Source organism: Ammospiza nelsoni, chromosome 20 (assembly GCF_027579445.1).
Source record: "Ammospiza nelsoni isolate bAmmNel1 chromosome 20, bAmmNel1.pri, whole genome shotgun sequence".
NCBI lineage: Eukaryota > Metazoa > Chordata > Aves > Passeriformes > Passerellidae > Ammospiza > Ammospiza nelsoni.
The window spans coordinates 10,183,076-10,387,083 of NC_080652.1; the positions used below are offsets into that span (position 1 = coordinate 10,183,076).

At 47.8% G+C, this 204,008-nt stretch overlaps 2 protein-coding genes across 9 annotated transcripts; one reads left to right on the top strand and one right to left on the bottom strand.

The window, feature by feature from the left end:
- Window positions 1-6,172: 6,172 nt before the first annotated feature.
- Window positions 6,173-160,886, top strand: DAB2IP (DAB2 interacting protein). Of its 7 annotated transcripts, none has more exons than XM_059486171.1 (16): window positions 6,173-6,330; window positions 50,913-51,016; window positions 67,283-67,401; window positions 122,792-122,945; window positions 128,112-128,210; window positions 130,342-130,896; window positions 138,570-138,714; window positions 140,782-140,926; window positions 143,897-144,133; window positions 145,603-145,804; window positions 145,965-146,143; window positions 147,285-148,158; window positions 150,309-150,461; window positions 153,319-153,521; window positions 154,102-154,189; window positions 155,592-160,886. In XM_059486171.1, exons 1-16 carry the CDS (start codon window positions 6,213-6,215, stop codon window positions 155,757-155,759), a joined length of 3,543 nt encoding a protein of 1,180 aa, XP_059342154.1. In that variant the 5' UTR covers window positions 6,173-6,212; the 3' UTR covers window positions 155,760-160,886. The 7 variants fall into 7 exon arrangements, with proteins under 7 accessions (XP_059342154.1, XP_059342155.1, XP_059342152.1 ...); XM_059486172.1 differs by having other exon boundaries at window positions 6,264-6,451; XM_059486169.1 differs by lacking the exon at window positions 6,173-6,330 and adding an exon at window positions 35,859-36,227.
- Window positions 160,887-166,083: 5,197 nt separating this feature from the next.
- Window positions 166,084-199,842, bottom strand: TTLL11 (tubulin tyrosine ligase like 11). Of its 2 annotated transcripts, XM_059486573.1 has the most exons (10): window positions 199,461-199,819; window positions 194,154-194,250; window positions 192,888-193,001; window positions 192,666-192,799; window positions 186,939-187,514; window positions 186,296-186,391; window positions 185,659-185,777; window positions 173,147-173,374; window positions 171,071-171,186; window positions 166,084-169,191 (listed from the first exon to the last, which is right to left on the bottom strand). In XM_059486573.1, the coding sequence occupies exons 1-10, from the start codon at window positions 199,809-199,811 to the stop codon at window positions 168,890-168,892; spliced, it is 2,133 nt and encodes a 710-aa protein (XP_059342556.1). In that variant the 5' UTR covers window positions 199,812-199,819; the 3' UTR covers window positions 166,084-168,889. The 2 variants fall into 2 exon arrangements, with proteins under 2 accessions (XP_059342556.1, XP_059342557.1); XM_059486574.1 differs by lacking the exon at window positions 192,888-193,001 and having other exon boundaries at window positions 199,461-199,842.
- Window positions 199,843-204,008: the final 4,166 nt, after the last annotated feature.

Genomic DNA, 204,008 nt, shown 5'->3' on the forward strand with positions numbered 1-204,008 from the left:
GTAACTTAGCCCCAAAAAGCCATGAAATGAAGGAGCTGCTTGATCTGGAAAGACAAAAATTGGCTGAATCTCTAAACTGAAAGGGAAAGAAGGAGGGAAAGACAAGAAACAATAAATGAAGGCAAAGAAGGAGCAGGCTCAGAGCAGACAGACTGACAGCCCTTGAGGGCTCACACCACATTTTAATGCAGCAGCTTTGTTCACATGCCTAAACACTATCTGGAATTTCTTCTTCTTTCTAAGCTCCATGTATTTCTGGAGAGAACTTGCAAATGGAAAGGAGTCCAGCATTTCTATACTGTAACTATGGATGTGTGGGAATAATCTACTGCTCTGTGGACATCAAGATTTCAGAGAATCTGGGTGTCAATTTTTTCCCTCATTTACATTGAGTATGGCACTGGCCATACCAGGAGTAGAGAAGAAAAGATTATATTCAATATGCAAAAAGATGTATAAATGCTACACCAGGGCTTCTTTTCCAGCAGACATTATTGAGGATTTAGTAGTTTATTTGCATTTTATTTCTTTTAGCCTGAATCTTCACAGAAACATCAGGTAGAATTTCTGCCCTTGTTTCAAGAGTCTGCATGTGATTCCCCCATGTTGCTGTGCAGTAGGATCCCTTCAGAACTCCAGTCACCATGAATTCAGCTTGGTGCAAGAAGGAAGGGTGAGTAAATGTCAATGTAGTCTACACTTGTAAGCTACTGACCCAATGTTTGGGTATCCTCAGGATCCTGGTTAAGTATCCAAATGTTTCTATGCGTGTTTCTCTGAATTGCACATCCTGGGGGTATTTCATGGGAGTTTTTATTAATAATACATTGATGTTACACTGTTGCTGCTGGATCTCATTTCCATAACACAGCAGTGAAGAGGAATGCTCTGTCCCAAGCTGTCCATCCACACACTGATCCCAGGGCATCCGGAACGTGAGCAAAGCTGTGCAGAGTTTTACAAAAGAGCTGAGAAAACAGCAAATGCTTCTTGTTCCTGTTTCTAGGAGACAACTGCAGGAACATAGTGAGGAATCTGTAGAGTCAGCTCAGATGGAATCTCAGCAGACAGCTTGGTAAATTGGGCACAGAACTCTGGGTGTTGCAGACCTTTTGTTATTTCTGCCCAGGAGTCAGTTTAGTTTGATTTTCCTCCATTGAACTGCCAGTAGGGTTTTACTAAAGAGGCCCAGAGACACTTTCCTCAGTCTGAAGTTTACAGTAGCAGGAGGTGATGATATGTTCAAGTGACCCTGAAACAATATCCTGATGTTATTATCAATTTTTGGGGTCTTTAAAATATTGACTACATTTGATTGTTGGCATTTTTCACAGTAGAATTTTAATGTGTGCTCCTTTCATAGCAATAGTTGTATTTTCTATAATTACTATGGAGCCTGTTACTCTGAAGCATTTTGTTATTTTCTTTTCTTTAGAATTTTGTTTGTTAATGATTACAAGATTTAGTAGCTTGTGGCAGAGATTTAAATAGAGATAAAAGGCTCAGTCTGTTCAGCAAATGGCTTCTGAAGGCAAAGGGGGTTCAGGAAGTGCTGAGCTTTGGGCATGTACCAGACACAGAACTGCTCTTCCACCAGAGACCATGCTGATACACCAAACTCCTAATGCTTCACAGCACAGAGAGCACTGAGGGAAGGTGTGACAGGAGCCAGTCCTTGCACTGATTTCCTGGGGAATGTCTTTCACATTGCCTCTGTCTCCAGCACTGATCTTGGAGCTTTTCACACTCCATTTAATCATTACACCTTTTTTTGCACATGTTTTTTCTCTGTGGTGGAGCTTTGCTGAGTTCTGGATGAAAAGTTACCACCTCAGATGGGTGATTAGAGCATCACCTTCTTCTGAAAATTAAGATAAAAGCCTGCTGACTTAATAGCAGGAGCATTTGCACAGATAGAATCTTCATAGCTGGGGCTGCTCTGCAGCTGGGGCCTCCTGAACATCCCAGTAATATTTAACTTCTCTAAATAAAATTCTTCCCCCCCAGTATGGAGTAACCAAGGCTGCATCATTTCCATTTGTGCCTGTGACATATTCAAGCACATTTCTAAGAGCTGTAGTTCAGCTCAAGCAGCAAAGCAGCACAAAAGGGCTTTGGCATGAACTTCTGGAGTCGGATGATCCCTGCACTTGCTGTCCAGGGCAAGATAAGCTGAATCTCAATGGGAACAGCCCCAGCCATGAGCAGTGACTTTGAAAATGTGCCAGGTAAAGCCAAAGAAACCGAAGCCGGTTACTGGGTATGAATTGTTATTCAGCCCTCACAAAAGAGGAGGCTTTGACAACACCCCCGGTAACCTTGGCAAAGGGTTTTGTTAAGCAGGTCTGTGCCTCGCTGGCTTTTCAACCCGCAGGCATTGATTGCTCCCTCCTACAAGGGAATTTGTGTTCCGGGAGGGGCCGGGTGGTGGCAGCAGCCGGGGCACCACGCTGCGCCTTTGCCCCGCTCCCAACGCCGCCTCCAGCCGCCGCTCTGCTCCCGGGAAAGCGGCTGGCGCTGCCCTCGCTCCTTCCTGCAGCCTCAGGGGCCCTCGTGGCTCCTTGGAGAGTCACAGAGCTCTGGAGTCACTGAGGGTGGAAAAGACCGCCAAGATCAGCAAGTCCAACTTGGGTTTCTCCCACAGTGGGACACTACCGAGGATGATGAGTTATCTTCTGGATGAATGGAATATTATTTTGAAGAATGGAGTGTTGTTTTCACAATGTCTTTTGGCTGCACTTGTTTATACAATATTTCCACTTACTTTTTCCTATAGATCTTTAGGCACCTGGTAGAATAGAAAACAGCCTTTTATAGACTCTGCTGGCTGTGTTCTATTGCTGCTATACATGAAGTGGGGAAACCCGGTCCAAACAGACCTACAAAGGAAACCCTTTCCCCTCAAATAAATTCAAGACCAGTTATATCACCAGATTACACTGCAAACTTAGGCTATTGCTTAATGTGGAAATAAACAATTACTTCATGATAAAGATTCAGAGCTGATCTGTGTGGCTGATAAAAGAGAGATGAGGTGATTTGCCCCAAGCTTTACAGCAAACCAGAAGCAAGGGTCATCTTTCTTGTATACTATTTCATGTTATGGTGTAAAATAAATGCCAATGTGAGTGATGATTCCATCTGTTAGCAAAAGACATAGGAGTTAGGAAGTAGCAGCTCCCAATTCCTCCAGTGTAGGCTGACATATTGAGCACGACTGGAGCCTGGGACATAAAAGATGCTGAAGCAAACATCATGCAGCCATTAGGCAATTAGATAGAAGTTCTTTTTCTGTCTCCAAACCAGCTATTGAGGAGAATGCAGAGATGCTCTGATTAGACAGTAACAGAAGACATTTAATTTCCCTTTCCATCCAACAATTTCTAAATTCCTTCCTTGAAGAGTCAGCTTTCCATAACTCTCCATTTTGTGTTCCACTTAACCTCGTGGGTATTGCAGAGAACGTGCTCGCTGGACTTCTCTTTCCACGCTCATTAGTTCAGTGAGCTTGGCTCATTTCCTAGGATTTGGTCTAGCACAGCCTCTGACCATCCAGGCATTTGTCTGAAAATCATTTCCCTCTTCACTTCTGCAGTTTTCCTTTCAGTGCCTGAGCAATTAAAATCCCGAGTGATCAAAGCCCTGGTCTTCCAACTGTCCCTTGTTTTTCACAATCATGGCATGAGCTCCTTTGCCTCTCTGCATGAGCTGAGCTCAAACGAAGAAGGTACGACAATTGCTCAATTGTTAGGAATTGTGAAGAGTCTTAGCCAAAATATTGAGATCATTCTGACTTACACATTAAGAATTAATTTTTACTAGGTCTGTAACTAGAGATTAGTGAATCATTTGGATGTCATTAAAATCAAATTGGTTGTCACAAAAAATCATTGAGGTCTAAACAACCATTGCTTTTCACCTTCCTATCTTGATTTCTTGATTTTAGCTATTCTGTAGTATCCCTGGATTATTTCTGACTCTTCACAAGGAAAGTCTTCACAGGTGTTTATTCTTTTCTGGCTCAAAATTGTCTCTATTATGTATATGCAGCATCTGTTTCATGGCAGAATACAAATTGTTTCTCTGTATATAATTTGTCTTGACTCAGATGTTCCTTGCAGAACTATGGGTTCCTTTACGTCGACAGTCCTGATTCTCCAGGCATTTTTAGTCCCTTGTGATTGAGGAGTCAGTGAGTCACAGCCTGTTTGTGTATCCCCACATCCTGGGGTACAGAACAGGCACATGATACCTGCTCAGGCCTCCTTCACCCCCAAAGGTCTCCAAATCCCTTCCATACCCATTTTTGACATCCTGGAGGGATTCGATGTGTCAGTCAGAAGTCCAGACACCTTTTTCCATCAGGCATTGCTCGTGGCCCGTGGACATGGCCCAGAGCAGGTGGAGCCCTGCTGACAGGCTGTGCCGTGTGCCTGCAGTCCCGAGTAGGTGTTTTTGTGGGGAAGGTGGAAAGAGGGAGGTTTTTTTGTTTTGTCAGCGAGTGGGAGAAGTATTGAAGTTGTAAAGAACATCGGGAGCGTAGGGTGGAGGGGGGAGAATAGAGGGTTTGCAGCACTGTAATTTCCCCCAGGGCAGAGATCTCGGAACAGTATTTAACAGGCTATAGACTGTGCAATACTTAAAACAAATAGATGGAAATGAGTCTTTCTTCTATTAATATGGCCTAGCCCTCAGGAACAGTGCTAAAATGGGTTTGCAAGGCACAATTACCGCAGAGCCCTGTCAGGCTGCTGTTAATTCCTCCAGGCAGAGCTCGGTGTTTTGCTGCCTTCAGCCAGCCATTCATTTGTCCGCCCACAGCGCGGAGCCCCCGGCGGCAGCGGGAGCGCCAGAGCCGCTTCCCTGGCGCTGGGAAGGGGGAGCTGCTGGGGCAGAGCCTTACCCAGGGCCCGAAATAGCAGCCCCTGCCTGCCTCAGGGCTCTGGCACCAGCCACGGCAACCCCAAAATGCACTCGGGCTGCTCTGGGTGCTTAGGGGGATTCTTGCCTTGGATTCTGTGAAAAACATTCTTTTGAAACAAGGTATGTGTTAATGCCTTCGCTGGAGTGTGGAGGGAAGAGTTTGAATCGTGGGATCGAGGTAAAGTTGATCCTAAAAGCTAGATTTGAGGAATTATTTCAGGACTGTTGTAACAGCAATATGAATTTACCTTTCGGAGGCACAGCTTGGTTTAGAGTTGCACTTTGATATATTTTTCTGTTATTTTGTGGACTTCAGAGAAAATGAAATTTTTATTTCTCAGCCAGGTGGTGGAGTCTTCTTCCTCAGCCCTTGTACTGTATCATTTATCCAAGAAGTTCAAACATGCAAAGCTGGGAGGTTTCAGCTGCTTTCCTGTGAGCTAAGATACATTTCAGTGTCCCTATCACAGAGGGTTGAGGCACGGGGAGCAGTGGTGAGTTAGGACAGGTCTCGAGGAGGCAGTGGCAGACCCAAGGAGCAGAGTGAAGGTGACCTGCCTTGCAGTGCTGCGATCTGGCTGTCACCTGATACGGGCTCTGTGAAGAGGCTCTGGTGTCATTTACCATCCGAGTCCAGCCAAGCTGGGGCTCGTCCTTCAGCTCCTTTGCAGGAGCTTTTCCAACGCCAGCCCAGCAGCAGCCCTGGCTTGGCAGAGCAGGGAAATGCAGGACGAGGTCCCCAGCCAAAGGCTGCTGCTGCAGCAAGTTCCCAGTGCCCGGCACAGAGTCCCGGAGCTGCCTCCCCGTCAGGCACGGGCTGGGCTATTCATTGTGCAAACAGCCTCCTTCCTCTCCATGCCAGCCCGAGGGACACGGCAATGGCAGAGTTTATTATAAACTGAGTGGAGGAACAGACTATTGCTGGAGGAGATCCAGGGTTATAAAAGATTGGAGCGGGGAGGGGGAGGAGGAGGGAACAGGACATAATTTGTGTTTGTGCGTGAGGGGGTGCAGACTGTTGGTTTCAGCGAGGCATTCCCCAAACCCTCAGGACCTCTGCCTGGTTTTGGTGGGATTTTGTGCAGTGCATCCCGTGCTGTGTCAAAGCCCACTTACTTTTTATTGTATCAATCATCCTCTTTATGCAGCACCACGACTCGGAGAACGCTTGCAGGTCCTGTTCTGAATGAGCTGCGCTTGCTGCCAGCTCAGCCTAGTTACTGCTGTAACTTAGTCTGGGGGATGGGAGAAAAAGGTTGCTGCTACTTTAAATATAATGCATTAAGAGGATGCTGGAAAAAGGCCTGCATGCTGTAATACCCAGCCATCGAGTTGGAAAAGGAGCCAGATGTAATACAAAAGAAGAAACACAGCCTCTTATGGATGCTGCACTAATTCATAAATCAGGTGAATCAGCTTAGGCAACTGCTGTGTTTTTATGCCTCTGCTGCATGGAGAACTGCATGTTGGATGCTTTTATTTGAAGTAATGGAACCAGATAATCCTTTGGACCAGGACAACTCCAATGGTAAGAAGTAGGAAACATAGAAGACAGAGGGGAAAAAAAGGATAATGAGAGTGTCTGAGTTGCCCATCCTGCTAAAGGCACAGGGGTAGGCATGTGTTTGTACTGTCTTCTGCATGGATAAGTGGAAATGAATGTGGGAATGTGCTTCACAAGAGCTTAGAAATCCCTCTGTTTACAGGGGCTGGAGACAAACATGTAGTAGACTGATACATTGAGATATTTATTCTGCTGGAAGGAGCAGGAGGCAGGCAGCATTAAGCTGTCTCCTGAGCAGTCTGTGCAGAGGGAACAGGGACCTGTGCATTCCACCTTGTTCAGCTTGGGGGGCTTTTTGCCACTGAGAGAGCATGGAACTTTGTGCCGTATGTGCTGTCAGATGTAGCATTTGGGAACAGATTCTTTATCTGCAGAAAGCTTTCCTACAGGCAGATGCATGAGTAATTTACTTAGGAGGATATATTTAGCCAAGGACCACATAAATTCGCCCTGGAATTAAAGTACATGGTTAAAAAAGCAGCTATTCCATGGATTTATTGCATTCCACATGCTGATGTTCTGCTATCCAGTGTATTGGAAAGCACACAAAAAAACATAAATTGAGGGGAAAAGTTGTTTGCAAGTCTCATTTCTCTGTTAGTGAAGAGAATTGGCTGCATTGAGGACAACAAAGTATTCATGTTTATGAAAACAATTTCAGATGGTGATTTTTGGAATAAATTGATTCTCAACTGTTTAATATGCATTCAGTATATTCTGAATACAGCTTGAAATCCACTAAATATTCCACTTCCCACATAAATATTGTTCAGGAAGTAGTTATGGATTTCCCACAGCATATTCTCTGCTGGTAAACAGAGCTTCAAGTCCAACACAACTGCAGTTTTAATATCACAGAGACCTAAAACTGTGTGGAAAGAATGTGGTTAAGGGAATGAAGTAACATTTAAACTATGTGAACAGTTGACTGGGCACATATAAGTAGGCAGCACTGCTTTACTTGGGGCTCTGTGCCCTGCTGAAATAGAACTTAAAATAATCAAGGACAGATTTCAGTGGTGTTTCAAATGATGATATTTGCATGAAAATATTAAGAAAGGGGTCTCACACTTCTTATTTCTCTTTTCTATTCTATTTCATATGTAGTTATATTAATTCCTCTCTGGAAGAACAGCATCTACCTCTCATGTCTCATACCTCCTCTTAGACACTGAGACACAGAATTAAATCTCATTTTCTTTCCAGCAGGAAGTTTTAGGATTTCAGAGAAGTGCATGCAGAGTTGAGCTGATATTAACAAACATGTAAGCAGGTGTTCTTGCCCATCCCAGTGTTAGAATCTGGCATTTAGGAGTCACAGAGAGTGTCTGGGTTCTGAGGGAAATACAAGTTTAACTTTATTTTCTCTAATATGTTAAATTCCTCATTAAATTTAGAATGCATAATTTAAGATACATAGGTTCTCATTCTTTTCTTAGAGACATGTGAAGTATATTCTGTCACATTGTGTAGAAACTTCGTTTTCCTACAAAATATTTGAATAAGTCAGCAAACACTGGGAAGGTTCATAGGCTGGGAAATGAGAGATAAGCAAGCACTGCTGGTACCAAGGATCTGGGGAAAAATTTCATTGCTTCCCCTTCCTATGTAAATGCCCATCTTCTTTTAGTTGTGTTTAAATTTCTTTGATTTTAACTATCTCATTGTAAACAAATGGGTTGAACCATTTATTGATCACAAGGTCAATTCCTTCCCTGTGCTGCTGCTGGAGCTGCAGGACTGAGGGACTCAGCTGCTGCTCTGACATCCCAGGCATTGTTTTGCATGAATTCAGTAAACAGAAAGTTCTGAGAAATCAGCCAGCAGAGTGCTGTTCAGGAAGATTTGCCCCTTGAGAACGCTCCGTTGTTCTGGAAGCTGCTCCTCGGTCCCTTGGATATCCAGCAGCTCTGGACATGCTGGGAGCTGCTGTGTTTATCCAAGTGGGCTGCTCATGTGACAAGTCTTAATGCCTTGGGGAGTGACCATGACTTAAAACTCCTGTGCTTGCTGGAAAAGTGCCTTTTTACCTTCAAGAATGCCAAATCAAATCCCCTTTTCTGCCAGCCAAATGAAATCCATTCTTTAATTTTTGCTCTACCTGTGGGTTAACCCTCTACCTTAAAATTCAGCCCTGGTTCCTTCTGTGTTGCTTATTCCCAGCACAATCAAGAGATGACTAATGACAGAAAAAGCTGTTCTGAAGAATTTGTGGCAATAATGTATTGAGAGTTGCTTTTTGTGCCTCCTGCAGCCCTTCCATTTGCTTACTGACCTGCATGAATTCAGCTCACAGGACGGTGGTGGAATATTCAACACTGGGAAGCTGTCTCTCATTTCTTAGCACAGGAGGTTTTTTTCCTAAACAAATTACGTTGCCAACTTTTCATGGAGATGCCTCATAGATTTATTATTGCTTGTAGCTGAGCAGGGAATCACCACTCATTTATGTGGGGGCCTGACATGAGATTTAAGAGCTGTGTTGGTTGCCTTGACGTAACAGCCCCTGGAATAAACCCTGTGGGTTTTGCATCACCTGTGGGTGCAGTGCTTACTGGATTTTTCTCTGTGATTCTCCAGGGAGCTGCAGCGCTTGACTGCCTTGAACACAGCCTGACAGGCTGCTCTTCATCTGGAGATTTGTACAGGGAGTTCTGTAACTTTTCTCCTCCACATGGGATAAAGGCTCACAGAAACTTACAGGTTCTCATACAGCTTATAAAAATCATTAAAGCAACCCCCACATTATTTTCTCCTTCTCCCCCACCCATTATTTTCTTTCCATTCTCTGGAATGCAGGCATGTAGAGAAACATTATTGTCATTTTGTGGTGGCTCACAGCTCTGAGTTTTTGAAGTGTTCTTTTTATTGTAGTGACATGGATTTACTTCTTTTCACCAAAAAAAAATTCTTGGAAGAAACTTGCTGAAGAATGTGCTGATTCTGAAACCATAACCCTAAATTACCCATTTTGGAGGGATGACATATCAGAGCTATGGATTTCTCTTTTGTACTATAGCCACTTGCTGCTCCACAAATAAGACAGCTCAGCAGCTTTCTGCAAGCTGCTCAAGATTTATAAGATGTTTTATTTGTGTGCAAACTCTTGAGTACAAAATATCTATGAATTATGTATTCTTTGTGTCTTCTAATTGCTCAGATCTCAGTTTGTACAGCTCTTGTCAGCACTGGAACCACCTCTGAGTTTATTCTTTTCTGTGTCCTGACAATATTTCTTTGTGATTCAGTTGTTAATCCGTAAAGAGCACAAGATTTTTATTAGACTTTTTGAACAACCTTGTAGACCAGATCCCAGCTACTGGTTTTGGTGGAATCATATTCCCTACACAATAGGTGTGAATCACAGACGCAGATTTTGTGCCACAAAGAAATGAAATTAAACCATAGTGCTTTAATAACACAATAATTACAGCATATTTTTTCCAGTCTCTGACGTGCACATTGAGCCAGGTGAATTACTTGGATGGCAGCCAAGCTTGAACTTTGCTGTTGGTAATTGAGATTCTTCAGGCACTGTTCGAGGGCAGTAATGACATCCTGGCCTCAATGACACCTTGGCCTGCATTAGAAATCACACCTGGTAGAGAGAAAAGCTGAAGCAAGGATTGAAAACATGGGATTTTTTGCAGGTTATGTGTGGTAGCAGAGTTGAGTGGGAAAGCTCCAGAGGAATGGGAGCTCAAGGATTGAGCAGATTACTGCACAATGATTTGTAGATGCATTCTGTAATTTCCAGCTTGGAAATTGAGTTGGGGACAACCATTGCATGCAGTGGCTTCCTCTCAGTCCCTGCTGAATTCAGGAGAAGGGGGCAGAGCAGTCAATAAATGAGCATCCCACTGGATTATGGGCATTTAACAAGGGAGAACCACCCAGATGGAATCCTGAAGGAACATCCAACGAATGGAATGTAACCATCCATACTTGGAGGTGATGGAAATAGTCACAGTCATCTCTTGGTTCTTTGGAACTAAAGAAAATGGTCTTTTCCTAGTCAGGCCTCTCTATATTTCTCCTAAAAGAGAGGAACTTCAGATCATTGTGAGGGATCCTCCCAGATCCATCTGTTCCACACAGCACTGCCAGTCTCCCTCAGAACTTTCTACATCAGCCAGAGCTGGAAGGAGAATTCACCATAACTGGATGGGATGGAAGAGTGCACAGGAAGGGATTTCCTGGGAGCAGAGATGAGGAGGAGCTCCAAGCATACATTTGATGTATCCAGGTGTTTATAGGTGAGAAGTTTTTCCATTAATGAGACTCTGCTAGCAGCTGAAAGGAACTGGAGGAGCCCAGAGGGAAGTGTCCCTTGTTAATGAGATCTGAGCCCCACAGTTTGACCCAGTGGGGTTTCTGAACCCTCCAGCCAAGGGTTGTTGGGATGCCATTGGTGAAACTCAGCTGTTGGCCAAGAGCCTCCTCTGCTGGTGCTGCCCAGAGAGATGGATGGGTGCTGGTGCCTCCCATCCCTGGCTAACAAATCCACCCTAGGGATGGATGAACAGAATGAAGAGCTGCTTACCCTGAGCCAGTGTTCTTTGTGACATCCAAATGGGACATTTGCCCAGGAGGTTCCTCAGGCATACACGGGGTTATCCCAGCACTTGGAGCATTGTGGGGATCCTGTTTGGATTTAGATGTGCTTCCTCTCTGAGCATCTCCAAGGAACCAGCACATGGAAAAGCTGTAATTGCAGAGCATTCCTCCTGCTGGTAGAGGCTCGGAGGCCCAGCATATGCCTCGCTCAGTGAGTCAGTTGTCAACATGATTTTGGCTGCTATGGAGCTTAGTGCAGGGATCAGAAAACACCTGCCAAAATGAGGCTTCAGAAAATGTTTGTTTTCTAGCAGATCTAGATATGCCTCTAGTTTTGTTTTACACCTTTGAACACTTCTCTAGCTGCAGCTGGAGGTTGGTGGGCAGCTGTGGCAGATGTTACAACACCAGCCCTTGTTCTTTGTGCTGGAGCTGCTTGTGTGGGTTTGTTTGCTTAGCGTTGGGTGGGCAGGGCCTGGCTGATGGAGCAAAGCAATGCCTCTGGATGTGGGTCCTGCTCTGAGTCCTAGGGAGAAACCCTGATACTTTGATGCAAATAGCATTCTCTTATTTGGTCCAGAATGAATAAAAAGGAAAAAAAAGACAAAATAATAATAGTAAAAGTTAGTCCAGAGTTCACAAAATTTTATTGTCTCTCTGACTGGCCCTGTGTTTGCAGAAGTGCTGTTAGAGCCTTTCTCCTGGCAGGGAGAATATCCCTGAAGAGTTTTTCACAGTCCATGTGTCAGACAGGAATGCAAAGGATCAATTTACAGCCAGAGACAAAGATCTGAAAATGTCCGGGGGGACCTGGGGGAATGTTTCTCACCCCAGACAGTTTGAGTGATGGAAGTGATCCCGTTTGCCCGGGGTCCAGCCCTGAGCAGCAGCAGTAAAAGCAGCAGAGGCTGTGCTGCAGCAGAGCTGGGGCAGGAGCACCAAGCACAGCACAACCTCCCCACAATCACTTCTGTACAGAGCTGGAGAGAATTCCAGCGTGTTGAGGAGAGCTCAGGAGTGCACCACGGTGTTCCAGGGAGAGCCTGGGTGCTGCGCCTGTTTCCATGAGGAACTGGCTTTGTTCAGCTGGTCATCCTTTATTATTGGGTTGCAGCTGTCAGAAAAAGCAGGCAATGAGCTGAGGAGTTGTATTTAGAAGTGCCCTCTGGATGGGATGGTTTGGAAGTTGCACAGAGCAGTTGGAAGTAGTTTCCAGTTCAGTTTGGCCAGTTTTTTGATAATGGTTTTACTTTCCCTGAAAGCTGGTAGTAATTTTTTTTTTCATATATTCTTAGAGATATTTGTTTTATTGTCATTTAAAGTTTCCTGGTAAACTTCAGGCAAAACCAGAGGATGTATTAATCTATTTCATGTCATTTGCAACAGGGTCTGTAAAGTCAGGCCTTAATCTTAGAAATGTATGTATTCAGCAGAAGATGGCATGAGGGGTTTGTCTGAGTTGCCTGCAAGAGCACAGGCACAGTTCATCCTTTGTTTTGACTCTTACAAATGATTGTTGTTTTTAAGACTGGAAAAAAAAAAGGTTTAACTGTTGTGACTTGAAACCCAAGATGAAGCTGATCACACAAACTCAAGGCACAGAAAAAGTGATCAGCGTTTAGGATTTAGGGAGAAAAGCAGGTGCATTCAAGTTGAACCCAGTGCAGAGCACACTGAGGGCTCTGACCCGCCTGCCTGTGCCTCTGCCGAGGAGAGAGGCAGGTTTTATTTTCCCTGCTTATTCATTTTCTGAGTCATTCATCTTGTGCTATAGCTATTGAAAACTGTAACAGAGTCTGGGAAGCACTTGGCTTTTGAATGCTGCCTCCTGATTGGGCTGGGGAATGCTGCTGTTCGGGAATAATGTGTGAATACCATCTGCTCCGAGGAGCCGGAGCCTCCGTGGATTCTGCTGGAGAGGCACCTTCAGCCAGGACTGCAGGCACAGGGAGCACGCCTGCCTTCCCTCTTTCTTACCCAAACTTTTACTTGGCGCTGGATTTCCTTTCTGTTTCCCTCTGGAACTTTTTTTGTGCTTTGCCTGAAGGCTGAGTTGCTTCTCCTGTGGGTTTTGGAGGTGTTTTTCCTTTATTTTTTTCCCTGTGAGGGATTTCTTCTGGGGTTCAGCATGCACACCAAGCCGGGAAGTAAATCAGGGAGTTTTGCAGCTGTTTATTGCAGCACGAGAGTTAACGTGGAATGTCTGAGTTGCTTTGAGAAACTACTTCCAAAAATTTGACCTGCTTGTAAGAAGGTAAGCAGGGAAAGACTTTGGAATTTCGGGACTGATTTTCTACTTGCAGGGGGGGTTGGTTTTTTTAGGAATGAATGTGAATCATTTGCAGTGTACAGTTGCCTCCTAGCAATGTCTGGGATCAAAGACTGGGTTTGTCTCTGAATTTCTTTAATGAGCAGAGTTGGAACAATGATTGTCTCTTTCTCTTTTGTGTAGCAATTGTTTTACAATAAGTCTTAACCCAAACTTTCTGCAGTGCGAGTGTAATTATAATTCAGAACAGCAGCTCATTTTTGGGTTTGTATCTTTATGCTGAGAACTCTCAGGTCTCATTTTCCTGCTTATGGAATCTCTTTTTCTGTTATCTCAGACCAAGCACAGTTAGTTTGCAGCAGTCTGTATTTCCTCTAGCAGAGGACCAGATGTAGTTTGTGAGCCTGTTAAATCCTGCCCACTAATGACCTGCTGAGAGAGCTGGGGCCATTCCTTCACCTCAGGACAGCAGAGCTGGGGCCACCACTCTCTCCCTGTTAGCACATCCTGAACTCTTGCATGTGACCTCTAAAATATGGGTATGAATTCTTTTTCTGCAGTTTGTGTTCCAAACTGAAACCTTTGGGTTCCAGTCAGACTCTTCTATATCTACACAAAACAAAGTTAGCAAAGGGAGGGCAAGAAATATTAATGGTTTGTAAAATCCTGTCCCTCCTTCCAGTGAGCCACATTATTCATTTTACTGTGGTCTGTTCAAGGGGGAAATCTGCAAAAAATAGTTCAAAGACTTTGCTGAAGACTCACTGTAATTTATTTTTGACAAATACCTGATTTTTAGCTTTTTTTGTGTTGGTGGGTTAATGGTAACTGTGCAGCAAGTGTGTGACTTGTTTACTGATATGTACTACAAGGCAAATGTTCAGTACCTGTAATTAAGGGAGCAGTAGATTTATGTAACTGATGCTTGATCTGACCTGAACTTTTTCTATCCAGTCGAGTTCAGGTAAACAGGAGAGGGTTGTGCTCCTGCTGTGCTTCCTTGCACCCAGGCACCAGCATGGAGCAAATGTTCCAGAGTACAGCAAGGAGCTGTTGCACTGACAGGGAGGCATCTTTTCACTTAGTCATTATCCTGGCCCACTGCCAGATCATCAAAAGCAGCTCCTTTAATGAAGAAAAAACTTGCTTTGCTGTAATTAAGAAAAGTGTGGCAAGTCACGGAAGGAATTAGGAGCTGGGCTTTGATGATCCCTGTGGGTCCCTTCCAGCCCAGGATATTCCATGGTTCTGTGAAGGAATGCCTGGATCACACCAAGCTCAGCACCAGCACAGTCCATCAGCTGGAGGGCGCTGGGCTTGCTGGGGACATGGGACATGAGGGCTGAGGTCTCACAGTGCCACGTGTGCCTCTCCTCTTATGGATGCTCAAAAACCTTTGAAAGGTCTGGTGTGCACCAGTCCCAGTGGGGTTTCCAGTAATATCTCATTTTGGGGACAGAAAAGCTATTTCTTATTCATTGATAACAACAACAACAACAACAGTAAATGCTCACTTAGTTCCATTTTGCTGGAATTGCATTGTCAGTCATAGATTTTCCAGCCTGTCACTGGGCTGTTGGGTGATGATTATAATGAGGAATGGAATCCTGACCTCTGAACTCCACAGGATCTCTTCCATTCCACACCTGGCTCCAGAAGGTTCCTCAGCCACTGGCAGGGGGGACCAATAGAATGTGGGATGTGGAATCAGAGCTCTGCAGTTCCGTGGGATGTCCATATGCATGCTCAGATCAAACACCAGCTGGTTGGAAAGATGTGTTTATTTTTTGCTTTTCATGCTTCATGCAACAGCAGTTCCTTGGTTCACTGGCCTGACTGTGATAAATATTTTTGCAAGGGTAGAGTTTCCTGGCTGTAACCCTTCTGCAGAGGGTTCCTGCTGGATCCCTCCCAAACCCCTCCACAACTTAGCACTGGTCAATATTTCCTTTTAATGGCATCCTGTGTAGCTGCAAAGCACTTTTTGTCTGCCTGCCTGTGGCTGATGTGCTGCTCTCATCATCAGCTCTGCAATGCTCCAGTGTTCTTCCCTCTCTAATCCAGATAACTTCATGCCAGCTTAAATGTGCTGCTTTTATCCTCTTCTTCTGAAGGGGGGCTGAGTTAGAACTGCCTTGTCCAGGGTCACACACAGGGAGATTTTCTCATGGCATTGCAGTTGCACAGCATCTCCTGTGTTCCCCATTAGTCCTTTGCCATTCTTCTTGCTCCACAGTCTTCCTCCTTGCCCATCTCCCTTTCTTTGCTCTTCTTCCCAATTATAAATTTCTGGAGGACATTTGTCATTTTGCTGTGGAGAGCACAATCCACCTGGCATGTATTGGGAGTCTGGAAGATCTCAGCACAGGTTATTCAGCAGGCCAGGATTTTTGTTTCCTTGAAGATGAAGAATTCTCATTTTCACTACAAGAAATTTCTTTATTTTGCTAAAGGAGCAACTCTGGCAATGCAACATCATTGTGTATTTACAGACTAATTTCAGAAATCCACACAGATTCCTTTCCTCTTCTCCACCACCACAACTCTCTTGTCTGACTTGGTTGCCAGAGTTTCTCTGGGAGTTCAGTCTCACTTAATTCACAAAGAATGTGGCTCCTTCTGCCATACTCAGTGCCTGGAGTCTAAATCAGGACATTTCTGGTGAACTTCAGCTTAAGATAAGTCTGACCTACCTAGAATTGAGGCTTCCAGACCCAGAGTGATGAGACTCTGCCATTACCATGAAGTTCTCTGCCTGTATCTGTGCTAGCCTTGCCTTTTATATAATCTAATAGTCCTTTGCCAAGGAGTAAAATGTAATAGGAACTATTTTTGTGATTTTGGGAGTATTTTTGCTGGCTCTGAGCTCCTTGGAATAGATGCCGCCTCCTGTTATGATGTCACCGCTCCTGGTGCTTGCCAGTAGACTATCAACATTTTCAAAATCAAGATAAGAAAATCAAGATAAAAAACTGGTATTTTGTCTCCATGTAGGTCAGATGAAGCACAGAAACCAGTTTTTTAACAGAAGAGGAGCATTGATGGGGAGAGAAGGATTTCAGAAAAACTGGAACAATCCAGTGGCAAGCACAGGAGACCAGAGAGTTCCTGGTTTCTGGTTCAGACTATGTGAAACCATTTTGCAGAGCAGCTGTGGAAGTGAAAATCAGCAAAAGGAGGGTTGGTTTAGAATTGCCTCATGGAAATTTTGGAAGTCTTTCTTTCTCTCAAGGAATTTCAGCCCACATCTTCTCTTTTGTCACAGGAAACTGCCAACAGCCTGCCCTGGGCTGGCCTGTCCTTACATCCCTGACCCAGAATGTCATTCTGGGAATGGTACAGAGTGACTGGAGCAGGGACTCCAACAAATCTTGGGAATTTAGTCTTGGAAAAAGTGTAGCCAGAGCTTCATGGCAATTTTGTGAGGGGCTTTTGAATGCTCAACCCTGATTTCCTACTCCCTTGTTCTGAGATTGTAATTTTTAATTCAGGAGCAGAGAACTGAAGGCAAAGAATAATGTCAGTTGGGATGAGGCTTGTACTAAACTTCCAGCTGCAGCCCCATCTAACAGTGCTGAAATTAAATGGCTTAAGGACAGTGTGGAAGAACTGAACCTCTGGAGTAAAGTCAACGTTTGAGAATTGGAGTCTTTTTTTAGTATTTTTGGTTAAAAAAATACTAAAGACCTTTTGAGATTGCTGTTGTTTTATGTGCCTTTGGAAAGTGCGGCCTGACTTCTTCATCTCAGGCATTTGAACCATCTAAGAGCAACTTGGTGGATTTTTTTAAAGTCCTGTTTTGTGAATGTTAGTGCTTTGTCAGTAAATCAGTTCAGTTCTGGTTCTTACTATCATTTTCCTTGCAAAGGGATCCCTCATCAAGAAATGTTCTTGAATATTTTAAGCTAATTATATATGTACATATTTTGGTGTTGGGTAGAGATTAAATATAAATTAAAAACCAACACAGAGAAACATACTCCCCAATGGATTGTAAGAAACTTTCTCCCACTGTAAAGAACTTGTGTCCCAGCAGATGTAACATGGATATTTTGAGAGCACTGGAATGTTTAAGGGTTAAGAGATGGCTCTCACAGATGCTTTGGATGTGTTCTCTAGAGGCCAAGCCAAGGAACAGTGTGTCCTGTCCTTTTGTCTGTCCTGATTTCTAATGAATCAATCCCTGATTTTCCTCCAGTGAATGGGCAGACATACACCTTAAGAGAAAAGACACTCATGTCTCTGTTCATGATCTTCCATGTTTCAGGGAACATTGAAAACTTCCAACCCTTTCCTTGTTGTTTCTTCTTTTACCACTTGAAAATGTTCTTGGGAGATTTTATCTTGCTCTGTGGATTGCTGGGTGCATTAACACAGCTTCTGCTTGCCAGAGCTCTCACTAAGCAGAACTGCTTTCAATAAATCATTGGAACTTTGGAAAGTCTGGAGTTCCAGTCATGGCAGCTCAGAAGAGGGAGGGGGAAACAGGAATACAAGAGTTTTTGCAGCTGGGAAAGAGCAAAGGTAATTCTCCACAGAGGAGTCTGAACACAGAGGTCTCTGATGGAAGGCTGGGGGTATCATTCTCTTACAGGCTGGATTAATATTTCATCCAAAGAGGTGGAACAAAGTCTTGTTTTGGTTGAGAGTGGAGGAAGTGAGTGATTCAGCTTATTTTGTCAGGCATCTCCCTGCCTGTGAGAAGGTGCAGCACAGCATTTTTGTAGCCATGGAGAAGGAGTGCTGTGTCTGGAGTGCCAGTTGGAGATGCTGGAGCAGTTGCTTGGCCTTTGTCTCAGGTCTGTGCAGCTGATCCCTGCCTTGCTTTCCTGAGCAGTAAAATCTCCACCCCAGATTTAAATCTCCCTTTGTCAGTGATTGAGGCTCATACCCAGCACCTCTATTTCATTCATATCCAAACTGCTCAAGATTACCTGTGTCTGTCAAGGTTTGAAGTAGTGATCTTCTTATTTCTAATAAATCCTTTAGCATGAAACTGGCTTTAATCCCCCTTTGCTATTCCTGTTCCCGTCCAGGGTAAGCTTGGAAGTTTTTTTTTTTTTGTTTTTTTTTTTTTTTGTTGTTGTTGTTTTTTTTTAATTGCTACTTGCTCTTATAAGCCATACGATGCTTTTGATAACAGTCATCAAATTTTACAGCTATCACTATAATCTCAGTGCTGTTAACCATCTGCATCTCTCCTCATGTTCTATAGAAACTGAGGAGAAAACAAATACGTGGTTAATTTTAGCACATCACTCCTTTTAATGGATTCTGTGTCCCAAGTAGCAGCACTGTTTAATGTGTCTGCAAACAACCTCATGGAAAGGAGGAAGAATCCACACACAAGGACATTCCTTAATGGTTTCCAGCCCTTAGGGCTGCATTGCAGGGGTCAGGAGTGGGCTGCAAAGGGTTTGAGTCCTACAAAAGGACCTGTTTGTTTGAGTTATAACTTCTATAAGTTGTAACCTCTGTTTGGGGATTTTAATTCCATGGAATCTGAACTTGAGACATCATCAGACAAAGTCAGGTGAAGAGTCCACCTGTGTCTGTGCCTGGTGATGAGCTGTGAGCAGTAATGAGCAGAGCAGGGAAAGGGGAGAAATCTCACTTGAATATAGAGAAATGTGGGCAAAAAGTGTGGAGAAGCTGTGCTCTGTGAACAGGCAGGCAGGATGGACAGAGGCCTGGGATCCAGGGCTGGGATCCAGGGCTGGGATCCTCCCCTTTGATCCTGGAAGAGGCAGAGGCAGCTGGAGAGGAGCAGTGGCCCAGCTATCGGGGCAGCCCATGCCCACAGCCCAGTGGCTTTAGGGAGCCATTTATCCTCCTCACTTCCCAGCATCCAGCCCTCAGGAAGGGCTGCCAGATGTCACACCTCATACAGGATTTCCTGTGCTTCACCTCAGATCCTGGGATTTGTTTAAACCATGTGCAGTATTACCTTCCTTGTGCCTGAGCTGAAAGATGGGAATCACTTGACAGGCAGTGACCTCCCAGGCTGTGCTTCCCCAGCTCCCTTGGCTGTTCAGGAGCCAGAGGAGGTCCCGTGGTGCTGGACAGGTGGAGATGCAGCTCTGGCATCTCTCCATGGCCAGGGAACACTCCTGCTCCTGGCAGGGCCTCCCTGGGGAGTGTCAGCCCCTCTGCTCTGACACCCAGGCCTGACAGAAGCACCACACCCTTCACCAAGGTCATTCTGCTGCTGCTGACCTTCCGGGAGTGCCAGCTGCTCTGCAGGTGCTGTCTCACCTGAACAACGCACAGGAATGTGCCCTTCATTGAAATATACATTAGAGTAGGCTAAAGTTAAATATTTTTTTTTAATTACCCCCCCCAAAGGATGTGAAGAGAAAGCTGTATCTCACTTGTTGTTTAACTTTTTATGTTATGAAAACCACAAAGGAAAGGGTTTATTATTAAAGTAATGATAAAATACAACAGAGGGACTGAGTCAGAGATAGGACTGCCTTGAGAGAAAAATTACCATTTCATTTAGGCTTCACTGGAGTGCTCAGGATTGGTGTTTAAGATGTCACCAAAACCTTCCAGTATTATATTTAACCATTGTGGAGACATAGAAGGGGCCCCACAATAAAAATGATCTATTTGAAATTTTCTGATCATAGTGCTTTAACCTTTATGTTGCTGACACACAAGATTCAAATCGAAATTCACACTGAAAGTCTGTAATTTTATATATTCCAATTTTTTATAGGAATCCATTTAAAATTACACAAGAAACCTCTCTTCATCTTCTGAGTGTTCCACTGATTAGCATAATTTATAGCCAGTTTTGTGAATAAGGTGATTGTACCCAGGTGATTGCAAAAAGGTCTGTGGATCTCAGCTTTATAAATATTATTCTGAATCTGACTTTGTTAAAGTAATTGATGTAGCATGAATCAGTGCTGTGCAGAGCTCTTCAAGTGCAGAGACCACACACTGTGTAATCTCTGGAGCCAGTCCTCATCATGCCTTTGCTTTTCTTAGCAACAAAATTAACTCCATCATTATAAAATTTAGCCAATACTTTACCTCTGCAGTCAGAATCTTCTCACATGAGATTCAGCCCACGCTCTAAATCCTGCCTTCCTTATGTGTCACTCTTTGCCTCAGAGAACTGGAAAAGTGACTTTGCAGTGGCTCAGCAGAGATGTTCTTACACCTGGAGGTGTTGCAGGGGAGCCCTGGGAGGCCCATGAAGCCCCTTCCACACTGTCTGTGGCAATCAGAAACCTCCAAGGCTTCTCCTTTGGAGGGTGCAGCCCCAGCTGGGAGCTCTGGGAAGGGAGGAAGAGCTTTGTCTCTGCAGGCAAAGCTGGAACTCAGGGTCAGCCAGGTGAGAGGAGGTGCCCAGGGCTGAGCAGGGACATTGGCACAGACAGTGACACCCCAGCCTTGTGCTGGGCTGCACAATGAGCCCTGCAGAGCCTCGGTTACAGGATGAGCCCTGCAGAGCCAGGTTTACAGAATGAGCCCTGCAGAGCCAGTTCTGGGTTACAGAATGAGCCCTGTCTCAGAGCCTGGGTTACAGGATGAGCCCTGCAGAGCCTGGGTTACAGAATGAGCCCTGCAGAGCCAGTTCTGGGTTACAGAATGAGCCCTGCAGAGCCTGGGTTACAGAATGAGCCCTGTCTCAGAGCCTGGGTTAAGGAATGAGCTCCACAGATCCTGAGCTGGGCTCCTCGTGCAGCTGTTTGGCTGCTCGGGCTCCTTGTGCCATTGGATTCTTTCTCCCACGTTCTCTTCCTCCATGAACACAGAGCTGCCAGAAGGGCTGGACGGCTGCCCAAGAGCTTTTAAATGCTCTGGTTAGGAATTGGTGGGAACCTTGTGTTTGTGTTTCTCTAAAGAAGTTTTATGGCTTTTTCCTGGTGCTGCTCGTGACAAGGTCGCTTTGAGGGAGGAGGATGCAGGTCACCCACTGCCAGAGCCCCCTGTCAGCGTGTGAGGGGTGACACAAAGGGGACAGGAGCTAAAATCTCTTGGAAACTTCGGGTGATATTTCATCTTGAAGCAAATTCCTGGAGAACTGCTGAGATGAGACAGGCACAGCTCTAAAGCTGCATGTTTTATAATGGTGAGATTCTGGGAGAAGCTGGAATGCTTCTTACAGGAGAGTAGGGAAATAAAGATTCCCAGCTGTTAATAATAACAAGCCAGGGATTCTTCTTGTTCAAGCTGGAACAGAATTGCCTGGAAGTCCCTGGAGAATTCCAGTCCAGCACTAGACATTTGAAAGATTTGGATCCCGGTCTAAAATATTTCCACTGCTTGAGCGGATTTCCAAACTGAGCTTTTTTTATCATAATCCAGACAGAAAATGAAATTTGTGGTACAGTCAGCCATCAGCTGAAGTATTTTGAGAGGAGTATGGTGACTGGAGAGTCTGCTGTGTGTGCAGGTCCTGAGCATCCACTTGGGAATGGAAGAGACCTGAACACAACCTCGTGTGTTGCAGCTGGCTTTGAAGAAATCATAGGAATCATGGGTTTGAGGTTCATTTATAGGAGAAAAAAGAAAGGAAAAAAGAATGCAAAAGCCAGCATGGTTCAGTGTCTGGGCACATTTTCAAGGCCTCTTTTATTTTGAGTAATTAATTCTGTGTTTTATTAGTAATGAAAGCAAGGGCTATTTTGTGCAAGGCTGGAGCAGTTCAGGGTGACTCGGCAGGAAGTTAAACTGATGTAGCATTACTTCTGCAATTTATCACCTGCCTGTACTGCTTACTCAGGGAATAATACAAATTTGTCATTGTTCAGAGCAATTATATTCTAAATTCACTTAATAATTACCTCTCAAACCAGAAAACTTTAAAGAAGTGATTCTTTTATAAGTAACTGAGAAAATCTCTAGCATGACATCTCTTCTTTGAGGCAGTGTAAATGCAAGCTGGCTTTTTGGTGATCTGTTTCAAATTAAGTGATTTCATTGCATAAATGTATGTACTGGGGCTTGAGTGTGGTGTATCCAAATGCTTGCAGCCTTCTTACACATTTGTAATGATTCCAATAATTCCAAATTAGGGAGGGTTTTTTTATTTGGTGGATGAAAAATCTGTTCTATTTTGTCTTTGGTTAAGGGAACTCGAAATACTGGGTAGTATAAATGTGCAGCTTCAAAACTGGTCACAATTGTTGGTAGGACTGGTAGGCATGGCAGCTGAGCACAGACCAACCAACTTTTCTTTCCTGAACCTTTTTTCTGCTTCTCCAGGTGTGGAAGGGCCGGGGAGCTGCGGGGTCCCTGCAGCAGCCCCAGTGCAGACCCAGCTCTAATTGATTATCCCAGCCCAGCTTTGGGGGTCCTGCAGTCCCTGGCCAGGCCCTGCTGAGTTACTGCACAGCTTTAGGCAGCAGACTTTTACTGACTGCAGCAAATAAATTTGCTGTGCTTTATGGAGCAAGGAGAAGCTTGTTTTCTGAATTTTAATTGTCACAATAAATCGTGTTAAGATTGTGTTCTATTAGACTGCAGGAAATGAATGCGAGCGGTTTGGATCTGGACGTTGGTGGGAAGGTGTGCTGCTCACAGGGCAGCTGGGAAAAGAGTTTTCAAATCTGACTGAGCAATAATGAGGGTGATAAGGATTGTAGAGATCTGGAGTGCAGCTTCCCAGGAATCCCCACTCAGTCTTGGGTTTACCTACAGGGATTCTCTTGTCCCACTGGGGACTGAGTGATGATGATTTTCTGCTTCACAGAGGAGAGGAAATATTTGCAATGGTGCTCAGAGAGCTCAGGCACAGGGGATGTGAGAGGGGAACTTGTGTCAGACTTGAATTCTGGACAGTGCTGAAGGATGAACCTCTGCTCTGGAGACAGGCTGACAGGGCCTGGACAAAAGGTTCCAGGGAGATCTTAGAGCCCCTTCCAGTGCCATAAGGGGCTTCAAGAGAGCTGAAGAAAAATGTTTTGATGCTGTGACTTGGGAATTTGGTGTTAATGAGTGCAGCAATGAAGATCAGCAGATTTTATTCCCAGCCTTGTCCCTGCTCTCAGGGGAGGAATATTGGTTCATTTCGCTGAGGGATGGCTGTGCCCCTTGGGATCAGGAAGGAGCTGCTCTCGTCCTGGCACCGGGACAGAGTCCAGATCTTTATTTGCAGGATTAGAATGTTTTCTGAAATATAGGCCAGGTTGAAAGCTCTCCATTGCTGTATCTCCCAATGTTCTGCTGGAGAGCTGGAGTGATTGATGAGCATTTCTCCTTGCAATTACAGATGAGCAACAGCAACCCACAAATCATGGCACGCTGGGTAGGAGTTCCTGAGCCGCTCTCTGTAGTCTGGCCAGCAAATCATTAAATCAAGCGAGGATGAGCAAGGGGCTGCTGGATGTTCTCGCCTCAGCACAGCAGCTGAGAGAGCTGAGTAAGCTGCCTGAATCAATCCCCACTCTGGGAGTTGAAACACTGCAGACATGAAGCCTGTCCGTGGCCACATAAAAGCTGCATTATGGCTGCGATTTAGGGGACTACGCCTAAAGCAGCTCTTTGAATCCCTAATCCTGGCATCTCTGAGGGAGGAAAGCAGGGAGGCTGTGCTCGCATGTGTAAAACTTTCCTCCTGACCCTGACTCAAAGTGGGGGACCTGGCCTGCAGTGAAGCCAATCCATGGGGAGTTGATGTACAGTGTAAGTTGTAATGAGATTTTTACAGTACAGATCCTAGTACATATATTTAATATCTGACAATTCAAATAGCTTGGCTGGCAAACACACTGAACATTGCCAGATTTCTATAAGATCCTGTGAATTCCTGACCTAGATATTCCTTGGAGGAGGGAATTCACGAGCAGGAGAGAGACATGAACCCAGTATAGTAGACTGGCCTCCTCACTCCTGATCCATTTCCCTTATTTCTTCTGAGTATCTTTAAAAACTGCAAAACTGGGTTAATAAAATGATTTAAGAAGATCAGCTTACTCTTAAAGTTGTTCCAAGTTCAGTCTTTATACAATTTACCTTATGCTTGGGGTACAGAATAATGAAAATCTAAACAAACAGAGCACTAAGCCTCAATCCTACATGTAAATCTGTGCACATGTGCTGCAAACAAGATAGCACCCATGGACAGATTTGTTTGTGTTGCCTTATGAGCCAAATGCTGTGGTTTTGCTTCTTTTATTTATTCAGTCCTGAAAGAATTTACTGTGAAATCCCACCAGGCAGAGACAAAGACTGGAAACCTGGTAATCTACAACTGTACAGGAGGGTCAGTTTATGGCCTGAATGTGCTGGAGAATTTAGATGTGGAGAGACTCTTTCATAGTGAACTGACATGAAAACCTGTATTATTTCAGGGCTTTGCAGCATGTAAATTGTGTTTATGATGAAGCTAAAGCTTGGAAAAACCAAACAGATCTAATCCAGATTTGCTATTCTGATGAATTTTTTCCTTCTCAAATGAATTCAGGATGTCAGATTATTCAGTCCCAACATGACAAGGGCAAGACAAATTAATTAGCTTAAGCTCCGTGGGTTGTTAGGGTTTTGTCTCTGGGTGCTTTGTGTGAGGGTGTACAGGGCACTGCTGTGGGTGATTGCCCATGGCAGGGGGAAGAGGGGTCCTTCAGCTTCACCCCAACACCTCCCTCCCAGCCACACTGTCAGTGAAAAGTTTGAATTCTCCTACAGTCTGGAACTGAAGACCACATTTCTAGTGCACTTCTGATATTAAACTACTCTCCTGACACTGCTCAAGAGTCACAAGTAATGCTTTAAAAAGAAATTGAAATGTTTAGTTGTAGAGAAAAAATGGCCAGGTCTGGTCTCAAATGAGCATGCAATTTTTAAAAATGCTGGGCTCCACAGTACCTGGAACTCTTCTTACATGTCATAACCTTGTTAAGGTAATTACAGTAGATGGCTTTTCTGCAAGGGAATCCCCTGACATTCTTCCTTGGGAGATTAAATCTCTGCTGCTGTTCTAGGCAGATTCTGCCTGAGTGAAAGTGTCTCCTACCTCCTTTAAAAATATCAACAACCAAAGAGAAGACAACACTTAATTCCTTTTTACAAAAGGAAAAGAGAGTCATGTCTTGGGAAGAAGGGAAATCAAATAAAAAAATTAATGCTAGAGAAGAAAGGCAAGAAATGCAGTTGCCGTGGAAACCGGAGCATAAGTAGAAACTTTGCAGCAAAGAGCAGAAACTAAAAATGAAAAAGCAGAGTGGTGAGGCTTGGCAGATAGCCAGGAGCTGCCTCCACCTCCTCTCCTGTGCTCCTGGTGGGATGTTCTTCGTCATCCTCCCACGGCCTGGAGGTGCTCTGGGCATTTGGAGAGCAGAGCTGGGCCTGTGGGTCAGAGCCCCTCCCAGGGGACAGCGAGTGACAGCACTGCTTGGGCTGAGGCAGCTGTACCAAAACCCTCTGTGAGCTTCAGCTTGGGGCCTCTTCCATGGGAGAGGGGAAATTCACTGGGAATGGTCCTCACATCACAGTGGGCTTGAGAGAGAGGGGAGCTGCTTCATCTGATGGTCACAAATCACCAGGCAGGTCCTTGATTCTTGTGTCCAAACCAAGGTCAGGGGGTGCACTGCAGCAATAACTCCTGTTCTTCAGTGCTTCTCTGATCCCTTTACATAGGGAAGAGATCCCCTAAAGTCTGCTCCAGGTGCTGCTGTGCCTCACACTGGCTGGACACCATTCCTCAGCCCTGTGATCCACAGCTCCCACCTGGGAGTCACATTCCACGTCAGAGCTCTGCCCTGGGCACAGGCTGTGTTCCATGGTGGTTGTTGGCTGCATCCCCCGTGTTTCTGGAAGCAGGGCCCCATTCCAGATGTGCAGTTTTGTCCAGGGCTCTGGGATCATTTGATGCTGGCACGTTTAGCTCAGTTGTACGCAGTAAGTAATGCAGTCATTGGATTAGTAATTATTAAATCCACATATGCTTTTTAGTATGACATGGAAAAAAGCAGGTTGGGAAAGCTGGGCAGGTTCCCAGGCAGGGCTGTAAAACCTTTGTGATAGCCAGGAAGTGATTTGGGTGAAATCTTGGGAGCATACCCAGGCCTGAGTGCTGTTACAGATGGAAGCAATGAAACCTGGGCTCTTCAGATTTCCTTCAGTCATATTCTTGGAATTCAGCACGGGTATAAGAGTTTAGCTGATTTGCCCTCAGACTGGTCAGCATCTTATATACTTGACTCCTTTTTTATGAACAAAATAGAAAATGCAGTGCAAGTCAAAAAAACCCACTTGACCTCTTTGTATGTGAAATCTGGGTGAACTTACCTGGGATACAGCACCACGAGTTAGGAACTGTTCCTCAGTGTGTCACCAGAAGTAAAACCTACACACGTTTAACTCTGCTGCATTGCCACTGACTTCACTCCTCAGCTGACTTGTCATCGTCTCACCTGGACTATTCCTTATTTGATTATTATTTCAAAACAAGGATTTGTGGTTGTTTGGGGTTTTTTAGGCTGGAAGTAATGAAGCTTCGAGTAACAAACTTCACTAAAAGGGATGTTAATTTTTTAATGTTTTTTAGCATTTGGGCAGGGGAAAAAGCAAGGAACATATTTTCTAATCCCCCGTAGAAAGGGGTTTCTGAAAGGAAGCCGGCTCTTGGGAGGGAGCGGTGATCCCGTCCCGGGGATGTGGCAGCGATCCCAGGCGGAGCCGGCGCCCTCCGGCCTGCGGGCGGCAGCAGAGCCGTGCGGAGCGGAGCGGGAGCATCCCCGCCTGCCCCGGGACAGGGACAGCGCTGGGGGACAGCCCTGCCCGGGACAGCAGGGACAGCGCTGGGGGACAGCCCTGCCCCGGGATAGCTGGGACAGCGCTGGGGGACAGCCCTGCCCGGGACAGCAGGGACAGCGCTGGGGGACAGCCCTGCCCGGGACAGCAGGGACAGCGCTGGGGGACAGCCCTGCCCCGGGACAGCAGGGACAGCGCTGGGGGACAGCCCTGCCCGGGACAGCAGGGACAGCGCTGGAGGACAGCCCTGCCCGGGACAGCAGGGACAGCGCTGGGGGACACAGCCCTGCCCGGGATAGCAGGGACAGCGCTGGGGGGACACAGCCCTGCCCCGGGATAGCAGGGACAGCGCTGGGGGACAGCCCTGCCCGGGACAGCAGGGACAGCGCTGGGGGACAGCCCTGCCGTGGAACAGCCCAGGCCGGTGCTGGAATGAGGGAACCCCAGAGCCAGCGCTGGCCACAGCAAAGTTCGCACCTTGGGCACTTCCCCGGTGCTGCCTTGAGAGGGAATTCCCTGCGAGCAGCTGGATTTGCAGCAGGGCCGTGTCCAGAGCAGAGCAGTTTTCCTTAGGCTTTAACGTGCTGACACAGCACTGGCGTTCCTGGCGTTTTCAGCTGGAAAAGCTCCCTCCCTTCTCCCGGGTTCCTCCATGTTCCGTGTGTTTAACAAATGTTTTTCTGAGACCGCTGACATTGTATCGGTTTTCTATGGTTTAAATTGAAACTATCTCGTTTCTGTTGCAATAGTAACGCAGTGATGGACACTGAGTTGCTGTTTGTGACCTAGGAATGCTCAGAAAAGTCAAACCAAATTGCAGGGAGGTGTACAGTGCGTGTGTGCAAAGCACAGCCTGGCCACAGCTGGGAGAAGCTCCACAATACCCTGTATTATGTGCGTTTATACCCAGCTCAGTGTGTTATGGAAGGAAGTTTATGAGTGAAATGACCCAAACAAAAAGAACACTCCAGTTGCTACCAAGATGACATTCCAGGCTGCTCCTGACAGAAACAAGATGCCTTCCATGTAGGATTGCCACTTACTGTGTGGAGATAACCATGGGCTATTTCCTGGAATTGCTAAGAATGAGCATTTTGGGAAATTCCAATTCCTGGTGTCTGTTTTCAGCATTGTTGCTAAGTGTTTTACCTCCTCACTTGGAAACAGACATCACCCAAGGCTGCTTTCACTGCTCTGCCCAGGGTTAGGGTTGTGCTTAGAGTGTGTCCCTGCTTGCCAGGCTTGTTTGGGGGAGATCTGGAGGAAGTTTGCAGCCCTGCCTTGATGAGTTCTGTTAGAAGCAAAAGTGCCTTTGTATAAAGAGCTGAACAGGACCCTCCAAACCCTCCTTAGTGACAGGAATGTGCAGTCTCTTGTGTTTGCCCTGACACAGTAATTGTGGGGTTCCTGGTCCCTGTGGGACTGAAGAAGACAGAATCTGACCTTTTCCAAGGCTGATTTCCTGCAAAAACAAACACCACACCTGTGAACATTCCCTGCCCTGCTCAGGATCACAGGAAGTTACATTTTAGCCCTGACCTGCATGAATCCCCTGTGCTGGTGAGCTCAGTCTGGGCTCCAGGCCTGCCAGGGCGCTTTGTTTTGCATCCAGGCTGCCCAAACTGTGGTCATGGAGGGATAATCTGTTCCAAAGGTTGTCAGACATCAGGGTTTCAGAAATAGCAAGAAGAATTTGTCAGCTAATGTTCAGACCTGAGAGATCCTGCTGTCAGAATATTGATCTCAAATTCCTCCAGCTTCTCTTCTGTTGGGAGTTGGACCTGAATTTCAGAGTGCAAAATGTGCTTTTCCCAGATTGTTCCCTGATCTCCCCCCTACACCTTCCATTAGCAGTTCTGTGTACATGAGTCTCCCTTGTCATCCTGTCAACCCTCATGGTCTTTAAATAGTCTGTAGGCTCTGGGTGGTGATCACCACATTGTCCCTCTCCCTCTGCAAGCTGCTCCTGGAAAAGAGGACAGGAATTACTCTCTCATCCACTGCTTGTTCACAGTCCAATTTTAAAATCATCTCCTGCTTGTCTCATTTGCCAAGTCCATCAGACCATTATCCTGCCCAGCTCCCTGCCCTATTGAGCCCTCAGTGAGCAGCTTAGATTCCCCAATTCCCCTTGGAATCCCAGGGGGATCCTGCCTGGGCCCTGCTGGCAGCAAACCCAGACACAGCAGCATCACTGCTGAATTGGGCTGCACATAGGGAGATCCGTGTTCCTACTAAATTGTTTGGTTGCTATTTTTTCTCCTCGAGGGGAATTCCATTCATCCCCTTTCAGAAGAGCCTGTAAAACTCAGCCAGTCCCGAACTCCCAACAAATGTCCTTTAATAGTTTTGGATTTCAGCACAGAGGCCTCTGACTGTGTGTTCCTTTAATACGTTCACAACTCCCCTGGGAAAACTAAGCCAGGAAAAACCAACACTTTTTAAAGCCAGGCCTCCTGCTTTAAGGTTGTGTTTCTTTTCCTGCCATATATTCCCTTGCTCATCTCCACAGCTCCCACTTGCTTGTGCTTTGCATTGCCCATTCTCAACTCGGGTGTTCTCAGGTGTCCGAGAGGGGAGTGCTGCATCCTCTGCTTTCCATTTTGCTGGCTGAAGGAGCATAAAGGACTCTTAACATTCTCTGCAGTCGCCTCGCAGCTTGGCATACTGATCATTTCAATAATAAAGTGTTTCCTTTCATTCTCCAACAGTCAGGCCCCTGCCAGAGCCATAATTGTTCACAGATGACTCATTTTGGCTGCATGATCAAAACCAGGGAAAAGTGCTGTTTGCACAGGCTTTGAAACGTACAAGATGGGAAGAGATGTTCACGCTTGATATTTGTACCATATGTGCTTTCTAAATTTTATTATAGAACCTTTACATTTCAAAAGAGATTCTAGTCTTGTCCTGGGGATGATTTAGAAAGGAAAAGATAAGTAGAGTTTTGAGTTAGGCCAAGATTAGCAAAGACTGACTGTGTAGTTTGAGCTGTGAGGCTGCATCCTGGTGGGAGCTGTGCAGTGCAGAGGGGCTGTTGCTGCCCTGAGATAAATAGCTCTAGAAATAGCTCTAGATCTATGTATGGATATCTGTGCATTGCTTAGGGGCTGCACACTCACTGGTGTTCCGTATCAAAGTCCCACTGAACTCCTCATTCTTTCCAGCATTTGTTTGGAAATCCTGCATTCGGAGTTCCAGCAGGTGTTTGCATTTTCTTCCCCAATGAAAACCCCAGGGATGTCTGCACAGTGCTTGTGGTGCCCCATCCCAGTGCTGGGAGGGCTCTGCTCTGCCAGGTGCTGTTCCCTTCTCACAGAGTTCACCTCACATGTCCCCATTGGGAGGGCCAGCAAAGGGGTCAGCACCAATGTCTGGTTTAGGGGGGAGGAGAAGGACATGGGAGGATGATTCCTGCACTGCCATTCATCTCCAAGCATGAGCTGTGTCAATAAGAAGCTGCTCTTTGTGTCTCCTCCCAAAATCGCTTTGAGGCCACCCAGCTGTCTTAGATACAATACCAAACAAACTTTGCCTTCTTTGCATCAATGTGGTATTTTGACCAATGAATTGTACAAACCCTCCAAGCCAGCTCGTCCAAGGTGCTGCCATGTGGATGTGATGTTAGACTTGGTAATCCAGGAAAAATGAGTATATTGGAAGAATGAGGGATCTAAATTCAGTAGGAAGAGGAGTTTTAGTAGCTTTTTCTCTCTAAAAATGTAACAGGGGTATTAGTGGAATGGGAACATACAGACTCCATACACTTGTGAGTGGAAGATCTGTACAAAAAAGTAGGAAGAGAAGCAGAAAAAACCAATTTGAGCTGATGCTGCAATAGAGGAGCACTACTGGTCACTGTGTGCCTTGCTAGATATTTTCTGCTGTTTTTATTTGGAATGTCCTTTATCAGATCATCAGCCAGTTCCCTGCTCAGGGCTGGTGAGGACCCAGCAGGGTGAGAATTCCCAGCGTTGGATCCTGGCTCACGAGAGCTCAGGCACTGGAGGTGTTGGTGCCCTGAACTTCCACATTTCAAAACATCCCAGCCCTTGCTTTGCTCTTGGAGTGTTTTTCATATTTCTGTTGTTTGAAGGAGGCTCTCCACATTTTGCAATCAGCTGCTCTTGGACAATAACATCTCTCAGGGCAGCCCTGTGTTGTTGTGCCAAAAGGAAAAACGTAAATTTAAATAAACCACCCTCACAATGGTATTTAAAAACTGATTGCAGGATTTCCAGTCACTTTTGTAAAGCCCTCTTTAAAAACAATAGTTACGTTTTCATTTTTCAACTTGTTAACAGGGAACTCTTTTAAAACAGAGGGTGTTTTCTGTGCTACTCCGTCATGTCAGCCTGATAGGGAAGATGGCTAAAGATCATTCTTGCCAAAATATTCCTTGGATGAGTCATCTGATGCCAAAAAGCAAGTGAAACGAGCAACTATATTTGCAGTGGAGTTTGCAAATTATGTGGCAAGGAAAGGAAGAAAATAATCTGTCACATGAAAAATGAAGTTTAGATTGTGTGTATATAAATCAGTGATTTGTTATATGAGCGTGAGATCATTATCAGGCATTTAAACATGAATTGGAAGTGCCTAATCTATTAATTAATCAGGAAATAAGTTTTACATAGCATGTGTAATCAAGTTAATCTTTCATTTCACTTGCCAGCAGAGATGCTGCTGTCAGTGGATGTTGTCATGAGATTAAACACCCCAAGAGCTGATTCTTGCTGAGGGGGAGCCTCAGGTGTCCAGATGGCATCAGGAAGGGAAGGGAGGGGAGGGGAAGAGGCTGCTGCCCTGAGCCCTCAGCACTCCTGACACGGGGAGAAGTTCTCTGTGTGCTCTGGAGTTCCTGCAAAACCTCTTCTCCCCACCCTAGCTGAGAGCAGACTCAGCTTCCAGGCAGGCAAGGAGAGTGGTGCCCTGCAGGAGCTGCTGAAGGGTTTGTGGTTCCTTCCCTGACCGGTAGCACACCACACTGCAAAGCCACTGTAACAGAACTGAGGATAAACAGCTGAGCCTTCTGCTGATAAAACCCATAAATCTGGTGCAGAAAGGCACTGATGCCAGACTTTTATCAACTCCTTCCCTACAGCAACACAATAACAAGTTTACTGCTGAAAAAGTAAAAATCTTTTTAGGAGTTAATTTCTTTTGTTATATGAATATTTTGATTAAGGTCAATGCGGATTTTGTAGTTTATTACAGTATTTGTTATTACATCTAATAATTGGATTCCTAACCTAGAGGTGATGTGGGTTTTATTTAACTGTGCAGATGTGAAGGTAAAGATCATCATGTGGGCTCTCCTCCCACTGAAGGTTGGACCAGGTGAGATTTTGAGGTCGCTTTTGAGCCCCTCAAGAATCACAGCAGAGAACTGCCACAGTTTTGTCTTGGAGAAGGAAATGGGGGATCCTGGGAAAGCCAGAGCTGAAGCTACTCTGTTAATCACTCAATGAATCACTGCTAACATTTTATTTTAGTAATGAGGGATATTTGGGAAGAATAGTCCTGCTTAAACAAATATTTCCTGCCAGCAGCTCAGCGTGGAAGACACGGTGCTGGGAAGTGTTGTGCAGCTCCCAGTTACGTCTGAGGCCTTTGTTTGATTTAGGGATTTGTACAAAGTTTTTGTTTTCAGTTTGGAATTTTTGCTGTACAGTGGAGACTTCACACTCCTGGGTTTTTCCTGCTGTTGAAAGGAGCAGGCTGCTCTGAGGCACTGCATGTTTGATTCTGGTAGAAGTTTCTTCTTCCATTGCATTGGACTCCATGTGTTTTAATTGCTTCGTTAGGTCTGTTGAAATTTAGCACAAGTCTTTAGATGGATTTTGGCTTTGTAAATTTTATTAGCATCATTAGCAGTCAGGTCATAAACCAGTGTACCTGAGCGGAGTGTTGTGTGTCAGCAGAGCAAGTGAAGTGATTTTGTTGTGGTCTCCCCCAGCTGCTGTGAGAAGCTGATGTTCTTTAGCTCCATTGTTCTGCTGGGAAGTGGGCAGGAAATGTGAAATGTGCCGTGCTCTGAGTCAGCCTCGGTGTTTCTGCCCCGTCCCGAGTTCACGGTGGGTGCAGGAAACGTCTCCAGGCTCTCAGACACGCCGGCTCTGAGAGACCCTTCCCCTGTGCCCCCCTGTAACACACACACAGCTTTGGCCTCCTGCTTTGGCCTCCTCAGAGCCAGCCTGCTGTGAATTCCCACCACCGAGGAGCTGCAGAAATTTAAACGTTATCTAAAACTCTGCTTGTTGGGAATTGGAGGTGTCATTCCCTTACTTCCTTTTCAGATAGGGATATCTGAGAAATTCTTTTATTCACATTTTAAAAATACATTATGGCTCTCCCTTAAAGAAAGTCAGGACATTATTTATTAGAAGCAAATAACCGACTTCCCCACTTGATATTGGGCACATTCCTTGGATTTTTTATTTTACCTGAATGAAAAAGAGGAAGTTTGTGTGTTTTAAGTACATTCGACTGAGCAAGTACTTGCAGAAGCAAATATGCAGAAGTGTCTGTGCTCTGGTGGACAAAAGATACTGTAGGAAAAAAAGATAATTATGTTTAATACTTCTTCATCCTGTAGCATCTGAAGTTAAATCCTTCAGAAACATTGTTAAGTGAGAGAGACAGAGCCAAGCTGGGGAAACTGGAACACAACTCCCAACCATTTATTTATACTTTTATATAGGGCTGCTTTCTCTTGTCATACAGTTCATAGTGCCTCATTAGCCTCTCCTGCTTCGTGGTCACCTGTATGAGTGTTTCTGAAGGTACCTGGCTGATTAAAAATAAAAATCTCTGAGTGTTCCCACCTCACATTCCCTCAGAGCTTGGGGAGATCCCCAGCAGCCGCCTCTGCCGCATCCCCAGAGCTCTGAGCATGAGTCACCTGGCTCCACTTAAACAAAATCAAACCTTCCCCTTTCAGATCTTCTAAATTTGGGTGAGCTTTTAAAATGGTTTTCTTTAAACTTTCATTTCCATCAGTGCCTTTTTTTTTTTTTTCTATTGGGAATGACAAAAGCAAATTGGATAGGCCGTTTTAAAGATATTTCTAGTGATAAAAGCATAATTGTGAAAGATTCTCTTCAGAGCTTTCATCCCAGTTATTATGACACAGAATTGCAGAGAGACACCTGAATATTTGGGTTCTCATCTACAGCGTATCTTTAACCAAACCTCAGTATTTTCAGCCTTTCCCATCACTGTGTTCTGGATGTGCTCAGCTCCTTTTGGGAGTTGAATCAGCGGCACAGGACGAGTCTCTGCTCATCTGGAAAACAGTTGGAGTTGTCCCTGTATTTTTATTTTTTTATGTACCCAATATGCAGAAGATGATTCTGGCTAGGAAGAGGAGGCAGATGGGCAGCACGTGGAGGCTTTGCCTTGGTGCGGGATGTGCAGGGTGTGCACAGAGCGATGTCCCCCTGCCGGGGCCAGGAGCCCCCGCTGTCCAGCTGGGATCTGCCTCCTTGACCTGAACTTGTCGCTGCCCTCCCGAGTGCTCATTCCTGCACTGCCTGAAAGCTGGCGCCGAATTCCTCACGTGTGGCCTCAAAACCAGGCATGGACTTCAGGCAAGAGCGAGCCTTGGGTTTCCTCCTGGACGGGCCTTTCTCGGCTGCCACACAGCGCTGATGTTTTCCATGGCTGTGGAAATGTGCGAAACCCTAAAATCGGGGAGGATGGCTGGTGCTGGGAAAGGGACTCCTGTCCTGGTGCAGTTGCTGAATTGGAGCAGTTTCTGCCTGTTGTTACTGGAGGTACAAGACAGGATAATCCAGGGAAGTTTTCCAGCTCCTGCTGAAGCTCCTGCTCCGGGGGAACGGGGCTCATCCACAGCCAAGCCCGTGGCTGGTCATGAGACACCACAAAGATAAATTTGCACAGAAGTCTGGGAAAAATGACAACTGAGGACACAACACAGAGTTATTGTGGAGATGTTGTTTTGCAGCTCATCCCACTCGGATGAGGTTTCTCTGTTACCTGCCAGCCTGGGAGAAGCAGCAGCCACACATTCAGTTCTTGGCCACCATTCTGGGGCTCTGAAATGTTTTCTGTCACTTCCTTCAGAGTCATTTTTGTGCCATCAAGCGAAGGAGCTTAGGTGCAGGACTCTGGACAATTCACTTTTGACCTTTTGAAGCAGTAAAGGTGGAGTGAAATGTTTTATCTGTTTAATATATATATATGTAGTTTTATTTTCTTCCATGGCTTAAAGTGTTAATTTTGCCCATTGAAATGTAATTTTATGGAGCAATATGAGCCGGAGGCAGAATCTTCTATGCCATCAGGACCCAAATGGTAAATAGGCCCTTTCTCTAATTTGTGGGATGTGCTATAACTCAGTTTGAATGTTGAAAGGAAATGGGCCTCCAGGGGAGTCTGGAGCTCTGTTCATTCAACTTCTAATTAAAGTTTTCCCCTCTCAAATTTCACTTTATTTTCCGGGGGTTTTGCTCCATGATGATTATTACCATGTGTCCCATGGCCAGGAAATCATTATCCCCTTCCCCAGCGCAGCCTCTCCGATCCCTCCCCACAGATGAGCGGGCTCGGGGCAGGCAGAGCGGCCGGAGCCGCGCCGGGAGCCGGGAATCCTTCCAGGACACTCTGACCAGATGTCTGGCGGACAGGATCCAGTCCAGGATTTCCTCCAGCCTATGCTTCACGTTTCAGGAGCCCAGGCCAGCTCTGGCTTCCTATTCCTACTCCAGCAGCCTTATCTTTTTGGGGGCAGGAGTTGTTAGCACAGTTTATCTTGCTCGCTTGGAGTCCTCCCTCGGCTGAGACATGCACTCCGGTGCCGCCTGCTTTTTTCCCCCCCCCTCTCTCCCTTTTATGTTTTCTTCTTGTTGTTTTTCTTTTTAAATGTGTCAAGTGAAGAGTTCCTCTTCCCCCCTCTCCCTTTCCCCTCCAAAGAACCACCCTCCAGTTCATTAAAACGCTGGGACTGTTTTGCTCCTGTACCAGAGGGGAGAGCGAACCCGTGCCTGCATGTGTGTGTGTATAAAATAGATCCAAAAATGTCCATGAACAGCAGGAAAAGTTCTGGGAGACCGTCCTACTACTACCGACTGCTCCGGAGGTCCCGACTGCAGAGACAGCGCAGCCGATCCCGCAGCCGGAACAGGCTTAGCAGGGGTAATTGCGAGCTCTTTCCTTGCCGTGCTCTGCCCGCTGCCGTAGGTAGGTGAGGATGAGGATGAGGATGAGGGTGAGGGTGAGGATGAGGATGAGGATGAGGATGAGGGTGAGGGTGAGGGTGAGGATGAGGATGAGGATGAGGATGAGGATGAGGATGAGGATGAGGATGAGGATGAGGATGAGGATGAGGATGAGGATGAGGATGAGGAGGGGCGCTGGCCCCGCGGCCCGGGAGCGGCCCGGGCTCTGCACAAGGTCGGTGTGCGCGGGACTGGGGCCAGCGTGGCTGCTCTAACCCCGTGTGCTGCTCTAACCCCGGCTTCCCAGCTAACCAGGCTCAGTCTGCGCTCTGCCATTGAGGGAGCTGCCTCTCCCAGTGTCTGGAGGCCTCACTGATGCTTGCAGAGCTTTGGAAAGCCGTGCTGAGGAGATGGGCTCTCTCTGCAGAGATGTATGTCTGGATTCTTGTTCTTCATGAGCCGAGGGTCACCAGGGGCTGGAGATGACAAAGCTGAGAACAGTTTAGGGGTAGGATTTTCCAAAGAGCCTAAAGATTGTGCTCCTGAGGCATTGCAGAAACCTGTGGGACTTGAAGCCCCAAATCACTTTGCACTTTAAAAAATCCTGCTCTAAAAGGGCTTATTTGTCCTCAGCAGCAGGAGGGAGGTCCACAGGGGGATGTTTCTGTAGGGCACAGGCAGCCCATTCCTTCTACTGGAGGCAGCAACTGACCCAGTTGCATTTTTAAAACCAGCTATTCTGCCTTTCTCTTTCTTCTGCTGTGAAATAACTGTTTATTGGTTATTTTCCCTGTTGTTAAAGCAGCCAAAAAGTGGGAGTATGTGAGTGTTTTCCTATTGAATTTTTTCAGAGGAGGGGAGAGGGTTGTGTTTGCCCTGCAGTCTGGCAGTCCTGGTGTATTTATCATGCTGTGAGCCTAATCAAAGCCATTAACTGAAAACATTTCCCCTTTTCTGTTATTGTGTGAATAAAAAGCACAACTGCAACTTTGCATCAGGTGTCTGTGCAAATCCAGGCTTGGACTTATCCCAATGCAGTTAATTCTGATTTATGGAGCAGATTTTAAACTTTACTCTAGTACTGTAAGATTTAGCTCAGTGCAATGTCCTCTTTCCTCTTTTCCTGGCACTCAGGACAATTTTAAGGATTTTGAATCATTGCTGAGAAAACAATAGGAAGCTAAATGAGTCCTTGAGCTTCAGCTTTTCCTTCAGACAGTGGTTTTCTTTGCATGATTTTTTTGTTGTTTTGCCTGTCAGGGAGGAGTGTTTGTAAACTCCCAAACACGTCCCAGTTCCCTTTCCCTCTTTGTTTGTGTGCTGTGCAAAACCAAAATATTTTACTGTCATTTCAGTTACTGTGACAAACTAAATGTGTTCAGTTTCGTTTAGGTAACCCAAAGTGAACTTAATGGCATCATTTGTCAGGAACACAAGGAATACTCAGGCCGATTTGATGGAATTGGGAATCAGCCTGAAAGTTTGTAAGAAATTGGATTTGAACCGGCTGAAATCTTGTTGCTGTTGATCTCTCCTGGAGAATTTTGTGTTGTCTGTGGGATCCCTGCCTCTCAGCAGTGGCTGAGCTCCTCTTATCTGTACATCTGAAAGGGATTTGCAAAGCTGGATGAGAATTTTCTCTTTGTTTTTGGTCTGTTTCTGTTGTGCAGTGGTGGTGTCACACAGCAGGTCAGGGGGGGCTTGTCCAGTCTGGGCAGAGATGGAAGTGCTGCAATAATGCAGCAGGAATACTTCCCTTAACAGTTTTGTTCCCACTGGAAGAATGATGAACTGTGGAGGTCTGGGGGCTCCAGGAGCAGCAGGAAAACTCAGGCTGGGGTTGCACAGCTCTGGGAGGGCTGAGACCCAGTTTGGGAAATGGATTTTGCTTCCTGAGGTACAGAGAGAGCCACTCCCTCAGGAAAGAGCTGCTCTGGTGCTTCCAGCTGGGCAAAGTGAGCAGAGTTTGCATTTTGTGTGCAAGGATCTGAGGGAGGGAGGAAGAGCTTTGTGTTGGGACTCCAGCTGGAGCCAGCCTGCTTCAGTGTGCAGAAAAATGTCCAGGACTCAGAGCTGTTGGCAGTGACAGCAGCTTGTTCAGTGGTTCATGTGATGGCACCCTCTGTTCTGGAGCTCTCTGGTCAGCCCTGGTGCCTCTAACACATCCATCACATGTCAGTGTGTCCGTCACTCTGTCCCTTTGGGGCCCAGGCTGCAATATCTGACCAGTGGCACTGCTGGGGAGGGCAAAGCCAGGCAGGAGGGAAAGGCTGCTCTGAGGAGGCTGATGAGATCCTGCCTCCAGCACGTTTAAACTGTGCCTGTTGGGAGTGGGTAAAGCAGACAGGCTTCACTGCACTGCAAATCTCTGCTGGAAGGAGAACAGTGCCTGAAACCCCCAGCTCTGCTCTCACAGAGAGTCAGGACGTGCTGCAGGTAAACATCAGTTAGATAAAAATCTACCTGCAGAACCCCTGGAGCATCTGTTCAGCTCAGAGGTGTGTGGGACTGCAGGAGGAATCATGGCAGTAATTATAATTACTCCCAGGTGACCCATGTGATGCAGTGGAAGGTACTTGGGAGGCAGAGAGGGGAGAAGGAGAATTTGCGGTGACAGCAGCACCTGCTTGTGGCTGCACTTGGGTCTGTGGCTTTCTTCAGGATCCCTCCGTGCTGCTCCTTATTCATGGACACCATGAAGGGATGGGGGTCAGTGGGAAGGGTTCTGAAATTCCCTTTGCTGACAGAAATCGCTCACGGTTCTGCATTCCCAGTCCCATCTCTGAGCCAATTGCAGCTTTGGCTTCAGGGCTTTCTTGTGTAAAACTCAGCAGGAAATCAGCTGGCATCAAAGCCCTGAGAATTTGAGAACATTGGAGTTCCTGATCTTGAAGGTTTAGTGTTCCTGATCCTTCTGCCTCTGACAGCCTCAGACACAAATGTCTTGCTCTGTGTTCTGTTTATCACAGATGCTTTTCAAGGTCTTTTATGAAAAGGATTTTTATTAAACAGACTTTCTTCTTCCTTTCCTTTGATGGCAGCTGTGAAGAGAAAACTGACTGATCTTCAGCAAAACCCAGAATTTCAGTGCACTGAACACTGAGCTGCAAGGCCAAGGTCAGGCTGGGTTTTTTGCTCAGCACAGGCTATTCAGATACACATCTGTTGAAAACAGCTGGAATTTAGTCTTTGTCTCTCTTTGATGAAATCAAAACCTTTTAAGTGATAAATGAGAGATCAGCTTATACCCAAATAATCAATACCTTGGAGGTTCAGGCACTCCCTTGGGACAAAGGAAGCAGAGATTGGAAAATTGTCCCAGCATGTCCCAGAGTGACATAACAACTAAGGAGGTTTTATTATATTTAAAGCCAACTGATATTGCGCTCACCTCCCACTAATCTTTCCTAGCTGAAAATCTGTTCTGCAGCACATTAACTAAAAGGGATGTTGGACAAGGAATGCCAGCTGGAATTTCTCCCTCTCCACCTCTGCAGGACTTTGTTTTTCTTTTAAGGGCTGGGAGCAGGCAAGTGAGGAGCCCAGTAATAAATATTAGCAATAGGCTTGGGTTTGTTTTTTTTTTTTCCAAGGGTGGTGTCTTTTAAATGCCAGGAAAAGGAGACCTTCCTGCTTTGCACTTTTTAATGATCATTACTTTGTTTTTCGAGTCTCTTTTGTGGCATTTTCTGTTTCACCACAGAAGTCTTGCAGCCTTTGTGGCTTTCATTGAAATTTTAACAGCATGGCTGACAGATGCCCATAGAAAAGATATGCAAAATGTTTAAAGCTGTGCTGTTTATAGGAAATATTCACTGACAGCTGTGCTATTTTTAGCACCACCAGTGCTCCAGCTGAGACTTTGCTGTATTTGTTCAATGCTTCATTGTCTAGTAAAAATCGAGACTAAATTTAATGACTTGGGAAGTGGTGTGTGGAGGAATTCTGGAATTGTTTTGATATTAAGCAACGCTTAAATCTCAGAATCCCTTTAATAAGCAAAAATTTAGAGTGAATTTATTGCAGGCAAATTTATTGGACTGACCTTTCAGCAGGAAGGAGGTGGCAGCAGTGCCTTGACTCCCTTTGCTCCTACAGCAAACCCTGACCTGCCCCACCTCCTCCAGCAATGCAGGAACATCCACACTCAGTGAGTGTTCTCTGAGAAATTCCTACGAGATCAAAAATGAATCCAGTTGTAAAAGTTCCCCTGGGAAACCCCAGTGGGACTCTCTCAGGAGCACTGTCACTTTTTGCCCATCTCTTCTTTTATCTCTGTTTGCAGCCCTCTCCTCCTGGCAGTCCCATCCTTTCCCCTGACAGAGTTCCTGAGAGGGGCTGACTGCTCTGCAAGGAGTGAAGGAGCAGATTTGCTCTCGAGTAATGCACAATGAGTTTTTATCTACAAGCTGTGGGTACTAAATGAGAAAGAGGTTAAAAACCCTGGTCTGAGTCCAAACTAGAATTGCTTCCAAAAACATGCTTCGAGGGGTTTCAGCAGACTTTTCATGATCACTCATGTATTAGAGCAAGTTTGTCTCCTTACAGCTGTGGCAGTCCAAACAATTTAGACACAGAGCTGCCTTTTAAAGCTTTTAAACCTGTATTTCCCTTGAAGGTCTTCTAGTGTGCCACTAATCCCCTAAGTTATTGCACTGAAGGCACTCTCTAATCCTTTAATTCACTCTGCTCTCAATAGAGATGGGAACGAGCTGGGTCAGGGAACATTCTCATTTGGGCTTTATCAGTTTTGCTTTTTTCAGCTCAGACACTTCTGAGCGTGGTTTGCTTTCCTTTGCAACACTCCAGAGAGTATTTTAGAGTCAGACACAAATTGTTTGTGTGTTTGTGTACATGCTTGTGAAAGAAGGTGGACAGAACTCCTGACTCCTGTCACTGGTTTGTGCAGCCCCGGGGTCAGGCTTTTACTCTGAGTTCCCTCAGGCCCCTTTGGGAATCAGAGAATGGAAAAATGGATGGTTTTTTGAGAACTGTGAACCATTCCCCATTTAGATCTGGTGAGGGTCAAGGAGCAATGTCAGCCACAGGTAATTTCTGGAAGCTTTTTTCCCCCAGACCTACACAGGAGAGAGATTCTGACTAATGTTTCTTGGTGCTGAAGGTAAAGCTTTGAGGTGATGAGCAATGCCAGACAAGTGTTGTGGTTTTACTAATAAGCATAAACTCTAGAAGACTTGTTAGAGCAACACATGGCCTGAATTTTGCAGGTTTGTGCTGCCCATTGGTTTTTTCCTTGCATGAGGGGCATGTTCTTATTGTAGGTCTGGTTTGGAGAGCCAGGCTGGGACCACGAGCAGCTCCCAGAGGCTCATTAGGAATCCCAGGCTCTCACACTGCTCCAGAAGTTCATCTTAAGTTGAGCATTGAAGCATTCAGTTGGATGAAAAACATGCCCTGCAATTGTATGGACTTGGAGAACACTGACAGCAATAAAGACAACCAAAGTTTTGCTTCGTTAACATTTGCACTGAAAGAGGAACCCTCAGATGCTGAGCACTTAATGTTTCCTTTTGAAGAAACCAATTTATGTGAAGTGCAAGTTGCTTTTGTACCTTACATGCTCATATTTTTGGTTTCTTACAGCATTTCTGCATCACTGAATTTCTTTTAGAGTCAGAGATCAAGCTTGGGCTTGTTCTGAAGTACCCAAATGTGCTAATAGGGGGACTGATGTAAAATTTGGCGTCTGGAGTTAAATTACAGGATGCTTCTTGAGCTTCTTGGTTTCTATAGGAACAAGTAATAGTCATCCTTCATGATTAAGCAGTGTCCATGGTAACCAAACGAGCAAGTTTTAAATGAAAGATCTTTTCCCTTTACATTTTTAGCAGTCAAAGGTTACCAATTATTACCTTTATACCCTTAGACAAGAACATATTTTGATGGGGCTGGTGTGTTTGAAGTGAGAACATTTGGTGTTCATTTACATAACTCTGTTTCTAGGATCAGCTAAAAGTCTGGTGAACACCAAAAGGAAATTTCAGAGAGTGGGGTGGGGTGCATGAACCCTCCCAGGAGGGTGAATGTTGGTCACTAAATTGCTGAATTGCTCTGCAGGGTTGCAGTGTTGCTGTTCAAGTGCCCATTTGCTCCTCTGGGTGACTGCAGGGCAGTTCTGGAGGGAGAAATCCCAATACAGAGCTGGCATATTTTTTAGGATGGAAAATGCAAATGTCAGTGTTGGTGTAGGTAAGAACATTCTCCTGCTCCCTCCTGTTTCAAAAATAGGTTGGGAAGTGAAAACACGACTGGTTTTTAATGTTCCTTGTCTCTCCTTGGCACTGGTGTTGTTTGCTTGAAAACTGCAGAGTGAGTGTGCAGCTGCCACCTGCGAGTGTTTGCAGAGCAGGTTTGTGGGAGAGGAGCAGAAATACCCACCCACCCCCAGAGGAAATAAAAGGATCAGTCACAATAAATTAGGATTTACATTCCACAATTTCTAATAGTGAAACAATTGCTGAGAGAGTCTGAGCAGCCAGAGGAGAGATGGATGGGGAACAGCAGTGAGCAGAGATGGGATCTCAGCAGTGCCTTGGCACAGGGGGCATTGCCCAGGTGTGCAGAGCTGCTGTGCCTGACACAGCTGTGCACACACTCACATCCACACACAGCAGAGGCACATCTGTGCAAAGGATACCACTCATTTTATAGGCATTGTCTTCTATTAATGCCTGTGAAGTGCAGGAGACTTGTTTCTGTTAGCCAGGGGAACTCTGAGGCCTCCTGCATTAATGTTTGGAAAACCAGAAAATCCCTCTCAGCTCTCCCTAACCCTGCCCCCAATCCCTGACATGAACTGGAGGAACAACAGGGGTTCCAGACTTTGCTGTCACTGCTGCTTTGAGTTGCTTCCTCATGACAGATATTGTATTTTGGTGGGCACAAAAAAATCACTGCCATCCATTATTTAAAATCCAGTATTCTTCTGTGTTTCCAGTGAAACTGTCTCCTAAATATCCAGTGTTAGATCCCAGCCTTCTGCTTTTGTGAGCAGAGTTAAAGTTCCTTGGCTGTTGAGACAATCTGAGGTGGGTGAGCAGGCTCTGGGCATTGAGACTCTCTGAGGCTGCTGTGACAGCCACATGCACCATGTGAAATTCAAACCTTAATGTTTGGTCTATTATGCAGATGGATGTGAACAGAGATACGTGTGTGACCCCATTTATCTCTCTAATGAAGTGCCATCAATAGAACATCTGTTTCTTTGCTGCAGAAGATGAAACCTCTGATGAATCATGCTTATAAATTAAGTATTTATTTATTTAATTTGCATTTTACCAGTACAGACCTGTTCCAGCAGCCACTGTGCAGGGCTGGAAGAATGGCCTGGGAATGAGCTGTGGGAAGTTTCCATTTCTCCTGAGGGTATCTCATGTGAAGGGAGCTGTTCAGGCCTGCTCAGCTCAGCTGTCCAGGGCACTCCTGGGGAGAGCCCCTGCCAGGCAGGGGACAGAGCCACCCTGTCCTGGGTGCTGTGTCCAGGTGACACCTCCAGAGACAGGGACAGGAACTGCAGAGCATGGAACTTTCTCCTTGCCCTCAGATTGCCTCTGTGGATAAAGTGCTGCAGGAAAGCTCGTGGTGACAGAGCAGAATCTTTGCAGGAAGGTTCAGCATGATGGATGAGCCTAATTTAAATCTTCCCAGAGCTGACTCCTTGTTCTCCACACTCCGTGTTGCTTGTCTTTATCATCACAAGGGAGGAAGCTGATGTTCCACTTCACTTTATCATCCTTTCCACTTTAACCAGGGTATTGGCAGTCACCACAGTCTGGCCCCCAACCAGGATAGAATTTCAGCTTTTTCTGATGTATTTTTTAAGTCTGAGCTTGATTTCAATTTCGCCCTGGAGAAAAAGCTCCTAATGATATGCCGTTAGCAGAGGAGGAATTTGTTCTGTGGATATCATAGCAGAGCAATATAAATATCATACATATTTTATTTTAGAGACTAATAATGAAAGAATAAAAATACCAGCTATATATACACATATCTAGTTAAAAAATACCAGACAGTAAAACAGAGTTTGTGCTGTGGGCTGCTCAATCAGCATGATTTGCTGTTTATCTTCAGAAAGGGAGGGTCATTTTCTGGATGCCTTCAGTTCTGTCCCTGGCACAGGTCTGGATGCACACAGATCTGATCTGGTCTCCAGGCTTTTAGCACTCAGAAGCTGCTGAATTTTCAGACCTCTCACAATGAGAATTACCTCAGCTTTCCTTTCCCATTAGTGCTATTCTTTTCTTTCCCTTTTTCCCTTGGAGAGGGACTTTCCTTTGACAAGTAGGTTTAATCTGTCTCCTCAGGATGTGTTCACCTGGATTTCTGGAGGGCAGGACTTGCCCTGGTCTCTGTCAGAGTGCCTGGCTGTGCTGGGATGGCTCCAGAGCAGGGAAAGTGCAGGGAAAGTACAGGGAAGGCACAGGGAAGGAGCAGGGAAAGCACAGGGAAAGCGCAGGGAAGGAGCAGGGAAGGAGCAGGGAAAGAGCAGGGACAGCTCAGGGAAGGAGCAGGGAAAGCGCAGGGAAAGCGCACGGAAGGCGCACGGAAAGCACAGGGAAAGCACACGGAAAGCGCAGGGAAAGCGCACGGAAAGCGCACGGAAAGCGCACGGAAAGCGCAGGGAAAGCGCACGGAAAGCGCACGGAAAGCGCACGGAAGGCGCACGGAAGGCGCACGGAAAGCGCACGGAAGGCGCACGGAAAGCGCACGGAAGGCGCACGGAAATCGCACGGAAAGCGCAGGGAAAGCGCACGGAAGGCGCACGGAAGGCGCACGGAAAGCGCACGGAAGGCGCACGGAAGGCGCTCGGAGCTCCGCTGCCCATCAGTGCCCCGCAGCCGCGGCACAGCCGGAGGATTCCCCGCGCTGCAGCTGGGCCAGCCAAGGGCCTCCAGCTCCACCTAGTGAGGCACCGGGGCCGCGGCTGGCACACACAGCCCGACCCCGCTGCTGGGCCGGGCACGGCGGCTCCCCCCGGGCTGGGGGCACGGAAATCCCAGCTCAGCTTTCCCGGAGAGAGGGGCACCGGCAGCCGGCAGCCAGAGCCCCAGAAAGGCAAGAGAGGAGCCTTTGCTGCTTGCGCACATCAGAAAGCACCGAGGCAGATGCAGGGAGAGGAGTTCTCTTACTGGGTAATAGAGAAAATAGAGGAATAGATACATATCAAGTACTCAGAAAAATAGCAGAGCTTTTTCAGTCCTAGATTCAAGAGCCATTAATAGCACTGGCTCAGAGCACGATGAGGAATATTAAATCCATGATATCCAGGAATCTGCCACAGAGATGAGGGGAGAGCCATTAAAGTGCACAGTGTGCCGTGGCAGAGGTCAGTGTCACTCCAAATCATTATTTAAGAAAGAAAAAGCTCTTCTTTCAGGAGTTCTTAGTCCCACTTTGAGAGAAGATGGTAACAGGTTTTAGCTGAGGGGACCAGTTTTCACTGATGTGAAACCATCAGTGTGTTCTGATGTTTTCTGGGATTTGTTTTCTCTATTCCAGCCACTTCTAACAAGGCTCTTCAGTTCACACAACTGTCCCAGCCACCGTTCTTGGAGCTGCAGAGAATTGTGTGGCTCTAAGTGGTGCTTCAGGTGTGCTTTGCTGCTTTTAGGCAGGGGCACAGTCATCAGAAACACACAGAACGTGGTGCTTTTGTACCACTGGAGTCACCTGAGAGGGAAACAAAGGCACTGGTAAGAAGCTGGCTCAGTTTGGTGTCATTGCTGTAGGTATAGACTCAGTTGTTTAATTCGAAGTGTTTGGTGCCAGAGTGTAGCCCAGAAGGCAAGTAATCATCCCAATTTATTTTTTTGTTCTGTATGTAAACAGTTAGATAAGGGAGAGGGGTTTTTACCAGCTGTAGTTCTGTAAACAGCGTCCTTAATTGTCTGGAAAGGTCATGAGAGCATGAGAAAATGTGAAACTATTTCTGCTTGGAGCATGAAATGACTGGGGAGTAAATCAGTGATTCTGATGTGGAAGAGTTGTGGGTACAGCCAGGGGGATTGCTGGGCTTTATGGAAGCTTATGAATGTTTAAGCCAGAGATTCTAAGATGCAAAAAGAAATAATTTTATTCTAAGATAAGAAGCAGGGGTGGCATGGCTTCCCCTAGGCTGGAGAATGCCCTCTCTGTGTTCATTAGCTTTGCTTTCAGAGGAGTCTGCTTGTTCAGAGGGCACCAGCACCTGCCCTTAACTTCTGCCTCATGACCATTTTCATTTAAGAGTCTATTTTATTGCCTAATAGAGGTTTGGTTTTTAATTAATTTTGTGTGGTTCTGACATTGCTGTAAGGGATCAGCTGGAATTCACAGGGTCAGCAGGGCTCTGGGTGATCCATTTAATAAATGCTGGAGGTACCTGAACCCCAAAGGATGCCCTTTGGTGCCTGGTGCAATCCTGGGCCAGCTGATGGGAGCTGGAAGGGCTTTCATAACCTCTCACAGCCTCTTTGTCACTGGAAATCAGACATTGTGGCATCTCTGCTTCCCACTCAAAGTTCTTCACGCCTTGTGAAGAGGAAAGTTGGCTCAGCTCAGTGTTTATTATTTTCTGTCGCTGTCTATTCCGCTTTTTAAAGTGCCTCTATTCCCTTCTAAATCCCCATTTGGATTCAGACTAAAGATCCATCTTTTCTCCTGGGCTCCTGTGGCCACCCAGAGCTGTCTGAAATGTAGATTTTTCTGCAGCCTCTCCTGAGTATGTGGAATCACACAGACACTACAGATACCTGTTCTCCAGGGATTGTTCTTAATTCGTCAATGCTACCGTGAGCCACGTTAAATCACTGTCACCGCTCCTCCTCCTCTCCTCTCTCGGGTTTGTAATAAGGACTTATTAGATAATGCAGAAATTAGAGGAATAACACCTAAATTCATTAAGCAATAAAATTAATTCACGGCCTGTAATTGTAGGAGCAGGAGACCGGTAATTCCTGTTCGCTACGGTTTCACAGGAGCTCCGCCCTGGCAGCGCTGGGGCAGCGGCGGGGCCGGGCGGTGCCCGCTGGGGCCGGGCCGGGCGGTGCCCGCTGGGGCCGGGCCGGGCGGTGCCCGCTGGGGCGGGGCCGGGCGGTGCCCGCTGGGGCGGGGCCGGGCGGAGCTCAGCCCCGTGCCCGGCCCGGGAGCGGCCTGACCTGCAGGGCTGCCCGTGGCACCTCCCCACCGCCTCTGGGCTCTGGGGAACTTGGAGTTCCTGCATCACCTGCAGAGGAGCTGGTGAAGTTTTGTTGTGCTCAAAGTCTCCCTTCCATAGCCCATCCCGCGGCGGGAGCAGAGCAGGAACCTGCGCTCCTGCGTGTCCCGGTGCTGCTGCCTGCTCTGGCATTCCAGGCATTCCTCCCTCTCTCGCTGCCTCTGATGAAGTCATCACCTCTCCTTCTCTCCTTCCCGGCTCCTTCCGAGTGCCATGGCATGAGCGCTGCTCACCAGCACGGCTTCATTCTGGTGAGTTCGGGGAGAACATTTCTCCTTGCTGACTTCTCTCCCAGCGCTCAGGTCGGACCTCCCTTTGCTGTCTGGAGCTGGAGCAGGTTCTTATCAGGAGATCAACTTGCTGGGAAGTTCCTGCTTGTTGTTATTTCATCCAGCAGCCTCGCTTTGCTTTTGTTCCCGCTGTCTCTTCCACTGGCTGATCCCTGGAATTGTGCGAGGGGGGGAGTATGAGGAGAGATGAACAAACAGGAGTTAAAGTATTTTATTCTCCATAATGACAGTGTAATCCTGATGATCTCTTGGACTAGTTGGGATTCTCAGGAACAGGTAATGCAAATGGAAGAACACCTCACTAGCTAAGTGAAAAGTAAACAGTAGTAACAGCTGTTTGTGTGTTTGTTACACATAACAACCCGCTTGGAGCAGTGTCTGGGAAGTGGAGTCATAGGAGTCAGTGATGTTGGGTGGGTTAAACAAGAGTTTGGGTGCCAGGAGCTGCTCACAGCCTGTTCTGCTGCTGCCCTGGAGCCCTGGGGAGATTGCTGTGCTGCTCCATAACCATTCCACAGCGTGAAAATCAGGCATGGAAGAGTGGAGTGAGGATTAATTATTCTGTCAGTTCCAGTGCCTTGAATAAGTTAACAAACCAAATGTGTTTATTACTGTACAGAAAGAGTTTCAGGAATTCTCATAAGCCCGAGGTCCTAAATTATTGTGCAGTGTTTGCAGTGCTGTGTGTCCTCGTGGCAGTGGGATGTGTTCAACTTAAAAACCTCCTGGTGCCCTCCACAGCCAACACGTGTTGGTCCAGCTGTGTGGGGATAACCTGAGAGAGCTTTCAGGGACTTGATAATTTCAAGGAAATTTCTCTTTGAAGATCTTACTCTGCACAGGGGGAGACCAAAAACATTGCAGTCTTCTGTAAATATTTGGAAAAGCAGGAGGCCCTGTTGTTTACTTCTCTCTCTCCTGTGTTGTATAACGTGGATGAGCCCTGGGCCCTCTGTGCTATTGAGAGGTGACACAGAATTGCCCCCATGTCTGTCCAGACAGAGTTGGAAGTTCAGGAGAGCTTGGGAAGAAAAGGCCAAAATCAGACACTGAATCCGATTCCTTGAAGCTTGCTTATTTTATGCACAAGTGGGCAAATGTGACAGAAATGACAGAAAATGAGGCTGGAAGGGATTTAAGGAGGTGTGTGGTATCTGTGTGCCCCAGGAGAGGGGAGGAAAGGCAGCCCATTGTCCCTGAACCTCCCTGGCAGGGAGAGCTCTCCCTCTCTCTGTAACTGTCCATGGCAGGATGGGACTGCTTCCAGTGCCTAACCCAAATATCTTCTGCTGCAAATGAAGACATTTCTTTCTCAGCCTCTGGTGACTGTGGAGAGTTTTTATTACTGGCTTACAGTGCCCTTTTCCATGGCTCTGGGCTTGCCATGGCAGCGTGGCTGATGCCCGGCCTGGGCAGAGTGACCCAGCCTGAGATGGTGCCTCCAGCCTTGAAGAAGTAAAAAGGGCACTTAAACCTTTATAAATTCATACTGCTCACCAAGTGAATGCTGTACATTCCTGGAGTTACTAATTTACCTGTAAGCTATTTTTATTAACCTTTAAAACAAACAGCTCCCCCCATCCCCTCCAACACCCACACCCACCCCTCCTTCTGGTTATTTCTGGTTTCTTACAGAGGGTTTTGTAACATCTCTCCTGCAGTGAAACCCACAGTGCTTACACAGAGCTAAAATGAAGATTTGACTGCAAACATTTCATGAACCATAGGTTTAATAATTATAGGAGGGTTTAGGTGCTAAGCCAGCTCTGTGTTTGGTCTCGGGTCACAGTGATGTGTTTGCTGGTTCTGCTTGGGATGTATTTCAATGATGAAATAAGAAGCTAAGTTGGGGGACTGTTACCCCCATACAGTTTTTTGGGGCTGGGGAGCACATGGGGAAAGTAATTTCTTGTAGCTGCCTTTCACATAATGCCATGGTTCCTGTTTTCTAGCCAGGTGTGTCAGAAATGCTTTAAACAAGGTTCATTTTTCCGGTCATTAAGAAAATGCAAAGCAGCTTCTTCAGTTGTCATCTCAAGCTCACTGTCAAAATGCTGGAATCAAGTAGTTTCTTTATGACAGTCCAAAAACAAAAGAAGGTTCAAAGGAATGGGGTGGGAGCCTGAATCTTCTGAGAGGAGATGACACCAAAGGATTTTACTGTTTGAGATTCAAAGTGCAGCTTTCTGCAGACAAAGTGCCCCAGCTATTTGAAGGCTGGCTGGAAGCTGGGAAGGCAGAGCTGCTGCTCTGGGCTGGCTGAGTTTCACACAGGTTACGTGGCAACCAAGGAAGATGTCACCGAGCCAGCACCTCACCCCATCCATGGCTGGAATCTCAATCTGCTCTTATGGAGTGGGTTAAGACACATGTCAGGAATGGTGGGGTGGAATTGCTGGTGATAGTTGTTTCTTACAGTCAGGCTTTGGCAAGGGCAGAACCTTGCTGAGGAGACAATGGCCATGGAAATGCTTGCCTAAGGAGGACTCTGGAATGGTTTTGGGAAGGGAAGCTTGTTTCAAGGTCTGAGCATCACTGAATGGCAGCTTGGGAATAAATCTGTTTCTCTGAGTTCCATGGTGTTTTCAGAGAGGGTTTGTGAACTGAGGAAGCACCACCTTACGATGCTGCAGCTGACCTGTCCTAGCATCTTTCTAAATCTCTTCAGTGTTGAGCATAGGTGTTAATTTTACCTTTTCAGCCCCCTCCCTTGCCAGCAGGGAAGGAGGTAAGTATTCCTATCCTCTTTTTATACTTTATCAAAAGCAGGATTTTGTTATTTTTTTCCTGGTTCCAAAGCAAATTGTTGGAGGAATTAGAGAGGTAACTTCAGCATCCTGTGCCTCTAACCCCATTAGCAGTTTCCCTGAGGAGGATCAAATCCACGAGTGCACGGGTCTGTACTTTGCATATAATTCTCACTCATCTCAATGCAGTTTCTGTTTACTCATCTGCAGACTGGAAATAATGATAATGCCAACCTGTCAGGCATTATCTGAAGCTTACAGTTGTATAAAAATGCTAATTGTTGAAGGTGAAAGTCCTGCTGGTGGAATGTTGCTCCGGGCAGGGGAAATGCCTGGGGTGGGGTGGTCGCGCTGCCTCACTGGGAGGGAGACGGCACACAGTGCAGGGGCTGCTGGCACTGCTGGGCTGTCCCTGTGCTGGGTTGGTGACTGTCCCTGTGCTCTGTCCCCAGAGTCGCCCCCGGAGCGCTGCGGGCAGAGGCGCAGCATGCCCAGCGGCATCGCGGAGAAGAACCCCAGCATGGAGCCCGCGGCCACCACGCCCTTCCGCGTCACGGTCAGTGCCTGCCCCTGCACCTGGGGTCCTGAGGAGTGGCTGGGGGGAAAGGAACCTGCTCACCCTGGGAGAAGTGCTGTGTGTGACACTGCTGTGTGTGACGCTGCTGTGTGTGGCTGGCTGCTCACCCGTTTGCAGGGGATGGCTGCTGTCAGGCACTGGTAGCAGCCAGCAGCTGGCAGATGTGTCCTGGTAGAGCAGCAGGGTTTGAGTGGATCTGGAGCTTCACCTGGGAAACTTTCCTGGAGAGGTTTCCTTGGTGAGTCCTGGTGCAGTGTATTCCTAGGTGCATTTACCTGTCTGCAGCTGTACAGTGTGTGCTCACACTCCTACAGAGAGAAAATCTCCTCTGGAGGAACCTGTCATTACTCACAGGACACCTGCCAAGCTGGGATTGCCCAGAGCCTGGGATCTTGTCCCAGCAGGAGCCTGGAGCAGCCATCCATTTTTTCCATGGCTTCAATCCCTGTGCTCAGAGGTGTCACTGGTTGTTCTGTACCATGACTGCCAGAGGTCTTGGTGCTTCATGGGAAGGGCAGTGCTGTGTCATTGACAGTCAGGAGCAGGGACCCCAGGAATGGGATCTGTCAGTGCTGAGCCCTGCCTGGCGCTGCCCTGTGTCAGCACTTTGAGGAGTGAGCACAGAGTCCCCTCCCCACTCCCTGCTCGCATCAGTGTCTGGGCTGGCTCTCAGCACACACAGATATTTTTATTTTTATTCCAAGACACAAATGATCTTGCAGCAGGTTTGCTCCATGAAGGTTTTCTCTGCAGGCCACACCTTCTTTACAGACTCAGCTGCTGCTTACCAAACTCAGGGAGGCAGAACCAGAATTTCAAAGCAAAGACAATGGTGCAATCTGAAAAAGAATAATCTGAGCACACCCAGTTCACCTGGGAACATTTGCATTGGTGAATGAGTCATGATTAGCAGTTTGGACAAGTAGTTTATTTTAGTTCTAGAAATTGTTCTTCCAGCCATCAGAACCTATTGATCTCAGTGAATGAGTATCCTTGAACTCTAAACAACTACTGCTGGTTGGTGAAAACAGCAAAACATGATGGGAAAATCTGGATTCTTCACAAGACAGAGGACTTGGGAATATTTCTCATAGTGTCCCTGTAGTCAAAGAAAAGAAAAAACACTTTATTCCTTTCCAATGGCATATATCCTGCTTTTTGGGTTTTTAGAGAAGCTATTCCAGCTTTGAGCAGCTGGTGGTGGAACAGCTGATGTGGGATGCAGTTCTTTGCTTTAAGCAGCTCTGTTACTCAGTGTGGATTAAATAAGGGCAGCCATCACAGGGGTAATACATGACATTTGTCTTCTCTGAGTTCAAATCCAGCCTCATCTCATTTCTCCCCTGCGCCCCCTCTGAGTGTCACTGCATTAATATGAATGGCTTCATTAGGTACAGTTGGTGCTGCTGCCCAGCCTTCAGCAGATGTCTGACTTTAGAAATATATTCTCCCTCACCTTCCTTCATTAACCAGAGGAACATTAGCAGTCAGTCCACTCCAGCCACTGGGAATAGTAATTAGTGCCTTAGTTTAGTGGTAATGGGATTATTACTTTTGAGCCTGCTGTTGTAGGTTTGGAAATTGTAAGCTTTTCATATTTTACAGCTGATTGTTCTTCCCTGACATCTCCATCCTTCTGCTGTTGAGTCTCCAAGGGCCTGTGAAGCTCAGGAGCCATTGGTTTCAGCTATTTTGGCAGTGTTGCATTCCCAGATGCTTTCTTTCATTTCAAAACTAGAGCAAACTAGGGTGGAAATTTGGGAACTTCCCTTCCCATGCAGAAGTCTGCCAGGCAGGTTACAGATAATTTGGCATTGTGGTTTTTGAAAACAAGAGCTCCTGTAGTTTTTGAATTATAGAATATAAACCTTGAAAATCAAGTCCTGTCCTTACCCCTTCTCCTGAAAGAAATTTTTAATGAAGCTTCTTAAACTTGGAAAAATCTCCTCTAGTCCTGGTTATCTCATGCCGTACAGGAATTATTTTCCATGTAAATCCCTCCCTTCACTTCCATGCTCTCAGAGCTCTGTATGGGCTGATGCAGAATGAGAAATTGGAGGCTCCAGCCCCAGTGAGGCTGGACCTGAGCTGAGCTCCTTGTCCTGATCCTGCTCTCAGAGCCATGTTCAGATTTCAGTCCCCACTTGCAGTGGGCACATGGCAGCAGCTGCTGATGCTGCAGGGCTGGGGACACCAAAGTGTCCCTTCCCCATGGCCCTGGTTAAAGCCCTGCTTGTAGGAGAAGGCAGAGAAGCATTTTGCCCCTCTGCATTGAATCCCAATAGCTCCAGGTGTGGGATGGGTTAAAGCTGAAGTTTGTGGGGTATTTTGTCAAACTCAGGGGCCAGAAGCTGCGCTGGTCAGCTGAGTGCCAGTGAAAGCCCTCCCTGTGCCCCCTTGCAGGGAAGTGCTGCAGGGGAGGATTTGCTGAGGCTCGCTGGGAGGACTCACTCCCATCCCATCAAGCACTGCCATCTATTGACTCCTTCTGTTAGGGCCCAATTTCCTTCACTTGCTGGGAGAATATCCCAGGCCAGCAAAGCCCAAATTGCCAAAAAACTTGAGGAGGCATCTGTATTCTGTCTTTTACTAGACAGAATTTAGGATTTCTTTCTGCAGTCCTTTAATCCTCAATTCTAGCATTAATAATTTGCTTTCCAGGAGCACCAAAACCACTTCAGTGCTTCTTCTGGTTGAAGCCACATTGGCCTCAAAAATCCCCCAAAACCACAGCAAAACAGTTTTTCTTCTCCCTGTAACATGGACTTGTTTTCCTGCAGTTTTCCTGCCTGGTTGGGCTCAGTACACAGCTGAATTTGCAGTGATCCATCATAAGCTACTCTTACAGCATTCCTCCATCTATCCTGGTTTTAATCCTTGATAAATGAAGTATTAAATACTAATGGCAGTAAATGGAAACTCCTGGAGAGATGAAAGAGAAGAGCCCTTCTGCCATTCCTCTTCACTGAACATAATCCTAAATAATGGGAGCCCAGTTCAAGCTGCTGTGGACAAGATATTGAAGGATTTTTTTCCCCAAGTTTTTGCCTGTGCATAATACACTGTATTTTCTTCCCTTTTTTTTAAGCAGTCATGTGATATATATTATAATGATTTGAGAGATTCTTTGGAGAATTTATGTTCCTGTATTATGTGGAGAGTGGAATGGCACTTCCCTCAGCGTGATCACCCCTCTTTAATTGAAATGTAATTGTTTACTAAACCATTGCAGCTCAAAGGGAAAATTACTGTCATTTTGGTCTGTGGCTGCATACATTAAAGTGTCCCTTTTGCAGGGATTGAATTTTAGGAGAATAGGAACATTATCACAGATGATATATAAACATAAAGCCATTATCATTAAACTGTCAGCTGCAACTGACTTTGGGTAACCAGTGCTAGTGGCAGCAAGAAATATGGAAATTACTTGGAGAATGTGTTTGTCAGCTCAGTCACCACTTCTGCAACAGGACATGCTTGGAAGCTTTGGGGTTGTGAGCATTTCAGGGATTGGAAGCAAAATGAGGTCATTTTGCAGTTGTTTGCAGTCCCTGGTAGGATTGGCAGGAATCGGGAGGGCTCCTCTGGCCCTCGGAGGGTTTGTCAGGTACCCAGCACCAGACCCTGCACCCTGAGCATCCTCTGGGGAGGGATTCCCAGGTCGGTCCTTACCACCCTCATCTTCCAGCTGGGAAAACTGAGGGAGGGAAAACTTAGCTAACTTCAATTTGATCATTCTCCAAAGCCCAAAAATACATCCTGAGCTGAATTTCTTCATTTCTAATTCCCAATCCTGGTGTTAACCACTAGCTAAGCTATTCCTAATTACCTCTCTGAAATCCTCCTCAGTTTCAAGAGAATTAAATATTCTCCAAATTGATGCTGTAATGTGAAAATGAGTAAATGGGTTCCTGGACTCCCAAGTCCTTGTTCCTAGGGCAGAAATGCCTTGATTTTCTTACTATCTCTGCCAGCACCTCACGTTGTCAAATTTCTAATTGCTTGTTATTTAAATTAAAGCCTTCTGCCTTATTTTTCTAAGTCATCTTATTAACGTAAATCTGTGAGTATTTTTATCTTTAATTTTTGCTGTCCTTTATGAGACATGAGATAAATTCTAGTTAAGGTATGAAGGATAAATTTCATTTTGAAAAAGGGAATCTTTTTCCCTACTCAGTGCTCCCTAGCACAGGGGTTGGAAAGTGAACTGACTGTAAAGATATTTTTAATTCTTTGAGTCTGACCTTGTATCTTGAATTATTTTTTTTTAAAGTAAACCTGGAATTTCCACTTGGGGAGTACTGGAAGGCAGCATGGTCAGAGATAGGAGGGACTGTCAGATTTCAGCACAGAGCTGCAGCCCAAACCACTGAGGATTTATGATGTGCATCAAGCAGGAGACAAGAATGACAGGATAAAAGACATGGTGCTATGACCTGCTTCACTGAAAGGGGCTCAGCAAGGCAGGGTATGGATTTTTTCCCTTTTTGAACTGAGTATGTTCCAGGGAGGTCTCTGTCAGAGCCTGCAGCTGTCTGAAGGACAGTTTTAGAGAAAAGAAGAGCACAGGGCTCATCAACAGCTTAATTCCCACACTGAGGCCATTTCTCTACAGAATTGTGAGTGATCCTGCAGTAGTTTTTGTGGGGTTCTGCTTTTGATTGCTGTCACATTGGGGGGCTGGGACAGCAGAGGGTACCCAGGGCAGGGCTGGCTGTGCTGTGGGCACTGAGCAGGGGATGGGACATGACCTGGAGCCTTGTGAGGATCCTCACAGGGCCCAGGCAGGGCCCTGGGTTACCCTGCAGCTTCCACTGAGAGGGAAATGCCACAAATCACCCAATTCCTGTGCCCCAACACCACTGAAATGTGTTCTGGGCTAGGGCAGGAGCTCACATTGTTGCTTCCTGTGTGGAGCTTGGGTAGTGGATAAACAAGGAAAATTTGTGTTTCTGGGGAAGATAAAGTCAAATACTGGGTGGGAAAGGGGAAAACAAATGTTTCAGGAAGCTGCCTGGCTCTGCAGAGCATCCGGATTGGCACAATTCCATTGGTTTTGTTCAGCTCCTCCAGATGTTTACACTTTCTCAGCCTCTGAGGATGCTGCACTGATCCCTGTGGGCTGTGTGAAACCCATGACTCCAGCAGGGCTCAGGATCCCAGGGGAACAGCAGCAAATCCTTGGAGTGGGACAGATTCCTTGTGCCAGGGATGAGAAGGGAAGGAGTGAGAAAGCAGCTCCAAACTCCCCAGAAAGCCTGAGCAAGTTTTTGTGGGATAAACCTGTGTTGTTCTCCTGATTTCATGGCTCTCCTCAGATCCCTCCATTCCTCCACTCCTGGGGAAGCAGTGGTGTAGCCAGATGAGAAACACCAACAGCTCCTCTGTGTTTTCATGGAGAGAGCCCATGGGAGGAATATTTAACATTTAGGCAGTAAGTAGGACTAATAGGAAATGCTAATTCACATTTCATTCTTTTGATCAGTGTATATTGAATGATAATTACAGTGATAGTACTTGGCACTTCTGTAGCACCTTTCATCTGGAGCTGTTAAAGTGTTCTGCCAGTGTGAATGAATTCAGGCTTGCAGGCACTGGGGGGTTGCAATTTACCATAATGCCTCAAAATAAATGGGAAACTGAGGCCTGGGAGGATGACACCACTTTCCACATCATTCAAAATCTGTGTGAAGCAGCTGGGGCTGTGTAGTTCTGCTGCTGGTCATCTCATAAGAGACAAAACCAACTCAAGGCATCACTATAAATGGGGAAAGTGGTTTAAACCAGCCAGGTGACTGCCCTTTACTCTCTAAAACATGTTTGTTTGGCATTTTAACAATTCAGTGTACACTTGGGTGCTCTGGTGTATTTTTGTTTGAATTCCCCTCACAAAGACAGAGAAACCATCTCAGATTCTCCCTGCATTTTTCAGCAACATACTTGGATCCATCTCCATTCTTTAGAGACATCTCCTAAGGATGATTTGAACAGAAATGTTCTTTTCAAAGCAACTACAGGAAAACATTTGATATTGTTTCAGTCTCTTCCCAGGAAGCCCAAGTGCAAACAGCCTGGACTAATTGATAGGCTGTAGGGAGGCAAATGGACCTGACTGGTTTCATTTCTGTGGAGTGAATGAGAGGCAGAAGGTAAACAAACAAAAGCTCCAATTTGTTTAAACCTCTGGGCACTGAAAGCTCTCACATTGCTGGTAGCACAGAGAAAAGAGGGCCATTAGAATATCCAACATGACAGTGTCCCTTTAATTTGTTTCTGGGTCACAGATAAAGAATTGTCCTGCAGATATGAAAGGTAGGATAATAAACACATTCCATTCTCCCTTTCAGTAGCACTGCCATTGTGCTTTCAGAAAACAAGCTAGAGTGGAAGGCATTATCTGAATCTCCTGGAGACTGGAAGATGAGTGCCCATTGCATCAGGACCTTCATCTCTGAACTTCCATTGGGGATTTGTATTGCTTTAGCTCAGGGATATTCAGTATTTGCTTAAATGCTGAATTCATTGCACTGGAATTCATAGAAATGTGTGTCATTGCCACAGTCACCCTGAACAGTTTTCAATACATTTCTCCCAAGTTTTGTTTCTGAGACAGATTTTTTCTCTAGTTTAGACTAGACACTTCTCCTTAATTGCCAGAATTCATTTTGAGCTATAATTCCTTGTTCTTTCACTGCAGTTGGTTCACATGGCACCTGTGGACTTGGGTAATAATGAGGGTGCTGTGACAGGAAGCCATGGGAGAGATGCCCCAAACCAGCAGTGATCTTGTCTGTGTTGTCACCCGTGGAAGTGGCTGAGCTCTGACAGACATGGAGGAGCTCATGGCCTTTGACTGGATTGTTTGGAAGTTGTTTGGAGGTTTCTTTTCCCCTACATTGCAGCCTCGTGTGAGGCAGTTTGTCCAGGTGGTGCCACTGTTGTTCCAAGCCCCGCGCAGCTGGGTCTGCTCCCTGCTCCCCTGGTGGCTGCCCGGGCCCAGGACTGCGGCTGGAGATCCTGGATCCGTGGCTCTGGGTGGAGCACACTTGGGAAGATGACAATGATTTCTAGATACTTTTTTTCAAACTTTAGTTGCCATGGAAACGAGATTCCCTTTCTCCTCCATGCTGTCACTTTTCCTCAGCGCTGCACTCTGATAAGCAATAGGCTGTGTTTGTCCTCCCCACTCTCTTCTTCCCAGTGAAATTCATGGCTCAGGCATCAAGGATAATTTCAGAGAGAGTGGGAAAGCTCTGCTGCTTTTCCTCAGGTGTTCAGGTGTTCCCAGACCTGGCACTCTGCCAGAAACTTTCTTGTCTTTATCTTCCTCCATAATTACAGTGGATCATATCTTCCCTGCAACATTTTTCAAAGCACCAAGGAAATTAGCTCCAGAACTAATCATGTCTTTATTTCCTGAATGGCTCCGTGCAGTTCCCTACATGGCTCTGCAGAATGGGATTCACCCTGAGCAGTGGAACCTGTCCCTGTCCTTGTCCCTCCCTTCATTCCTGCCTCTTGCCAGGTCACCTCCATGGCATTCCCATGATGGCACAGCCTGGCTGAGTACAGAAATTTGCTTTGCATTTCCCAAGGATCCCATGGAAAAGGTGAGGAGTGATGGGTACAGGTTGCTCCTGGACAGAGGCCATTTAGACACAAGAACAAAAAAGTTTTTGCTGTTGTTAGGGGGTGGAGGAGGAGACCTTCATTTCCTTCCAAACAAGGGAGTGTCCCTGCTGGTGTGGCGCTGGCTGGGACTGAGGGACAGGGGCTGGCCCTGCCCTCGGGCCCTCCAGGAGTGAAGCCTTCCTTGATAATTAGCAACCAGGTCAGAAATAGTTGAGGAAGAAGTGAATGACACTTAAATCTGCCCTGATAGAATTGAAATTTCCTGCAGGGTGACAAAATTCTGCTTTAAAGATAGTAAATCCATTGCTAATAATTAGGCAAGAAATAGTGACTGCTAAGACCCAAAAATAGGATCTGTCACTTGCAATGTCTGTCTTATTATTTTGAGGGATAAACCAGCAGTGAACTTAATTTTTGCCTCCAGTTCCTGAAGGATATTCTTTTTGGTTTTATGTCTTTCAATGTGAGTGTTTCAAGAGAATTGTCAGTTGTGCTGCCTCGCATCACCTTCCTCAGCACCTCAGCCCAAAATCAGACACAAAATACGAGCTGAGGAGGGAAAGAAAAGGAGTAAAGGTGGAGAAAAAGAGCAGGGAGTAGTCTTGCCTTGGTTTTCATTTCTCTCTGAGCTTTCTTAATCAAAAAGCTCTCTGATCTGTGTGTTCTGAAGGATGGAGAAAGCATGAAAGCCAGGCTGGTACTCCTGGAAATATCATATGTGTGTTATATTTATCCTCCCATTGGAATTTTTCTCCCTTTTTCCAAAGCTGTAAGTAGGAGCTGAATCAAACTGAAATAATCGTTTTCATAAATTCTGAGATGAGAGTAAATGAACTTCATCTTCAGTATTTGCACAATGTCTGGGAAGTGTGTTGTCTAGGGAGGTAGATAGGGGAAATGCAGGGCTGATGTATCATCTGAATTCCAGTTGGTATTCCCCACACCTTCACAAAAGTGAGCATTTTTGTTTGATTGCAGCTGTAATTATTGCTGAATACAAATGTTCCAATTTAAGCTGCAGAAATGTGGGGAAAGTCTTTCAAGCCAAGAGCATCTGCCTGGAACATGAGTTTCATATTTGAATGAGTAACTTTTACTGCAAAATTACACAATGAATCCCTACATTCAAAAGATAATAATATTTTTTTTACTCTAAACACATCATCTACCAACTGCTTTTTAAAATTTATTGGCTTGGCAGCTGGTTTTGTAGAAAATGTGTTACTAAAAGCACACAAGGTTTGTCAGTGCAAATGAGGCAGTTGGTGTTGGTGTTCCTGCAGACTCAGAGCTGGCCATCAATGTTGTGGGGAATGGGGTTCTCCCTTCCAGGATCTGCTCAGCCCCAGAGGTTTCAGGTGAAGGTGAGCAGGGAGGACACAGCAGGACATCCATGGGCAGCTCCAAGGCCATACATCACAGTAGGGAAAGCAGGGCTAAAACACACTCATGAACCAGTTTGCTCTGCATCACACCCAAAGGTGGACTCTAAAAGGGAGCAGTAATGTAAAGAGATTTATGGAGATGGTTTTCCCCTCTCCCCTGTGTGTTTATTGCTCATCCTGGTGAGCTCTTTTTCCTGAAATAGAAGGGCACAATGGTTGCTGCCAGCTATTCCCAGACAGGTTTTGTGCCTGGTGTGATTGTCCTGAGCCCAGTGACCCACTGGAGCTGCCCCACAGAAGCGGCTCCAAAGTGCAGCTCTTGAAAGCTCCTGGGCTCCTTGGTTTGGCAAAACCCCAAGGGACCTGGCTCAGGATGTTTCAGAGTTTTGGATACACAGCCTGTCCTCTGGGGACTCCCTTGTGCCTGTCAAACAAGGAAACTGCTCCCTCCCCCTGAAATCCTCCTGCAGGTGCCAGCCTGGCTTGGTGTCCCTGGGCCAGGCTGTCCCCAGTCCTGCTGTCTTTGGGTGCATCACTGGGTTTGCTCTTCAAGGTTACTTGCGTTCTCCCTGTGTCTCTGTTTCTGCATCTTTCATCCCTGATTGCTCAATTACCCTTCTCCTACCTTCCCAAGGAATGTTTATCTGTCTTGTTGGGATGTGAAATGTTGACAGTGTGATAATTACAGAGCTGGGAACAAATAATCCAGAGTAGTGTGGGTTTGTTTTAGTAGGAGAACAAAAGAATCCAAATTGAAGAACCAAGTGATCCCTGAATAACAACTGTTGAAGTGTGGTTGTCATCTGGGCTCTTCCTGACTCTTGAATTCCTCCATCCTTTATTCATGTCCCACCTGTTCCCTGTCCATGTTCCATGGAAGTCATCAGTGCTAATGGGAGAATCCAGAGCCAGACTTCCCAAGGTTCCTGTTACTTTATCAAAGGCTGGGAAGGGAATCTTCCCAGAACAGAGAAGGAAGTGAAATTCTGCAAAGAAGCAGTTAGCTGAAAATATCAGAATGTCCAGAACTGAGAATTCTTTCTCAGGGCAGTGGGAGAAGACCCCTTGACCAAGGCAGTTTCCACAAGATAGGTAAAATGTTTATGAAAATGGAGCTCAAGCAGCAACCCTTTATTGGCCAGAGGTGGGAAAGGGATGAGATGTTTTGTGTTAATGTGTTCTGCTACTGCTGCTTCTCTGTGATTTGCTGATACTCACATGTGTGAGATTTGCCACATTCACAATTAACCCCCGGTGCCTCTCATTTGATGTAATTCCAGCTTTCCTGACCTGGCTAGACCCACGCTGTCCCCTGGGTGACCTGGGGGCCATCAGTGCATCTTCATCTGATTTTCCAGCTGGGCTGAGCGGGGTGTTTGCAATGACACTGCAGATCTGATTCATCTCTGGCCGTGGCCGGGCAGTGTTGCTAAGCAGCATTTCCAACCTGAGCTGCTTCTCCCTCTCTGGGGCTGCTGGATGGGCTGGCTCCTCACAGCCCCTTGTGGTCCTGCCTGCTGGATCTCCATGTTCATCCTCTGAGTCTGACCACAGAGAGTGGAGCAGCAGGACTGGAGTTGTTATTGCCAGTTGCCTCTGGCCATGCAGTGAGTTTGCAGCTGTTTTGTCATTCCTTTGGGGTTTAGCCTAATTCCAAGACACTTCTGTCTCAGAGGGGCTTTCCTTTCCCTTTAGGATTAGGGTGACATCAGTCAGAGCAAGTGGCGGTTCCTGCTTCTAGTGAGACATCAGGGGAGGTTTAGATGAGGTATTAGGAGAAATTTCTTCCTGGAAAGGATTGTCCAGAGCTGAAACAGCTGCCCAGGGGTTTGCCATGTAAACAGGATGCGGAGGTGTTGGTTGCTAAACTTGCAAAAGTTTCATTTCCTAAGGTTTCTGCAGGTTTCTCATAAGTTTGGGGGTGTCTTCAGCCCCAAGGTTGGCACTCTCTTGCCTCCCATGTGCCAAGTTCAAACCAGCCCCCTGCAGCCCTCAGGCATCCTGGAAATGCCATTTCTGGGGAAGGGAATCCCACAGGAACCATGGTCACCTGCACTCCATCACCCCTGGCAGGAGCAGAGCTGCAGGATGGCAAAGCAGCTTACAGCACCAAAGTTCAAATCCAAAAGAGCTGGCAGAAATAAATGATATATGAAGTGTTTGAGGGGCTAGAGACACTTCCAGCCCTGTGCCTCTAACACTGAACAAATGAAAAATATTTGATCCATAAAGGTCAGTGCTGTGCAGAAATTCCCTTCCTGCCCTGCTTCAGTCCAGGGACCAGTCAGGAGATTATTTCTATTCTTGGGCACAAATGGTGCCTAAACTCAGCCTCAGGGTTGTTTTGGGCTCTGCATTCCTGGGGTAGCTCAATGCAGTCGTGTTCTACAGAGAGAAGGGTAAAAATGAGCACTTAGATGTCTTTACCTCATAACAAATGGCATCAAATGTTCCCCAAAAAACGTTTCTCTTTTATTTTGAAAGCTGGGACTAACATTGGTAATTGTAGAAATGGGTAAACTCACTTGTTTGGAACATTTATGGCTATAAAAGGATGCTTAGTGTTGGCACAGCTCACTTGTTTCACAAATACAAATATTAATTATCCATTCAGTGGAGCCTCAATAAGAGGGTATTTCCATGTGCTGTGCAGGAACAGAAAAAAACCCCAAACTAATTCCAGAATTAAATTAAGTTTAATATAAAAAATAAAAATTGTAAATCCCAGAATGAGAATGGGTCTGGTAGAAAAGATTTACTCCCAGTTTTATACCTTATCCCTGACATAGCAGAACACATGGAGACCTGGGGTGAAAGGCTACCTTGCACACTTGTACTTTCAGCAAACACTTATTTATAGCAGTTTCCTTATGATGAGTAGTGAAAAAATTCCTGATGTCCTCTCATGTCCCCCAGAGTTGAGATTTGCTTGAACTAAAACAAAAGATGTGGAAGAACTAGAAAAATAACCCCATCTGTTCAGCAGTTCCTGTGATCTGCCTTTGTGGGGGCTGTTCTGTGTGGGTTTGGGGTGAGAGCAGAAGCCAGGTCTGGGTCTGTGCTCCTGCCTGACCATCCCAGTGCCCTCCCAGTGCCCTCCCAGTGCCCTCCCAGTGCCCTCCCAGTGCCCTCCCAGAGCCCCAGGCCAGACCCTCACTCTGCCCCAGCCTCCCCCTGTTTTCCTGGCTTAGAGAACATGGGGAGCTGCCAGGACTCTTCCAAAGAAAGCTGCTCGTGAGGCATCCAGCCTGATTTATTGATATATCATTTTTAAAATTTCATCTCTATTGTGTTTCCATGGTGCTGAATTTTTACCTTTATAACTTTATCCTGTGGGTTCTCTGTGAGCGAACATTATTGGTGTGGGAGTCAGCTCCAGACACAAGCCTTGCATCATTACTTTATGTTTAATAAAACAGGAGCTCCAGATTTTGCTGTCATTAACACTCTGCTCAGTTTTGTCCCCCTCCCTTTTTCTCTCTCCTTTCTAGTTTTTTTTTTTGTGTTGCCCCAGGGCGTGTGGAATTCTACAGTTCCTGCATCTCAAAGGCATATGGTGCTGATGGGTTTGCACATATGCTTTAAAAGTATTATAATACCAAAAATATTCAAACATTATAATAGAATATAGGATTATTTCCAGGTTCTAGAGTAATTGAAAATGCCAAATTTGATAAGGAAGAAAAATTTAAATGAGAGTCCCGCCTTCCTCAGTCTGCAGTTAGATGATGGCATTGGATTTTGGGTTTGTCAAATATGTAAGAAAAGTCCAAATCAGAGCAGATTTAATTGTGCTGTTTTGAATTGTGCCATCCTGTTTTAGCTGAAGTTGCTGTGATTGTGATTAAGCCATTCCTCAAAAGGATTTGTTTTGTTTTCTTCTGCCTTCGTTCTTTGTGTCTTATTATGACTTCAGTCAGCTCTTGTGATTAGAGCGATTGTACTCCGGGCTCGGAGATGTCAGAGGCAAAGCAGCAGAAACAAGGCAAGAAAAGCAACGCCCTTGCCCTTGACAAGTGAAATCAGTGCTCCCTGGGAGCTCTGTGTGCTCCAGAGAAGCTGAGCTGCCCCAGGATCCACGGCAGTGTCCCAGGGACACCCCCAGGACGGGCTGGGAGCGCCCTGGGGCAGTGGGAGCTGTCCCTGCCATGGCAGGGGTGGCACTGGATGCTCTTGAAGGTCCTCCCAAGCCAAACCACTCTGTGATTCTGTGGTTCATGCCTTTTTCTTGCCAGGCCTGATGAGTTCTGTGCCACGTTGCTCTGTGGGCTTTCAGGGATTGCATGGGGCCATACTTTTGCCCACAATGATTGTCTCTAAAGAGCCTAAAAGATCTCCTCTGGCTCAGACCTTAGGCTGTGCAGGGATGAATTTATATAGCTGGTACCTCTGCTTCCATTGTAATAGATATTTCAAGATTTATTCTAGCTGAAGGGATTCTTGGGCTCTGCAGATTTCTATTTTTTGTCATTTCATAGAGACTATTAACTTCTGAATGAAACCTTTCTCAGTTACTAGTTTAATCTTTGCTATGATATTTTTTCTGGTGGTGAATTCTGCCCACACACAGGAAGACACAATTCTGCCCTAGACAGCTCTCAATATAAACTTAAAAGTGTATAAAGAACATGCATGCAAAGGGCAGCACTTTAATTGCTGGAACTGCCAAGAATGCAGCTCAGCTAGAGGAGCAGGCAATGCTCAGAGGGTGGGATTAGCCTTGTTTGTCTGGAGATCAGAATCAAATGTTGTTTAAAATCTTAAATGAAGAAGAAATGGATCATGTCCTTATGATCTCACTAGGAAAGCTCGGCGGTCACACCCCAGGTCAGAATCTCTCTCTTGTATTTTCACAGACAAACTTCTGTCTTTTTTTCTTACCCCACCTAAAAATTACAGAAGGTATTCATTCACACATTAGGCTTTCTGATCTCTGGTGTGCACTATGGAGGTGCAAAGTATCACTATAGCAGCATAATTTATCAGCATTAAAATCTCTGACATCTCATTCTCCCAAGGAAGCTGGCACTGAAAATGGAAAATGGCTCCGTGTGATCTCCTTCTGGTGGCAACAAATGTAAAAACAATGGCAAACAGAAGTAATGTCTCGCTATAACCCTAAATTCTAATTTCCAAATCCTGCATGAATCATGGAACAGTTGTGGAGATGTGGAATACACAATTGAGGGGAAAATGTCAGCATTGGTTGTGGAAGTCATTTGGGTTTTTCCTTATCAATGCCCTGTCCAGATCTGAGAGCTATCCCTGGATTGAAGAAGGGGCTTGATAAAATGAGGACATATTTGTGGGTGGGCTGGCAGTGGTGAAGGAACCCCAATCTCTCATTCCTGGGCCAGAACCTTCTCACCAGCAGAGTTTAGGGCAGTATCAGGTGTTTGGCCAGTTGTGTACTTTGAATTTTCCCTTCACAGCAAATATTGGCCAGTGTCCATAGCAGGCAGCCAGGGCCTGGTCCAGTCAGAGGAACAAGAGCATGGGGAGTTGATAGGGTGAGTGTGGGGCTGATACCACGGTGATACAAACAGTGTGGGGCTGATACTGCACTGATACCATGAGTGTGGGGCTGATACCACGCTGATACCGTGAGTAGGAGGCTGGCTAAGGTCTGAGTACTGAGGGAAATATCTTAACAATGCTCTAGATAATGCAAATCGTCAAATTTGCTTTTCACAGCCATGTTTCTCTGTACTATAAAATTCTCTACAGGTATTTCTCAGGGACAGAACCCTTTTGAAAAGGCCTTTGTTATCTCCCACGTTGGCTTTGTGCAGTATGACAGAGTGTACAATGTGATGGCCCGTGTGTTATAACTCCTGCTATTTCAGTCATGCAAATAGCTCCGGGAGAAATATTCAGTCCACACAGATGCATGTTACATAGCTCGTTTGTAAGTAAAGTGGCACTTGATAAATGTGAAACACCTTTGGTTATCTAGATGTTTGAAATTCTTGGTGCACTTACGAACAGGGAAGTCACTTCCATAATAAGAGCCACACAGAGTGCCCAGGGAGATTTTGCAGCTTGAGAAAGACATAATGTGAGCCGTGAATACCCGAGGTGCGGAAGGAGTGTTTAAATGGCATGAACAAATGACAGGCTCCATAGAAGTTAGACTGTGATTATCGCCCTGCAAGACGTATTAAAGGTATTCATTTGTAAAAGTGAGCTGCTAAGGATCCATTCCTGTGTGCTGAGTGGAGAAACTCCCGAGGCTCCTGCCTGGAGCAGGGGGTGCGCTGTGGGCACGGCTGGGATGCTGCTCTGGTACTCACACGTGTCAGGAGCTGGGCTTGTCTCCCCCTTTCCCGGGGCTGGGGAAGGGAAGTGGTGTGTGCAGAACCTCAGTTCTGCGGGGATTTGCTGAGCTGTTCGTGTGAAGCTGATCTGTTTCTTTAGTGTGATGGTCCAGAGAAGGAACACGCCTTCAGGCTTCACCCCAAAATCCTGGTTTCTCTTTAAAATGCCCCCCACTTTCCCTGGCCAAAGTGCTTGACCCTCTCGCACCATTCTCATACACTGTAGATGCCGGCCAGCACAGTAGTACAACGCTTTTATTGCCTTATTTAGCGGAGAGATTAAATGTAACGTTCAGATTATGTAGAACATTAACTCCTAACAATAAGCAAATAACACATTAGAAGCTTTGCTATTAAAACGTTTGCTGCTGGCTCTGCCGTGGAGCTCTCCAAGAGCCGTGACTTGTGTTCCGCGAGGGAGGAGAAGAAGGAACGAGCCGGGGTCTCTCCTGGAAGGTGGTGCCGGTGCCCCGAGCGCACGGGCGCGGTTCGGACGGGCTCTATGGAGCTCCATCGGTGTCAGCGCCGCAGCTGAGCCCGGCTGTGCCGGCCACGGCCGCGGGCCCGGGGGGCTCGGGGCAGGCGCCGGGGCTCGCCCTGCCCGCGTGCCCGCCGTGGGTGGCGCCTGGGCCGGGGCCGCGGGCAGCCCCCGCTCCCGCCAGAGCCGCCGCGCGCCGGGCTCGGCTTTCAGACGGGTTTATGGGAGCTGATGGTTGCCGGGGCAACGGAGGCTTCGGGGAGTCTGGCGCGCCGCAGCCCGGCCGGCCCCGCCGGCGGCAGATGTTGGCTGACGCCGGGCGCTGCCAGCGCCGCTCATGCGGGAGCTGCCCAGCACGCCGTGCCCGCCGCTCGGGCGGCTCCGCTCCCGCTCCCCTCGCCTTGTAATTTAGTATTCTTGTCTCACCCCACAGGGGTTCCTCAGCCGTCGGCTCAAAGGCTCCATCAAAAGGACAAAGAGCCAACCGAAGCTCGATAGGAACAGCAGCTTCCGGCACATTTTACCTGGCTTCAGGAGCGTGGACCATGAAAGGTAAGGGCACGTTTCGCGGAGGGTGTGGGAGAGAGGAGAATATTGATTTTTCCAGCTCTTGTTAAGATCTTGCTTATCTTATTCAGAGCGAGGGCTGCGTCTCTGATAGAAGTAGACTTGGTTAATTGCAAGAGGGGTAGTTTTAATTTGTTGTTGAGGGTACGGTGAAAGCTCTCCCTTTTTAGGGTAAATTCCAGGTGCAGAGAAGCCTGACTGCTCTGCTTTCTTTTCCCCAATATAAATCCTGAATTGAGGCACCAGCGTATAAATAGCACCGAGATGCAGCAGCCAGAGCCGACTGATGCAGGTGAGGGAGGGAGGGGAGGGATGCTCCCGCACTGGACTGCGCCCATCACAACTGGGTTACACACGGTAGGAACAATACCGTGGAACAATAACAACCATAATCTCCCCAAATCCCCGTCTCCCCTCACACACATCCGTCTCCATCCCGCCTTGGCTGCCGTCATTACACCGAGATGGAGCCTCGGCTGTGGCCGGAGCTGCTGCTCCTGCCCGAGCCATGACAGGAGCTCAGCCCAGGAGGAATGTGTTGCAGGGAATGTGCAGATGGATCTGATAAAGCATTTCACGTGGGATGGGCAGTATTGGAGCAAATTGCGAGTAAAATAGAAGAGAAATGAGATCTTTGAGATTCTTCAGCTGGTTAGAAAGTAGAACAGCTCTTTAGTGGATTTGTGTGCATTTATGTCTGTGTAGATAATGTTAGTGTGAGCATGAGACACGCACCGTTCAAGGTAAATTCGTGTTTAAATTCACATGCAGATCAAGGTCATGGTTGGGGAAGACAGATTCCTTTACCAACCACAAAACAGTGGTTTGCTTCCAAAAGGAAAATCTTTCAACCTTACACAAATCACTCTGGGGACTGACAGAAATACTGAAGCGCTAGGAAAAGTCTGTCTGAAAATTCCTTCAGGCTGGACATACCCAGTTCAGAGCAGAGCAGTTTAATACACCAGGATGGTACTTGAGAACCCACTGAGTAAATGCTTCACTTTGAAAAGCAATGACAACTTACTTTGTTTTAGCTGTACTTAATCATTGCAGGGGCCATGAGCTTTTGAAGCTCGCAAACAACAATTGTCAATCTGGATTTTTCCTAAACTGACCTATTGCAGCCTCCTAAGCTTTTCCCTTCTGGATTCTGCAGGTGAAATGATTGTGCTGGTTAGTGCTGAGTAAGATTTCAGGGATTACTGGCTGGGCAGACAGAGTTGTGTGATTCCTGTGCTGCAGTTTTCCCAAACGCTCGAAGTAGGGCACTGTGTTCCAGAGGGAAGTGAGCGGAGCCGGGTGCCGGGAACGTGCCCACGGTGCTGCTGAGTGCTCCAGGAACAGGCAGATTAGGCAAGGCTTCCCTTCGACCTGGGTGAGATTTGTTTCGTTTGTGACTTGGCAGGGTAGGACACGGGAATTAACTGTTCTGGCCAGCCCTGCAGCCAGAGTCATTTCCCAAATTAAGCCTTGTAATTTCCTTGCCCTCCCAGCACAGCAGCCCGGGGGCTGGCTGGGCTTCCCGAGACCCAGATGTACTGCAAGTTGTCCTTAAAGAGGCTCGGGAATCCTGGAGTGCATTTGCAGTGTAGAGCTTAAAGGGTGGATTAGAGCAGAGATGGCACTTGGCAGCCTTGAATAACCAAGGATTTGCTTATATGAGTATGAGAAACTGAAAATGAATTATGCCTCTCATGCCCGAGACTAGACCTTCTGTTAGGAAGGCATCTCTCAAAAATGCACTTCCTCTGTGATTCACAGACATCCCTGAGCTGCAGGACACTGGGACTCAGAGCTCCTGACAGCAGGCTCTGAGTCCCTCGCTGCCATGGCAGTGTCAGATCTGTCAGGTGAGCAGGAGTCCTCTGCAGGAGAGCTTGGCCTTGGGGACTGTTGCTCTCAGAGAGGTGAAAGCAAAGCAGCAGCTGGGCCTCTCAGTCATGCAGTGAGGCTTTGGTTACAGAAGATAATTTTATCTTTCTGAACATTCCCATCCCATTGTATGTGCACAATGTATATGAAAGAGCTCGGGTCTCTCAGATTATTCTCATGCATTTGCTGCTGTGCTTTTCTTGCTTGTAATCCAAGAACTGTTTCAGAGAAGCTTTTGGTATTGGAATATTCACCTCTTAAATATTTGATTCTTGACTCCATCTTGTATGGAAGCTGATTGTTCAGGAACCACTCCTCTGCTCTGGAAGTCACCATTATAACAGTGCTCTGTTCTGGAGCGTGGGCCAATTTTTGTGGGAATGCCACAGCAAAATGAATAGTGCAGTAAATTCAGTCAAAACACTCCAGGTTGAAATATTAAGCTACAGTAGATCCTAAATGTTTCTGTTACTTGGCTTCTTTGTATCTAAATTGGGACTGTTCCTGCCTCTTAGTTCCTTTTTTTCCCCTTCTTGCATGTCCTGTTTCTCTTGCAGATGAATATTTGAAATACATGAACTGTGCACATGCATGTTCAGGCAGATAATGACACGGATGTGGTTTGTGTGTGGGGCAGAGAATGTAAACAAATATGTTTCATTAAATTACTGTGGGGTTCACAGGGATGCATTTGGCCAAATTTTGCCAGTCTTGTGCATACTGTTTTTTTTCCTGTTACAGTAACAGTACTACCATTACTGATAGTCAAAGAAGCAAAATCACAGCAAGTGTAACTCACCTTCTGTATGAGGGGTGCATTAATATTGTACAATCAGAATATGTAAATATGGGATCTAAAGGAGGATTGTGGAATGAGTGTTCTTTCAATTTGCTGGCTGGTTATATTGCTTGTTAGAGCTTAAAAGGGTTCCAAGAAGTGGCTTTTTGCTAACAATGTCTCCTGCCTCCTGATTTATTGCAGCAGCTCACTAAGTTTTTATCGTGGAGCTCTGAATGCTTGGCTTTGTAGTGGCCTCTGGAATCAGCCACAAATCAAGCATTTGGCAGATGGATTTTTCTTAATTGGACCCACATTTCTCCTACAAATTTTGTGATGGAGAAAATTTCTGGGTTGGCCATGGAGCACAGGGCATAGAGCCAGAGAAGGGAGAGAAGGTTGTTGTGCTGCAGTTGTTAATTATTGGTGGGGGTGTATTGCTGGTGATTTTCTGGTAGTGGCAAAGGTGATTTTATATCAGCAGTGAGAGAACAGGGCCACAGTAACACTGTGTGGACAAGTGCATTCAGATTGCCTTGATTTGGTGAAAAATGGATACTCTGGGTAACTCTGTGTTCTGATGGAATCCCTGAACTGATCATTGCTGGAGACCCTTTCTTCAGTGCACCTAGAATCCATTTAATGCTACTCTGGAGTACCAACATTTGTGATTATTTTGCAAGGTTTTTGTTTTTTATAATTCCAGGAGATAACATTCTATTTAAGCTTTTATTGGCACTACAAAAGCCTGAGCATATGGTTGATTGTTAAATGAGCCTCAGCCTTGGAAGGGGTACAGCCCTGCATTAATAACAGCAGCAACTTGCACTACTGAGACTTCCTCTTTAAACTCCTTTTTGTCTTTAGCCCATCCAAAATTTTGACTTCTAATCCCCAGAGGGAAGAGGAATTATACAAGTCATACTGCAACACATTTAGTTTCTACTCTCATGCCCATGCTGTCTGTTGTAGAAGCTTTCCATGTGCACAGAGCTTATTTTGGTGCACCAGGAGCTGATGCTGCTCCTGCAGCAAACTTAGTTTGGGAGTTCTTGGAGATCTAATTTGTTTATTCCCAACAAACCTGATATGCCAAACATTTTTAAACAGGATGAAATTGGTTAAGTTTGCTGAGAATCTGGTGATTGCTGCATGGTGAAGGATGAAGTTGCTCTATTTCCTCTGGAACTGGAAAGAGGAATGACTCACCCTGCAGAAGCAGGGCACTGGCAGACCCCAGAACCACAGAGGGCTTTCAGATCTGTGTGAACAGTGCTGGAGAGCTGCTGCCTCAATGGTGTTATCCAGGGAAACTGGCGGAGCAGGGAAACCCACACCAGAGGGAACCCCCAGCAGGGTGGCACTGACACCTCACTGCAGACAGTGTAATGGCTCTGGGTGTAATGAAGGTGTTGAGGGAACACTGTGCAGTTTGTGTGGGGGAACCATCCAGCCCCAAACCAGATGTTTTATTCTGAAATGCAGAATAAAACATCTTGCACAGCCAGGCACATCCAGCAGTGCCTCGTGTGACACTCCGTGTCATTCATGCCAAGGGTGGTGCCTGTCCCCACTCCCCCCACATCAGGGAACAGATTTCAGCAGAAAAATCAAGATTCAAGGGGAGTCTCAGAATTCAGACTGGCCTCATGCAGTACCTGCTTTTATACCAAGGCTGCTTTGTCCTGGAATAAGCAAATCAGCCTTTTAATGGGGTTCCTTTGCAAAATATTTCTTGAACCAGAAAGTTAATTACTGATCTCTAATTAGTGGCTGTGTTAAGAGGCTGGAGTAAAATCAGAGAGAGCTGCTTTGAAGGGAAGATGCAGGAAGAAATTACCATTTCTCTCCATAAACTGTGATGTTCCTCATCTTCTTCTCATGGTATCAGGAGGTTTAGACATTTTAAAAAGGAGAATGTTGTTAATGGAAAGAGGGCATTTTGAAAGGAAGGCATTGAAAGAATCATAATAACTCTAAGGGAGACAGAGATGGATTGAAAGCAATGTGGGGCCTTTCAGCTTCTCCCAAGGCAGCAGCAAGGTCCCTGTTCCTCCTGTAAATTTGACTTTTGCAGATACCTGTGAACTTGTATCAGAGGCTGCCTGAGGTAGATGCATTCCCATTCTCAAGGGATACAGAAACACTTTCCCTTATCCTACACATCCAAACCAGCTTCCTGATTGAACAGGGGGTCATGCCTAAAGCTTTCACTAAAGACTGCATTAGCTCCTGGTAATTCTTCAAGTCATAACAAACGTCAGGGGAAGGGCTAAGAGGCTGGAATGATTTTCATAGAATCATGGCAGAATTTTCACAGGTTTTTCCCCAGTTCTGCTTCCTGCCAGCCCCGTGCCCCACGGGGCGCAGCCGGCGCCTTGACTCGACTCGGAGCCACGGAGCAGAATTAGAAAATCCTTCCTGCTCGGGCATATGCAGCACTGCTGGGATAATTGGCTTCATGCATCTTACAATTAGCTTGCAAAAATATGTTTTGCATCCCTGACCTTTTCTCTATACGCAAGACCATTGTTTCCCTGTCCTGCTTAATTACAAAATAGAGCCTTGTGTGAGGAGGGAGATGACATCGTTGGATCGTCGGCTCTAATTTGACGAGACATCGTAATGGGGAGTTTTCATACTGAGGGCACAGAATTAGTGTAGCGTGAAGCCACATTTCTGCAAACCTACTAAATAAGGAGAAGTTAATTTTCTGCTCTATCTTTTTGACATTTGTAATCAAAGCATTGTATTCCAGCTGCAGATGGTTAGCACGTGAGGGATGTTTGGGAAACGCCGACAATCGCGAGCCATTGTCTGCGCGGCCGAGGATCAGGTTGATTAATGGATACAAGGATGCTCGCTTTCATTTTGCTGCTCTCCCAGCCTGAATGCACTTTATTGACTCGTGTGGCCACTGCCTGGAGCTGGGATGTGCTGCTGCAGCAGTGCACACCTCAGGGGTACAAGCAGGGAGCTGTGCTCGTGTCCCTGGAGCACAGACTGAGCCAGGGTGACAGTTGCACTGAGCTGTGGCCCGTGGTGGCGTGATACTCTTCAGGTGGAAGGCAGATACTGCTACTCCATTGCATCAACATTTTGTTTCCAAACAGACCATTTATTCTGACTTTGCCCTGGTGAGGTTTTCATGTGCATGAATTTCAGTGCAATTACATTAGCATTACTCTTCATGTCAATAACCTCAAAGGAAAAAAAGAGAAAGAAAATGCCATCACTGCAGCTTTTCTACCAGAGGATGCTTTCTATTCCTTCTAGACTCTTCTCTGCTTTTCTAATTATCATCTGTTTACAGTAGATACTGAGATACTTCTATCCCAGGCTTAAAACATCCCCCTGCCGTGGGCAGGGACACCTCCCACAGCCCTGAGCAACCTGGTCAGGGATGAGCTTTAGGGTCTCTTCCAACCCAAACCAGTCTGGGGTTCTATGATTCTGGCATGCAGTGAAAACTGTTCCTGATGAAACTATCACTCTTACACTGAGAGGAGCAGTCCTGCTCTCCCCAGCCCCTTGCCCCCTCCCCATATGTTCCCCTTCCCATCACACAATTTCAGGAAGGGCAGCAAGTGGGTTTAATGGGAAATGATTATTTAAGGAGTGATTTTTTGTTTGGTTGGGGCACTGAATCTGCAGAGAAGTGGGAAGATGGCAGAGCAGGGACTTTCCCTGTTTCTGGCATGTGCAGCTGTGATTAATGGGACGTAACTGTACTCTCAGTTTCTGCCCCTCGTGCTGTGTGGGCCTGGGGAAGGGATGTCCAGTTGGCATCTGCCCCCAGTTTCCATCTTCCTTGGAATTTCCCATCTCCTAGGAGAGATCCATTGCATGTTGGCTCTCACTTTGCTGTTCTCTACTCTGTCATTTCTAGTGGCAATTAGTTTTAACAATAAATGGTTTTCTCTTTTGGAAGGAAGGAATGTTTTTAAAAAACTTCTCAAACCAACTTCCGCTCTGTTCTTTATTGAAACCTTGCAAGATCTCAAGTGGAAAATCTGTGTGGGGGATAAAGAGTTGCAAGTGAGCATGGAAGTGAGGTGGGGAAGGGTCCAAGCCTTTGTTCAGGGCTGGGAGACGCCGATGTCTGACGTGTGTTCCTTGTTATCCCAGCTCCTATTGCAGTGCTCAGGCCCTGAAATCACTGATTGTAGCTGGAGGCAGCAGCTGGGGCTCACTGCTGGCTCTGACTTGTACAGAGCCCTGCCTGTAATGATGCTCAGGACTTGTGAATACCAAATAACTCTGTCAGGTTCATCCATCAGCTCAGAGACAAGGAAAAACCAGACTGAGGAAAAAATATGCTTCCTCCTTACCATGTTCTTTAATAAAACCTTAGGCTATAGTGCCTCTGAAATGGTTATTAGTGAGATTTGAAGGAGTTCACCTATGGGTATCTCATGATAGTGATATCATGATGCTTATCTGGTTGGCAGTGTTTACAATCCAAATCTCCAGTACAACTACAGAATGTCTCACTTGGGCTCTCTTCCACACAGTTCAAATCCTGTGTGATGAAAAATAAAAGAAAAAAAACTGATTTTAATTGAATTAAACCAATGCATTTTAGCTGGAATTAAAATGTAATTTGTTTTAAAATACTGAACTGATTTGAACCAAAGCCAGAAATATGAATTTAGCTTTAATCCACGTGTGTTATATAAGTAATTATATGAGAATGGGCTGTGCATGCCTTGTGTGTGATTGATAATGTGCAGGGGGGTGGCATTCCCTCATTCCAAAGGATGGAAATGCAGTAGGAATTAGAGAGCCAGAGCTGTTCCATCAGGCTGTGCCCTTTGCTCACATTTACAGATGTCTCTGGGATTGAGCTGCCCCAGAGCAGGGGGATTTCCCACGTGCCCATCCCAGCCCCCAGTGCTCCTCTCTGCAGGAATCCCTGTGCAGAGCAGGCCTGCAGCAGATCCCAAATGATTTCCATAACTCAGCTCTATGTACCTTGAATTATTAATATTTTGCTGTCCTGGCTGTGTGGGGAGATTTGTTCCATTAGGGATGTGTTTGTTGCTATATAGTAGCACTTTAGATGATGGGAACCCAGGGAGACCGAGAGAGAAGGATTTGTATGTTAAATTCTTTTGGTGAGAGCAGAGTTTTTACCAGTGCCTGGCTCTGAGGATTGGAATGAAAGGCCCAGGGCTGTTGTTGCTCATCTTTAGTCTGGTGTTTATCCTCTGCCTGGGCACCCAGCAGGGCCAGGTGCCACCAGGATGTGAACGGTTTCTCTCATGACGTGGCAATGTTTGTGATTGCCCTGGATTGTGGCATCTCCTGCCTTTCCCAGTGCTCCCAGGGAGGGTGGCAGTGGGAGCTGTTTGTGCAGTGCCCTGTGGGTGAGCCAGGGCCTGTCCAAGGAGGTGCATCAGTGAGTGACACAGGGCCACGTGCAGGGGTGCCTTGCAGGGCACCCCAAGGCTCCCAGTGCTGTCCCTGGACAGGATATTCATCCACAGAGGCTCTGCAGGAACCTCTCCAGCTCCTCTGAATTAATTATTCACTGATCATCACTCAGACCTTATGGATAGGGAGCAGGGCTGGCAGGGGGTGGATGGAAGATGGAGCAATTTGGATTGCAATTAGTGTTTCATTCCTTCCCTTGCTCCCTGTTTGCTAAATTGGAGATTGTGTGTTAGCACCAAGCAAGGATTTACATCCCAGCAGTGGAAGTTCCCCGTGCACCAGAAACCAGCAAATCCACTGCAGTCCTTAAGCTTCCCCAAGGGATGAAATACTCAGCTTGAGAAGTTGAAATATCAGGGGAACATGTTGTGCTTAGGAAATGGTGTGAGGGAACAGCAGTCCCTGGTCTGCTGGAGCAGGGGCTTCACCAGCCACATCCCCCCCTCGCAACAGCAGCATTTAGATGTTGTCTCTCTCCATCCTCAGGGAGTGGCACTAAGGAAGGGAAGATTTAGGCTGGATTTCAGGAAAGGTTCTTCCCCCACAGGGTGGTGGGGCACTGAACAGGCTCCCCAGGGAATGGGCACAGCCCCAGGGCTGCCAGAGCTCCAGGAGTGTTTGGACACTGCCCTCACACACAGGGTGGGATTGTTGGGGTGTCTGTGCAGGGCCAGGGTTGGACTGGATGATCCTTGTGGGTCCCTTCCAGCTCAGGACGTTCTGTGAGCCCTTATCTCTCCCCTTGCCACTCCTGGAGTGTGCTCCTTGCCAGGAATCCTCTCTGGGAGAAGGGAAACCCATCAGGGTGAGCAGCCCCAAGGTCACCCCAGCCCAGCAGGGCTGTCCCACTCACAGCCAGTGGCAGTGGAAGTTTTGTCATTACAAGAGTTACCAAGAGTTGGGAGCTCTGCTCCACCAGGAGACTGTGTCTAATTTAGAAACCTCGAGGGTTTTTTTGATTATACCAGTAACCACAGTCTGGGTCACACTTTGCAATAATTATCCTGATGTCTGAGAGCTTGTTAGAACATCCCTGGAGGAAGGGGCCTGGTTGCATCAGAGGAGAATTTAGAGGTATATGCTGGCAAACCTTCAGCACTAGAGATTTATTTAAGTTAGTTCTTTTAATTGCTTTCCAGCATCCCAGTTCTGTTATAAGCTCTCTGAGCCATCTAGGGAAGTGAGTGTAGCTCACATTAATCTCCTCAATCCTTCTTCCTTTAACTAGTTGCTCCCAGCTTCATTTACACGGGCATTTGAGCCCTACAGAGCAGGTAATAATTTTGATTCTGTTTAAACATGTTCTAACAGAAGATATAAGATAGGAAAAATCATCAGCTGACTGCAGCATTGGATTCTTTTTTAACTCTCATCTCTTAAGCATGGCTTATGATCTTTGTATAACACTGCTACCTCCCAAGTCTGTTGGCAGCCCTGTGATATGTATTCACAGAGCAATTCTAGTCCTTGAGTGAAGCCTGCAAGAAAAGGGCAGAGAATTATTTGTCTTTTTTTTTCATTATCACGGCCTCCTTGTACCTGCTCTGACACACACTTGAGAGAAGTTTGCCTTGATGCCTTTATAGCTGCAGCTCTCTCTGCACGGGGTGTCTCACCCTCGTTAGATAAAGTCACTCATGTTGAGGCTCTCCCTCGCTTTGTTAATCACAGTCCCAACCTCACACAGCAGCAGGGCCTGCACACACCCTCAGGTACACACTGACAGCAGGGAGGGAGGAGCACAGACATTCCAGCATGTCCAAGGGGTGGCCCAGGAGCCAGGGCCAGCTCCCTGTTATTCCCTGCCTTGGGAGCTTTGTTCTCTCTTCTGAACAGCAAAAAAAGTTCCATTGTCTTAAAAAATAACAATAATCCTGTTTGAGTGGTGTGAAGTTTTTGGTCTCAATTACATCTCCTATCTATGAGTGCCACAGACAGACACTGTCTGATACAAAATTTATAGCACTGAGAGTTTTTAATCTAATAAAGTCCTTTATCTTTCATCTTTCTTACCTATTCCTTGGCCATTTTAGAAAAGACAGTAAATAGAAGCAGGCAATTCATTCCTGATTCTACTATGTGTCATTTGTGTCTCCTTGTCTTTTCCAGCTAAACTTGAATTGTTTTCCACGGTTTTTATCACTTTGACCCATTCCCTACTCAGTGTGTTTGCTCATGCACAGTATTATGTTGTTGGAAAAAAACATCTTTTTGGAAAAAACATCTTTTCCACACCTTGAAAGCACTGGCAGGTCTGTTCTGCGCATCTGTGAGCAACAGGGACAGAGGCTCAGGGCTCCCTTGGGGACAGAGGCTCCAGGGCTCCATTCCCTCAGCCCAGGCACATCATGAGCTGCTGCCTTTCCTCCAGCATCCCTTCCCATCCCTGAGACTCCTCATCCCTGCTGGTGTCAGAGGAACACATCCTTTTGTCCAAATGAAGGGATCTGGAGTCAGCATTACACAGAGCAATGAGATATAAAATAACAGAGCCAGTAATGATGGGAATCCCCCCACGGGATGGGAGTGCAGCCTCTGGAACAGCAGCTGCAGCAAAGACATCCAGGTTATCTGTGGCTACTTTGTGCTGAGAGGGCTTAGGTGTAATGAGAGCTGCTGCATCCTGGGAACCTCAGCAATGAATGGTGACATTTTCCAATAACAGCTTCTGGAAATGGGAAAAAAAAAAACCAGCCTGTGTGTGAATGTGGCCCTGAAGGACAGCTCAGGGAACTCCTCTTTCTGCCTCACAGCTGGACTCAGGTCACCAAGCTGCTTTCAGGCAACCAGAAGTGACTCTTAATTGCTTCAGTCCTCTCTGAAAGCTCATCAATAATTTCCTGGGCTGGCTGTCCTGGCATTGGTGTTCTGAAACTCACGTTAGATTTGATTATTTTTTCAAATTAACATGCAAAGCATGACTTGACCTAAATAATTCCACCAGTCCAATTGTAAGTCTGAAGGTTTTGGAAATATCAAGTTCCCTTAAACATTTAAGAGAGGGATTTTTACAAGTGATGGAACAAGAGGGAATGGCTGACAGAGCACAGGGTTAGATGGGATATGGGGAGGTGTAAGAGTGGGGATATCCCAGCACAGGGTGCCTTGGATCCCTGGCAGTGCCCAGGGCCCGGCTGGAGGGCTTGGAGCAGCCTGGGACAGTGGGAGGTGTCCCTGCCATGGCAGGGGTGGCACTGCATGAGCTTTCAGGTCCCTCCCAGCCCAACCCAGCCTGGAATTCTGTGATAATTCCACAGCCCCTGATGCCTCCCAGCCCATTACCCTCCTTGGGCATTGTCAGCGCTGCAGTGAGCCCCGGGCTGGAGCAGTGTCAGAGCTCCCAGAGCTCCTGTGCTCCATCACCTGCATCTTGGCACTTGGATTTCCTGGTGAAACTACCACCCTGTCCCTGATAAGCTGTGAAGGCATCACTCAGCCCTCAGTGCTTCTGTGGACACTTTATTCCTCTGACACGTTTTTCTGTCTGTAAATGTCAGTGCATAAAGAGCACGGGATTCAGTTTGATTTGTGCTCCTGGTGTTTGGGACTTAAAGAACAACACTTGGGTGTCAGTGTCATACGTTGGAGGAAGTGACTCCTCCTAACTGTGTTCAGCTCTAAAATTGAGATAACACAAAGGGATCTTCAAAACCCATTGGATACCTCTGGAGATAAAATAGTTTGAAAGTGATAAAATAGTTTGAAACAGTGATTACAGCTGTTCCTGGCATCTGACCATTATTTACAGCTATTTGTGAATCTTCAAAATCAGACTCATTTTGCCTGAAAAAGTCAACTGGGAAATCTTCATTTTTTGTTGAAAAATTACTTGGGTGACTAATGACCCAGAAAAAGTCATGAAAATGCAGCAGTTTGTGCTGATGACTGAGGATGGGCTGTTTTGTCCAGGGATTTTATCTACCATTTCCATCAGGAAGTGCACTGGGAAATGTTTTCTCTCAGAGCAGTGTCTCTCCGTGTTGTGCTGTTTGTTGTGCTGCTCCTGAGGTCACAGATCTCCCACTTTGCTGTGCCAGGGCATCCAGTTCAGAGAAACCTCATCAGAACCAGTGTAAAGGTTCCACATGTCCCTGCCATGGCTGGCTTCATTCTGCATTAACTGAAGTCCAGTGCTGGTAATTTTGGCCAGCAGTGCCCCCTTTTCCCAGAGCTCATCTTTGCACTGCCCTTTTCCGTGCTACCAGAGGTCACATTATTCCATGTCAGTAGATTTGTGGGAAAAGTCTGGCTTTTCATTTATGGCCATGAGCTACTGCTGCCGAGCTGGAACAAGCTGGGAATGTCCTCAGTGCTAAACTGTGAGATTGCATAATTATGGCTTACACAACAGCACACACAGGCAAACAAACCAGGGACTGCTATGTGGGATGGAGCCTGTGTTGGACGGCTTTCAGCGCTCGTGTTCCCTGCAGAAGGAGTTCCTGCTCCTTAATTTAGTAACCATGGATCTGATTTTCACTTTTCTGGGGAAGGTGGGTGGGTTTGCTCAGAGTTTGGGGAATTTTTGCTTTCCCACTCTCCCTAGTGGCTGGGAAAGGTGGAGCCCACACAGAGCTCTCCATCATGCCTGACTCCATAAGGGAGTGGTTTTCCACCACAACAATTGGCAATTACTGTTCTTATTTTAAATAACATGAACACAAAGCAGGCTGCTCCCACCCTGCACTCTGCAGATGGGCAGGGTTCTGAATCCTGCTGGAATAATCACTGATACTAATTTTAGAATTCGGGGAAGACAGCAGGGCTGGGCCAGGCTGGGCTGAGCTGAGCTGGGCCAGGCTGAGTTGGGCTGATCTGGGCCAGGCTGAGCCTTCCAGCATGAACTCCAAAGCAGCAAATCTCACTAATTTCTCCACTGTGATTTCTGCTCTTTGCTTTGTCTCTGTTTCCCTCCCCTTTGCTGCCCGTGCACTTCCAGCACAGGAATGTGTAGCAGCCTCGTAGTAAGTGCTTGAATGGCTGGAAAATCCTTTCATGGCAAAGATGTGATTGTTACTTATTTATTTTATTTTTGGTTAATACGACTGGAATACAAATGGGGCTCTGGTGCCTAAGGGCCTTGCATTCTTCCAGTAATTCCTTATGACATGTGTCAGGTTCTGTTTTATTCAGGTGGGTGGTGTGATATTAAACAAGAAAGCAAGCTTGCATTTCTCTGCAGCTGTATTTATATGCACACTCCTGGCACAGAGCTGCTTATTAGGAGAATGTCATCTCCACACTGCCTGTACCTGAAACAGTCTGCAAATACCGTGTGGGCTCTAAGAGAAATCATCCTAAATCAATCAGATCTCCCAACAGCACAGTGTCCTTCCTGCCTTATCCTTTGTCCAGGCAAAGATGAGGCTGCCAGAGAAGTTCCTTCAGCAATGCTGCAGCCCAAACAGTCATGTCTGAATGGAATATCGATTTTCTAATTGCTGTGCTGCTGTTAAATGAGTTGTTCTGGGGGAGCAGGGGCAAAGCAAACTCAGATGCGTGGCTGGCTGCCTTTGCTTTGGCTCTGCTGAACACACCCAGGGTGTTAATGTGGGAAATTCAGCCAAGGGAAGAAGGTGGAACCCTTTCTTTGTGTGGCACACACATGGAGAGGGCAAATGACACTCAGCAGTGGGACAGGCTCATTCTCTCACAGAGCACAAACAGCCCTTTGGCTTCAGACAGCCGGGCTGCAGCCAGGGAGAGAACAAAATGCAAAGCAGAGGATCTTACGCAACAGTCCCCGGGAGGGGGCTGCTGCTCTCCATCAGCCCAGCTCTGCCTGAGCTGCTCCCGACACACACACAGGCTCCAGAGCAGCATCTGAGCCTCCCTGGTCCTGTCTGCTGCTCATGGACGTGGCCAGATGTGCTGGTACAGCTGTGGAGGGATGAGCTGCTGGGAGAGGTCAGCCCTGTGGCCATGGGATCTCCACAGAACACAGGAGGGGCCACCTGGAGAAAAGAGCATCCCTGGGAAAGGGACAGACCTGGCAGAGAAACAAACTGGACCTCTCTGTTTTGTTTTTTTTTAAACCTCTGGTCAGGCATTTTGGAAAGTGAAATGCAGTCCCTGTAGTGAAATCTTTATTACAAAGAATCTTCCTGAGACAATAGCAACACTTATCAGTCACATCTAACCAATAAATAATATTTCTTAATATAGTTTCAGAAAATGCAGCATATGTTTATGTGTTCAAACACATCCTCTTAGGAGAAAAATAGCTTCTTTATTTTTCTGAAGATTAAAATGCCAAATCAACTAATTACTTTTCTTTGAAAACCTCTACCACATAAAATACACACACTCTCAGTGAACTAAATTGATTTATATTCCACCATTAATTCTTTAAAGCCCATAATTTGCAGAACAACAAAGCTGGTTGGAAAATGTGCCCTGTTAAGGGACAAACAGCTTTCTGAGCTAGATGGAAATGTGTTGGCATGGAACAGAAACGTGGGTGCAGCTGAGGCTGGGGCAGCCAGGGGCTCCAGGCAGCCCTGGGAGAGCCTCTGAGCTGCTGTGCAAAACCCCTGCAAAATTCCCTGGGGTGGGATCAGCCTGGGGAGAGCGAGGGCCATGTCCACCAGCTGGGACTGACACTGTTCTCCATGTAAACATCTTTTCCCAGGCTTTTGGATGCTCTCCTGGTGTTCCTGCTCTTCAAGGCTATGTCCATAATTTAACTGGGTGCCATGACCTTTCCCTTTGGCTGGGGTTTCTATTGGCTTAAGAATATCTGAAATTTCTCCCATGTCTCCATTGGTCTTGTTTGCATTACCCATGGAAGGTTTTATTTTTTATTATTGGGACAGTCTAGGAAACTGGAAATAAAATTATGTTTGGGTTCTTCCAGTAAATGCATCAGTGACTGGAATCAAGATCTTGGTAATGAAATTGGAATTTGTCTGTTGCTGTTTTGGGGTAGTAATAAGATGACAACAGAATGATCCAGGTACAAACTGCTGTGGTTTGGCTGATGAATGAGATGTTACATGAGGGGGTGTCTGCCAGGAGGGCTTGGAGTGAGTGCAGGGATTGGAGTGGAACTGGAGGCTGAGAGCGTCCCATGTTTGAATTCTGCTCCTCCTTCCCCTGGATTTCAGGTGGCATCACAGGCTGCCTGCAAGGCTGGGGGCTCTGCATGTTTTTTATGGAAACCTTCTGTTTGCTCCCTGAGATGGGAATCTGTCAGACACTGAATAAATGCAGGCAGAGCTGGCAGGGAGGTGTTACAGCACAGGAAACTGAAACACAGTCTTAAACAAATTAAAAAGATGGTAATTAACCAAATGAATTTCATCCTGGAGATAATCAGACGAATATATTTAGAAGGAAAATAATCCCAATTCTCAGAAAACAGTAATTAAAATATACTCATTTTTGGGAATGGTTAACAAGCTCAATTGGAGGCAGCAAAGTAGGCTCGGGCCCTGGTGGCTGCTGCTCTGACGAGGCCCCGGTGTGTGATCTGAGCACAGCCCTGGCAGCACAGGCACAGCCCAGGGAGCAGCTCTGCCTGGGTGAGGATGAGTTCCTGAGCTGCTGCAGGAGCGTGGAGCACAGGCAGGGCTCTTATCTGGGTCGCTGACAGATAACAGAGCTGCATTTCATAACCTGCGCTTCCGAGGCGTCAGCACGGGGAGGTGGAAGAATTTAAGGTGGATAATTGAGAGGTAAACAGGAGACAAGGTGGGGAGATGCAGCACCCAGGCCCTGGGACTGCACCTGCCTGCCCCCAGTGTCACTTGGAGCAGGCTGCCTGGAGAGGCACGGAGAGCTGCCCTGCCCTACCCTGCCCTGCCCTTCCTGGAGGATGTGCTGGAGGAGCCAAGCAGCCAACAGGTCCCTTCTGCTTCCCAGGGGGGTCTGAGAGCTGGGGAGGATGCCTGGGGGTGTCCTGGCATGGGGACAGGGTTTGTTCTCTGGGGATCTTGGTGCTTTCCTTTGGGGGTCTCTGTGTCAGCTCAGCTGCTGCCTGTCAACACCAGAGATGGGCGTTGTGCCCACACAATATTGACTTCTTCCAGGACATTGAAAGCTGCAGAGTTTGGGGGATTTTTGGCCTTTCTCATAATTAGATCTATTGAAGAGGAAGTGGTTGGGTAGAGCACAGAACTAGAAAAATAATGTGTTTGTTTCCCAGAGTAAATTGTTTTCAGGATTTAGTCCATGAAACAGTGTCAAAACCTCATTGGGAAGTTTGTCTCTTTCGGGTTCTGGATGGGCAGATGAACCTTCTCTGCTCTCCCAAATATGGATAAATATGTTTTTCTAGGAAACACCCAGCTGATCTGATCATAGTGATTGTGATTTGACATCTGTGTGCACACACAATAATTACATTGATCTAATTTATTACTGAAACTGCCAGTAGGTGAATCGATGGTTGATGAGGAGCAGAGTGTTTGGGTATTCATTTCATTTTCTTATCAAAATGCCTGCAGAGAGGACAGATCCTGCTGGGATCTCTGGGAAACAGACCTCTCCAGGATTCTGCAGTTTTTACCTGTCCAGCAATGGACTGAGGGTGGAGAATGCCCTTGAAAGGAGCTCCATCCCCACAGGAACCTGGACATTCCAAAGGGTGGCTGTGGGAAGGCAGTTCCTGTCCCCAATGTCTCAGATGGACTCAGCCCCATGAAATAATCTGTTAAACAAGCTGCTCCTAGGGCTGTTAATGAACCTGAGATCCTTAAATTGCATATTAGGGGGTTCCTGTTGGATTAAGCCTTCTGCACATCACAATGCTCTTAACTAAAATTTATCTGCATGCAAGAAAAGGGCTAAAAGCTGAATTAGAAAGAAAATGTCAATAGTAACCACATAAATTAGCATGCAGATTTATAATCTCTAGTAATGGCTATTCTTTCAAAGAGTTTATCTATTTTTTTGCCCTCATCCAAACTTTAAATATTTAAATTTATATTTTTGGTCTTGCACCATCTAAATTTACAGCTCTGCCTAACAGCTCATCTGTTGAGTGCTTCACTGTAGCCTTGTCTTGTCTAAAACAGAAGACCAGAGTTCTTGTCTAAAACAGAATTAGTGATGCAGAGGAACTGACTGTGCGGGCTGAAGTTAATACTGGTGGTGGGAAATTATTGTGAGAGCTTGGAAAAGGGGGCTGGGAGTGACCCCATGGATACCAGAAAGCAACAAAACCTGTGCTCCCCCTCTCTAGCTGTCCCTCTGAGCCATCCATCGGTCAGAAACTGTGGGTGCCAAACTGCTCAAAAGTAACACTTAATGAATAGGAATTCTGTGCTCTTGAAATAAATAAATAGCCCCATTTTCCATCTGTTTCTGCAGCACACTGCCCCTCACAAGCTCTTGTTAGAGAAGGACTCTTTCAGGCTGCTGTGTTTTCCTTCCCCAGCTAATTATGCTCGGTTGAAGTGGGTGCTCCTGATTCACCAGTGACTGTCATTTAGGAACTCAGAGTTGGGAGAGATGCTGAGTTTCATGGAACCCTTTGTGACCTTAGAATGTAGCAGACATTTTTCTTTTTTTTTTTTTTTTAAGTTTGACTTCTTCAAAAGAAGACCTTGAGCCCTGCTCAGATTGAGCCAACTCTGTCTTGCAGTCATTAAAGATTCAGTAGCACCTTTTAAGTCCATGTTAGGAAATTCAGATTTTTCAATTTAGTCAAGCTGTGTCTCCTTTTCAAGTACTACACTGCTCAGTTTTGAAGGTCTTCCAGGATTTCCAGTGGCTTCTTGCAGAGCAAGAGCCAGAATGTGTTGTTTTAATCTCAATCCTCAGGACTGCCTGTGTTCCATGGCTGAGCTGCCTGCAAAGGTAAAAATGTCACCCAGGCTAAGGAGGGGTCCCCCAGGTGAGCAAGGAATTTCTGCTGTGCTGCTGGAGGCCTTTCTGAGCAGGGCTTGGTTATTTATCTCTTATTTGTTTATTTCTGTGTTTGGGATTGGACCAGAAGCAGAAGTCTCTTCTCTCTGAGGGCTCACAGCTTTTAAATATTGAAGGTTGAACCTCCTTGTTGTGCTGAGCTAAACTGCTGAGCTAAACTGAGTGTACTTTGAAATCTGCTTCAAGGTCTGAACTTTGTTAAGTGGCCCTTTCTCTATTTAGTCTTAGCAGGAGGAAAACTCTAAGCCTCTGAGTGGATTCATAGTCACACTTTAATTAATCATATCTTTACAGCATGCTGCCAGCAATTGTGGGGAGGACTGAGATGCCTCTAATCCAAATTCACAACAACAACAAAATAAATACACTGGAAATATCCCTGGCCAATAAACTGCCTCATCCTCTAAGAAATAACACTTCCCACAGCCCAAACACAGGAAAACTGATGGGAAGCAGATTTCTTCCACCCTCATCCCAGTGAAACAAGGCCTGTTAGTGAAGCAGGAGTGCCAGCAAGCCCCTCTGTGTGACACTGCAAAGCTGCTGTTCCCCAAAGTTCAGCCCCTCAGACTTTCCTTTCAGTCCTGCAGCTGCTATTGGTTTCTTAATGTGCTCCAAAACATTGGAGATAGAATTTTTCTCCCTCTTTCCAAGTGGTTTCATTTAGCATTTATTAATGACATTTAGTATTTCTTAATGACATCCGGAGGACTGGTGGATTGTGTTGTGGTGGCTGCAGCAAACTGCAGGGCTGGGTGCAGGGCAGGGGATGGTCCAGAGCCCTGATCCCTCCCAGCTCCTGCCTGGAGCAGCCCCTGCCCCTCCTGGGGGTGACAGTGACCTGGGTGACGCCAGGCAGCTCTGGCACAGCTGCACGAGGGGCAGCTTGGGGCATTCATTCCCCAGGGGCCTTTCAAACTTGGATTTTGGGGCTGGATCTGAGAGATTAATCACACAAAGGTCTTTATGGGCTGCCACAAGCTGTGAGTCACCAAACTGAACATCCAGGTTGTTTGCAGCCTTCAAAGATGTTGGTTCAGAGAGATTCCCTCTCAATGCTGTCCCTGGTTCCAGCCACAGCTCGGGGCACTTGCCCTGTGCAGCTTTTCCAGAACCTCCTCTGATTCACTCCATGCTAATAACTTCCCCCACTTTCATAGGATTGTTATATAACTTTGACTACTTTGAGTTTTCGCTACTTAAAAGCCAGGAATTTATTTATTTTCTTACTTTTATTTTTCCCCTTTCTGTGTAGCAAAAATGTAGAAAAAAAAGTCTGGAAATGGTGTCATTGAGTAGGTAGAGACAGAAAAAGCTTCCTGTATTTACAGTTAAAATAGCAAAACCAATATTTTAAGACTCTTTTCACCCAGTTTTGGAGATGAACATGCAAATCTCTGTCATAGTGAAATATGCACAGAGATGTTTTTAAACTTTTGGTTACTATTATTATTGTTTCTTTCATCTTTGCTGGGGTGTGGTAACAGCAGTGTCACACTCAAGCCTGCCGTGTGTTTTCTCACACAGACAGTGATTTTCTTCTGTGAATGGAACATAAGTTCTGCTTAACCCAGAGAGAGCAACACGCTGAAAGACAAAACTGGTGCCATTCCTGGTGGGAACGTTTGTGCCATGCAGGGAATTGGGGGCAGTGGGGGCTGGACCTGGCACTGGAGACACATCTGAGCCTTTGGTGCCTGGGTGCAGGTCCCTGGGGCAGGGAGAGGGGCAGCTGCTCCAAAGGCTTCCTGGTATCTTTGCAGTGCTCCAGGCAGGAGGATGCTTCCCTCTTGCCCCCCAGAAAATGGTGTGTGATCTGATCCAGCTGCCCCTATTTGCCTTCTCCTGTGAAGTTCCAGTTTAATGAGTTCAGAAACATCAGTAAATTTTAAATTAATTTCAAGCGTAGTTTGGAAACAGAGCTGTGACTATCAGGTATATGGATACATGAAAGATCCATGTGACCTTTAGAGTATTGCCTTGCCTTTAAATTAACTTTGACTTGCATAAAAGTAAAGATTTTCTGTGTGTTTTATTTTTGGGTTGAGGATGGTTTTAATTTTGGGGGGTTTAAATCCTTTAAGCTATTTGCCATTGTCAGTTATGTTTTTTAATCAGTCTCCTTGTCTGAGGACTTCTTCCCATCTGATTTCCAGTGCTGGCAGTGTCAGCTCCCATTAGAAATACAGAGCCTGGCACGTCTCACATTCCCTTGAACAGCTTTAGCTTAAATTTTTGGGGAATGCTGCATCCTGGTGCTGGGAGGGAATGCTGAGAGCAGACCAGATGCTTTTTAAAATGCTCCCTTCTCTGGGTTTGTCCAGAGCAGATAAACTCACTGTGTGCAGAGGGAGAGCGTGGCCATGGAAGCAGAGAATCTGTCCCTGATGGAAACAGAGAATCTGTCCCTGGGATTCTGAGCCCTGCCTGGGCCTGTGTGGCTCCACACACCACAATTCCCATTCTCCTGCCTTTCCAGGGATTTGCCTGTTTGTTTCCTCAGAGCTGCTGGAGCACATTCCCACCACAGGTCAGGGTGTCCTTTATTGAGTTGTGTAAAAGAGTTGGACAGGTAATAACAAAAATTTGGCCAGGGTGCATCACTGGTGTTACTCAGGCAGTGCTGCTGAGCTGCACCATTTCCCCCTTCATTTTCTCCTGTAGTTTTCTCCCAGTCAGTTGTCTCCACTCCCATCCAGATGTAATTTTCTTTATACTTTTACCTGAGGCCAGCAAATGGAAACCTCCCGTTCTTCCTGGGGTAAGTGAAACTTCTCAGTCCTTCACCATGGAAACCAAATTAGTTCCCAGTGTTTAACTTGCCTCAAAGTCCGGATGCTCTGTTTGCCTGTGATTTTTTGGGAAGGCCGCAGCCTCATGTCTCTCTCCATTGTGGCCAAGGCAGAATGAGGCTGGCAGCATGGAGGGAGACCAAGCAGCAGAAACATTGTTGTGACCAGGGCTGTGTCACAATCAGCAGTGTGTAGATATAGATGATATAGATATATTTATCATCAGGCTATTGATCCTGCTCTCTGCACAGAGCCTCCTCACAGCACACTGACACAATCATACCTGCCTACAGGAAATCACAGCAGGGAGCAGCTCCCTGACAGAGCTTTTGGTCATTAACCTTGGAGTCTCTAATGTCATTTTAGCCCAGGCAGTGGGTGACACCACAGATAACCAGCCCAGTCCATGCTGGGTCTGTCCCCTGCCAGGACAGGGGTGCAGCTCACCCCAGCATCCTCTGCAGGGAGGAGAGGGGCTGGTTCCCAGCACGGTGTGCTGCACCTGGCTGCCTCCTGCCTGATTAACAAACGGTGCTGATTGTCCAGGCAGAGCCCTGGATACGCCTGCGCAGGGGAACCGCAGCCATCTGTGTCCCCCTGCTCCAAGGAGCTGTCACTGGAGTCTGCTCTGAATAATTCAGGCTCCGAGCTGCAATTTGTGAGATGAAGGGAAATAGAAAGTGCCTGTGGCTGTGTGTAGGGGCAGTAACTCTTCCTCCCGGGGTTCCATGTCCTGGCAGAGCCCTCAGGAGTGAGCAGGGCCAGAGCCCCCAGCCCAGCTCTGCAGCGCTGGCCCTGTGAGCGCCTGCACACAAATGCTCCTGCTGGCTGCTCACTCCTGCTCCTGCCTTTGCCCACGTTCAGGGCTTTCCCCCATTGCTTCCCTCCCATGGACCGTTTCATTCCAGTGGTGAACTCCTGCTGGAAACAGCTGCAGGAATGTGAAAATGTGGCAGAACGGAGCTCAACTCATTTTAGCTCCTCTCTGGGAAATTCTTTAACTTCTGTGCTTTCACAAGCTTGCATTCAGTGCTGTGTAACCAAACCAGCCTGACACCATTGAGGCAGAGGGAAGGAAGATCTGGTGATTTCTCTTCACAGTCAGGGCTGAAGGACTGCAGAGCCCAATCTACCCCACCACGTCTTTTCCTTTATTTGAATCCATGGATACCTGTCACAATATTTCTCTGAGCAGTATTTCACTTCATTAGGTTGCATTGTTAACTGTGAAGGTCCTGTCAGTTTTTATCTATTGTTGCCTGCCAAGTGTTTGAAACAATCAGAGGTAAATTATACAGCTCTTTCCTTAAGCAGCCACATGGCAGTTTACTGAGGGGCACAGTGGCACTGGGTTAACACAGAAAGGTACAAGGTGAGGAACAGGTTGAGGTTTGCATCAGCCAAGGGATGGTGCCTCACTGCTTTACACCTGCCCTCCCCAGGGACACCTCCTGCTTGGGGTTTGGCTGCTTCTGGCTGCCCCTTCCCTCCCTCCACCCAGCCCTGCCCAAAACACCCATCCTGCACAATCCTGGAACCACAGAATGCTTTGGGCTGGAAGGAACCCTAAAGCTCAGCCAGCCCCTGCCTGGGCAGGGAACCTTCCATGGTCCCAGGTTGCTCCAAGCCCCATCCAACCTGGCCTGGAACACCTGTGGAGGGTTTTTTGGTGTTGTTACCTTGCTGTGCTTTGTAGACCCAAGAACTGTGCAATGTTAGGCTGTTCCTAGGGCAAAGTGATGAGGCAGAAAGAGTCTTCAAGGCTGCTGAGCCATTCCCATCAGGATCAGCAATTTTCTGTGGGGAGACAGAGATTGGTTCCTCATCTCAAGGAGGGCTGTGAGGAAGCTGTTAGACTTGATTCACTCAAGTGCTTCTCTTCAGGAAGACATGAAGCTGTGCCTAAGTGTTTTGCTAAATAGAGGAGACCTTATTGCAGGAAACTTTAAAGGCACATTTTACAGCTTAAATCTACCTCTGAATGAGCCTTGCTGACAGAAATAAAGGGAATAACAGACTGATGCATGCAGAGTTGTCTCATGATTTTTAAAACATAAGGTCATCATTTACAAACTTGGCTCCTTCAAGTTAGGGATTCAAATGCTTATGTAGGTACATAAATAAGTGGCCTAGTTTTCTGGAATGCTGAATCCATTAAAATCAATGGAAATTTTGCATCTCTGAATAAAATGTCACTTATTTTGCTAGCTAATTTTAGGTACCCAAATACAGAAACTTTGATCTAAAAGAAAAAGATTTTTTAAAAAGCTGCTGAATTTTTGCCATGCTTCTGAAACACCAAGCTCCTATGTTGGTGTTCCAATTCCTCCTTGAGGCCTGGCCTTTGGGGGAATGCAAAGGAAATCTGGATTGAGTCCTGCATGAAGAATTCACCTGGAATCACCTCGCTGTAGAAGGAGGAAGGTCCTCACCTGTGGAGTGTGCAGTGCACCCCATCCACTCTGTTCAGAGCCTGGCACAGGGAGAGGATCCAGCAACACAACAAGTCCAAGCCTGCTGTAGCAATCTCCCATGGGATCAGGAATTCCTGTAAAGGCATTTTGGTGTCATCACGTTGGCCAGGCCAGATACAATCTCAGTGCATTATTCCTGCACAGAAGTTGCCAGGTTGTGACTTGTTTTCCTGTTGGATCTGGCCAGTGCTGCTAAGGTCAGTGTGGTTGCAGTAAAATGAAGTGAGAGATCTGTCACATGCTTTGAGCTTGAGTTTTATAGCACTGAATATAAAAAAGGAGAGGGGAGAGTGTCCTTTTGTCCTGTGAGGGCACTGATTTTCATTGCCTGCTGCTGCTGTGCATGGAGCTGCAGAACATTCAGGCTGAAATTCTGCATGGAGGACTTTGCTCCTAATGAATTCCTTCTCCTGAAAGTGAGAGCTTCTCTCTTTAGCATTTGTGCCTCGCACTTGATCCACAGCTTTTGTGCTGCTGCCCTGATGGTGTCACAGATATCCCTTCTTGTGGCTTTCCAGCTTCCCAGCTCCACCAGCATCACGTTCAGGTTGCTTTTCCCCTTCCTTTTCCAGCCTCAGCACATTTTCCATAGTATGTATCCTATCCTGAGCTCCTCAGCAGTCTTCTCCTGTATCTTCTTCCTTCCCTGACTCTGGATTTCATGTCATCTTTGTGCCTTTTTGTCTGACAATGTCTGTATTTAGAAACCAGAGCCTGTCCCTCCCACTCACAGCACTCTCCATTTGCCAGGCCCCTGATCCTGGTGCAGATCCTCCCTGAAGCTGTGGCTGCCCCAGCCTTGGAAGTGTCCAAGGCTGGGCTGGACAGGGCTTGGAGCAAGCTGGGATAGTGGGAGGTGTCCCTTCCACCCCAAACCATTCTGTGATTCTGTGAAAAACCATTCCCCCCTCTGGACCTGATCTCCACATCCACTGGAGCTGGGAATGGGCAGTTCTGTTCCTGTCCACATCACCCGATTCCCACTTCGATCCAGTCGTGTCTTCTGCTGCTCACAAAGCCCCCTCTGTGAAGAGTGAAGCCATTAACTCTGTGTCACAGTGTACCTCCTGCTCCTCTGATGTCAGCAGGAAAACTTTTCAGCTAATTCATAATTTACTATGTCCTTCCAGATTAAGAAAGAACCTGGAATGGCTTACATACACAAAATATTCAAAGGCCAGAGGGACCATGCAAAAAGAAAAAAATATTCATTTCAGTACATTTATTTTCCAAGAGAACAAAAAAACTTCTTTTTTTTTTTAAACTGGGTCAACACTACATCTGCAGCACTCAGCCGTTTTCCATACGACACGATCACCCACTCTGTTTATCTTTAGGCAATATGCTCTTGCAAACTGCCAATTAATTGCAGATTTGGTGCCTGCTCTCTCCCAGCATCCTGGGTAAACACGGCAAGGCAATCACGGGGAGCTGCTCTTGGCTGCCAGGGGAAGGAAATTTGTCATTGTCTCAGCCTTGTTATCTGCAACCAAGGCAGACTTTTAGCAGCGTTCTGCTTGTAAACACCCTCTTTAGACACCTTCTGATTTCCAGAGATGGCTTGACAGCCACTCTGCCATGCTACCTGCAGCTTCTTAAATCATTGCTTCCCAAAATGTTCAATGCAGATTGTCCTTGGTAAAAGGGCCACTGATACCAATAAAATGTGCTGAGAGAGTCCTTAAAATGGAGAGATAAAGCTGAATCCAAATAAATGTAAGAGACAGAAGAGGGGAGAAGGGCATGTCAGGACTCTGCTCTGCTCTGAGGGTTCTTTGTGGGGATTTTATCAGAGTTGCTGTTTGGGAGGTCTGGGGGACAGGTCTGGTTGTGATGTGGCCTTTTCAGAAAGGTCCAGTCTGTTGGGGTTGGCTCAGGTCCTTCTCCTCCACTCTGAGTCGGAAGTATCTCCTCCTTTGTGCAAGAGTTGTGCTAATCTATATCCAGAGAAAATGGTAACCCTGGGAAAGCCTCTCCATGACATGCAGCATTTTCTGACAGGTTGTATTTCTCCTTTCTGGATAGTGGGAGGTGTCTCTGAGCAAGGCAGGAGGGATGGAGATGGGTGATCTTTACGGTCCCTTCCAACCCAAACCATTCTAACTCTTAATTTCTGTCCCTATTGAAATCACAAGAGAAGGCTCTGGAGAGATGATCCTTCCTTGGGTTGGGATGGTGACCAGCAGATCTTCACTCTTTCTTTATTTCTATCACACTCTAAAACTGAGTGACATCAAAAGAGGCTGACTCTACAGTGGCTGCAAAAGAACTGGGACAAAATCTTCTCCTGGGGCAATCCTCAAGAGGATTTAAACTGCCATCTTGACATTGAGTTGTTGGAAATTAACTGTTGCTTCCAGGCAAGGAATGATGAATGGTCTGAAATGAAGAGATAAGCCTGCATGTGGATACATTCTCCCAGGCTCTCATGGACCTTCAATGTTACAAGCAGCTGGAATAATTCCTAAAACAGGGAATATTTGATAGTGGGTCAATTCCTATTTTGATGTGCTCATGTACACGGAGAAAAAATGAGAATAATTACTTCAAACCAGTGTAATTAGAAGAAAAGCAAGCTCCTTGTGTTTTAGAACAATACAGACACACACATTTGCGAGTCCTAGGGGGTTGTGGGAAATGAAACAAAATATTCCAGGTTTTTTTTCTTTTATTTCTGTCATATACCAGAACTTTCTCATTGACAGGGTGAAGTAAAATCTGTTGGATTGAGCCTGTTTACCAGGTCACTGTGGATTACTGCAATATTGGACTTCAGTGGAGATGAGATCCATATGTTGCTGTCAGGGACTAGAGTTTATTATCACACTGGGGATGGCTAATAATAAAAGTTTAGATTTCAGGCAGATTTGAGGAGAATGTGCTTTAGTTTCCCTCTGTCTGGTTTGTGGACAAACTCCCATGTGCCTGGACTTCTTTACAATTTAAAATGTAACTTGTAAATACCAATAGAAGGAGGCTGCGAGCTAAGCTGACAGCAGTTATGGTTTGAGCTTTAAAGATTAGCTGCCTTCAGGAGGTAATAAAGATCAGAGCTGCCCCATCCTGGTGCAGCTGCCTATGGAAAGATGCTGACACTGCACTGACAGGCTTTGGGAGCAGCACCGTGTCCGGGAGGGTTTGGGAATGTGCTCTGCTCTGACACAAGCAGCATCCTTCCTCCATCCCTCCTCCATCCCTGCTCCATCCCTCCTCCATCCCTGCTCCATCCCTCCTCCATCCCTGCTCCATCCCTCCTCCATCCCTGCTCCATCCCTCCTCCATCCCTCCTCCATCCCTCCTCCATCCCTGCTCCATCCCTGCTCCATCCCTCCTCCATCCCTCCTCCATCCCTGCTCCATCCCTGCTCCATCCCTGCTCCATCCCTCCTCCATCCCTCCTCCATCCCTGCTCCATCCCTGCTCCATCCCTGCTCCATCCCTCCTCCATCCCTGCTCCATCCCTGCTCCCATCCCTGCTCCCATCCCTGCTTGAATCCATCCTCCAATCCCTCCTCCCAGCCCTGCCCAGTCTTTGGCAGTGGCATCAGGCCAAGTGCCCCCAGCAGGGATGGTGGATACGGAATGTTTTGGAAGTGATGGGAGATAGTTACTGCATAAATAAAGAGGAAATCTGAAAATTAATCAGAGGTGCAGACAGAGCAACCCACACTCAAACTCTCCCTTCCTACCTCTATGTTTGTTGTTCTGCGCTAATTATGTATGAGACAGAAAAGTGCTGGATGAAGTTTAATTAGGAAGGAGCTGCTTTGTCATGTAAACTCCATTCTGCGAACCTGGCCGGCCGCCAGCACCGGTGTGAGCTCCGGGGCAGCAGGGACGGGGCTGGAGCAGATGCCTCTCCTCCAAAACACTGAGCCTCGAGGAAGGGTTTGAATTACAAAGCAAGGGAAGGGGCTGAGCTTCCCAGCCCCCTCCTCCCCTCACAAAGGGCAGCAGTCAGTTTACTTCCAGAGCCCCGCTATCAGCTGCAGAGGAAGTCCCGCAGTCCCGGAGCCTGCGAGCGGCTCCAGCTGGACCCAAAGCGGGCAGCGCCGGCCGGGTGAGGGAGCCAGGCATGGACTCGCTCTGCTCCCGGAGCAGCTGACTTTGCTGGGGACCTCAGCATTGTTTTTCTCTCCTGATCTTACTCCTCTGTCCTGATCTTATTTCCCTGTCCCGTGGAGGCTTGGGTAAGTGCCTGGTAGTTTTCCACTTACCTTTCTCTTCTGTGGTTCACCAGGATCTGCCGAAGTGCAATGGCACTGCAATGACAAAGTGTTCCCTGCACCTCTGGGAGCTTGCTCTGGAAGGCGATGATCCAGATTCGAAAAGCTGGACCTTTACAATCCTTTGAATTGATACACTGCATTTTCAAAAGGGACAGGGAGCAGATCTGGAGCAAACAGATTTTCCAGCCCGTTATTTCAGCTGGTGGGGACTGCCGGGGCTGTGGCAGCTTGCAGTGAGCTGGATTTCCAAAGGCTGGAGTGCTGGAGCACAGCTCTGCCGAGCTCTGGCCGGCAGTTCGGGGGTGCAGATGTTTGTGCTGTTTCCTGTGGGGGTCAGGGCAGCTGTGCCTGGAGCCACCCTCTGGATTCCATCACCAACACAGCTCCCGGTGCTCCCTCCAGCACCACGGGACACAGGAGCGTGCAGGAATCAAGTGGTGACAGGGTTTGCTGGGAAGGGGCTTGCTCTGGGCCCTGATGCTCCTGCAGAAGGAATTCGGTGGATTGGGAGCACGGACGCCAGGCAAGAATTCCCTCACATCCATGGGGAGCGGAGAGGAGGGGCCAGGCAGAATTCACAGATTTTCCAAAGCTGTTGTAAAAGATTTGTGTGATTGTAAAGAAAGAAGTGGCTGTGCCTGGAGGTCTGCAGCCAGTGTGGGTGGCTGGATTCCTGGTAGGAGCAGACAGAGAACTTGAAAGGGAGATGGACTAAAACTTAAATAATGTGTGAAACCGAATGTCCTTTCCTGCTGTCCCTGCTGTCAACCTGAGAAGGCTAACCCTGAAACGATTTTTAAAGCTGTCTTTGTTAGTCATCCTTTATGCAATTTGTTTCTTTATCATGTTTCGTTTTGAGTACAAGGAGACAGGCTGGTTCCACTCCCCTCTCCACTCCTCCTCTATTGTTAGGCTCCCCCAGCTTCCCGTACGATTGTCCAGCTCTGCTCTTTGCAGAGCCCAGCGGAAAAGGATATGCTTGAAAAGGAAAAAAGTATTTCAAATTAAAATCTGCCAAGTGCTTGTGTCCTCAATAGGCTTCAGATTTCTTCCCTCCCATCTCCTTTTCCCCAAAAGTTGAAGGGTGGCCAGTATCACCTGCAGTAACAGCAGCAGAATCCCTCTTAGCCCTCATAGCCATGCACTGGCCAATAAATGCAGCAAATAATAATCCCAGCAAAGCTTAAAAACAAAGCATATTTATAATAATATGAGCAGCCTGGTCTGGTGAAAGGTTCCCTGCCCGTGACAAGGGTTTAGAACAACATGAACTTTAAGGTCCCTTCCAACCCAAAATATTCTGGAATTCTGTGATACCTACACTAGGAACACCTAAATACAGTGAAAGCAGGGAATGCTTGCTTTGAGCCTCATTCAGATTTGTGAGCTGGTCACAGCTGGTGAGTTGTCCCAGCAGTGACACTGAGCATCTACCCTAGGCAGGACCAGGGATCATGGCTCAGAGCGTGGGTGGAAGAAAGGGAGTGTGAAGGGAGGGAGGAAAGGTCATGGCCCCATCTCTATTGGTCCTCATTAAGCTGTAGCTTGATGAGCAAGTGGTAATTAATGGTTGTGTTAATGCTCAGAGGTAAGCTGATAGGACTCTCCTTGCTTCCTCTTGATTCCCAGCCATGACTTCAGGACTTGAGCAGTGCTGATGAAGCAGGGTTGGGTGTGGATGATCTTTGGAGAGGCCCAGCCAGGCACGTGTGACCTTGCAGGCTGTTTGCACCTCCTGGCACCATCCTCCTTCCCACTGCACAGCAATTAGTGGGAAGTGTCCCTGGGCAGGACTGGAGCTGCTGTGGGGCTTGAGGAGATAAAGGAGCCTCTGGTGAGGCTGAGCCGCCTCCTGTGGCCTTGTTAGTGCCAATATTGGCACAGGGAGATGGGACTGGAGCGGCAGAGCTGGAGACAAAGGGGAGCCCCCGTTCCTCAGGAGGTCTCTGTTCCCTCCAGTGACCCCTGAGCATGGAGCTCCAGCTCCCTGAGCCACAGCCCCGTGCCTGCTGCTGTCCCAGCCACTCCCAGGCTGTCCAGGAGTGCCCTGGGGGAGCTGGGAAGATCGTGAGTGGGATGAGAAAGCTCTCAGTAATTCCCTGAGTTTCCTTCTGCTCAAAGTGGCAGAAATAACACCTTTCTTATGTAAAGGGCTCCCTCAGCTCCACTGGGTATTGTACAGAAACACCCCCCTGCTTTGCTTCTCTTTGACTTGCACCGTTTCAGAGAGCTGCAATTTGATGACAGATTTAATAAGATACAATTGTCACTTGTGTTGAGAGGAGACATTCACAGAACTTGCAGTTGTATCACCTGGGATACCAACATGTAAAGGCACTGCTCTGTTCAGTCACAGTTTTAGGTGCTGGAGACCCAGATTTTAAGACTTGTTAAGACCCAGACTTCAATACTTCTAAAGACTTGGCCAGTAGACATTGATGGAAACTTTTTCCAATAGTCTCCCTTCCCCCAGCACTGGTTTCTTCTTCCACCTCTTCACCATAGAGGAAATTTCTGTCTTTTTTAAACAGGCACCATTTTTCTTCATGTCATTCCCTCCACTGTGGTAACAGCAGCAGCCAGGACTGGGGAGAGAATGGCCCCAGTTCCACTGGGCCTGACTGGGACCTTGCTGGTGGCACTGGAGATGCTCTGTGTGGTGCTGGGGCTGTGGCACTGAGGGTGACAGCCCCTGACCTGCTGCCATAGGAGGGTCTCACACTCCATTTCCCAGAAAGAGCAGGATGCAAATTGAGCTGCTGCCATGGATTTACAGCAAAGACAATAAAAACAAGAATTAGACGGATAAAATGATTAAAAGGCTTTACAAAAGCCTCTAAGCAGTTTGTCATATCCTGCAAGGTGATTGCCCAGGACACCTGCAGCACAAGGCAGCCCTTTCCAGCATGGCCCCTCAGCCAGGACATCAATAAAAATGAGGATTTATGAGCTCTGTCATGGGCAGCAAGCAAAGCATCGGGCAACAAATTAATCGCTGATTGCAGAGCAGTGCTGACTGGGAGCTTTCTGCTCTCTCTTGGCATCATTGCAAGGTTGTTTGTTAAAAAATTAGTTTGATAAAGAGACCCTTGACTCCCAGTGTGTTCCTCTGCTACCTGCTCACCAAACATAAGGCACTGTGAGCCCAAAAGGTGCTTTTCCAGCTTTTAGTCATCAGAATGTGACAGCACTCACAGTTCTGTGTGCATGTCTGTTCCTTCCTATCCAGTAATTTTGGGATTACAGAATTCCAGTTTGGGCTGGGAGGAGCTGGGTGCTGCTGGAAGCACTTGGGTGCCAGAGCTGTGTGTTCCTGCTGAGCTGCTTCCCTTTCCTACCACAGAGGTTTTGCTCATTGTTCTCTAATTTCAGCAGGCAGGAAAAAGCCCACTTTGGATTTCTGTTGGCTGCCCTGTCCCCACAGCTGGTGCCACCATTGTCCCTGGGTTCCTACCCAGACCAACTCCCTTTGTTCTCTGCCGGGCAGTTCCACGAGGTAATTGTTCCACAGTCATTTTATTTCTCCCTGCCTGAGCCCAGGCCATCGTTTCCCAGTGACTCATGTCACCTGTTGATGGCCTTTTCCTGTCCCTCACACAGAGGCAGAGCAGGGTGGGAAGGAGCTGGTGCTCCTCAGGTTAAGGAACGCTCTCACTTCCAGCAGCCACATGCAGTGAGGGACGCACGGCAGGGCTGGGAGAGGAGCTCTGTGGGACAGCATCATGTGCTGGGGATGCTGTGCCAGACTTGTACCAGCTGATCCCATCCTGCCTGGTTTGCCCACGGCTGGATTAGCCCGGGAGCCTCGGGCTGGTTTAGCCTGGGAGCAGATGCTGAGCAGAGCCGTCACTTGCAGGCATTGCCTCGCAGAGCTCCACAGGACGAGCTGCCAGCAGCTCTGCTTGAGCTGCAGGCTCACTTTGGTTCATCAGTCTTGGCTCTTACTTTTTTCTTCCCTTTCTGTTTCCTTTTTTAAGCGTGCTCTTACTTCAGAGCTGGGCTCTGTTGCCCATCTTGGGTGCTGGAGGGTGACATCTCCTCTGCTCCTGCTCGTGCTCACAGCACTTGTCAGGCTCTGCACAGGGAACAGGGCATTCTCCAGCTCACATGGAGAAATTTCATCACCTAGGTTTCAAGAAAAATAAACTGTGGCTGGACTTAAAACCTTGTGGTAAGGACTAATAGAGAGAGGCTTTTATGAGCATTGAGAATATTTGTAGCTAAGCAACCAACATCAGCAAGAAGAATAAATCCAAAGTTTCAGGGCTCTGCCTGCCTGCCTGCCTTCAAGGGCCAGGAGCTGTGTTCTCTCTCTGTTAACAAGATTGCCTTCCTGCTGGAGGCAGGATCCCATGTTAGATGGAGCTTGTTCTGGGATACTCAGCTGGGAACAGGAGTGAAAGGACAGAGAAGGATCTTGCCAAAGGCCACAAAGCCAGCCAGGCCTCCCAGCAGCTTACAGGAAAAGGCTCTTGGAACAGTAACATCTAACATATATAGATAATATTTTCTAATTACTCTTGTATAAGTCCTCCTAGCATCAAAGAGTGACTCTTTATCAGGAAGTGTGGTCATAGGATAAGGAGTAATTGGCTCAAAGTGAAAGCAGAAACACAGCAGCACAGAAATTTCTCCCTGGGAGGGTGGGCAGGCCCTGGCACAGGTGCCCAGAGCAGCTGTGACTGCTCCTGGATCCCTGGAAGTGTCCAAGGCCAGGTTGGAGCAACCTGGGATAGTGGAAGGTGTCCCTGCCATGGCAGGGGTGAAATGGATTGAGCTTTAATGGCCCTTCCAACACAAACCATTGTGGACTGTCTGATTCTAGGCTCTCCAGCAGGCAGCAGCTCCAGACCATATTCCTTCCATGAGTGACTGGATGACTGCAGCAGTTTTTGTTTGAAATGGTGAATCTCTGTGGCTTTGTTCACTTTCTATATTTGCACAGTTCCTGTTGCTCGGGGCACCCATCCCATTGCTACAATTGCAGCACAGATCCAAGGCCTATTAGATAATTGAGCTTTATTTTCTACAAAGATATTATGCAGTGTTCTTCACTGGGTTGCACCAGAAAACCTAGAAGCAAGACATTTTACTTTAAAATATATTTTATTTATAAAAAGAAAATTTCCCAGAAATGCCAGTGGGAATGGCAACAAATCAAATCCCAGGAATAATTTCTCAATGGAACTTTTAAAAAGAAAAAAAAAACATCTTATAACCTCAGGGTATTTTCCATCTCTGCTTCTTCCTCCTGCTTTGTCAGGAGCTGGTTGGCGAAGATGTTCCAGTCCCTACCCTGTCCTGGCAGCCTCATGGATCACCAGGAGCCCTGTGAGTGCCCTCTGTGCCCTGGGAAGATCTCCTAAAAGTGCTTTGGAACCAAACTCTTGGATCCTGAGCCCCCTGTGCACAGCTGCACCACACCATCAATCCAGGCCTTGAACAGAATTGTTCCCTGATCAAGGACTCCAGAGACCTCTTTGCTCACACAGACACTAAAGTTGGTGTTAATTAGAAACCTGTGTATTAAGGCCACATCTGCCAGTATTTCTATGGAACTGCATTCCTGAGCCAGGTTTACTGTTTTGATGAGAGGAATGAGGTGTAACACAGGATAACTCCCCTGGTGTTGGGGTTCCAAGCCCTGTCCCAGTACCACTCACAGGCCATGCTGGAATGCTCTCCTTGGCACGACCGTCCACATGGTTTACCCCTTCATGTGGCATTTCCTCCACTTTTCTGCCTAGAAATCTTCCTGCAGCACTGATCGTTTCAGTGGGGTTTCAGATGGGCATGACTTTGGCTGTGTTGGCAGTTCAGAGCTGGCTGTCACCACTGACAGGCACGAGAGCTCTCGCAGGCGTTCCCTGCTCTCCCCCAGCTGCGGCCTGGCTGTGCCTCAGTCACTCAGCTGTCAAAAGCACTCAGGGGTCTGAAAGCTGGGGCTGTTCCTGTCCATTAGTGCCCACAGCAGCCCAGCTGGCTGGGATCCATTTAGTGCCAGTGCCACAGCTGGGCTCCGAGAGCGCCTCCAGCCAGCAGGTACACACTGAATGGCTCTGGGATATCAGGGGGCCAGCACGGCACTGAGGGGTTACTAATGACAGCATTCAGGCAGGAAGGGCTTCATTTTTCCTATTAGGGAAACTATCACTTCTGCAAGTGTTGCAGACACATTTTGGAAGCGGCACCAACTATTTTAAAAGTTAAAAACCACATTGGCAGGTGTGAGGGAGATGTTCTGGAAAGGGAAGATTCAGCCTGGCTTAAGAGAAACCCGATGTATTCAGAGAGATCCAAGCTTTTCCCTTTGATCATCTTCCTCTTCCCACCCACCTTGGATCAGCTCCCACCCCTCCACATGCAGGATCTGAACCATTCCAGCCAGTTCCTGAGCCATTCCCAGCTCCCAGGCCATGCAGACCAAGGCACAGCTCCCTGGGGCACTGCTGGAGTTTGTGAAATGCTTCACAAACGCAGATCAGGACAGAACAAATGTTCTGCAGTGGAGGTGCAGGAGAACAGACCCAGGAGGGGTAGGGGAACAGGGGCACCAGCGTGGTGGCAAGGCCAGCTCCTGCCCCCGTCCCTGCTGCCTCTGCATTGCTCTCTGGGGAAGGGAATGCACCCAGAGGATGAGGAAACAGATTGAGGACAGTGACCACAACTTAAAATTCATCTTTGGAGTAATTGTTTCAACTTTCTTACTCCATTTCTGGAGCTTCCCCCCCTTCTCTGGTTGTATTTTATTCAGTTGGCTTCTCTGTTTTTTGTCCTGGGGGGTTCCAGACAGGTTTCTCTCTCTGAACATGACAATTTGCTCTTCAGTGCTTCTTTTAGGTTGTTTATCGCTTTTTAGATCCTCCAAGTGCCTCCTTCTTCCAGTTACTTTTCCCCCCCACAAACCACAGCCTCTTGTCTTCAGTTTAATTTTTACATTTAATTAAATAGCTCTGAAATAAAATGTTCTTTAACAAATCCCTGATCAGGGTATCTCACAACAAAAGGTACTTGGATTTTATTATTGTTATTATTACTAATACAAAGTAATGACATGCCTGAATCCTTATCAAGTGTAATTCAGGGGGATTAGTCATTTCAGTTGAAAGGAAAAGTTTGCTTTGTCATTTACTGAACTCATCTGCTCAGTGTCCTGCTCCTGTTTATTTACATTTATTATTATTTACTGGTTTTTTTAGGTCTTGAGATCAAATTGTTGATCACAATGCTCTGAGGTTTGGGTTTCTGCTTCACTGGGCAAACAGCAATCAGCTAAATACAGGAAAACAAGCTAAATATAGAGAAAACTGAATGAGAATATCACATTTTTGATGTCTGTGATGTCAAGCTTGACAGACCCACTAAGCACCTCGCTAAGAAAAGCAAAGCAAACCTCAAAAACCCCAGAACTTGCCGAGATTTTCTCATTGAGAAAAAATGTTGTGTCTTCAACACGAACGACAAAAAAGAGCAACTGTGAATCAGGCAGACATCCCACATTTCTGGCTGGATTGAGCTCACGAGCAGTTCCTGCAGTGCCCTTCCCCAGCTCCTCGAGCCCGGGGTGCTGATGAGCCCCAGGCCTGGCTGGAGGCTGAGCAGCAGCTGGGGCAGATGTTGGACACCTGGGCTGCAGGAATCCTTCCCAAAGCTGGGGCAGGATCAGCTCCCACAGCAGTGCTTTGGACGCGGAACCACTGTCAGAACTAGGTCAGCTGGATATCACAGATCTGTGTGTGCTGAGCTCCAGCTCCAGGGCAGTTGTGCCTGGGCAGCAGCAGCTGCACCATGGAAGGATGGGGCTCCCCTGCTGCTGTCAGTGTGAGCTAATGGGGATGGCAACAGCAAGAGTCCTTCTGGAAACCAGAAACCAGTGCAGAGGTTAAAAGCAGCCATTGTTTGGTATGAAGGGGCTTTACCGACAAAATTGCACATCTCTGGCAAAGGACATCTCCAGCAGATGTAGGGAGCTGGGCGTGTGTTTAATGCAGGGCTAACAGAGCTGAGCAGCCACAAACCTGTGTGTGAGGAGCACTGGGAAAGGGCAGAGACAGACAGGGCTGAAACAAGGCAAAAGAAAAGGTGAAGCATTCCAGAGGGGCCTGGGCCCTGGCTCTTGGCTCTGTCCCCACTGGACATGAAGCAGCAGCAGAGGGTGCAAGTCCCAGCGCCTCAGCACCCCCATGTCCTGCCTGTATCCTGCTCCCTCAGCCCTGCCTGAGCACTGATCCCTCCCAGGAAAGCCCTGTCCTGCCCATCCTGGGCTCAGCAGCCAGGGCACAGGAATGTCCCTGCTGTCCTGCTGGACCCAGTGCCACAGACAGGGCTCTGAGCTCTGAGCCTGCTGTCCAGCTCTTCCCATCGGGCAGGGCTGCTGCCAGGGAGGGACACAGCCTGCAGGGGGACAGGAGCAGGGCAGGTGTGTCTGGGGAGGCTCTGAGGCAGCAGAGGAGCCACTTCAGCTGGAAGGAGGAGGATGGAGGGTTGGGGTTTGTTTGTTTGCATGTGGCCAGCCAAATGTGGCCAGCCAAGCATTCCTTTCTTCTCAGCAAATGTTCCTTTCTTCTCACCATCCTTCAGCTCCTCTTTGATCTGAATTGCACTTTTTCCTGGAAGACTTCCAGCATTCTCAGTGCAGCTATGAAGCTCCCTTTCTTCCTCCCTATTCAGGCCACATCCCTCAAATTTAGGAAAGACGCTGCAGTGGTGACGTGGGGCTGTGGTGTGTAAAGTCATTTCTGGAGGAACATGTTTGACTTCTTCAGATGTTCCTGATCTCTCCTCCCAGAACAAACACAGAACAGGCAACAGCAGCACAGGCTCCCACAGTCACCTCAGAGTTTGACTTTATGCAATGTGCAAAATCAGCCCCATAAAAGGTTCAAGCTGTGGTTTGGTGCAGATGTCCAATAAATTGAGAACTTTTGGCGACCCTCATTTCTAGACTGACGTGTCAGACAGATGCACATGCCAGGAGCACACTGGGAAGCAAAGTCTGTGTTGGGAAGGATGCCAGGAGCCAAGATTCATTTGCAGAGCTCTGGAGCAGCAGCTTGGCCATCTCTGGATGATGGAGAGAACCCCCGGGCAGCTGGCTGGTTAATGATGTTGCTTTTTAAAAAGACAACAAAAAAGGCGTTGCACCCTGCTCCTGCTAAGGAGCCTTGGAGACAGGAGAGAAAAGGCTTCTTTCTCTAGAGGTGAACAGTCACCTCTTCCTGCAGCAGAAGAATCCTGACACTAGATAAGTAGCTGTGAGAAGATTGATAAAAAAACTAATTTATAATTTGCCAGAATATAATCCTATTTGATCAGTGTTATTCAGTTCCTCTTTCTTTTAAAATTCAGTGCACTTAACTGTTCTACGAGGGTTTATGAATGTTTAAAAATTGCTTTGTGGTCCCTAAAGTAATTTGACAAGTCTGACAGCTATTGATTAAAAACCTGAAATTATTCAGACTGTAGGATGACTTGAGGGATTAGATAGAAAGTTTTTTCAAATGTGAAAGGAAATAAGATGTTGGAAAGTAAATATGTTCTTGAATATTTTTGAAAAATCCATTACAACTGTGAAATTAAATTGAAATGAGATACTTCGTGTGGAGATGAAGGAACTAAATGCTGGCTTTACTATTTAGGCATGGGGTAGAACTCCCCATCCCAGGCTCAACAAATGCATCCCTGGAAGTTGCTGGTCTCTGGCACAGATCCCACCTCAGGGCACTGAGGGAGCCCTTGGGGAGCTCCTGCACCTGCCCAGCCCTGGCCAGGGCCCAGGCAGCTCCTTCCATCCTCTGCTGCTGGTGGGGTGATGGAACAGGGCTCTGTGTCCAGAGTGAACAGGATGATCCATAACACGTCCAGGTCTGCAGAACTCCCCCAGCCTGCTGCCAGCTGCTTGGGAATAAGGTAAAAGCCAGTTCTGAGTGTCTTGTGGGAGAGTCCTCCTTCCCTGAATGGGCTGCTGGGCACAGACCCCTGTGCCCCTGCCCCACTGACAGGAACTGGGCTGTTCATTCCAATGTCTGGCTGCTCTGTGGGCGGCTCTGCAGACTGGTTCTACCAAGGGGGTGCTCCACAAACTCCTGATTCTGCTGTTGGTGGTGCTATCACTGCTGCTGTTTAATCAGGTAATGGATGGCTGTTGGTGTTGGTTAAATTCTGGAGTGATTCCATGCATGGAGAAAATCAAGTGTTTGTTATGGAGATAAGCAAGTGGTTTTTCTGATGATACAGTTCCCTGGACTGGCAGCAGAGTTCTGGATGTGGAGGTACTCAGCAAGCAGATAATGGAGGGCTTGCTTGGCCTCTTACCTCAGGGCACCACCAGCCCTTTTTCATCTCCAGCTATTCCCAGTTTCACTGGGATCAAAAGCCTTGGTGAGGGGAGTCTGCAAGGCACGAGTGGAGCTGAACCAGGTGTCACCAGGCTGGGCACAGCATTTTAAACCCCTGTGCTATATATGGCCCTTGGTTATATTTCAGTGACAATATTAAACTTTAAAAAGATGAGTGGAAGGAAAGGAGACCTTCAAATTTAGTTACTGCCAGGAAATAATACTCAGCAGCCCATAGCTGTCATTCTGCAGCAGACAGGGATTATCCATAAACCCTGTACCTCCAAAGTGAAGGAGAGTAATAAAGCCGACCCCAGGCGCACTTTGAACTTGGCTACCTCTGATTAATTAAGTTTTTCCTTCCTTGAGCCTGATTTAGTACTTATGCTCAGAATGAAGGATTTAAGTTAAGAAACTGTTGAGAAATTGAAGGACAGCTCTCATCCCCTCTTTCCCATCTCATCCCCTTCCCTATCACATGCACACACATGTGGGTAGCAAAGGGCTTGATGTGGCTGCTGAAAATCAGGCTCTGAGGGCATTCCTGTCCCAGAATTCTTGTCATTCCTCCTGCACTTGCACCACTTTTGCTGGATTTTTATTCCTGCCAAGCTTGAAATGTCAGCGGGGCATGGCAAACATCAGCTAATTCTGGCTGCAGGTCTCAGGGCAGTGGAAGGTGTAACAGCGATCCTGCATTTATATGGAAAGTAGGAAGGTGTCTGTGCAGCTCTGGAGTATCCTCCTTTCATTCAGTTAATGACAGAGCTTCCTGGGACACTTAAAATCTGTCTGTGGCAGGGCTGAGGCTCAGCACAGGCACACACTCCACGTTCAGAGAGCTCCTCTGCTGCCCACAGAAGCCTGGCACAGTATGGTTCATGATGAGAAGTGTAAATATGAGGCAGAACGACCCAATTTAGTGTTTGCTGCTTTGGTACTTGGTGACCACATAGAATTCTTTTGGTTCAGAAGGAGTTTGTAGAACATAGCTGGGAATACATTTGCTCCTGCCAGCTGAATGGATCTTGCCATGTCCTGGGAAGTCAGTCAGCCCCTGCCTTCCTGAAACTGCTGTGGCTGGTGCTGTATCCCTTAATTACACTTCCTTAAGTCACTTCTTTTGGAGGAAAAACAATTGTTTAGAGTAGTGAGAGAGTCTGTTTTGATTGAAAGATGTACAATAATCTGCCCTGAATCTGCTCTGCTGCATTGTACCAAACTCACTTATTTTCTCTATATTTGTTCATAGTCAAAGCATAAATAATTCAGCATTTTGTCTCTCCCTGTGAATGTGAGAAGCATGCTTGCTGATTCCAGATCAGATGGAGCAGTGATGTTTATTACTCTGATGTTGGGGAATGATTGTTGCATATTTAATATCACCACAAATAAAGCTCCTGTAGCTGTGTTCCACTCGTGGGATCGGCGTGAGGCTCTCTCCGAGCCCTCTGATCTGCAGCCCCCAGAGCTGAGCTGGGATGGAAGCAGAGGCTTTGCCTGCCCACTGTGACACAGGGCATGAGTGACAAGTGCCTTTCCAGCGTGCCCAGCCTGGCTGGCATCCACCAGCCCTCAGCTCTGCCAGCCCCACCTGCTCCAAAGTCATTTATCTCACCCAGAAATGCTCAGAGACTTGCACCGTGTGACAAAGCAAATAGCAGAAGTAAAACAAACCTCATTAAAATAAAGTGCTGGATGATAAGGGGAATGGTTAACATACCTTTAACAGCAGTATTTCTTTTCTTCATTTTATCTCACTAATGATTTTAAAAACTGCCTGAAAGTATTTTATAGTAATTACTAAAGGAGCTGGAGTTTTTAGCAGTCTTGTAATGGGGAGCTGAACATCTCTGGTTTTAGTGGCTTTTTTTCAAAGCGTGGGGAGGACACCGGGCAGTGAGTGAAGATCTGGGCCACGTCTGTTGCTCCTATTTATAATTAAAATTCCATTCAAAATGTGGCACAGGTACTGCAGCATCCTGCAGTCCTGGGCTGGGTGTTCTGCCATCCATAACAGCCTTGCAGGACTTTGTTCCAGCACCTTGCTGAACTCCAGCTGGTCACCCAGCACCGTTTTCCAGTTCTCCTCTAAAATTCGCTCCATGGAGAGAAATTCTTGTACATTTTACCAAAGGCACTTGCCAGAGTAAAGGGAGCGAGGCACAGCTTGGCAGTGGTGGAAAGCAAGGGAGAGAGCGAGCTTTGTCCACGAGCCATGAGCAAGCCAAGGCTGTCCTGCTGGGTCACATTCCTTTTCTCTCAGCCTTGGCATGGAGCACTTCTTTTTAATGGAGTCCAGTGTTCCCAGTGCTTCCAAACTTGTTTTAGTGTTTGCAGCAAGCTGGGATCATCTCTGAGAAACAGTTTGTGTGGATGTGACTGAGGGAAGAAACATCACTGAGCTCTGAGAGCCAAGGGATGGACTTGGCTTGTCCTTGGAATGCTGAGGGCTCTGGGAAGAGCCCTGCCAGTGTCACAAGATGGATTGGGAGGGGACTGTCCCCACTGTCCCCATGTGCCATGCTTGGGTCTGCACCACAGAGCCATCCCAGCGCCTGGAGTGCTCCAGGAGCAGCCTCCTCTCCTCCCACGGTGCAGACAGTGCAGCAGCACCAAGTCTGCAATGGAAAATTGCCCCTTGCCACCTGCTGATGTGGTCACTGCCCCAGCATGGCATCCTCAGGGTGACAGAGCCGTGCAGAGGGGACAATTCCCCCATCCAGCCCCAGGAGTGGCTCTGCTGGAGCCTGCAGTGCTGGCCACTGTCACAGATGTGGATCAGAGCTGCTCCAACCCTGACTTTACTGGCACACAGCCATTCTGCTTGTTCAGTATTCTAAAAGCACAGTTAATAACTATTTTTGTCTCTATTCTCATTTCTCACGTACATATAAAGGCTCAGTTGATGTTTAGCTTGACAAGCCAGGCTGCAGTTTGGATGCCAAAAATCTCCAAACTGTCATGGAGGGAGACAAGGATAAAGGAAAAAACAACTTAGATAAAAGGGCTGTGGACTCAGAAATGCTGCATGTGGCACACTTCCCAATCCTCAGAGAGACTTATTAATTCACATTGTGGAAGTGTTTATGGTGCACAACTCAAGTGGCTTCCTGGCTCCACTTGGGATCTCACTGCATTTAGGAAGAAGTTGCTTTCACACTTCTACAGGCAAAGGAATTAAAAAGTTGTTTTGTTTCTTGAAGTGTATAAAGTAATAAAGTGTTTAAGGGATGGAATAAGGGAAGCCACATGTCAAAGGCAGGCCAAGGCTGTACTCAGGAATTGCACATCAGCCTAATGCAGGGAGGTTTTTATTGCCTTCTCCCAAACCACAGTGTTCAGACTTGGGTATAATATTCAGTCCTTTGCTGCATCCTTGCAGCTCCCAGAACTGAAACTGATTTTTGCCCAGGAACTGGACTAACACATTCCTTCAGCTCTAATCACTTTAAAAAAAAAAAAAAACAAAGCTAAGAAAAAAAAATATCCATAAACAAAAAACCTTAAGTTGTTATCCCATCATTTGTAACATGGATGTGAGTGTTGTAGGCACTTAGCAGACAAGGGACTTGGCAGCTTTTCCCAAATTCTCTATTCTGTGTGGCAGCTGCTGGTGCATCTGGGTTTTGCAAGAGCTGTAGGTTGGAGAGCACAGAGCATTTAACCCATCCCTCATCCCAGGGAAGATTCCTGCTCTATCCTCACATCAGCCAGCCAGATCCTCATCACTTGTGCTTCTCTCAAGTGTCCAAAGAAGTGAAGAAATCAAGGAACATTTTTCTCACTTGGCAGTTGTTTCAATCTCTCAGCAGCGTGCCCTGTGCCAGCCTGTCCCTGTCCCTGTGCCACCTGTGAGCCCAGCAGTCTGAGCTGTGGCCCTCGTGCCCGGTGAGTGAGACAGGAGAGAGCTTGTGCAGTGACTCAGTGCCAGCTGGGGCTGCTCAGACCAGGATGGGCTTTGCTTTTGCTCTGTGTTTGGAGCACAGTTGCTCTTTTGGAAGCTCACCTGGTGCTTTCAGTTTTGGTGCACTGGAATGGAAGATAAAGGCAGCCAGGCAGGGGCAGGAGGAGCAGCCCTGTCACTGGAGGGAGGTGAGCCACGCTCATCCCCAGCTCTGGATGGGACATTCCTGGGCTGTGCCCCCCAGGCCAGCACCCCCTGCTCCCCTGCCTTCCTGGCTGGCCACAGCCCCTGGGAGCTCTGTGCAGCTCCAGCATGGGCTCCAGGCACGGTGTAAATCCAGGGCAGCTCATCAGCCCAGCAGCAGATTGCAGTTTTGTTTGTGGGAGCATACGCTGGCCCCGTGCATTCCCAGGGATTTGACCTAAGCTTAGCATCTGTCAGGATAAGAACAAGTGCTTCAGTGCAGTGGCACAGCAGCAGTTCGGTGGATGGGCAGCAGGGCAGAGGGGGTTGTTGGATGATGGTTTTATATTCCATCAGAGGAAGAGAAAATATTTGTGGAAATCAGTGTTTTGAGAAATTAAATACAAGAACAAAATCTAAACCAGATCCAAACATTTTGCTTTTTCTCAGAAGAAAGTAAAATAAGAATTTTTGGGCTCTGCCCTGCAGATTTAACCCTGCAGAGTTGGGACCTGCAAAGCACTGCCAGTGGTGGTGAGTGGAGAAGGCAGAGCCTGGACTGGGAGCAAGGAGTGAACCCCAGCAGAAAGGAAGGTGTCTGTGCAACTCTGTTTATTTTAACTCAATCTACTTTACATCAACTCAGGCTCTTAGTGTGTCTGAGTAGTTTTAACTCTTCCTGTCATCAGTGCAGGCTAATGGCCTAAAATGTAGGTTTAGACATTAAGAACAGAGAAAAATTGTAGGTGAGACAGGCACAGGTTACCTGAGGGAGTTAACTGAGACTGGCTGGGCTGTGGGGAGCTCTGTGTGACCCTGAACACCCGTCACAAAGGAAAATCCTTCCAGGTTCTGTCTACAAAAATTCCTCACAACTGTGAGTGTAAAATAAAGTCATTTTTGCAATGATGATGAGCTGGGTTTAATTTGGTTAACAACTGAGGCAAGTTAATCCTGTTCAGGCAAGGATCAAACCAGTTTCAGTGCATCTGTGTCAGTGCTTTGCATGTGTCTAACTAGATTGATTTAAAACAGCTTGGCTAGAAAAGAAAGTTGCTTCTACTGTACAGCTCCTGAACTGGGGCTCACACCTGCCCCTGCTCCTGCCTCCATTCCCTTCCACAGTGAAGCTTTAGGTCAAGCTCCCCTCTGGCTCCCTTGTTTAGAAGATGAGGGTGGAGACATTCATGGGGAGAACTCATTCAGGAATCTCCACATCCCCTCCAGAAGACATGAAAAACATAAAAAATGTTTCAGGTCAGGATGATTTACTGGCTCTGACTGCCTGGCATTTACAGGAATGGTTCTGCAGCTCCTTCCCCTTTTGCTGGCAGCCAGGCCCTGGGATTTGTGCTGAGCTGTGGGTGGGTGCTCAGGGCAGGAGCATCAGGAGCCCCTGGAAGCTCAGCAGGGCTGAGGTGGAGCCAAGGGGGGGCTCAGCTCCCAGGGTGAATTGTCAGCAGCAAAGCTGACACTCTGCTCATTGTCTTCTGTTAATTAATGCATTACTCAGCCGGGCTGAGAGACTCTGCTCTTCTGAGGGCTGGTGTAGATCTGCAGAGCTTGTTGTCACCGTGGCTGCTTGGTCCTGCAGGTAGCAGAGGGCACAGAGGGCACAGCCATTGGCATTGCCAGACTCCCATGGCCTGCCTTCCCTGGGAGAGCAGTCCTGGCTGGGTGCTGGAAGCCAAGCCACGACTCATCTCCAGTGGGAAGGGCAGTGTCTCCAGCTTGGGGAAGCCACAGCCACCCTGGGTAACCCAGCTGGCTCTTAGCAGGCCCCAGCAGTCTCACAGACTCCCTGTGTCTGCAGTGGGGAAACTGAGGCACACAAAGGCACAGCAACCACACCAACCTTATGTGAGAAAACACAAAGCCTGCTTTTTTCAGTCTGTACCTACTCCAGGTATCACTGTGATATTCTGTCAGCTCTTGCTATACAGAGATTTATTTGAAATCGTTTCTATTCCATTGAAGCAATTTTCAGAGATTAATTTTTGAGGGTATTAGCATTGATTCCTGAGCACATGTGCTTCCTCCTCCTGCCAGTGGTCCATATCCACGAAAAGCTGCATTGTCTGAGCTGGAGGAAAGCTCACTTGCCCTAATTTATTGAAAAAATTAATTTTAGATTTAAAATGGGGTTTTCATTTATGAACCCCGCTCAATCTGTTCTTCACTCCTGAGTCTTCACCCTGACCTTTCCCTTATCTGAAATCCTCTGGGCTGTACACTGTGTTCATTAGTGCAGCTTGCAGGAGGGAGCAGCAGGTGTGGGCTGTGGATAAGGACTGCACGCACGCCTGGCTCTGTGCTTATCCACGTACCCCTGGCAGCTCCTGGCTGTAATTTAATTTAGGCCAGTGCCAGGATTTGGACTTTTTTAAGAGTTTTTCACAGTTTGTAAGTTTTAATAACAATTTTTACATCAGCTCTGGAAGTAGCAGCCCTTGGCATTGCATGGAGAATGCAGTAATGATACTTGCACTTTAAAAAATGAGCTGGAGAAGTGATGCAGCGCACCCCAGTTCTGCCAAGTTTAATCCCTGCTCGAGGAGTCTGGAATGGTCCAGGAGAGTCAGGATGGTCCAGGGAGGCCCCTGGGGCTGACCTGGGTTTGGTGCAGAGCTGTGCCTCACTCTGCTCTGGGGGAAACAAAGGGGCCATTCCCAGAAAAGGCCATGGAAGAAGAACCTCTCATGCCATCTGAAAAAAAGGCTCCTGTGAGAGTGATGTGCTTTATATCCATCCCTAGAAGACACTAAAACCTATCTGGCTAAAAGGCAGAGAGCAATTGGAAAAAATTAGCTTTATATCCTGGTGCCAGCTATGGATAAAAAACCACAAACAAACTTTAAAATGCTTTGAGCTTTTCTTCTTTTTTTCTTTAAGGGAAGTTAATCAGCAGCAAAAGAATATTTCCCCAACTTTATTCTGATTATAAATTTTGCATTCTTTCGATATTGCTTTTTAAGAACAACATTTTGTTGAACATCATTCAGCCTCCAAAGTCAGCTCTTCCCTATTAAACTGAAGCCATTATACAGGCCAGTGTGGTTAGACAGAAGGACAAATCACAGGAAAATGTAGTTTAGATGCTAAAACACCTATTTGTGTTTGTCAGGCTCAAAGTCATTTGCCACTGGTACCCCTCTGTAGTTTTGATTTGAAATTCAAAACTTGACTCCTGCAAATGCCTTGGCTCAAATTGTGGTTGAATGTTAAGTGGTGTCTCTGAAGCGAGACTAATCACACAGAATGATATTGGACGTTTGCAGGAATGGGACCTCACAAAAAGGTTTAGAAAAATCTGCTGCTAATAACAACGTTCTGTTTTAAATAAAACCTGCAGAAAAGATGAGTGGCATCTCAGTAAAGACAGGTTTCCTGTGGATTGGGATTACATTCCTAGAGGAAAGTCTAATGCTTATCCAGGAGAGCAGAAAAGTGATGCTAATTATAAGCAGAAAGAGAAATTGGCCAGTCAGATGCACTGTCTGGGTGCTGAGAAAGGGAATGGAGGCAGAGGGAAATATTCTTTCTGTATAAACACTATGGAAACAGTGCCCCATTTTTCAGGGGTGCTTGAGTCAACTCTGCCCCATCACTGCAGCTCAGTTTGGGGTCAGTGCAGCAGGTGGAGAGGCAGCAATCAGTAACAGCTGTGCAAAGCCATGTATCATACTGTTAATTGTGCTGGAATATGGGATTGTTCCAACTTTAGAAAACAAGTGCATTTATGACATCAAAGGCTATTTAGGTGTAAATTTGGAGTAGATGTGGATAATCACAATCCCTTCCACTGCTGACTCCTTGAGGTTATTAGGAAATTGTTTCCCAGTGATAGACAGTGTGGCTATGAAGCACAAAGCACTGGCTTCACAGTCAATAAAAAGTGAGAGATAGCTGGGATTAATAGCTCTGAAAGGCAAGCATGGCTGGAGTGTGGAAAGGCTGCTGGAGGCAAAGCTGGGACCAGAGGAGAAAACACGACCCAAGAGAAGGGGACTAACAATAATACAAATAATAACTGGTAATGGAAAACTTCCTCTAATAACCCATGGAAAAATACTTTTACTTGCCCTGACTGGGCACGGTGGCTTTCATTTCACAAATGGCATTTGTTGAGCAGTGAGCAGGGTGGGTGGTGCTGGGATCCTGTCAGGAACAGGAGTGTAAATGTGGAGAAGGGGTGGGGTGGAGGACACACAGAGAGCCTGGGGACAGTGCCAGCACTGTGGGGCAGTCACAGCTCTGGCTGTGCCATGCACCTCTGTGTCACCTGCTGCACAGCTGTCTGCAGGGAAACAACACCTCGTGCACACGAGGAGTGAGCTACGAGCTCGCTGGAAGGAAGCTGCAGAAACCCTGGCTTGGACAAAATGAGCTGAGATGTCGATGTACAAGTTCTTCTTGGTGGCAGTAAATGCTCCCTGCAGCAGTATTTGAACACTGAGTCAGTGGAATGTGGCTCCCTCACTGCCTGCCACTCCCTGGGGACGGGGACAGAGCGGTCCCCAAGGCCCGGGTCTGCAGAGTTTCAGTTTCTTTCTGTATCTCCTGAGCCACACAAGTGTTCAGAGACCACAGAGAGGGAGAGGGCAAGGAATGGCCTATACAGATGTGTCCCAACAGGTTTGTGTGTTTAAGACACCAGCCCAACCCCAGAGTAATCAGTGGGACAGGGGCACAGTGACACCGCCCACATCACTTTGGGCAAACACAGTTGGCATTTGCTGAGGTGAGTGTGGAGAATCAATGTGCAGCACACAGGCTACAAGGTCAAACGTTACCTCATCCCCTGATGCCTGGCTCACTTCCCAGTGCTGCACAGACCAACCATCTGGAATTTCAGGTTTGGGACAAGGGGAATTCAACTGGGCAGTTCCCAGCAGACAGAGCTCTCTGCTCGTCTTTGCTGTCAATGTGGAAGCTGTAGCAGAGCTGTACTGGGTCCTTATGTCAGCTGGAGCTGCCACAGTTCCCAGCAGAGCCAGTGCAGGCTTGGTGGGTTCAATACCTCCTTCCAGACTGTCCCAGTGCTGGGCTGCAGAGGGAACCTGAATTCTCCCTCTGCCTCGGTCTGCTCCGCTCTCCACCCAGCGCAGGTGCGAAGGCTCATTCCAAAGTTCAGGTTCTGCGTTCTCGTGCCTTGCTAGAAGATAAAAGGGTTGGTAAAAGTGTAACTTGACCTTAGCATTTCACAGCAGCCACAGAGATAAGCTGCTGAAGGAAATACGGACAGCAAAACACGGACGGCTCTGGGGAAGGGGACCCCACAAGGCAGGAGCTCCGTGTGAGACCCCCGAGCAGGACTGGGGGCAGCCTGGCTGGCAGGGGGGCATGGCCCTGCATTGCTGACTGGCATCTCAGCCTGCTGGGCACTGTAGTTCTCCTCTGCCACACAGAGGACCCCTGTGCTGCTGCTGCAGGTTTGAGAAGGAGAAGATTGACTGAAGCTGCCTGTTATTATTTTTGGCTACTCCAGCAATGTATCAAAAACCTGAGGCTGGGTTGATGCTGGTGCCCTACTTTATAGAAGCCCTGAAAAGCAGATCAAGGACAGCGAGCTTGTCTCTCTGCATGGCATCTGCCAGCAAACGGTGAGAAAACTTCAAACTGCTGGTGGGGGGAATGGGGGAGGCAAAAATGAGGCAAAATGTGCTAAATCCAGAGCGCTGTTTGCAGACTGCAAGGGAAAGGGGGTCTGCATGTCCTCCACTAAGGAGGGAAGGTGGGACAGGCAGAGACTGGGGTGTTGTGCTGCCAGCGTGGCTGATGAGCTGGTGCCACTGTCCCTGGCACACACTGGGGACCAGTTTGCTCTGGAAGAAGAAGGGACCCCACTGGCCTTAGGTGACCGCGCTCCTTGTTAGCCAAGCCCAGTAATAATCCTGCTTCGTGTTTTCTGGATCCTTTGGCAGTGAGAGGGTCATGGCCACCTCTCTGGCTGAGGAGGAGAGGCACGTAGGGGAGGCTGTTCAGAGAGTTAGTGTTGGAACTGGGCAGAGAACCTGCGAATTTTGACTGGTTTGTCAGTGCCGTGCACGGTGGCGCTGGCTGGAGGAATGGTCTGTCTGGGAATCCGGCTTGTGAGTCCCGGGAGGAGGCGAGACTTGTGCCTGCTGCCTCGGGCAGGACCTGCTCCTGTGACCTCCTACGCTGAGACCTGTTTCCTTCTCCTGTGCTCTGGAGCAACCTCGAGTATTCCTGTCACCTGGGAATGTTTATCGCTGTTGGCGTTTGCCCCTCCAAAGCTGACGAGCGGTTGCAGCCCATGTGTCGGCTTTCTCCGCTGATCCGGAGCTGCCTCGCATGAGCTGCAGGATTTGTGCTTCGCTGCAGACATGGACAGTAGCCTTTGAAAAGTGGAAGAGGAAGCAGCCATTAAAGAGGCAGGGGACAGTGCCATGTGGTGGTTTTTCATTTACTAGATAGTCCTACTTTGTACTTGATGAGTAATGGAGGCATTTGAATACGCCAGGATGACAGCAGCAGTCTGGCTCTGGGAACGTGTCGGCGTGGGCTGGCTGAGGATGGTGGCAGTCGGGACAGTGGGACCATGCCGCGCAGCCTTTCCGTCTCCTCTTCGCTGCCTCACATCTCCCTTGCCGCTCACCTGCTGCCCCGGGTCCCGCGTTCCGTGAGGCCGCCCGGGCCTGAGCCCCGCGGCCCCGGCCCCCGCCGGGGAGCCCGGCCCGGAGCGCCCCGGTGAACTCGGCGCCGATGCGGGCGCGCTCCGTGCGGGGTGCGGACCATGGCTCACGCAGGGGCCGCCGGCTGCTGCTGCAGGCGCTACTCCCTGCTGTGGATCGCGCTGCTGCAAAGGTCAGTGACTCGGCTCTCCCAAACGGGAAAGGAATGCGCTGCGCGGCCGAGGGCAGGGACAGGCGGGCGGGCGGCGCCGTCCCTCCCCTCCCGGTACCGGCCCGGGGAACGCGGCGGGGCCAGCGGCAGCCGCCGCTCGACTCGGGCTCCCGGGGAGCTGCGCCGTACCCCGGTTTATCGGAACAGAATGAGGGCGACGGGCGGGAGAGGCGGCATGAGGCGAGGGGTGAGCGGCTCGGGGACCGCGGGGCACGGGCGTTGCTGGGCGGTGGCGGGAGCCGAGGGGGTGCCCGGTGCTCCGGGCCGCGGCGGGGAGCGAAACGCACCCGCTGCCCCCCACGGCGAGCCCGCGCTCCGGGGGCGGCGGGCCCGGGGCGCTCTGCCCAGCTACAGCGCAGCCAATGGGCCGCGGCGGGGCGGAGCGGCGGCGGGGCCGGCCCGGGGCGGGGGCCGGGGGCGGCGGGGCCGGGGGTCCCCGCCCGCGGTGGCGGCGGCGGGAGCGCGGCATGGCCCAGCCCGAGCGGGGCGGCGGCGCGGCGGCGGCGCGGCGGGGCTCGGGCCCTGCGGGTGAGTGCGGGGCTGGCGGCCGTGCCCGGGCTGCGCGGGCAGCGCCAACTCCGCGCCCGGCCCCGCGCCCCGACCGGCGGCTCCCGCACCGCGCCCCGAGCGCAGCGGCCGCGGCGGGGCCGGGCGGGCCGGGGCCGGGGCCGGGGCGGGCCGGGGGCGGCGGGCGCGCAGCGGGGCCGGGGCGCGGAGGCCGCCGCGTTGGAGCTACCAGCGCTGACAGCCGCTCCCGGCCCGGCCCGACCCGGGGATGTGCGGCCGCGCTCCGTCCCTCGTTCCGGCCGTTCGCGGTTTGTTTCCATCCTGGGCGGCGTTTCATCATCCGCGCCCGGGCTCGGCAGCCGCGCTCTGGAGATGGGCCTTGCGGCTCCATTTCCGTCTGCTTGGTCCAGGAGGACACATCCTGCCTCGCCTTTGCCGCCTTGTCCAGATTCCGCCTCCAGACTGATGTTACGCAAAATTTAGCTGATAAAAATCAAACCCCTCGTCCCCGCCCTGCTCCCGCCGTGGAAGGTGGTGATTGTGGGGTGCAGCTGGGAGCACCCCGGCGTTGTGCCGTGGGTGCTGCAGGGAGCAGGGGGCTCCGGCTCGGTCCCTGGTCCCGGTTTTGCTTCTGCTGCCATGGACGTGCCCCAGGTGTTTGTTGGGGCCCTGCGGTCCCTGCTGGCTCCGGAGGCTGTGGGAATGACTTGTGCCGGGGTTGTGCTGTGACTCGGGCTCCGGATTGGAGTGGTGGATCTGTCACTGATGTTTGCGTATGATGTCCCCAGATCTGGCACTGCTTAGGCAGATGTGATAAAAGTGTTTTTTAATATAAGTGTTGATTTCTGTTGCAAGTGTCATGTTGATGTAATTCTGCTTATGGGAAAGAGGCTCCTTGGAAATATTTTTGATTATTGAAATTCAGGTCACCTTTTGCATCCTGCTCCTGATGCCCTTTTTCCCCTGAAGCCCTCTTGTTTTGCACGTCACAAATGCCATCAGTGTCCTGTGCTGGGCTTGCAGGCTGCCCCGACAAACTTTGCAGTGGCACGTTGTTAAACAAATATCCATGCTCAGGTGAATGTCACAGGTTAAAATCATCCTTCAGGTTTGCTCTGGCAAGAACAACGTTTGGAATCTGGTATGAGCTGACAGAGTCCTTCTGAATGTAATTAATCCTGCTGCCAGTTGAAACTGAGAACAGTCTGAAAACAAGGGCAGGCATTAATAAGTTTAATTACATGTCCTTTGTGTTGCTCAGGGAAGGTGTTGCATTAGTGAGGGCAACCTGTAACGCCAGGTTCCCATCCTGAGTATGCTGAGCAGAGTTTCCCAGGCAGGGATCAGCAGCTGGGGTTCTGGGAACGGCAGGAGAAAGTTCAGGGCAGCAGAACATGGAGAAGGGTGTGCTGCTGCATGCTGAGACTCCATCCCCACGTCCTCTTCTGCAGGAAAAAATAACATTCTTCATCTTCTGGAAGCCTGCGAGTTCTCTTGTGTGCTGTTTGTGCTGGTTATTCCCATAACATCGCTTTCATATTTGTTTGTTACATTGAAGCAGGATGAGGCACGGGGGAGGAAGGGATGGGAACTCGCTCGCAGCAGCGCTGGGAGGTCAGTGGGAAGCTGGCCCGGCGGGGGGGTCACAAAGCGCTGCTGGGCCCCGGGAGGGCAGAGCTGCTGTGCAGGAGACGGGGCAGCAAACCAGAGCAGTGTGGGCCCTGCAGGGCACAGTGCCACAGGGAGCCGGCAGAGAGAGGCTCGGGAGGGGCAGTGGCACAGGGCAGGGCATGGCCGGTGATTTACCCCCATCTGTGACTGCTAAAATCCTTCTCCCATCTGATGTTGCAAATCCATCTACTGGAGTTGTGCACTTTGTTCTCAGTCATAACAAACCCCTAATCCCCGGGCTGGAGACAGATTTAGATGCTGTCTGTGCTGGGTGTGGATCGGCCGGGCTGTTCTGCTGTGCTTGGGCAGGGGGACCCCTGCAGTGGGTGAGTGCAGGGGAGGGGACCAGGGCTGCCCTAGAGAACCTGCACCCAGCTGGGCACACAAAAGAACTGGCAGCTCAAAAAGCTGCGCTCAGGGAATCTTTGCTGGCCAGGAGAAGTGCCACAGAGTCAAATGTAATTTGGGAGATCAAATCCTTCTGACACTGGGGAAGCATGCAGTGCCAGCTCTGCAGCTGGTGCAAGTGGGGCTTCTTCAGCTGAGGGCCTGGATTTCCTTCACAATTCCCCAATCTGCTCATGTTCTCAGAGCACAACAGTAGGAGATTTCATTTCCCCCCCACTTTGTTTCAGTGTTAAGTTTTGTGTCTGCTCCGTCCCTGTGCAGCCGCCCACCAGGTTCTCTGTTTGTTTCTGTCTCTCAGAAATAATCAGGAACATTTTCATCATAAAACCACAGGAGCAGCGGCCAGGTGGTTTCAGGCAGGTGAGGCTCTGAAATGAGGACTGACAGAGTTGCCTCTTTACAGCACAGTTTGCTGCCTCCATTGCTCAAAACCCAGCCCTGGAGTTGGGTGAGGAAAGGATGGATTGCCTCTCCATCCTTGTTTTTGCAAGACTTCCCTGCAGTCCCCATGGTCCTGGTTGGATTTGGTGACACTCAGGTGGCTGTGGAGGGCACAGGCAGAGGGGATACATCCCTTCACACGGTAATGTTTTATGACTTTTATTATTTAGCACAACAGTCCTCTCTGATTGCTCTCGGGCAGCAGAGCTCTTTCTTTAATAACCAGAGACTGGTGCTGCTCTGCAGGACTCGCCAGGTCAGTGCCGGTAGCAGTAATGTTATTTCTCTTTAGAACTAATGTGGTCTTTTATGAGATTTTTTCCTCCCCCCTTCATTTCAACTGAACTTTAGGCAAGTAAAAAGGGATTTTAAAAAGGCCCTTGGCAAAAAGAACTGAATGTGCTGTTTGGAAAGAGGGTTCCTGTTGTGAGATGGCTCTGGGCAGTTGGCCCTTCCCAGCTATTAAAACAAAGGTGTAGGATTGGAATTGGATCAGCTGACGTAAACCAGGACAGGACCTGGAGTACACAGTGAGTTACTGGAGCAGGAGATGGGACAGCCCCACAGGCAGCATCTGCACAGGCATGGCAGGGGGATGGATGTGAGCAAGGTCCCTCTGGCACCCTGCAGGTGTGTGCTCACTGTCAGCGGATGGTGCCCAGGTGTGTTTGCCTGTTTGGGGGGCTGATGGCCAGCACAGGTCTGCAGGGACTCAGGTGTCCCTGGTGCTGTGGGTGCTGCTCTCAGGTGCAGCAGCTTGTGGCCTTTCTGTTACTGCTGCTACAAGGGGAACTCTGTGGGAGCAGCGATGGGGACTGGCAAATGTTTTCCTGTAAATGGGCTCGTGCCACAATGCCATGTCCCCGAGGGACACGAGTGCTCTCTGCCCTGGAACAGGGATTAAAGTGAAAGGACTGTGTGCCCTTTGAAGGCAGGGCTGGGACAGAGATGGGACAGAGCCTGGGAGGGGGCTCTGCTCATCCTGCCCTGCTCTGGCAGAGACATCCTCATCCCTGCTGCTGACATTTCCAGCAGCTCTAATTAATGACATCTCCCCACTTAGCCCTTGGTACACAGACAGATGCTGGGTTTTAGGGCTGGTTTGAGACCTGCAGCACTCCCCTGCACAGAGCAGCATCTGCTGAGAAACGTGTCTGCTGCTGACCTGGGCTGGATCCCAGCGGCCAGGAGGGACCGACATCGTGGGAGCAGGTCCTGCTGAGCCAAGGGCCTGACAAATAACTCCCTGAAAATGTCCCCTTCATTTTAGGATTCCCAGAGGCATTTGGCAGAGTGTGGAGGGATATAAACACACATTTGCTGAATCTGGTGGGAGCATAGTGTGTCCTGAGAAACTCCCCCTTGGTAATCCTTCAGATAGCACATCTGCACTCCCACCCGGGGCCATCCAGCTGCAGTCATTTTAAATGAAAAGTAGACTTGTTTTGTTTTCATTTTTTATAAAAATTCTTAGGCCAGCATGAGGCGATGCAACTCAGTATGTACTGAGTTGTGGTTTATTTTATCAGTATTTATATTTGTGTACACAAGAATGCAAGTCTCAACTTGGTTATTTACCTTTTCTAATTTCATCTGTAAAATATGGAAATAAGATTTACCAGAAATGGCTTGATTCTGGGCTTATCTGGGCTGGGTGAGAAGTCTGTACTGTCAATTCTTGAGCTCCTAGATATTAGTTCTGCACTCAGCATCCAGAGGTAACTTGATCTGTCTGCCTGTATTAGAGTTCATTTACAGTATCATTCAGAGGAAAAGGATAGGGACCCTTTTCTCTGAAGATAGTGTAAAATTGCCACAAAGTACTGGGAAATGACTGTGCTGGGTTCCTAAAGATCAATTTACTCACCACAGAAATGTGGGGTGAGTGGGCAGCTGAGAGAATGGCTTAATGGCATGGGGAGCCTTGGGGCTGATGCAGCCCAGGACTGTGCCAGCCCCAGCTGGGCTTTCAGCACTGGGGGCTGCAGGTTGTCCCCTCAGAGAGCCTGTGCTGGTGGCTGCTGTGCAGATGTTTTACTGGTGTTCCCACAGCTGCTCCTGGCTGTGGTAGGTGCAGGGAGCACCCTGGGTGTCCCCAGGCTGGGTGTCCCTGGGGAGGAGGTGGCTCTGGCACTCAGAGCTGTTCATGGAGCAGCTCAGGCAGGGAACAGCCACAGGCAGTTCTGTTATCACCTGGGGCTTGTGCATGGCCTGAATCTTAATGGCACATCTAGAGAAACACCTGTTTATCTGCTGCTGCTGCTGCCTTCATCTGAGAATGTCCTTGGGCTGTTTCTGCATCCAGCCTGGGGTGTGATTCACTGCAAGCAATGAATTTTGCATGCACTGTTGACATTTCTCTCTGTTTTGGTCAGCTTCATTCTGGAGAACAACAGAACCCAACACACACACCAGAGCAGGCTGGGAGCATACTGGGAGCATTGTTGTTTGACTCTTGAAGGACCATGCTCAGAATATCACAAACTCTCCTTATTGCTGTCCTTCCGTGCCTTTGGAGGAGGCGTCACAGCCCCTTTGTGGCAGGGACATTTGGTCTCTTTGGGAGCCCCCAAGTGCTTGCCAGAGGTTTTAAAGGTCAGAGTTACCAGGATCAGAGGTCTGGCATAGGAACATCTGATGTGGTGCAGGCTATAGAGAAGGCTCCCTTTGCACTCAAGTTATTTTTCCCCTTGCCACTTCATGGGTTTGCTGTGTTTTCCCTGGGAGTACTTAACTATCTTTCTTTTTTTTTTTTTTTCTTCCCCTTGAGCGCTCTGGTTTTGCTTTAAGAGTTACGGCACCATTGATTGTATTGGCTGTCTCAAAAATGGTGCTCTGCTCACTGTCTGTGGGCTCCCTGCTGCTAAATGCTGCCAGTGGGACTCCAGAGCATTTAGATCAATCAATAGGGCTATCACAGCCTTATTTTCCACACTGTCCCCATCCCAGGGGTGTGTGTGACAATCAGAGAGAGCTCGCGAGCCCAAGGGCTGTTGGTGACAGAGTGCACATCCAGATGTGGCTGTTGTGGTGAGGTTCTGGCACCACCAGAGCTCAGCACCTGAGCTGGAGACCTGATGGTGCTGCTGAGAGAGCAGCAGGTGCTGCAGCCAGCTGGCCTCCAATGCACCCACACTGCTCCACCCCACCTGGGAAGGCTCGTTTAGGAGCACCCCACACCTGGGAAACCTCATTTAGGAGCACCCCACACCTGGGAAGGGTCGTTTAGGAGCACCCCACACCTGGGAAGGCTCGTTTAGGAACATCCCACACCTGGGAAGTCTCCCTCAGCAGGTGTGGTGGCTGTTTAGAGTTTGATTCAGTTGTTCAGAGACCCCACAGTGTGCAAACCTCTAAAGAATTGACTCCTGACTGCATTTGAGTTGGGAAAAATTGTTTTACTGCTCATACTGCCTGTTACAGAACCTTTAGAGTAGAAATTACAAATGGGACAGTGTAGCAGGCCTTGTTCTTCAGGGCCCTTGGTTATTTCATGGCAGAAATTCCAGTTCCCAGGAATATTGTGCAGTTGTTGTAGCAGATGTTGCTGGCAGGTTTCTCTGGGAAGGGAGCATCCTCTGACCCTGCTGTGTTCCTGCAGATCCCATCTAATGCCGAGGCTGAAGGAGTCGCGCTCCCACGAGTCCCTGCTCAGTCCCAGTAGTGCTGTTGAGGCTCTGGATCTCAGCATGGAGGAGGAGGTGGTCATCAAGCCAGTCCACAGCAGCATCCTGGGACAAGACTACTGCTTTGAGGTAAGGAGCTGTGCTGGGGCTGTTCTGGGGAGCCAGGTGTGGGCTGGCATCTGGGGCCTGGCTCTTCCCAAACATCGCTGCTCACAATTGCTGCACAGAGACCATTTCATAGGCAGAAAATTGCTCCCGTCTTTCCAAGGAGGATCATATCCACACAATCAGAGCAATGAGCTCCTTGTAAAGCAGAGCTGCTGGCACAGGTGCTGCACTGCTTAGGGCTGTGTATCAGCAGAGCATGAATTTGTTTATGCCCCTACAGTTTATGTTCATAGAGATATTGGGAAGTGCTAATCCCCACTCAGTGTTCCCAGAGACATTGCGTGTGGTCACAGAGCCAGCCTGCTGCTGTCAGTGGGAGTGTGGAGGACTTTGTCTAGAAAACTGAAGCTTGCCTTGTTTGGGTAAATAGAAAAATCTGTGAGCATTTCAGATTCCTTTGACATCTGTTATGGCATGTGGTAAGGTCTGTGCTAGCAGGAGGGAGAGGACACGTACAGCCCAGGCTGTAGCTGGGTAATTCAGTACAGGATATCTTGGGAATCATTTGTCCTGAAATGTGGATAGCAAAGTGTTATTGCTTATGGCAGTGGCTGGGTACAGAACTGGGAAATGGTTTTCTTACAGTAATAAGGCAGTGGATATTTGTGTTTCTGTGAAGAGCAGGTAACACCTGTTTGTGCTTGGATACAGATAAATGGAGTAGCTGTGTTTGGATTGTGCTGTGGGGGTGATGGGGCTGCAGGCTGTCCTTGGATGGGCAGTGCTGGATGAGAACACATGCCAGTGTTCAGAGGAATCAGACTGGAAAGATAAAGACATTTTTCTTTACTGAAATCAGCACATTTTGAAATGGGTGAGTTAAAATGTCTATTTCTTAAAATATAACATGAAAACAGTCTTACAGAAAATAGCCTCAAACAAAGTCTGTAGTTGGCTGAAGTATAAATTTTGCATTGCTGTTCATTCTTTGTGGAATTGATCAAGTGCAATGGGTCAGGAGGGGAACAGTTTTGTAAATTATGTGTCCTCTATTACATTCCACTCAAGAAAGATAAAATGAAGCTGGATGGAAAATAGATGTGACATCCATAATATAAGAATTGTTTACCAATTCTGTTCAGCCCACAAGAGGAGAGGAAGGGATATGAACAGAACTTGCAGAAAGTTGAGTGAGAGTGAGATACAAGCCAAGCACTTGGAAGGAGGAAGAAAATTTTGGGGTTAAGTGAGTTGGATAAAGAGAAGTCACACTGTAAAGAAAGAACGTGTTAATTGCTGTTCTGCAAAGCCTGCAGAGGAGAGGAAGAATGCCAGGAAACAACAGGGACATTGATTTGTCACTGGTGGCTGCTCACCAACAAGCTCCAGCAGGAGGGACCGAGGTGAGAGCTAAATGGCACTTTGTGTCAATGCCCTGGTCTCGTGGCTCCTGAGGGCCTCTGGAAGCTGGGAGTGAGGTCAGCACTGGAATGGGTTTGCAATCTGTGACTGCAGCCCACAGCACTGGGGTACCACTGGGGGACACCAAGGAGCTCAGGGGGTGTCCTGGAAAAGCAGCCCTGGCCAAGAAATGCCAGGTGGGAAGGCCCTGCCAGGATCACAGGGATGAGGGGGGCTCTGAGGTGTTCTCTGTGCAGTGGATGGGGAAGGTGCTGCCGTTGGTGGTGTCTCATCCCTGCCCTGTGAGGCTGTTGTGGAGCTGCTCCCTCAGGAGCTGTGCTGGGAGCAGGCAGGGCTGTTCTCCAGCTGGGCAGTGGAGCTCCTGCTGGGCACTGCCAGCCTTGCTCCATCCTTCATCCTTCACCTTCTGGTGGCTGGGCAGGGACAGTGCCCGGAGCTGTTCCCATCCCCAGCTGACCTGGGGCCACCAGTGCTCACCTGACACAGGGAATGGGCCAGGGGGGGCTGACAGGGGCCAGGGGGGGCTGACAGGGGCCAGGAGGGGCTGACAGGGGCCGGGGGGGCTGACAGGGGCCAGGAGGGGCTGACAGGGGCCAGGAGGGGCTGACATGGCTGCAGATGGAGCAGAGCAGCTTGGAGAGGAACTGGCAGCACACCCAGACGGAGACAAAAGCAAGAGGTGCCAGAGCCATCTGCAGTGGAAAACAACCAAGTGGCTCCTTGGGAGGCAGCTGGTGGATGAAGGTGCAGGGAATTGTTCCTCCCTCTGTCCCCACCACGCTGCATTCAGACGTGCTCGGCCCTGCTCCCCTCAGCTCTGCCAGGGAGCACAGTCAGCACCAGGGCAGGGCTTTTCCACAGGCTGCATTTGGCTTTTTCTGCGTACTTAGTTTTGTGAAACTTGCTTTTTTCTCACTTGCTGAGTACTTGGCAGTCGGTATTTACTTGTTTCCTTCATTGATTTTTTTTTTTTTAAATTACTCAGCATCATCTTTTTTCTCCTTGCAAGACTCCTCAGTCAGCAAATCATCCCGTGCCACTGCACGTGCTGCGTGTGCTAAATATACAGTGGGCATCTCAGGCAGGAGCAGGGGCTCAGAGCCTGTTCCTGGCCCTGGATTTTGGGGCTCCTGGGCCAGGCAGGGCCATGAGGGCTGAGGGGCTCTCTTAGGTCTTGGCAGACCAAAGCCTTGTCCCCTTGCTCGGTCATTCCTGAGCTGTCCCAGGACACAGCTGAGGGAAAGACAAACTGTGCTTGCTCCAATGCAGCTGAGCCTGTTGCCTCATCCTGGCCTTGCCTCAGGAAGGGAGAATTTAGTGGAGCTAAATTTAGCAGCAGTAGATTTGATCCAGCTGTGCAAACGTTGGCCATTGCTCGCGTGGCCTTGGGATGCCTGGAGCAGCTGCAGGGCCAGGGGTGCAGCTGAGCCCTGAGAGAGCCTTGGAAAATCCCCTGGACAGGAGTGAGGCACCCTCAGTGCTCAGTCAGCATCCCCTGGCACTCCATGCATGGCCCCTCAAGTGAAGCCACCCTGTACCTCAACACTGTCTTAAAAAGACAAGATTTTTATCTGGACAGATTGTCCATCCAAGGACTGGGGATAATGAATAGGAGAAGTAACATTTCAGGAATTAATGAGTTTTATTAATTGAGTTTGTCCTGTACATTAACAGCATTCCAGCATATCCAAAATCTTGATGAGACCAGAATATTCTCTTTATAAAGTTAATTAATATCTCATAAAGATCATTAATGCCATATGATATTTAAGTCAGAACTCAAAGCTGGGATCTGATTACAAATCTGAGGGAAATTACATTTTTGGTCACACATGGTAGATGTGATCTTCAGCTCCCATCAGACCAAGACACACTTCATATCTGACACATGATTTTCCCCTTCTCTCACTTCAGTATGACAGTTACAGCTTTTTTAGGTTTTGAAATATTAACTTATAAGTGGTTTAAAATAGAATAAGGAATTTGGCCATGATAATGCATGTGTTTACCTAAGTGTGGCAATAAAATGCAGTGACAGTCCTGTGTGCCAGCAGAGCTCTGTTGGGAAGGCTCAGGGATGGAGGTTAAAGGAGCATCAGCAGCAGTGCAGAGGAGATGAGGCAGCAGGTTTGTCATGGGAGATTCTGAAGGAGCTGGAAATGCTCTGGAGGGTAAAAGGAGGCTGCAAAGATGACACTGCTGGGCCTGCTGGTATGGAGTCTGTTCTTGGAACTCCAGGAGAGCTTGTGCTCAGCTGAATGTATTTTACAGGCAGAATATTAAAGTGTGCAAGGAACTGGGAGGATGTCTGTCTGAAGGAGAAAGCCTCTGGAATATCAAGAGTTGGAAGATTCTTTGCGTTTTTGTGTAAAGACAGAACAGCCTCTCCTCATTCTGCCCTGGTCTGTGTTCAAAGGAAGGGATGTTCTCAACTTATCACTGAGGTTTGCTAATGACAAATCTTAGCAAGTGCCAGCTCTGCTGTAAGAACAGGTTGGGCTTCTGGGAGATACATGAAATTAAAGGAGATTGTGTCTCCCAGAAGCTGATAACCCAGTGCACAGTGTGTAAACACAAACACTGGGAGATGATAAAGCACTCACAAATAACTCTGCAGGTTGAGGCTGGCGGAAATGAAGCTCAGAGGGGAGTTATTTAAAGCAGCAGCCAGGTCCATTCAGCCTCCCAGCAGAGCTGTACATGGTGAATATTGCTGGGCAAAGGAAATGCAGAGGGCAGAGAGCTGGAGCCACGTTCCTGGTGGTCAGGACCAGCCTGAGTGGAGGAGGTGGCAGCTTGGGGAATATCTGTGTGTGAGGAGCAGCTGCAGGGAGCTGTTGGCTTTGGTGCCAGGGAAGTTTGACATGGGGGCACAGGAAGGAAATGTGGTGCCTTGTCATTCTGGCCTGCCAGACAGTGATGCTTCCATGGGCTCAGCAGGATTGAGTTTCCTTGGGACAGCAGGAGTGTGATGAGGAATAAGGGGCACTTGCACCACTGGAAGTGTCACTGCTGTGAGTGTGTTTCTTGAACCCTGGCTATGAACTCCCAATGGCCAGAGAAAGTCACAAAAATACTGCAGAAAATCCCTTGACCTGGAAGCATGAGAGGTGAGAGGAGGGCTCAGCAGCACTTCCAGCCATGTCAGGTTGGGAAGCCCCCCCTGGTTCTCCCCAGCTGGGGTGGGTGCTGTGAGCTCTGAGTGCCCCAGCTGGGCCATGAGCTGGCACAGGCTGTGCCATGGCCAGGAGGGGCTCTACAGACCTGTCCCCATGATCTTCCCAGCAAGGGTTCCAGGAGCCACAGGACACCAAGGGGGAAGGTGGGAAAGCTGGCTTTTTGAGCCAGTGTTCTGCTGGGAACAAGGAATGGGTTGTTACTGTCACAGGCTTTGGGCTGAGCCTGGAGGAATGCCAAGTAACCACTCAGAGTTCCAATTTATCTTTAGTTCATCTGAGGATTTGCACTCCCTCAGTTGTGGAACTTGGTGGTTTAAAGCATCACATGCATGGGGCCCATTATCTAGTGTTTTCTGGTGTGGAAGAGGAGAAGTAATTGGAGTTTGCTTCTATGATTATTTCTGTTACATACAGAGTTGTCCTGTTTTTCCACCAGCCTTAGGGGCTGTTGCTTCATGCTTGGGTAAAGCTGTTCACTTAAAAAAAAAAAATAAAATCCAGTAGGATCTTCCCTAAGCCCCCCTCTCTCCCCAGCCACATGCTGCAGTGTGCTGGTCAAGACATAATCCCGCTCCTTTCCCTGTAGGTGACGACTTCATCAGGAAGCAAATGCTTCTCGTGCCGTTCGGCGGCGGAGCGAGATAAATGGATGGAGAACCTGCGGCGTGCCGTGCACCCCAACAAGGTAGGGCTGGCAGGAGCTGCCTCTGCTCTGGTTCAGCTCCCAGTTATTGCATTCTATAGCCCAGTGCATGGGAGCAGCAGGGGATTATTGTCATTGGAGTGAGTAACTGGAGCTCGGGGTCAGCCTTTTTCCATATTGCTTTCTTCCACAGTTATATTTACAGAAAAGCGCCAATTATTCCTTCCCCTCTCTTCTCAGCACATGCTGCCTCAGCTCTTGCTAAGAATTGATCAGATCAGATGAATCTTCAGTGCTGCTGTTACTGATGGTCCTTGCCACTTCCATAGGGCTGTCACCTCCCAGCAGCCTTGGGACAGATGTCAGGGAGCTGCCAGCAAAGTCACCAGGCTGAACAGTGAGGAGTTCACGTGGCAGCTCCTGACACAGCTCCTGCCTCAGTGCTGGGGAGCTCAGGTGTCCATTTGCAGAGGTGGCAGTGGAGTGCAGCTTTCCCTTCTGCAGCCAGTCAAGGTGCAAAGTCTTCTCCTGGGATTTACAGGAACAAATCCTTCTCTTCACTCGAGCACAGGGACACCCAGTATGCATTTTTATGGCCCACTAGGACTAAGTACATCCTAAAATAAAATGTATAGCTGCTTCTTCCCTGCTGTGCTGGAGTTGGCTGCAAAGATTGGTCAGGATTAATGCAGGATTCCACAGCTGATGAGCTCAACCAAGTCTTCTTCTGCTGGTCAGAGAAACACAAATGATGGGATCCTGTGAACTCCTGGCTGTGCACACTGATTCAGTCCAGGCCTGCTGGGTTCTGAGGAGCCCTCAGTCTCAGGGTTTGTTGTTCCCAGCACAGTGCCAAATGTCAGAATAAAAGATTTCCTGTAATATCAGAGTGTGAGCAGGGGAGGGGAGAGGTGGCCTTCTGCCTCTGGCAGCATGTTGCTCTAGGGAAGTTCAGTTGCTCCAGGACTTTCCCAGGGCTTTTCCTGGTGATCCTGACCTGAGGGGGCTCTGTAAGGTTTGTGTGGTCACACTTAGCATGAGAGCACTCCTGGGAATGCAAGCTGGGGCTGGGCTGTCACTATGGCTTCAAGGTGCAGTGTGGAGTGGAAATCCATTTGGAAGTGTTTCCATCATCTCAAAACCTGCAGTAACTGATGGCTGAACTTTCCATCTTTGTTTGAGTTTACAGACAATGCACTCTCAGTGTCCAGCTTGATATTTCTGTCAGGAATTCAGTGTTCTTGTGCAGTTCCTGTGTGTACTTCCTGAACCTACAGTACCCCATTGTGGACTTGCAGCAGAAATGTTCCTGCCCAGACTCCTGGGCTGAGCAGAGTAAGCCGTGGCTGCTGTTTCAGTGAGCAGTTTCCAAACTAAACAGGGTTTGCAGAATCCCAGCAGTGCTGCAGCTGCCAGTGCTTTATCTTTGGAGTCACTCCTGCAGCAAATACCCCTGGATGTTCTTCCAGGATGAGCTCAGCATCACGAGGGAGCTCTGAAAGATCCACAGTATTCTTGGCTCTGTTACTGTTTAAAAGATATCCAAGGCAGATTTCTGTCTCTGAATTGTCTTGATTCTCCCATGGGATGTCGTCTCCCATGATTCCTCTCAATGTTCAACTTGGGTGCTCTGGACTTCTGCCCTAAAATATGGTGAGCTTTTACAAACAGCTTTTCCCCTGCCTTTGGTGGTGGCATTCCCAGGTGGATGAGGTGATCCCTGGGTGTGCATTCAGGTCCCTTGTGTTGCTCTGTTACAGGAAATATCATGAACTCAGTCTCTACTGAGAAAAGAGGAGGCTGTGAGATACCTGTAACAGCTTCTGCTTTGCACAATCCATTGAGGACCAGTGAGGTTCTTTCAGATTCTTCAGAGGCCCTCTTGGCAGGGAATGGGAAATGGTACATTTATGATTTGGAGGGGTTTTATCTTCCTTGTTCCTTATATTAATTGGCACCAACAGACATGGAGAGCACGATGATATTTTGGAAAATTAACATAAGTAGTGTTATTATGCAAATTCTTGAGAACCAGTATTTCCTTAAAATAAAGTGTAATTAAGCCTCCGCTCATTTAGCACATCCGAAATAATTAATTCATATCTCCAGTTTTGTTGTTCTTGGCTTTGTGGATTTTTTTATTGACCTTTTTTTCTTTGCATCTTTTTTTCAGGACAACAGCAGAAGGGTAGAGAATATGTTAAAGTTATGGATTATTGAAGCCAAGGACCTGCCAGCTAAGAAAAAGTACCTGTGTGAATTATGCCTGGATGACGTTCTTTATGCACGAACTACCTGTAAATTGAAAACTGATAATGTCTTTTGGGGGGAGCACTTTGAATTTAATAACCTCCCATCGCTCAAAAACATTACTGTGCACTTATACAAAGAGACTGACAAGAAGAAGAAGAAGGACAAGACCAACTTCATTGGGCAGGTGAACATCCCTGTGAGCTCGGTGACAGGCCGGCAGTTTGTGGAGAAATGGTACCCAGTGGTGAGCCCCAACCCCGGCAAGGGCAAGGCCCCAGGGCCCATGATCCGCATCAAATCCCGCTACCAGAGCATGAGCATCCTCCCCATGGAGATGTACAAGGAGTTTGCTGAATACATCACCAACAACTACATGGTGCTGTGCTCGGTGCTGGAGCCCTCGCTGAGCGTCAAGAACAAGGAGGAGATGGCGTCAGCGCTGGTGCACATCCTGCAGAGCACGGGCAAGGCCAAGGTAGGACCCCCTGCCACCTGTGGTGTCCCCCCTGCCACCTGTGGTGTCCCCCCTGGCACTGTCAGAGCAGACTCTGGGGTTGGGTTGGGAAAGCTCCTCAGTTGGGCTTCAGGCCATTGTTAATGTGCTCTGTTTTCCTTTTGATTGCAAACCAGTTGGTAGCACACACAGCACGAGTTGCTTAATTAGCAGAGAGGTTGGTGGGACCACGAGACACCAACTGAGCCACTTTGCTTCACTCTTCTCCTTCTGGAGTTTCAGGGGCCAGGCTCTCTCTGTATAAACAGGCACAGTTGTGAAAGTAAGCAAGAAGGCAATTTTCCAGGCTGGAATGTAAGCAGTGCTGGCCTGAGCTGTGCAGCCTGTGTGTGCTGGGTGTTCTGGGTTCCATGCTCTGCTCCCTTTTGCTGAGCACCCTGCACAGTGCAGCTGAACAGGAGGGAGCAGCCTCTCCAGAATTCCAGACCAAAGTGCCTGCAGGCATGTTTGTCTCTGGATCAGCTCTTGGTCTTCGGGGTCTGTCCTGCTGCTTTTGGAAGGGGGTCCAGGGGTGCTCCCATGGCAGTGCCCATTGGAGGTTGATGCCACCACCTTGCACATGGTGGAAGTTCAGCCTTTGTGGATCACTTTGAGCTCCTTCCTGGTTAGGAATGCTCTGCCAGGTCTGGGGAAGAGGCAGGCCAGGAGGAGGCAGAGAGTGGGAGTTACTGCTGGCTGTGACCTGTGAGGGAGCAGGCAGGGTGGGCAGAGCTGGGATGCCCAGCACACGGGGCAGGGAGTGACCCCACTGCAGGGCATCCTCCGTCCCTGTGGCCTGGCACAGCCACAGGGGGCAGTGCCCATGTTGGGGCTGCAGGAGTTAAAGCATCACTGTGACCACCTCTCTGCACTCTGCAGGGGAGAGCTGGGGAAGGGCAGATGTCCAGATCTTTCTCAGTGCTGAGGAGATGTGAGCTCCTCACCTGAGGGGCAGTCACAAGGCTCTGCTTCCTTGGCAGCTGCCGCTGCTGCCGGGCCCGTGGCCGGGCCGTGGATTAGGCTGAGTTACCATCTGTCAGACAGAGAAGTGCCTTGGCTTCCTGATCTGGTTCAAGGCAGGCAAAGCTCACTGAGAGGATTGGGAGCTGGGGGCCTGCTGCTGCAGCAGCAGAGAAAATAGCCCTGCTAAAGGCTCCTGATCCCAGGAGTGCAGGGAGGGACCTGTGGGGAGCAAGGCTGTGGCTGCACAAGAGCTGAGCTTGGTGTCTCTGTTCAGGGCTCCAGAGCTGTCAGCCCGTGGTTCCTGGGCTCAGCCCTGCCTCGTGCTGGCACCAGGAGCTCTGCTGCCCCTCACTGTGGCTCCTGCAGCTCTAATGCCAGAGCTTTGTGGGAATAACATTGCCATGCAAGACCCTGTCCACAGTTTACACGGTTCTGGGCAAAAGGCTTCAAGTGTCATCCCAGTCTTAATCACCATGGATCATGTGTGGGCATGGCTGAGAGTGGCTGTCACTGCTCCAACCTTTTTCCTCTGCCTCTCAGTGCTGGAGAGGCTCCAGAGGGAGCAAGTGTGTTTCCCGACATGTGTCTGCATCAGTGCTTGAGATCCCAGAGGCTTTACACAGGGGACACGGCAAACAGTAAACAGACTTGATGACTTTTCCCCTAAAATGGAGCTTCTGCTTTTGCTGCCTGTCATCTGCCATCAGCATTAGCGCCGGGTTTGGGGAGCTGTCAGAGCAACAGGAGTTATTGGAGCATGGGAACCAGGTGCTGCAGCCTGGGCTGGACAAGCAGGGAGAGGGAAAAGCAGCAGAAAGGTAGAAAAATAATGAATGAGAGAAGAAAGCATGCCCTTCAGGCCTGCCTGGGGGACGTGAGTGCACCCCTCAGGAGAGCTCCCGTGGCTACCCCAGCACCCTGACCCCTGAGTGAGGGACAGCAGGCAGGGACCCCCCTTCTCCAGCCTCTGTCCCCTGGTGACTCTGGGAAATTGCCCGGGCTGGAGGTGGTTCCTCATCCTTGTGCATCACCAGGAGCCTTCCCAGTGAGCCCTCAAACCCCCCTGCCCTGCGGCCGTGCCATCGGCAGCCGCTGATTGATGTCTCTGATAAAGGGGTTCTGTGGCTCCTGGCTGCCGTACTGGGCTGAAGCAGCAATTACGGACTGTGACACAAGTGTCCAGTAGATTATCTTGGGAGACTCGTTAGCAGCTAATTGCTGTTGGGCTGTTCGGGCCGTGTTTTCCTGCAGCGATTTGCTGTAAATAGGGGGTAATCCCTTAATGAGGCCGGGATGGGGCCGTGTGTCTGCCCGAGCTGGGGCTGAGAGGTGTGTGATGGTGCCACGTGCCAGCCACAGCAGGTCCCTCCCAGCCACCCCTGTCCCTGCCCACGGCCACCGAGGGACCCCTGCCCGAGGGACACCTGCCCACCAGGTGTGGTTACCTGGAGCTGCTAAACCCAGAGTCCCTCCTGCCAGGGGCGCAGGAGCACCTGGGGCTGCAGGTGGAAGGGGCACAAGGGCTGTAGCTGATTTTTTTCCCTAAATCTCTGCTTCTTGCTGGGCTGTAGCTGTATCACAATAGCTTAAAAAGGGGAGCATGAGAGTCCCCTCTGGAGTCAAAGTCCGTGCTTCCCTTGATCTCTGTGTGGGAAAGGGAAGAACTTCATCCCTGCAGTGCCGGGTTGGTGTGCACGGGGCAGCCTGGAAAGCCCTGAGCAGCTGCCAGGCCAGTGGGTGGAGGAGAGGGGAAGAGGTTTTGATAAGGTTCTGATAAGGTTCTGAGTGCAGCCACTCGGGGGGGGAGGGAGGGAGCTGTCCCAGCCCGCTGGAAAATCTGACAGGCATCCATCAGCTCTTGGCACACACAGATGTCCCCTTTCTCTTATGGCAAGAAAGGCTGAAAGAGGATATTTGGTGGTTGAAGCAGAGATGGGGACTCTCAGCTCAGTCCTTCACTTGTTACCTGTTTTCAAAACCTTCCTGGTGAGAGCACTGATGCAGTGTTTGTTCCCAGTAAGGATGAGGAGATGCCCAGCAGTTTTGACATGTTCTGCAGCTCTCAGACAAAACACACAAAGTCTTAAAGCAGTTCTGCTGCCAGGGTTGGAGTTACCAGGAGTGCTCAGTTCTGCCTTACAGGGCTTGGTGTGGCCCCTGTGATGTGGTTGTGGGTAGGTGGCTTCATCCTTCCCAAAGGACTTCTGATGCTTCCGGAATATTTCCATGCTTAGATTTGTTTCAGGGCTGTCTTAGAGCTCCCAGAGCTCAGTTCATGACCATAAATATACAAAAAACTTCTCTTGTCCAGAGCTCTGGTAGATCAAACCCAGCATTAGACAAAGCTCTAACTAACCAGCTGCTCACTGGAAATAAATATTTATGGTGCTGGGAATGGAGTGAGGAATAAACATGTGTCCCTGTTTGTTTGTGCTGTGAGGATGTGCCTCAGCTGAGCAGATGGAGCTGCCCCCCACCTCGTGTGCATCTGCTGGAACCCCACGTTCTGGGCTGGGTCAGGGCTCTGGGACCTGAACTCCACACAGGGACATGAGAGGTCACTCAGCGTTGTGTTCCTGTTGTATCCCTCAGGTTTGCTTATTTCCCTGAGCAAGGTGATGGACACAGAGTGCTGTGAGTTAACCCTCATGTTGCCGTTCACCTTTTCCCAAGGAGAATTAGAAAAGGTCAGAAGTGCCATGGGATGAGTTGCAGGGTTCAAAGGGGGAACATTGCTCTGTTTCCTGGCAGAGAGGTGTCTGGAGCAGATCCTCAGAGGAGCTGTGTGATGGAAGAGTGGAGAACTTGGGGCTGGGCTCCTTGGTTTCACAGCATCTGCCCAGGACCAGGACCCAGCTGCTGCCCCTCTGTGCTCTCCTTTCCCTCCTGATCCTCCTGCACCGCAGTTCCCTCCCCCTGGGTGTGTCCCAGTGCTGCTGCACCTGAAACCTGCAGCCCTACCGGCTGCTGCTGCTTTTCACCTTTGCATAAGGGCCCAGCTGGACTCTGAGCTAGTCTTTGAAATAAGCAATAATCTTATTACCTTTATCAATTCAATCCTCTTAAGGTTAAGTCAATCCTATTAATCAGGCTTGTGATTTGGAGAACCTTATTATTTCAGAGTCAATCTGCCCATCAGTCAGTGACAACAGCAGGAGTGATCAGCTCCATCCCAGGGGGGTGTGACCACCCCGGGCAGTGCAGGGCCCTGGGGCTCCTCAGCCCCCTGGCACCCCTTGTGCTCCCGCTCTGGACACATCCCAGAGAGCCTGGGCTGGCAAAGTGCAGAATCCTTCCTGCACTTGGACAGGACACGTCCTACAAGACTGGTGTTGCTTGTTGGCTCCCTTGGCAGTGCTCCTGCTCCCACCACAGCCCTGCCAGGGAGGAGCTGCCTTGGAATAGCACAGGGTGGTTTATGTGGAGACCAGTGCAGCCTTGTGCTGTCATGCTCTGAATTTATTTATTTATGAATTGCTCTTCTCTTATCAACATATGTGCAGCGACTGGGGTCGCACAGGTTCAGATCCGTCCAGTCTGAAGCAAAAAGCCTTAAAATAAACATGGGAACGAGCCTGAAGAACACTGCCACAGCCCTTAATTTTGACTGTAGACCTCTTCCTTCCCCTCTCGACTCTGATGTAATGAAATAAAGCATCTTATTTTCTTCCATTGCCAGGGGCCCTAACTGAAAACAACCCCCTGCTGATCTGTGCTGCTCAGAAACAGGGAGTTTTATTGGCTTTAGTTATTGCATTTTATTCAGGACCTTGTATGTGGGTGAGTGAGGCCCCCGGAGGGATTCCACAAGTATTTGCATTCCATTTGTGTCTTCTGAGTGCTGGCTGCTGGAGTACTTAGGGCAGAGATAGCAGAAGTGTGATCCAGAGCCCGTGTGGCTTTTCCGTGGAGAGGAGGAGTGAAGGTCTGGCCAGTGGCAGGGCCAGGGATGGCAGCATGTGATGGGAAGTGACCCGATGGCAGGGCCAGGGATGGCAGCATGTGATGGGAAGTGACCCCTGCCAGGGCTCATGGAGCTGCCCAGAGCAGTCCCTGCAGAGGAGCTCACCCCAGGACGCTGCCTGGGGGAATTCTGACCCCACACTAGCCAGGGCAGCTCCTGCAGCCTGGCTGGATGGCTCTGCAGCCCAGACCTGCAGGGACAGGGAGGATCCTGACCCCTGGGATGCTGCTGGGTGTCCTGGCTCGCCCCCCCTTCCCTGCTCAGTTGCAAGGCCACATTCTGCAGTGTTACTGCTCAGCTTTGGGTGCTGTGCCATCATGGAATTCTCTGGGACTTCAGCAGTTTTCCTTTCCACTTCGGAGACAAGGAGTCCTTTCCCAGCTGCTGAGCTGCAGATGCTCCATAGGGAATAAAAACAGCAGCAGAGATTTCCAGGGGATTTTTTTCTGGCTTTGTGTTGAGTCCTGCCATGGAATCTTACCTCGTTTTATATTCTAGTGAATTCTGTAGATTAGCCCAAGTCACCCAAATTCACATTAACTGTGGCTCCCACTTGGCCCTGGGTTTGCAGGACTCAGCAGGCAGTGCTCAGCTGACAAGAGGGGAAAAGCAAACACTTGGCTAAGAGACGCTGTAAAACTCAGTGTTCCTGAGATAATTAGTATGTTGGGAAAGTGACAGGAAAGAGAATCAAGCAAAGCCAAGGTCAGCGGCTGCTAATTAAGAATCAGCACCTTGTGTCAGCCTGAGCGGTGGCTTGGAATTGAAACGTACCCTGGGAGAGCCCCGGGAAGATAAAGGTGATAGAGTTACCCAGATAGCAGCTAACGGGATTTGAGCAGGGTTTAAAGTTTCATTCCAGCTTGGCTGATAAAAAGGGCAAAATGAGAGAAAATAGCAGAGGGAGGCACGTGCTTTGCTTCCAGGAGGGATTTTTGCTTCTGCAGCTGCCGGAGCACTGCAGACGTAGCAGGATTTGAGGAAGGGCATCTTCTGGCTAAAGAAATAATGGAAGTGTTTGGGTTTTTTTTAGCCCAAAGCTCCTCCTCTGGCTTTTTTGGAGGGTCTTGGGGAAGGTCAGGGCAGTGTGTTGGTCCCAGAGTGTTGTGGAAGGTGGGAGCAGTGGATCCTTGGGTACTGCAGGGATGTCTCATCCCCTCTTTGTGCTCTGACACAGGGCTGTACCTGCCTGCCCCAGGGTTTGCTTTGCCTGGGACAGGAGCACAGTGATGGAGGGTCTGTGGATTAAATTATTTGGGCCTCCTGGATTCAGGGAAAGCTGTTTGTTGAACCTTGATTAAACTTTCAATGCTGAGATATCCATGTGAAAAATGAAACAGAGCAAGTTGCATCTGGTGCAAAGCTCCCATCCAGACACTGGCAGGGAGTAGGACCTGATGTCCCCTCTCCCCAGTGTGGGTTGGAGCAGGCTGGACCATGGCAGCTCTGCTGTGCTTGGGGACATCAGGGACAGGACCTGGGACACTGTGGCAGCCTGGGGTGCTCCTGCTGCCCCTGCCAGGAACGGGCTGTGACCCTCAGGGGAAATGATGAATTTCTGAGGGAAGGTTATTACTGAGCAGGTGATGCTGTTTTAATGGAAGGTGCCCCTGGTTGTGGAGGTGAATGAATGTGTGTGTGATCATTTCTCTGTCTCCTGCATGGGAGGCAGTCAGAGGGTTAATGTGGGTGATTTGCACAGTGCCAGTGGCCTCTGTCCATTGTCACTCAGGTGAGGGGTGACACCTCAGCACGTGTGCAGTGAGGAGGAGCCAGGCAGAGCTGCTCTGTCCATGAGCAGTGCAGAGAGCATGGATCAGCATTAGCAGGTGCCTGGCATCCCTCCTGGATCAGGCCTGGCTGCAGCACACTCACATCAGTGCGTGCCCAGGAGCTCCTGAGCCCCTGCTCAGTGAATGCTGTGGCTGAAGCAGATCTGGAGCTCACTCTGAAATGCTGCTTTTCCTCTGGAATGTGCAGTTGAGGCCAGACTGATGCAGGGGCAGCTGCCAGGGGCTGCTCCTGCTCATCTCTTCCACTGCTCTGCAGCACAGGGGATTATCACATCCCATGGATTTGGTTGTGTGCACACCAGACCAAGAATGTGCCCAAAACGGGCAGTGTCAATGCTGTTTATCTCCATGAATAGGGAGGAAATGGGAAATTTGAGTATCTCAGTGCATATCTAAGGCTTGTGTCTCAGCCATTAACTGGGCACAACTCACGACATTGGAGCAAGGCCCTGGTTTGCAGGCAGTGCAGTTGGACACCAAACACAGCCATGTTTAACAGGGGAGAAGAGGTTTTGCCCACAGAATGTGGGGCTGACACAAGAACAGCCAAAGAGCAGCACTGATGGAGAGGCAGCTGCGGGTCTGGGAGGAGTCACTGTAGGGGTGCAAGAGTTGAGGCTCTCCAGAGGTTCATTTCTCCTTGTCTCTGAGGAAGTTTGGGCAGGTGGTGAGGCAGTGTTCACACTGGATCACCTGCAGCACCTCCAGTCCCTCGGGTGGCTCACAAAGGTGGGCAATGTTCACACAGGATCACCTGCAGCACCTCCAGTCGCTCGGGTGGCTCACAAAGGTGGGCAATGTTCACACAGGATCACCTGCAGCACCTCCAGTCGCTCGGGTGGCTCACAAAGGTGGGACCTGTCAGGGCTGGGGAGCTGCAGCTCTGTGGAACCAATGTCAGTGCGTGGTGACCCACCATGGGCTTTGCTTTCCAGGATTTCTTGACTGACCTGATGATGTCTGAAGTTGATCGCTGTGGTGAGAATGAGCATCTCATTTTCAGGGAGAACACACTGGCCACCAAAGCAATTGAAGAATACCTGAAGCTGGTGGGGCAGAAATACTTACAAGATGCCTTAGGTATGTACAGAGCGTTGGCAGGTCTGGCCCAGAGAGGTTCTTCAGGTGCATGGTGGGGATGTCAGCTGAGCCCTGATGGCCATCAGAGCCCTCAGCATTTCCCTGCTGAAGGTTTCCCCGGCAGCAGGTCCGAGCCTGGGCCGTGGCTGCAGTGGGCAGCGCCCTGTGCCAGGTGAAGGTGACTGCAGAGCTGGCACCTTCATGTGCTTTCAGAGCAGATCAGCAGTGGATGTTGGATGGGACTCTGCTGCTGCCAGGCTCCTGTCTCAGCCCTGGCTCTCAGGGGCTGGTAGAATCTCCCCCCAGCAGAGACGTGCCCGGCTCCTGCAGCGCTCCCGAGTCAGATGAGATCTCCCAGCCGCAGTGATGCCTCCCGGAGCAGCCAGCACTGGGAACCCTCCTGGTGGTTTCTTTTTCCAAGTGCTGGCTGTTTATGGCTCCAAAAATACTTCTCTTGATGCAAATGAAAATAATTAGAAGCTTCTGCTTCTGGGCAGGTCAGGAAGGAATTGCTGCGTGCGGGGAACACAGCACGAGGATGGGGAGAGGCTGCCTTGGAAGCTCTGTGAGCTTCCACTGGATCCACATCCCAGGGCAGCATGAACAGAGTTTCTATTGAGGTGTTAATTTTTCAGCATGTTGGGTTCCTGCTAGTGGATTTGTATAATTTTAGCAAGGAGCAGAGAAGCATAAATACTTTATTAAGAGAATAATAATAATAATGAAAATCTTGAGAAAAGGGAAATAGTTGAGCAAATTCAGGCAGAGAGCCCACAAGAATAGCAAAAGAAATATTACTTATTTCTGCCTTGTAATGCTTTCTGGTTGAAGGCAAGTCTGTAAGGAGATTACTCATAAAAATTCTCAAAAGCCAGGAGATTAATGATATCAGAATTTTGAAATATTCCCTTTTGGGGGCTCAGTGCTGCCAGGCCAGTTCCATCTCATGCAGGAGGAGCCTGGGGTTCCTGCTCACTGTGGAGTGCAGGTTCTGAGTGACCTTGTCCCAGGGAGATGAGTCACCTGCATGTCACAAGGTGCCCCAGGGCAGCATGGCACTGTCCTTGGAACCATGGAGCGGGTGATGGGGCCAGGGAGGGACAACAGGCATCACCTGCAGGCAAGCAGAGCAGCTCCAGAGCTCCCTGGCAGAGCTGAAAATACTCTGGAGAGGCTCTCCAGTATGTAATTAAAATTTGTTTTGGCAATAGGGAAGGAATGCAGATTGGAGAGGGGAAAAAACAGAATGGGAAAATCCAAGACAGTTGGGAATTAGGAGCAAACCAACTGGAATGAGAAGAAAACCAAAGCAAACCATTCTCCCAAAATGTCACCCAAGCTAAATGCTGCCTCCTCATCCCTGTCACCCTGTCCCCAATGTCCCCAGTCACTGCTGGGAGGAAGGACTGAGCCCCCAACCCTGAGTGCAGGGGCTGTGCCCAGGTACCCTGTGGTGAAAGGTGGCACAAGAGCAGAAGCTGATGGAGCAGCTCAGTGTGAGCCTCTGCAAGGGTGAGGAGGAGCAGCCAGGCAGCAAAGAGGAGCACAGGAAGACTCAAAGAAATATTTTAATTTCATTTTATGTGATGTTCAGCTCAAAATAAGCCAAGTAATTTGTTTCTTTCCTTTAATTACCTCTTTCTCCTGTGAATCACAGTGGTTTGTCAGCACCAGGGCACAGGCTGCAGTAGCAGGCTGTGCTACCAATAATTACAGGGCCTGCCAGCATCCTTCCTCCTGGATTAGCCCCAGGGAGTCTCTGGGGGGCCAGGCAGGTGCTGGGCAGTGCAGCCTGATGCAATACCCCAGAGGCACAGGGACAGCTCTGCCAGCTGGGAACAGGGATGGGATGTGCTGGGTGAGCTCTGCCGGGCTTTCCTGGGCCCTCTGGGAGACATGGAGAGCCAGGGAGCTGCCCCAGGGGCACCACCTGCTCTTGTGTCCCTCTCATCTTCCCCCAGTGTGATGGGCTGCCAGGGGCTGCTCGGGCACTGGGGCTTAGGAATGGAGCTGCTTGAAGGCTGCACTTGTCATGTCTCCAAACCCATCACCAACTCTGTTTTACAGGGGAGTTCATCAAGGCACTGTATGAATCAGATGAAAACTGTGAGGTGGATCCCAGCAAATGTTCATCTTCGGACCTCCCCGAACATCAGGGCAACCTGAAGATGTGCTGTGAGCTGGCCTTCTGCAAGATCATCAACTCCTACTGGTGGGTATCTCGGGGGGCACTCCCTCCTCTGGAGCACTGTGTCTGCAGGAGCTGGGACCTGTCTGTGGCTCTGGCAGAGCTGTGCAGGGGGAGCTGCCAGAGTCTGGACTATCTGCTCTGAGCATGTGGCACCCTCCCAGATTCTCTGGCACCCTTCTTTTCAGAGGTGCCAGGGTCACTGGGGCACAGGGACAGGGCAGGGGAGTCAAGGAACACCAAGTGAGATTGATTCAGAGGTGCTTGATGCCAAATGTGTCTGAAATTCTGGAATAAAAGGCAGAGAGGCATGTCCTGGATCTTCCACCCATGGACCAAGTCAGTCTGGAGGGGACTGACAGATCTACACCTCCAGGAGCATCTGGCAAAGCTCGGAAATCCTGCAGCAGGCAGGGGCTGTGGCACCTGTGAGAAGCTGCCCCAGCACAGGCAGCTTCTGTTGGGCAGATGTTCTGTGGTTGCAGTGCTGGAGCTGGGAGGAGGATGCTGTTCTCCCTGCTTGGCTCAGCACCCCACATTCCTCTGGGTTAACCCCTGGCTCTGCCAGCCCTGGGCGGTTGCTGGGTGATGGGAGCCCTTTGCCTCCTTGGCCCAAGGCCTGGTATGCAGCTGGAGGCATTTCCCACTTGTTTGTTCTCAGGGTGAAGGTTCTTGCAACTGGTTGGGACAGGCCCGAATCTCCCACATGGGCTGGTGAGAGGCACTGGATCCTGCTGAGGAGGTGCCTGTTTGGCACTGCTGTGCTGGGAGCCAAGAGTCCCTGGGTCTGTGACAGCTGCTGCCTGCAGAGGTGACCTCAAAGGGGAAAAAGATGGACTTGGGACTCTCTTTACTTGGAGAAAGAGAAATATTTTCTTTCTGTTTTTTGCTAGCATAACCAGTCTTTGGTCCTTATCATGAGAGAAGGAGCATTTTTGTCTCACTGCTGGATTTCCAGCCTTTCTGCTTAAAATCTGGGCTTAGTTTTTATTAATGTATTTAGTAGCAACACTGTTGTTGCAAAGCATCAACAAGGGATAATACTGGAGGAAGGAGGTCTTTGATAACAAGGATTTCTTGTTTTCTCTCCTCTCCTAACCATTGTGTTGAGGTCAGAAAACTTATTATAAATAATCTCCCAAGATACTGAGTGTGCTCTCCTGGAAGCCAGGAAGGGAACTGATCCTGCTCAGGGGGAGGGCAAGGAGCAGGAGGCTTGCTCAGGTTGCCATTATCTACCACAGGTACACAAAGGGCAGGTTCTTTACAGGTATCCCATTCCTTATCCTTGGCCAATTAATAACTCTGGCTCAGGAATGGCGTTTACCTGCTCTCCCAGGAGGGATTCACCACTTCTAGTCAGCAGTGGATCATAATGGCTTGAATTAATGTCTTCCTAAAAATATCCAAAGCAGCACTCAAAGGTCACTCTAAAAATAGGCTTGAAAAGTGACCCAGGGAAAGTCAGGAGTGCACAGGAAGTTTGCTCCTCTCATGCTGCCTTCCAAGGAGGGCTGGAGCAGCTGAGCTGCTGCTCTGAGTGGTTCCCCCCCGAGTCCTTTGAGCTCAGCGGTTCCTGGGGATTAATTGGGCTGATGAGTGTTGGGATTGGCCAAGGTATCCCAAGAGCCAACGATCCTGCTTTAAATAGAGCACTGGAGAGTGTGTGCTCATCTGTGCAGAGAGTCAGGGAGAGGAAAGAGGTTCACAATAACCGAAAATTGTTATAATTATGACATAATTTGGACATCTGGAAAGTTTCAGTGTAAGCAGAATTTCAGCATGTGGAAGCTCATTACTGGGAAGTTGGGTAATGAATTATGGGCCCCTTTGTCACATAAAGCCAACGATCCAGGTTCCATCCGCTGACACAATCAAACTTCCAGGGCTCCAGCCTGTGACGGGAACGTGCGGGTGCTGCATTTCAGGGGTTGCTCTCCAGTCACTGCACAACCTGTCGTGATCATTCAAGCCTCAAATTGCTTAAAGGATTCTCCTGTTTCTGGGCAAATACCATGAAGTGAAAGGGTTTTGTCCAATTGTGTGGATCAAGCCAAAGACAGAAAAGAATTTATCCAGCCAAAGACATTGGCTAATGTTATTTGTAGAGCTGGGGATAAAAAAGCTCATGGGGGTGAAAGTGTGAAGGCAGCACAGAGCAGAAGCTGAACAGGATGGCAGCATTTTCCAGGCACTTGCATGGAGTGTCATCGCTATGTCAGAAGGTCAGATGGCCTGGAATGGAGCCCAACCCCCCTAAATTGCTGTGGTACCCCCACTGTCAGGGAACAGCTCTGGGTGTGATACAAGGACGGTGATTCCTGGCCAGGGCACTGGGATCTGTGTGCCAGGGACACTGGGACCAGTGGCCAGCCCAGTGCCAGCCTGCTTGTGGGTGGGAGTCTCCAGCTGAATAAATAACACATGCTGGGAACAGGATGAGGTGGGAGCAGGGAGCTGGGGAGGGCCGAGCAGGAACAGGCAGCAGCTCTCCAGAGATAAGGGCTGCTGCAGTGAGCGTTTGGTGGCCCCCAGGGAATTCTGGCATCCGGGAAAGGCAGGCTGAGGTCTGTGCAGCTACAAGGCTGGAGTAACTCCGGTGGGGCTCTGTGTTTGTACTAGGCACAGTGGGATTTGATCCAGGTGCTTGAACAGGAGTATTACAGTTTGCACAGCCCCCCCTGCAAGCTCCAGCTGTGCGCGAGATTCCAGTGCTGCTGGTGATTCTTCAGGAGATGCTCTCCTTGCTGGCTAAGCTTCCTCCAGCTCAGAGTACCCCATGGCACAGCCACTGAGTGCTGAAGAGCTTCTGTGCACAGTTTGTTTCATATCCCAGTCTCCCCAGTTTTCTGGGATCTTGGCATCCAGCATAAGGTCCAATAGAAGCTGCTTCTCTCACAACTTTACAGAGCAGCTTTGCTTTTTCCCCTAGGTGGTTTGAGACTCCTGACACTCCTGCCCTGACAGACACTGCCTGTCCTTGTGTCATTTCAGCGTCTTCCCAAGAGAGCTCAAAGAAGTTTTTGCCTCGTGGAGACAGGAGTGCAGCAACCGAGGCCGGCCCGACATCAGCGAGCGGCTGATCAGCGCCTCGCTGTTCCTGCGCTTCCTGTGCCCGGCCATCATGTCCCCGTCCCTGTTCAGCCTGCTCCAGGAGTACCCCGACGACCGCACCGCGCGCACCCTGACCCTCATCGCCAAGGTCACCCAGAACCTCGCCAACTTTGCCAAGTAAGCCAGGCTGTGGGCAGGGCAGGGCTGGGGAGGGACAGACTCCGGCTGCGTGGGCAGAGCCACGGCGCCAGCACAGAGTCCCACACTTGGCCACTCCTCTCCTCGCTGGAAAGGGCCTGTTTGCTTCCTGTTGGCTTTTTCCCCACATCTCTCTGGGACTTGTTCCCTCGCTGTCAGGTCAGGGAGATCATTCAAGTTTCCAAAACAGGACATGTTTTATGAGCAGGAAAACAGGCTGTTTTGACCACATGGACAAGCCGCGGGGTAGCAGTGGGGACTTTGTCCTGTGATGTCCTGCAGATGCAGGACCAGAACCTGATCAGCAGCAGTGATGTGCTCGGCTCAGGAACTGTTCCATCCCTCCTCTGAGCTCTGGGACCTTCCCTGCTATTAAAATGCAGCTGATTGAACTGGGAAGGGCTGAAAACAGAGACACCATCAATTTCTAACTAAGCCCATTGGTTTGATGGAAACAAAGCGAGAGATTTCTGAAAATCTTTCCACTGGCTGTAGCTCTGAGCTACTTATCCTGAGCTCTGATAACAAAATGATGAGCTTTCTGAAACATGAATGGACAGTTTCTATCTAAAGCTCCTTAGATCTGGAAACTGGCTTAGTGCTCACACTCACAGTCAGCAACGCACAGACGCGCCTGCAGACACGGGCAGGAGATGTACAAGTGTGTTACACTAGATGACAGAAATTCTCTGTACTCCTGACCAATCCCTAACTAAAGGGTTTTCGTGTTTCCAGCACTTTGCAGGAAAGGCTCTTTAACTAAGCTGACATTAGTCAAGCTGAAGTGATCAAGCCAAGCTGTCCTGTGCATGGCACTGGGCCAGGCCTGTCCCATGGAACTGCTGGCACAGCACCAGCTGCTGCCAGGACAGTCCAAGCATGAGGCCCTCCCTGTTGTGCTCTAAATCAGACAAAATGCTGAGGGTGAAGAGCTTGGAGGGCAGAAGGAGGTGGCAGGAAGCCTGAGGGGACAATGGGGCTGGCCCAGCTGCAGGGGTGGCTCTCCAGGGTGATCCCAGAGCAGTTGTGCTGGCATTGCTGGAGAGTGCCGGATTCCTGCCCCCATCTGTCACTGGGCTCCAGTCGGCTGAGGGTGATTGCTGTGACAGCATCTTGATTTCCAGTGACAGGTCCTGTTCCTGGAGGCTGTGCCCTGACCCAGCAGTCAGACACTGGGTTACCAAGAACTCCTTTGTTTCTCCTGCTTTCACCTTTGTTCCTGATGTGCAGATCCCACACTGATGAGGGCTTAGCTGGATCAGGCGCGGGTTAATTTTGGTTCCATGGTCAGTGAGGTGTCCCAGGTGCCTGCTCACAGCCCAGGGATTCCAAAGGCTTGGAAGGGTTGAGATGCCAGAGGAAGGTTCTTAGCTGTGTTGTACCTCCCCTTTCCATGGACTGCAGTTTTTTTCCTGATTTAGCTGAAATCTGTGTTGCTCTCTCAATAGGTTTGGCAGCAAAGAGGAATACATGTCCTTTATGAATCAGTTCCTGGAACATGAATGGACTAACATGCAGAGATTTCTCCTGGAGATTTCCAATCCTGAAACCATCTCAAACACAGCTGGCTTTGAGGGCTACATTGACCTGGGCCGGGAACTGTCCACGTTGCACTCACTACTCTGGGAAGTCATTTCCCAGCTGGAGCAGGTATCCAGGGATGGCAGGGGCAGCTTTGGGGATGGGAAATGATGGAGAAAATGTTGTTCATGTGATTCTCTGAAGAGACCCTCCAGCAACTGGCAAAGCCCATAGCTCTCTAGCAAAAAGCACAAGATGGTGGTGGTAATTGTTCTCTCTTTCTGCCCAGGGCACTGCCACCAAACTGGGGCCTCTGCCCCGGATCCTGCGGGACGTCAACGCCGCTCTCAGTAACCCGGCCTGCGTGCAGGTGTCGGTCACGGCCGAGCACGCTGCCTCCACGCCCAGTGCTGGCAACAGCATCTCTGCAGGGCTACAGAAAATGGTCATAGAGAATGACTTATCTGGGTAAGAGACCAGCGGGGCCTGGCCACACACAGGGACACACAGGACAGGCAGGCAGGGACAGGCAGGACAGGGTGCAGCTGATCCACTGACCAGGCTCTCCCATTGCAGGAGTGGTGCTGGATGTAGTTCACTGCTGAGCAGTGATTCACAGACACAGTCACCCACATACTTTTTGGCCTGATTAAGTAAGGAGTTTCATTCATGGGGAGGATGAGGCTTTTGCAGACCTCTAATATTTCTGTTTGTGGAAAATAAAATGGAGCCCACACAAACGGAAAGCCTGTGCTAGTAAAATAGTTTGTAAGTGGAAACTGCATAATATTTAACAGTTTAATTAGGAATGAAAGGCAGCAATGGCACTGGACTTGCTCTAATCAGAGCTTTCATCTCTAGTGCCTCCCAGCATGAGGTGCAATTATTTAAATCCAATGCTATGGAGGATCTCTGACAATATGCTTCCCCTCCAATACTTGCTTACAATGCACCATCTTTGATCAGCAGAATATTCACATGAAGCTACTGCAAAGCTCTTTCTTCCTATCCCCAAGAAATCAATATTGCATGAATGTGCATTGCAGCAGGAGTGGGGGGATAACCTTCAGCTGCCAGGCTTTAGCTCTGCTGTGTGAGCACTCACTGACCTGGAAGGCCTGGTGTGGACCTGGCCCCCACAGTGTTCTGTGCTGTCCAAATCCTTGCCAGTGTGCCCGCATGAGCTTGCTGCCCAGGTACAGAGCAGGCACATGGGACTGGCATGGAGACAGCCTCCTTTGGGAGCAGGAAGGGTGCCACACACGGACCCAGAGCAGAGCAGCCCCCAGGAGTGTGTCCCTGAGCCTCGTGACAGTGCAGTGCCCTGCATGCACACACTGCCCTCATTCACCTGCCCTCACCTGCCCATTCCCAGGCCAGCCCGGGGCTCCACAGCACCCTCCCCACTCCTCACGCTGTCCCTGGCTGAGCCAGCCCTGCGCCTGCTCCTGCCAGGGCTGGGTCCTGTCCCTGTCCCCATCCCTGTTCCACACAGCTGCGCCACCCTGATTTCTGAGTGATTTCGTTTTCCTGCTCTGGTGCAGCATTCACAACTCTTCTTTTTTGTTTTGTTTTCCTCTCCTCTTCTTACGCACTGACTTCCCCGCAGTCTGATAGATTTCACACGGTTACCATCTCCAACCCCTGAAAACAAGGACTTGTTTTTTGTCACAAGGTCTGCTGGGGCCCAGCCCTCGCCTGCCCGAAGCTCCAGTTACTCAGAGGCCAATGAGCCCGACGTGCAGATGTCTAATGGCAGCAAGAGTCTGTCCATGGTGGACTTGCAAGACAATCGGCTCTTGGACAGCGGGGCCAACGCGCCCGGCACGGCCGACTCGCTCAATGACAGTCAGTCGTCCCTGGGGCAGTTGCAGGGCGTTTGGAGCACACGGACTCAGCAGAACAGCGTGACGGGCATGGCCACCGTGCGCCGGGTGGGCCAGACCCCCACCACGCCGAGCGGCGAGAGCGCGCCCGGCCGGCCGCAGCTGCTGGCGCCGCTGTCCTTCCAGAACCCCGTGTACCAGATGGCCGCCGGGCTGCCGCTGTCCCCCCGCGGCCTGGGCGACTCCGGCTCCGAGTGCCACAGCTCGCTCAGCTCCCACAGCAACAGCGAGGAGCTGACGGCCAACAAGCACGGCTTCGCCGGCCCCGCCGCGGGCGAGGACTTCTCGCGCCGGCCGGGGGAGCTGGCCCGGCGGCAGCTGTCGCTGACCGAGAAGGGCGGCCAGCCCACGATGCCGCGGCAGAACAGCGCGGGGCCGCAGCGCCGCATCGACCAGCCGCCCCCGCCGCCCCCGCCCGTCAGCCGCGGCCGCACGCCGCCCTCCCTGCTGAACACGGTGCAGTACCAGCGACCTTCCAGCGGCAGCATGATGTCCTCTTCGCCCGACTGGCCTGGCAGCGGGGCGCGGCTCCGGCAGCAGTCCTCCTCCTCCAAGGGTGACAGCCCCGAGATGAAGCAGCGCACGATGCACAAACAGGTGAGTTCGGGCCCTGGCACTGAAGGGGCCAGGTGGGGTTAGCCCATGGAGATTGCTGCCATGGGAGGGGATGTGGCTCTGAACTGCCACATCAGTGCCAACTCCATAGTGGCATCACATGTGGGGATGTACCTCGGCTCTGGCACCTCTGGCCCGAGACAGAGGCCCCCCAGGGACAGGAACACAGAGCAGCGTCCACTCCCGGTGTCCCTCTGCCACATGGCACACTGGAGCGTGATGGTGGTAGGTGGCAGAGGCTCGAGGGCAATGGCAGCCACGCCGCTGTCCTGCGCTACCATCTTGTCACTGCTTTGCCTGTCCATGCCCAGGCTTTCATCCCATGCCATAGCCAACCCCGTGCCATCCCCCAGGCTTGGAACAGACCCTGATCTCCTGTCCCTGAGAGCCTCCCTGCTGCTGCTCCCATCCCAGGGGTCCAGGGCACTCCTGCACATTCCTGTTTGCTCTGTGAGACCCTCTCGTAGGAGCGGGGAGGAAGGAGCCCAGAGCGACATTCCCGCTGGGATCCCAGTTCCAGACCACGTGCTGGGCTGCACAGAATTCCATCCCACTGTCCGTGGAGGTAAAATGGAAGGCAGTAGGTCACAGGCCTAAGGCCCTCTGGATGTCCTGCCATGGACAAATGGTTTTTATAGTGCTCATTTATTCACTCTACATTTCAAAACCAGCCCTACAGAACATTATCACAGTAAGAGCTCTGTGCCTAAAGAAGAGTTGTAAAAGAAAAGCAAACATGGAGACTGGACAAGCAGCAAGAGCCCACTGCACCCAGACCCTGAGTTAGCTCAGGCCGTTCTCCAGCCCTCAGTGTTGCTGTGTGTGCCTCTCCCACACAGCAGCTGTGGAGCCTGGTCAGTGCTGCCCACGGAAGGTTGTTCATGCTCCCATCAGGGGCCACTCCGTGATTCCGGTATCGATCCGTAAGCGCCAGCATTAGCAGCAGCAGCCTCTGTGTAACACAATCAATGCTCGTTAGGGACAGAGGGCACAGAGCTGTGCAAGCAGCAGAGGCCTGGATGTAGCAGGGTTTCTTCCAGGAAAACAAGGATTCTCCAGGTGGCCATCGGAAAGCTCTGGCCAGGTTCTCTTCACAGAAGATTCCTCCACCCACGCCTGTGGTCCTCACAAAGTTTCTCTTCAGACCTGAAGTCTCAGAATGCCTCTCCCACCCTCACTCTGCACATTTTATTTGCATGTTGGCAGCATGAGGATGTAGCCACCAATGCTCATGAGCCAAGTCTGATGCTTCTGATTCATAATTCTGGAGGTAGAAGACCAGACTGGAAGATGGCATGGGAAAGCCCCTGACCCCAATGAGGAAATGAAACCATTCCCCACTCCCGACACAGAACCTCCTGTTCTGCTGCCTGACAGTGACTGGGTTTCTAGATCCTGAAGGAGAAAGTTTCTGACATTTCTGATTTGTTAACTTGAATTCTCAAGTCATTAACTTGAATGACCAAGGCATGCAGATCCCATGTGTTCATCACACTGTTTACTGCAGCTTATAACAAGGCAAGATGGAAGGGAAATAGCTGAAGAGTGACTTTCTTGTGTTGTGGTTGGAAAATATTTAGGCAGTGGCACTGGCAGTCCCTGCCCAGGCCAGGACTGAAAGCAGCAGACGTGGCTGTAGCTCACTGACCATGGAACATCACTAGTAAGTGATACTGAGCATTCAGACCTCTTCAGCATCCTCAGTGCAGCCTCGGCTGAAAATAAACTTTTCTTCTCAAAGAAGGTACCTGTACAGTCATAAAGGAGAGTTTCAGATCTTGTTTTATGGAATCCATGGAAGCAAAGATGGCTCATAACAAGATGAAGACTTGAGAGAACTTTGCTCATGGAGTGAAAAAACCACATCCAGCCACTCTGCTCACCTGCAGGATCTGCTCAGACACCGGGGCCATGACTTGGAACAGGTTCCACTGCTTGACCCAAAATAATGTCCAGCTGCAGAACAGGAGTTGTTCCTGTTCCAGCTCCAGCTGCTCTGGTAGCTCAGCCCGTTGCTGTCTGAGCAGCATGGGAGAGGGTCTGCTTGGAAGGAAACTCTCTCTCTCCAGCTTCATGACCATTTGTGTTACAGGTTTTTCTTTTGTCATGGTTGTATCATTGTTTCATTGTAGGCCCCTTCTCCTGTGAACCCCAATGCCCTGGACCGCACTGCTGCTTGGCTTTTGAATATGAACATGCAGTTTTTAGAAGATGAAAGCATTGACCCAGATTCCAAGCACAGGGATAAGCTCAGGAATAAGGACGAGCTCAGCCAAGCAGAAAAGGTAAAACCTGATTGGATTGAAACAAGTTTCTGAATAGAGAGAGGATTTCCTTGAATGTTATCCCCTGAGCACCCTGGGGAGAAGGTGGGCTGTGTGCAGGTCCCTGTGCAGCAGAGGGGCCAGGTTGCTCCCTGTCCTACTCAGCCTCCCAGGGAACTTGTGGGGAACGTTTGGGAGGCTTTCACACCCTCAGTGACTGGAATCACCTTCTGATGAAAGCAAGTAAGAAACACAGGAGCCAGGAATCAAGTGTTGATGCTGCCCTGAAACAAATTCTGCAGCCAGCCAGTGCCTCTTACTCTCCCCATTCCAAGTCACCCAGCTGCTGGGAAGATTAAAAAAGGGATTTAGCACAGTTGTAACAGAGATGGAGTAAGGCACAGGCAGCCTCCTGCCTCACAACAAGGCCATGGAGCAGGAAGCAGCTTCCATGTCAAAAAGCTGTTCATAGACCTAAAATTAAGCCCAAATTTTGGTCTCATAGACAGCACTGGTGCCTGAGGTGACTTTGTGGCACTTCCACAAGGTTATGGCAGTGTCACACACATCAAACATGGCCAGTCCAGGGGTCTGCCAGGAAGCCATGAGCAGAGTATTCAGTCTTGGCCCCTGGGCACACAGAGACTCTGTGCCTCTGAAGCAGAGGGGTGCTGCTCCCTTCCCCTCCTTCCTGGGCAAGTCTGGGGTAGGAGAAGCTGGGAAGAGACAAAGTAGGCCTGGCAAGGATGAAAAAGAGGGATAAAAATGAGGATCCAACAGACAGAATCTGGGAAAATCCCATCTTTTCTAATTGCTGCTTCTGCAAGGTTATTTCTCAGCAGCCTGGCTCTGCCAGGATTGTGGCAGTTGAGCATCAAGAGCATTTGGGATGTTTCCTCAATGTGCTTCTCTTCTATCACACCAGCACTGCAGACATCATCCCTCCCTCAGCCCCTATTCTGTTTCTCAGCACAGACGTGTCTCTGGCTTTGTTCCAGTAGCCTTCCTGTGCTCATTCTGCTGTGCTGTGTCATTTGGGGGCTGTCACCTCTTAAACCCAAGGAAAATGCTGAGGGCAGGAGGTGTAGGAGCCAGGAGGTCCAAGGTAGCAGCTCCCAGCTGCCCCAGGAAGATCAGGGCAGTTTTGTGGGTTCAGCCCATCCTGACTGGCACAGTGGTGGGGTTACAAACTCTGATGGCACTGCAACATCCCCAGTGCCTGCCCCAAGCCCAGCAGGAGCCCCCTCAGGCTGTCTCATTGCCATGCAGCATCTCTCCTTACTCTGCTGTCCCATCAGTCACTGACATTCAAGATCACCATTAGCATAACCTCTCTCCCCATCACTGTAAGACCTGAATGGTAACTGAGAATGAGACAGGAGCGACTCCTTCGGGCTCTGAGGCCTCTCCTGCTCTCCTCTGAGCTCACTTACGCTGCTCCTATTTTAAGGCTAGGGTAGGTATTTAATCTTTCCTGTTCAAGCAACTCCCTGCTGTCTGACTTTAGTGCTACTGTGCAGCTTTGTTCCCTCATTGCTTCAGGTTCCATGTGCAAGCCCTGCCGTTGCTGTGCTGCAGTAAGAGCTTTGCTAAAGGAAAACCGCCTCGCTCCAGTACTTTTGCAGTTCAGGAAACCATCAGCTTCCTAAGTTTTCAATCCTCTGGAGCTGCAGTTATTTTTGCAGTGCAGTGCTGCAAAAATATTTGCAGTTATTTTTGAGTGGGGTGCTGGTCAGTCCCCAGCATCAGCCTGGCTGCCCTCCCCTCTCCCTAGGGCTGGTCTGGAGTCCCACAGTCCAGGAGGACTCTCAGAGCTGGGACATGACCCAGCCCATCATTGCAGGGCCTATCCAGCTATGATGGCCAAAGGGGAAAGGCCAAGTCAAGACACAACAGAGTGCACTTCTCTCAGTTCATTAATTGTAGCTTTAACAGCCTTCTGACTCACATTGAAGCCTTTTTCCTGTATCTGACTTTAAAAGCAACGTGCTACATTATCAGCTGCATGTTAATTATTCTAAAGTTATTGCAGTTGAGATGCTTTTTTAAAAGACTATGTCCAAATATAATTTTTTGAAATTAAAACAGTTTTCTTGTGCACACACTCACTGGATTTTCCTTTAGCAAAGCAAGTTTACTGAATGCTGTGCTGCCGCAATAGCTGAACCCAGTTTTACCGAGTTCAAAAGCTCTTAGTTTTTTTAATTGCTTTATGTAATTCTGCTGCTGATTTATAGCTTCACCCAAATGAACAGTACAACTGTGGGGTCTTGGCTTCATGCAGCAGCTCTTCTTGGACTGAACCCTGGTTTGATGTCTGAGTAAAATGCTGGGCCCCAAAAGGGAGCAGTGCTCTGTGCCCTGCTCAGCCAGCACGGTGCCCTCGGTTCGATGAAGGGTGCAGAGACAGCAGTGTCCTGCATTTGTCCCTGCCCCTCGGGCCTGGCACCCAGCCTGCCCAAAGCCCCCCCCGTTTATTGCTGCAGACCGAAGAGCTCCTGTGTGAACCCCAAGCCCCGCGCTGCAGCCTCCCTGCCTGTGCGAGCCCCGCGCTGTCGGTGTGAGAAGCTGCCCGCTGCCTTTGCCAGGCCCGCTCTAACCTGCATTTCCCCTGTGAAATGCCAGACTCTGCTAACTGCCCACTCTGTGCACCTGCCAGCGAGCTGCCCGCCCCGCGGACCCGGCATCGCCCCTGGCGCCGCGGACGAGACGGAAGAGGAGGTGTCGGCGAGCGGGGTGTCTGATACGGGTTTGCAGCTCTAGTCTGATACAAGGACAGGGGCTGAGCGGGCTTGGGGGAAAGCCTGGCCAGGGCAGACCCTACGAGGTAACGTGCCACGTGTGTTCTCTCCTCCTGTGTCTGTCCCTGCGCGCTCAGTACCAGCAGGACCTGGTGGTGCTGCAGGACAAGCTCCGCATCTCCAACAAGAAGCTGGAGGAATATGAGACTCGCTTCAAATGCCAGGAGGAGACGACGCAGAAGCTGGTGCTGGAGTACCAGGCCAGGCTGGAGGAGAGCGAGGAGCGGCTCCGGAGGCAGCAGGAGGATAAGGAGATCCAGATGAAGGGCATCATCAGCAGGTACAGGGAGATGGGAGTGCTGGGGATGGCAGTAAGGCAGGGAAGCCTGGCTGGCATTAGAGCTCACCCCTTCTCAAGAGAATCAGGATTCTTTGGAGGTGCAGGCAGGTTTCACATATGGGTTTTCCCCTCAGTGTTACCTGGGACAAGGAGAACCCTGATGTTTTCCTGATGCACAAAGGCAGAATTTCAGGAGGGGAGAGTTTGGAGGCTCTGGCAGGCTTGTTCTGTTCATATAGCTATGGCTCTCATCACCATCTCTTATCTGGAACTCTAAATCCCTTTCTCCCACCCAGTGGGAAGTGGTTTACACTGGTCCAGGGCTGTTTCAGTGCAGCATGTTTCACCTTTACCTGAGCCAAGCCCACTTAGTCCTTTCAGTCAGCCCTCACCACTGGGTCAGCCTTTGCTGTGCTGTCACTTCAGCTTTGGGGCTCCCTGCTAGAAAAAGCTCCTGGGAAGAGTGAGAGCCAAGAAAAAAAGCTTGGTTTGTGGATAAGAGAAGGCAGAGTGTGAGTGTAATACCTGGGTTTAGCAGAGCCCAGCCAATGTAATTTTTCCTTGTGTGCTCGGCTCCCAGACTGATGTCGGTTGAGGAGGAGTTAAAGAAGGACCACGCTGAAATGCAGGCTGCTGTGGATTCCAAGCAGAAGATCATTGATGCACAGGTGAGTGCCCCATGCCAAAGGCTGCAGCAGGACACAGTGGCTGTCACAGCTGTGTGCAGCCTTGGAGCGTGGCACAGACGGCGTGGGGTGGCAGTCTGGGGAGGGATCATGCCCACAACTTAGTCAGTGAAAGGATCCCATCCCCTGGAGCATTGCTTGGTGCTTCGTGTCCCAGTAATGCCTGGGTCATCAGAACCTGGACACAAGGAACACACAGCCTGCCCACAGCCAAGCCTTTGGATTGTGATTTGCAGGATTGGGAAGCTCAGGTACTGCAATCAGTAACAGTGGAAGAGGAGCATCACATGATGGATGCAAAACACTGTGCTTGGAAAAGAAAATATAAAAATACAGCCCATAATCTTTTAGGCTGTCTAGAGACCACCATGTCCTCACCAACCAGGCCTCCCTACAGCTTGTGGCTTAGAAGTGATAGTATATTCTGGCCTTACACTTAACGACCCTATTGATCACTACTTGGGACTAATTCACTGTAGAGCTAATTAAAAAGAAGACAGTAGTAATTTTGTAAAAAAAAACCCAGCTTTTCTGGGGAGGAATTTGTTCAAAGCTGCTAAATCATCCATCCTGTTCTGTTCCACACTCCAGAAGAGCCCAGCAGACCCTGGGTGTCCCTAAGGTGCCAGTGGTGGTACCTGCAGCCTCCCAGCAGCTCTGGGACCTCCTCCTGTCCCCTGCACCTTGTGGGGTACATGTGAGGTTCTGACCGTGCCCCTGCACGCTCTCTGCTCTTCTCTTTCGGTCACCTCAGGCTGTACATGTGTTGGACATGTTCCTTGCTGGACTTTCAGAGTTACACACAAGCAACTGCTGTGTCCCTGAGCTGGTTCTGTTCTGCTCGTGGCAGTCATAGGATGGCATTTGTTCAGTGTCACAAAGAACAGGAGTGGTGGAATCAGGCTGCAACTTTGGAAGCTCTTGCTCCCATCCTTACAATGCTGTAATCAGTGAGAGCTGCCATCAAAGACAGCCTGGGAGGCTACAAGTCATTTAAACTATTAATTTATACTAATTAAATACTGACAGGAATACTATCTTGGGAGAGTTTGGGTTTAGAAATGGAATCCTACCATATTTTGTAACAGCTGAGTTAGAACAAACAGTACAGTGTATAACAGAATAATTAGAGCAACTGTCTTACCTCCATTTTCATCAAGATCCTGAAATAAATGTAGCTCACACTGCACAGGCAGGGGATATCTGTAGCCCTGCAGATTTCAAAAAGTGCTGTGTAGTACTTAAACCCCCCCTCTGCCCCCAGGAATGCCAGAGAGAAAGGTCCTGGTCCAAAAGGCCTCGGGGTCACTGTCTTGGGCCGACATCCCAGAGGGACAGGGCTCGTTCCTTTCCACTGACCGTGCCCTCTGCCATTTGCTTGCAGGAGAAACGCATTGCTTCCCTGGATGCTGCCAACGCACGGCTAATGAGTGCCCTTACTCAGCTGAAAGAGAGGTACAGCATGCAGACACGTAATGGGATCTCCCCCACAAACCCAACTAAATTGCAGATTACAGAGAATGGAGAATTCAGAAACAGCAGTAATTGTTAACGCGCGGAGGGCGCTGCCGCAGGAGAGGCCTGGCCGGAGGGACCGTGCGCAGCAGGCGTGAGCCGCGGCTTCAGAGAACGGCTGCTCCCCGAGCACCAGCTCCTTACTGCGGACGGCGCCGACTGACCCTGCTGGGAGATGTCCTGCCAGCACTTTGAGGGACGGGAATGTCGAGTGTGAGATGAGTGGCATAAGGAAATAACATATATCTGAGAATCGCTGTCACTGGTGGATTTGAGTCAGTGTTTAATGTTCAAAAAAAAGTAACCTTTTCCTTCTAAACTGCCCAAAGGATATGCCTCACCCCTCCCAGCAAGGAGTAACGTCCTTGTCATGCAGTAAGCGAAATAAAGGGAGCTGGGCAGAGCCTGCAGCAGGCAGGGGCCCAGTAGGTCCAGTTCAAGTGTGCTGCTGGATGTAGCGTCCGAGGGACGGCAGCAAGGCCTGGCCCACTCCTCCTGTGACTCCCCCGGAGCACAGCCCTCCCAAAGTGAACCCCAGCCGAGCCCAGCATCCTTCCTGGGGGCTCTTGTGAGGCTGCTGACTTTCACAGCATCCACAGGGCATTTATGCAGCTAATTAGTGTTTGATTAACTCCGCCCATCCAGGGAGCACAGTGCAGATGGAAGGTCAGGGCGGTGTGGTGGCCAAAGGGGTGCTGTGTGGGGAGCCCCCGTGGCAGGGGGGCAGGACTGGTGCTGCTGGGGGTCCCTGGGCAGCCCAGGGGCACAGAGCAAGGCCAAGGATGTGGCACAGGAGTGGAGGGAGGAGCTGGCACCTGGTGAATGGCAACTCGATTCCTTTGGACAGCTTCTGTTCTCTCACAAATAAAGGGGAAGAGTTTTGTAAGCAATAGCCCCAGGCATTGTCCCACGCACACTTCCTGCCACAGAATAAAGTGAATGTTGCCTGAGCTTGGTCCCCGAGCTGTGATTGAGGGACAGGGGCTGGATTTGCTGGTGCCTGTTGTGGTAGAGGGGGAGAAAGGGGGCTACGTGGAGTGGCAGCTTCCTGCTTGATCAAGGGTTCATTGTGGGGATGGAATGCTCTGTGCTGAGAGTTTTACTATTTCTGGGGAGAAAAACAGACAAAGAAACAAGAAAAAGCCCTGAAGAACCATGAAGATCGGTAATTGTATTTCTTTTCTTTCACAGTATGCATTAGAAAAAAAAAGATCCCATTTTCTGGAATACTGTCCTCTTTAAATTGGGAATGAGCACTGCATGGAAATTAACCGGCTTGAAGAATGTAAAACATGGTCATAAGGGAGTAACCACCAAGAACAGCAGCCACCACCGAAAGGCCCCTTGTCAGGAGCACTGTGCAGGCATAAGCCAGGATTAGACTTTCCCAGCTTCGGCACAGACACGTTGAGCTCAGCTGGGGCGCCCCTTCAGGGGGGCTGTGCCGCTGACCTGCCGCCACGGTGTGCTCGTGGGTTTGTGCTTCCTGCAGTTAGCCCTTCACAAGTCCCACTCTCAGAGCAGGTCCCTCGTACCGAGAGCCACAGGTTTCTCTGAGACATGGACAGTGTACAGTGTACAGGACATCTGCCTATGCTCCCTCTAAAGGTTAACACACTGCTCAACGCCTGTCCTAGCTCCTCCTGCCATGTGTAAATGTACAGCCCAAGGGACTAGGATGTTCCCTGAGCTCTGCTCTGCTTAGGTACCGTCTCCAGCCTCACACTTCCCAGGCTGCCTGAGCAGGACACTGCCAGTAAGCTCTGCATTGCCGTGCTGCCCCGCAGCCGTAAGGCTCCTTAACAGCATTCTTCCTCATGCAATCGTTTGCAAAATTTAAGATGCTCTTTTTTCTACACGTTTTTCTGGTCCCTGGAAGCCCTGGGCAAGCCCAGGAGGAGCGAACGTGTTGCACTGAGGTCTCCACACCCCGCCAACACCTGCCGAGGGGTGCAGCACACAGCAGACCCCAAACGGAGCTCCTCAGAGCAATGTCATAACTCAGTACTTATGGCAAGTACAGTCACCTTTGAATTTTGGAGACTAGCACAGATGGCTTTGAAGAACCTCACAAATCTGGTTACAACTGGAGAAAGACCCAGACAGGTTAGGAATATACAGGGTACTGTGAACCGTTGGGTACGTAGATTTACACCTGCCACTGTCTCAGAGTCAAATATGTAAGAACCCTGCAAAAAAGACTATTTTAAATGCTTTTGCCCTAAGATGCCTGTTTAGAGCTGATTGTTTTGAATTCTAAGTATTTGTGTTGCGAGAGACTGGAGTTTTTCAAGACAGAAGTGACATAGAGGAATGGAAACGCTAACAGGGCATGGGGCGGACGCCCCACCAGCGACGTTTCCATTCATACATGGAAGTAATTTTGGGATGCAGTCAGTGCTCTCCGTAAGAGCTGGAAAAAGAAACACCCACAAGCCAATTGTTTAGTGCTGAAGCTAAGCACAGTACATCTTAATCTTCTCAACCACAAGCCAAGGCACTGCTCCCTCCCAGTTTGTGATCTGTCACAAACTCCTGGTTGCCCTCAAACTTGCAAATTACTGAGCACATTGCTCTGCTGAAATAGCAGGAATGTTTAAATCCTTCCACAGCCAGTTATTAAAATCTTAAAAGTTCCAGTGCCAACATCTTCTGGAGTTGATGCTTAGTTTCCAGAGCCAGTACAAAAAGAAATTTAAATCAGGATGAAGTCTCGTTACAGTAGAGATTCCCCCCTGTTTTTCCCTATTTCCTTTTTCTGCAACTGTCAACAACTGGACCTAACCATGACTCTCCCCTAAAAAGGTCTGGGGGCAGGTGTTCAGGCCCAGGCTCAGTTCTGTCCTTCAGTTTGTGTTTCTGTTATTTATAAGCTGTACATTTCTCTGTGTGTGTGTGTGTGTGTGTGAGTGCAGGAGCCCGTGTGTTCCCTGCCATGGCCTCGGAGCTGGTACCTGGCATAGCAATACCTGGATCCCGAGAGGTGCTGCAGCACCAGAGCAAACCACACTGTCCCCAAGGTTTTGTGAGCGGCTCCATTTCCTTCCTGGTTCTTGCGCTTTCTACAGTGAGAGGCTGTTCTAGTACAAACACGTCAAAGTGTAAACAAAGTAAAAACACTCCAATTTTTATCTTAATACAAGTCTTAATATTTTTTTGTAAATGTTCTCAGTGTTTACTGTACCGTATCTATCTCACTAACAGTTGTATATAATAACTTATTCCTGGTGCTGCTTATTCGGTCGGGATTTGGCTGTATCTCACTGCTGTGTTGGAGAGGTGGGCTCGTGCTGCCAAATCCTGATCCAGACCCATGTTCTGATTCCAGCCTCCTCCCTCGGGGATCTGAGGGAAGGGAGCAAAGCCATGGATCCAGATTTGTGGTGGGCCCACCTCAAAGATTCTGTTTTTAGAGTTTTGATTTGGAGTTTTGTTAAACTGTAGTGAACGCTCCTGAAAAAATGAGCGGGTTTGTGTGAAGGGGGCTGAAGGAGACTGAGCGGTATCCCAAGGTCTCTGTGGACTGTAAGTATCATCATCTGGAACAGGGATTGTGGCTTCAGTGCCAAAAGATGGGAGGGACCCCAGTCCTTCCCCATGCCAACTCATAATACTACAGTGTAGTCACCAGCCCCTTCTGCACCAGTTTAAGCAAATCCTGCCGCCATCCAAAGAGTCCAGTGTCACTTTGCATTGTCATTTGAGTCTGGGTAGTTTTGTTTTCACTTCTGCAGCTGTAAAGCACTGATTGCACTGTGAGAACACGTGGAACCCTCTGGTCTGGGAGCCAGTCCCTGAGGTTGCTGCAAGGTTGCAGGACACAGGTTCTGCTACTATGAATACTCCTAAAGGGCAGAGGGACTTGCTGGACCTTAGTGAGGTGTCACAGGCTCTCCTAGGAAAGCAATCAGCAAGGAATCAATCATTCCCAAAGTTTAAATAGCTCATAAGCTTTTTCCTGTTCCTAATGTCCACACCCAGAGGTAACAGAAAATGTGCTGAGGTCTGTTCTGTGATGGACAAGGAGAGGATTTCCAGTCACAGATGGCAGATGCATTGGTGTGTTCAGCCAGGACAGCCACAGGCTGTGGCCCAGGGGTCTGATCTGAAAGGGGCTCATTTACCCAGCACTCCCAGGGCAGGGGGAGCAGCCCTGGGCTGAGGCCTTTCTGGCAGCAGCCTGTGACCAGTGGGTCCAGTAGCTCCCCCACAGTCCCTGCCCTGTCCCACACACAGCTCTGCCTGGACAGTACAAAACAAAGTCCAAAGGGAACACATTCTGTGGCACTGTTCCTAGGTGGACACTCCGTCATTCCCTCCTGCAGTGACTGCTGGGGTCACTTCCTCCCAAAGGTTTGTGTTCAAAGCAGTCCAGGCTGGCCAGGACTGGGAGCTGGTGTGGGGCAGAGCCATGGCCTCAGGGCCACCAGGAGCTCCCTTCAGTGGCCACAGGAAGGGACAGTCCCTGCCATCCCCAGCCTGTCCCTGAGCCTCAGGGCTGTTTCAGAGGAGACTGCTCAGCCAGAAGGCTCAGACAGTGGCACCTGCCCTGCTCTGACCTCACACAAACTGCTGCCTTCTCCTTCTGCCTTTTCCTTCTCCCTTGGGGAAAATCACCCATGGGGGAGTGGGAGGACAAGAGCAGCATGAAAACATGCAGCTCATGGGCTGTCCAAACCAAATCCAATCCTGAGGGCGTTGCACAACATGCAGAAACAACCATGCTTCTGAAAAGGGTGTCACATTCAAGCATTGACTTTCACAGATCACCTGAGCTGTGACATTGCTGTAAATGCTATGTGGCTCTGCATCAGCTTCCAGTACCCCAGAGTGCAGCCTCCATGTTCACATATTCCTTTATCATACATCACTGTGTCTTAAGATATACCTCTCTCTGTATATCTGCTTAGGCTGATACTTGTTCCTGATAAGCAGTCGCTATGTTTTATATCCTCTTATAAAGAAAAACAAATCTTTTTTTGTAAGTATGTTTAAAAAACAAAAATGCAAAGTGGAAGTGTTTGCTGAATCTCTTTCAGCTCCTTTTAAACTATGTAATAATGTACAGAGAAAGTTGTTGGTGTTCAAAGAAATGATGTGGCTGTGCAATTTATGTACATTTGCAATTAGAAATATTAAAGATTTATTTAGATATTTTACATAAGTGCTCCAGCACCTCTACTCAGTCATTTCCAGCTTTTAGAGCATCCTGGCACATGCCACATGCACACACAAACCTGTCTTATCTGCCTCCCCAAAGAGATCACTGAAATTTGCTCCCAGTAGAATTTTAGCCCTGACTCCACCACTTTCCCCTCACTTGCTTGGGGGGTGTGACAGCCAGGCCTGCTCCTGTCCCCACCAGTCCTTACAAACCACCCTTCTGCCTCCAGGAAAAGAAAACTTGGAGGAAAGTCATTAAAACCCTGGGCAGCATCAGCACCTCTGCCTCATTAACATAATCATAATTAGCTCCTCTGGGAGAGGTGGAAGTCAGGCTGGCTGCATGGAAATGAGTGGGGATGTGGAGAGCACCTATGGCTGTTCCTGTGCTCACAGGGCTGGAGCCGGGCTGGGCACTGGGCTCCTCCTGTTCCTGTCAGGAACCGGCCCCTGCCCAGGGAGGGAAGCCAAAACCCACCCAGGCCAAAATCCTCTCTCAGGGCTCTGCCATGCCCCTCAACACTGTTGGTTTTGAAGGCTGAGAGAAAGAAAAATGCAGCCCTGGAAACACACAGAACCTCCGAGAACGCTGCAAGGAGGGATTAGTCAAAACCACCTTGACTTGAATAAAACCTCCTTAGCGGCTGTTGGGCTTCATTAGAGCAGAGCTGAATTCCCAGCCAAAACCACCCAGAACGTCTCTGTGCCCCTGAGAGCTCTCAGCATCTGCGGCTCCGCAGCCCGGCTGCAGCCGCTCCCCTGGGCCCCGGCAGACGGGCAGGGCTGGGAGAGTGAGACTGGAACTGCAGATCAGCAGCCAGAGCAGCCACGGGAACACGGGGCCGGGGAGGCTGCGGAGTGCAGATGTGTTTGCTTGAGGTTTTTTATCTGGAGAGTCATTGTAGCACAAGACTTATCAGCAGTAATGATGTTCCAGTAATTGCACCCTTAAAGTACAGGGTTTGTTCTGAGTTCAGTGAGAGTCACCAGCCCATGAGCTGCTCCTGGTGCCAGGCAGCCCCTCCAGCACAGCCCAGGCAGCACCCCAGGCAAGGCTGAGGTGCTCCCACTCCATTGTCCCAGCTAAGCCCTGCAGCAACTGGCAGCAGGGAGATGTCAGAACTGGGCATCTTCAAAACACAGGAATCCTGCCCACCACAACTGAGGACAGTGACAGCCAGAACAGTGGCCACTGACAGCTGAGGAAGGGCCAGCATTAAGCCAATACTTGCCAAGCTGGGGCTGCAAGAGCACAGAAGAGCCTGTTTGCTTTGTCAGTGGGAGGAAGACAGGGAGGTGCAGAGATGAGGCTCATACCTAGTGAGGGAAGGACAGGAACAGCTTGTGTTGGCTCCTCCAGTAACAGTCTCTGCTCTGCTCCTGACATGCATCTTTCCCTCACAGCTTCCCAAGCCCTTCACAAGCAGTCAGCTCCCACTCCACTGCAGTGGGTGAATGTCAGCATCCTTATTTTCACAACAGGGATGTGCAGTAGGAGCACAACTTTCCCAAGGCCTCCCAAAAGCTACAAAAGTCAAACAGCTGATTTTCCTTCCGCCCCCACCACCTTCTGTGTGCAGCCATCCCACACACAGCAGCCCAGGCTCCTGAGCAAACATCCTCTGGAGAAGTAATTCAAAGCCAGGCAGTAAACAAACCTCCAAAGCCTTGGCCCCAGAGACGCGAGCGCAGCCGCTCCCTGCCGGAGAGTCAATAACGACAGGAGAGCAGAAAGGAAGGAGCTGGAAGAACAAGAGTCATTAGTGGAAACTTGTTGTTTGTGCTAATTAGATCATTATCTGGAAACTGCTATTGATGTTGCTATTTTAGCTCCTGCTGCTGTTCACAACTTTATTTTATCCATGTCTATTGACTGCCCACACTCATCCACATCCTGCCGAAAGGGCCGGCAGTGCCGCCCACAGCCAGCCAGGATGGAGATGGTTTGTGTCCCGTGCCAGGCAGCACCTCCTTCCTCACCCTCACCGCAGCACCTGCAGGGTCCTGAGACACTCAGGAAAAATGTTTCCCAGCTTGTCACATTGTGCCCTGTGCTATTATTGATCTTAGTCAGACAGTGGATCGTGTTACCTGGTTATTAAGTGAGAGGAAGAGAGAGGAGGACTTGCACACCTGTAGGATTTCTGCCATTTCCAACCTGACAGCCAGCACAGCCCCTCAGCACATAAATGATTTTGATGCAGGCCCCGTACATGATCAGCTTTCCCCATTGGTGGCATGAGCCATAACTGAATAACCTCAACCATTTGATTTTTGTGCTACATCATCAATGAGTGAAGCCTGAATAACAGAGCTCCCAAGTTGACTGACCTTGATTTATTACAGTCACTAACTGTTCTTCCTCCTGAAAGCCACAGCCCATCCTCACCCCCTGAGTGAGGAGAGCTGTGTGCTGGGGGACTTGGGCTGATGGGAGGACAAACATGAGGCTCAGCAAACCACACATCAAGGAGCTGGTTTCCCCCCAAAACTCTCAATCTCCCTTTCTCCTCCTTGTTCACCAATGGATCTGAACCTGACCTGCAGAAGGGCTTTTGTATTTCCACTGATGAGGCAAAGGAAGAGGGAAAATTGCATCACATCACCACAACAGGCTTTCAATTTTGTCTTTTACTGCAATTTCATACGACTTTCACACTACACCTGCAGTAAACTCAGCAATGACAAAAGTGAACTTAATTCTGCCATCAGAACTCCAAAAAAACATTTGTCTCCCACACAGGCAGTTGAGGCAGAGGGCAGGGGACATGGTGTGAGGACACTGCCCCATTCCCGGGCCGTTCCTGAGCACACGGATGTGCCACATGCCCCTTGGCACTCAGGCTGGTGACAACAGGCAGGCAGAGCACCGTGCCCTCCCGCATCCCTTGCTGCCAGGAGCACTCACTCCCGCTCCCTGACACTGGCTGCATCTGGGGCAGGCTGAGGAACGGGAGTACCGGGAGGCGTCAGCAGCTGGCGGAGGTGTGAGGGAGGCCAGGCTGCCTCCAGCCATGCCGCGGAGCCACCGGCGCTCCTCGCTGAGCTCTGCTTAACACACTGCCACACCCCCCCGCTGCACCGCGAATGGAAACGCGCTCCGATAAATCACCTCTAAGTTAAAAGCCGCCATTAGCTATTAGCAAACACCGCAGGCCTGTGGGCCAGGGTAATTCAATGTGATATGCTTGGGCATGCAAGGTAATAGGTTCCAGCTGAATACCATGTGATACAATCTCTTCAATGGGAGGTTAAATGAGGCTGAGACAGAGACCAGATGGATTTATCTGGGTAGCGCTGATGATTTTTTGTGTGTGTGCTTAAGGTGAAGTGAAGGTAAGTAAGGCAGAAGTAATCAGAGAGAAAAGCACGAGCTGGGCTGCGTGCGGTTGGGAAGGGATAGCGGGAGCTCGGGACCTCACTCATCCTGCTGGAACAAACCAAGCGAGCTGGCGGATGCTCTCCAGGCAGTACAGATGGAAACAGCCAGAGAGAAATAAATACTTTATCAATTTCCCCTTATGGAGGAACAACCAGAGGGCAAAACGAGACAAGTGGAGCGTAGCTGGGCAGATGTAGACACCTCACTGCTATTTCAGCAGGAATTTGGAGCCCAAACACCATCTCTCATCCACCCAGGACATCTGCAGTGCGCAAAGGGACAGAGCCAGTGTGCTCTCTCAGGCTGAGGGGTGGCTGCAGTGCCCATCAGTGTGGCCAAAGGAGGGGCAGCTCCATGAGCAGAGTCAATACCTAAGAAAATCAAGTGCTCAGCTTTTGCTCGTAGCAGGTTGTTCTTGCTCAGGTGGCCACAAGGAGCTGTGGGACCCCTGCGAGGCACAGCCAGGTGTCTGCAGAGGCAGCAGGACCTCTGAGACAGCAGAGGAAATCCCTCCCTGTGAGGGCGGGCAGGCCCTGGCACTGGTGCCCAGAGCAGCTGGGGCTGCCCCTGGATCCCTGGCAGTGCCCAAGGCCAGGCTGGACAGAGCTTGGAGAAACCTGGGGTAGGGGAAAGTGTCCTTGCCCATGGCACAGAGTGTGATGAGATTCCCCCACACCGAGCTATGCCATGTAGTGATCCCTGTTCCAGAAGGTTCCAATCAACCTCAGCAACGACAGAGACGGGAAGAGGAACAAAGCAAAGCACGTACCAGCTCCTTCACACTCACCACCACCGGCCACTGATAGGCCTCAGTCTAGCACAATGAGGGGAAACCCTGGACATTGCTACGGAAATGCCCCCCCTTCACCCCGGGTGTGCACCGACAATCGCCAGGGCTCCGCGCCCCGGCCGCCCCTTCCCTCACGGCCCCGTCCCGCCCTCACAGCCCCACCGCCAGGAAGGTTCTGGAAGCGCCGGGCTGTGCCTGCGCCCGGGATCCTCCCGGGGACATTTTCCTGCCCAGGGCTCTCCCGGAAGCCCATGGGGCTCCATCGGGAGGATCTGACCGAGAAGTCACTCCACGGTTCTGCTCCGTGAAACCGAAGGGCATCCCAGGCACCGGACCCCATCCCGTCCCTGCAGAAGGGCTGAGCAGAGCGGGGCTGGCCGGCCTTCATTTTCCGACAACCCCAGCACAGCCTTCGGGAATTCCCACACAAAAGTAGCGCAGGAGCCACGCCCCGGTCACCCCAAAATCCCCGCCTGATCGAGCACCCAGCCCAAGGAAGAGTGCACCTACCCCGCCAGGCTCGGGCCGGAGTGGGACGAGATCCCCTCCTCATCGCCGGGGTTCCGAACGCCGTCACCGTCCCGAGGTGGCGGCCGTGCCCTCCTGAGGGCCCTGAGGGCACAGCCCGTACCCGGCAGACCCTGCCCGCGCTGAGGGCACCCGCCGGGTACAGCTGCGCTGGGCTCTCGCAGCTGGTCATTAACTCTGGGGTCTCCCAGCTGCTCATTAACTCTGTAATTAGCGAGCACCTGCCCCGCCCTTCCTTGTAAGGAAGCGGCCACAGGTGCTCGGCAGGCGGCGGGGTCGGTGTGGGTCTGTGCCCAGCTCCAGAACGCTCGGCAGGGACGGGGTGCGGGACAGGGGACAAGGAGTGCCCAGAGCAGATTGTAGGTGCCTTACCTGCAGCAGCCCGATGCAGAGAAAAAACAAATGCAACAAGGAATCACTGAGCGGGTCTGGGCACATTCAGGCTGCAAAAAAGCCTGCAGGGAAGAGGGTTGAAATTCTGGACTCATTTGCCTCAAATTTTTGTTAGATGTTGTTTTATTCTGATTTCTACTCAAGGATATCAGACCCAGTGTGTCTGATAACAAGAAAGATTTCACTGGTATACAATATTCATATCATATATGTCATAAATAGAATCATGAGTGCAGTGCTGTGGTATTCTCTGAAGAGAATATATACGAAAGTGCTGTTAAAAATCCAATGCCTTTCCTGTATTGTTTCTGTAGCTAGAGAGGTACCTCAGGATTAACAGATTATCAGTGCATTAGCATTCATATCCTGGATAAAGTGTCTCTGGTCATTTGCATGGGCACACACTGGTAACTTAAAGGCTCTATGCAATTGGATGTTAAATAATATTCAGAGGAAATTGAATTAGACAGGAGGGAAGAGAAATGTGACTGCCATTAAATCTCTAAAGTACATTCCTGGTTTATTCCCTCCCCCCCCAAGAATAATATAGCATTCAATTTTCCAATTATATAAATACATGAACAGTGGATTACTAGAGGCAGATAATTGAATATTTTGACTATTCTACAAGGGACCTTTCATATTTGAAGTGGGAGATGAATAGAGCATGCAGCATCAGCCTGTGGATGCACGAGCTATAAAAACCTCTATTAGATCCAGAGAGTATAAAGGTCTCCCATAGAGAGAGAGATCTTTTCAGTGTTCAATATACAATAGTTAATTCATTCCACTGATATCAGGGTGAGCTCTACAATTGCAAAACTGGGATATTTCAGGCCACACATCGTAGTACTTCAAAGGTGCAGGGAAAGGCATTCACAGTCATAGCATTTCAAATCCGACTCCTCTGTAACTCTGTCTTTACAGGACATCAATCATGAGATGAGAGGAACTGTAAGCTATTTTCCAGTAACACACTGCCAATCGCAAGACAAATGTCAGATGTCACAAAAGGAGAAGTAACCATTTTTCAACCTGTGAATGTCTTCAAATATATTACAATGAAAGTGTGAAAAAAATGACCCTTTCAGCTTCATTTGTTCTGACAGGTGCCAGACTTTGGAGTTCTGCATTTTATCTTCATACTGCAATAATCTTTATGACATTTGAACAAGGCTGAGGGCAGTGGCATTAGTTAGTCTACAATTGTCCTCTTATGAACAATACATAAAATTTCAAAGTCTGGCTGTTGAACTAAAAAAGATCATCGACTACTATTTTATTTGTGTTACAGAAAAAGGTAAGGAGAAGGGATGCCCACATCTGAGATTAACACATGCTGGGGACTAGTTTTGTGTGGGCTCAGCCTGACTCCTGCATTGCATTGCCATGCTGCTACTGCCAGTTGGGAAAAACACATGCTGCTTAAATCTGAAATCAGGAAAAAGCTCTACAAACATTCCCTGAAGTGAAAACTCACTTGATGCACCATGTGTGCCTTTAGTCCCTGACTTGAAACAGGTAGACTCCCCCTCAGTGACATATTTTGGGGGCACCAGCCACTGGAACATTTTGACATGGACCTCAGGGAATGTTCTCCAACCCAAAGCTCAGTGCCCATCTTACAGTTTTGCCATTTCTGACAACATGGAGGACACTAAAACATAAGCCAAGTCATTAACATTAAAAGAGCAGAACAAAGGAGGAAAATCAAGCTCAGATGTAGCCATTCATTATTGCAATAAATGGGAGACCCCAAAGAATTTCACTCAACACCCCTGAAGTTCCAAGTTATTCCTGTCCTTCCAGCCAGTCTCAAGTTCTGCTTAGCCCCCACAAGAAGTGTGAGATCATGGAAGTCATGGTTCATTTCATGGAAGTCATGGTTCATTTCCTGGATAATCAAATCCCTCTGTCCAACTCCAGCAGTACAGCCCAGCAGTTCTGACACAACATCCTTAGATCTAATTCGTACAGAGTCACGCGGTTATTTAAGGAAAAAATTAAGAATATGAGCAAAGACACAAAGAAGATCTGCTCTAGATGTTACTGCAGGTGTCAAGAGGGTAACAAGCATGCAAAAGACAAAAAATGAGCAAACCTAGAATACAGTTAGTTTAGGCTAAAGTCAGTGACAGGGTTGGTTCCACTGGAATTTAGGTGACCTCTTAGGCCTTTACACTGTACAGCTTTCTGCAGAAGCAGTGCTGAATCCCTGAAGACAAAACCACCACTTGATTCACCAAATTTGACTTAAGAAAGTAAATCTCTTTCTGTGAATAAGTGTGAGCTTATTGGTTCTGTGGAAGCAAAAGGATAAACAGTTTTAGTTCTTTAAAAAACTAACAGTACTTGTCATGGCAAAGACATGTACAAAGAAGTAGAAGCCAAAATATTATTTCAGTGCTTTAAGACTGACTTTAAAAAATAAGTACATAGATATTGACCAAATCTGTATTTATTCCAACATCTACAGTCCAAGCCACGGAAAGAAGAGAGTCAAGGCCTGAAGTCTGACCACAAGTGCAGTTTCAGATTTCAGTTCTCCAGTCTGGTATTTGTGACTGCAGTTCCTTCCTTGGTTGCTGTGACATGTCCTGTGCACACAAAGCAATGTAATTCCTCAGTCAGTGCAGACAATCCCATGATGCTGGTTATCATCCCGTGTGGGTTGGTCCTTTTCCACACACAGGATGAATGCACAGTTTGTCACGGGATGTACACAGTAAATCCCACAGAGAGGTGAAGAAATAGTCATTGCCAGAGTCATTATTTGAAAACGGGAGGTTGCAGTAGACTTTTTGGAAAAGCATAAATAAAAAATACAGCTGAAAATAAATAATTGTCACTCTGAAATGGAGGGATTCCATCGCCAGTCTCTCCTCCAGCAGGACCCGTGCCCGGCCGGGGATTAACTGCCGGTCCTGTCCCGGCACATGAGCGCCCGTAGCTGGTGCGATGATTTCTGCAGCCGCAGCACCTGGGGGCCGTGGGGCCGGGCGGGGCCGGGGCCCGGCGCGGTGCCCGCTGCCCGCAGCGCCCCGCGGGGCTGGGCCAGCCCGCAGCCCCACACCAGGCGCTTCCCGTGCAGCGCGGCCAGGCGGCACTCGCACAGCTCCAGCAGCGACAGCACCTGCTTGTGCAGCGGCAGCGCCTTGTACTTCTTCTGGGCCAGGCAAAAGAAAGCTTCCACAAAGGCTTGCAGACACATTCCTGCAAGGAAAAGGTGCTCACGGGAGGCTGGAGTGCGGCATTTCTAGCAGCCTGCATCCCTCAGGGATAATACTATCTCTTGTTTTTGTGGCAGCAGGGCCAAATGAGTGTGCGATGGGTGTGAACGCAAACAATCCTTCTCGTTCACATCTTTTCCTTTAAATGGCAGCAATCTGGAATGCTCAGAAAGCAAAGAAATTGTCCTTCAAAGACCAAAAGCCAAGGTTTTATTTGTGTCACACTCACTGGGTGTTTCAGGGCAGGCTAAGCCCCAGGCTGGGTTACAGATGGGCGACATTCCCTATCGCTGAGGCAGATTCTGGCTTTGCAGACCTCAGCCTGCAATCCAGAGGCAAAGTGGTACAGCAAGAACCATTTTAGGATATCACACCATTAAACTGATGTAGTATTAGCCTTGATTTCTGCTGCCAAAGTTAAGTTGAAACCAAATGAGACACACAGTAACATACTGAGCATCAAGGAAAACAATCCAGCTGGAGAGAAAAACAAGTTTTTGTCGGCAACTGAATGGAGTCTTTTAGAGACAGATCTGACCCAAAAGGTCACACCAGGGTGTTATTTCAGTCTGTAGCACTAGGAAGGCAACCCCATTACCAAGTATCACCTTAGCAAGATATGATTTTGTTTGAAGCACTACTTCCCTCCTACACAGCCTGTACCAGGTACAAACCCTTTTGAAGGTGAAGAGGCCATTTTTTCACTCATACCCAGCAACTCCACAATAGTTGTTTCAGCTGAATGAAAAACAAACAGCTGAAGAGTGCAGTGCCAAAAAATGTCTCTGCTATAATAGAACTGCTCTACCCCTTCCCACACAAAAGTCTCCTGCAGAAGCCCTGTGCTGCAGGGGAGACTCTTCAGCTGCTGTTCGATCACATCTCACTAATAGCACATTACCAGAGCCAAGGGGAAGAGGAGCCAAGTATTAACACTAATTATTGTATTTAAAACCTTGATGTAATACCTACTCAAACTCTTAATTAAGAAGCCAGACCCCAAATGGTTGTGCAGAATGCCACAAGCTCTCCCAGTTTGAACACACACTTAAAGAAGATTATTTTAGGACGAGATATTGAAAGGTTTGGGGTTTTAACTGTGTTGGCTTATTGATGCTGTAGGAAAGGCACCTTTTCAAAATATGACAATTACATTCTGAAGTATAATTTCTCTCAACCAAGGCTGCAGCTGGGGTCGTTTACGATCTTGGCTGTAGAACAGCTTGCAAAGGAATTGTTGAGTTATCTGAAAGCAGCAGCTGCCAGCTCAGTAAATTATTTTATCAGTCACGGTGAGCTGCAGGCAGGGAAAGCACCTCTGGTAACACACACACTTTCTCCCCAGAAGTGACACTCATGTGAAGCATATTATGGAAAAAGTTAGAAGCTGTTCTAGAACAACAGAATCATGCTTGTCTTGGTTACAGCTAGGAGTGGGCTGAACATGAAGCCAACAGAAACAGGTGGACAGTTTGAACACCTAAAAAGCATCTGGTTCATTGACACCATACACAAATCTCTTCGTTTTTGAAAGCCTGAAAATTCAGTTGCAAATCTGTTATTTTTCCTGGTGAAATTCTACCAGCCAACCACGCAAGTGATTTATATCCACCCTGAAATGCTCAATACAAATGCTCAGATTTTATATAGCTGTGAAATTGAGGTGACCCTCATGTTCCTAAAGTAATACTGCCCTGAAGGGTAACTGCCACAGCACTAACCAGGAGAATTGGTTGTATATGTGCATGCCTCAGGTGTACATGGCTTCTTCCCATTTCTATCAATGTTTGAGGTGTACCTGAGCAACTAAAATTGAAAAAAATAACCCCAAAAGTCAGATTTCATAGTTTTTGAATACAAACCTGGGCTACCTGATTCCTTGTGGTCAATGCCCATGCTGTTCCACCTCCTTGTGATATCAATATACAGGATATCTACAGCTGCCATTGAAAAATTGCTGTTACTCAGTTTGCAGTTTCTGTTAAAAAGAAACAAATAAAGATGAGATTTTCATTACATCCAAACTCCCAAGTTAGGAAAAATTCTGCAAGGGCAACTTGCAGGAGGAAAGTTTACCCATGTCATGTGTACAGAGCCACTGTAACGTGCTCAGTCTAATAAAACACACACAGCAGAGAGCAAACAAACCAGCATTCATTAAATGCTCCTATCTGAATGGAACAGGCCCAAACCCAGAATATTTCAATTAAAAATATGACCTGACTGTTACACAGAGCTTTCTCCCAGGGTATTGCCAGTACTCAGAGGCTGTAAGAGATGGAATTAATTGGTACCACAAATCTGCACAGACTATCTGCACGAGGCAGGGTTTGCACAGAGAAATACCCTTTTATTTGTTTGCCTGATCCTGTTTGGAAAGGGCTGGAGGAAGCTTTCAGGCACAGCCTTGCTCCACCATGCCTGAACACCGACAGGATTTTCCCTTCATGGAGTGGAACCTGTGTGGAGAGCAGCCCTGGGTGCAGCTCTGGGTGCAGAGCTGGCACTTTGTGTGTCCAAGTGTGCAGTGTGGTGTTGATCAGCCCTGGAACAGCCCCATTTCCAGCATTTCCAGATGTCTGGCAGCCACCACTGCCTGTGCCAAAGAGCTGGCCAAAATTTCTTGCCAGAAAAGAAACAAAATAAAAATTTTAAAAACCCACCCCAAACTCGGCCAATTGAAGCAAATCTCACTCTTTAGAAACCTCAACAGAGCTCCCTTAAAATAGAGTAAGGCCTTCCTAGATAGCCCAAAACCTCTCAGGCAGCATCCAAGCAAGGACTAGAAACAGCCAGCATTTCCCTTTTAGCTACTTTTATAGAATGAATAAAACATAAAAGGAAAACAGATTTTGATGAGCCAGAATTTGGGTGGACAGTCTTTGCAAGCACCTGCCCACACACGAAATCCCACTCATGTACCATTTTTTTCTTGAAAAGTGATACAACACACAGAAACCTGACCTCCCTTCTGAAATGAACAGCAATGACAGCTCTTCAAAAAAGGGCCTTATAGCTGGCATAGATGCTCTGGGAGAAAATAAACAAAAATATCTGCCAGTATTAAAAAGTTTAATTTAACATGCATTAAGAAACTGAAAATGCTGTTTCATTGAGCTATGGCAATTTATCTGAATATTCTTGAAAGAAAATGTTGGCATTTATTCTGTGTTCCTCTGAAAAGTGCCAAAATAAGGTTGGATAAAACTACAAAAAATACAGAACTGGATGCAATCCTGTACTGGTCTGTGGATAGAGCAGATGCCTTCAGACATTTTCTATATATCATCATTTGTATAAACCAAGTTGTTTTATATTCATTCCTGAATGCTAAATGCATCTGCATAGAAACAGGATCTGTGCTTTAAGAGTACATCTGCTGCTGCTGCTCATTTCTTTTGTCATAGTCAATGAAAGACAGAAAATGAGGTATTTGTACCATGACTAGAACAGATATAGCCATAAAAAAACAATGAAAAAACCCTCCTAAATAAAAAGTATGTGAAAAAATAAATTGAGTTCCTTGACATTGCAAGGTGCAATTTCACAATGCAAATCCTCCCTGCACGGTGCATCAGGAACTGGCATTTGGGAATCCTTCCTGCAGCCTGGGGCGGCCAGCAGTGCCCCCACAGCCGACAGAATCACATCAAGTGACCCAATTTCAGTTGTCACTTCCTCACAATGATATTTCCACCATTTACTGGGAACGTGACATGCTGATGAAGATGGCAAATTGTATCTGCCAAAGTATCGCTGATCTGCTGTCAAATAAAGACCCAACTTCCTCCCAGACACACACTCATAGGTCAGCTATTCCAGGAGCTCGGATTGATGAAATGGATTTGAGAACAGAGCAGGCACTGGCTCCACGTTGGAAGGCATCACAAAACCTGCAAGCTGAGGGTGCCACTGCCAGGGCCACCTTCCCCACTGACCTTATGAAGGTGCGGAACCCCGTCGGGCCCAGCTTGGTGGTCCCTTTGACGCCGAGGAAGCGGATGAACAGCGCGGCCACCCTGTCCACGAGGCGCAGGTAGCTGAAGTGCCTGGCGTACTTGGGGAACACCTGCTTGAGGCACAGCGAGGGCAGCGCGGCCTCGGGGCTGGGGGCGGCGTCCGGCGGCTCCTCGCTGGCTCCCGGGGCCTGCTCCGGGCTCTGGCACCTGCAGCAGAGAACACACAGGGGTCAGCGTGGGAGGGAGCTCAGAGCCCATCCTGCCTCTGCCATGGGGACACCTCAGCCTGGGAGGGAGCTCAGAGCCCATCCTGCTACAGGGACACCTCAGCCTGGGAGGCAGCTGACCTCAGCCCATCCTGCCACAGAGACACCTCAGAGCTCAGCCCACCCTGCCCCTGCCATGGGGGCACCTCAACCCTGGAGGGACCTCAGAGCTCAGCCCATCCTGCCACGGGGACACCTCAGCCTGTGCCAGCCTCAAGGACTCACTGAGGGCTGCACTGGGGCTCTGGGGAAGGGACCAGGGAGTCCCCATCTCCATAGAACCCTGCCCAGCTTCCCTCCATTTGCTCCTCTGCCGTGGGATTTCCAACAGGCCAGGGGAGGAGAACAGAGCTGAGCCCCATTCTCTAAAGCTGCTCGTTAGAATTAATTGTTTTGACTGACACAGCTGAGTCAGGCAAATGAATGAAAGGTCAAATATAAGGTAATGCTTCTGTTGCCACACAGAAAAAAGCAAAGCTTCATTTACATACTAATGTCTGACCTCAATACATTCGTTTCTCTAATTCTGCAGCTTATGAAAGATCACTCTTTAGAAAAGATCAACTGTAGTGCAGCTTTAAAAAAAATTAAATTTTAATAAAGCTTATGGAAATGATATCTAAGACTACTTATCTTTTATACATGATTACTAATTTATTAATGTTTCCTCCATCTATGTTTTATTCCTGTCTTTCTGACCAGCCTTAATCTTTATGCAAATACAAGTTGCTAAGGGACAAACAAATTTGCAACTACTAATTAAAGGCTTCAAAATTTGCAGCATTTTATACACTTGTATATAAAATTTAGCTGTCAAAATTCAGAGTAAAATGAGGTAAGAATGACAATATTAATATTTCTAAGAATGCTTACTTGATGTATTTTACATTTAGGGCATTGCTAGAAGTATAAATTAAGCAATTTCAGTATCAGCTTACAACTGCTTACCTAATAAAAGAAAATACTATGTTCTGGATTCTGAAGCTATAATTATTCCCTCAGTTGAGCTTCTATTCTCCAAGCAAGGACTATGTTAACATAGTTAAAAGCAGAGGATATTTTGCATGACAAATGTATCTATCCACCCATTTATCACCACAGAATATGGACCTCCCAAAGAACAGGTAAGTGTACCTGGAGCATGTAGGAAGGAAATCTATTTGTGTGCTCATTCACAGAAATAAATCATTTAGGAAACTAAGGCCAAGCCAGAGCACTGTCTCTGCATTATCAACCATTCATGAATTTGCTTTTATGAACTAATCCCATTATTTTATTAACAGAGACTTCCAGCACTCCCAGGATGTCATAGCAAGCAGTTTCATGGTTTGCCTGCATGTTGTGTGAGTAATCAGCTTTTGTTTTGTTCTGGCCACTCTGACTGCCATTTGTAGAAAATGAATATTCATCCCCTCTTCACCCTCTGGCAAAGTGAAAAAACATCTATAGCACAAGAATTTTCACCTTTCAAAATAATAATAATAATATAGTTGCACAAAGATAGAAGTATTAAAAGAATGTTAAACCCACAGAGTAAGAGATTTTTGACATTATGGTGAAATAATTATGGCTCTTACATAGAGTTTATTCAACACTTTGGAGAATGCTTTGAGGCAGGCAGAGCAGCCCCAGTAAAGAGTCCATATTTCAAAGAGCAGAATCAATCAAACATGAGGGCTGATAATCACCACAGTGTTGGCAGACAACGAACTTCTGATCATACCAAATACATTTTGAAAACACAGAAGCTGTCCTGTCTCTGGGAAGCAGAAAATGCTGAAAGCAGAATTTCCATCTCTCTCTGAGAGAAAAAAAAAAACAATTTCTCATTTACAGAAATAAATTGGGTAAATCACCTCAGATTTTGAAGCTCACCTGCAGCTCCCAGGCCTGACAGAGGTGTCCCTGCAGAAGGGTGAAGGGCACCGAGCACACTGCTGGTTTTGGAGAGCTGGCAAACACATTTTAGGTGAATCCACGGGTAAAATGTACTCCACAGCTTTTCCATTGGAGTAAGGAACCCAAAATAATGGATGGGACTGTTGGAAAAGAGAAGGCCAAGCCCCTGCAGCCTGCCAGCAGCCATCCCAGCAGCTCTGGGCTCTCTGCTCTGTCCCTCGAGTGCTGTTTGTCTGCCACAGCCATCAGCCCCCTTTCTGAGAAGGATGGTTCACTGCCTCTTCAGACTGATGGATTTATTATAAAAATAAACACTTCTCATTAAAGATTAAATAGCTTTTGGCAGAAAACAGAAGACTGGAAAGTTTGCTGCCTTCACACAGTGTTAATGAGTGTTTCCAAGATGTAGAAACTTGGCAGGGATCCTGCTCTGCTCCACACCAGGGACACAAAGCCAGGGATGAGAACATTACTGACATTTCCATTTCATATGCAGAGAAGTCTAGAGCTGTGGTTTGATCTCTATAGCCCTCCCTAATTCATAGTTTAAATAATTAAAGGAGAAATGCATCTGAGCAGTCTCAGGTGCTGAAAAAACCCAGCTATTTCCTAATTATTAATTGAGATTCTTTACTTCCAACTTTCTCCTCTTAAGAATAATGGTGGTATCATTCTGTATTCACTACAGATTTATTATTCTTAATGTAACACAAGCAGTGAATGCTTATGTTATTACCTGTCAGCTATGAGTGCAGCAGAAAATATGGCATTACTGTAATGAAATAATGGATAAGCAATGCAAATCCTGCACCCAAAGACTTTGTTCCACTGCAGCAAAAATTATTACAGAACAAAGATCATTAAATATAGTCCCCAATACTTTATTTTCTGTGGAGGTAGCTGTTATTATTCCTAGTAGATTTATTTGTGTTCACTATTTGCTTTCAAGGTACTTATGTGCCTCATTATTTCTGCAGAGTTTCTTTTGTTTCTTTAGAAAAGTGTGCCTGAGAAATAATAATGCAGGATAGAGCAAAGGCAAAGCAGCTGTAAAGCCTGGGAGTACACTGAAATTAGACCACCAAGTGTCTTACATTAGAACAAAAAAAAAAAAAAAAAAAAAATAAAACCCCAGGATATTTCTTCCCATGTGGAAATTATTCTTAGAAAGCAGTTGTGCTTATGCTGGGACAGAAAAGGAGCTTTACCCTGCCAGCCAAGGGAGCAGAAAGCAGCACTGCAATTGCATTTTATCAGCCTTAATCCTCCTATTAAAGCAGGTGAATTCTCATACACAAAATAACACTCCTGATGATTACATTGCTATTAAGCCATGTGACTTCATGCTTTCATTTTGTGGCCACTGGGTGCTAGGCAGTTTTATTGCTTTCTCAGTGTTTCAGAGACTAGAGACCAATTATTACTTAAAAATAAGCCAATCATCTCTCTTGCTGAAAGATGACTTGCAGCAGAAGCTAAATTATAGAGAACATCACTGCCCCCAATACATTAATTTCTGTCACTCTGTCACTGTAAAATTTACAGCAGATATAATCTCTTTGAAGGGGGATCAAGTCATAGAAACTACAAGCCTAGTTTTAAATAGAATTTTAATTTTAATGAAAGCTTCAGGGAATGATGTTTATGCTGCTTATCTTTCATACCTGGTGATTAAGTTAATTTATACTTAATGGAAGAGGATATTTCTAATCCCCAGACAGGCTCAACATCTGTCTGTGACTATGTTTTTGGAAGCCTTAAGCTGCTTGTGATTGATGTAATAAAACCAGGATGCTGCAGAACTGACACCTGAAGGATATCTGTAAGAGGGAAAATGTTATTTTTCTGCTCAATGCCTCTGCTTAAGTCAAACCAAAATCCAAGCACTTAATATTGCTGTCCCTTAAAAACCTGCTTTGCACTCCGTCACCATTATTTGAGTATGAACAGGGCAATAAGCAAACAGTTCTCAAATATGTTTATGATCCAGTATTCACTCATCATGTGCAGTGCCTGAGACACGGAACTTTCTTATGGCCTGAAGCTAATGAGAATAATAAACCTCCTGCAAAAAAAACCTGTGAAATAGTCTCCATTTTTCCTTCACTTCTCTTTCCATGTCTATTTAAAACCAAATGTTAGCAAAAATAAATGCTTGCATTTATCACATAATTATAACAGGGAAAAATGTCTTGAAATGTAAACACCTTGCCAGAAAAAGATAACATTTTCAACTTTTTCCCAAGAAATCCCAGTACTTTCAAAGGAAAAAAGACAGGTATTTCAGCTGTCATTTATATCCATGTTATTTTAAATTCTAATTCTTACAAGGCACCTGCATGTAAGGACTTTGCAGTGGTGTTCAGGGCTATAATCTGTGTGTGCACATCCATTTATTCCATTCACTGTTACCTCTCTGAGTCTGTGCTGGGGCCCAGGACTCCCTCTCCCCATTCCAAGGAGGGATTTGTCTCTTCCTGGTGAGGTGATGCACCTCAGCCTGCCCTTGCCTGATCAATTGGTTCTAACATCTTCCAGGCTGCATGAAATCTGATTTTTGAAATCAATTTGTTCATGGCTTGTGCCATTGCTGAGAGAACACAGAGTACATGCCACGACTCAGGAGTCACATGAGGACCTGGAGACCAGCACAAAGCATTCAAGGCTCCCCCAGATATTTTATACAAAACTCTCACAGCTGGTTGCAGTTTTAGTTACACATAACACAGAGCTTGTAAAGATATCCAGGAGACAGGTAAGAAATGAGACATTTTTATACCATACACACATAGCCCTGCTGTACATGCAGACATAAATACACACTGTGTAACTACAATTTCTGTTTGTGGTATATACCTGTACACTTATGCCATGAAAACTATCTGGTGGGAAGCAATTCAGTATAAGAGAGATTACAGAAAATTAGAAGTTATTGGAGTTTACATTACAGAGCAACTGGGAAAATTGATTTAAAGGCAAAGTTGTTTCTGTGCAGCACAAACACTCCAGAAGGTAAAAGGGAAAAAATGTCAAATTAAATACACATATTTCTTTCATTTTAGACAAGGCATTTAAGCTAATATTCTGAAAATTAAATTTAATTCAAGAAGCATTTAACTGAAGATTAGTAATGGAAATTGTGCATATACAAAAGCCAGGAAAAAACTCTACAGTCAAGAGTGCAGCTGAATCACTGCTCCTGCAGTAAGATACCACCCAAAATCTAGATTATGTTAGCAAGCTACAGGCTACCTAGAGGTGAATGATTTTGCTGATAGCAGAAACTCAGCTCAAATTATTAACATATTGAAGTGTCAGGAAAAATCGCTTTGCACTCAAACCTACCTATTAATGCCCTTCCCTTTGTGAACACAAAAATTCAGTGAATCCCCCTGGACAGGGAAGGCACACACAGATGTTGCCTTTAGCTTTAAGAGAGGGGGAAAAAAAGTGGTTTTAACTTCAAACTACAACAGCTTTCTTGTTCCACTCCCTATAATTTCCTCTTTAGTATTGAAAACTAAAGAGGAAATTATAGGGAGTGGAACAAGATGATCTCTAAGGTCCCTTCCAGCAGAAGGCTGACTCCACCAAACACTGCAGTGAACACTTCAGTAGTTGATGAATAAAGTCAGAATTGCTTTTGTTTTATATCCTCCCCAATGTAACTGGAGCACATCTCTGACCATATTTAACCTGAATTTTCACTGGTTCCAGCTGAAGCTGCCCCTCAGCAATGCCTGGATACAGCAAACATCTGCATGTAACACAGCGCCCAGGGATGCTCTGAAGTCCTGCTGAATTCATGGTTTAAAAAACAAAGCAAAGCAACCCAAAGCAGCTTCATTTGTTAGAATTCAGCCAAAGCAGGAGCAGGCAGCAGAGGAGCTCCAAGAGCTGAGTCCCAGCCAGAGCTGCTGGGACAGTGCTGAGGGACACCAAGTGCATCTCAACCTGCCTCAAACCAGGCTCCCCTACCACCAAGACTCACTGACAACCTGTAATTAGATTACTGAACCCAAAGATGTATTTAGACCTGCTGCCTCCATGTTCATTTTGATGCCATGTGGAGGGAGATGAAGCAGCCACTCCTTTACTCTGATCTCCTTTCTTTTTGGGCAAACCTCGGATATTAAAGCAATCCTGTGGCTGCACTACAAAAACTTGAGGAAAGTGACATAATTTTCCTTTTCTCTGTACTTTATTACAAAGGCTTTCTTTTTATATAAGAGAGGAAAAAGGAAAAAAAAAAAGCAAACCTTCTTAATGATCAAGTCAAAATGTAATATGGTGTGAATATCTAAGAGAGGTAATTGCTAGAGCATGTTTTGATACATTCAAATGTTGGGGAAGTTCAGGTTTTATGGAAACACAGGTCACATTCCTTAGCTTATCTCCATTCCTTCCTCTTCTGTTCTCAAGAGAGAAAAAAGAAAGGAGATGTCAATAAAAAACTAATTAGATTAGCTGCATCTCAAAACACTGTGATTCAAGTCTAATTGGCCAAAGTAGTCTCCAGTCCCAATTTGATAGCTCAGCCCCAGAGCTGGGCTCACCCCAGAGCCAGGGGCACTGCACACACCAATTACTGCTAAAGCACACCACAGGCTTGGGCCAATTAATTCCACAGTGCTGAAAATGAAACCTTTTCAAGTCCTGCAGCCCATATCAGTTCTTGTCCATTAAAATTTCCAAATGAGCTGGGCCTGTCATCCTCTCACTTGCTGAGTACACTGGAAGCACTTCCAGCTGTCCCTCAATACAGGGTCATTGCAAGAGATTCAGGGTGAGACTGAATTCACTCTTTAGGTGCAAGTTAAAGTACAGCCTGTCCAGTCAAGATGTGAGTGCTTGGAATACAGTGTGTGAGCAGACACAGCCCTGCTTGCAACACTGGACTGGGAATAACAGCACTTTTTGCAGCGGTGAAGGCTAAAATAGGAATAATCACAAATTAATCTGTATCTATGCAAGGGAGGTGGTTTTAGCTATTTTAAAAGAAATATTATTACCCATTATTACCCATTTTTAGTCAATTAAAACATTTCAGATTATATTTCAGATTATAGCCACTTAGAAATTAAAAGATCTATCATCACATTTAATTATCTTTTCTGTGCTGGGACTTCTGCCACAGCACATTCAAATTATTTGCCAATGTTCTGCACTGTGTATTTTTTGTTGATGTAGTACAACATAAGTGGTTCCTAAAACCAATGCAGAACTGTTCTGTCAGTCAAGCACTAGCAGATTCTTCCCTTTATGGAGGGACATCTCACACTGTAGTTCATAGAATTTCCAATAGGGCCTGTCCTAATCAATAGGAGAAAGGTTAAATGCTCTTAAGGATGTAGCAGATAAATAATTGGAAAAGCAAGAACAGAGAGCAAGGATCAAGATACCACAACATCTGATCACAAAACTGAAGAGAGTCATTGAGGCAAGTTCCTTGAGCAGGATGAGAAATAGCAGTAGAAATAAATACTCTCAACTACAGAAAAACCAAGTTAACATTTCAGTAATCTGAACTGAAGGAACATTGACAAACATCACATTTAAAAGTCTCTCTCACATGTCTAAGTCATCAAAAGCTGCCTGGGCTAATGTAACAGACACGAATTGATAGTGGAGCTGGCAGATTGCCTGATGAAGGACTGAACCAGAAAGCCCTGTAGGAAAGAGAAAGGGGCTAATTCAATGTGCTTCCAAAGGGCTTTGGCAGAATGAGCCTCAGTATGAACGCTGGGTCATCTTGACTGATGGAGAAAAGAATTGTGTCAGCCTCCAAAATGAACCAGAGGAGGAAGATCAATCTCAAGAAAGCCACACATATGAGTTTATACAGTCTCAGGCAGAAAGAAGGCTGGAGTGAAGAGGTGGTGCTTGAGAGGCATCTGAATAGCTGCAAACCTGAGCAGACTTGCAGGATGCAGGAATCAACCCAAAGCTCTGGCAGTCAGCCCATAAAGTCAATTAGCAAATGGAAGGCAAACAGTGATATTTCCATAGCTGGGTTTATTACATGCTTATTTTGATAGGCACTAAACTCACTCCATATAATGCAGAAGGCACTGACAGCCCTGAGTAATGAATCCCTGAGGAGCAGAATACAGCAGCAGAGAGGAAGATGCAGTACAGGCAGCCTGAAGAACAGCCATTATTTCCTGATCAGTGAGAGCTGCAGCAGCAGCAGCCCCCACCCAGCCTCTCCACATGTCTGTGCTCTGAGCTTCTGACCCTCTGCAGCCACCCCTGTCACCCAGTCACAACCCTACAATGCGGATGGTGAGATAAACACAGTAATAAATGGCAAGAATGACTTTATCACCAACACTATCTGGGCTAATCACACTCTCGAGACATCTCTGCAGTGTATTTTCATTTTTCCATTAAACATGACTCTAACATCAGGGGAGGTTATGAAACTGAAGAAAAATATCTGGAAAATGAATGGAATACATCTGAACAGGTGACTTCCTGACTTTCCTTAAGAAAGTACAAAATTGCTCCTAAACAACAAGAAATTAAAAATAGCATTAGGATTTGGAAAACATCTTTGGAACATCCAAAAGAATGACCAGAAATTAATTCATGTTTTCATTAAACACAGATCCCATTCTCCTCCTAGAAACTATTCACTTTTTCCTCTATCATGGAAAGGAATCATTTCAAGAGCTAAAGTTGTGTAATCAACACAGTGGAAAAAATTAACCACCCTGTTTTGAGCAAGAAAAGAGGAAGATCTTTTGTGTAGCCATTTCTACAAAACCTTGTTTTGACTGAATTTCTTCCTAACACCAAAAGAATACAATAAAAAAGTCAGTCTGACAGACATTAATATTTACAGGGTGCTCACAGAACAGAGTGACATTAGCCAATGTTTGCATGCTGATCTTGCAAAAATGTGAGAGCAACCACATTGGGGTTCTTCCTACTCAGGAAATTAGTTAATCATATTTGACATTTTCTAGAGCCACAGGACCCAGAGAAGAGAATTGTACCTGACATCTTTTAAAAAGAAGGGGAAAAAAAAATCAGAACATCACAAATAAATTTCAAGGCTGGTTTCAAATGGAAAAAAAGCACTGCAGTGGCATGTACAGAGAAAGCACCCAAGAAAAGATAAACTAGCAATGAAACAGCAAGGGCGTGCTAGGTAATAAACCAAAGCATTCCATTTGGAGGGCACAAGGAATTGATTGTTTTTGTAACAGCCATAGATTAAATTACATTTCATTTCCAAAGTGTTTCAATTCTTTCTTCTGTCAATGGCTATTTCAGAGCTGAATAAAAGCCATTATATTACTTAGGGGCTGCACCTTCATCATCTCTAGCAGGGAAAAAGCAGATTTTATTCCATGAGAAATAAACTCATATTTCTAATGACACACATGCCACAGTGCTATGATTTCTTTATCAAAAGAATAAAATGGTTCTTTTCTGTCTTGAAATATGTAAGAAACCAGGCATGGAAATGCAAGAGATCACACTAGGACACAGAGTAAACAACAGCAACCGAAATACAAAGGAGCCCTTATTGCTGGATTAATTAGCATGAATAAACCAGGGCACAAATATTTTTGACAGGACAGGAAAGCAGGTCATTAGCACTTTTGGGATGATATAAATGTTCCTCCTACAACATGCTGAGCACTCCTGCTCCAAATGATCCTGCCAGCTTGCCTTTATACCTCCCAACATCTGACATCCAGTGGAGAATACACAGCATTTACATGAGACTGACACTCCTTTTTGCTCCTCCAATCTACTGCTATTTGAGGAAGAATATATTGCTAATAATTAAACAAACAGTGAAACTAAAACCTTTTTACTGCTATCAAGATTCCAAATTAGGCACAGAAAAATAGAAGTTTGCAAAGCCTTTAGAAATGGATTTTCTGTTGGAGGCACAACATACACAATGATTTGCATCAGTGATTATCTTAATTAAACTGCTGTTTACATAAGTAACGTTGATTTACTTTACATGTTGTTCGGTGTCATTAGACCATTCACTTAATTGTGCAAATTTCCTTTAGCTGAAGCCTTCTCCCACCTTCAGCAGGCTGTGAGCAGCACCTCTGGTGTAAGGAGTGAATCCAGAGCAAGTTTAATAATTACTACACAAGCCTCAGACAAATTTCAGTCACACAAATCACTGGGTTAGCTCCAGCATGTCAATGGCCTGGATGTTTGCCATCATCTGCTCATGCCTTAAAATCCATGAGGACAGCACTGCCACACAGACAGAGCAAACATCAGTGCCTGCCACGAGATTTTATTAAATATTTTCATTTCTTAATGATGAGAGAAACTTGAGTTCCACATAAGTGACTTAAAACTAGGAAAAGGTAATTTCTGCTGTGGAAGAAAAGCCACCATGTATATTTAATTACTGTGATTTGAACATGTACCAATGCAGATTTTCAATCAGTAATTGCTCGCAGTGCCAAGATGGTTACTACCAATCCCTGCATGTAAAGATTGGAGTTGTGTTGGAAAAATTAAGAAATATGTGTGGAATGATAAACTGATCCTATCCAGCTTAACTTTTTTTTCCAATATTATACATCACATGATAGGAAGGAGGAAACTAATATCAAAACACCATGAAGATGGGGAAAAATTAAACTAAAAAAAATTCTGAGCTATTAATCCTTCCTGATAATGAAGTACTTCAGGATGACTTCTAAAACTCACTTTCATTTAGATGCCTCATTTATTTTAATCTGGGAGATAATTAGAAGGAAATCAAATTCTCCACAGCAGAATATTTACCTGTGATGCAGCTCAGACTTCTCAGTATTTCCCCTGTGTGTTCAAAGTCTATGTTATATATATTGCTAAAACCTTACTGAGATTAATGCCCTTTACTTAATTAGCATCCAAGTTTGAGTCTGTGAGGCTTGCTGCTGGTTAGCTGTCAGAACAGCAATTCTTTCTGATTTTTTTTTCTGTCAATACTTGGCCAAGTTTTGGTCAGGAAGTTGCAGACACTGTCTCAGTTCAGTAAAAAGCACGGGGGGGCAGCAGGGGGGATGCCAGGGAAGGAGGGGCAGCTGTGCCAGAGCTCCTGCACATCCTCCCCAGCAGGTCCAGGGCACTGCCCTGGGCAGTGACCCATGGTGCACACACCAATGTCCATCTCCAAAGTGCTCTGGTAACCAGATTACCCTGCAAGAAAAGCTGCACCACTGATGAATTCCTGCTGGGAAGAGCCAGTGGTTTATCTCATCACCAACTAATCCTGTCAGGAATTATTTAGCACTCTAAATGTATCAGAGAAGAATCCTCAGCTGAGTGAGCCTTCCCCACACACTGGCGTCCTCTAGCAATTTATTTGTAATTATCACTTGCCTTTTTTCCATATCTAATATGAAGTTAATGAATGCCTGACATAACTTCAGCAGAAAAAACCACCACGACTAGTTACATAATTACAGGTTAAAAAATGATCTTTTTCAGCTCCACGCACTGAAGTAATCTTTAAGGGTAGAGGTTAAGTACAGGCAACACAGAGTATAAATTGCTTTGCAAAACGTTCTGTACACTGACCACAGCAACTTCTCTGTGTGGCACTGCCTTTGAAGGAAGAGTTTGATCTCATAATAATATTGCAGTAATACAGAACCTGTTAGTATTATCAGTCATGTCTTGTTCATCGGCCTCTGTCTACAAAAGGACAGCAAATTTGCACTTGAAATCATTACAGAATGTGAATAATATTTCAAGTCACCACTAAGTGCCAAGAGAAGAGGAAAATGGATACTTTAGCATGGAGGCAGACCTATGAGCAAGAATTTCTAGGGAAAAATAAGAGAAAAAAAAAATCACCCTTTCATGTCTTCAAGAACTGCTTAAAATGAAGTGTTTCATCAAAAAAAAGATATGATTTCTCTCAGCCTGATCCCACCACAGGCATTCCTGTGCAAGCTGCTGCAGGCAGCTCTTCTCATTTCTAGATCATAGATTTAACTCTGTTTATTATCACAGATTAAGGAAGCAATTTTTAAATACAATATTCATACTTTTCAGCTCCAATGGGGCAATTCATTCAGAGTAATTTGTGACTTTCAAGCAAATTAATACACAAATTTATGTCTCATTACTATATTGAAGAGAAAAAAAAAGAGGCCTCAAGTGGAAGCGTAAATAAATAAATCTGAGTTTCTAAACTGTTTGTACCAGTTGAGAGTAAGATGTCCCAGGGAAACTGGTATATCCTCATTTACTATCAGCTTGTGGACCTTCTCAGGGAAAAACAATCTCATTTTTCTATTTATTGCAAGGCACTGATGCAAAAGCAGGGAAAATCAGTAGACTTACTGAGTATCCTTCCTCTTCTTTTTCTGAGGGTCCACCAGCCGCAGAGTGTCCCTGATGACAGCAACTTTCACTTTTTCATCAACAGGGCTTGGGACATTTTCAAATACTCCAGGAGAAAGCTTTACATCACAGAGGGACACAGTTATTCACTACAGAACTAAGGGTGATTTATTCCACATTTGCTGAAACTCCATGTGCTTCATCTATATTTTAAATACACCATGATGGATTACAAAATACTTCCGCAAGGATGCACAAATACCTGCACATTTTCAGTATGATGCTACAACAAATTCCTCTAGTAAACTGAAATATTATAAAAAAGATTGTTGCTGATGTTATCATTTATATTACGTATGCAAACATGAACAAGATTATTAACAATCCCCTAAACACAATTAACGACTGCAGGAGATGATGAATAAATGCATTTATGACAGAGATGATGGAGAGCTTTCACAATTCCAATAAGTCATATTTCCTATGTATAAGATTAGCAATGATTTCAAAGCAGAAAATTACAGAGAACCTTGGAGGTTTCATATTAGCAGACAGCTTTCATCTTTCAAACAAGGAAAAAAGCCTAGAAAACCCAACCGAAGCAATTTCCTTCCAGTATCCCATTGAGAACTCTTACCTCTTGCTCATGTTCTATTCTCATGCTGGGGTTTGCATTTACTTCCAGTAACACAGGCTTCAAGTCTTTCATCAGGAGAATGTCAAACCCTAAAATCTGTGCATAACAAGCAATATGTCACTTCAATTCTACCCAGGGCGTTCTGCAGAATGCAGTGCTGTCCATATGGCAACACTGAGGAGGAATAAACGTTTGAGGGGCAGAAAAGAAGTAACTGAGAAACTCTCCAGTGCTGAATAACTCCAGAAGCCACTTGGCTCCCATGGCAATGGCTCCTTTCACAGCACCCCCTCCCTGAATGCTGCATCTGCCAACATGGAACCTTGACACCCGTGATGAGGGGGTCTGGAAATTGCCAGGATCAAAACTGTGTTAGGAACCTGCAAAGCTTCACTTCTAACATGTAGAAGATGGAGTGACAACTGTCACTAACAAACTACAGCCATTGAAAATCCTCTGTATCTGCTTAGGGCTGGCAGTAACACAGGCCAGGAGATTGAGGTTGGACTTGGGTGAGGAGCTCTGAGCTCCCACCAGTGAGCAGCACCATAACTACAGAAACCCTTCAGAAAAGGCATTAACCACCCAGAAAATTAATCTTTGCACAGAAGTAACTGCATTCCTGGCAGAAATTCCAACTTACCTGGAAGCAAGTTGGCCCAGGCTTTCCTGCTGGTATGTCAGACTGATAGTAAACTTTCAGTTCTGGTGTCAGTGCAATAATTGTTTTAATCACCAATGAAATTATATCTGACCAGAGCTTTTTGACATCAGCTCCTCTGGAAGACAGTCTGCAAAGAATGCTTGAAAAAGTCCTCTTGCTGCCAGTGTTTGCACTGGCAGAATGGATGAAATTCCCACTATGGATATTTAGTGAGTAGTTGGTTAAGTGCATAAAAACCTGGTGCAAATTTTTGAGAGTGGGTTCTTGATAGGGCTCTGTACAAAACCTAGAAAGTCCATCTTTGGCTATATAAATCTCTAAGGGTTCTAAGGACTTCAGCAGGACGTAGAGGCGAATATCAAACTTCAGTTTGTCCACGAGCAGTGGTTTGCAGATGTACTCCTGCACCACAGCTGGCCTGCTCTGGATGCTCCCTGTCAGCCTGATGTCACTTGGGTCCTTGATGAGGTAGATTCCATCCCCCTGGCAGCCTCCATCAGGCTTTACAATGAAAGTGGGCTTCCAGGATGGATTGCTGTCTTTCATCGTACGAACCTAGGAGGAAAAGCACTGCAGTCAGAGGCACTAAGTGGGCAAGGCAAGAAGGGCTGGTCCTGTGAAAGCCAGGCAACAAAAATAAATCAAAATAGCATGGATACATCACCAGAGTAGTAAACAGCATGCAGAAAAGGCAGAAGATGAACAGTGCTGACGAGCACAAGGAGAAACAAAAAAGCACAAATAGGGAATTACTAGTACAGATAAAAGGTCATTTTATTTAACAAGTCACTGTATAAATCATTTCAGGAACTTCTTTTTAATGTTCTGTTCCAATTTACAGAAGGAAATGGGGTATATCTCATGAGATCCATCTTAGTAGTCACTAATGTATATGAAACTACAAAGTTAAACTTTCATGCTGCATTTTGAACAACTACTGACAAAGACAATCATTAACTTCAGGAAAGGTGCCTTAGTATTCAGGTATGAATGTAAATACTACCTGAAGGAAAACTGAAGTAAAAATTTGTCACTAACAATACCTTTTTCCACCATCAGATACTCATAGTTAATAAAACTGGGGGATGCTGAACCATGCACAGGTACAACCATGTCATTGACACATCTGCTGAACATCAGAGCTTTCATGTTACATGTGTATTTCCCACTACCTAAATAAATTCTAGTTTATTTATTACTTGTACAGCAAAAGTCAGAACTGCACACATGGGGATGCCTCAATCAGAAATGAAATTGAGAAAGAAAGGGAAGCCCTAACAAAAGAAAGCAGCTGAAGAAATGCAGGATGCAGGCTAGCAGGTTTATCAGCTACTCATGGGATTCAGGACAATAAATCACTCAAAAACCTCTTCCTCCCAAACCAGAGGGATGTCCCAGCACTGACCACTCCTTCCTTGCACTCCCACGTTTTAGGGCCCCACCTGCAGCTGCTCTCCCTCTCCCTGCAGCCAGGCACATGCTGAGCCCAGTCAGAGATCTGGTCCTACCCTGTGGCTCACCAACAACTGGAGATTTTAGAAGCCTGAGGACAAAGGCTAACAAAGAAAGAACAAATCAGTTGTCACCATCCACCCTGGAGAATGAAAGAGGAAAAAATCAGCCCACAGGAAAGGCTGAGCATGGTCAGATCACTGTGAGAGCAGCAACCTCTGCTGTACCATCAGTGCTGACCCCCAGGAGGGGCCCAGCTCTGTCAGCAGTGACATTCCCAAGGCCTCAAGGACTCCTGGCTCCACCCCACCCAGTTATTTATTTCACTCAGAGTCACACTGCTAAAAGCCTTCCTACCAGCTGCAGCAGGAATTCAAGATCCATTATCCAGACTAGGATTTTTCTCAGGGACAGGTGTCACACTGACTCAGTGAAAGATCCTTCTGCAAAATAGGTCACTCTGAGGGATAAATGCCTCAGTGGAGGTCAGGCTTACATAAATGGCATGTGGATAAATAGGTCCAAGCAGATCAGCAGGCCTAGATGAGCAAAGAAGGAAAGCAGGATTTATGTCCTAGTCTTTTTAGCACTATAGAATAATCTCCCCCTGATGTGACATTACCCTGCAGAGCAGAGGAGTTCTCTGGTTCACTGTTGTGAAAGTCAGCACCACGGAGAGACACCTGGTTAATGTGAACCCTCTGTGAGCAAACACAGCCCCTGGGACTCCTGCTGAACACACAAAGTGCCAACTGTGCCCTCCTAGGGCAGAAAATAGTGAAGAACCTCTGTGGCACCAGGAGGAAGAATCTGCCGCCAGTCCCACATCTGCTGCTCACCCCTCAGGCTGCGTCTGCTCTGCTCCAGCAGCACCTTCCAAAGGAGATGATGCTTTCCAAAGGAGATGATGCTTTCCAAAGGAGATGATGCTTTCCAAAGGAGATGATGCTTCCCAGGGACTATTGCTGAAGATGAAAAAGAACCTGCCTTTCAAAATATTGCATTCTAACAATCACTGGTCTCTGAGAGCTCTCTTAAAATAAGAAGTAAATAATTTTCTCCATCATATTCTATTCCATTTTTTAAATGGACTAAAAGGCCTGGATATTATTCAAGCTTTCTAGTCCATCAAAACCTACACATGGCAGATAAAGATAGGCTGGTAGGGAAAGGGGGAGTAGTAATCCAGAGTCAGTCTCAGTCTGTTTTTCAGCAGATTTACTGTCTTGAAGAAAACAGATGGTTTCTTGATCTTCAAGGAAATTCCCAACAGTCGTCTTCAAATTCTCTGCAATCCCCTCAACTATATTCTTTCAAATTCTCATTGTGAGGGGGCTTGTCCAGACTTAGAAAATTCAGTCATGTAGGAAAATGAGTTTATATGAAATGAGATATTTCTGTGTCCTTTGCTTGACAGAAGGAAATTATCTTTAAAAAACATGTTAACCATTTACAGTTAACAGCAAGAGAAGGGTTGGTGAAAATCTGCAGGTTTGGCTTTCACAAGGAAACACAGGCTGAATGAATATAGTATTCTGGAAAAATGCATATAATGGGCTATAAGATCTGACAGCACAAAGACTGGAATATTCATGCCTATGCCTAAGAGGTATCCAAAAGCTGAAAACCTGATTAAACCACCAAAAATATGCTGTGCTGGAAATTAGACCATCCAAATTAGATTCTTATTAAAAATTAATCACACTGGCCTATTCATCATCCTCACAGACAACACAAAGAAGGAAGTATGAGAACAATCACAGTCCTGGTTTGAATCCCAAGCTAATTACTCTTCAGAAATTGGGATTTCATGTTAATAGTAAGTCCTTTGCACACCCATTCCAACAGATTCTTCCCTGCTGGGGAAGGAGCAATGACTGCAGCACCTGAGAGATTTGTTTATCTGTAATTCATCTTTTGTTACAGTGACACGTTAGTACAAAACATTTTAGAAAATAAGAAATTGGTGAATATTGAGAATAGATAAATAGATATTTATTTAGTAAAATGAAATTTTAAGCCCTTGATGAAAAGACCTATCACCATCTCATTTCAATACAAATGACACAAAGGGAACTCCTTTTTGTTGGTATTTCCAGTATGAAACCCATCCACCACAACTCCAGTGCAGTTTTCTCAATTACTGGCTTTCAAAGCACAGAAGATTAATATTAGAATACCTGTAGTGTTTTCTACCTGAATCTAGGTATAGGGAAGAGCTGACAGCATTTGATTTCATTATTAATAGATTTGTATGAAGAAGCTCACTATCATGACTACAGAAGTGAGGCACAATAAGGATATTTGAAAATAAATTGTTTTGAAATGCTGTAGTGCATCAGGAGAGGCAACAAGATTTAAATTCTCATGGAGTTTCTTCTTTCAATAATCATTTCTGTTACAGGCAAAATCTCAGAGGTGTTCATTTCTCATCCAGCCCTTTGCAACAAAATCCTGCACTACAAACAGCACCAAACCATCTTCTCATGTCTGACCTACACCTGCACTGACCCAATCTGACTTTTGACAATTAACATATTCCAGAGTGTTCCAGCTCCTCAGGGACATGTCTGACATGCAGGCACCACCAAAGCTCTCCCCACTTGTCTGCTGTGAACAAGCTGAAATGCAGGCTCAGGGAGCTGACGGTTTTGGCAGCATTAGGGTTGCAAAGCAAACAAAACCACATATGAACAAATAAACAACAGAAAAGACTGCAGAACTCCTGCAGAGAACTCACCAAACTGCAAGTGAAAAGTCCTCTGAACCTTTTATGGTTCACAAGGGGTTTGGAATGTTTTGGGTTGTATTTTTTCTTGTTCTGGAGGGGTTACACTCCAAACTTGTGTTAAGTAGAACATAAACTCTTACAACATAAAATATAATGTTTGATAACAAGAACTATGCTTTTCTCCAACACAGATGGAAGAACATATGCAAAGGAAACTCCTAGGAGTGTGTTAGTGGACATCTGTTCCGCTTGGAACACAGGCGGCAGCGTGTGCAGAGAGGGAGCAGAGCAGCATTAACTCGCAGTGCCACCTGGTGCCAGCTGAGCACAGTGTCACCGGCAGCTGAGTGCCACCTGCAGCCCAGTGCCACCTGCAGCCCAGTGTCACCGGCAGCTCGGTGCCACCAGGAGCACAGTGCCACCTGGAGCACAGTGTCACCTGCACCTGCACCTCAGTGTCACTCTGAGCCCAGTGACACCTGGAGCACAGTGTCACCTGCAGCACAGTGTCACCTGCAGCACAGTGTCACCTGCAGCCCAGCTCAGGCCACACTGCCTGAGGTCCCAAAAGGCTCATCCCAGCACCCCTACACCCTCCTCATCCTCTGCCTCATCCCAGCACCCCTACACCCTCCTCATCCTCTGCCTCATCCCAGCCCCACTGCACCCTCCCCACTCTGCCTCCCACACATCTCCCTGCCCTTGCTAAACTGCTTGGGTTGTTTACACTCCTTTTACAGCCTGGTCTTACAGCAGTGCCACGGCAGTGACCCAGCCCACCTGAAGAGTAGCTATTAAAATATGTTAATGAATTCGACCAGATTATGGATATGGTAATTAGCTAAAGAGTTGCACCCAATACAAGAGTCTTTTAAAGCCCAGACCTCTCTTCTTTCATATTTCCAAGGACAGCACACTCTAGGATGCAAGAATACCCTGGGCAAGTCAGACAGGGTTAAACAAACACATAGAATATTTAAAAATATTTGTAAAAACGGAACCAAACAGCAACACACAGCATGAATCATTTTCAAAAAAAAAAAAAAAAAAAAGCTGAAAAATAATGGCATTTTATTACATTCTGAATATTTAAACAAAAGAGCAGTTTGACAAGAGATGGTGTGAGTGTATTTAACAATAAACAAAGTAAAACGCTCTTCAGAAGGGTTTGGGTACAACAGGCCAAGTGAATTAAAATTATTTCAGTGACAATGAACCTGGTGAAGCACCACACAACCCACACTGTACTGGAACCTCCTTAGGCCAGCAGAAAATACAGGGAAAGGGCTGATGCTTCAAGGTTCAATTTTCAGATACCTCTCCTGGCACAGCAGAGCAAGAGATTTGAAGTTTATTCCAGAACACAACAAACAAAGCAAACATCCAGACATCCAGACCATGACTGGAAAAGATGCCATCCACGTGCCCAGGTGTGATTTTAAATACTCTGGTGGGTATAGAAGACCAAAGAATGACATGGATACAATATCCACCAGTGACACTATTCTGAGTCAGCTGTGTACCTCAGCCACAAAGAGAGGCAGCTCCTCTGGCAGGATCCAGGAGCGAGGGTAGAAGTTGTACTCCAGGGGAAACAGGTCCCGCATGGTTCTCATGGCCCGGCTCAGGGTGATCTTCCGAACCGTCTCCGTCATGCCTGGAAAAGGAGCAAAGTTACAAAACCCCTCATTGCAGCCTCCTCCCAACAGTAAATGAATCATTGCAGAGTGTCATTCATTACTCACCTGCTGGGAAGGCACTCTGGTCACTGCTGTCAATAAAGCTGAACATCTTTTGAGATTTAAATCTGATACAATAATTGTGCCATTGCCTTGCCATAGTTACTATTGCATGTGTTTCTGTATAATATTAGAAAAAATTAATTCTCAAAAATACAGCTCAGAATAAAAGACAGCTTTAGTCAAATACTTACTAGTGCCTTTGCCATAATCCAAAATTATTTTTCTAATCTATCATTCCAGGAATAGGTACAAATGTAACTTAAATGTAATCAACCACTTTGGTTTACTTTGTAGTTATTTAAGTATCTGCATCACAAACAGGTTATTTTGTGAACAGCCAAACCAACATTTGCTGAAGTCTTATGTCCATTGGGAACACGGCTAAAAAGCTATTTTTATGGAAAAGTTTCTGGTAAAATCCTGCATGAAATTAGCACAACACTCCTGGAAAATCAGGTCTAGTTCAGAAGGGCTCTGGTTTGATTCCTGTGCAGCCACTTGTTCACCAGGTAGAAGCCAAAACACAGACAGGTAACATTCATCTAACACTGATTTAAACCATCAGAAAACAACACCATCCTACACCTGAGTGGGAACTTCCCTCAGGCAGGAGAAAGTCAGGGCAAATAAAGCCTGGAGTTCAATAGCTGAGGTTCTTATGCTCACAGCACACTAACAGCAGCCATAAATTTGAAGTAAAGGGCTTAGATAAGTCAATACCTAAGCTCTTAGCTCTTATTTAGAGAGATCTCAACAGGGATTAAATGAGAAAAAAAGGAGCTTAAAAAAATAGAAGAGTCATCATAAGATGAGGACTGACATGAACTCTTCAATATTAAAAAATCCATTTAAGGAATTCTGCTTCGAGTTTCTCCCTGAGATAAGCCAGAGTATGAAACAAAACAGATTCTTTCCACTTTGAATCAAAACCAAATCCAAAGATACAGCCCTGTTATCAGTGCCTGATAACAGTCAGTAATTGCATACTTCACTTAAATTATAGCCTAACACTCTGCTTTTTCCTAACTTCACGTGTATGAAGCATTCTTCTCAACAAAACCACTTTCTCTCCAAAGCAAATTTCAGTTCAGAAATTGTTTAAGACACCCACTGTGATATTCTCACCCCTTCACCAAACCCAGTAATATGCCAAATATACTATCAGCTGATTAGGCAGATAGTTCACATGAAAAACTAGTAAAACACAGAACTAGGTCCCATAACGCTGTGTTTAAAGCATTTGTTTAAGTAGAAAGAGAAGTGGAGTACCTGGGAACTTGTTGACCTGCCCTGAGAAGATGTTGCTGTCGTGGAATGACACCCCGTGCCAGTAGATGTCACACGGGAGGCGGCGGCCAAACGGAAACTGCAGGAGAGCAGAGACGAGTTTTGAGCAATCTGGGAATTTCTCCTCATTCCTGTCTGCTTTAAACTCTCATTTAAGCATAAACCACTCACGAACTGTCTTCTGACTGTCAAAAGAAAACAAGCTCTTGTATGTTGGTTGCAAAACTGAGAATATTTGGATCAGCTCAAAGACTTTAAAGTGAACAAACCAAGAGAGGTTTTTAAAAACCAAACCCAAATGACTGAGGCATGGCTGTAGTGAGAACCCCTGAGCTTCCGATCAACCAAAGTGGACACGCAAAACAGGATATTTAAGTGCATTATCCATTCATATATATCCAGATATAAGTATTAATTTCTGCAGCATTAATTCCTTTCTGGTACTAATAGCCTGTAATTAAAATAAAAGCTTGCAATTCAATTAATCATTTGTTGAGCATATATATTCCCACTATCAAGAACTAAGGCGATTATTTCAACAATATTAAATATTCCAGGTTCTCTTCCCATTCACGTAAGATCTCACCATAAATTGGCAAACTGCAGTTTGTTTTCTATTATCAAAAAGATCACCTTTTTTAAGCAGTCTGAAGAGCTCAGAAGCAGCACTGCCAATTACTGAGAGCAAGTTTCTAATAGTAGTAAAGTGGTTTATAAAATCCCAATTAGTTTTGTGTAAAGAAGGTGCTCTTCTTTTTCATGCTCATTCTCTTTGACACAGCCCCATTTATCAATCCAAAAATCCCCATTTTATCTGCAGCTCCAAGAAGATGCCATTTAACTACCATATGGAATACAGTCACAGGAATAGCTTCTATTACTAGGCTGCATATTTTTCAAATAAATCTGCTATATTTAGCAGATTTTAGGACACATTTGCATTAAATATCTACCACCCTCAGCACCCAGTGCCATTTACTTATTGAAAGAACCACATTATTTTGCAGAAACTTCTTGTTCTTTACTTGATATGTAATTTTTCTTATTTTAAAATATTTCTCTGCGCAGTGGCTCATTTTTCTTTGAGCATGACAGAAAAAAGAATTGCATAAACCTTTTGAGTGCATTACTTTATTTGCTACTTTAATTAAAATTTCAGTTTCCTCAGTAAATAGCCTTGAAAAATTAATTTAAAATGCTAATTGAGCAATGCATCCTTTCTGTTTCCTTACTTGCAGGGATGAGAAACCCAATTTAACAAGAACCAGTGGATTCTGCACTTATTTCATTATTATTCAGCCTGCAAGATCTGTTTTTGTACAAGTGAAAATTAATTCTGTTGGGCTCTGAAAGACAATCAGTGGCCTTAACCTCTCTCCACAGGTATATCCAGAATACAGATGCAGCATTCAGTCTCAGAGTGCCCTTCCCACTAACACCTGAACAATTTATTTATTTATTTATTAAAAGAAATTGAAATGAAAGGAACAAAATTTGCATTTATATAACACCTTTCATCTGCAGAGGATATCAAAGCTCTACAAACACTGCACAGAAATCATTTCACAAGAGATGAGGAGTGAGCAGCTCTGGACAGGAAGATGGAAGCACTGCACCCCCTTGCTGGAAATTTGGGACAGCACAGCAAGGGCCCTGCTCCTGAGAAATCAAGATTATCTGGATTTATCCAACAATGGGATCAAACTCACCTCCTGAATGAGCTGGGCTGGATTCTGTAACCTCTGCACCACACTTTACATAAGAGTGGTGTTTGGAGAGGAGCCAAGTTCGATTATTTGGTGCCTCTGGCAGTGCCAGGCAGATATTAATTAATCTTATAATGGGGGAGAGGCCTTTGCAGCACATTCCCAGCTCCTGCTGTGGGACAGAGGCTGAAAAAGAAAGGTGGCTGGAGCCATCCTTTTTTAAAATCCTTTAAATCTTTTTTAGTCAGATTTGGGCAACATTTGTCAGAAAAGAATAAACAAGGAGCCATAAAGAGAACAGAGCTGTTTCCACAGGTTTGACATGATTAATAATCCATCCCAGTCAAATCTGTCTGACAGGTCATTTCTACCTTTGGATTAGAAGCCAATAATTTAAATTGTCTCACAGGTCCCATCAGTCTGTTCCATCATGTTTAATGACAGGTTAAATGACTCGTTTTCCCCTCAGCTTTTCCCAGCATAAAACCTGAAACTCTCCAAACAGCGAGACAAATGGAACGCTCGGCGCTGGGATATTTGATGCCTGGGACATCTGCTTCTTCCATTTTCCTGGTAATTGAAAGCTTGCTGAAGAAATAATTTATTAAGAGATGAATAAACTCGGGATGCAAGCTCAATTTGTGCCCATTATTTCATTTGGCATATCATGTTCATTTAAAGGATGTGACACGCTGCATCAGATGGTCCAGCCTGGCACAGGAGCTGGCACACACAGGGGAGCTCTGCAATGCTTCTTGGAAGGTCCACCCACACAGCCCAGCAAACCTCAGTGCTTCATTTACTCAAAATTCCCTCAGCTGGAAAAAAAAAATTGGATTTTTTTTCCTGTCTTTTGCTTCTGAGAACAGAATCTCAATGGTCAGCTTGCTGTGTTGCACTCCTTCACCTCTTCCCCACATATCAGTGCCACAGAATATGTCACCAATGTTTATTCTTCCCTTTTTTGTGTGTCTTATAATGACATTTACCATATGTCAGTTCACTAATGAATAATAAAATAATAAAACATGGATATGTGACACTGTAAGAATGCACATTATACAGAAAAAGTTATGGATCAAAAGGTGCCTACTTGAAAAAGCACATTATATTGTCTCCTCCCAATAAAATATTCCAGCCAACACACCCAGCAGCAAACAGCAGAAATGAAACAAAAGCAAGAACAGGAAAATGTAAAAACAGGGAGGAAAAAGGATCAAAAGTATTATACAAGGGATAACAGTAGAACAGCAGTCCCTGACACATCACTATTTAAAATACATGCATTTCATTACTACTTCCAGGACTTTTTTTTTGCATTATTTTCATGGATCCTGGAAGCAACACCCGTGTTCCCTCTGCTGGTCCTGCTGTAACAGTGCAACCAGCTCCAAGGCTCTGGCCATCCCTGACTGAGGTCTGAAAAAGGATTTTACTGCTATTTCTCTAAATGTCTGAAAGGGAGACCTTCCAGAATCACATGTGGCTTGAATAAAGAGTTTTCCTTGGATTTATCTCTCAATTTTGTTAATTTTTCTCTTCAAACCTTGCCCAGATCTTATTAACCTATTTATAAACTGAAGATACACAGCAATACATGACAGTGGGTTGTTTACTGGGAATGAGTTATCAGCCACCCAGACGGTGCAGTCAAGCAGCACAAAATTCCATATTAGGCCTCTTCTTTATTAAGAGACAAAGTGGCCAGAGGAGGAAGCAACAAACTAAATGAAAAATATTGACCCAAGGAAGAGATGGAGGAGAGAGGATATGGAGGGAGACAGGGAACAAAGAGAGATGAAGTAAAGGCAGCAGCAATTGCTGCTGGGAGATGCAAAGCAGGAAGGAAAAAGCTGATTAATGCAGCACAGAGATTCATGAGAGGAACAGGAGCTTGTGAAACAAGTCAATTAGTAGGAAAGGCTATCAAGTGCAAGACAAATGCAAAACAGTGAAGTCTCAGGAAACTATAAAGACAAAATTACCACTAAGTGTGGCTCATTCCCAGCACAATCTGCAAGGCTAACTGATATTCGTGATCCAGAAACCCTCGCTGGAATGGCTCCCCGCCCTCAGAACATAAAACTCAACCCTAAAAACAAAGAAATTAAGTATGAAGTGCCCCTGCTCTGCATGTCACTGCATAAAACATGGAGCAAGGCTGCTGACAGACACCCCACAGGTGCACTGAGGGCTACCAGAGGTAAATGTAGCAGGTTTGAATTTCAGGGCTCTGGTATGTTGTTACTATTTTGCTGTACAAGCAGGAGTTGAGAACTGGGGCGCTGGTGCAAAGCAGTTTTGAAATCCTGCCACTGGATTTAAATAACAAAAATACTGAAATAGAATTTTATGAAGTCAGAGAAGGAGAAAGCACCACTCCTGACACAGAGCATACATATCCTTGTGGGATTAGGTATGCAGGACATTAGGAACAAACATGGAAAACATTTACTGCCACTCAGTCCTCCAGAAAATAAATTTGCAGTATTTAACTCTGAGGTTAAGAACAGCACAGAATATACTGTCTACCCCAAGTCTGTACAGATTTTGCTTAATAGGCATCAGGTGGACAAAAATATCATCTTGTCAGTGGGAATCCCACAGGCAGCTTTGTAAAGTGGAGTAGCTGCAGGTCAGAGATCACAGCTCTGTCCTAGCTCTGCACGTGAGAAACAGCTCATCCTCAGGTTTTATTCCTCCTTTTCCCTCCAACTTCCCTCTTACAAATGGACTACAAGTACCCTTTTTCTTACACAAGTTCCTCACAAAGCTCCTAGAAGCCACCTCAACTTCTATAAAGCCGTTTATAAAGCTGTTAGGTAAAGAAAATCTTTACAGCTGGAGAACAATTCACCATCTATAGTAAGATACATCTAAGAAATCTCTCCAGGATTTAAATAAGGAGTTGCAAAGCATCAGTTCTGTGCCAGTTCCCCTACTGTCCTGATTCCAGTTCAGCACATACTGGCACAGAAATCCTCACAAAGCAATGAGAAAACACATGACTCGAGCAGCAGGAGAAAAAAACCGGCTATAGCTGCTCCACATAAAGTAAATTAGCAGGCTGGAGCCGTTATGTGTGTGTTATCAGCATTCATACACCGTGCTGTCCGACACGCCTCGGACACAAGGGCAGCGGCTCTGCCGGGCCGGAGCTTCCCGCGCTGCCCCAGCCCTGAGGGAGGTGGGAGGGAAGAAATGCAAATCCCCACAACGCGTCAAACGCTTCCCCGGGGAGCGGGGCTCCTGCTTGCCCTTTCCCCGATCAGTTTAACCTCGGAACGCAATACCCGATTACCCCTGTTCTGGCTTGCATAACTGGCCGTGCCAGTCGTGATCATGAACCAAATCAGCTCCGGACCCGGCATCTGGGCAGAAATAGCCCGAGGGTCGGGGGGCACAGCCGGGAGACCCCCGGCTGCAGCAGCCCTCGGGAGGCACGGGAGGAGGAGGAGGTGGAGAATGGAGGAAGGCTTTGCCGGGGGCAGAGCCGAGACAAGGGAGGGCAGAGTGGGCAGGACCGGCGCTAGGCCGGAGCAGGGCAGGGATGGGGACGCGGCCCCGCAGGGTGAGCCCTCACCTCCTTCCAGCGGAGCTGCCGCAGGCTGATTTTCAGCGCCTCCAGGGAGGTCTTGGCCTTGGAGCTGTCCACCGTGACCCCGGGCCGCCGGGCGCTCTCGGTCCCGCTGCGGCGGCCCGGGGCCCGCCGGGCCCTGCCCCGCGCCGCCCGCCCGGCCGAGCCCGGCGCTCCGGCCCCGCGCCGGCCCCGCTCCCGCTCCCGTTCCCGGCCGGGCAGCGCCCCTTCCCCCGAGAGCGCCGCGGCGGGCGGGCCGCCCTGCGGGGCCTCAGCGGGCAGGGCCGGGGACCCCGGGGGCTCCTCCGCCTCGCGGGCCGGCTCCATCTCCGCCGGTTCCAGCCCGGCCGGCTCCATTTCCGCTATCCCCAACCCGGCCAGTTCCAGCCCGGCTAGCTCTATTCCCTCCGTCCCCTTCCCCGCCGATTCTATCCCCTCTGTCCCCGTCCCCGCCGTCCGCAGCCCGGCCGGTTCCAGCCCGGCCGGCTCCGCTGCCTCTGCCCCCATGCCCGCCTGTCCTATCCCCTCCGTCCCCATCCCCGCCGGTTGTATCCCCTCTGTCCCCGTCAGTTCTGTTCCCTCTGTCCCTGTCCTCAGCCCGGCCGGCTCCATTGTCTCTGTCCCTATCCCCGCCGGTTGTATCCCCTCTGTCCCCGTCCCTGTCTCCGTCCCCGCCGGTTGTATCCCCTCTGCCCCCGTCCCCAGCCCGGCCGGCTCCATCCCCGCTGGTTCCAGCCCGCCCCCGCTCCCCGCCCGTTGCCATGGCAGCGGTGCGGCCGGTGACCCGCTGGCCCCGCCCCGCCGCCGTGAGGCGCTGACGCCGCCCCCGCCATTTTGGGACCGGGCACAGGCCCCGCCCCGCGCAGCCCGAAATGGCCTCCGGGGCGGGCGGTGCCGCCATGTTGGAAGCGGGCGAGCGCCGCCTCAGGCCGGGCTGCGGTGCGGGCGCGGTGCCCGCCGTGCCCATCGCCACCGAACCGCCCGGGCGGCTCCGACACTCTGCCCGCTCCTTACCGTGCGCCCGAAAGCTTCTCGTGTGAGACGGGGCTCGGGCCGCCGTTACAAAGCACTGCCTCTCACAAAAGGTGTTCCCATGGACCCTTCAGGTGCTGCTGCATCGGTGCTGGGAGAGCCCATCTGCGGGGTTTGAACTCTCTCAGGCACGGCAGGAAAATAGGAAAACGATTTCTGGATCACAGCAATGGAATTAATAACCTTAACAGCAGCTCCGTGATCATCCTGAGCAAGCTGGAAGGTTCCCTGCCTAGGGCAGGGGGTTGGAACTGTATAAACTTTAACGTCCCTTCCCACCCAAAGCACTCCAGAACTGACCCTATGGCACATTAACCCTCACGGCACGGTTGTGAGGCGGTAAATGCAGAACGTGTCCGTGAGGCGGTAAATGCAGAACGTGCCCGTGAGGCGGTGAAATGCAGAACGTGCCCGCGAGGCGGTAAATGCAGAACGTGTCCGCGAGGCGGTAAATGCAGAACGTGCCCGTGAGGCGGTAAATGCAGAACGTGTCCGTGAGGTGGTAAATGCAGAACGTGCCCGTGAGGCGGCTGCAGGAGCACAACCCGGGCTCATGAACGCGGGGCTGCGGGCAGGCGGTGGCGCTGCGCCCTGGGAAATCCGGCCCGGAGCCGGGATTGGGGGAAAAACGGGAATAATCGGGGTTCTGTGTCAAGGAGCGATCACCAGAGTCGTGATCTGGAACAGGACTGAAACAGGATCTCAGCAGAAATTATTTAAACTACAGCAAAATTTAAATAAATGCAGAAAAAGTTGGCACTGCCAGTTAGCTGCGAGATAAAAAAACAAGGTCGTGTCAAGATGCTTATTTTTTCAGTGCTTCACCAGTCTTCCATCATTTACCCTTGCAGGCAACGAATAAACAAATTAATTAATTAAAGAGAGTGGTGTCTTGCAACGTGAAGGGACCAGGAAGGCTGAGGTCAGGTAGCTCGCTCTTGGGTGCTCTCATGTTGCTATTAAAAGATGTACATTCTTTTTTTATAGTTGTGGCAGTGTTTAATTAAAAACTTGGGAGCATTTCCATGTTCCAGCAGGAGCTCAGGGAGGCTGGTAATGTTGGCAGGATGAGCTGGCTGGGTGGTGTCCTTTCCATGTCCATCACTGAAGGCACATCCTTGGTTTCACCACCACCACCAGATCACAGAAAGGTTTGGGCTGGAAGGAACCTTAAAGGTGATCTCATTCCAAACCTCTTCCATGGGCAGGTACAAATCGGAAAGAAAAAATAATATTTTGCTTATGTTCAACATTGGCATAAAAATTCAGTTGTAAGAAAAGCAAATCAGAGATGTTGGAGTGTGATTTAAAGTGGTGACCTGACTCTGACTGTCTCTTATTTTACTGCCAGGCTCCCAGATGAATATTTTTAACACAGAAATTTATCCTCACCAATGTCAGCAGTGCTGAAAGAAAGCCAGGGATAGAGTTAAGATGGGCCAAAGCATTAAGAGACATTGGAACATGGGAAATACCAAACAAAATTATTGCAAAGGGGAAATATTTTTATATCTAATGATCATATATCCACATTTCTTACAGGCTAATAACAGACTAGCTGTTCCTCTACCAGAGAAGCTGTAATAAATCCCATACCTGGTTTGCCTGTGTGGTGTGGATAAACCCCTCATTTCCTGTTGGGATAAACAGGGATGGGCTGCAGTGTGCAGCGTGGGGTCAGGCTGCACGTGGCAGTCAGGGACAGCAAGGTGGGAGCAATGAGGCACAGGGTAATGCAGGAGGAGGATCCTGCTGAATACAGCAAGCTGGGTCTAGCAGCAGGAGAGAAATGGGAAACTTGAGATCATCTGTCCCCTGTGAGGAGAGGGGAAATTTAGTTATGGGGTGCCCCTAAACACAAGGCAGTTTCCTGAGACCCTTGCTCAGAGGGAGTTGTTGATAAGAACAGACTGTTATATCTTGTGATAATAAGTGAACAAGCACGTGGATTCCATCCAGGAGAACTGTAATCTCCCTATGCTCTCATTAATTAAATTCAGGATATCAAAGACAGCAGAGGTGCTGGCCTAATTTAATGGGAGTGGGGAAGGATCCTGTTTGATTGGACACTCATCTCTCAGACTAACAACTTCACTCTCATTTACCCAAAATCATCACTTACCTGGTGTCTGTGTGTGCAGAAGGTAAGTGCCAGGTCCCAGGAGGAATCCAGGAACAAAGCATTTTTACAGATGCAGCAACCTGAACAGTTTTCCACCATGCTGATCCCAGCAGCTCACACTGAGGGACTGTACTGCCAACCTGTGGTATACGGAATTCTTGAGTTGGGCATGTGAACATGTCAGGCTTATGAGGTTAACAAGTAACATTTTTCTTTACTAATATATTTCCCTTCTTCTAAGTAAACATTTTTGTTTCCAAGTTGGGATCAACATTTTTAGCTTTTATGTAGCATCATAAGGTCAATAACTGTATTCTTTTCTATACTTTTCTCTTTTAAAGACAGCCAAGATAAGAAAAACAAAGTAGCATGTAATTTGCAAAAAGAACATATCATCTTTTTAAAAATATCATATAAAACTGGCTTCCTGCCAAATGCAAATTTGCAGAAATACTTCAGTGTACCCTTTTGAAAAAGAACACATTCCTTAAGCTATTGTTAAAAAATAAAAAACTTACTCATGAAGAACTATCCATCTGTGTCTAAGTTAATAGTTCCTTTTGCAACGATGGTATCTTCTGTCAGTCGTTCTTTCACAAATCCATGAGAAAGCAATGTTCTATAAAATGAAAAGTCAGAGATAACGAATCTAGCAAACAGACTCCACTTGGAAAAGGTCCGTGGTGGGCTTATGCTTCAGCCTGGATTTAAATCCACATACATCACTCTGTGCTGCCCATGTTTATGTTCGACCACAGAAGATTTGTGGTTGACCTACATATGCAAACAAAACATTTGCTGCATATTTGGGATGGGGGGATTTGCATGATAGAAGATGATGAAAATATGCATAATTGTAGATGACATTTTTGGTTGCCAAGTCCTGCTGCACAGCCCTTTGGAGCTGGCCATGCATGAAAGAGGCTTGCAGCCTGACAGGCACATTGCCTGGCCGTGCTGTGCCCCGACACGGAGCTTCTGCTGCCTCTTGAGCAACACAAACCTGCTGTAACCATCTCACCAAGCAGCCCCTGTGCTCGCAGAGACACCTAGACACGGGCTGAGGGGGCTGAAACCATCAGTGCCACATGTCACCTCTGAGTTCCACATGTCACCTCTGAGTTCCCTTCATGGGGCAGCTCAGCAGACTCACAGATTTTGTTCAGGAGTTTTCTCAGTATTCTTGAAATCCCCAATGCATCAGGGGGTAACATCACAAAGCTTAGTCAACAGCAGCTGGTTTATCTGTTCTTGCCCCCACATTTCATCCCACAGCAGCATTTCTAGGAAGTCTGCTGGTGTGTTAGTACACTGGAGGCTGTGCTCTAAAAATTGCACCAGCATAAGTACATATTAATAATGTTAATTATAATGTTAAAGTGGCATGACAAACCCAGATC

What these genes read in the sequence shown, in the direction of transcription:
- DAB2IP (XM_059486169.1), top strand. Translation starts at nt 36,065, where the DNA reads ATGTCCATGAACAGCAGGAAAAGTTCTGGGAGACCGTCCTACTACTAC. An exon ending in AAGATCATCAACTCCTACTG is followed by an intron (nt 140,927 to 143,896) that starts GTGGGTATCTCG and finishes GTGTCATTTCAG; the next exon opens with CGTCTTCCCAAGAGAGCTCA. An exon ending in AGCGCACGATGCACAAACAG is followed by an intron (nt 148,159 to 150,308) that starts GTGAGTTCGGGC and finishes GTTTCATTGTAG; the next exon opens with GCCCCTTCTCCTGTGAACCC.
- TTLL11 (XM_059486573.1), bottom strand. Translation starts at nt 199,811, where the DNA reads ATGGAGCCGGCCGGGCTGGAACCGGCGGAGATGGAGCCGGCCCGCGAG. An exon ending in GCAGGTCAACAAGTTCCCAG is followed by an intron (nt 193,002 to 194,153) that starts GTACTCCACTTC and finishes AATATTATACAG; the next exon opens with AAACACATGCAATAGTAACT. An exon ending in CAAGGAATCAGGTAGCCCAG is followed by an intron (nt 169,192 to 171,070) that starts GTTTGTATTCAA and finishes TTTTCCTTGCAG; the next exon opens with GAATGTGTCTGCAAGCCTTT.